The sequence below is a fragment of the Drosophila guanche genome, unplaced genomic scaffold (assembly GCF_900245975.1).
Source record: "Drosophila guanche unplaced genomic scaffold, DGUA_6, whole genome shotgun sequence".
In the NCBI taxonomy this organism is placed as follows: domain Eukaryota; kingdom Metazoa; phylum Arthropoda; class Insecta; order Diptera; family Drosophilidae; genus Drosophila; species Drosophila guanche.
The window spans coordinates 6,057,998-6,290,994 of NW_022995746.1; the positions used below are offsets into that span (position 1 = coordinate 6,057,998).

General features: G+C 45.3%; 21 protein-coding genes across 30 annotated transcripts; 10 read left to right on the forward strand and 11 right to left on the reverse strand.

Annotated features, from left to right (window-relative positions):
- Positions 1-7,632: 7,632 nt before the first annotated feature.
- On the forward strand, positions 7,633-99,915 carry LOC117582652 (rap1 GTPase-activating protein 1). Of its 3 annotated transcripts, none has more exons than XM_034270551.1 (5): positions 7,633-7,970; positions 54,138-54,351; positions 96,214-97,923; positions 97,992-98,495; positions 98,568-99,915. In XM_034270551.1, the coding sequence occupies exons 1-5, from the start codon at positions 7,648-7,650 to the stop codon at positions 98,721-98,723; spliced, it is 2,907 nt and encodes a 968-aa protein (XP_034126442.1). In that variant the 5' UTR covers positions 7,633-7,647; the 3' UTR covers positions 98,724-99,915. The 3 variants fall into 3 exon arrangements, with proteins under 3 accessions (XP_034126442.1, XP_034126443.1, XP_034126444.1); XM_034270552.1 differs by lacking the exon at positions 7,633-7,970 and adding an exon at positions 18,086-18,494; XM_034270553.1 differs by lacking the exon at positions 7,633-7,970 and adding an exon at positions 46,677-46,765.
- LOC117582653 (lectizyme-like) lies at positions 82,054-82,980 on the reverse strand. Its single transcript, XM_034270555.1, has one exon. It carries the CDS (start codon positions 82,937-82,939, stop codon positions 82,124-82,126), a length of 816 nt encoding a protein of 271 aa, XP_034126446.1. The 5' UTR covers positions 82,940-82,980; the 3' UTR covers positions 82,054-82,123.
- A 1,252-nt stretch (positions 99,916-101,167) lies between the features above and the next one.
- On the forward strand, positions 101,168-151,125 carry LOC117582508 (1-phosphatidylinositol 4,5-bisphosphate phosphodiesterase classes I and II). Of its 5 annotated transcripts, none has more exons than XM_034270299.1 (17): positions 101,168-101,655; positions 120,034-120,500; positions 129,576-129,722; positions 140,403-140,543; positions 141,855-141,988; positions 142,316-142,501; positions 142,565-142,762; positions 143,058-143,240; positions 143,703-143,883; positions 144,490-144,727; positions 146,245-146,399; positions 147,697-147,910; positions 147,974-148,837; positions 149,239-149,722; positions 149,787-150,179; positions 150,240-150,384; positions 150,445-151,125. In XM_034270299.1, the coding sequence occupies exons 2-17, from the start codon at positions 120,408-120,410 to the stop codon at positions 150,676-150,678; spliced, it is 3,990 nt and encodes a 1,329-aa protein (XP_034126190.1). In that variant the 5' UTR covers positions 101,168-101,655; positions 120,034-120,407; the 3' UTR covers positions 150,679-151,125. The 5 variants fall into 5 exon arrangements, with proteins under 5 accessions (XP_034126190.1, XP_034126192.1, XP_034126189.1 ...); XM_034270301.1 differs by lacking the exon at positions 101,168-101,655 and adding an exon at positions 107,097-107,539 and having other exon boundaries at positions 149,257-149,722; XM_034270298.1 differs by lacking the exon at positions 101,168-101,655 and adding an exon at positions 107,098-107,539.
- Positions 120,742-121,657, reverse strand: LOC117582516 (lectizyme-like). The gene has a single exon (XM_034270312.1). It carries the CDS (start codon positions 121,613-121,615, stop codon positions 120,800-120,802), a length of 816 nt encoding a protein of 271 aa, XP_034126203.1. The 5' UTR covers positions 121,616-121,657; the 3' UTR covers positions 120,742-120,799.
- Positions 122,567-123,541, reverse strand: LOC117582515 (lectizyme). Its single transcript, XM_034270311.1, has one exon. The coding sequence runs from the start codon at positions 123,522-123,524 to the stop codon at positions 122,688-122,690; it is 837 nt and encodes a 278-aa protein (XP_034126202.1). The 5' UTR covers positions 123,525-123,541; the 3' UTR covers positions 122,567-122,687.
- Positions 125,539-126,564, forward strand: LOC117582514 (trypsin). The gene has a single exon (XM_034270310.1). The coding sequence runs from the start codon at positions 125,630-125,632 to the stop codon at positions 126,497-126,499; it is 870 nt and encodes a 289-aa protein (XP_034126201.1). The 5' UTR covers positions 125,539-125,629; the 3' UTR covers positions 126,500-126,564.
- LOC117582511 lies at positions 129,526-135,063 on the reverse strand. Of its 3 annotated transcripts, none has more exons than XM_034270308.1 (2): positions 133,921-135,054; positions 129,526-129,798 (listed from the first exon to the last, which is right to left on the reverse strand). In XM_034270308.1, the coding sequence occupies exons 1-2, from the start codon at positions 134,912-134,914 to the stop codon at positions 129,734-129,736; spliced, it is 1,059 nt and encodes a 352-aa protein (XP_034126199.1). In that variant the 5' UTR covers positions 134,915-135,054; the 3' UTR covers positions 129,526-129,733. The 3 variants fall into 3 exon arrangements, with proteins under 3 accessions (XP_034126199.1, XP_034126197.1, XP_034126198.1); XM_034270306.1 differs by lacking the exon at positions 129,526-129,798 and adding an exon at positions 132,739-133,263 and having other exon boundaries at positions 133,594-135,063; XM_034270307.1 differs by lacking the exon at positions 129,526-129,798 and adding an exon at positions 132,742-133,427 and having other exon boundaries at positions 133,887-135,061.
- Positions 135,388-137,980, reverse strand: LOC117582509 (pollen-specific leucine-rich repeat extensin-like protein 1). Its single transcript, XM_034270304.1, has one exon. It carries the CDS (start codon positions 137,884-137,886, stop codon positions 135,457-135,459), a length of 2,430 nt encoding a protein of 809 aa, XP_034126195.1. The 5' UTR covers positions 137,887-137,980; the 3' UTR covers positions 135,388-135,456.
- A 3,112-nt stretch (positions 151,126-154,237) lies between the features above and the next one.
- Positions 154,238-156,875, reverse strand: LOC117582512 (equilibrative nucleoside transporter 3). The gene is made up of 5 exons (XM_034270309.1): positions 156,318-156,875; positions 155,741-156,041; positions 155,206-155,682; positions 154,870-155,152; positions 154,238-154,650 (listed from the first exon to the last, which is right to left on the reverse strand). The coding sequence occupies exons 1-5, from the start codon at positions 156,594-156,596 to the stop codon at positions 154,539-154,541; spliced, it is 1,452 nt and encodes a 483-aa protein (XP_034126200.1). The 5' UTR covers positions 156,597-156,875; the 3' UTR covers positions 154,238-154,538.
- A 6,862-nt stretch (positions 156,876-163,737) lies between these two features.
- On the forward strand, positions 163,738-165,782 carry LOC117582510 (60 kDa heat shock protein homolog 1, mitochondrial-like). Its single transcript, XM_034270305.1, has one exon. The coding sequence runs from the start codon at positions 163,801-163,803 to the stop codon at positions 165,718-165,720; it is 1,920 nt and encodes a 639-aa protein (XP_034126196.1). The 5' UTR covers positions 163,738-163,800; the 3' UTR covers positions 165,721-165,782.
- A 10,097-nt stretch (positions 165,783-175,879) lies between these two features.
- Positions 175,880-186,291, forward strand: LOC117582342 (homeobox protein aristaless). Its single transcript, XM_034269993.1, has 5 exons — positions 175,880-176,332; positions 183,125-183,521; positions 184,627-184,672; positions 185,266-185,534; positions 185,598-186,291. The coding sequence occupies exons 2-5, from the start codon at positions 183,178-183,180 to the stop codon at positions 186,136-186,138; spliced, it is 1,200 nt and encodes a 399-aa protein (XP_034125884.1). The 5' UTR covers positions 175,880-176,332; positions 183,125-183,177; the 3' UTR covers positions 186,139-186,291.
- Positions 186,292-199,178: 12,887 nt separating this feature from the next.
- LOC117582640 lies at positions 199,179-200,086 on the forward strand. Its single transcript, XM_034270522.1, has 2 exons — positions 199,179-199,334; positions 199,399-200,086. Exons 1-2 carry the CDS (start codon positions 199,241-199,243, stop codon positions 200,040-200,042), a joined length of 738 nt encoding a protein of 245 aa, XP_034126413.1. The 5' UTR covers positions 199,179-199,240; the 3' UTR covers positions 200,043-200,086.
- Position 200,087: 1 nt separating this feature from the next.
- LOC117582631 (trichohyalin) lies at positions 200,088-205,244 on the reverse strand. 2 transcript variants are annotated; one of them, XM_034270509.1, is made up of 6 exons: positions 203,962-205,244; positions 203,679-203,896; positions 203,482-203,626; positions 202,818-203,420; positions 201,820-202,266; positions 200,088-200,552 (listed from the first exon to the last, which is right to left on the reverse strand). In XM_034270509.1, exons 1-6 carry the CDS (start codon positions 204,676-204,678, stop codon positions 200,169-200,171), a joined length of 2,514 nt encoding a protein of 837 aa, XP_034126400.1. In that variant the 5' UTR covers positions 204,679-205,244; the 3' UTR covers positions 200,088-200,168. The 2 variants fall into 2 exon arrangements, with proteins under 2 accessions (XP_034126400.1, XP_034126399.1); XM_034270508.1 differs by having other exon boundaries at positions 200,088-202,266; positions 203,962-205,243.
- Positions 205,245-209,417: 4,173 nt separating this feature from the next.
- LOC117582632 (DNA-directed RNA polymerase I subunit RPA2) lies at positions 209,418-213,105 on the forward strand. The gene is made up of 3 exons (XM_034270510.1): positions 209,418-209,581; positions 209,640-211,139; positions 211,199-213,105. Exons 1-3 carry the CDS (start codon positions 209,501-209,503, stop codon positions 212,996-212,998), a joined length of 3,381 nt encoding a protein of 1,126 aa, XP_034126401.1. The 5' UTR covers positions 209,418-209,500; the 3' UTR covers positions 212,999-213,105.
- Positions 213,106-213,528: 423 nt separating this feature from the next.
- LOC117582633 (AP-2 complex subunit alpha) lies at positions 213,529-219,954 on the reverse strand. The gene is made up of 8 exons (XM_034270511.1): positions 219,587-219,954; positions 218,651-218,962; positions 217,919-218,130; positions 216,815-217,860; positions 215,828-216,746; positions 215,492-215,775; positions 215,230-215,434; positions 213,529-215,167 (listed from the first exon to the last, which is right to left on the reverse strand). The coding sequence occupies exons 2-8, from the start codon at positions 218,712-218,714 to the stop codon at positions 215,090-215,092; spliced, it is 2,808 nt and encodes a 935-aa protein (XP_034126402.1). The 5' UTR covers positions 218,715-218,962; positions 219,587-219,954; the 3' UTR covers positions 213,529-215,089.
- A 358-nt stretch (positions 219,955-220,312) lies between these two features.
- On the forward strand, positions 220,313-223,412 carry LOC117582634 (F-box-like/WD repeat-containing protein ebi). The gene is made up of 3 exons (XM_034270512.1): positions 220,313-220,711; positions 220,791-221,971; positions 222,028-223,412. The coding sequence occupies exons 1-3, from the start codon at positions 220,654-220,656 to the stop codon at positions 222,871-222,873; spliced, it is 2,085 nt and encodes a 694-aa protein (XP_034126403.1). The 5' UTR covers positions 220,313-220,653; the 3' UTR covers positions 222,874-223,412.
- Positions 223,413-223,584: 172 nt separating this feature from the next.
- LOC117582639 (ribonuclease H2 subunit A) lies at positions 223,585-224,701 on the reverse strand. Its single transcript, XM_034270520.1, has one exon. The coding sequence runs from the start codon at positions 224,663-224,665 to the stop codon at positions 223,634-223,636; it is 1,032 nt and encodes a 343-aa protein (XP_034126411.1). The 5' UTR covers positions 224,666-224,701; the 3' UTR covers positions 223,585-223,633.
- A 142-nt stretch (positions 224,702-224,843) lies between these two features.
- Positions 224,844-225,625, forward strand: LOC117582643 (60S acidic ribosomal protein P1). The gene is made up of 2 exons (XM_034270525.1): positions 224,844-225,049; positions 225,205-225,625. The coding sequence occupies exons 1-2, from the start codon at positions 224,978-224,980 to the stop codon at positions 225,469-225,471; spliced, it is 339 nt and encodes a 112-aa protein (XP_034126416.1). The 5' UTR covers positions 224,844-224,977; the 3' UTR covers positions 225,472-225,625.
- LOC117582642 lies at positions 225,618-226,179 on the reverse strand. The gene has a single exon (XM_034270524.1). It carries the CDS (start codon positions 226,121-226,123, stop codon positions 225,680-225,682), a length of 444 nt encoding a protein of 147 aa, XP_034126415.1. The 5' UTR covers positions 226,124-226,179; the 3' UTR covers positions 225,618-225,679.
- A 179-nt stretch (positions 226,180-226,358) lies between these two features.
- On the forward strand, positions 226,359-226,974 carry LOC117582641 (ADP-ribosylation factor-like protein 16). The gene has a single exon (XM_034270523.1). The coding sequence runs from the start codon at positions 226,369-226,371 to the stop codon at positions 226,945-226,947; it is 579 nt and encodes a 192-aa protein (XP_034126414.1). The 5' UTR covers positions 226,359-226,368; the 3' UTR covers positions 226,948-226,974.
- On the reverse strand, positions 226,958-229,081 carry LOC117582636 (tetratricopeptide repeat protein 8). The gene is made up of 3 exons (XM_034270516.1): positions 228,435-229,081; positions 227,336-228,375; positions 226,958-227,280 (listed from the first exon to the last, which is right to left on the reverse strand). The coding sequence occupies exons 1-3, from the start codon at positions 228,823-228,825 to the stop codon at positions 227,062-227,064; spliced, it is 1,650 nt and encodes a 549-aa protein (XP_034126407.1). The 5' UTR covers positions 228,826-229,081; the 3' UTR covers positions 226,958-227,061.
- Positions 229,082-232,997: the final 3,916 nt, after the last annotated feature.

Consider the following 232,997-nt stretch of genomic DNA (forward strand, 5'->3'; position numbering starts at 1 on the left):
GCTGGGGTCTTGCTCGTTGTGTATTGTGGTTGATTGTGTTTGGCTCTGCTGAAGGGGAGGCGTGGTGGGGGGGGGTGGGGGGGGGGGGGGGGGGGGGGGGGGGGGGGGGGGGGGGGGGGGGGGGGGGTAAATGTATGCATTTGAAAACCATTTAAGCCGCTCACAAAACGGAGAGACAGGGAGTGGGAGCTTTTGGTTGAGTGCCAGGAACGAACGAGGGAAAACACCAAACGGTTCGGACCTAAAAAGGGCAACAGCCACGCCCAGTTTGTGTGTGCAACGAATGGGGAATACCTGGCATAGTGGCAGAGAAAATGAGGGAAGAAATGGTGAAAGATTTTCATGATGTTTTCATCAACTTGCATCATTCATTGATCTGCCTAAAATATTCCACACCTTCCTTTAATGATAATTAGTCTTAAATAAGTCGGTCATTTATTTAGATTTATAGTTGAGGAAACATTCTTTTTATAGTTCAACGAATAGAACTGAGAACCGTAGGACCCACCCTCAAATCTCTCACTTTGTTGCATTTCTTTTCCTGCGAATCTTGGCCAAAACTCCGCTTAAAGTTCACCCATAATTGAGTTGTCTTTAAACCTTGAAGTCGCTCCGCTTATCGGGGCAGCTTTAGCTGTTGGCGCTGTGGCACTGCCACTTGCAACCAGTTGCTTTTTTTTGGACAGACAAATGTGTGTGTGTGGCCTGGAAAATCGATATGCCGTGCTGCACAAAAGCAATGCTCCTGCCAAGTGGCAAGTGAAGGGAAGCCAATGAATAACAATTGGGGCAAGCCACACACCCAGAGAGAGAGAGAAAGAAGGGAAAACTACAAGCTAAAGGAGGACAGGACGAACACCCGCAACACATATTGGGGCGACGCGTCGTCATTTTGTCGCGTCCTGGCGCCACTTTGTTTTATTTATGAATCCTCGAGGCAGACAGTCGGGCAAGACTCTTCCTTCTAGTCCTTGCATCTTATTTTCTTTGCTATTTGCTCAACTGATTTGAGGCACATTCTTTTATGGCTTTGCCTCGCTTTAGTTTTTATATTTTTTTTTCCTTTTCTTTCTCATTTTTATTTGATATTTTCCATAGCTAGCGAGAGATTTGGGTCACACGCATTGCTCTCCCCCTTTTGGCTGAATGTTTTTCACGGAAATTGAATTGTTTTTCGCTCACAGAACTCTGTCTCTGTCTCTGTCTGGCTGGTAAACAAGTGGAGTAAGAGCTGCTGTAGGGTGGAGTGACATAATTTTCCATGGTTTTCCTCCCCTCAATGTGGTATTAATAAGTTGAAGCCTTTGGCAGGTTTCCTCCTGCTCTCTGTACCATTTCTATTGGCCACATTTGACTTTTATCAGGAGTTCTTTCCTAGCTGAATCATTTTCTGTAATGAATCTGCAGCTGTCCTACTATTAAGTCTTGACTCTAGATTAAAGATGGTTTCCCTCTCGCATTTTTGGCTCCATTCTCCCAGCAGCAGCCTCCAGCCCTTCCGGACAAGGGGCTTCCTCTGCAGAAAACGAGTTCAGCACGTGACAATGGGCCAGGAAGCTTGTCTTCTGGGGGTGTGGAGCACAAGGGCCGAACGAGGTCAACTATTTGGCTTTTTGCGCTTCTCACATTCCTCAACCGAAACCGGAACAAGAGTGTGCCAAATGCAGGACTGACGGGAGGGCAAGGGAGTGACCCAAAGGGGCTGCAGCAGCGAGGGGTCTCATGGGTGTGTGTGGTCCCATTTGGCAGGTGTCTCCACACTTGCAGCTAATTGCCGTCATTTCGTGTGCAAATTGTGCACAAATAATTGACGTTGCTTGGAGCTCCCCTCTGGTACACCTTTGGTTCCCCTTTGGTTGCTGTTTGTCTCCGTTTTCTATTGAAAAGTGGAGAAAGTGCACAAGGTCAGGGTTTTGCTTTTGAGCTGATTACAACTAGTGGCAAAGTTCTGGTAAAAGATCTTCAACGGAGCGAAGCATTTTGCTGTTTTGTACGAGCTACAAGTAACATTTCAAAGCATTCCAAATTCCTGATCGTTATAAAACACTCAAAAGGTTACCCTCGCCTGATCTCTGATCTTTAAACTTCCTGGAATGCCCCCACGAAAACTCTATTTGCACCCCCGCCTAAAAGTAATTTCTCCAAGTGACAGCTCAAAATTTAATTTCTACACAACTCAATTTGGGTGCCAGGCCTCTCGCCCGGCACGCTTCAATTACTGGAGACGCACACATGTCAGGGGCGGAATGGGTGTCCAGGACTCAACAAATAAAGTGTCAAAATGTGTGTTGAAAAAAAGGCTCTTAAGTTTATTGTTTTGCGTATGCGCCGACCACTCAATTAGGGCTGAGAGATAGGAGTTGGCAGAGGGCGCGGGAGGATGCAACAATTAGAAATCTCACCGCGGAAGGAGAGGGAAAGAGAGAGCAGCTGAAGGAGCGACCCTCAGGGCTGCACTTAGTTGCGCAACATTTGCCAAGGGATCCCCAGATAAGGACACTCGAGGATGGGACATTGCGCAGCGTTTGTCAATTTTAAAATGCGTTAAACGTTAAAGAACAGCTGCCAGCAGAGGATCCTTCGACACTTTTTAGAGCAAGGAAAAATAGGTTCTGGAAGAAAAGAAGTTTTCTGCTCCTTTTTTAGTGAATTTCTCGCTGCGTTTCCTGTGTGTTGCCTTTGCCCCCAAGTGGCAGCTCATTAATTTTGTGTGTGGCACGTGTGCGTGGGGGTGCCAGGAGCTGCTCGTGTGTGTCCTTTCATATTCGTAATTAGTTGCGCACCCATAAGCAAAATCGTTAAGCGCCAAGCAATTTGTTAACTGTTTGCGGCAACTCCTACAAGTTTCCTTTTTCCGAGTGCTGCTCCTGTTGCTGCTTTTCCTGCCCCTCCTGCTGCTCTTTTCGCTGTTTTTTTTTTCCATTGGGTTTCGTTTTTCGCTTCATGAATTATTCAACCAGCAAAAGTTTGGGCTTTTCCTTCTTATTGGTTTATCGCAAAACTTTGAATAATCGACAAAGAGTTGCCGCTCGCTCGCTGTTTTGTGTATCTTTCACCTGCAAACATCTGACGGATATCCAAGGCAACGTTTCTGCCGCAGCATGCGGGCCGAGAGCTCAAGCGAAAACAGCCCAAAGTCAAATTCTGACCCACCCCAGCACAATTTGCGAATAGATTTTAAGGAGGAACTAGAATAGAGAATAGTTGTTGGAGTGGGGCCTGGGTGTGTGCCATGGGGGGAACACATGTCGTGGCTTGAAGAGAAGTCTGTGAGGTGTGTGTCATAAAGAGGAGAGGCAACTAAATAAAGATTCAGAACTTGAGATACTCGTTAGAGGATATTTGGGTGTGATAATTAGGCAGAAAAGTTGTGCAAATTAACGAAAAACATTAGTGGAAATTGTGTTAAAATTGAAATGAAATTATGCTTTGGTTTTTATAGCACAAATAGTGTAAAAAGTGGGAGGCAAAATTAATTTAGAGATTTAAAAAAACGCCACAAGAGTAGGAGAAAATATTATTGAAAAATATAATTGGAAAGAGTCTTTGAAATATCTCTATGATAAACACCGAATAATGATCTGAAAAGAGCCCTGGAAAAATCTCTACAATTATCCAGAAATTATGCAAAAATCTTTGGAAATATTCTGGGAAAAAGTGCTTGAAAACAGCTCTGAAAATAAATCTAGATATAATATAAAAATGATTGAAGGAATGATTTGGTGTGGAAATAATTATGGAAAATGTGAAAAATAAATTGTAGAAACTGCAGAAAGTGCTGAACAAATTTGTATGGAGATTTCTTACCCATCCATCGCTACCCCATCTACAAATCTGCATTCGCCTTGCAGGATGCCCTGCCAAAGGAGCAACTGTGAAGAGAGTTTTGCAGCGCAAAGTTTTCCACAGCCCAAGGCAAGTTCTAAGCTGCACGAGGAAGAAGAAGGCACCTCTTAGCGGTCCTGGCTGCTCTTCCTGTTGCCCTGCACCCTGCTCCTGCCCAGCAGGCCACGCCAGTTGGACAGGGCCCAAAGCGGAAAGCTCAAAAATTAAATTTAAGCTGATTTGAGATTTACGAGGCCCCCAAGGCGCGGTGTAGGAGAGGCGGTGGAGCGATGGAGAAGGATTACCCAGGAAGGAAGGAAAACGGAGGACAGGAAAATCCATCTGACAGACATGTCCCTCCCGTTCTAATTTGTCTCATGTCCAGTGGACAGCAGAAGGAGGCGGACTGGCGGCCACGTAGTTTTTCGCGCAGATTTTCGCTTTCTCTTTTTTTTACAAATTTTTTTAATTAAAAGTTTTTTCCCTAGCGCTGCGAAAAACAAGGAAGAGCGAGCAGAGAAAGAGAAAGCGAAAATATGACGTTTTCCGGATAAGTTTTCCTGCTACAAATTGCTGAAGAGCAGGACGAAGGGTGGACTTCCCGCTGAGTCAACTTCTTGCCTTCTTTTTATTGCCCAAATATTGGCCATAATTAAGGCGATAAAAAAGTGACAGTCGCCGCTAGAAAAGAGCGATAATTATTTCCGTTTTTGGCGTACACTAAATTCGGACATAATTCTTTCTCTTTCTGTGCGACTCTCTCTCCCTCTTACTCTCTCTTTGTGTTGGTCTGTTAATTTGCATTTTAATTTATGGCCGCCCATAACTTTTATCGAAAAAGGCAAAGTCGTTGTCGTCGTAGTCGTCTTTGTCTTTCTTTATTATCCTATGAGGATTGTAGGGGATTTCCATGCCTCCCGCTGAAAGGCCGACCGAAAGGTCACACAGCTGTTGGACGGGGGCTCGGGTCAGAAGACGTCATTCGGTTTGGGTATGCGCTGCTGAAAGGCAATTAGCAAGGAGGTCAAACGTTAGATATGATTCCAGGCCAATCGGGGGTTAGAGGATAAGAGAGTGGGTTAGGCTTAGCGGCCAGCGTCAACAGCTGTGGATGGGTGCAGAGAGAGAGAGAGAGAGAGAGAGAGAGAGAGAGCAGAGGCTGGGGTAAATCGAGCAACTGACATTTTGGGATAAGGAAAAGGAAGACAAAAAGGTTTTAAAGAGAAGAGCGAGAATGTTCCGAATCAAAGTGAACGGCAAACCTCATGAAATCGTAAAGGAATGATCGCTGGAATCGCCTCAGCGTAAAGAGCGTAAAGAAGAGTAGGCAGCAGCGAAGAGAGAACTTTAAGCCCGCCGAGCACAAACAAATACCGCAAGAGCACAGCTTTGTGGGGCCTTAAGAAATGTATTAAATCCTCCCCCACTTTCGAACACTTAAGCTTCCTCTCTTACGCTCCTCTATAGAAAGAGAAAGTGCTGCCCAAATCTGAAACTACAGCATTTCGCTGCCTCCCTCTCTTCCTCACCATCTGCTACTGTCTACTGCCCCCTTTGGTGGCAGTGTCTTGCTTCTAATGAACACATGTCAATTAATGCCCAAGTCTCGTGTCTGCTGTCCATCGAATGAAATATGTTTGGCCAGTCTCTCGGACAGATTCCGACTCCTGGCTCCCACTGGCTCCTGCCGCCAGTCCTCCCCCACCCCCAACTCAGTTTCCAACTGCAACTCAAATTCAGAGCGCGACAAGAGTCTTGCGTGTGTGTGCCTGGCCTCTCTTTTGATGGCCTGCCTCTGTGTTACGTTACGTCTCTCCACGCACAGTTATGCTTCAGCAGGGTGGAAGGAGGACAGCGTCAGCTCAGACATGTTCGCCTCAAACCCCTCAAAAATGCGAAGCAAAAATGCAAGTGTCTCGCATTACAGATCGGTCTCTCGAGCTCCCCCTCTGCGCTCCTCCTCTTACGCACGCACTCAAAGGCAGAGACTCCGCGTCTGGGAGCCTGATTTATGTCGTCGAGTGTGTCGCGGGTGTTGCGTGTCACCCACTGTACGCCCCATACCCCTACCCCTTTTGCAGTGGTCAGTGGAGCGGAGCAGGCGATTTCCGCTTTAATGTAATTTTGACAAGGCATCCACAAGGGGGAGGGGTTGGGTGCCGAGACGGGTGTCGTCATCTAGGAAATGTCATGATAAATCTTGCTTGAATTTCCCCCCCCCCACTCCCCAGCGTACGCAAATCGAAAACCGTTACAGTAGCATTTTGCGCGGATTTCGATTTCATTTGCTTATCGTGCGATTTGTCGTTTTGGCGTGTTTCTACTTATCTGGATTGGCGTTTGGTATTCGATTACTTCAACCGATAAGCACTTCACCCGTTTGGGGAAGCAGTCGAAAGAGGCTTTAGATCGCCTCCTCATACCCGCTTTTTACACTCAAGAAATGAGCGCAGTCTCCTCTCTCTTTCCACTTTGCACTTTTGCTTACAGTTCCGCTTGCTGTTCTGCTTGCAGTTTTGTTTCCATTCCTCTTCACATTCCTTTTCGTTGAAGAGACGCCTACCAGTCTGTCTGCTTATCGCAAGCGCGCTCTTTTCTTAATATTCTCGTTCCCCGTGGAGTCATAAAAGTTCTCCTTAGTGACCCATGCAGTCGTAAACAGAGATTGACAGACTGATGCATTGATGAGGTCTTCATAATCTCTCTCTTTGGCGCTCCTTCTCCTTCCACGCAAGTTCCGCTAGAACTCAAGTGAGAGCGAGTGCCTCTACTCCTATGCTCAGATAGAAAGAGATGGAAGCTATTGTGTATCCTAATTACCACAGTTACCTGCACCGTGGAGCAAGTTTGAAGAAAGTTCCTCACTCTGCTCTCAGCTTTTTGCAAGGGAATACTAACACCGCTAGGGAAATTCTAGTTAAGCTCATTATCAAAATACGCCCTAAATGTTGCCCCCCATGGAAAAACTTTGATTGATTGCTGGACAAGTTGATTAACCCATAAGCCCATGGCTGTGATTGATTAGAACATTGTACTAGAACTAAGACAATGATTTGTATTCATACACCGTGTAATTTGTGGGGCGTGTCAAAAGGGGGTGGATTGAACCAAATCAAGATAAGGTGCAGATTTGTAAAGGGAAAACTCTTCTCAGCACTCCCACAGTTACAGTGTGTATTAGTGGCTGTTATAGAGAGATTTACGATGGAACGAATGCAGAGATTAAGCTGCAAAAAGCTCACATAAATATAAAGAATGATTTGTGGGATCACAAGGAGAATCGTATTGTGCTTTATCCGCATTAAGAACTTTCCCTTTCTTTATAATTTCTCGAAATACGCTGAGCTGTGCTCGTAGAATCGCACGGCCTGTATATTTATCGCTGGGTGGAAAATCGCATATAATGCAAAACGAAATTAATTATAATAATACTGCAAGCTGCAACAGCAAGAAAAATATAAGTGAATAAATATAATTAAAAAACCGCAGCAATAAAACGTGCGAAGCAATAAAAACAATGGAAAGCGAAACGGCACAAAAAAGAGAGGCAGATCTCAAGAGAGAGAGAGAGAGAGAGAGAGAGATAGAGAACACTGCTCCAGATAGTGGCCCATTGTACTGGGGGAGTACGATGGGATGGAGCTCGCTGCGTTCTTTGTTGCCCCGTCAGTCTGAAAAATCGAATCGAACGCGACGCGACATCGAACCGCGAACTGTGGGATTAACGGGAATAAATAATGATCCAACGAATGGGCTAGCCAAAGCCAACGAAAACTGCAAGAAAACGGGAAGGAACGTAGATAAACTGGAAGGAGAGATAGAATGAGTTCCTATAGGACCCTGGTGGATCATGGAGCACAGTCGACTCACCTCGTGGGTGGCAGCGACATCTCGCTGGCTGCCACTTCATCGCCCAAGACGCTGCATCGCATGATCAAGTACTGGCGCAACAGTTCCGGAAAGATTCCAGGACTCCGAAAGAGCGAAAGCTTTGCGGATTACAGGCGACACTCGTCCAACTCCTGCCAGGGAGTGGGTGGAGTAGGAGTCACAGGAGCGGGCGGCAGATCGAGCACTCCGAGCACCCGATACCAGCGACTGGAAAGCTGCGACAATGTTTGCCTGCTGGCAACACCAACCACAAGGTGAGTGTAACGGGGGACAGTGGGCCACCATTGTGCATAAATCTTTGAAGTTACAGCTGCCGCCCCTTTTAAGTGGGCCAACACTTGCAGCTGCAGCTGCAGCTTCTTTGGTGTACCGCCCCCCTGGTCACATTTTGCGTTTATCTTGTGGGATGCTGTGGCTCTTATCAGCAGAGGGGTCGGGTCGCTGATAAAAACAAGTGCAACACGCCGCCGCAAACGCTGTGGATTCTACGCTCTTTGGTTTGTGGATGTCATTTTGTGGTTGTCGCTCTCTGTGTGTTTGTGTGTGCTTAGAGAGCGCGCTGCTCTCTCGATTTACTTCCAGTATCCACACGAGCAACACAACAGCGGCAGACAGCATCCACAGAATAAGCGCGTGGTGGAGCATGGAAGTTGTTTCACACTGCACTACAACATTTTAGTGCCATGACGGACCATGCAATTTTATTGAACTTACTGTGTCTATAGTGAATATTCTGAATAAGTTTCTACGCATAGAATACGTCTGTAGGTTCAGACAATTTTCTGCTGAATATCTGAAAATATTTAGGCCAAAAATTAGTCGATTTTTACAGTTATAGGTCTTAATTTAATTTAATTGCATAATGCAACGAATATTAGTACGAAAATATGCCATCCATACATAAATAATCTACACATATCCGCACATAAATCAACGCCGAAGGCCAAACTCTTGGCTGCGCAGTGTAACAAACCAACTGTTTATGTTTTCATTCCAACCAAAGAGAGAGCTCGCGCTAGGGAGAGAGAGAGAGAGAGAGCTATGCTATGTCTCTCTGGCGCCCGAAAACAAAACATATGGAGCTGTGCCTGTGGGCGCTGCATCTGTATGGGTCCCATGCCGGTCGTTCGATTTGTTTTTGTTATCTCTTTCGGCAGCAGCCGCAGAGCAGCGTTAAAAGCGTGCCGCCGACGCTCACGCCTTCTGCATACTTTTGGGGTGCCACCGCCGCCCGCCCCCTTGCAACAACAGAGACTATGCAAATATGACTGCATTCCTCTAAGTGAACGGGGACGCGGGCGGCTCTTTTGTATTTGAACTGAAAATTGTGTTTGCTTTTTGCCTAATGCGGGCCTCTGTTGGTCTCTGTCACCCTCTTCCCCACTCTATGCAAACAAACTGCGCGCATTTGGACTGCATTCCCATTCCCGACCACTCTTCCAAACAGCAACTGCAACGACAACAGCAGCCACCCACACACCACCCCACTACGAAAACAGAAGCAGCGACAGCGTCACACACACACATGTTTCTTCCAGTGCCAAGAGAGAGAGAGAGAGAGAGAGCAAGCAGCACTCTCTGAGAGCGTCGTGTGGACTTCATTGTGGAACCTGAAATCTGAGCTTCGTGCGCAACGTAGCTTTGTGCCACCAGTGGGGCCCCGTTTTGTACCGTTTTTTCTGTCGTTGCGAGTGGGCGTTGTAGCGCAAGCTCTGGTCCCCCAAATAAATGTGTGTGACGTCTTCGTCGTCGTTGTCGTCGTCGGTGTTGTCGTCGTCCTGCGTCGCCACGAGTCTGCGTCAGAGTACGAGTCTGGCAGCGGCTTTGGAGTCCGCAAACTCCTTACCTTACAGTTCTAACGGTACTTCAAAAGCAGCAGCAGCAACAGTTGCAACGGCAGCCAAGGCAGCGGCAGCAGCAAATAAGTCAAAAATCAGAAAGCAGCGGCAAAACAGCAGCAACAAATGTAAGGCATAAAACTAAACAACAAATCTTATATTTTTGGCAATCTCTGCCAAAAGTGTGGTGTGTGTCTGTGTGTGTGCGTGAATTATCACTGCATTTTCGAGATAGTGACAAAAGAAGCGTCAAAAAATTAAGTCGCGCGAAAGTGGAGGGCAGCCAAATGCCAGCACGTTCCAAAAAAAAAAACAAGCCCAAAAAAAACGAAAAGTGAAATTCAAAAAATAATACTATAAATAATAATTGCGTGTGCCTAGAAATAACAATTAACGGCGGCAGCAAAAAGTGGAAGAAGCGCTGTTGCCAAACGAAAGTGTTTCCAAAGTGAAATTGTGATTACTTTTTTTCCTGTCGTGCAATTCAATTACAAAATAGCAAGAGATAGGATAGCAAAAGTGAGAAAATAACATAATCAAGGCAAAACAAATGTCAAAAAGAAATCAAATCAACGAACAAAAAAAATAACAAGCAACAATTAAGAAGCTATGTAGAAAAACCAGCAACAACAAATAAGACGCTGAAAAAAAACGCAAACAAAAACGGCGCAAAATGAGAAATAATTTGTGGAAAGAGAAATAGCCGAAAAATACCAACAAGAAAAATGCAGAAAAAGAGATCTCTCTCTCTCTCTCTCTCTCCACCGAGCTCTCTTTAAGTGTTTTTTGCCGGGTTTTGTCTTTGCTTTGGTTGTTGCTGTAAGGAGTTGAGTGCAGTTTTATCACAGTGTAAAGTGTTGTTGGAGTTCCCAAATTTGTTGTTGGACAGCTAATGCAGTTATTGTTATTGCTGTTCCTGCTGGGACTCTCTTGTCTCAGGCTGCATTGCCATTGATATGCGTCACGCATGATTATTACGTGTTGTATTTGTTGTTGCGTTTTATTATCCCATTGAATTCGATCTCCCTTTGACGATCATAATCGTCTGTCTCTCTCTCTGTGTGCCTTCTTATGTGATTTATGTGCAGGTTATGTGACGCGATTATGCTTATGACTGCAGTGTGGAGAATGGAATGGGTTTAGGGTTGTCCAACAAGTGGCGAAACGGCATTAGGTTCCATGTGACACTTACTTTTATGACCCAAAGCAGTTCCCTTACAAATCGGTGAATGATTCAATCGCTATTCATAAAAAGTGAGTGTCATACACTGTCTGTTAGGGTATTCCGACAGGTCTTTGCCGTTGTCTCTCTCTTCCATTTATCAGCGTTTATTTTTATTAGGGGTTGAACGGCTGCCACTTGAAGATCATGAACCTGAAACGAACAGGTTATTTCGGTTATATCGGAGAAAATATATGCATATGTGATAATGATGGATCCCATGCCGAGCGAGAATGTTTTATGGACTTACATATTTACAAGTCCTCTCAACCCACTCGCAGTGGGTAGGACAACTCTCTCCTTCTATAAAAAAAACACAGCAACTTTTGCTTCTTTTGGTTTTCTCTCGTTTCCGCATTGCAAAAAATGTAAATTAAAATTCACGCACACCTCTCTCTCGCTCTCTCTGTCTCTCTCTGCCTCCTTTTTTTGCCTTGTTCGTTTGTCCCGTTAGCTGACAATGTTGCTTCTGCTTTTGCTTGTTATACTCTTACGGGAGGGCATACCGATTGTTATTGGAACTTGCCCTGCAAGTGAAAATCTGCCCATAGACCCAGCTTATTGCTTCACCCACACATCTATACCAAAAATAATTGGAAAAACATGTTTAAGGAGGTAAAATGTAGTTGCCTTTGTCGTCATTTCCCTGCTAGAGTATCCTTTCTTCGGTTACCCCAAACTATTCATATTTATTCTCTTGTTCTTCTGCTGTTATCAAGCCTGTTGTTGCATCTGTTGTTAATATGCATTTGCCGGCGGCGCAACGCGTTTTGTGGCATGGCATGCAAAATAAAAATCGCAGCAAGTGAAAAATCTGCAGAGCACGTGAATTTCTTTTTCGACTTTTCGAAACGGGTTTTCAGGCCTGAAATAATTTCAGTTTTTTCCTTACCTCCCAATTGCTGTTGTTGACTTTTCATTTTCGTTAACATTTTTTCTCAATTTTTGTGTGTTTTTCATGGGGCGGTGTGGGCCAGTGGTTCCATGGGGCAATTTCCAAGGTGCAACTTGCAAAAATATTTATTGGCCAAACGTGTGTAGTATCTGTAGGTGTGTGTGTGTGTCTCGTGTGTGTGGCTGCTGTATCGTGTATCGTTTGGCACCAGCTGCAAGTTGCGGAATTTCAAAATTTCAGTGCTCTGAAGAGATAAATGGGGAATATGGGTTCTATGAAGAGTTTTGTTTAGGAGTATAGCGAAAAGAAGTAAAAAGCATTTAAGGAAGAGGATTAACTGTCAATGGATTTAATTTTCGAAAAATTATCAATTAACTAAAAGTTTAAGCTATTTGATTAATTTTTTAGCTGATTCTATGGTATCAATAGGTCCCACCTTTCTCTTTCCGCCCTCCAAATACTGTTCCTTTGCCTGCTGCATTTTTTACCCATCGATTCCCATTTTTATGGCAATTTTGTTTTAAAAAGGTAAAACGACAGCTCGTCAAATATTCAAGCGAAAGAGCAAGCAGGAATATCTGATAATATTTCAGAGTGTTTGATTCGGATGTCAGTTGTCCATCCGATGACGTGGGAAGAGTGGGGAAAGTGAGTAGTGCGAGGCTCCAAGTGAAATTCCATTCGATACGGCGGGCGTCGAAATGTAAATGAACTCGAAAAACAAATTGGCCTTGTCCCCAGCGCCGCGTATGGAAGATGAACGATAATAACTGACAGGCGAAGGAGAAGAGTGCAAAAAGAAGAGCACAAAAATAGCCACAAATAAAAGCAAAGTAAAGAACGAGCGAATACAAAACAAATGGAGAGAAAAACAGCTGCTTTTTGGGCGCCCGCCGCACAATATTATATTTCTTGTATTTTCTGGTGTTTCTGCATTTAGCCCTTTCTCACTTTAAATCTTTTGCTATCTTTCTTCCTTTGCTTTTTTCCCTTGCTGCTTTTCCCATTCTCTTGTTCTGCCTTGTTGTCCCATTCATCTTTTGTCGCTGTCTGGCCCATCAATTGTCTTGTCATCTCCCTACCGCCCTCCAGCAGCTCTTGGCCGTGGCTCTCTTGCGGAGCTGCCGTTCGCTTTACACACAACAGTGGGCTGCCCACTCAAAAGTTCAAGTTGAAGTGCAATCCGCACAAAAGCTAAGCTCAGACAGAAAGAGAGGGCAAAATGAGTGGAGAACGAAGAGAGGAAGACAGCGAGCGGGCAAAACCTTGCTGTGTCATTCGCCCTGCATTGATTTTGGATTCTGCCCTGCACAATTTACCGTTTTGCCAATGCGTTTTCGTTGTGGTTTTTTCTGTTGTGTTCGGTGTCCTATCTCGTTTTCCATCTTCTCTCTCCCCCCTTTTGTCTGCAGTGAAAACACACGCGAAATTTTGTAATAATTTATGGGGCGTGTGCCGTCGCGCCGCTCTCGCACGATGGTGGCCCAGTGCCAAAATGTTTGTGGATACGAAAAATGGCAGGGGGATTTGTAGATGAGAAGAGTGGGATGGACGGATAGGAGAGTGGAGAAGCAAATAGAAGAAGGCAACGGTTTATGGGGGATTGGCAAGTAAGAGATGCTAGTGAGTGTGTGTGTGTGTGTGTGTGGGAAGAGGTGCCAGCAGGCTGCTGTCTAACGGAAAGGGTGAATGCTCTTCCTCATACGCAACCTCTTCTCCCCTCTCCATCACTATTCCAGTGTTTATCCCACTTTTAATTGTTCCATATTTTGCCCATGGCGGATTTTTGTTTACGATCTGTTTACACCTGTGCGAAAAAATACAAGAAAAGCAAAAAGAAAATACCCCCAACCCAACCCGAAAGCAAAGCAAAGAGTTTTCCCAAGAAATTATGCAATTTATGTGTTTTATGGGCTGGGATTTAATGGGATTAAATTATTACGACGACATACGGATATGAAGGTCGCGTGGCACAGATTGGACTTTGAAGTTTTCTTGTTTACATTGGAGATTAAAGGGAAATTCAAGCAAAAGGTTGGGGGAGAAAAACATTTGTTGCAATATGGAAACCTAATGCCTCCTTCAAGGTCATGCCTAGGGGGAGAAAATACTTAGAAAAATGGCAAGGGTGCCATAAATAGGGTTTTGGGGATAAAATATAGAATTTATTGAAGGGTAATCGATATGTTTGGGGGGGAAATTAATTGGAGTTTGCCAAAGGTTGTTGTAAAAATAGAAGGGAGTGTGTATTATATTTCATTCAACAAAGAAAATAAATGCAGAAATCAGAAAATGCGCTAAGGAACATTTGGGAAATAAAATATTGTATTTCGATAGGGGTAAAAATTGGATCCAACGAAATTTGAGGTTGACTTTTTAAACAATTTCCAAGTTTTTCAGTAGTTTTCGAGCATTGTTTATGTCTGGAATGGCCGTAAATAAATATTTTCAGCCAGATATGGTGTACTTAAGGGATATTTGTTATGCCATGGAACTAAGAGATCAATTTTCCACCATGTTCAAGTGTAAAACTTTGGAAAACCCCGAGTCCTGAAGTTTCTATGAAGCATCTACGGAAGGAGTCTCTAAATTAATTTAATTCTCATCTAAATATCCCTTAAAGCCGGAAATATCACCACAAATTCTACTCAATGACCGTTCACAGATATTAGACCGCGTGTGGCAGCAGCTTTCAAGGTTGTGCTGCAGAACCATTCAAAAACTGATTAGTGAGGCTCACAAAAATTGGAAGCTGATTAGATAAGATACAACATACAGGCACCCACCCAACGAAGCAGAAGCCAGCAGCCAGAGACCACAACAGAAGGGACAATCGATTGGAATGGAAAATTCATCCTAAAAGAAGTTGTTGCCCCAAAACAAAACCGACAGCTGTTAACGTTTGTTGCCCCAAAGATGGGGCCTAAATTTGTTTACAGAATTTGTCATGGCATAAATATTTGAACACGTGCAACACACAACGGCAACAGGCAGCACAATATTCAGAGTAAAATGTGAAACAACAAAAACGACAAATGACAGTGGGACAGGCAGACCGTCTCTATAGGGAAGTGTTCGCTTGTACACGGAAATGGTAGGCAAATCCCCAGCTTGGAATTTTGGCCAAATATGCTGCCGGATGTGGCTCGGAAATTAGTTTTTTGTTTGGGGGGTTTTCCTGCTCTAAAGCAACAAATTTTCTCTAGGAATATTGTTTCAGACGATAAGAAAGCCTCAATCTTGCAGCTTTTTGATAAGGAAATATTTTCAGTTCGTTGGTTTTGTGGTTTAGTGTCTCAATTGAGTCACAGAATGTTATTGTTGGGGCTCGTAAATGACGTATCGATATGGTTTTAGGGCATAAAACCTACTAACTGAAATCTGATTGCGAAACGTTGACGCAATATTTGTGGTGGCCCACAATCTAGAGGAAAGGGAAAGGGCAGAGTGGTAAATATTTACAGGGGGTTAGCGAATGTTTGAGTATGTCGAGCACTTGACACAGTTATCATTCGTATAATTGAGGGTACGATAAAATGATATGTGACTCATGAAATTGGGGAGAAAGTAAAGGAAAGAAATCTAGGAAAAAGTGGGAGTAAGGGATGTGAAATAATATCAGAAAATAATAAGGAAAATACTGAATACGGAAAATATACCAAAAATAATAGAAACAGCAGCTGAAAAATACCAGAAAAATGCTAGAAATACGGGACATCGTGAAAAGTCTAGGAATTTGAGGTTTGAGGTTTGCAAAAATGATTGAAAAATTCACAAAATTCAGCTGGAAAAATGTTTTTTTTTTTTCAACATTAATTGTGTATGGAAATGGCATCAAATAATGCTCTCCCATTACCACACATCATCTGTAAATGTATCTTCTATCTTCTGCTACACTTCATATGCAAAAGCAATTTGTATCTTTTTGCCACACTTCAGCTGCTGCAAAGTATCTCCCATATCGCGCTCTTGTTGCTTCATTAACTCAATCAAACGCGCGATTTCTATATTATTTGCGGATCACAATAAATCAATAAAAAGTAAAAAATGGAAAAATCCTAATTGAATGAACAGCAGAATGGGGGGGGGGACCACCCACTGGGCGGCGCAACCCAGCGTCCCACACAGACCAACAACGCTCTCTGATCTCTCTTCCTCTCTCTTGACATTAATTTGAATGAATACAAATTTGTATAGATATTTCCTATAATTCTGTTGTTGCCGTTGTTGCATGCCACCCCATAAATGGTTGTCGTCGTCTTGTCGTTGTCGCTCGGGGGCGGTGACTGAGCGTCTGATTTAAATAAATTATTCTATATGCGTTTTTATAGTGCAACAAAAAATACAGAAAAGAAACGGCAAACCGCGAGGCAAACAGCCGCCCCATTTTTTATATCTTTTTTATTTTTTATATTTTTTTGTAGCTGCAAATTGTTTTCTATGCCACGTAATTCAATCTATTATGAGGCATCTTTTTTTTTTAGCACTTTTTGTGTCTTTTTCGCATGCGGAAATGAGGAATTTGCAACCGCGTAACGGAAGTTGCGTGTTGAAAAATACAAATACAAAAAAAGCGATAGAGCTGCAGATACAGATAGGGATAGAGGCTTGCGGATTTGATGTGGCAGCTACAACATTTTGATTGCTCTTAATACGATTTTACATTGGGTAATTGCATTACAGCGACAGCAAAGTGTATCTGCGTGTGTGTGCTGCAAATGTATCTGTCTGCCTGCCTGTGTATCTGTATCTTTTAGCAAATGATTTGCCAAATGTTGCGGAGAAAATTTACAGATTGAATGCGAATTTGGGTCAACATCATCATCGACAGGGGGGGTGGGTGGAGTAATGTATCTTTGAAATTCCCATGAAAATGAAGTAATATTTGTGGGAAACATTAATGAGAAAATGAGGTAATGTCTGAGGATATTTTTGGCTTGTGCTTTCATCAAAATTGAACCAATTAAATGTGGTTTATGCATGCCTATTGGTTTACCTTTAGTTTGGACTAATTTGCAGTGCAGCTTTAGAGATAATTAGACGTTAATTGAGTTGATATTTTGATTGGTTAAGCCTTTGGGTATGTTGGGGGACATGTTTGCAGAGAGATTTATGGATGGGGATGCATATTTGTTGGCTTCAAGTTAAGGGCACGTTTTACCTTGTCTCCAACGACCAAAAACTATCCGCAAGAGTAGTAAAAAGTAATCGAAAGGCAGTCCAAAGCATCTTTACACCCCGAAAAGGTAGTCAAATGTAGCTGCTCCGCTCGTCATTCTGTTAATTTCCACTGGCAACACTCTGTCCCCCTGGTTAAGTAGCTTCTGCTGTTTGCCCCATTCACTGGTATTTTCTTTAGTAAACCTCTTAGAGGAGCAGCTCCCTTTCTTAACCATTCAGAACTCTCATAATGTACGCACATTACCACTTAAGTGAGGGAGTGGGAGAGCGAGTTGGTTCATCGTCCCTTTCATCGTCGAGCACCTGACAACAGAAAGAAGGAATTTCTGGCGGGGCTTGCCAAGTTTATGGCGGTTTCTGCCCAGCAGCAGATGCCTTCAGTCAATGCCGTAAATCATAAATCATCAGTCGGGGGCGAGCACTTGGACACGTGCCACAACAGCCGTTTGCCACAGGCATAGGATCGCAATCGCTCGAGATTTTTGTTGGGATTTTGCGTGTGTGTGTGTGTGTGTGTGTGTGTGTGGCATAAGCCAATTGTCAGTGGGGCAGGTTCAAGCGCACACAGACAGAGAGCACAGAGAGTTTTCTTAGCCGCTTTATGAGCCGCTTTCCCGTGTTGCTTTTTGCTTTTCGCTCCTGTTCTGCTGCCTTTGGCTTTGGCTTTGCCTTCTCCCACATGTGTCTCCTCGTATGCACGCATTTTCACGCGCTTTTCCTCGCCTCGATGGGCAGACGGGGCTCAGTGTTTCCAGCATTACTCTTGAACACCCAACCCTTCCTCTAATGCTTTGACTTGAGTGATTTTCTTTGTTGAAAAATATTCTGTTTTACGACCATAAAGTTATTAAATTTCCATTCTTTTTATTGCGTAAAGCGCGGCAGGGAAATTAGAGGTTGCCCAACATCGTAAAATGGGGAAAATTCATTATGGAAAACTGTTACAGGCCGCTCAAGTGACCAATGAAAAAGTGAAGAGAAAACCTCCATTGAAATTTAATGAATCTTTAACAAGAAAAAAAGGGCCCAAAGGGTGGGTGGGAGAGAGAGAGAGAGAGAGACGGAACACTTGATCTGATTTCCCAATTGAATTCCGCAGGAAAATGTAAAGTGAAAAAAAGGAAAAACTTATAGAAAAAGGAGTGCAAATTAAAAGGAAAACCTGAAGAAAACTCTAAAAAGATAAAAGAAGAAAACAAACAAATAAAAAAACCAAACCAAAAATACTTCCAAACCAAAAATCTAAAACCAAAATCATCATCACAAGAAATAACAACAAACCTTCAGTCAGTCAGTCATTCAGGAGTCAATCGCAGGAGTCAATCGCTGCTGTCAAGCCCACATCAATCATGCTTAAGATACACATGCTCGAGCAGGTCGTCAACACGGAGAATGTCTGCGAGAATGCCCAGGAGCTATCACCAAAACGGAAAGTGGCACACGGCATTGCCACTGGCAGTGGCATGAGCATGTCTGGCATCGGTGGCAGTTCCTCTTCGAATGGCGGCAGCAGCGCCAAGAGCACACCAACAGTCTCTGCCACATCGTCGCCGCATCATCAGCCCACGCCACCGCAGCGGCACATACACGTAACGGGCGGCGGCAGTGGGAAGAGCGTCAGTCAGGGATCATCGCCAGCAGGGTAGGTGGAAAAATATCTATGCAAATGGGGAAAGATCTGGGCATGAGTAGAGAACGATCAGGGAACGATCAGCGAAAGTAATTCCCAAGGCAATCCAACAAATATTTCCCCATAAATAGTGTCAATATTATTCCGATTTCTGGCCCCTTTTTTTTGTCACATTTTAAACACACGTATTTGCCCCATCCCTTTCACACAGTAGCCGCTCTTTTCACACATCACGCTGTGCATTAACAATTTTCCCCCATTTAAACACACCTCAAAACCCCAACCACAACTCTCTCAAAAACACAATGAAAATAACTAAATTTAGCGGTGAAATTTTGTTAACTGGGCAAATGGCCAATGGACAATGGGGCAAGCAATGCAACGCAATGCAGTGGCATGGCCACTGGGCAGCAGTAGTTAATGGGGAAAGGAAGGGTATGCCTGATGGACGATGCATTCATTATGACAACCACAGAGACCAAAGGAATGTGACAGCATGGAAATTGCATCAACGGACAGACAGAAAGAAGAGAGTGTTTTGTGGGGGAAAGCGGCAGCGAGTGTTGCTGCTCATCAAAAAGGCATCCATCATGCCACAGATTGTTGCAACAAACAGCGAAAAAGCGCTCGAAAGGCTGCTCAATTAGCCAAAATACCAGGAGTACATTTGGGGAAGCGAGTGTGGAAATCAATGGAGTTTTTTAAGCAGTTATTCCATGAATCTTTGGTGTTAAAAGATACTCTTAAAAAATAGTTTGAAAGTCTTTCCAAAACTGTGATATTCCTCTCTTTTATCTCTATGTTCCCCTGGCAAACAATCAAAGTCTGCGGTGGACACTGTTCAGTGATTAGCATGCTCCAACAGATACTTTTCTGCTTATTGCCACAAGTTTTCCAACAGCTTAAGCTTAGATGGACAATTGGCCATAGAATTTCATTCATTGTTCAGTCGTAAGTTGCATAAGTTCTGGGTAGCTGCAGCAGTTTTTCTTTGCTGTAGTTTTGTTCACTCTAAGTAGCTCTATCTCTTTCCCCTCTAAGTATCTGTATGCCATCCTTCTATGCCATCCCACTCCATCTTTCACCTGACTCTGTGTGAGTTGTTTTGTGTCCATTCTGTGCTTCATTTAAATCTCTCAATGCAACAATTGAGTGTCTTTCAAGCTCATTTTACTCAACTCTTTTGTTGGTCAGTTATCACACCCACACAAGGCACACTTTTCCTGGCATTTTCCGTGACATTTTCTTCATTGTTGTGTGTTTCTTTCACTTGTTATTTTCGCATTAGACTCTCGAGGTAATTGATATCTTGCGGATGGTTATGGCTTTCTGCCTGTGAGAGCGACACATCAAGGCAAAATGGAAAAAACCAAAGCAAAAACAATGCAATGTGGGCGTGGCCCTGGGCTTAGTTTTGTTAATAATTATCTGTTGGGATGCATTGTCACAGTTTTTTGGAAACCAAAGCAGGGGCTATAGATGGGGGCTTTCGTTTTCTATGAACTTGACAATCAAAAGGGATTTTCCTCGGGGCTTTTTCTCTCTCTTTTGTAAACATAATTTCCCCAAACACACAAAAAAAAACATAAACACTTCCGTTGGCGCCCCCTTTCAATCCTTCTACAGTTTTTCTCTGAGTTTTCCCTCCGACTTTTGTTGTTGTCTATTTTTGACTTAATTACTTGAAGACTTTTGGGGGCTTAAGGCCCCGGTCTCTGTCGCTCGTTGTAGCCATTATTTATGCCACGCATTAGTCGCATGCCCCACACCACTGCACTGCACTGCCTGCCTGCCTGTGCCACAACAATATTTGATTTATCTTGCTGCCGGTCTTCTGCTCTCATTATGCCACAAGCTGCATCTTCCGTGGTTCATCTCCATTTCGTTTCGTTCGCGTTCTACAGCTACGTGACCCCGAAACGCTGCCAAAAGGCGGCCAACACAGCGCGGCAGTTGTTAGCCCAGTTAGCCAGACACCCGACAGAAGGCTGTCTATCTCTTTTCCATACCACAACCAAATTGGAGTTCTCTCTCGAGTTCTGTTTTTGGTTCTGTTCTAACCATTTTTCCAGGCTAATTTCTATGCAAAGATTGAGCCAAATAACTGGACAAAAGCCAAAGTCAAACAACAATCATTATCTATTGCCATGGCAAAGCGGCGACTCTTGACCAGGCCAAAACCATTTATCACTTTCCAATTTTTTAAACATTTTTTGTTGCTTTTTTGGTTTTTTCTTTTTTTGTTTGCCTTTAATTTTGGGGGGATAATTTGGCATGTCAGCGGCTTTAATATCGCAGCATGAGATGGTATCTTATCTGCTTTTGGGGTTTGGGTTGTCTCTCCCTCTTTGTTTTTGTGCTGTTTTGGCCCCCTTTTGGGCCAAAATTTTGTGGCCTCTTTTGAACCTATTTTTCAGGCATTTTTGTGGGTGGATTTTGGTGAATTGTGACAGTGGTGGGCTGAAATATTGAGCAAGGGACAGTAAACTTTCGCAAAGTGTGGCTCGGACAACGACTTCTGCTAATATAAGCCAGGGATACCCTCTGGTCTCAAAAGTAGTTACACTGGCATCCAACATAATGAGACAGGTACTTATAATTACAAGCAGAAGCCCCTTCTGTAGTCTTGAGTACATTTACAGTAAGTATTCTTGATCCTCTCTTGTGCACACATCACCCCCACCGCACACACAAAAACAAAACCCATTGCAAGTGCCTGGCCTGGTCTCATACGCAAACGCATTAACGGTTGTTGTCCTGCAGCGCACGACCCAAAAACGCGCAGGTAGAAAGAACGGAGAGAGAGCGCCAGACTATGAAAAATTGTTTTTGCAATTAACATTTGTTTCAGCTTAACGGCTGATCTGACCGCGTGCGTGTGCTTGCACTCTTCGTTCTATTCTCTTTTGTTCTCTCTGTAAGCAAATGTGAGTGCGTGAGCGAGCAAGAAGTAGAAGTTCAGTTTGAGGAGCAACACTGGCTTCCTGCAATATTATGACAAAACGAAAGTAGAGCTTAAGCTCTCTACAGTGGCCCCCACTAACATTAGTCCAGATGTAACTTTAGCAAGAAACTAAAGCAGCAACGTACTAAGAACAACAAAAGTTGGCTGGGATTTAGTTGCTTTCACTGCAAAGTAGGTTATTGGATTGAAGGACTTGGCAGGACAAAAGGACTTGCACGTGACTTTTGAGGGAACTTCACTTTGGACTCACTCGACTTTGCTTATGCCACAACACGTTGCAGCAAAACCTGAAGAAATGAACCCCCGCACCGCTCTTCGCCCATGAATTTATTGTACGTGATTCTTGGCTAAGAAACAGATGGAGCGAACCCGAAAAGGCTTCAATCTTGATAAAGTGGGGGAGACCAAACGCCCGAGGGGCAGCCAAAAAAAAACTTGTCATTGGGCCAAGTGCTTCGACAATTGCCAACCCGAAAGACGTCGATTGGATCTACGATTGGAGCTCAAACTTCGAACAGGAAACTATCTATTGGGGGCGTCGGCGGCACAGATCAATCGCAGGCGAAGTCGAAGGCGAAGGCGAAGGCTTTGGCCCTGTAATCGCTCTAAATTTTGTATAATTTATTACCGCACTCGAGTGACAGGCAGCTTCAGCTACACAGCTCTCTGGGGCACACGAGTGGGTGCCCCAACCCCAACCCCATGCGAGGTTCAAAGATGCTGACAAACAATTAAATTAATGTCAGGCCAGGCAAAAATGCCTCAGGGAAAATCAATAAAAAAGAAAAAAAAGAAAAAAAAGAAAGAGCACAAGAGAATAAGCAACCTTTGGGTTGGGATGGGGTGTGGTGTGGCATGATTTTCCATGCCACTGAACTGTGTCTGCGAGTCTGGGAGTCTTAGAGTCTGCTTTGATGGCTCCACTAATTGGGCGAAACTTCAGAGGCAAACGAAATGCGTTGGTTCCATTTCGGTTGGTTCTACGGTTAAGAGGTGAGAGATGGGAGATCTCTGTGTGCCTGCCTCCCTGCGCTCTTCACTCTTTGATTTCTCAGCGAGATGCTAATTTATGCCCCCAGACACAAAACTGATGTAACTTTTGTTTTCTATTTGCTCCACACAAAAGTCACCTTTGTTTTCGCAGTAAATAAAAGAAAAATCCATTCATTGTCTGGCTCTGGGCGCTGGCTGTTTCCTTATGACTTATGCATGAGACACAGAGGGGCCAGAGAGTCAGTGGTTTTTATGCTGGAAGTTTGTTGGGTGTGTGGCAAATCCATCCAACCCATTTTGCTACTGTCTAACATCGTTTCGATCAATTAGCCAGATTGAAAGATTGATTGGTTGATGGAATGGCAGGCTGGCGGCCAAAAGAATAATTTCTGAAGGTGTGCAAAAGCCCAAAAGATGAAAAAATGGGTCATGATTTTTATTGGTTTGATCATGAAATTAGTAGAGAATAGAAGAGAAATTTATTGGTGATGGGTGTTAGTTTTAGATTAGATAAAGGTTTTTTTTTGGGTATTTCTTGAAGTCCCTGAATCTAAATAAAATGCATATAAATGGAAATATTATATTTAGATGCAATAAAATAAATATTTTACATGATTTTGGGTACTTAAGATAAATTTTTTAAGAATATTTTGGACACGTTTTGGGAATATTTTATAAATTTTTGAATTTCTTAATAATTCTAAATTCTAAATAATTCTGATTTTCATTAACATTCTCGTTCTCTGGTCATAACGGTCCAACTCCTTCAACCACTAATTAGAACAGTTTCCAGGAAAACGCCATTAAAATCATGTTAAAGATACAAAAATTCATTGCCACTTAAAATCGTAATCGCAAATATAAATCAAAGCTATAAAAATAGCAAGAAAAATCATTAAAGAAATGTGTGTGAAAATCAGCGGAAAAATGTGTTGGCCAACCGACTGCTCATCCAATTTTCCCGCTAATGAAGTGGAAAAAGCTAAAGATGAAAATGAAGAAAACTTAATGGGCAAACCAACGGCAGAAGACAGAGACACAGAGCCGAGCCAGTGCCGCGCTTTTTGTATCTGTTATGTGGCTGAAGATGCATCTAACAGATAGATGCATATCGGACGTCATTGGGTGGCTGTCGGGCTGGCTGGCTGCTTCACTCGTAACCCAATTATGAGACGCAGCTTCCCTCTCACATTCCTTTTTTTTTTTTAGCTCTTTCCCCATGGGGAGCTCTTCCAACAAATTGCCAAGAAAAACACTTTTGAACAACAAGTGTTGGAAAAAAGAAGGGGCTCAACGTCTACGGGCCTGAAATCTTTATGAATTATTAATTGGAAATTGTTGGCGCAGACAAAAGATGCAGCGGGGTGGAGTGGCAATGACAAAGTTATAAAAGTTAAAATCACTTGGAGCAAACTTTTACATTTTGCGGTTGCTGCTGCGGTCGCTTCTGCCGTTGTTTGATGGATGCAAATATCAAATTGATGTGACAGACAATTTTCATAAATGGGTGAAGACTCGAAGGAAAGTGGCGTGGGTATGGAGAAGATATTTGATGGCTGTTTATACTCTTAAAGTGAGAGTTTTTACTATGCCAGCAGCCTTGGGGGAAAAGGTTATTCGATTTGATTGAGACTTTGGAAGTTAGTAGGGAAATAGATTTATACTTTAATATCATAAATTACTTTGTATTACAAAGTAAGGACATTTTTCTAGATTTTTTTATAATGTGAAATAATTGCAATGATCCTTCTAAAAAATCATCAAAAAGTCCCTTTAGGACACAGTTTGTAATGCTTTTCTTCTTCTAAAGCACAATATTTCGAGCCATATAGCACTCGTAATACTCTCCCCTGAAAGTGTATAACAGCCTCAAAATAAACACAAACTCGATTGCGAGTGTTTGGTTGGTTTTGTCATTGTACTCTTGGTAGATTGTTGGGGGGTGGCGCACAAGTGTATTAGCAGCCCCTGTCATGGCATGGGAAATAATGGAAAAGTTCACTTCATGGCATAGAAAAGTTCTCTCGCCACAGAAAGAAAAGTTCAGACATATTCCCCAAAAATGAGGCTGAGACCCCGAAAAACGACACACAGCTGAGCAAAGAGTCAGACCATTAGCTCGTAGCTGGAAAGATGGAAAGATGGAAAGCATTTCAAACCATCAGCGCGACTCCAAAAACTGAATGCTGCAAAACAGAAAGAAATAAGCGTACAAGTTAATTACATTTGTGGCAACAAAAAGTGGCAGCAGCGGCAGTGGCAGAACGTTGTATTTATGGTGATAAAATATACGAGTCTACTACGTATAACGTTTACATGAAAAATATCAGTCAGTGGGTCAAACAAAAGCCAGGCAGCCGCGCGACTGGCCCCGTGCCCCCTCTGCCACTTGAAACGTTTTTGGCATGCGTTTTGTCGATTGTCGTTGTCGTTGTTGTTGTTGTTGTTGTTGTTGCATGTTGAATAATTGTTGTTGTTGAGTTGTTGAATTGTTGTAGTGCTTGGACTTTGTTGTTGGCAGCACTGGCAGCAGACCAAAAATAGTTTGTGGCAGTTGATTGAGCGGCGCACCACCACCGCCACCACTTCAAGCCCGTTCCAATGCTGAGCCAAACACTCGAGGACAACAAACTAGCAGCGGCCTCAACCGGTTTGTGCGTCTACGTGTGTGGCTGTGTCTGCTGCCAAATGAGCGACAGTTAAATTGATTAGCGAGCATTAAGCACGGCATTTGGATGGGGCTAAGCGAAGAATCGAAACAAAAGAAAGTCACAAGTTCGGCCAAGTTCAATGTGGCAGATACGCCCTGAAGATGGAGCTCTCTCTGGAGATGCCAAAAGGCGGGACTGGTGAGCGCATAATGAAGGTCATCGCATCGCATCGCACACAAAAATTATGCAATTTGTGAATGAAAAAGCTGCGATAAATGATGAATGGAAATGGTTTGTCCAAAAAGAAAGAGAAGCCTTTGCTATTGTTCGAAAGTTGTTCAATCGTTTTGGCGGTATACGTAACCCAAATGATTTGAACATAATTTGTCAAAGAAATAAATAATCCGCAGGGGATATATGAGAAATATTTTATATTTGATTGGAAAATGGTATTTTATGAAGAGTTTTTGATGTATTATATCTGATTTCATTATAAAAAGCTTAAGGAAAATGGTTATGGAACAACTATAGGAGCTGCTACTACTTCTTAGACTTTTGTAGGCACCTCCCGTTCAAGCAGCAGAGGGGCACTGCCGCATTACGCACTCTAGACCCTAATTCTATGCCATTTAGCGAGGTTTCTTTTAACTTAAATACTACTTTACCATTGCAGATAGCTAGAACCAGCGAAGAACCTTCCCCAATCTCTATAAATACCTACCAAAATGCAGTCAAATGTTGTCCTTAAATAGTTTACACCACCAATTTGATGCATGAGGCTGAAAATAGGTTTACGACCAATTCAGTTTTCAGTTCAAATCGATTTGTAACCTGCGCTGCGCCAATTACCATTACACCGATTCGTGTTTGCTCTCAATTTACACCTTGGCAACGCCAGCGTCGACCGAAAACCGAAGGCGAAGGTGCCACATTTCGTGCCACATGCAAACGCCCCAAACCATCTATCCAACAACAAACTTTCGCTTTCAATGGAAACTTTAGAGCAAAACTTGAGACTCGCAGGAATCGTGGCTGCTAAATTCTTTTTGTGGGCACAATTAAATGCTCGAATTGGCCTGGGGCTGGTTGATTTGGCTAAGACGGGGCGCTGCTTTTGGCCTGAGACGCTCATGAGACGCTCAGGAGAGACGAGTTGCTTTTAATTGGAGAGACGCTAATTAACCCGCAATTAAAATCGAAAAGTAATTCTGAATTCGATTCGCAATTAAATGAAATACGAAATAAATGGGCTTTCAAATTCACTTTCGATTAAGGCCGGTCTATAGCCTCACCCCTGCTCCTGCTTTTGGCCATGTCTCTGTTTGTTGGCTAATTACGTGTCTGTCTTGTTGCTGTCTCTTTCAATTTTCGTCTTGGGCCATTTTCGTGTGCGGTGTTGCCCGCTGCCTGCATTCATTTGTCGGCCATAAAAGTCGCCGTCGTCAAAACACCAAAAAGTCTCTACTCCACGGCTCCAATGTTGTTTTTGCCATAATTTGTCCCACTGCTCCCCTATATCTCCTTCCCTATATCGATGTACATATCTCTAGAGGCATTCGACTTCTCGTTCTCTCTCTTTATTTGTATTATTTGCGGACAAATGTAAAGCTGTTGGAGTGGGGAAGCACAGACGGCGGCTGCTGTGGGCGTGTGGGTGGTGTGTTGTATGCTGATTTGTTGAGAGAGCAACAAGTATTGTAAATCGTATGCGCATTACAGATGACGTCAATCTCGAAAACAAGTAGGAATGAATATTAATAGGGTATTAGAGCGACTAACAGGGATGCTACGTAATTGATGGAAGATGCGGAGAAGGAACTAACAAAAGTTTAGAGGGAAAAACATGTTAGGATCGTGATGAAGTTTGGTAGATAGATAGTTAGATAGACATAGATATTAATCTACCAAAAAAAAGTCCCAGATCTTCGAAACTTTTGAAAGTATAATTTGGTTACTAAAATCAAAACTTTTCCTTAAGAACAGAAAAACAAATATACCGGAGAATCGTTATTTTTTATATTTATTAATAAATATTCCCATCCAAACCATCATGCTCTCTTCTGCACTCCTAAAGGGTATCAAATTTATGCTTATAAATATAAATACGTATTGGAAATTCAAATTGGACGATTGCCGAGGGAGCTTTTTGAGATTATCAAAGAGAGCAAGTGTGAAGGATAACATGAGGAGTGGAAACGGGAGAAAGAGGAAGTGAAATCCAGGGAAGAAGGCACAGAGAAGGAGTGGAAGCCAGTGGGAGACAGTGATGAAGAGGGGAGCGCGCAGTAAAAAGGTGTTGAATGGGATTATCGCAGAGATGGATACAGAGGGGGAAACGGTAACTCTCCACCTCTCATTTGGTTTGGGGAGATCATCGCGCATTTCGTATGCTATTATTGTAACGCTTGTGCCTGAAGCTGCTGCTGCCTTGCGGTTGCATTTCGAATTCAAACGAGTCGCAGGAGCCGCCGAAAACTCATCAGCAATTCAATTGCCTCGAGGGGCCCAGCTCGCCCCCCGCTTCATACATGCCATTTTGTATGCATCTTCAGTACGATTATCTTTTTGTTTACCTTGGGGACAGCGTTCGGCTTCCTGCTCTGAGTTTTCTCGCTCTCTTTTTAAAGCATTCATTCTCGATCTTGAAGCAGATGCCAAAAATCTCTGTTTTCTCCGGTTCACCATCTGAGAATCTCTCTTGGGGTTCGTGCTGCCTAATAGGCGCTGTCTGTCGTACACCCAACAAAATAATCATTATCGTAGCAAGATGATGATGTGAGAAGTGTCTTTAAAATTGTGCATTGACAACCACAAACAATGTGGTCGCGGACACACACCAGAGAGAAGAGAAGCCTCCCACCATTAGCGGGCATTTTGGTTCTAGTTTCTGTTGTCTGCCATGAACAGTGGAACAAAGTGTGCAATAGTGTGGATTAAAAGTCTTAGAACAGAAAATCAACAGTGGACAGGGAGACAGTGGTTAAGAGTTGCATATGTGAGTATAAATGAAACAAGAAAGAAATGTACCAATGAAATCAATTGTCTTGATATTTCCCCGTGCGCTCCATTGTCCATCAGTTCCTGCTTCTGCATTTTTATTGCTTTGCAGCCTCAAACGCGATAAGCAATGCACAGAGAGACGCCAAAATATTTCGTGAACCGCAATTCGTTATGCTTCCTTTCACTCTCACTCCCACTCTCGATCGTGACAGCATTGCAATTCATCCGTTCCATTGCTCTCTCAGCGATTCCGTCTACCTGCCCACCCTCTCAGCAGCAAAAACAACGGATGAAATGACACTCTCTCTTGCGCTTGCACTACAGCAACAACAACAACAACAACAACACATGAAACGGCACTCTCTCTAGCTGTTGATCCACGCGCTCTCTCAGCATATATGTAAATACGGTACCCTTGCTTAACTGCGTAGTTTCTGGGTTTTGGTTTTAATTTGCTTATTGCTAAGCTGGTCCAGTTAACCCTTTAAAACAAATTGCGGAGCAACAGTTCAAAGCGTTTAAAAGTTTCCGTCTACACGCTGTTGCTCCTCGCTGTCAAAGACACTTGGCCCCAATGTCACCAAAAAGTGTGGGCTCCCCTTGGCGTCGTCTTTCCATTATAAGTATTCCAAATACACACACACTCTCACACTCGTACAATATATTTTGTGTGCTTTTCGCTAAAGTTCGGAAGTAATTGCTACATTGTAGATTTGTAGCATTTTGTGAACAAAATGTATGGATGGCACCCAGAGAAATGGAGAGGAGAGAGATACATGATATAGACTTTTGTCGACGACATATTTATGACTTTGTGCGCCCTTTCCGTACCCCCTCAACAGCTTTCCGAACAAACTTTGTGGCATGGAATGGACCGGCAGAGTGGTTTGAGTGTTTTTGGGGCAACCAACTCCAAAAGTGCAACTATGAAATATATTTTGGCAGCGGCCGAGTAGCAGAAACGGAGATTATTACATGATGGCCAAAAATATAATTTCCACACAAGGAAAAACTTTGCAGTTGTCTGGCGTTGGCCTGCCGGCGGTTATGTGGGGGAAAATGCCTCAAGAATTATGAAAAATGTGTTGCAAAAAAAAAGAAATAGAGAGCAAAGTTTTTTTTACAGCTGCAGAGAAATGAAAATGGCGTGCAGCACGAAAATGTAAAAAAAAAATTTAAAACAAAAATGTGAAAAAACGGTTCGAAACGTGAGTGGCCGCACCAGGTCTTCATTCTGGTTATAATATGCTGAGGCAAATTCTTAAAGTTACTGAGAATGGAAAGAACAGATAGACAGACAGGCTGATCCAAAATAAATATAAATGTTATGTCTAGTTTTACATTCACCAAAACGAAACTAATATACCCCTTTTGCTCGTTGAGTACCAAGCATTACAAAAAAATAAAAACTAAAGCCTGCTGGCAGCCTGGGGTTAAATTTGGTGGCAGGCGAGACAACGCCTGAAAATTGTCTGACCAACGGTGAAGTGCTGTAAGAGTGGAGAGGGAGAACCGGCAGAGAGAGAGAGAGAAAGAGAGAGAGAGTGCAACAAACGTACAAGTGTCCGACTGTTTGTCTGTCGTGTCTGACTGTCTGGGGCGAGCGCTTTTGGCTGCCACTGTGTTTTGCGCTCCATTCCTGCATTGTTTACGGGATGTTGTTGCCTCACTCCATTCCTCTCGCCGGCTTCTCTATCTCGTTACTTTTTCGCCCTTTTGTGCTCTCATTTCTTCTATTTCTTTTTAGGCTTTTCACATTTTTATTTTACTTTTTTTTTCGTTCCGTGTAATGCATCGGAAATAGGGGGATATAAGTTTCTTTTATATTTAGTGACATTTATGATGAAATTCATTCACAGAATCCATAAAAAATCTACTGTTGATACCCTATTTTTCCATACTAATAAATGGTAAGAAATCGTAAAGAGTTCCTAGATCAAGAATCTATCTTCTCCAATTAAGGGGTATCTTTCTGTTATATGTGTTTTTTTTTCGTTCTTTAAGCTTCCGTTCCATCCTTTACAAGGCGCGCCATACAACTGCACATATTTTTCTGTAGACCCCTGTGTAAACGGTACAACTTTAATTGCTTTACAAGCTGCCGGCGCATCGGTATTAAAATTAAACTAAAATATATTCGTAGCAGTTATTTTTCCCGTATTTTCTTTTTGCATTTTCCTATTTGGGAGGAGGCTATTAATCGACTGACCTGAACATAACACAGCAACCAGAACAGCATTGAACCGAATTTGGCTTGAAACATTATTTATGCGCATTTTTATGCGAATTTTCTCTGTCGAATTTGTCAACTGCAGCAACGGCAGCAAAAAAAAAAGATAAAAAAAAGAAATGAAAATTGCATTTTTCGATAGGATTTTCAATGCAGGCTCCACAGGCGAACAGTCGATTAAAAGAACGAAATGAATAAAAACACAATGCCAAAGCAATTAAAATGCAGTTTGGCAATAATAAAAAAAAGACGAGGCAACCCGCTGCGCCTGGCATGGTTGCGTGGATTCTGGAGAAGATTGTGGATGTTCTGGTTTGTGGATCATGTGTGGTGCCAGTGCCAGGGCATAAGGTTAGTCATAAGTTCTCGATGAATCTTTCTTTTAAAACTTTGATTTGTGGGTCAGTTAGTCATGTTAAGACCATAAGTCTCTGCAGCTCTGAAAATTGCAATGCGCGTGGATTTTTTATTTTAGTTTGGGTTTTTCTCCCTTGAGGTTTAGGCAGTGATTTAATGTGCGTCCTATGGCTCATTTGTAGGACCTTTAACCGCTTCACTACCACTCGAAAGCTGCCACACAGATTGCCACTTAGCACCTGATAAAAAACCAATTGAGAATGGCCCCACGCCACACCACTTCACTCTCGTAATTCCATTCCAAATTCGATGCATGGATGGATGAATGGATGGTTGAATGGTTTGCTGAATGTGTGGTTTTATTTTTCGTGCACCCTCTAATTTATGTATCGGACAACAGCACCGGTCCTCGACCGACGAGCGCGTATGCAATTTGCTCGCTAATTGGCAAACACTTGCACTGCCACAGAGCCGCACAGCCGCTGCGATATTTATGGTTGGTTATTAACTGGAGGTGAAACTGATTTGGGGAGACCGCAAAGTGGATAGCCCCCCACAACCCACAACATGCTCCAGTCTGCAGTGCTCAAAAAAAAAACACGTGGCCATTAATCAGTGCGAAAATCGCCGCTGGCTGCCACAGACCCAAATAAGCCGCCAAAAATTGGCCGCCTGTCACATTAAGAGTTTTGTAGGGCGGGGGAAGAGAGGTCCGAGTGAAAAAACCGCTGGGACCGCCGACAGCCGCTTGTCAAACGGGGGCAATGTTGCACATGCAAATTAGACATAAATCACTGCATTTTAGCACCCAACTCACTTTCGTTTCCCCACTTATGCACCCGAAGCCATCACAATGGCTGGAAAGCCATAAAGCCACAAAGCTATTAAGATTGATCTGCCAGTTAAATGATCTTCGGAAAGGAAACTAATTCAACGTGTGGCTAAAACTAATTTAAAGTTATGGGAAATTTATTGAAAACGAAAGGATAAAGGGAGTTTGAAAAAATAATCCAAAAAACTAAAAACGAGTAAAATTAGCTCTGGAAAATCCAAGCAATTTGCTCAGAATATTTGTGTAATACAATATATTTTACACATAGCCAAAATAAGTGTGTCAAAGTCCATTTGTAAAACGTAAAACAGAAAATGTAAATGTACGAAAATAATTTTGATTAATTTCTTTTCCGTTGAAATTCTTTTGAAAGAAAATAATCATTTCTGGAATCACCAATGAAATCTAAAGACTACAAAGAGTACATAATATTTGCATTCCAATTTATGGAACTGCCTACCAGAGCTCCCTACCAGAATTTACTCCCAAAACTCGAATTAAATCTCTCCAAAATGAAACATATATTTAGCACCAAACAAACCTTGAATCAGCACAGTCTAGCACACACATTTATCAGGCAACCACCTACCAGTGCACAACTCTACAGTTCTTTATTTACTGGTGCGTACAGTGGGAATATCTGTTAATTATATAAGCAAATTCACACACGTCCCCCCCAATCATCACCCGCAATCATCTCTCATGGATAAATAAACCAGCAAGCACACACACAAGTAATATTTGGACATAATGAAAAATGTCATTTCTGGCTGAGTAAACAAAACAGAAAATATCTTTTCGCCTGACCGACAAAAACATGGCACAAATTTGTGAGGTCCATTTGGGTTGGTCAGAAAGTTGAATAAATAAATTTAATTATATGCAAACTACATGCAACAACATCATAAAACTAAAACTAAGAGAAAACAAAAACGATTTGCCACAACTTGTTCATAATTTAGGCGATAAATCTTTAAATATACAACACAGAACATCGATGGTGGGTTGGTGGGGCAGGGACAGTGGCTGGAGGCTGGAGGCTCCCAAAAGTCTGAAATTGAATTACGCATCCAATCCCTCCTTCATATTCCATCTGTCTGGCCAGACACGCAGTCGACTGTTGACTGTTGGTCCAAGGGGAAATTATGGAGTCCAACTTATGGAAATTATCGTGACCAGACAGAGGCTGTGGAGAGGAGCGATGTGGGGTGCGTTTGAGGTGGAAAAGCAGGGAAGTAGCTACTTGATATAAAGTCAATGAAGTTCTGAATAAAATAGAAGCATTAAAGGATCACTTTACGAACAAAAAGGGTACACCTGCCTCTTCTTGATAGCTCCAATAAAACTCTCCCATAGACATGTAAATATTATCCTAGAATTCTGCATGCATTCTACACTTTTCCTTACACATTTACTGAATGTATCTTCCTGGAAACAAAATCTCTAGTCCATAAATCTGCACCCCATAAATGAAAAGATTGTAAAATGTTAATTCGTGCAGCAATCAAAACCCATTAGTGGTAATCATTCCATTTATGGATGGGTATTGTAACATTTAACAAATTTAAATCATTAGCAAAATGAAAACAATCAAAAAAAACTATAACAAACTTTGTTTTCATGCAATTTTTAATTTGTTGTATAATTATGTAAACAAAAAATCAGAAAACCCCCAGCCAAATGAAGATTATAAAATCATATAAATAATAATAAAACATGTAATTGTAATTTGGGATAATTTCGGCTAATATCTAAAAACTAAACACACAGCAAATGAAATGCACAGCCAACCACAGCCGCAAAAGGGAAACATACCGACGGGCCGTACCTTTAAAAGCGTGTAATTTAATTTAATGCAGTGGCAGTCGTCGAAGCTCAACCAAAAACAACAAAAACTAAAACTAAAACTAAAACTAAATGTGGCGCGTGAATAAATGTGGAAAATGTTGCAACATCGACCATTTTGGCTTATATGCGATGCGATGTGCGATGTGCGATGCAATCGCCAGCCAAATCGCTCAACCATTCAACAGTTGTGGGGGCACCTAAGTGTGGAGAAGGGGGTCTGCTGTTGGGGGGATACATTTAATCACTTATATCACCGACCGAAAAACAAAACAAAAATTTGTTGCTGGTGGCTAATAAAGTTGTTGGTAACAGCCACCAACAAAGTAGCAGCGCAAAATTGTTGCCAAAAATCAACTAAAAAACACACATAGAGATAGCAAAAGATATATAGATACTGTTACAACAATAAAATATTGCTTAACTTGGAAAAAGATACAAACATGTGTGGAAATGGAAAGCAGAACGACCAGTTTGATGCACTTAAATATTTCGTGTAGCTTCGAACGGGGTAAAACCCTTTCTGTCTATGTAAAATTCAGCTTTTATTGATGAAATTAAATTTTGTACATTTTCTTGTCATATTTTTTAAGGCATTTTATATTAAAAAATTACTCGTTCAGGCAACATTTAAGCAAAGAGACACATCAATGTCAGTTTTAAAGGAATTATGAGCTGGCGATTTGGAGCTTCATTTTTAAATTCTTAATTGAAGAAAAAGTCCGAAAGTCACACCCAAAATTTACTCTGGATCCTCTACAATTACTATTTGATTTTTCTCTCCTTTCCAAAGCACTCCACAAATGCCCAATACCCTTCCGCTTTAGTGTATGCCCAAGCAACAAAAGAAAAGAAAATTAATAGGCGTCTTTTTTATTTGGTTGTTGTTTACTTTTGTCTTGTGTTTGCTCTGTTGCTCTCTTGGCCAACAATCGGAAGTGCCAAATTAAAGCGCAGACGGAAAGAAGCCAAGAAGTGGCCAAAAGGCAGACACAAACAGACAACAAGCGGAAGTCGTAGCTGGAGCTGGGGAGTGTTCAAGGGGTACCATTGGAGCTGCAAGTAGGCGGGCAATAGGACAGGAAGCGGAGTCAGTTTTTGGGAGTGGGGGTAGGGAAAAGACCAAGAGGTTGGACCTCCATTTTCGAACCCTTAGAAGTTCATTTGGCAAGTGTGTTGGCAGTTCGTGGAAATGCTACGCTAATTGCAGGCATTTCAAATGTCAACTATTTTAGTTGTAAATTCAACAGTCCACCGTGAAATGCACTCACAATTGCCTTATTTTTATTCACTTTCCTGCAATATTAACTTGTTTTTTTCTTCTATTTTTCCTCTCTTTACAGGTAAGCACAACTTCCATGGTCTTCTTCATGTCTCAGAACTCAGAAATCAGCACTCAAACGTCATCCTTTCTATCGGTTCTTGGTGGCGACTTCTGTAAGTAGAGCGAATGCAATGCATTTCCTTGGAAAATCTTGAAAACGCAACCCACAATGAGCGTTCTTCCCTCTGGCAAAACGCTCTCAAATCATGGCATTGGCCTCGCTTCCGTAATTCAATAAATATTTTATTGTGTTCAACATTTTGTCGCCGATATGCAATGTCTCGAGCTTAGTGGGGATATTTGCAAGGGGGAGAGGAAGGAATTGAATGGAAATTATTAAAAAAAGATATAAGGTTTGAGAATACAGCAAAGGTCTCCTCTGCAAAGAACTGACTTTAGGATAATGAATGATTTATTTCTATATTCTTAGATAATATTCCGAGCATTTATAAGAAATCTCTTTCATATTCCTTCTTTTCCAGCAACAATTCAGGCAATTTTATTCATTATTGAAAGGTGAGAAGAGGAGAGTTTTGTTTTCTATATTTTGGTTTTATTTTAATAAAATTCTCCATAGAGTATCCACTCTTCTCCATGGATCTATCCCAATTCTCACTACAAACCTCTCTTTTCCTTCTCTCTCTCTCTCTCTACTGTGGCACATTCCTTCACACTTCTTCGAATATTATTTATGTTGTTGACAGGCGAAAAAACCAAAAACCGAAACATAAAACCGCCCACTGTCACAGCCATCAGCGACAGCAGCGACAGCAGCGACACTGGCAGCGGCAGGCAGTCAGTCAGATAACGGGACATTGTGCGAATTGCAAACTGCAGAACGTCGGCTGCGGCTGGGCACACTGCCAGCCGGCAGAAAGAGACGGCAGATGCGCGCAGGCTGCTGCTTCTTCGATTCGAAGTCGGTTGGAATATTGTGAGCACTTTATTGATAAATGCGATAATGTCTGGCAATATGTGTGCTGCAGGAAGATACAAAGAGATGGCAGGAGAGCGAGCGGGAGGGAGAGGGGGAAGGAGGCATAGAGAAAGAGGTACAAAGTAGGATCCATCGAAGTGGCAATATCAAGTTGTTCGCACAAGTGTTGGCGTCATTTTGTGGGTTTCGCCTGTCATGAATGGTACAACAACAAAAAACAAATATTGCGACTAGGGGATACCCTAGGGATAGAAGATAAAACACCAATTTATACGAAGATCGTTGGCCTACGATTCCTCAATGTTTTTTTTATTTATTTATGGAAAATTTAATAACGTTCAAAAATATTTTACACGCTCTAATATCTTGCCACATCGAGGCTCTATGCATCTAAAGGCAACCCAAAGACCTTCCAGCAGCACTCGAGGGTATCAGAAAATAATAATAAAACGATGAAGAACTTTTGTTGCCAGTCCCAGTGTTTGCCGCTTGCCTTTGGCCCCTCCTTGGACCCGGCCCCACGAATCTCGATAAAACGTGAGAAACTTGTCGCCAGCCAGGCATTTATTTTTCTTTTCTTTTCTTTTCTTTTTTTTTTTTTGATAAGGAGCCGAAGTTCTGCCGAAGTTCTGGGAAACTGGAATTGCAATATGCGTACATATCGTACATATATTTTATCGCTTCCAATGAACCTTTGCAACAGGGTCGTCCTCGTCAGAGTCAGAGCTCTCTGTGCCTTGACAAAGGGCGATGCTTCATGGGGATGCCATTAACATGTGGGTTGTGGTGTCACGAGACACGAGACTGGCGGCTGCATAGATTGTATGGGAAAAATCAGAAATGAATCAGGCGAACACTTTTGCGTTTTGAGTTTTCTCTTTTTCTAATTACAATTTTTGTTCCACTGAAGTTGCATACAAATGTTGGCCCCTGAAGGCCATAAATATTGCAATCAAATAAATTGAAGTTTAATTAAAATGGGGAGCAGCTTCTAACAGGGGATGTCTGCCTATTACGGTGCTCTCTCTCTGTGGCCCGAATTCGGGGAATGCGTAATGGCCAAAATGAGAAATGACCAGCAAAAGTGAAATGACAGGAAGGAAAGTAGTAGGAGCAGGTAGGGGGAGTGGAGCACACCAGAGGATGTCAGAAGGCAGCCAAGTGGGCGCCCCAGAGGCCAACAAATAAAAGCAGAGCTGGCCCGGGGCCCAGAAAATTGTCTTATTTTAGCCACAGGTGGGGCAGGACACGAAGAAAAAAGGAAACAGGACGCAAAAACAGAAACAAAAGCTACAGCAAAAACATTTCCATAAATTTGGCCCGCAAATTGAAGTCTATTTTTAGGCGCACTCTCAGAAGCAAAAGAAATGAAAGAAAAAATAAGAAAAGACGGCGCAAAAATTCAAGGAAAAATCAAATCTGTCATTGCAATCAAATTAAAGCCATTAATAATCCCAAGAATAATTCAATGAAAGTGCAGCTGTGGAGTGGGATTGGGCATTGGCATGCAAAGCGAAAGATATTTAATTAGGCATTGACCGAAGTGCCACTCAAGAGGCAAAAACCAGACGCTCTCGAGCTCTTACAGCCCACCCAGAAGTAGCCATAAAAATCAGCCACAAAAGGTGTCCATAATAATGGGCAGCAGCTGCCATAAAAACAGAGTCTCAATGAGGGGCAGGTTTTTGTGTTGCACAGAGCCGTGCGCTGGCAGGGGGAGTTGTCCATTGATGGGGAAATTAATGAAAATATATTTTTATTTGGTTTTTTGGCCATCAATTATTGCAATATTTCTGCTCTGCTAACGAGCCAAAATGTCAGGCAATTAAAATTCATCCACAAAACGCAGGGCGCGGTGTGGGCGTGGCAGTGTCTCGAGTGTCGCGTGTCGCGTTTGTGTGTGTGTGGTCGAGAGAGTGAGTGCATTTTTGTTAACACCTGAGCCTGTAGTTTTTTGGGACGAATTAAAAACATATTTGTGACACACGTTGCCAATGTTTGGGTTTTCCATTTTCCACATGTCCTTTTTTTAACAAGAGACAGGCAGGACGTTCGTTGGTGTCAAGGATAACACTTGCATGGTCATGGCTCATTAGATAAAAGAGGAACATGCACAGGAGATGGAAGTGCAGGGTAGAACAAGAGTGGAATAAATAGTTACAGGAATTTCCAGGAGTCTTTGAAGAAGAAAATGGAGCTTTAGTGTTTACATTTGCTTGAACAAATGTGAAGAATAAATGAAATGCTGGCCATGAAGCCACGAAAAATAACTACGAATGCTGCTAAGCCACACTGGGAGAGACAGAGCAACTCTGAGAAATTTGGTACGTACACAAACCCCCAAATAAATGAAACTAAATTAAAGTGCGGTTAGAAATGCATTAAAAAACACCCCAACTTTTGTGGCAAAATTTGTATTCCTGAATATATTTCAACCGTTTGCCAACTGCCATAAAACTTTACGAATTTTTGCTGGAATTGGACTCGCTTCCATATGGCACTCGTTGATGTCCTCGAGGATATTGCTAATATAATTATTAGCTCTTCTTTTAAGAGTTTTCGTCTACATTTGCTATGCACCGCAATACATTTTGAAGTAGCGTTTTCCTTTGGCATTTTTCCTCTCTTGCCGCTTGCCGCTTGCCGCTTTCCACTCTTGACTTTTGGCAGCTGCTGCTGAATGGATGGCTGGCTGAGTGGAGTCTCTCCTCATTGAGAGAGTCCTATAAATAGCTTGAGCCTCGAATGAAACTTTTGGCTGAAGGAACTTTTTTTTCCTGTTGCTATTTTGCATAGAGAGCACAGCAGGAGGCAACTGTGGCAGCAATTAAATGCTGCAATGCCAAGAGAGTGAGTTATAGAGAAGTGGAAAAAGCCAAGCACGGCGCAGGAGTTCCACTCAATTGAAAAAATTAACTCTGGACAACATGAAAATACAAATGGCAAAAGGCAAAAGGAGACACAGAAACCGGGAAAGAGAAGAGCTTGAAATTGGCTTTAAAGGCGTGTTTGGCAGCAAATTTGCATGGCACACACACAGAGAGTACAGGACAGGGACTCATGCAGAATAGACACAGAGGACACATGGCACTCATGAGGAGTGTTTGGTTAAGGTCTAAGGAACGTTCGTTCAACGTCCAACTGCATTTCACGATGAGTTTGTCAACGTTGATGAAATGATGTTCTCGTCTGTACACTGCTCTGAGAGAGGAGTAGTTTGGCTGTGATTTTGTTGAGCTGACATCCGATGGAAATAAGTTCCGCAGGAAGTTCTTTGTGTGGCAAAGGAGGAACATTTCTTCAAGAGTTCTTCCATGCAGCATTGTTTCTTGTTAAATTCCAATTTAAGCTATCAACTAAAGAGCTTTTACTGGCTTTTAAATCCACAAAGAAAAATTCTTTCTTAATCTTACAAATATTTAGAAGATTCCCTCTTTGATCCTTGCGTGTCCCTCAGTTGTTATCCTCATTCTTCATAACTTTCACTATTTTAAGTAACATTTGACCTGATGCTTGTCTTTCCTCTGATGCCTTTAAAAATTTTCTCTCCCAAAGTGCATTAAAACTTCGTTAGAGCCTTCGAAAACTTCGCTGACTCTTTAGCCTTTGTCCCGTGTCTCTCTGCTGTCTGTGTGTACTTGTAAGGACTCTCTCTGTTCCCCGACACTCTTTCCCCCTTCTGTTTGCACAATACACAGACGTTGGGACATTGCACTGCCTTTATGTGTGTGTGTGTGTGTGTCCCTTCGTCTGGTATTTGCTTGGGGGCCCGCATCCACAATCAACTCCTCCTCCGTAGGCTCGTGCTCGGATTTCCCCCTTTAACCCCGCAGCTCAGCCCGTTCTCTCTCTTTCTTTCCCCCTCCCTCTCGGCAACCTCTCGATTAGATACTCACTTTTCAGTTGCTATCTGTGGGAAGCGATCGAGTGGGCCACCAAACTCGTTTAGCGCTGACATTCGATGCCATTCGATATGCAAATTTCAACAAGCAAATTAGTCCCGTCCGAAAATTAGGATAATTTCCCAGTCAGGATTTTTCGTGTGCCCTGAAGATTTCCGCCGGAACATAATGCGAATGCGAATGAGCGAGAATTCATTATGCGAGACGAAATCTTTTGTTGCGCCTTGCAGACGGGTGGAAACTTTCTCTCATGCTCCACAATAGCAAAAAGTTGCAGACTTTGCACTACACTTGCCAAACAAAAAAACATGTAAATGCGCTTAAAATCAGGAAAGAACTTGGACTTGTAGGCCTGCCTTAAATTTCATTAAATGTACAAATTCTAAAGGGGATCGGATGGGTTGGAGTCGAGTGGAGTGCCAGGGATTGGCTGATGGGAAAAGCCAACCCAAGTGCTTTGCTTACTGCAGGAAGTTTTTCAGTGAAACGAAGTGTAAATGCCCTGTAAATGCGGATATTTATAGGGCATTGAGTGGAGTAAATTTCGCAATTATTTTGGATATTTTTATTGGAGAAGAAAAAATTCAAAATTTTCAGCATAAAAATTCCATTTTTGTTTCTTTGACGTTTAATTCCAAAAAAATCAAAGAAGCTGCTGGAAAAATATCACTAAAAATTCAATAAATTTACAGTTCAAAATATTAAAAGGTTTTTGCAACTTTTTGGTGACATTTAAACACCTGGAAAAGTGCTCCTGAGAACTTCATTTAATAATGCCGTAATAATACCCAATTCCCATAATATGTTTCATCTTATTTTAAAGCAATAAAGAACCCACTTAAAAAACTGCTCCCTTCAGCTCACACCCCCTACCCCTGCGTCCCGCCTGCATTTTCCCTTGCCTTCAGCTGTATGGAAAAAGGAGACGCAGCTTCTGTCGCCTGGTTGGCATAAGATTTATAACCTGCTTGCTTCCATGCAAAAAGTTGATATAATATCCTTCATCTTCATCGCCATTGCCCTGCCGCCCCGCTTTACACACCTCCTAGGGGGCGGAGGGTGAGGAGGGGGAGGTGGAGGTGGAGGAGCGAACAAAAAGCGCTGACTATTCCACGAAGGCGACAGCAGCAGCAGCAGCGATGACGTTTTAATTATGTGTGTGCCTAGAAGGGGCTGCTGCAGGGGTGTAGGAGGGGGGCTGGGGTATGTAAGTAGGGGTGGTTTTGAGAGGGCGGGCGGGTTGGCTAGGGGCAGCAGCCGAGACACTCGCGAGACAGTTTCAGGAGCCTGCCGTGGTGCTCGGCTCAAATCGTTTTGTTAATTTGCAACGTTGTTGGAGCCATCGTGGATGTAGGGTAGGGGTAGGGGTGGGGGTAGGGGTGGCACATTGCAATAAAGCCTAAAGGGGGGTTGAGTGTAGAAGCCTAAGTAGTGGGTTGGGTTGGGGGCTCACTGGCGGAATGAAAAGTGAATTCACAAACGGAAACATTGCAAAAATGCGCCAATGCAGCAAATGCTTAGCGAGGAAATGCACGAATGAGTCGAGCTCTCAAGGGGGGGGGGGGGGGGGGGGGGGGGGGGGTGTGGGAGTGTGGGTTGGCGGGTCTGGCGCTGGTCTAGGAATTGCAGAAATTATGCAGCAATAAATGGATTGGTATAAGGAAATTATTAAATAAAGGGAGACTTCGTAGACTCTTTTGAAGGAATTTTCCGGCTACAGAAGATTCCAAAATTATATGTTTCTTGGTAAAAAAATAATTTTAAATGTTTTTTTGTGATATATTTATTTAGTTTCCACAAGATCTTTACAATTTTGACTTCTCTAAGGGTACGAATATTTATGGTCATATTTAGAAACATTATTAGCCTTCAAATTGACACATCACAGCCTCCAACTGCCTCGTCTTCCGGCTTCAATGTTTATAGTTAACAAACCTAAAATGTATTTAAATGTTGTTCCCTTTTAAAATGGAGCTGTGGTTCCTCCAGCCTCCCTTTACCCACTGATATGGATATGGCTATAGTCCACTGCACACCCTTTTTTACAGTCCTTTTTTGCCACCCCTCACTTCTCGCACATTTTCACCCTACCATAAATGTTTATTTTTCAAGCATTTGGAGCAAATTAACGAGCGTAACTAAAACATATACTTCGGTACATAACTATGCACATAAATGTATGTACGAATGTATTTACATACATCTCTACATGAATGCACACAACACACACACACAGTAGAACTGTTTCGAAAGGGTGTCGCTGTCGCTCTCATTTGCGGCTGTTTCCTACCTCAAACCCCACTCTCAGAGGCTGTGCTGTTGAGTGGCCTTTGGGGAAAAGAGAAAGAGAAAGAGAAAGAGAGAGAGGCAGCAGCTAGACGACAGCCTTCCCCAAGCAATGCTCGATAGGCCTAGGCCAACCACCCCCCGTGTGCCTTTGGGTCCTGGGTTAATGTACTTTTACTGCAGCAGACCCCATTCAACCCCAATCCACCCCCTCGAGCCGCACCTGTAACTGGCATTCACTCAACTTTTTCTAACATTTAATTTTGTTCTGTAATTGCGGAAATTTTCATTGAAATAAATTAGCTTTTGCCGCACGAAAATTGTTTGCTGCTGTGGGAACAAAAGTTTCGTATATTTTGTGGGCTTTGGATTCGTTTTTGTGCGGAGGGATGTCATGGGTTAATGTCTGCTATCAATGTCAGGGTCAAATGGGGTTGGGGCTGTGGTTTTATGCACACGTGGGGGGGGGGCAAACAGAACAATGAATATGAATTTGACTTAATGAGGAGAAATTGTGCAGCGCAGCTGGGGTGTATGCAGAGCTTAACAAACATAAATGAAATGAATGGAAGGTCGGCAGTGATTAACCAACGAAGGGATAATCATATTTGGGGTTTAATAAAGCCATTGATAGGGGTATGCGTTGGGCTAAAAGAAAGACTTTGTGTTAAAATATTCACCATTTATTCAAAGTTTTGTGCAATCTACACACATAAATCCCTGCCACAAGCCGCTGCACACCGCAGCATGAATAATAATATATATTAAAGAATTGTTCTCCAATCGCAGGGTAACCCCACCTTCAAAAAGGAGCACAGCCCCTGCTCTCGACAAATTTATAGTTTATTTAGCTGCATTTTCTATGGTTTGTTGCTGCCAATTGACGCACATTCAAATTCATAAAATTATGCTAATTCTTTGATTCGAATTTCAACCATAAAAACATGTACAAAAAATGGGAAATATTACAAATCAAACGTCTGGCAATTGAGCGAACAAATCAGAGTCCTAGTTAAATTATAAATTCAAACCGAAAATTTTGAATGAAAAAACAGGATTTTTTTTGTAGCCATGCTTACCCCTCAGTACCTAGGGTTTGAGGGGTGGATAAAGGTTAAAGGTAGATTTTGGGTCTGATGTGCCCTTCTCTTTATGTACCCTGGCTGTACCTTTTGGAGACCCTCTGGCTGAGGTCTCTGAGGGTGAGAAACGCGTGCGCTTGCGCCTTTGACACCTGAGATGACAATTGGAATGAGTGAATGCCAGAGAGAATTTGCATAGAAAAAAGAGAGAGCGAGAGGGGCACCTCCACTTGAAGCGAGCTGCAAATTAAAAAAACATAAAAAAACATAAGCTACGAAAAAAAAAGTCTCTCAAGAAAGACAAAAAATATAAATCTGGGTGGAGTGCGTCGTCAAGCTAGCGCCATGGCTGTTAATGATGTTTATAATGATGATGATGATGATGATGATGACGACGACACACATAAACAGAGCTGCGCACAACAAATTTGCATAATTTAAAACAACAACAAAAATATATAAAAGAAAAATACAAGAATAGAGAAGACAGAGAGAGAGAGAGACTTGCAGAAGAGTTAAAGAAGCGATAAAAAATAAGCCCAGACGAAAGTGAAGTTAAGGGGAGGAATGTGAAGATGATTCCAACTCATTGGATTGAAAGCCAGAAGCAGGCCCATAAGAAGGCAGCAGCCTGATTATCGTGATTATGTATGCATAATCACACACCCAAAAGGGGGAGACCAAGACCCCGAACAGAGGCTACGCCACGGTACGAGACGGGACAGGTCGAAAGACAATGGGAATTATGAGGTGCTGAGCGTTGAGTGACTAGCGGAACGGACCATTAAAACACAAGAAACCTCAGAAAAGCCAAAGAAACAAACATGAAGAGGGGGAGAAAGAGAACAAGAGAGAGAGAGAGAGAGAGATGTGGTAGGGAGATGGTTACAGAGAGAGGAAAATGTATGGCAGGGAGATGGCTACAGAGAGAAGGAAAAGTCTGGTAAATGGCAAGAGAAATAAACTCGCTGAGAGGCAGCTAGAAAAGTTCCAAGAAACATTAGACACCAACAAAACAATGCATAGAAAGTTATGGGCCTGCAAATGTCTAAGAAATTGAATAAGAAGTGGCCAAGAAGTGGAAATAAACATTGGAAAAACATTGGAAAAACATAATAAAAGTGCGATGGAAAAAGTAAACGAAAACACGGTTAATAAAGCGTTGCAAATGGGAGCACAAAATGTATTATCAGGTAGCAAAAAGAGTTGCAGCGGAGGCAAACAACAAGAGGAAGTGACCGTGGAAGTGGCAGTGGCTGGGGGAAGGGTTCTGTTCCCTTTTTTTCTCCTTTCTTTGAAGAAAACGAATTGAATTTTAATGATTAGGTTGAGGAGTTACTTATTAGATCATTAGATCCAGTGCAGGCATTATGTCAGCTGTTTGAGTCTGTGGAAGACGCTGATGGGTGTTGACTGTTGAGACAACAGATGAAGGGACAGGAGAGGGAACTCACTACCGAAGGGAGTGGGCTAATTAGGAAGGAAAATGAAGGAAAATGTCTAGAGTAAGATCTTAGGAACTGCTACTGTGGCTTTCGAGCAAGTTTTTTATGGGCAAGGAAAACGAAATCTAATTTTGGAACTACTTTTGCAGCACCCAAAGTTGGTTTCTAGTAGCCTTTCCCTCTTGTATAACTTTAATTTATTCTTTTCTCAGTCACATGCCATTTCTCCATCAAAATTAAAGCAGTCAAGTAAATGTAAAAATAAAATCCCAGCATGGATAAAGCAGTGGAAGAGTTCTTCGAGGAGATCGAACCGTGCCAGGAGGAGGTCACTAAAGCCACAGCCACGACCCCGACTGAGCCAGCCTCTGTGTTATGGCAGGGCCGGAACCTGCAAGACGCAAGTGCAACACCCTCACTGAATGACGACAGAGCTGACGGCGGTGGGAACGTTGAACGATCGTCCTCCTGTACGCTGCCAGAGCCTTCACAGCTAATGAGGGAGCACTTGCAACGCAGGGCGGAAGCGGAGGCGCACTTTCAGCGTGGGAAGAGCGTTGGCACAAGGTCAAAGGAGCAGGCGCAGGAGCAACCACATAGGCAGCAGTTGGATCAAACAAGTTTGGAGCAAGAGATCGATCGATTGATCGAGCGCACCCTGAACGAGCACAAGGTGGCCCCCAGCCACATGGAGGGGCTGAGAAATTATCTCCGGCGAGAGACCCAACGCGATCAGCGAGTCAGTCAGCTGGTGCGGTACCAGCAGGAGCAGCGTCAACGCATGCAGCAGGAGTTTGAGCGCCAGCAAAAGTATCTCATTCAAGAGATTTGCTCAGAAATGGATTTGTCTTTGTACGGAGACAGCAGCAGTGGAACTGAGGAGCAGCCAGCTGAGGGAAGTAACTCGCAGGAAGATGAGCCTAGGGAACATTTATAAAATCAGCCAGAAAAATTAATAAGCAAGAAATAAAATATGTAAATCTATAGATCGGTCCTGAAATGAAAACGAACCATCAGACCATCAGTTTCCAGCACTAAAATTGGATGTGGCATTCAGGCAACTAATTGTGATATCTTTTCGACAATGTCTCGCCTCTATTTTGATATCTGATCTGTCAGGTTCAATGAATTCTCTCAGTCCAGATTCGGCTTCAGCTTCAGGTTCCATGTTCCATGTTCAGTGTCAGTTTCATTTTTCAGGTGTTAATGACTTTATTTCCAAAGCCCCCCCCCGTACAGTACATGTCATTGTTTTGCATATGTCCAAGTCTGGTTGAAATTATAGAAGGGAACAGAAAGAACACTGTCCGCGCCCGAGACATGCCATACCCATAGGATAGCACAGCCAGCAGGCAGACAGGCCTATTGTTCGGACATGGGCTGGGTCCAACCCCAACATGAATACAAAGAACGTAGCAGGCCTTTTGTGACACGGCGCATATCCGGTGTGGTCTCTGTTCGGCGGTGCCCGGGTTTTATTTGCTCGATTGCTATAATTCCATATTATGGCTTGATAAAAACCGAATAACTCCACGAACAGGCAGACAAATGGACTTCCAGCTGATCGAACCACATCGAGGCTCAAGCGAACTTCAAACAAACCTCAAGCGAACAACAGACAAATAGAAGATTTGCCTCGAACCAGGAGCCGATCGAACCTTCAATCGAACTACAACGAACCGAACCCTTCAAGCAAGTGAGCCATCAGCGAACGAGCCTCCACCGCACGAAGCGAACCCAAGAACAAGCTGCGCCTCGCTACGAACCTCGCACCGATCGAACCTAGCAAGCGAACATGCTGCCACCAGCTAGCTGTTAGGGTGGAAACCGGTGTTACAACCAACTCCAACTCCACGCACAGAATTCCCGGTCTTATGTTTATAATTTATTCGCTTGGAAAACAATATTCGTTGAAACTTTGTGCCGTTCGGTTGTACATATCGCGGGGTTCCGTTCAGTGGGTCACAAAAACGGGGCAAAAATAAAGTGCGTAAAATACGAAACGAATGCGGAAGAGAACGAACTGCGAGACAAGCGCGTATGTTTGAACGCAACTCGAACTAAACGACTGTATTAACTACAAGATATGCCGAACCAAATAAAGTGATTTTTAGTATAAAAATTCAATAGTGCAATATTTGTGTATAAGTAGGGAACTCTACCTGCTCTCTTGAGTGAACAAAAAAAGGGAACAAAGGTTATTTCTTGACCTAAGCAAACGCTAAGTGAATTATACCTGAACTGTGAGACCCGAATCTCTATGAAAGAGGAGAGCATCAACCGTAGCCTACCTGTCGCATAGCCAAAAACTCGAATCTCAACTACAAAAAACTACTTTGGATCTCAAAAACAAAAACAAAATGAAATACTTAACGCATACACACAAAGAATCCTACACACTGGTGGCACGCAAACGTTACATGAAAAATCTGCTGTACGTATAAAATTGATTCCAAAATTCATTAGCAAAACGGAAGGGGGGAACGTCACGCAAATATTGACAGAACCCTGAAAACCCATCTCTCGTATCTCTTATTGGTGTGTGCAGAAATTATGGAAATTATTTGTGATTTGTGGCATTTGAATGTGAAATGTGGCATAATTAGGCAGGCTGCGCCACTCGTGTGGAGTGCGCCCCTAAATAATGTCGCGCATCAGTTGCATAAAATATGTAAATTTCCCATCCCTTTTGCTCACTTTTCATTTAGCATTTTTGCGCCAGTCGCCTGTCATTCTGTCATTTATTTGCTTGGCTTTTCCCTTTGTCAACCAAAAACAAACCGCAGAAAATGTTCGCAAAAAGAGGCTTATCAGGGGGATTATCACGGGGCTATGTATACGCTCCTTCAAGGAAGAACCCTTTTCCTTTGTGTTGCCTCCTTCGAGTTCCTTTTGAGGCTGTTTTGTTAATTAAATTTATGATTAATGAATGATGATGATGATGATGGTTTTTCGATGTAACAGCTGTGTGAGGAGAGTGCAGAGCGGAGGGTAGGGAAAACCCTGTGTAAGGTGATATGCCTTAACCCCTTCGGTGTCCTGCGGCTGTTATTTTTCGCACCCTTTCCTCCGTCCGGATGTCATTCGGTCTTGTGTTTTTTTTAGTGGAATTTGTTTTTTTGCAAAGTCAATGGGCAAACAGTGTTGCCCATAAGTTAATGCTCATTGCTTATCGATTTGTTAGCATCAGCAGAGGCAGCGGCTTTGAACGGTAAATCACTTGGCCAGAAACCCACACACAGCAAATGTGGCCAAAAAAAAAATGTATTCAATGTCTGCAGGAGAGTTCAAACAGAGATCGCAGACGTGCAATCATAAGCGACTCCAACGCGACTTTACCCGCACCTAAAACCAACTGTTTCCCTAAGGCATAGGTTGAGGGTGGTGCTGCAGCGGGGGTGGGGGAAAGTCAGAAAGTCAGTGGTAAATGACCAACAGACATGAAACAGCAGCAGCAACAACATAATTAGAAGCCTCGTCTCTGCATTCGTGGAGGAAGTTGCAGCATTAGCAGGCAATCAAAATAATTTGAGGCGTTTTTTATACATACAGCAGGAAGAAGCAGTGCGGGAAACGCGCGCGATTTGAGCAGCAGCAGAGGTTAATTGAAAGGCGCGGCTTTAAACGCGCCGCCAATGAGGAAAACTAAAAACTTTAAAACTAGATTTATTTATCCTAAAAGACTCGCTACTAGAATTAAATTTACAAAATATATAAACAATTTCCCATCAAAAGCTACTGAGATTCGCTTAGAGAACGCTTGAAAAGTCGCGCAGCAAGTTCGATGTTCGATGTTCTTGCTGCATGCGCAAAACACGCGCTTAAAACGCTGCCAACACGCCTCCTAGCGGTTTAAAACGCTCGCTTTACACTTCACACTACGAAGCGACTTTAATCGCTGACTCCCCAGCTGTTCGCTTCACACTCCACTCCCAGCCACGCTGTTTTAAACGCTCCTCCAAATGAGTGTCGTAATAATCGCCCCCCATTGACGTGTCGACGCTTAACGCTTAACCTACTAACACGCTGGACTTGCCACACATTCGCAACTGGCTACCAGTTAAGCATTTAAACAATCAACCCAGCCAGCGAGCAATCCATCAATCTCTCAATCGGATGGCGATACGGTCATCCCTCAATGTCGCTTCAATCAGCGTCCACAATTTTCGGGCTTAGCGGAAATGCATGGAAAATTTTCGCGCAGTTCCGTCGATCCATCTGACGGGTGGATCGGGTTTTTTTTGTTTATTAAGCAAGCAATACACAGCCCACAAGATAATTGCAAATTAACGAGAAGCCGCGGCGGTGCTAGACCCCGAGGCAAAGATTTGACACCAAAGATTGTAAGTCTCGACCTTCGGGGAGCTGCTGGGACGCCCACACAAAGAGTGGGGAATGGGCAGAGCTGGCTGAGGCAGTGGATTAGTCGCCACAAGATACAAGATATCGTTCGAAGCCATCGATGAGTAACGCAGAGCGAGGTGCCGGCTGATGTGTCAGAAAAACGCGCCAAATATTTTGGCAGTCGCCGGGGCGGAGGGATTGCGTTGTGGCACGTGCAAAATGAAGAAGCGCGTGCCTTGTCCACATTAATTCCAATACCAAAAAAGGAGCAGGAAAGAAAGGCAGAGAGGCAGCAACAGCAGGAGGAGACGGGCAGGGCAGTGCCTTATAAATAGCTTCGCTGACTAACTGACGAAGCGCTTCATTAATATGCAAAGTGACCCCTCGCTGCATGCCCCACCCCGCTACACCCCCCGCGCTGTGGTCATTAAAAATATCAACATTTAAACGGTTATTACCCACAGCATTTTCATGCTGCATTTTGCACTTGGGCAACAGGTTGTGCCTCTCCGCGAGGAGCTGCCTCCCTGCCACAGGGGGGGAATGGGAATAGCGTGTCAAATTGAACTTCAAGTGCTGCAGCAGGGGGGGGGAGGCACATTTGTGGGGCAAAAAGATGGCCAGAATTAATGGCTTGTTGACTTGTTGATGTCGCTTTGCGTTTTAGTATATTTAGACGCGACTTTTTGGTGCGGAAAGAGCGGCAGAGGCGCTGCAATTAGTAATTGTGTCCATGGGGAGTCTTTTTGTGGTGAAAATGGAAGCTGGAAGTGACAAAAAAAAGCAGATATTCCCGCCCTTTGACACTTTAAAAGTTAAGCTGTCCCAACTTCAGATCTGCTGCTGCTGCCTCATTGAACTCTCTGCTGAACTCTCATCTTAAATGGCACACAATCCCAATTGAAAATCATCCTCAAATGGGACCAAAAGGTTGCATGATCCTGCCATCCAAATGCTGTACAACAAGTCAACTTTGCTACCCTTTTTATAACTGAAAGATGGGAATCTGTAGCTAGAACTGGTCGCTACTTGGTGTCAATCCTTAATCTGAATCTCAAACAGCATCGCAATTTGTTAGAGAAATTTCCCAGAATCTTCTGCTGACCACAGCTGCCTTTCCTTTCCTGTTACTTTCACCTTTCACCTTTTCCTTTGCGACTTTCTTCGCTTTGATTGCGGCAATAAATTTTCCAAACTGGAAAATGTTCACCAAATTTGTGTAATTTTTAACCCAAAAAGCGGGCACCAAATGGAACGATTAAAAATATGTAAATTTCGTATAGGATGATGCAAGTTTTCCGGCAAATTTTGTGGCTAATTTATGAGCCAGAAGGATTGCCTGTACTTCCTTGAAGGATATCATCAGAGTCTCCGGTTTGTGTCCGTTCGAGTGCTTGGAACGTGTTGCATTTATGAGGGGGGAGAACGGGTTTGCAACCCCCTTGTGGCACTCCGGAAATGAGAAAAACTTTCAGCTCGCCAAGGAAACGGCGACTTTCTCTTGGAACTAATTTTAATGACAATTCACGAGGCAGCAGACCCCGCCGCGACACAGAGGATAATGTGAAAATGAACCAAAGTGATGTCCATACATTGGTGGAAGGATCAGCGGCAGAAGTAGAAGAAAAGAGAGTAGAAAAGGGGTTGAGCCCGGCAGCAACCCTAAGGAAATGCATTTCCTGGTCTCAGCATTTTTCTTTGCTTTTGAAATTCATTTTTCTCAGCCGCCACCTTGTCCAACATTTTCAACATTAATCATAAATGTGATGTCAAATTTTTTTGGCATTACTTTACACACATTTTCATGCGGTTTTTCCACGTACTTTTCGTATAAATTTCCCTTCGAAGGGCAAGCACTTGGAGTCCTCTTGCACTCGTATTAAAAACAGGACGTTAGGGATCTCTGTGTGTGTGCTGTCAACGACCCCTTTGCCGCCTGGTCAGAGTTGACTTTTTGGTGCCACACATGTCCGCTGTCCTGTGTCCTGTGTCCTGTGTCCTGTTTTGCCGCTTATCAGAGCGAGTGCATCGCACTCCAGCACCAGGCGCCCCAGCTCCTCCCTGCTTTCTGCCCTGTGCCTGTGCTGTGGCGATTGCTATCTGCATTTTCTGCTCTAGTTTTCAGCTGTGACTTGTGTGACCCATTATTAGCTGGAAAATGGGAAAAATGCATCAGTGTCTATGACTTTTACTCGCTCCATGCCGCCTTTGTGTGTGTGTGTCTCTCCTTTGGGACTTGATTTCCTTTTGCGCTTGGACATTTCCTGTCGCTTTTCAATGCAGCAGGGAAGAGAGTTGGGAAACGTTTTCGCGTTAGCGCCCAGGGAAATGTCATGGAAAATTGTAATTGGTAAATTAATTTCTAAAGTATTTGAGGGCTACATTGAGGGCCATATTCTTCCACTCATTTTGCTTACTTTAACCCGAAATTTCCTCTGTTTGCCTGCATCTTTCTTCATCATTTATCCCGCCTTTCTCGCTCTCTTTCTTCCTTCCTTAGCTGCTAGGGAAACTCCCCCCAAAAGACAATACAAATCTCAACTCCTTATCGAACCCACCTAAAATAGAATTTCCTTTCTTCTGCACTGACTTCAGGGTGTTCTTTGCCAGCTTCCTAATCAGCGCTCAATCTGGGTACATCCTCTCTGTCTTTGCTCTGGCTCTTCCACTCTTCCACTCTTTCCCTTACCATTTTCCTGTGTCTTTTCTTGTATTTTCTTGATCGAATTAACAAGTGTTTGTGTAGTTCCCACGTCAACACACAATGTCTGTCGTTGGGCTCTTTCTTCTCTCCGTTCTTTGGGAATAATTTAACCCAAAAAGAGTTTTGCCCTATGCCAAGCGCGCTCCTCTCTCCTCTCCCCTCCTTGCCCCTTGTGGACTTTTCCCCACTGCAATGAACTGTCAACACCACACACATGGCTTTTGTTCTTGCTGCTGTTTGTGTTAATTGTTTTTCTTTTCTAACACATGACCCCATGGTTCACCCACGCTCCCCCCCCCCTGCTGCTGCTTCTGCCCCTTCCAGCACTTGCAACATTTTGCGGCTAAACTTTAAACACGCGCAATGCGCTGCGCATGCCAAATGAGGCAGGAGTCGGCAGCTACGCTCCCAGATAGCTCGAGGGGGGAGGTGCAAGTTTTGCTGCCCATAAATTTGCATTTAATGAACATTTTTCTGGGCATTTCGACCAAAAGGGAAGGAAGGGAGTGCCATGCCAGAATTAACGCTTTTTGTTCTCTGCCGTGTAATAGGTTTTAATTGTGTGGGTGGTGTTCTGTTGGGCTGAAAATTGCATTATAATGAGACGCGGATTGTGCCATACAATGGTTCCAAATACTTGCAAACCGGAGTGCCGGAGTGCCGGAGTGCCGGAGTGCCGGATACCTTCTGCTTTTTGTTCTGTTTTCGGGGCGCAGGCGTAACCGCAGGAAGCGGCTGCTGTGTGTGTTTTTGTGGGTGGTTTTTTGCAGATTTTAAGTGTAGGTTAAACATGAGTTGTGCCAGCAGCACTCCTAACTGTAGGTTAAACCTCGGCGGGGTGTCCATTGTTTGTGTGCCATTTTGTGCAGTTTTCTTTGGACTTGTAATAGGGCAAGAAATGGTCATAAATGTAGCGCTCATTTATGCATCATTCATGCCTGCAACGCCCCTTCATGCCTACATCTTCGCTTCCTCCATGCAGTCCTTCATCCCTGCTCTGACTTTCGCTCAATTTGATGGCAAATATTCGATTTCATTGACGATTCGGCACACAATTCATGTGAAAAATTGTCATAAAAATGCTATAAAATTTGCAGTTGCTGCTTCCATGTCCACAGAGTTGTAAAAACACTAAAAATATCCTCTTGCCGTTGTAGTTTGATTTATGCTGGAAAAGTGCAGAGAAATATGAAGCGATTGGCTGCTGAAAGGCAAAATCCTGTTGCTGAGCAGTGAAATTGAATGAAGGTTGTTGGGTTTAAGCATTTTTTATGGCAGAAATATATCCTAGTTGAAGTTCCGATTGAGGGTTGAGTTTTTTGTTGAGGTTTTAGATTTTTAACGTATTTTATAGTCGCAAAATGTGCTCCAATAAAAATTGTTTGCCACTTGCGAGAGCTGAATTGTTTTCTATAATTTCCAGCAATATTTTTGGCACCTTAAAATTCACTTTCCCTGACCATAATAAATCCCAAAAAATGCCACATCCTTTCTTTAAGCTCGCTCTTTACTTTCCTTTAGTCAAGAAGCCCTCAAGCCTTTTGCCTCTCTATTTTTCTGCATCTTTTTCCACACTTTCATCAAGTGGCAATTCCTCTTCAGGCACTCTTCAGTGAGAATGCCAGAATTATGAGTGGGAACTCTTGACAGAAAATATTTTCAGCATTCAACAATTTTTACACACAGAAAGCGGCGCACAATTTTGATTGTCGCCAGCGGATATTAATATTATTTTTTTCGGTGTGTGTGAATTTTTTGTATGTTGACACACAAACGACAAAGAGAGGGACACACACACAGGATGGAAGTGTCCTTCCCTGAGGAACAGGCAAAGAGATGGCCCGAAAAATAGCAGAGAGAGAGGATGTTTACTTTGTTGTTTCAGTTTCAGTTGGGCAATAATGTGCTGCAGCAGCTGTCTGTCTGTCTGTGGACTGCTCCACAACAGAGGAGAAGGAGCGGAGGAGGACTCGCATGAACTCCTTTTGGTTGTCACTCATAAATTAACACCTCTGTTCTTACTCCTCTGGCCAGGCTGACAGTTATGGGTAAAGGATATCAAAAGACACGACTCTCAGGCTGATGAGCCCGATCACGAGTCCCTGCCATACTTTCCACTGCATGAATGTTGTGTGTTGATTGTTTGAAGTGGCTCCTCCAGGAAAGTGGAACAGCAAAGTGGCGGGTGGAGGAGGTAATAGGAGCTGAGTCCATGGGGAGCGAGCAACAGATGCTGCAGCGACAAGACACGACTGATGACAGAATGAGAGATCGGAGTGAAGGAGCAGTGAAGGAAAGGCAAGCCACAGTGGCAGTGGTGCGCTGCTGCATGACGCGAAGTTCCTTTAAAACTTCTAACTTTCGGTTTCGATTGCTCTTGGCTGTCCTTTCTCTCATTTATGCTGCCCCAGAGATTTCTTAACCCTTTCAATCATTTCCCTGCGACAAAGAACCTCAAAATCAACCAATGAGAACCCCTTCAGCAGCACAGTACTTGTGCGCTCTCTGTAGTGGCACTCTGTCGATCGTGAAGTCAGAGGCACCGCCTTAACCCCTACCTCAAGTGACACTCGAGTTTGTTCACTCAATTGAAGCGTCGTCGCTGTGCCTCGTCTGCGACTTGCCGCTGAACCATGAACAGATTGCATGTGGCGTGCCTTTGCCAATGAAGACTCTGCAAAATGTTGCCCTAGTGATTAGCTTTTTGCGTGCATTATTATTAAAACATTTCCTGTTTCTTTTTTCCTTTTTGTTGCAGGCGTCAGCATGCCTTCATGGGCAACACACAGAAGCAGCCACCAACAGCAGCAGGAGGCGGAGGCGGAGGCGGTGGTGGCAGTGGCGGTGGCAGCGTCACCCACAGTCCGGAACGTTTGCGCGGTGCCACGCAGGATCTGTTTGAGCTTCTGGAGCGTGTGCAGTGCTCGCGACTGGATGATCAGCGATGCGTTCTACCCGCATATTTCTCACAGGTGTGTACTCCCCTACCCCAAAAACAGGGCCAAAAGGTCAGCGTACAGCCACGACCTACGACAACATAGCGGAGTCCACGGGCATATGCTTTGGTGCTCCAATAATCGCTGCCCTCTGGGTTGACCCATAAAAGTGCATCTCTCCAGGAATGGTAGTAAAAATGTCCCACTTTATTGCCACTACGAAATGGCTCATAAAAATTGCCAATGGGAGGGACAATGGGCAAGCCACACAATGGCAGAGAATGTTTCGCTGCATGTACATACGCTCGTGGGGCACCTTTTTCGTGTGGCAACATCTGTATAATTTGACATAATCTGCGCTTTGTCTGCGACACGCAGCGCAACCCCAGAGATCCGTTTAATAGGCAAATTGTAGACAGCCACCGCACAGGCAGCTCGTGGACCCTCGAGGTTCCGTGTTCCTTCAGTTATTGTTGCGGGTGTGGTTTCGGCTTGGGATTAAGATGTGTTGTGGCGTGGTGGTTTGTCGATTTTTACGACACATTTACTTGCCATCCAAAAATTCAGCTGCCGCTTCGGCATTATTGAAGTTTTTGGCAGCTGTCAGGTGTGGCCACTGGCTCTGGCCTTTGTTTGTGGTTTATTTTTATTGCAAATTTCATTAAATTAAAGTCTGAAATAAGGGGGGAATTGGGGAATGAATGAAAGTACTGTGTGTTGGGGCAAACTATTGGCAGTAGGCGCCCCTTGGATTGGTGCGCCCGACTACCCTCGCCCTAGCCGGCCCGCCAGCACTTGGTACAACTGGCGCCAAAGTTCTCAAAAGTGCCGCCAAAGTACCTTAAATGCCCGACAAAGTAGCGCTTTGGTGGTCATGCGCTTGTTGCGGGAACTACGTTGTGGATGATTTCGCTTACTAGCCGCCTGGTGGCGCTCACCAGCGGTTGCAGTTTGAAACTAACAGCAACAGCTGCAGTGGCGCCACTTGGTGGGCTAGTAGATAGCTATGACAGGTAGTGACTGCCATAGCTGATAGATGGCGGCACTTGCTGCCTGAGTAGATGGCGGCAATACTTGTTCTGAACTATAAGCATGCTGGCTGATTAAGCGACTAAATTGCTTACAAATAAATACATTTTGTAACTTTAACAGCCAATTGTTTTAGTTCTAGAACCCAACTGAATAAAATCGTTCTCCCTTTAACCCTCAAAGCCACCGCTTAACCCTCTCCAGCACACACTCAAAGTTGTTTCCTTTCCTCGTTTTTATTTGCAAAGTTTAACAAATTTTTAGAGCATAATCCACTTGGCCTTCCCTGCCCTTAAGAATTATAAAGTGTAGTTTTTTCGGTGTGGTTCCCCCTGCCTTTCCCACACTGCTTCACTTTTCAATGGCCTTTTCAGATTTTAATTTAGTTTTCGCAACAAATTTTCGAAGGCAAACTTTTGCAGCAAACAGCGCAGGGCGAGTCCTAGGAGTTCCTCCCCAGTATGCCTATGTTTGCACCCCCCACCTATACCCCACCCCCTCTTATCCACAAGTGGTTCTTTTTTTTGTGTGTGCAGTGCAACAAAGTGCAGGGCGCTGCCTCATCCTTCCATTCACCCCTATCCCTGCCGCCACAATTTCTACTCAAGATGCAAGCGTCTCCCGGGTACGTCGAGTGCCTTTTTGGAAAACTTTTTATGCGGGCTCTCATAGAAAAAGGAGAGTGGGTGACGGGAGAGGGGTGTGTGGATGTGTGGATGTTGCAAGGAGTCTCGCCAGCAGTCTGGGGCAACGTCTTGAGGCAAAACTGGGTTGCCAGCCTGTCGTCTGTCTTTTATTTTGTTTCCCTGAAAATTATGTTTGTTCAAGTTTGAAAATTGAATTTGGGTTCTCAGTGCAGCTTGTGTACGGTTCAGTGGTGGTCAAACTGTGCCACGTGCCGGCGCTACAAAATGCCACAGAAAATGACAAAGGTCCTGCTGTGTCGTCCTGTTTGGACGACCCCTTTTCCTCCTTTCTCTCTGTGTGTGTATTTTCCTCTCTAATTCGCATAGTTTTCTCTTGGCATTTCCCTGGCCCTTCTCTTAACTATTTTCTCCCCCTTACTGCATAGTTTCTCGCACGTTTAATCTGCCATTCCTATGGCATAGTTTGGCTGCTAATAAAGTGCTTGCCGAGGGAATGTCTCTGGGTTTGGTTCTCGGAATGTCTCCCACTCCGCCTGCTGCTCCTTTTCTGCGGCTAATTAAGCCTGGCCAAAATCCACCTAGAAGTAAACCGTTTTCCACCTTTATTATTATTTGTTGTCAGCTTTTTTTTCTACCTTTTTGCGGTACCTTTTTTTCCCAGGCACAACTGGGATTTCCATTGTGTTTGCTCTCCTCCTTCTGCCTGGCATTTTCAGCTGTAAATTTATGCTGCAGCTCCTCCGACTTTTGTTGGATTTATAAATGTATATTTCTTTTTCGGTTTTAGTTGCCGTTTTTTCTAGCATATTTTTCACGGGCTCTTGCCTCTGGCCCACACATTAGAAGAATGTGCGCTCGGCGCTCTTTTCTCTCTGTCTCTGTGGTGTCTCCTCATGTCTTTTGCTTTGTCTCAAATGGTGCTGCAATTTGTCTGCCACAAACCGCCACTTTTTCCTGCCTCTCTGCAGCACAGTTGAGCAGTCATTGTGTGGGTGTGTGTGGTGTGTGTGGTGTGTGTGTGTGTGGATGCAACGAACGTTGAAGTTGTTAATTGCGATGGTCGTCAGCCAGAACCAGAGACCCAAAGGAGACCGCAAATCTACTTCCACAGTCGCAGGGAAGTGTTTTTCCCCGAATGAAATGGAGGAGTTGCAGAGATACAAAGATACAAAGATACTTCTGTGGCAAGGCGGAAAATCCGCGCGAGATGTTTATCAGACGAATCCGAATGCGGCCTCTAAATTATCCCAAAAAGAAAAGATAACTTTAACCCTCAGACCCTGGCGGGCACTTGAAAATTTATAATTATTTTCCGCTTGTTGCATGCAACTCCTCAACTTTGCCATGTGGAAAACAACAACCTTTCCGTTACTCATTCATTCATTCGTGGCTTTTTAATTTCCCCTCTCTCTCCCTCTGGCAAGCATCTTTATGGCGCTCTTTGCTCTCTCTCTCTCTCTCTCTCTGCCTTTAAACAATGCAACGCCAAAGATACTTCCATTTATTTCACGCTTTAATTTGAGTTTTGCTTCTATTTTTTGTACATTTTTTTTTGTTGCTGTGACTTTAACCCCAGCCCTGGGGCGCTATAATCCCTCTGCTTGCAGCAACAAACTCCATTTCTCTCTGCGGCGGCATGCGGCATGCGGCATGCGGCACTGACTCTGATGTTTACCTTGTTGCTGCTTCGCTGACTTTGTTGTTGATTGCCAGCTGACAGCAGACAGCAGACAGCAGACAGCAGAGGAACTAAGCAAACCTTAGACCTTAACGAAAAAAACTCTTTTTCACATGGAATTTAAAGCTCGATGGCGGTTTTTGGGCTCTGTGGCTGAGATGCGGGTTCAGCATAACCAATTAGCCATGAGAAGAAGGCACTGGCACTGCGGAAGCAGCTCATACAGAGAGTCAGCCTATCCATCTTCTGTCTTTCCATTCGTTCACATTTTGAGCTGTCCGTTTGTCTGTCCGTTTGTTTGCTTATGAATCGATCCATTTCTATTTGTCTTTGTTTTACATATATTTACATATCTTTCTGTCTGTTTGTTCTCCACTTTCTTTGTGTGGTTTCAACTACTTTCTAGCTAATTATGAATTGAGTTGAACTGTTTTTGAGTAGACAGACATGCCAGACAGCTCTACATCTAACTATCTATTCCCCTTTTATTACACTTTTTTAAGCACAAATTTGCGCCCTGCGCCATAGCTCCACTTAGGGTTCCACTGTCTGGAAGTATTTCCAACTAATTCTCCATCTATTTAACCATCTTCCTCATATTCTAAACATCTTCTAGCTACTTCTACAGCTTCCTCCTACAGCTACATCTAATTCTGTGTCTTAATATTCATCCTTATCTATATCCAATCATAAATTCTATAATCACATCTATTTTTCCATTTATTTATCTGCCTATTCATCCACGTTTCCTTCTATTTACTCTCCATCTGTAAATGTTCTCTCGCTTCTTTACTTTCACCTCGCAAAATCAAATTCCCCCAAAAATACTTTAATTTCTTGCATCTTTGCCTGCTTTTTGGTCACATTTTGTTTATAACCAAGACGTGTTCGTTTGAGTATTCCATAGATATTTCCACCATAATCACAACTATATATAGCGAGCAGCGTATGGCTTTGGTATGGTTGGGTGGTTGGATGGTTGGGGTGCTGGCTGCGACAGATTTAATAGCTCGAATGCCAAGGTCGCGACAAGCGAAATCATAAATTGCTGTTTGCTTCTTCTGCAAGAAGTGGGAGAGCAAAATCAACAACCAAAAGTTCTGTGTAGTCAGTCACTTATCCGCAGTCCCGTGCCCCCCGCGTACCATGTTGCACGTTCCTCGAAAGTTTTGCGGCGCTTATCAGAAATGAGCAAAAATTATTTTGTGGAATATTTGTATTTATATTTATTTATAATCTTTTAATGCGCTGCGTACTTCCCTTTTTTTGGGGGGGGTTCTTCGTACTTTTTATGATAATTTCGAAAGCGGAAAAAAAACAAAAAAATTTTTCGATTCAAAAGTTGGCGCCGAATCAACACATTAGCTAGCTGTGCTCTTCTAACACACGTTTTTGTCACAGCAAACGCAGCTACACACGCAACATGTGTACAGCAGCTTGCAACAGCCAGCTGCGCTCGGCAATATGTTGCTGCTTGCTCAGTAAGGCAGCGCAAAAACAAGTCTGAAGTGGCCATGGCAAGGTAGGGAGAATGAGATGGAAGGCTACAGCAACATTGCAAGTCAGCTACGTGCCTTACCTCAGCGTGTTTGATAAACAATGTGCTGTGAATATTTGCAAAATTATTAATTTGAATTGCAGTTTGAGTTTTCACAGTATGTTGCCAAATACAAGTGAGTTTCTCCTTGCCACCTTTTTAGTTTTAGCTCCCCGTTTGCCTCTTCTCATTGACCCTTGTGTGCTCAGCAACATTTGAGTGCGAGCCAGCAACATTTTTAGGCCCCTCAGCAACATACGAAGGCGGGCTGATTTGAAAGCGCGGCCTATGCGGCCCCAAATGTATCTCACAAATATTTCTGACGCGACCAGAGAACACACAGAAATTATGTCGAGTTTTTATCCAAATTCCGTAAAGTAGTTTCGTTGCGTTGACACTAAACTAAACAGTTTTTAGGCAAAAATATTAACTAACAAATATTCACAAGAAATATTTAAATATTCAAAAAATATAATTTAAACAACAACCCGATCGCTCGCTTGTGTCGTGTCGTACATTTTTGTTCGTTGTAAATTCAAAACGAAACGTTTTTGGGTTATTTGTATGAGCAAAAGCAAAAGATACACGGGGTTCTCTCTGCTGCTCTTCTCTGGTTCTCCATGCCGCCGCAACCAAAATAAAACACACCAAATTTTTGTGAGTGCAATAAACCAAAAAAGAAGAAGCAACAACAACAAAAACTGCATTGGGTAGCTGCTGCAGCTGCAACTTCGTATCTGTGCATCTGTGTATCCGTAACTGTGCATCCGTATCTGTGTGCTCTTGTCATTTGTTGTTGGAGTGAAGTGCGGAGTCTTGTCTGCCTTTTGACAAAAATAAAACACACACACACGACGCACAGCAAAAGTATTTAAATATTATATCCAAAAATAAGGCACGCTAAATGTGTGTATCTTCATCTTGTGGCTTGTGTCAGAGTGAAATTGTTTGCTTAGAAATTTAAAGGCATATTCATTTGCATTCCCCCAACCCCGATCTCTCGGGCGTGTGTGAGATCAGACTCTGCAGAGTCGCAGAAAGTCGAACCGACAGTTTGGCAAGCACTGTACGAAAACCCGCACACAAACACCAAACACCAAAAACAAAATCAAAAACCCGTCAAACGAGTAAAGCAGCAAAACAAAAACAGCAACAAAAAAAACGTACGAAAAGAAATTCGTACAAAGAAATATATTTTTGTGGCTCTCGCGCAGCAGCAGGAAGACAACGAAAACGTTGCAAAAAATTATAACAATTACCTCAGACAAGAACAAAACTATTACTGGAGTTTGCTGCCCTAAAAATCTGCCTTCGAGCCTCCCAAATGCAGTCGCTGGTCTGAGTCTCTTCTTTTGGGGCGCAACAACAGCATTGGCAATAGAGTTTGCCTGTGCAACGTGCAACACAGCAGCATAAAGGCTGCCCCATCGGCGAGAAGGTGGCATTTTATAGCGAAGGCGCCGAGAGACGTTGGGTGCGTCAGGCCGTTATGGGGGTATTGAGATGGCGCGATTCACCCGGATCGCGAATGTCGGGATCTGCTTCAACGGGCAACAGCAACAGCAACAGCAACACCAACAACAATCATCATCATCAGGGGCAACACCATCAAAGTAGCAGCAGCAGCAACAACAGTCATCATCACAGCAACACCAACAACAATCACATCAACAGCAACAACAACAATAACAACAATCGAGAGGTAAGTCGACTGCAAGTCGAGTCTGTCCCATTGGATCGTGGCACGGGTCTGAGGTCTGCTCTCTGGGCTGTGTGTGTGGGTTGCCTGCACTGCCCCTCGTCGCCTGTAATGTTTCCAATTCCAATGCGGATTCTATTGTGACACCCAGCAATTATAGCAAAGCGAAACAAGTAGGAGGAGGTGTCGCAGCAGCTAGCTGAGGAGAAACGCATGCTGGGATACTCTTACAGATCGTAACGTCAATTCAATTCTTGGAAATAGATCTGTAAATATTTTTGTGATCAACAGATAATTACCCTTTCATTTGATTGGACTTCCCAGAAACTTCTTTGTTAATGTTGGCAATAAATCTGTGAATATTTTTAGTTACTTCTGTGAGTATTTGTTGCACTTTCTGTGATCCTTTGCTTTTTTTCGTGGCAGTGTATGCCCAATCCAGAACGAATGTCATTGCAGCCGGGGTAGTATACATTTCCATTAATTAAATGCAATTTGGGCGTTTGTAATTGATGTTGTTCGGCTCATTCGTTGGGCTGTGTTCTGCTTGTTCTGTTTGTTTTGCCTTTTTGGCACAAACAATATGGTTAGTCACAAACGTGTTTGCCGCCGCTGCACTGCCACGGAGACAGAAAGAGAGAGCGAGATCGCGAGAGATACGGAGCAAAATGAAAGCACTGTGTGTGGGTGTCAAACGAAAAGTTTTAGAGCTGCTGATTGAAAGAGGTTTTGTGGGGAGACTGCACTCGATTTGGCTGTGGGTGGCATTATGGGCAATAAATTAACTGCAAAAGGAAGTTGAACAATTCATTTTGCAGAGTTACTTTTATGCTATTAGAGGTGTATTCATTGTATCTCTTGGATGTAGGCTTGAAAGTGGTTGAATCATTTTTCAAGTAGAACAAAAACTGATGGAGATTTATGTGCGCTTTTTTTAACCAATTTTATACGTTCGCTGCTTGATCTTAGATCAAAAATTAATAGAGATTTATGTGCGCGCGTCTGTTAATTTTTCGAACATAAAATTCTTACATTTATTCCTTAATCTTTACATCATTCATACCAATCCCCCACCAAACTTCACTGCAGTTTGAGAGCCACTATCTCTGAGTCTGCCTGCCGCCGCCTTTCCATTCAGCTTTTTTTTAATGTCCACACCCGATAATGGCTTTCGAAGTGCCCCATCAGCGTCTGTCTGTCGCATTGTAAGTTCTGTTCTTAGTGCCCATTGAGACGGTGTCATCAGAGACGATCTTGCCGCAGCAGCATTCGGGGGCTTATCAAACAATTTTAATACCAAAAAAAGCACACAAAAAACGAACATATATTTTATTGTAATTTCCATAAAAATGTTTCAGCCGAGCTGCGGCTTTCACACATGACTTCTTCTCAAGTGACAGAGTCTGTGTCTGTGTTTCTGTGTGTGCTTTTAAGTTGCTTAATTTAAATAAAGTCACAGATTTAGACGCTTCACTGATAACACAGGGAACGCTTGGAATTATGTGCCGTATTTGTAATTTTTTTGATGTCGTAAGGCAAGAGAGGGGCCGGGCCGGGTCTGACACACAGGGTCTGATACACAGTGCATACAAATTGTAGAGCTCTCTCTCTACCTAGAAGAATCTGTTGAGTGATTGGAAAAAAAGCAAAACCCAAAATGGAAACGGAGTTGACACATTTCATATAAATCACTCAACGGCAAGCCGGGCAGCCAGGCAGCCAGTCAGCCTCCGCATAGCCCGGCAGCGAAAGCGGAATCATCGACTCTTCAGGGAGTTTAACTCATGATTATCAGCATCATAATGATCATAATGATAATTATGATGACTGTGATGATGATGATTGGAGTCATGTGATTGAGTTTGCGATTACATTCATCATCATTATGGCCATTAGCCGCATTCTCTCCAGCCTTTTGAAGCTTTTACCTACGCACTTTTACTTCTGGCAGATAGTTTTATTTTTTTTAGATATTTTTGGATTTTAACTTTTGAGGTTTGCCTGTCAGCTTTCGCCATAGATCGCACGCTCCAATTAAGGGTTTTAGCCTTGTTCCGGCTTGCTTAAATCTCTCTCTAAAAATAACCTTAAGTATTCCACTTTAAAAATTGTTTTTTTAATGCTTATCGCTTACCTTGAAAATGGATCTTAATTCTTTACCCACAATCTCTGTAGCGTGTGCTCTTAATGTCTGGTTATAATTGGGTACTTGCAGTCGGACTTTTACTCCTTTATGTCTTATATTTTGTACCATGCAAACTCTTATACATGTACTTATAAGTGGACTTATAATAATCCTTCATGACCTTCATAGTCTTATACTAAGTCTTATACTCCGTCTTATACTCTTATACACACTCTTATACTCACTCTTATACTCACTCTTATACTCACTCTTATACTCACACTTATACTTGTACTTATTATATTACCTCTTTAATCCTTGGCATAGATACTTAGATATCTCCACATTCTAATCCATCTTATACTTGTACTTATACCTAAACTTTTACTCATACCCAGCCCATGGATTCGCCATTTCCAAAATTGTTTTCTTCTGCTTATCGGCACCTTGAAAATGGGCTTACCCTCTCGTGTGTACATTCTCCTGCCCACAATCGTCTCTCCTCCTCTCTCGTGTGCTCGCTCTTCTTCGCTTTCGTTTGGTTTTTATCTCTATTCCAACCATATATTTAATTTATTTAATTTATTTCGGTGCTTGCTTGGGATTTCATATCATTCCGCGGCCCAAACGACCGACCGAGGTCTGCTGTAGTATTTGTTTGAAGTGCGCCCCCACAGAAAAATCCGCGGCACACATCAGCCTGCAGGGATGGGGGGATGGGGGGGAGGGTCTGAGATCTGTGGGGCACCATTCAGTCTGCCGCGCGATGATGTAGATGCAGATGATGATGAGACAGCCTGCCTGCCTGCTGATGATGTGGCTGAAAAACAAAAAGAAACAAAACTTTCGCTGATACTTTTTGTTGTTGTTTCTTTTCATTCGCATCTCTTTTCACTCTCTGTGCACAGCCCTGCCTCTGCCTCTGCCTGTGCCTCTTTTCGATTTCGTAAGCAACTGACTGTCGGTGTGTGTCCCTTTTGTGTAGCTTGAAGATACTTTCAATGCTATCATCAGCTGTGTGTCGAGTGGGGAAATTCTTCGCGCTGCGTTTGATGTCAAGGTTTCCCTTTCTGTAGAGCTAATTCTGGGGCGAGCCAGAGAACCACTTGAAACAGTTGCTCCTACCACAAATTGTGGTACCAGGGGGGGAAGCTAGGTAGAACCCCCCGGTGGCAAAACGAGTTGAAAAACCCGCCTCAAGGTCTGCGGTTCGCTTTCGCTTTTTGTCGCCACTGCCAGCCGCTGGTCTGTGCCCTTAAATGGACAACAAGCAGACGCAAACTAACGATCGTCAGCAGAGTTGCAACTGCACACCATTGAGGTGTAGGTCTGGTCTCCCCAGAGGAGCAGTGGTGGGAAGAAGTTGTTCTTTCCATAGCATAATGCATATGGATTGTTGGTATTGTGTGCTGGAGGCGCGTGTCTTGCATAATGCCAGGCGATTAATGAGGAGCAGAAACCGAACAGAAATGAAACGCACCTCTCGCTAATGAAAAGATTCGACGCGAGTCGACTCCCGACTTCCCTACTCTTCCCTTCGATTTGTCTGTGTCTGTGCCAGCGACGCTTTTTAGTGATTCATGGCAGTCGCTCCTCCATCATTTAGTCATTCCCTCATTTAGTCAATGGCTGCCCCCAAGCCTTCACTTCCTTCTTGGAACGAGGCATCGCCGGATATCCATTTTGCATTTTGCTTGCAAAAAAAAAGAGAGGAGAAAAAAATTATTTATGTTGCTGTTTGACAATGGCCCCAGCACGATGATGATGATAATGATTTAGATGATGATGATGGCAGCGAGGCCTCAGACTGATTAAAAGCAGACAATGCCCCACACACAGAAAGCGGGAAACTCCAGACAGAGAGAGGGAAAGCCAGGCATGAGGCAGAGAAAAAGCAGAAGGGAGGAGAATGCTCAACAGAATGCTCTAGAGAAGGAAGACAGAGGCAAGGAAATACTCTACAGAAGGCAGAGACAGCCCCAGATAAGGGCAGGTAGTAGTACAACATCCCACAGACTACCCACAGCGACAGATCCCATACGACAGATAAGACACTCGACTGATAGATGAATGAAACTGAGAAACATAACAGCAGCAGCAGAGACGAAGGGAAAGCCAGAGGATATCGATTGAGAAATACCAAGAAATGTGAGCAGAAAACACACACAGAGCATATCAGAGATGTGTCAGAGATCTGTTGTTGTAGCAATACACAAACAGAGAGGTAGAAATGTAAGACAGGAAACATATTGAACCTTCGATAAGGAAAGTAAAACTAAAGATAAGGACACGAAAAACCTTCAACTTGCTAGATACCCAAAGGTTCTTCGGCTACATGTTAGGGAAAAGTATTGTAAATTAATTATTTTTCTATGATAAATGTGTTAGCATTGGGATAGTTATGTGCTGATTGATATGTCTGGCAGGGGGATATATTTGTAGCCATTATACTTCTTGGAAAATTTAAGTCTTTCGCTTAGTTTTTTGTTAGACAAAGATTGATTTTTAGCACTTACTTAATCATAGATCTCTGGCATTGGAAAACATCTTCCAGCAGCTTAAAAGTCTATAAGTAATCTGCTAAATAAATATCTTTGATCATAATCAATAATAATTTATTGCAGCAATAAATTCCTTTGTTTATTCTGCTCTGAAATAAACAATTTGTTCATGTTTGATTCCCCCTCCCTATTATTTGTTTACTTTTCCGTGTACTTTTGTTTATATCATGAATTGTTTGCTTATACCATATGAGACGACTCTTGAATTATATTTCACTCAAATGAAACGCGACTCAAATGATATTTTTCTCGGGAATGCAAGCGCCCCTCAGCAATTGCTTTCTGCACAGAGTGCCATAGAAAGATACATATAAACAGATAGATTTACTGAGTATTTTCATGTTTATATATATAAGCAAAGTAATGGCAACAAATGTGATGACAATGCGGCATTAAAAAGCATGAAAAAAGCATTGGCAGCACCCAGCACACAATTGCTGTTGCCTCTTTGTTGCCTCTGCTTTTTTTTGTTATTGTGTAATGTTTTAAATGTTGTGTGTGTGCTGACGACATTGAGTTGACGGCAGGCAGCATTGTGTGTTTGGTCGTAAAAGCTATGGAAAAATCATACACAATGAAAAGCATTCTTATATGGGGGGTTGACACCTTACACAAGACGATTACACAGTCACTACCTTAACATCATTCAAAGTGAGGTCTGTTCATACAGTGGTACTTGTATCTCTGTATCTTTTGGCTATCTTTAGACTGCAGATAAGATTTGTGGAGAAAGGTCTTTTGTCCATCTGTGTGATAAAAGTTTTGTGTTTGATAAGAAATTGCCACTCATTTGAGGCATATATCCAAGAAATGCCACTCTGCCCCAGCCAATAGGTTGACAAATTGAACGCCAAGAAACTTGCGACAGTGCGATGTCAAATGTTGACAAATAAAGTGGTTATATGGCGAAATCGGTTCTGGAAACGGTCCGCCCCTTCGCTGTAGTTCCACACACCCACGTATATTTCCTTTTTGTTTTCTGAGAGAATTATGAAACTGCTTTGAGTAAAAGTTTCACTCTGAAAGAATCTGTCACTCTTTTGTAGCTGTATCTTTTGTCGAAGAAATATCGAGAAAAAAGTAAAAGTTTCTGTTGGGTTCGGGGGGAATGTCAGCTCATAAATTAGAAGAGATATTTCAACTTAATATTCTGTTAATACCTTTATTATGTTCCCGCGATGTTTTCACTTTTTTCCACCGCTGTTCTTCTGTTGTTTATGTGTCCATATTTTTTTAACTATAGATTTTAATCGCTTTCTATATTTTATTCAAAGATAAACCGTATAATGGGGAGCGGACTTTGATTTGCGGCTTACCTCAAACGAATTAGCAATGAACACAATTATTTTTGTAATGGCAAATTACGCTCTGCGCTTATTTTAATGTATAATTAATGAACAAAATAGTTTTGTTGTTGTTTTTGCTGCAATTGTCGAACGAACTTGGCGCCTTTTTAGCTTTTTGGCTTTGACTTTTCAGCTCATTCCGATCTGCAGCAATTTGCTCTGCTGAAGTTGCCAAATGTTATTGACCCAAATTGAAAACGTATAAAAAAAGAACTATACGGCAGCAGCGGCAAACAGCAACCATTCGAAATAGAACCAAGCAAACACACACACAGCTCTCGGGGGGGACGCACAGTGGAGCATAGAGTGGGGCGTACCAGCGGGCTGCTCGCTAGCTACTCGATTTATGGCCACATTCGTTGAAATTTTAAAGTTTGCCGTCATCATCGGGGCTCATTTATAACGCCACGACATTCGGACACGACTCTGCAAAAAGGGAAAATCTACAAGAAAGGATAGTCAGTTGGCAGCATGGAGTATGTACTTTTAGTTGGAGTTTGGAAGTTTCTTAGAGGCAAAAAAGTGGTTAGAAATATGAGCTCTGGTGTAGTTATTATTTATTGTTACAAAATAATTGCTTATGGATAAATATTGTATATATAAATCTGTACTATTTATTTCTTTATTTCTTATCTACGGCAGGGAATTATTTTTTGCATGTAATGAGCAGGGGGTTTCCCTGTAAAACTGCATGGAAAATCAAAGGCAATGAACACTCTCTGTACGATTGGCTGCCATGGATATCGCTGCTGGCTCTTTAGGTTTCACTTTCTTCAGGCAACCCCTCATAAAGATATCTCTGAGACATACAGTAGCTTTATCTACCCTCTTCTGCAGCACATGTAAATTACAAAAGGTTTTATCTGCATATCAGACAGTTACAGTTACAGACAATCTTATCTCTTGGCTCTTATCGCATCGATTGCTTCACTCGACTCGTGATTTTGTCATATACATATTTCCACCATAAACGATCCTGAACTCTACCCCAAGTCTCACTCCACTTATGCCATTTCGCACCCTTAAAGTTTGCACTGTCTCTGAGGTCTCTCCCGCTCTCTCGAGCTCTCGTTTACCGAAATTCCTTTTCTTTCTTTCCGTTCAGTGTCTCGTATTTGCATATCTGTTATCGCTTGACTCTAAGTTTTATTTAAACATTGACATAATTTGGCACATACTCAGCCGCCGCTGCTTCCCCTCTCTGAGGCTCGTTTGTGGCCTAAATTGTAGCCCCCCCTCAGCAGCAGCAGCAGCAGCAGCTGTGCCAATAACTCCCCAATAGGCTCGGATTTTCCTAAAGTGGGAAGTCTGCTTTTTCGTTGTTGACAAAACTAATTGCAACATTTTTGCATTTCGAGATCTCGCTTTTAATTAGCAAACAAAAAATAGCTACAAGACGCAGATGGAGATGGAGCGCCAGGCCCCCTCCAGCTGTAGACTTTTACAATCAATTAACATAATTGGCACCCGATTTGATTATTTTACACAATATAATTTGTCTGAGAGTTCGAGTTGAAGATTTTTGTAGCCTGGCCTACTGCCGGCAACTGTTTTTTTTTTTTTTCTCATTCGTTTCGTTAATTGGCAGAAAACAAACGCATTGGCAGAGCCATTTGGGGATTTGAAAAGAATTTCATTTCAATTTGCAAAGAAGAAAGCAACGGCACATTGGCCGCCAACGGCAAGAAACTCAATGGAAAATCTATTAGCCCGAGCCAAGTCGGTCTTTGAACTCAGCTTTTCAACTCATCGCATCTTCTCCTTCTTTGCTGCCTTTTCTCTGGTGTGTTTTTCGCTGGAGATTTATGTATATCATAATCATCTGCGGTGTGTGTGTGGGTCTCACGAGAGATTGGCTACCCAAAAGCCATTGCACGCTCAAGATATGCCATTTTTTAAGATACCTTTTGGTAAAGGAAGGTAGATGGGGATTGGGACCGAGCTTAGCGCAGGGAAAAATGATATTTCTGTGGCGAAAAGAGTGCCAAAAAATTGCTGCAAAGAGTAGAAATTCTTTATAATTTTGCTGAAATTTGAGTACGACTTAAATAAATGTTTTAAAATTATTTTTTGCACACCAAAACACTGCAGGATATCGGCAATTCGTTTAGTTGCTCCCGCTCCATCTTTTGTGTGCGCTTTGTAGGCCACATTGCGCATACGCCACGTTCTCTAAGGCTTAGATGCTAGCCATGAGATATGCACCAGGCCTCTTGGCTTTGTCTCTGCAACGCCTGCATTTGATATAGAGAGTTGCTTATCCCCCCTGCTGCCTTGGAACACCACTGACTAGCTGGAGAATCATTTTGCGGCTGTTGTTTTTACTCTCTGTGTGCCACGTTTTGTGCTGTCTTTGTCTCTGTGGCACAGAAGTGAAAAGTTGCCATAAGCAGCAGCAGCAGCAGCCATAGATGGAGACGAAGCGTCGTTTGTTTTGTTTGTTTGTTTGTTGGTTTTCAATGCGTTGCTGACCCAGAAAAACTTTTCTGCTTGCTCTTCGGAGCAGCTGCTGTTAGTCGGAAGATACTGGAGATGCCGCTGCCACTGCCACTGACTCTGCCGCTGTTGAATGTGTGCAACCGCAATGGTTTGTATGTGCCCCTCCAGTTAGAGCGCTGGCAACAGCTGCAAGTGTTTTGCTGCCGGGTCTGCTCCACTTCTCGGCTTTCAGCAATGGGTTGTTGATGCCTCCTGCATCTGCTCCTCCTCTTTCAACATGGAATGGTGCCTCCTGCTGCTGGTCTTCTTCCTGCTCTTCTTTCAGGGCCTCCTCTCGAAGGGTCTCTCATCTGTCTACACTTTATCGTCTCGGTCGCGCTTCCGAAACGCTTAAAAAAGCGCAGCATATGGTCATGACGTTTGCCTCATAATTGATACCCCAGCTTAAGCTGATTTATGTTTAACTCTTTAACCAGTTTTCATCCTTTTTTTCGCTCTTTCAACACTTACAAAAAAAGTTATTTAAACTTTTTCAACTTTTTCTTTTATTACTTCATTGCATGGCAGATATATCTGACTGTCCCTCTGTCTGCCTGTTGGCTTGATGTTTTTTTTCCTCTTTCATGGAAAAACTTGTGCCATTAAATATATTTACATAAAACTACAAACACTTTGCAGGTACACAGAGCTACAGGTTTTCAATCGAGTGTTAAACGAGTTTTACAAACAGTTTTTAGCCACAAGCAAACAGATTTTTACTTGGGATTGCTCGTTGTAAGTTTATTTCTTTTTTTCTCGCAGTTCTCGTGTTTATTTGGTTATATTTTTGCTGCTCAAACAACATGTTGAAGCGTAGAGGCTTGTCTTATGTAATTCATAATTCCCGCAGCGCAAGTGGCTGTCAAACTGTTGTCAATCTGTCTGTCAATTGAGGGGCAAGAGCGAGTAGTTGAACTTAGATTCAATTATGCAAAAATTATGCAAATTTTGTTTGTAGTTTTTTATGTTTTGAACCAACTGTAGAAAATGTAAAAAAAAATAAATGAAATTACTTCGGAAATATGGAAATTTTGCCATCAATGCTAGTAGGCATAAATTATGGAAAATATTTGAAAAAAGTATGAAACATTTTTGGTTATTTATTTACCATAGAAATTACAGAAGTAATTCTACAAAGATTTGCAATGATTCAAATTAAATGTATTCCATTTCAAATAGATTCAAAATGTTCTTTAATTGCCAATAAAAACTGCCCATAAATTCAACTAAATTCCCAATTGATTTATTGTTCATAGACATTACCTCATAAACAATAACAAAAGTTACCTACGCGAATAAACAATATACGAAACCTTTAATTAAGATTGTGACTTTTGCATTGAATCTACGCTTATAAATAGATATGAAATCATCAAGCATTGATTGTGTTTGAGGCTGTTTGAGTTTGTTGTTCTGAGGAATTCTGTGACTAGCTCGAGATATTTAGATACTTTCTGCACAATCAACAGACACTTTCTTTGTGGTAATTTATCGAAAGAATTTCTCTGTCACTTTCTTTTCAAGAATTAGCATGTCTTCTGGTCAGAGAAGTTCTCTTTCTGCCGGTGTCTTTCACTGCCTCAGGGTGGGACACTTTCCTCATCATGCAACAATCATTTCGAATTTGCCTGTCATTTCCACAGCTACACAACTTTCTATGACATTTTGCAATTGCCGCTGCAATTTTCTTTTGCATTTTCCACCATCTCTGCTCGACGCTCGCATTCTGCCTCGTGGGGCAAATCAAAATACGAGGCACAGGCACAATTTGCAGTTGGCATTTGCACAATTTACAAATCAATTTCAATTCCATTTTCAATTGGCAGGCGGCAGGCAGGTCTCCCCGTAAACAATTTCACTTTACGCGCGAGCATAGAAAATCAGCAGCAACAACAACAACAAGACTTTCATTTTAATTAGCTAAACAACAAAACAACAGGAAAAAAGGAAACCAAAACAAAAACAAAAATCCAAATCAATATCAATTTTCAAGCCGTGGCGATTGGCTCACCGCAGATTCAATTTTCAATTGAATTTTCGCTGAGAGGTCAATTAGCAAAAAACTCTTTTGATGGACATGTGGTGGCAGAAACACACACGCAACACACACCCAGTGGAGGGGGAAGGCAACTGGTTTTCCGATTTTTGTATTCCATTTTTCATTCATTTTTGTATTCAATTCGAAAGGCAATAGCAAACAGCGAACAGCCATAGAAAAATACTCGTATTTTGTATATATTTTTTTTGCATTGTTGTTGCCTAATGTAAAAAGTCAAACGTGGCTAATTACGCGGCTGCTCGGCACTGAGCCACTGCCTCCATTGTTGGCACCCATTTCGTGTGCAAGGTGTGTCCAACGTTGCCGGAATATCAGTCATAGTCCGTCACCCACCCACCCAAAGCCAGTCCACGATTGGCCTTTGATTCAAGAGTGGTTTTTTGTGAGGAAAATGCCACCAAAACCTTGCCTCGGGGTTTGCAATAAAACTAAAAAATATATTTCAGGGTGAGTGAAACCGAAACTAGCCTGCAGCTTGGAGTTCTTTGCTAATGCAACCACTGGGATTATCGTGAGTTGACTCACGAGTTTTGGTAAGGAACCCCATAGATAGTGCCGCGCACACATCTTGAGCCTTGAGTCATCCGCGGCGCACATAAATTCTCCCCAATCAATTCTTTAAAACATTTTGTCGTTGAGTTACCATAAATTCTGGCGAGTAGAACTATCTGTCTGTCTGTCTGTCTGTCAGTCTATTACCATACCAAAATTCCACTCTACTCTTTGTATCTGTCGACTGTTTTCCATATAAATCGTGTGTCTGCCGCCAGTTCGCTGTCTCTATCTATTTTTCTATGGTCTATTTTCAATCAAAGCCTCGATTCGACCCAAGTTCAAATGTCAATGGCAACTAAATTGACTAAAATAACACACACACACATCACACACTCATACAGTGAAAACGTTTTGCTAATGGACGAGCAATTTTGCACAGCCACAGAGTGCCACACACACGAGAGAGCAATCACAGATACAAATGTATCTTTAATTGCTGCAAATTGCCTTTGAGCTGACTTTGCTTCGTTTCGCTGGTTTTGTTTTCCTTCTTCTTTTTTGCGCTTTCACTGCGAAGTAAGTCAATTTACATCCTGCGGAGAGGATACTCGAGTGTGGGCGTGCTGGCGGTGTTTTTTCTGCGTAGGTGTTGCCCACTAATTCAGTTTCCTGTTTCCCTTTCCTTCCCTTCCCTTCCACGGCGCCTGCCACTTAATGAGAGGCGACAGCAGTCGCAGTCGCAGTGGCAGTGGCACCCGGAACCTTCCACGAATTTAGCAGGGTTTCTCTGTAACTCCTACCTGGTTGTTCGTAGCTGTCTGTCTGTATTTTTGGTTCTTTTTGTGGCCATGTGTTGCTGTCACGTACCCTCAGCGATGCCTAACTAGCCCAACCCAAAGCCCGTAGCTCTCGGTACCTCTTTCTCATTACACAATGTCACAAGCCTTGGATTCATTTGCTTACTATTTTATTTTTTGTTATTTTTAGTTAATTTTTGTACATTTTTTATCGTTTGTCTCGTAAAATATATTTCAGTTTTTGTGACTTGAAATCTTTATGGCGACATTCTGACAGGGTTTTTCTATAAAGATACGGAATCGAAAATATATCTGTAGCTGTGGCTGTAGCTGTAGCCTGTGGCTGTGTGTGAGAATATCAGGCCAGTCACGTCGCAGCGACCGCCTTGGCAAATAATTCAGCAAATGAATAAAATTAGCTCTACAGTTGGAGAGGCAGTGTGAATAATTTCCAAAGAGCGGAGAGACTTTTAGCTTGAATTTTAATTCGAATTAAATGGAAAATATTTTAATAATAATTTAACTAGTTTTAAACATCATTTGTGTTGCCTTTTTGTGTATAATTTCTTTAATAAATCCAATCAATTCAATTCTCTTTGCTAATTTCACTGCATTTTGACAGATAATTGTTGTGCTTTTGTCCAATGAATATTTAACCTACTTAATTATCGTAGCGTGGTTCAACCAATAAACAAGCTACATTTTCCACACATGAACAGCACTCCCTGCCACCGCCCACAAACAAATATCAACATTTGAGCATTTAGATAAGCCTCTCGTTGTCGGCTAAATTGCTCTCTTCTAACGCCGCCACATTCCGGCTCTCCGTTTATTTGCATATGATAAAAATTCTATATTGATTTTTGTGCCATGCGATAGACGGATACACAGATAGAGCTAATGAGGTGGGGAAGTGTCCCACCATTTGACAAGATTATTAGCAGAGCACCGAACAGAAACAACAACCATGGAAATGGCCTTCCATTTTGGCCCAGAATTTTGTTGTTTGGATCATAAAATATAAAGAACATTTTCTGTTTTTGTTTGTTTTTATTTTGGCAAATACTTAAACAACGCGTAAAACTAAAGGTCAAATGGGTTGTAAACCTCAACACAAATGAGGCGCTCGTAAAATATACAAAACAAGGCAACAAAAAGGGGAAACAGAAAATTGAAAATTAGCTACGGTCTGGTCTGGCAGAGGAGGAAAAACTCCATCCAGGTGAAAGCCTTCGCTTCCTATTTCTATTTTCACGACCGACCGACCGACCGACCGACCGCCTTGTCAGCCTGTCAAATGACATTTATTATAAAACATTTAAATGTCAGCTTCGATCGTTTTGTGGCCAATTGTTTTGCGCTGTCGTTGGCCATAAATTTCCACCAAAGTTGATGATGTGAATGGAGGGGCAACATGGTTGTGGCTGTGCCTGTCTGTCCATGTGGAATGGCAACGGCGGCGCTCCTTGTGTGTCCCCGCGACAAACGAACCGTCAAATGGTCTCTGGTCATTCAGTTGCCTGCCGCTGCTGCTACTCCCAGGTCTTTGTCTCTTTTCATTTGGCTCAGCAAAAGATCTTTTACCGCCGGCCGAGCGGCAGCTCAACGGCTCTGCCATGATGTCATATGAGAGACTTAGACAAAGTCTAGAATGGTTCTCTGGGGCTATGCGCTCTCTAGAGTAGGGTTCTCAGAGTTGCTGATGTAAGAGGTGGCAGTGGGAATTGTAGAGATGATAAAAGTGGACAAAGTGAGGAGTTTTGGGTAGCCAAAAGTGGAGGGTGATAGATATAGAATTTAATAAAATGTATAACTACTTTTTATAGTAATTTTTCGTGGGTATATATATTCAGCAATGAGTACCAGAAACTCCCAGCAAGATATCTGTATATAATAACCCTATTTTCCGCTCACTTTTTCCACTGAAATTTTGAATTAAAAATCCCTAAACCATTCCTGAAAGAGCAACCAAACTTTCAGCAAACAATTTTCATGCTTCCCTTTTCCCGCTGCTCTTTTTTGACATGGCTAATTCTAGTTGTTGTCGTGGTTATTTCTCTGTGGCTCTGTGTTTCCGTTTTTTGCCTACACATTTTCCCCATTTGGGCGTTCCAACATATGTTGATTGTAATTTTCAGCTGGCGCCAGAGCCCAGTCCCCACCGTGTCGCGCACTGCCCACTCGGACTCAACCCTTTTGCTGTTTTTGTGTGAGAGAGAGAGAGAGAGAGTCTCTCTATGATGATTTAATATGGAGGGCAAACTGTGCTTATGACATGGCACCAGCCACAGGCTAAAAAGCAGCGAATGGATCTTGAGGTTGCAAACGGACAGGGAAAAAAAAAGGTGCGCCCGGCAAGCATTTTGTTGCATGACTCCCCAACGTTTTTGGCCAAAGTTCAGAGCAGGAAACTGGCCAGTAAGGAGAGCGGGGCGTGAGAGTGGAAATAAATGGAGACTGAAGGCGGTGTGGAGGCTGATATCGCGTTCCCCTGCTTGACTCATGAAAGTCACGTAGCTGGCCACACAGCGAAGAGGGGGGAAAAAAAGCTGTGCTCGCATTTGGGACGCGAACGCCGCGGCGGCAGTCGTCGCGTTCTGCCTGGCATGCCATGTTTATTAATATTTAAATGCAACGAGGCATGCCTCCACTCCACTACCCTCCACTCCATCAGATGGCCAGCAATTTCAGGCTTGAGCGCAGCCAAAATGTTGGTTGGCGCAGCGGCAGACTGTGGGGAGGAGGAGTAGGAGCAGTGCCACCTTTAGCTGCCATTTGCGTAATCCTTTGGCAATGTTCTAAATGCACTGGAGAGCACATACCAGAGAGAGATGGAGAGAGTGGGGGTATGGGGTAGGTGGCAGTGGAGCACATGTTACATTTCTAATGAAGCATGTTGTCCAAGCACGAACATGGCTCTGGAAGTACAGAGTGGTGCGAGTGTGCCAGTGCCAGTGCCAGTACTACTCCAAAAGCTACAGTGCCGCATATTGCAGAGGCACTGAGGGAAAATTCGGAATGGAACATGGAAAAGTGCCAACAATTTCTGCAGGTTTTATATTTTATTTTTTGAGCATTTTTATGGCTTTAAAAACTTAAAAAATTGTCTCTTAAAATTATAGAATAAAAATCATTCATAAATAATACAAATTTCGCTTTGAAATCAACACAAATATTTCATTTACTAGTAGAAATTTCTGGTATATTCTAGACATTTCCTTAGCTAACTTTTCTTTGAGTGCAAACCTCTCCTCCTGCCAGCACACATCCTGACATTTTGGCAATGTCTGTAAGTGATCATCATCATCATTATTTGAGGCAGTATTGAGTTTCAGTGGGAGGTAGCTGGTTTTCGTATTCGATTACGGTTTGTGTTAGGTCATGGGTTTGGCGTTAGGTCATCTATGCGATGGATTCGTTGCGATTGGTTTTTTGGGTTGGGTCATCTACTCACCTTACCGCTACACCCTTTGGCACTGCCCTTTCTGCCTTATCATTTTGCCTCATTTGTAAGCAAGATACTCATTGAGTTCTGAGGTCTCTACATCCATTGGCCACCTCATTAGTTGCACTTCCGCTGTTCAGAGTTCCGTTGTGGTTAGTTCTGCTGCTACTTTTATTGGTGTTTCTTTTCCCGATGGTCAGAGGAGCTCCTCCAGTTATTCGTTCCTTGGTTTTTCTCATTCTCGATTACCACCGACTCCGAGTCCTGCACGCACACCGCACATCCGTTTCGAGTTTGTCTGTACGTCCTCCCAATGGGAACTCCACTTGAGTGTGTCTGCTGTATCTGCAGCACTTGAAGGTACTGCCCCCGCTGCGTTCTGCTTATTATTATTTTGGCTTCTTCTGTGTCGGGTTCTTTGTTGCCACCGTTCTGACGGGCTCTGCAAATGCTCGGCTCTGCTGTGTGCATTGTTTCCCATGAAGTGCGCCCCTACCCCTAGCCATGTGGCATGTATCCTCTTATGCCTTACTCTATCTCTGCTTTTCTCTCTCTCTTTCTCTCTCTCTCTCTTTCGTTCGTTCATTCTGGCACTCTCTAAGGATGTTTATCCTTTTGTACCAGTTAGTTTTGTACGCGAAAGTTGGCTTCATTTGCATTACAAATCGGTTTAAGCCACGAGAGTGAAAAGTAGATTCCCCCCAGCGACCTACTTTTTCTCTCTAGACTCTAAACTCTCTATCCGCTATTCCTCCCACTACCAGCTCTGGTTATATCCTTTCACACAGTGCCTGCCAGCAGTTGGCGCATCAAAGATTCATTCACATAAATCGCACTGCGTTTCCGACTCCGATTTGTGGCTGTTTCCCACGATGTAATAAAAATCCCACTTCGGGGGAGGGCAACTGCAGAAAAACAAAAATTTGTTATGGGCGGGTTGGGAACTGCAAAAAAATAATATAAAAGAGGGGAAAAGGGCGTGCCATCTGCCTTTTTCAAATGCTTTTTATTCGCTTCAAAAACTAATCCACAATTTTTTTTTCTTCTCTTTGCAGGTTAGTACGAAAAAAAAAGTATAAAACGCCCAAAAGGCTGGAGGCATGGACCCAGAGCCAGACACCCGACTTAACATTTTTGTGCACATAAATTATGAGGCAAAGCCGATTAGGAGAGCGGAAAAACGATGGCAAAAATGGAAAGATGAAGCGCATGGAGCGCCGAGGGTTTTATAATATCTCGCCACATATTTAATTTGAGAAATGTAATTGGTGAGGCATTTTGTGGCACGCTTTTGCAGCTGTAAATGCTGTGAAAAAGGGATACCGATGATACCCAAAGCAAAGCTGCTCTTGTCATGCTTAGGCAGGTCTCACTGTTTATCTTTTAAGCAGCTTAAAGACTACGATGGAGAGTCCGATGGAGACTCCATTGGAGACTCTGCATTCAGGTAGATGACGACTTAATCGTTCACCTGATGGCATGACCAGACGCCAATTAGCCACGAGTCCATGGGTTTCTGGTGACAACAACTTTTGTTTACTTTCACTGAGAACTTTTATGCTGCTGAGAGAATCGATTTCTGTCACAGCTGACAAGTTTTCCCATTTAATTTCCCCAGTGAGCAGCAGCAGCAGCTTTGACCGCAAAAGCCTCAAGATTGAAACGTCTGAAAGAGGATACCCTGAACAGAACTGAGCTCTGAAGTATCCGCAGAACCAGACTGAGATACACATCCGTATCCGTAGCTGTTACCGTTTTTGTTGTTTGTGTGTGAGTGGGAAAACTGGAGCCCAATGAAGCTCAACTTTTTTGTGACAACTTTTAATTACATGCGACATCCGTTGACATCATCGACAAAGAGACAGAGTGCTAAACAGAGAGGGGACGGGGGAAGACAGAGTGGAGTCCGAAAACGGAAATTACTTTTGGGCCAATGTTCAAACCATTCTGTGAATGTTTGCCTACACATTAGTCTCGGGAAAGCGCACTAAAGCTGAAGGGAAATCCGATGGAAGTCTCACTGGAAACTGAACTGAGAAATTGTCGGGCATTTAGCAGCAATCTTAATTAAGCAATTAAGCAAATGTTTATTAATTAGTGCAAGAGTTAATGGAGCTGCAAATAACAAACACAAAGAGTGCCGGAGAGAGAGAGAGTGCGGAGGGGGGGGATGACCGACAGGGCAGTGGAGATCATTCACTTGAAAAATGATGATGATTAAGTTATGATTTCGTCTGAAATTTATTGAGTAAAAGCGTTACAAGGTCAGTTTTTGTAGGGATTACAAGAGAAACAGTGAAAGGAGGGGAGTCTGTTGATGGATGGCCATTGTTTTGAGTATTAAGATGGATTTACTCTACACTAGGAAGCTCTTCCGCTATAAAACCATACACTGCGGTAGTCTCCCATGGACAGCTGTGACAAGAGGTGGCTAACCCCCACCTCTGGTCTTCTTACTAGCAGATTATATCTGCGTCTTCATCAAGGTATCATCAACATCATTTGAAAATTGTTTTTTATGAGCCAAGTGTAATGAACCCCGCATTAAGTTGCAAGCAAAATGTTTCATTAGCCAACAGCTAAGAGAGCCAAGAGTAGGTTGAACCCCATGGAGGGGGTATTGGGATATTGCTGTGCATAGCATAGGGAAAAACTTAACTCGCACATTTTGATGTGGAGCCCGCTGGGTAATTAAGCGATGTGGCAACGCTGTCTGCTGTCTCTTCGGTCTCTGCCGTTGGGTTCCCATAATTTATGGCCTGGCAAATAATTATAATAGTAACACAATGCCAAGGAGAGGGGGGTCTACTGCAACGTTATGTACGCTCTTTCACCCCTTCTGCAGACTGTACAAAAGAGTCTTAAGTTTTATTGCATTAGTAGGCAACTTTGTTACTCTTTGATTATGGGAAAAAAAGTTAACTCTGCAATTGCTACTATGTATAAGGTGAGGTATAGTTCTCCCACGATAATTGCATTTCATACTCGTATGCGGTTACAGTGGCGTGTGACACAAAGAAAGAGAGAGAGAGAGAGCGCGGGAACCTAGCATCACCTTGTCTAAGTATAACTTGCAAGTGCTCTCCCACTGCTGCGGTCTGCTGCATGCTTGCCTGCTTCCTCTTAAGCTAAAGCTCTCCCTCTGTTTCCCCTGTTCTCCCTCTGTTTTGCTCTCGGTTGCTGCTGCTTTTGCTCTCCCTCTCCTTCTGCAGCTTCTACTGCCCTGACTTACCCTCTACCTGCTCGCTGCTGCTGCTGCTACTGCAGTAATTTTGTTGTTTCGTTTCTGTTTCATTCCTTCCTTTTTGCATGCGCTGGAGCTAACGGTAACCCAAAGCTAACTGCAATGACCGTTTTTTGCCTGCTGTTGTGTCTCTGCCTGCATTTGTAATTAAGCAGAGTAGATGCAAGTGAAGGTACGGCAGTGCGGCAATCAGGGTGGCCCCACATCTTACGCTTTGTCCGGTGCACCATCGTAGTCCCTACCCTCTCTTAAATAAAACTTGTAATTATGCAAGTTGGTTCTAGAAATGACACAGACAACGACAACGACAGCGGCAGCAGCAGCAGCAACAACGATTGAGATTGAGACTGAGACCAGACTTTGACTTGGTAGAGGAGGATTGGCACTCAAGGAGAAGAAGCAGTGGCAAAGGCAGGGAATGCGAATTAGCAGGGAGAAGGAGAAGGAGAAGGAAATCAAGTCTTTGGACATTTGCCACTTGTTTGCATAAGAGTGAGATCTCTGCACATGGTCTGCCTGTCGATCTGTCTGTCTCTTTCGTTCTGCGAAGAATTCTCTGTTGCGTCATTAATAAAAATGTCTGGCAATGGCTTACAATTTATGGCATGGCTGGCAGGCCAAGCCAGGCCTGGCAGCAGTACCACTTTTCAGATGCCAGATGACAGTAAGCTGGTTTTTTTTTGTTCGTTTTTTTTTTGTTGGCTACTCTAGTCGCATGTGAATGCAAAACTGAAAAGTGCAGGGCATGTGAAACCATAAGAAGAGAGAGCGAGCGAGTGCCAAACAGCAGCAATGGCTTAACAACTGTCAGTGCAAGCAGACTCAACGCTGCTGCAGTGGTTCTACAACCCTCTCTCCCTTTATCGTGCTTGCCGCATGTAAAACTGTAATGCATTTTAAATTCCTTCAAATGGAGATTTATGATTGCCTCCACTCAAGTCGCACATACACGCAATTGCTGCCCCACTTTATGTCTCTTCCCCACAACTGTCCTGGAAATGTTGACACGTGTCCCTGTCACGCCCCCCAACATGTGTCCAACTCCCTTAATGCCACTCCCCCCATAATTTCGTTTGACTTTGCGCCGTCATTGTGGCCATGTCATAAAATAGTAATCGCCGCTTATAAACACACTTTGTCATGGCTGTGGGCAGGGGCTTCGGACAGGAGGGGAGAGTGAGTGGAATTAGGCCATGGAAAAAGGGAAACCCAATCATTAGTTCGATTGTCGTGAAACTCTGTCCTAGGATTGTCCACCCCCGCCCATTTATCCAGAAGAAATGTCAATAATAGTAATGTTGTCTGTGGTGGAGTCGGAAAGGGAATGACCCAGTAAAATGGGGCTTACTGACGTCATGCTGCGGGACTGTCCAACTGTAGGTACAGGAAGCGCAAGGGACAGCACCGACCAGGCCGCTCAATCATCCCTGACAGCTGGACAGGAAGCGCTGTGGATGACAGAGGGAACGAGAGACACGAGAAGAGGAAACAAAGGCGGAAGGATGCATTATGCTCGCTCTTTTCGGGCTGTGGTTTCGGTTTCGCTTCGAAATTTCCGGCCCTAAAATGGATTTATTTATCTTTGCTGCCTTTGGCTTTTTTCTCTCCGCATATTTTTTTTTTATTAATTATTAACTTTTAGTGGCTCACTTCTTGTGGCCCATATACCGGTGTCTGCCGCCAGCTGCCAATATGAAATTTTATATATTTTTTTGTGGTCAGTCGCTGTCTCTCATTCGCTGCCTTTCACCTGGCACGCGCTGCCCAGAAAAAACAGGTGGCAAAAAAGTTATAAAAAGTATGCGCAAAAAAACAAAAATTTTTAATGATTTTTCCATTACACGCTGAGGTCATAGCTGCACTCGTAATCAAATTGTTTCTAGCTAAACACAATAAAAAAAGAGGGCGGGGTGCCGCCTCTTAGCTAATTGTGATGACCTCAACACTTGTCCACTTCCCCACTCTCTCTCTCTCTCTCTCTGTCGCTCTCCCTGCCACGATTTAGGAGAGAGAGCGACCAAAATTCCATTTCCATTTGGCACTAATGGGTTAATAATGTGCGAAAGCATATAAAAAACTTCTTAGACTAATTAAATGTCGTTGCCACAAATGCTCATAGTAGCTGCGGATAATTATCCCAACAGCGCAGTGCAGTCCCCAGAGCCATTTGGGCCATTATCGAAAACGCTTCTGGCCAAAACGGAGAACAGTTATTGAAAGCGGGTTAAGCGCATTAGGGTCAGGGTAAGTGGAGTGGCAAGAGAGAGAGGAGAGAGAGGGAGACAGAAGTAGAGTTCTATGGAAATTGAAGTGGGTGAATGGGTGTTTGTGGGAAATGGAAGTGCGAGGCGCTTAGCCAGCGAGTTTATGCCATAAAGAAGTTGGGAAAGTGGCAGAGAATTAAGGAGAATTAAGGAGTATTAAGGAGGAGGATTACATTAAAAAAGGAAGTAAATTAAGGAAGATTTCGTTGGTTATTGATAGAGTAATGATCAGTGCTCACAACAGTATCTTTCATTCAAATAAACACAAAAATTCGCATTCGAATTTCTTTACATTTTTTCCATCGCCTTCCCCAGCCATAAAAAGTCTTCGATATTCCTTTTTTTACACCAGCCTGTTGGGCTGCACAAAATGTTCGTTTATTCTTTAGCCAAAAAGTCGTTGCTTAAGTCTCAAAAGCAGCAATTTTCTCATCGATCCAATCGCCATACTCCGAGGTGGCAGTGTACACCGAAGGATACTTGGTCGTAGCGCAGGGAGTGTAGCCCCAGGAGACAATGCCAATCAGGTAGGCAGAGCCATCGGAGGAGCGGCTGATCAGTGGGCCGCCACTGTCACCGTTGCAGGCGCCATCCGTGGTGCCAGAGGTCCAGGTGCAGACATTGGACTCGGCCACTTTGGAGTTGGCGGGCAGGGCAGCCTTGCACTGCACATAGTCGATGATGTCCACATCCAGCTTCTGGAGCAGCTCGGGCAGAGCGCCGGAGTTGTCGCGTCCCCAGCCGTAGAGAGTGCCATCGGTGGAGCCCTCGAGCTTCTTGGGTGGCAGTCCAATGCTGGCCACGGGTGCGCTGCCATCACGGGAGATGGCATTCAGATTGAAGGGCTCCTCCAGGAAGATCAGACCAATGTCATAGGGTCCCACACCGCCGTTGTAGTTCTCGTGGACAACATGATTGCTGCGGCTGATCTGGCGCACCTGAGTGTCCTGCTTGTTGGAGCGGCCGTGGGCTGCAGCCACCGCCTGGTACTTCGAATTGGTCAGGCAGTGAGCGGCAGTCACAAGGACACGCTCCCCAAGGATTGAGGCGGCACAGAAATGAGATCCTGCCGTTGTCTGCAGCGAGACAATGTAGGGCGCCTCCCCAGCCAATGCCTCATGGCCGTTGATGATGCGTCCCTCCGGGAATCCTGGCTGGGCGATCGTATTAGCTGAGGCAGCGGCCACTGCGAGGGCAACGAACACCACAAATTGTTTCATGTTGGCTACTGGTTTTTGGTTTGTGCTTGCCAATGGCTCGAGCATTACCTTTTATAGGCGGCACCCTAATCGCATCTCCACACCAAAGTAGATCGCGTATCAATTGTCGTTATCAGTAATCAGTTGATAGAGTGGCGAAGATTTACAATCGTAGACTTCAAGCAATTGTTATTATTATTAGCAGGCGATACGCTGACCGCTGCAGCGCCCTCCCCTTTTGCCGCCCCCTTTGTCCTGACGCATCACTTTTTGAGCTTTTCTGCCAGCCAGGCATCATAATCATAAAACTGTGTAAGCCGTTGACTGATTGCGGGAATGTCCGAACGTTCAATGACAGAAAGTACTCTACTCTAAGGCACAGCAAAGCTGCTGTCTGGTTGTGAAGCCTTGAGCTGCATCTATGCTCTAGTTTTTAGAGTGTTTGAAGTGCTTTTTGGAGTGCTATTAATGAGAGTTTCAAGAGCAATTCAAGATCTGCTGAGATGCTATCACTTATTGGCAGGAACTTATTGGGAAACAAGTGGAATAAAAGGTATTCAAACTTTACTTTTAGCTGCTTAAACCTTCTACTACACACTTTCTTTGCCATAATTTGATAGCTTTTGATAGCTGTAAATCCATCTGTAGACAATCGAAAAGGTTTCTTCGTCATTTCCTTATTGATCAATTAATGTGTTCGAAATAAAGATAAGCTTCTGTTGTGTGTTCAAATATTCTTTCACCACTTATTAGTGTACCTTTTCAGCTTTAGATACTCCGAATTAAGATCTTTATCTCACAATATATCTACCCAGTCTAAACCTCTTCCAAGAACTCTTATTACATTCATCATCTTGGCAGTCTTCTTGTGTCACTGCTCACTGTTCTGCTCGCCTTGGCTTAGTTTTCTGTGCGCACTTTGAACATTTGATACTCCACCGCTGCACACACACAGAACTCACCCAAAAGACCTTCTAAAGTTGCATTTGAGTGACGCTTAGAACAAAGCAACTAATTCGAGTGTAAGCCTAAAGACTGCATGTAAAAGCAAAACCAAATCCAAGCTTGAGCTTCAATTGAGATCTTGAGTTACCCGGCAAAAACCTCCTGCAGCGGAAACCAAATGCTGGGCTTTGTTCAAGCCACAGGCCAGAAACCAGTTAACTTGTTGGGTCAGCTCAACTTTCAGTTTTTTCTGGCCCCTCCATCAATCTCCCCTGCCATACCGGAAAACATTGCTTACATTGGTTGTTGTTGGGCAAAATTATAAAAATTAACAGCAAATTATTGATGAATGAGGCAAAGTGTGTGTAGAGTGTGCAGAGTGGATGTGTGTGATTAGCATGCCAACAAAAGAACAGATCAGATCAGAACAGAGAATGGGGTAGAAAACAGGAACCATAAATGATTGTTCGAATTGGTTCCAGCGAATGGAAGGGAGAGAGAGAGAGAGAGAGAAATGGAGATCAATCTGGGAGTTATCGAAGAGTCAGTTTCCCACTTGAAATCTTTTATGTCTACGACAGGTTGGTCTCTTCGGGTGATTAACTTCACTTGTGGAGATGTGTAAATTATGTTGTCTGTATCTGTTGTGGCTCTTTGTGTTCTTTGTGACTTTGTGTTAACTGCTTTTGTGCCGTTCTGTGCCGTCTTGTCTAACTGTTGTTTTCAGCTCTAAGCAAACGACCTTAGGCTTTAATTTATGCCCAGCCCCGAATACCCCAACGAATACAACCTTGTAATAGTTTCAATAGAAACTTCACTATCGCCTCTCTCTCTCTCTCTCTCTCTGTCTGTCTCTGCGGTTAGCTCCATCTCTTTCGCTTGTGGCATGCCGGAAAAGCATTGTTATTTCGGTCTTTTTCGTTTGCCAACTTTCGCTGGATCGAGAAAAGCGCCGGCTCTGGTGTGTGAAAAGCGTTTTGTGTGTTTGTGGAAATGCCATTTGTTGCCGCCTGTCTGCCATGGAAATTAGCTGACACAGAAACGTTACAGCAAAACCATCAGCCAAGAGCTACATATGTACAGCTGATGATAAAGCTCAATGTTTTGCTCACTGATGCATTGCAGATACAAAGATACACCTTTGATAGGCCTCTCTCGCTGTGAGATCCATAACCAAGGCCGAGTCTCGTCTCTCATAAGCGGATCACTCACTTGACATTTTCATTGAGCCGCAAACGTGTTTTTTGCACAAACATTCCATGAATCAACAGATCGAAGGCGGCAGCTTTAGCCATTAGCTTTTTCTGTTTGCTCTTGCCCAGAAAGGTTTACTCCTCATGTCTTTGGGTCACGCAATGCTAAATCCCTGTCAAAGTTCACAACAGTAAAGCAACAGCAAACTGTAATGACAGCAAGGGACAGTAAGATGGGCCGCCTCGGGGCATGCCATGCAGACACCAGAAATTAATGGCCATCAAGTGCGAAAAAGTTCATTTCTTTCTTTTGTTTGTGTCACACACGCCACAGCTACAGTGGAGCCACAATAAAATGGGTGGGCGACCTGGTCACCCAGGTGTCACAGCCCCCAGAGGCATCCCCACAAAAGATGACAAATGGCTTGTCGCACTGCCTCGTGGGTTTTTTGTTGTATTTCTTTTCCTTTTTTTGTTGGTTCAATGAACCGCAAACTGATGGGTGTGGTAGTCATCAAACTGTGCGGAATAGTAGACATAAAACTGTAAGTTTGAGGAGTGTGCAGCTGCGTGATTGTTAAGCTATAAAAAACATAAAAGATGGCAGAGCATGTGCTGAAGAAAGTGAAAGAAGAACTGGCACTCCTTTGCTGCTGGTAACGCGTCATGCAGCAGCGCCCCTCGGCAGCGAAAAAGCGCGCAAATATTTGTGTAGAAATCATCTTTTAAGAGACTTCCAAGAATAACTTACAACAACTTCAGACTCTTAACAATTAATCATAAATAATGGATTATCGCACATTTCTCGAGTTTCCAAAAGCGCCTCAACCTTGTTCTGGTATCTACGCATCTATAATGTATCTGTGTACGGGTATTTCACCCGCAATTCTGTCATTTCTGGCACTCCACCCTCTCAGATTGATGTGCTGCCAAAAAATCATCATAATCATCGAATGGATCGGCCCACTTGACCTTATTTTGCCAAAGACAAACAATAAGCAATGAAAATACAACAACAAAAAGTATCTTTAGATCTCTCCACGAGCCTAGGCTGTATGTAAATGTAGCCAGCCGAGTGAAAAGCCTTGACTCTCGGTAGTTCAATTAATAATTAAATCTCATTTGTTTTTCCGTCACTTTTTTATATGCCTTTCTGTTAATTGAATTTGTGCTTGTGATTCTGTGTAGAAAACAAAAAAAAAAAGAGCGAGACAAACAAATTTCAAATTCAAATTTGGCCAAGACAGCGACGGAGAGGGGGCAAAGACAAATGGCCAAGGTTTTGGCTCTTAGAGCCACACGGCATCTGGGGGCTCATCGCGTGCGTGTCAAAAACTTCAGAAAAGAAGAAAAACTGGAAAAAGAAATAGAAATAATAAAATAATCATAACAATAAAGAGATGAAGACTGTCGAGACGGACACATGGCTGATGATGATATGCCCTCAAGATGTATTCCAAGATTTAAAGATTTGGTTCCGGTTTTCATGATTTTTTCTGTTTTGCCTGCTGCTGGGAAAGAAAGTTTCTAAACGAAATTGCTCGCAATGTTGTGTTAAAAAAGATTAAAGAAAAAAACGACAGAAAAGAAAGGTAAGAAATAAATTCATTAGACAAAAGACAAAAAATACCGTTGAACCTGCGGGTGGGCGGGGGCACGGGCGCCCATGGAAGTGGCTAACACGCCCACAACGCGAGCAGCACACACACAACACCTGCCCCCCTGCCACTAGCATTGCCAACTATTTACTCTCTCTTCTCTGCCTCTCTCTCTCTCTGAATTTCTTCATAAATATTTCGTAAAAAGAAAGTTTTTCAGTGGCTGGAAAACTGTATGGCAACCCGCGCCCCCTGCAGCCAAAAAGCAGCAAAAAAAAAAAATAAACCAATAACCCAAACCTGCCGCTCAGATGAATCACCCACAAAAGCGATTGTACGCAGAAGCTGGGGTATGGACAGAGACAGGTTAAGGTAGGCTTTGGCCATGTTTTTCAGATATTTGGTGAGATTTCTTTCAAGAAAGGAACTCCTATTTATAAATGGAACCGAAATTCGTTCTTTGAGATATCGTTGATGGTGGAAAACTTTATGTTTTCTCGGTATTTCACTACTTCACATTTCACTGTTGAAAGATGATCCAAGGACAATTTACATATTAATAGATAATATGCTCTTTCATTCTTCTCTGATTTTTCATCCAAATTTAACTACTAAATATGAGACTTTATATATGAGGCAAACTTTAACTTGTAACAATTTACTCTTAAGAGATAATTCCATCAATTCTCATGAGTTTTTGTACAACAATTTATCAAAGCTAACAACTAAAAGTATTGTAGCAATTATTCCTAAATTAAATTCGATGAAACTTCAAACTTCATAACTGCTAAACACAAATTTGAATCAAAACCAAAGTACTCCATCAATCGCCAGGGTATTCCAATGCCGCTAACCTTTCTTTCTTTCTTTCTTGTATCTGCCTGTTATTATTGATATCTGTTGCTGTATCTGTAGCTTCAGTTGTTATTGCGTTTGTTTGTTGTATGTTGAAAGTGTTAAATGCATTGCATACTCTGGTTTTTGGCCAATGCTTCACCTGAATCTGAATCTGCTGACCAATACCCCAATGGTCACTCTTTCTCTGTTGTTGTTTGCTGATCATTGCTCAACTTTTGAGTTTCAGTTTGTTTCGGTTTTTGGTTTTGGGGTTTTGGGTTTTATTTTCGTTTTGCATTTCACTTTGCGGCGCCGCTGCCCGCTTGCATGACTCTCGTCTCCCTCTCTCGAATCGTTTATTTCGGAATTTTTAGTGGCTTTAGTTTTTCACGCTTTAATTGCCAGCCAACATGCAATAATCCTGCCATGGCCACAGTATTTGTAAGGCATTCACTCGCAGTTCGCTCAGGATGTCAATGATTGATTACGCGAGTGGAATGAATGTCTCTCAAACGATTCACACCACCCCAACCACAATTAACTCTTCTACGGTCAGTTGCACTTTTTCTTTCAGCAATAAATTGGCAAAAAAAAGGGGTGCTTGCATGCTTAACTTTGTTTTTCAAACGTTATTTATGCGGCTTATTAAGTTTATGGACTGCTAATTTATTGATTTATATGCCAGACTGCAGAGCAGAGACTCTGAATCAAAATGGAATAATGTTTTGTTTTCGCGATTTGCCAGACATGTTGTTAGGTAAATAAATAAAATAAACAATTGAAGTACGGTCTGATTGCAACGGGCGAAGGCGAATAAATCAAGGGAGTTCAAGCTCTGCAGTTACAGTTTGAGAGTAATACATGTTTGGTAGTAAAAGTTGTGGCAGGATTGGATGTGGCCAAGGAGGTTTAGGCATTGCTTTTGTGCACAGAATTGTGGGTGGTTGGGTGACTTTGGGGTGGGTGGACAGTGGGTGAGAGACTGACAGCCTAGGGCAAGAGTTCCTTACAGTTTGAGAGCAGCTTTGGTAGGGAGAGTTGTGTGGAACTTTGAGGTGCATAATGTAAGAGGAAAGGTAGTCTTATTCGAAAACGTAATGAAAATAGTGCCGAATTTCTAGGAATCATCACAGCTATACCCCCTACAATTACAGTGAAATATCCACCCTGAAGTGTGCACAGTTTGCATCTCCTTTTTGACTTTCAATTTTGATGATGCAGCCACATTTTCCTTCCATCTCCGGCATGGCATGTATGGAAAAACCAGATGAGTAAGGCTTTTCTTTGCAGTGCAGCCATGAAATTAAATCACTTTGAATCTCTCGAAAGTAAACATTAAACAGATGGCGAGACGGCAGCAACAGCAGACAGAGATGGAGCATAGTTTTATGAGGATTTTCGCTGATTTATAGATGACCAATGCAGCCCTTCTGCCTACCGAGTGCCTCTTGGCTTCTGTTTGTGTCTCTCCCTCCTCACTCCCAATCGAAAGTCAGTCGTGTGCTGTGTGGCTGTGTGTGGATCGTAAATAAGTCAACAAATGTTTGCAGACAGACTGCAGCGAGAAGAAAAGTGCACTGGCAATTGGGGGTATGGGTATGGAGTACGAGAAACTGAGAGGTTCGTTCCCCTTGCGTTGTGCCCCCATTTTGTGGCACTCATAATGCGGCAGCAGCATGAGGCATAAGCTGTAATGGCGCCGCTGTAAAGGGGTACGACGCACGGCACTTGTGGGCACTCTTTTTGGCGTCAAAAGATTTGCTATAAATACTCGGACTTGCAACAGGCACAGCAGCAGCAGCAGCAGCAGCAACTGAAGCAATTTGCGCCAATTGTCGCGTATGGAGGCGCTGACACACAGTTTGAGAGTCCGTGCTGGTGCTGCAAAAGGGAATGAATAATGAATGCAGCAGATGCAAATGAATGAAGATAAACGATGAGCGAGTGTTAAAGTGTGGAAAGGGGTGGAGGAGTAGCCGGAGGAGTAGCCTCTGCCGGACGTGCGTTGACCCACTTTGTGGCTCTCCACCCAAAAAGCAACCGAATAAAACCTGAAAAATCCAAAAACTCGCAGATACACATCCAGCTACAGATACAGATACACAAACAGCGCGAAAAAAAGTGAATGTGAATCCGGAGGCTGATGCCAAAAAAAAACGCCAACGCAAAACCGCATTTTGTGTCTGCTGTTGATACAGCCAAAAGTCAGGAAATCCATAAATCAGTTTGAAATATTTGCTGACAAATGGAGCTCGAGAGTGGCTTAGTGCTAGAAATGGGATCAACATGGTATTGACAGGCACTGTGTGTGTGTGCAGTAAGGGACTTGCACTCGCCAGCCCTGCGCTGCCTTTCAATAATTCAAAAGTGCAAAGTGCAAAACCTGCAATTGGTTAACCTCGTTTGGGGCCAGCTTGTTTGGGCCAAGTAAACACTGCAATGCGTATGGACTGCGCTCCGTTGCCGTTGCCGTTGCCGTTGCCGTTGCCGTGTGTGCAGTTATGCTCCACTTTGGGCCAATTGTTTAATCAATATTTGATGGGGTGGAAAATGCCCTCAAGGAAAAGAATCATAGCCAGAGGCTTGACACAGGTTTTTTCACATTAATTATGAACAGGAAATGGTCGTGTGTTTTGTTGAGTAATTGTTGCCATATCTTCTGGAGAATTATGCTCTGTGCTTTTGAGAGTTCTGTCATGTAGAATGTTCTCCACTTTTCAGAGCTCTATCATGCTCTATGTTGTTTCGACTCATCAGGGCTATCTCATGTTGCATGTACTCCCCATTTCAGTCTCATGTTTTCCGCTCTGTTGTGTTCTGTTCCTTGTCATCTCTTTGTCTTTACTTAAAAAAACATGCAAATATATTTCCTAGTAAGCTCAACTAAATGGGTTTCTACTACAACAAGTTTTAGGCAAATTACTTGTGTTGCCTTTTGGCTGGCAGCAGAATTCCAGGAAGCCCTTCCCGCCACATAGGGTGGGTTCTTTTTTTCATGTTTCACGCTTCGCTGGCCAAAAACTCTCAACAAGAAACACAAAAGGCAACTCCGCAGAACGAACTTCACTACGTCTCAAGACGTGGCGACATGCGACGAAGACTCTGCAGGGGCGACCGAGAGAGAGAACGTAATGTAATTCAAGTTGAAAGGCAAAAAAGTCGGATGGGGATGGGAGCGACCGATCATCATCACACGGAGCAATTATTTTATGAGAAACGAAGCAACTGAAGCGAACGAGCAATAGGGGGGAAGTCACAGAGTCGAAGTCACTGGAGAACTGCAGAGAAACGGAAAGAAAGACTTTTGTGTGTGGATTGGGCAAGCACTTTTGGGTTTAGGGGCTTGGACTTTTGTCAGCTGTTTGTAATTTAAATGTGCAAAAGTTACACAAAGTTTCACAGAAGGGCCTGCTGCTTCTTGGACTGGAAACAGCGCAGCGCTTCAATGCACATGCGCAGCGGCTGAAGGGTTAAGCTCACGGCAAAGCGAAGGAAAGCGCACCACAGTTTGGGAGCTATTGCAGAACATCTGGTTACGCTTAAAGGGCACACCGCCCCTACTCCAGCGACTGCTGCTCAGAGAGGCGTGACACCAAGTGGCGTGGTGTGGCTGGGGCATGCAACCTTTTGGGAAATTGTGTGTACTTCCCGTGGGGCATGTGGGAACGGAGTTACCTTCTCAGAGACAGAGCAACTTCCTCTTGGAGTATTATTCCCGGCATCCCGGCTCTTTGGCATTGTCGCAGCAACTAATTTTATGCTGCACGATGACGAAGCAGTCAGCGGGTGTTGCGGGTTCATTGCGCACCAATTGGGTCACATGCCACACGAGCAACAGCTTCGCCTTCGCCATCGACTTCTCCTCTTGCATTTCTCATGCAATTAAAAAACTATTTTTAAACCTTAAAAAACTATGTGTATATAATTTTAAATTAATTATAACATTTTCAAAAATCAATCAGCGTGCTTGCATAATTTTTTAAATCCATTTTTGGGCATTTTGTTTGCCTTTCGCTTTCAGCTTTTTGTTTGGTTTTTTTTTATGAGAAACGTTAATGAAATTGTCGCCAAACTGTAACAGCAAAAACAACAAACACTTGGATTGCCTTATAGAGGCCACTGTTTGGTGTTCAATAATCGTTGAACAAAACACGAATAATAATGAGCCACGATCGCCCTCATTTGGCTAACCACAACAAAAAAACGCCCCCAAAACAGCAGCTAAATCGAGCAATAATTATGTGTGACTGTACAACTGTAGGAGCACGTAAATGATATCACATATTTTTGGACTGACCCGTTTAAGGTTTAGATCATATTTGATAATCCATAAGTTAGAGAGAATTCAAGAGAATAAAAGCTTCTTAAATGTATAACTTTTGCTCATTTTCGAGGAGTTCTTTAAACAATTTTCTCGGACTGCTGCTCTTTATGTTAATTTCTCTCTTGATAAGTTACTTCTAGAACTTCCATTACCCACTAGCCATAAAACCTATGTGCATACATAACCCACACACATATCGTTTATTCTCATGTTAATTAAATTTGTGAAAGCGTTTCATGCCTTACGTGCACTGCATATTGATGTTCCATTTCGTTTTAATGCTGAAAATGTGGCCCATAGGTAACACTTGAGGGAACGATCGCGCAGCTGGAGGGCCTGGGAATGGAGGAATACGCGTTAAGGTTCAGGGAATTGTAGCCCAATTACTTGTGGCACTTCGCTCTCTCTCTAGCTAGCTCTCTGGGGCATATTCATGGGTCTCTAGTGTTGCAGCGTTTTATGATTGGCGGTACGAATTTTTATAGATTTTTGAGAGGGTTTTGGCTCGTTCTTAGAGTAAACATTACGTGGCTTCAGCGCTGGTTAAATCTTAAAATTATGTAAATTCTCTGGGGAACATCGGGCTGAAATTACAGCGAAATTAAAGTTCTTGTAACTGAGTAATATTTATATTAATCAGTAAAACAATTCTCTAAAAATAACTTGCATATGTGTCAAGTTCTTTGCTTATAAAAGTAGAGCAATTCTGAGAATTATGAGCTACTTTTTTTTCGTCTCTTAGTTGGTGTCATTTCCTTGACAAATTTTTCTTCCTGCAGCTTGACACTCATTCGGCTGACATTTGAGAGAGATTTCTTTTCGTGTGTGGTTGATTTATGGGTTTTTGATTTGATTCGTGTTTGGGTTTTTAGCATGTAACATGCAGCCCCTTGTAGCAAGCACCCTTGGAGACACGCATAAATCATGTGTGTGCCCCGGGAGTGGGTTTTACTCCACTTGGAGCTGAGAGTTGAAGTTGAAGTTGATGTCTGTCTCTCTGTTGCACGTGCGTAGACAGCTCATGTATTATGCTCCTACATATATCAATCACTTAAGAGAAAGAGCGAATGAGAGAGAGAGAGAGAGAGAACGATAGCCATGTGTCACTCTTTTTTTTTTGGTTTTTGCTTTTGAAATGTGAACTGCATAAAATATTCACCAAAGTCATGCCCACAGTTTGGCAAGCATTGTAGGGGCCAGGGCAAAGAAACCCTCCGTCTGCTGAGTTTTTGTTTTTCTCTTTTTTTTTCTCACTCCTGAGGTGGCAAGCTAAAACAACAACAACAAGGCGGATGCTTCCTGTGTATTTTGATGCATTTGTTGCCCTGCAAATGGGTGGATGAATGAAGAGAAAGATGCAACTCAAAATCGCAGCACAGTTTTACAGGGTATCCAAACATTCGTTCCACAAATCTTCACTCTCTGAGGAACATTGCGACATGTGGGCATGGCCTAGGGGCCAACAGGCATTGGGCGTTGAATGATGACACAAAAATGCACATTTTTAATGACGCCTCCGCCTGCCTGCGCCGCCATGCACTTGAAGAGTGCCACAAAGGCAGGCAACAGAAACAACAGAACGTAAATATTGTTGACTTTGGGGCATCATTGCAGGACTTTTATTATACATAAACAGAAAGAGAGAGAGAGAGAGAGAGAGAGGGAGGGGCAGGGAGAGAGGTTCAATGAATGCCCTTCGCCTTATGCAAATATCGAGTAGATGACAGCCAGGCCCAGGCCCAGGCCCAGGCCCTGACTCCTCTCCCCCACCAGCGCTGAGTACCCCACTAACCTCGAAATGAGGCCCCAGCTCAGAGTCTGGCCATATGGTTGTAGTACGACGTAGTGTGATGCATCCACAGTTCTTTTTGCCTCAAAAGTTCTTCTTTCTTTCAGTTTAGTTTCTTTTTTCTTGAGTTCTCAGTGCTCGTAACACTTTTTTCTCTTGAATGTACGAGTAATCCGCTTAAGTTCCTCAGAATCGGCACATAAACATCATAATGATAATCATTATTATTATTGTTGCTGGCTGCTGCTGCTGTGGCACGATGATGATCATCATTTGCAGCACATGTCTCATGTCTGTCTCTTGAGATTTGTCTCTTGGCTGTGGCTGGTTCTCTGGCTCTTGTCATTCGTCATGCTTTCCACTTTATTACAATTTAACTTTGGCATTTTCCGGCTTACTATTTGTTCTGAGAGAGCAGCAACCTCTCTGCGCTACAAATGATTTCCTAATTAGATCTACAGATAGGGCTGGGGCAGACACATTCCCAAAGCAATTGCCAAATTAAATGAAAGATAGAGAGACAGTGGACGGAGGACCTTTTCCTTATTAGATGTATGACTCATGCCCTCGTTCTAACCCAGACAGACATTGCTTATCCCATCTATTTATTGGCTTTTCGGGGTTGGGTTTCCCACATTTCCACATTTAAACAAACATTCAAAGGGCGACCCAGAGCAAATGAAGCCAACAAACCGTGTGACGTGACCAACTATAACCATCTATAACTACTATTCCGAACCCCAACCCAGCCAATCCACTTCCCCATCGTCGACTGTCTAGAGTTACAACAAAATTTATTAATTTTCCTCAATTGCCACATCAATTTTGCTGCAAGGGAGTATGAGTGTACGAGTGCCACAGTGGCCAGAGGGATTGAATTGCATTTGCATTTTGCATTTGCATTTATTTTGTTTGGTTCACACGCTAAGCAAAATGTTACAGATACAGATACAAATACAGAGCATGAATGGGAGCTGAGTGAAGCAGAGTGAATGTTGTGCATTCGAAACTGCATTCGAAATGACAATGCAAATCATTAGTGTACATAACACATGAATGAAATTTCATTAATCGAAATGGGTTTAGCCTTCGATTAACAATCGATTAGGCGATGGCACAGGGAGCGCGTCCAGCGATTGCACAGAGAAGTGAAGGGATGGAAAAACCAGTCGGAATATGTAAAAATAGATTAAAAATCGCTTAAGCGATAGCCCACAGAAGTGACAGAATGTGCAGCCTGGTCACACTGTTACCCTCTGTCAGACTCCTGCCAACTCTGGTCTCATTATTCCCTCTTGAAGCTGCTCCAACAAAGGGAAGGAAGGCAGGGCAGACCCTTTCTGCAATTGGCAGCAGCAACTGGCAGACTATTAAATCAAAGCACGAACTATCGATGAACCCCCAATGGCACACCCTTTTGAACCCTTGTACGTGCCACATTTGGCTGCAAGCCAGTGAGCTCCGAGCCCCATCGAGCCCTCAATCCCAAGCCAAAGTGCAACACAAAAGGAAATTGTGGAAATGTGGAAAAACTGTTTGCAAATAAAAGAGGAACTTTTTAATATGCTTTTGCTTGTTTAGGTCGCTGGCGGGGGGGCAGTGAGGTAGGGACTAGACAAAAGCTTCGAGTGGCGCCACGAATTGTAAGGAGAGGCACACACACACACACACACACACACAAGCTAGCTCTCGCTTCGTTCATGTCAAATGAAAATGTTGGCTTAATGTTATCAAAAATTCAGAGGCCCCTCAGCTCGCTGTCGTTTTTGGTGAGTCTCCTGGCAAATCCATCACGTAATCCACGACCACGCCCACGCCCACAACTGTGCGTTGCACACCCACTGGGGCATATTTGTTTGGCGCTTTTCAAATAGTTTGTGCCAACAAAATTGCACACACAGAGCCGCAGCCATAGCCATAGCCATAGCCATCGACATGAGCCATGAGCTTTTTGTGGCAGGGGCCTCTCTCTGCGCTCTGTGCTCTGCTGTGTGCCATTATCCAATCCATCCACAATCCATGGCTCTATGGCTCGAGGCCTCACAGCATTTGCATACGCAAAACACAGTGCAGGGAGCACGTGGCACGCGGGGGGGGGGGGGGGGGGGGGGGGCAGGCGCACTCGCTGACGATAATTGCATGAAATTATAATGCAGCCATGCAGTCCCCCAACACACTGACTGCCCGTCCTACTCCTACTCCTGCTCTGCTGTCAAAGAGTTTGTGTGTGTGTGTGTGTGTGTGTGTGTGTGTGTGTGTGTGTAGGAGCCACCCACACACACACCATAAACAGGCACTGGCACCTCCAACCATTTTGGTATCGTTTGACACACTCTTGGCCCGAACAAACAAGCAAGTTGAGAGCGCTTAGGAAGCGGCAGCAGCAGCAGCTGTTATTGCTCAGAATAAATAAAAATACCCAAAAAATGGAAAATTGTACCAAGCGGAAAATGTTTGCACAGATTTCAATGAAATTTCCCCCCCCAAATACAAACTTTCAGCACCAAAGCTTCTACTGTCATTAAAGGCAAATAACTCAAAAAATCTCAAGCCTCTTCTGCACCCAAATGACAACCAATCTAACCTGCGGTCTTCTTTCGCTCTTTCAGAACCATCATCGCGGCAGCAATGCCACCAGCGAGGAGCGTGTACCACAGCCGCATTCCCCACACGACAGTCACAACGTGGCACATAACGGCGGCGGCGGTGGCTTGCAGCACTCTGGTTCGCGTGCCACACTGCGACATTCGATGAACCACTCGAGCACCTCTGTGTCTGGATCGGCCTGCAGCTCGACACCCGCCTCGCCGCAGCTCAGTGGAGTGGTGAGTGCCTCCGGGGGTCAGCTGCTGTCCAATGGACACCACTACCAGTCACAGTCATCGGTGAGCTCGAATTCGTCGATTGTGTCGGCCATACCCGCCTCACAGCGACTGCTGGAGGATGCGCTGGCCAAGGCGGCGCCCTATCCGATGATCATGCTGCCGCTGCACGGCGGCTACTGGCTGGACGGCACCGAGCACGAGTGCAGCTACGATGCAAGGGGCAACCCGCTGCTGCCGCAGACCACTTGGATGGCCAAGTTCGAGACGGATGACACGGCCAAGTGTTACAGGCGGTTCTATGCGGCGCGCGAGCACTCGAATCTGGTGGGGCAGGACGAGCAGCTTGGACCCGTGCTCATCTCCATCAAGACGGAGAATGTGGCCAACCAGGAGCACATGCGAATCCTGCTGCGCCTGCGCACTGGCACCATGCACGAGCTCATTCCGGTGTCCTGTTTGGGCGCCCAGCCCAGTCCCGCCAAGATGGTGCGGCTGCTGAACGAGCAAATTCAAGTGGATAACTTTATGCCGGTGCTGTGCCCCAAGGCCTCCAATCTGATCAGCGTCTACGATGAGCATGTGCTCGTGTCGCACTTCAAGTTTGGAGTTTTGTACCAAAGATACGGCCAGACGACCGAGGAGGAGCTGTTCGGCAATCAGCAGACATCGCCGGCCTTCGATGAGTTCTTGGATGTGCTGGGACAGCGCATACGCTTGAAGGACCACAAGGGCTATCGTGGTGGATTGGATATACAGAATGGACACACCGGGGACACGGCCGTCTATGAGGTGTTCAAGGAGCGTGAGGTCATGTTCCATGTGTCCACGCTGCTGCCCCACACGGAGGGTGATCCGCAGCAGTTGCAGCGCAAGCGGCACATTGGCAACGACATTGTGGCCATTGTGTTCCAGGAGACGAACACACCCTTCTCCCCGGACATGATCGCGAGTCACTTTCTGCACGCGTTCATTGTGGTGCAGCCGCTGGAGCCGAACACACCGCACACCCGCTACAAGGTCAGCGTCACGGCACGCGATGATGTGCCCTTCTTTGGACCCACACTACCCAATCCCGCTGTCTTTCGCAAGGGTCAGGAGTTCAAGGAGTTTATCCTCACGAAGCTGATCAATGCGGAGAATGCCTGCTACAAGGCGGAGAAGTTTGCCAAGCTCGAGCTGCGCACGCGCACTTCGCTGCTGCAGAATCTCGTCGAGGAGTTGCGCGAGAAGACGCGGGACTTTCTCGGCGCAGATCTCTCGCAGGCAACCGCTGGCAGCCCCACGCCCGAGACACCCAAGCCGGAGAGTGGCAGTGGCGGTGGCAATGCAGGCACACGCTTCATCGACACCGTCAAGAAGGCGCTGATCATGCGCGTGCGCTCCCAGAGCGTGGACACGGGCAACGGGCAGGACAAGTTCAGTGTGAACACAAAGCTGGGCACACTGAATGCCAAGAAGGAGTCACAGCCAGAGATGCAGACACCCAATTTGAATGTAAGTTTGCAGCATGAATCCCACACCAAGCGATCCTCTAATTGATTTTGTTTTCTCTTTCCCCTTAGAGCTGCAGTCGCACCGCCTCGAAATCTTCCTCGAAATCAAAATCCTCAAATGAATCCACCTCCTCGTCGCCGGATATTACCTCGCGACAGGCCACCATCAATAACAACAACAATGGCAGCTCCAATGGCGGCGGTTTGCACATCCAAAATGGTTCTGGTGTGGGTGGTGTGGCAGCTGCTGCTGTGAGTGCCGCACAGAATGGTGGCGTGGCCGTGGCCACCATGTCCGAGACGAGCGATGATTCCAGTTTGAATAGCGTGGATTTGGATCCGATGATGGGACATGCCGATGGCGGTGCCACGTACATTGACAGCGACACTGGGCTGGAGAGCATGAGCTCCGCGGAGGCCACCACCAAGGCCTGTTCGCTGTGCCTTGACGGGGTGCAGGCCACCATGATGGGCAGCTCGCCGAGCAATGAGACGATTGTCAAGATTGAGAATCTGCGGCAGGAGGTGACGCGACTCAAGTGCGATAAATTGGATCTACTGCGTCAGAATGTGGTAAGTAAAAACACGAAGAGAGTGAAAGATTTTCCCTGTACTCATCGGTTTATTTCCTTTTGCCATTTGCAGACCTGTCAGCGCGACATTAAGCGACTCCGGGAGAGGGAACTTTCGCTGCAGGGCGATCTAGCGGCAGCTGGACGGGAGATTCTGCGGCTGCGTGATTTGGTCAAGGAATACATGCCGGACACAGCCGCTGCACCGCTCTCCATATCGCCCATCTAAAGCGTTAAACGTGACAGAGGGAGAGAGCAGAGAGAGAGTGGAGTTAAAGTAGGAGAAAGGAGTAACCACTGTGCCGTGTATAACACTTTGGAGAGAAGGAAAATCGTTTTGTAGGAGTCGTTAAATGCATTGTAGACGTAGACGTAGACGTAGATGCCCCCCCACACACACACGTAGAACGAATGAAAAGATAAACTGTATTATATTTAGTTTAGATCGGAGGAGGAAGGAGGAAGGAGGAAGTATGAAGAGATCGCTGCAGGACAAGCATGGACAAGAGTTATTCAAATCGTTAGAATATATATAATATTATTATATATGTTTAACAGTTACAAACTAAACTACAAGAAAACAACAAGCGAAAATACCAGCAAAAGAACGAAAAAAAGCAAAAAACAGAACACAAAACTCAAAAAAGTACACCAAATATATAATATAAGTCTTTAAGCATATTTACCGCATGGATTAACGCAAAAACAAAACCAAACCCTAAACGAGTCCCCAAAAGCAAAGTAGAAAGCGATCAATCACGAAGCATCACAACGATAAATCGATATCGATAACCAACACATGATAATCACACACACACGTAGCAATGTTTTGAGGTTTACAAAACCATAAAGCGGTTCGTTCCGTTCTCGTTAGTCGCACTCGAATACCGGAATCACATGTTTCACTGTGACTCTGTGACTGTTACTGTGACTCTCGTTATCACACATTCGCGTAGAACCACACCCCCAAACCCACCCAATAATCCCATATTCCCATTCGAAGATATATATCGAAGAGTAGATATGATTTTTAGCGCTCGATGCTCGATAATTTTAAAACTGCAATCGATAAACAAAGATAAAAGAAAACAAACAAAACACACACAGAGGAAACCGAACACTCTTAACCATAAGTTTAAGTTGCTTTAAATACTTTTACCTTAATCTATGTTTAATTATTTAAGTTGAAACGCAACCAATCGCCCCCATGAATGATCGATAAGTGATCGATGACTCAAGAGAATTAATCATGCATTCAAATGTACATATACTTTATAGAGAGAAGGCGGAGCAAATAGTTCTATCGAAATTAACTATGACTACTGTATTTTCTAATCGATTAACGATACTACCGATACCGATACCAATACCAATACCGATAACCAATAAGTACGCATGCGTAGATGCGATCGATTCCCATAATATATAAATCAGAAATCAAAATCAAATGATTCAAAAGTAGAGAACAAACAAAAGAAAGATACACACAAACAATATTTGTCTTTGAAATCTTCTAAATTTTAAGTTCGACTTATGCGAATAATTGTTTTTGTTGAGGATCCATTATCATTTTTATTGTGTAAAGTATATAAAAACAACCAACAAATATATATGCAAAATATATGGAATATATATATAAACAACATACATGGGCTTATTTTTTTAATGGGTGAAAATAGTTCAATTTTGGAAAATATAATTCAATTTTTAAATTGGACTTGAATAATTGAATATGTTGGAATTTTCAAATATATAACAATAGGTACTTGGCTCGAAAATAGTAGAATTGTTGAAAATGTTATTCTATTTAATATTACTACGAGGAGAATTTTCTGAGATTTAAAAAGGAAATCAAATCGAATAGTGAATTATAATATGAATTTTAATTGCTGCTATAAAGTACCATAAAACACAACGCAGATCTCTCTGCAAGGTATGCGAGCAGAACGGGGTAAGGAATGCAGGCACGGTATTTGTATGTGGCTTCGCGTTTTGTGTGCAGTTCATACCTTTTTGCACACACCATGCGGTCGATGAGTACACTCAAAAGAAAAGACTTAGAGATTTATAAATTCCTCGATATTGCATTTTCCTTTTAATATTACCAGCAAGCAAGACTCTCAGCCCACAGAAAATTGATTGATAAATCGGCTTAAATTATAGTTTCAGAGCTGAGCAAGTCTGCTTGCCAGTACTCTTAAGTAGAATATCAAAATTAAGGAATACGATTTCTTCCGCATAATTACGGTATATTTAGAAAATGAGAAGGTATATTTTTGAGGGTATTTCTGTACTCATAGTTGGAACGCAAGAATGAGTCGGGAGAGCGTAAAGCTCTCTATCAACTGCCTTTAGCAAGGTATGGACAACAGGTTAAAAGGAAGAGCTTTTAAAAGGACTCTTTCCTGACGTGAACTATTTATATTTAAGCATTTACAAATGTTGTTTTTCTTGGCAATCTGCCGCTGGAAAATTCATTGCATAGAAGAGGATTTAAAAAAAAAATAACATAAATCATAAACAAATTCTAAATTAGAATAAAAAACAGCCTATTTCATGGATCGGGATTGTATATATTGGCGATACCTCCGCGGTCACACTGGGCAGAAAGTGGGGGCCCGCGACAACAACAACCATCAGCTCTCTAGAAGCTCTCTTGGCTATCCAAAACAAACGGCAAACATTTCTCGCGCTATGCGGACGTCGTTCCGCGTCTCTGGTCTCAACCGTGCGCTGGTTTTTTTTAGTTATTTTGCAAATTGTTAACACATTCGTAAAGTTTTTCGAGCCCCATAAGATTCGTGAGTGCACAAATTGTTGAATAAACAATAGGAATGCCGTTGGAAAAGTGTCGTACCGCCGCGTGTTGAAGAAAAAACAGAAAAAGCATGCAAATCTCATAGCGCTTGCCTTTCTTGTGTTTGTGTGTGTTTGCGTTTTGACTTTGCAGCAGATGCTGTGGCCGGGCCGCCGCGAAGAAACAAACAAAACGCAAACAAGAATTCCCGCACAAATCTCAAAGCAACAGTAAAATCAATTGCAACAAAAAGCAATAACAGAAACAACAAATGTTTGTGTGTGGCAATTTTTTGTATATTATTATAAAGCACCACTCTCTCTCTCTCGCTCTCTTACTCGGTGAAGAGTATATTGGAAGTGAGGTGAGTCAGGAAAGATTTATTTTAATTGGGAATTGATGGGAGTATAAAGTGAAATTAAAATTTGTATTCAGGAACAGCTCCCACGGTGCTCTGGTCTGGTCTTTTCGAACTTAAACCAACTTTCAAGAGCTTCACCCTCACTCTAATATTCCTTGTCTCTCACCTATTATTTCAAAGTGCCGGGCCGCGAACCTTCCTCTCTTCCCAGGGGGAGGATTGGCAGCAGTAAAGTTTCAGCTTCAGCTTCATTTAAGCTTCCCCCCTCTCCATCACTCTCTCTCCTTCTATCATTTGCAAAGGCAATTAATTGTATTTTTATTTATTAACGTGACAAATAAGCAAATAATAATGCGTGTGGTGCTTGTGCTTGTGCTTCGGCCTGTGCGTGTGTGTGTCAGACATGTCTCTACCTGTGTGTGCGTGCGCGTAGGCAAATGAATCAAAATGTTTAGAACGCAAACAAATGATTGAATAACGTAGAAATAAACGCAACAAGGAGAGCCAGTCACGTTCTCTCTCGTTCTTCCACTCTCTCTCTCTCTCTTCATCAGATGATCAGCTGAGATCACTTTATCTCTCCCTCCCTCTCTTTCAAGCAGAGCTTTGAAATGCCGTAATCAGCACGCTTCTGACTCCGCGGGGGGACCGCTGTGGGTGGTTGGTTGGGCTGTGTGCCTCTAATCGATCGGTCAAAGTGATCTCATGGCTAATCAGTGCTACTAAGCGGAGCAGGCATAGCGCCTTATCGCCATGGAGGCCAAGGCATTGCCCATGCAAGGGGGCCGCTTACGCTTACGCTTACTCTTACTAAGGCGAAGGTCAGAGGGAGATAGTGGAATGGAGCCAGGGTGTGATGCTCCCACGAAAAGGCTTTCGCGCTCCCTTTAGCTTGCTCTCTCTCTCTCTCTCACGGGAAGTGTCTTACAGTGGGACTGGATTCAAGTAATTTTCTCGAATTGCAATAATCTTAAAAAAAAAATTCGGAATATCCCTTGCATCCCCATGCCATATAATTTACAAGCACCAGCTCCATTCCACCCCTGAGGAGCGTACTTGGGCGCCTCTTTCAGAACACTGCAAGTGGCAAGTGGCACGAAGCGACGGCACGAAGTGTCCGCTTGAGAGAGCTCTCACTGTACAAGTGTATACACTCCGTAGTACAAGTATCTTCTCTTTTTTTGTTTTCGGTGTGCCGTATGCTTGATGTTCTCCCATAATTCTGTCATTATCTTGCTGTACATTTGTTGCCGCCTTGCCGCCTTCAATTGCCTTACTTCCCTGTACCTATCACACCACTACCACCCCCGCCAAAAACAACACATTGTAAATTATTTTTGTGGGCCGCACCCACAACAGGCCAAGGCGCCATTAAAAAAAAAGCACCAAGAAACAGGCGTTTGGGTGGTAAAAGAGGAGCAGGGGGTGGAGCAGCACAGAGAGCGGGAGAAGTGTATAAAAGTGGGAAAACATACATTCAACGCACATAACATTAATTACAATAACCCACACGTCACCCACTGAGCGGGCTGGCAGGGGAATATATTTTCCACAAACAGCAGACAGAGACAGAGAATGAGAGAGTGGAAAAGCACTTTCCTTGTGTAAGCCACGCGTTGCCCCCATTCAATCCTTTTGTGGCACAACCTTTCACCTGCCGGTCCAGTCCGCCCACTCACCACTCACCTATCAGGCGCAGCCCCTTCCGTAGAGCTCTCTATAAATAAATCTCATTAATAAATTAAACGTTTTAGCGGCAGGAAATTCCTTTTCCATCTCTCTGCTGGCATTCAACCTCACCTATTCAGCCACCCGCCGGCAGGGAGCAGCCACCCATTCCCGTTCTCCCACTTATTAGATTTTGGCATAATTTCAGTTCCAGACCTCAGACCGAACAACGTCATCATCGCTTTATAAATAAATGAAATTGCTTTTTGAAGAGTACTTACACTTACGTACTACACGTTTTCCCTTAGATCCCCCCCCAATAATAAATTTAGATGATTGTTGCATCTCGTCCGATTTTCCCGAAACACGTAAAATATTCATTAGTCTTCATTTCTCGGGGTTTTCAATGTTTTCCTTTCATTATGAAAGTGCCGCCCCACTCCCAACCGACTGCCGAGCAAAAAGGCTGATAAATAGACTCCGATCATTGGGGAATTATCATGGAATTGTGTTTTGTGTGTGCCTCGGACTTATGTAAATTTTACAGGCAAGTGGAACGTGGATTACCCGAGCGAATGCCCGAGGAATGTTGGTTTGTGGTTCCCATTATGATAGGAGCCTCCCGTCCCAAAAATTGCCTGAAAGTTATTCTCTTATTAGTTATTACGCTGATGTATTCCCAGTCGGTAGCAGGTCTGTCTGGGGTGTTTATTGTGGCTTTGGCTTTTGGTTTTCGTGGTCTGAAACTTTTCATTTAGTTACACTTTTCCCGAGAGCAGGCTCCATGACCTTTTTAAACAAACATACACACAGACAGACAGCAACAGAAACAGAAACACTCGAAACACCTGTAAATCCCACTTCAAAGGTGAAACACACAAACTGTGGGATGGAATGGGATGTACAGTGGGTGTCTGCTGGGTGCGATGCTCTGCCGTGGGCACCGAATTCCCACCGGATGTTAATGTTTTATTTGGATTCCATCGCGCTGTTTTAATGCTCGCTGATTTGTTTGGAAAAAAATAAACAATTTGGAAATTTATTTAGTTGGGATCTTGGGGATTGGAATGGTTTCGGAATGGCATGCCATGTGATGCTCCTGTTTTCTTCCACTTTATGGCCATATAAATATGCAATGAATATGGCGCCGTGTGCCATAATTTGTCAGACTTTATGGCTGCACGGAAAGGTGTTCCAAAAGATACCGCAGATAGTTTGTTGTTCAGTGTTTGGTGACCCCGATGCTAGAATTTGGATGCAGTAAATTCAGAAATACATTTTTGGTTCATTGGGAATGTTAGCCACAGGTATTCCACGGTTTGGTGATGGAATTCCGCAGCTACGCGTTTAATTTATACCCCATGGAGTGCGCCACGTGACTCACGCACCCATCTCCGCAGTCCTATCCATTTGCTGGCCTCCCATTTGCATATCTTTTGTGCTGTCCCACGGAGTGACCTTGACGACGCCGGGCCGCAATCAATCAAGCAAACAAAAATAAGAGGAGCACAAAGCACCAGCACCCCGCGAACATCTCCCGCGCGATTGCAATGAATTTCAGAACGAACTGTAGCCTCACGGATACGCCGCAGGGGGACAGCTACACGCGCTTCTCTCACCTTGTCAATCAGTGCCGGGGGTGGGCAATACAAGAGGAAACATGAAATATGTGGGTCAGTCGGCGAGTCCGAGATGTGTTCGACCCATTTCCCCCATTTTGCCGCGTATTGAATGTCATAATATCCGCCACACGGACGCGGGACATACTCGCACATATTTTCCCTTCTGTTTCTCCAATTTCCAATTTTTCGGTTGTTTTTCGGTTTTTGGTTTTCGGTTTTATGAGTGTGTTTTTTTTCTGGTTTGTTTTTCCTGTTTTGTGGCACATGCGCGCGTTCCCCGTTCGGACAATTTGCGGCTGTACTCACGTACGGGCAACAGCAACAGCAACAGCGGTGCCTCGGGCAACAAACAGCACATTAAAAATAAAAATCATATATAAAAATTCTTGGCTGCATTGGCAGCAAAACTCAAAATTTAAATTCAAATTAAAAATTCAAATTGAGGCACAAACAGAGGCACTGAGCAGCAGCAGCAGCAGAATCAAAAGCATAAAATAAACCGATTTTGGCGTATTTTAATTTGATTTTTGCCCGTTTTTAGATGCTGATTAGACGAACGTCAATCGCATGCGGAGACACGCCTCTCTATACGTTGATTCTCAATGCGATTCTCTCGGTTTGCTCCCTCGACGACCCCATCCCCGTACCGCTGAAGGTTCCATGTGCGCTCAAACTATTCAGAAACTATTATCAATCTGTGGGGGGGTTCTCTCTGGAGAGAGATAAAGATAGACACGGAGAGCTTGAAGGTAGCAAGCAGTTCATTCCTCTTCTTTTGTTGCTTGAAAATTGCTCCCCGCTTGGCACACGCTCGGTCGAGGGGGTGGCGCCGCTTTTCCTCTTATCAAAACATGAACATTTCGCCGCGAACGCTTTTCCCAAACAAAAACAAAAGGCAGAAAGCTTCTCTCAAACACAGAAAGAGAGAGAGAAAGTAGGAAGAGAGAGAGCGAGTGAGTGATAGGAAACGAGAGAGAGAGAGAGAGAGAGAGCGAGCGCCATCCACGGAAGTCTGTAACATGACAAAAAAGCTCTTGTATAACATTTTCCGTATAACATTAATGTTTGGGTGAGTGCGGGTTGGGCTTGGAAACACGCGAATTCTGCGGAAACCCCAGAGGCGGAGCAAGCGAAAGAGGGGCGTGGGAGTTAGGCTAGGGTGTGGATTTAGGAATTTAAATAGTTGAAATAACTTTAGGGGGGAACTATTAATTGGAATACTTAAAAGATTGTTTAATTGATAAACAGAGAATTCCTACTTCATAAATAGTTTCCAATTAAAACACACATTTACAACCAATGGAAGCTGAATTTTAAGTTTTAAATTCCAAAAATAACCAAAGAAATATTCTAAAAACTCAAAAAATGTAACCAAGTGTTACAATATTTAGATGCGTAATTTGATTTGGAAATGCAGCAAACACAGCTACCTTGCAACATCTTCAGTTATCCAATAGATTGGCAAATGTTACCTCATAAAATATATCATTAAACATGCAGTGTGTTCATATTGGTAATACATAATAATATCCCCACCATGATTCATCATCATCCATGCACGAATATCATATTTACTTCACCCTCAACCCTGAGTTCCATTGTCATTTGGTGCAGCAAAAAAGATTTCCGCTTTTTTTGTGCGAAGTAAATGCATACAGATTGTGGCCATAAAAATGTTTCCTGTCGAAGGAAGCTGTTTGCCTGTTGTTTGGCTTTTATGTACTTCTTTTTTGCCTGGTTTCCCACGCAGACCAAAATGTCAATCCTGTGTGACCCACAGCGAAGAGGGTGCCGTGCCTCACCCTTTTCCTACGCCACTGCCACCGCCTTTTGGGTATAACAGCTTTTTTTGGGGCATTTTTCGTTTATTTACATTTTGACATTTTGCAAAGCTCAAGCAACTAACACACTCCCACACACAGAGACAAGTAGAACAGTAGCTCACCTTCCTCACAGAGAGAATGAGAGAGGGATAAACAAGGGAGAGAGAGAGAGAGAGAGAGAGAGGGAGCGAGCAGTTCTTCTCAGCTCCCTCACAGTTTTTGCAACTGTTATACACAGCCAGCCTGCGCTCTCTCTGTGAATTTTTTTTGCATTGAAATTTTCATTTAGATTTTCCCCAACAGAGACCGAGACAGAGACCCAACAGATATTCGTCGTACGCCGAAGCGTTCGGTCGTGTTCGCGGTTGCTGCCACTGGGACCTTGGACTCCACACCGCTGCTCCACTCCGCCCCCACTGGGTGGTGCTCCATTCGCTCCACTTAAACCCTCACAGACTCCGCTGAGAACGTGTGTATATTCGCGTGTGTGAGTGTGTTTGTGCAAGTGTCATAACTGTGTGACTAACTAATCGCTAAATCAGAAACTAAAACTAAAACTAAAGAACAAATCCCCACGTGAAACGGGTGAGGAAAGTGCTCCCACAGCATCCCAGCAGCCCAACATCCGCCGACGCTTGCGGTTCCCCGTGGCTCGTTCGAGTGCAAAATCTGTAATTGAAATTCTGCCGCTTACGAAATTTAAATCTCGAAATCTCGAACAGCAGACAAGACAAAACTTTGTTCATCTGAAAGTCAAAAAACTGTTGTGCACAGGTAAAGAATGAAACTCACACACAGAGAGAAGAGAGAACCTTTTCAATTTACGGATTGCTCGAAAAGTGCTTTAGGGGCAGGAGAATACAGAGGGGAGGGAGACTGGGGGAATAATGTGGTGGAGGGGCAGTTGGAACCTCAAAGCGACGGACGTGTCCGTAAAGTGATTTCCAATTGGTTTCTCAAATTAAATCAAAATACAATCTTCAATTCAATTTATTTGTAGAGCATTTTTGGCTGCTAATTGAAAATTGTGCCGAAAAATTGTTAGCTCTCTGTTGTGCTTGTTGTTGTTTATGGGCCGAATACTTGGAGGTTTCTGTTTAAGTTTTACCCCAACCCCCTGAAAAACAGATTTCCTTTCCAAAAATCACAAATCCATTGAAAAGCTGCGAGATATCCAATCCATTCGATCAGAGCGGACAGAGGTTGAGGCGTTAGTCGTTGGGCGGTGGGGCAGAGGCAGTTGTCATTGCTTGTTGCCGTCGCCGGTTGTACTTGAACTCGAAGCAGCCGAAGCAGCCGCAGCAGCAGCAAGCGCGTGGCATGCCGTGGCATGTGGCGTGGCGCGGTGCTGTGTTGCGCGACGAGCGGCACAGCAGCACGGCGCGTATCTGTAAATCTTTGAGATATTCTAGCTTTGGCACTGAGAATCCAGAGACACGAAACAGATAACGCTTGAATGGTGATCCGAAATGAATCACAACAGCAAGACAGAGAGAACGAGAGAGGGAGGCTGTGTGAATCAATGAATAAATAAATGAAAATGAATGGGTTGCTGAATGGATTAACACCGGTAAAGGGTGTACCACTGATCCTTGGGAATACATTTGGAATTTAGAGAAGAATTGCGAGTGATTGGGTGCTAGAGTTCCAAGAAAAAGAAGTTCCAGAAATGTGATGATGTATTAGCTGTTTAATTGTGGGAGAAAACTCTCACAGACTTTACGCTTTTTGAGTGGATTACATGATGTAGAGTCATTAGCGTGACAATTAGTTTTATTTATTTTAACGAGAGAATGAAACTCATTTACATTTTTAAAATTATCTTTTAATACTATACAAATGGTATACAAAAAGATAATGGCATAAAAAGAGAGTCGCAGACTGTAGCTCTATGACTTCCGCATCTTTTTATCAGAGTTTAGCTGATGTTTTGTTGGAAAAACTCAACTAACATGATTTATAATGTCTTCTAGCTATGAAAAATATTACTCACAGGTTGTAGAGGGGATTCCACACCAATTTATACAACTAATATAATATAATAATATAATATAATGTGTGTAAAAAAACATGCACAAAATATGTCTCGAATCTTTTAAAAAAATTATTATGCCAATACAATTTCTGGAAAGACTTGCTGATCATGAATCTCATGAATCTCATGGGAAGAAAAATCCATAAATTGTATGTTTTAGGCAAGAATGTGAACAGTAAAAAATTAACCATTGCAAATTATTTCAAATTTTAACATATTCAATGCAAAGAAATATTTATGTCTCTTGGGAAGGCACCTCCCATAACCGACAATTCTTTAAAATAGCCAGACAACTCCCATAAGGCGGAAACGTCCCCAGTGGCGGACATTGCCCTGAGCTCAGTAAAATGTCTTAAAAGTGCAGCTGTCCTCAGCATAAATGATTCGTTATAGGAAAATCCTTTATGGATTTTATTGTGAATGTTCTGCTTAAATCAAACATTTCTGAACATCAAATTAGAACTCCTTGAGTGACGAAAGGCTTCGTGAAACAATTGCGAAAATTTGTAGTAAGCTGTAAAATGTCTTGGAAGTTTAGCTGTACCCAGAAGAGACTTTTCCTTATAGGAAAATCCTTCATAAATTATATTGTAGATGCTTAGTGAAAATGAAACATTGTTGAACATCAAAAGCACTGCTCAAAAATGTCTATAAAATTCCTGTTGTATTCCATTCTAGCGAATAAAATATGTAGGCTGATGGGAGAGATAACGATTTAAAAAAAAAACCACCAGCTTCTAAAACGAATCATACATTTATTTGATTACGCTTCTCCCATTAATGTGCCTTCAAACTACAGAAAAACATGTGTGTTCTCCAACTAAAGTTTAGTCCAGCTAAATTTGTATATTTTTGCATCGTAAATTCTTGAAAATGTCGTATAATTTGTTTAGAAACTTTTGCTAAACAAAAATCAACTTAAATAGTAGCAAGAAAAAAATTAATTAAAGCCTTAAATTCATTCATGCTCTACCCTGGCCAATTTGTGTAGTTTCAGGAACATATGGAGGGAAATCCAAAGACTTGATATAAATAGAAAATTGTATCGCGTATATCGTTTATCATTACAACACCTACAATGTTCTGCCTTTCCCAATTAGTTGAAAACTTTGCCACTGTCTTCGTTTTGCCTTCAGCAGCAGCCAGTGGCAGCAACATCATCCTTTTGTGTCCTTAGGTCCTATTTCAGGTTTCCCCTTGAGGCATTTATCATTAGTTTGAAGCATCAGCTGCACCACTGATATGCAATTATCCCACTTGACTGTGGCATCCACAAACCACCACTGCCCCACAGACTCGCCCAATCCCCTACCCGTCCAACCCGCTTTTCTCTCCTTTCCACTGAGTGGCATTCAAAGGCCGCTGCTAGTTTCAATCATTCAAACACAATTAAGGCATTAAAGGACGCGATGTTGGCTCCGTGGGACAATTAGCGTCTCTCACTCTCTGTGTTTGCCTCTGTGTGGGTGTGCTGCTCTGTGTGGCTGTGTGTGTTTGGCTCATTATGCTGACATTCTGCTCTCTACACTCTTTGATCCCCCCTCTCTCACTCTCTCTCTCTGTTCCGCTTCAACCCATTTACCAGCACTTGGGCGCTGCTCATTAATTATTTACCAGCCGCCAACGCGCCAGCGCTCATCGCGCGCTCGTGGACTACAGAATGCTGAATGTTGCGTATACGCAGCGTAGACCAGCCTGAAAATGAAACAACTATCGTGTGCACAGAGCGAAATAAAAACCATATAAGCCATCTACCATGAGGTAGATTTTTGGTGAACTTGTAAAGTTTTCCCCATAACAGTTTTTTCCGGTAATCGTTGGCTGAAGTTCTAAGAATTCATAGAAAAAATCTGTGTAAACCTGAGATTTCTTGGCTAATTGCTTCAGGCAAAAAAAACTTCATTTATTTTTGGAATAATAAGTACACATAGCCAAAGGCAATGAATGAGGTCAAAAGGTAATTAAAATGAGCATCATTTTTCACAGATATTTCTCAGTAAAAATATATTTTAATTAAAGTAAGAACTGCGAAAAATATTAGTTAAATTCGGCAGCTACTGCCAGCTTTCTGCCACAAATTCCTCTATCAATTCTCACCGTGTAGTTCCTGTATTTGTTCTACGCCAACGCAGCGAACGATCTATCATTATAATGAAGCGTCAAATCTAATACATCGGACTCTCCGACTTTTGCCTTCATTTCCATGTGAAGTGTAAGGGTAGAGGAATGGGGAATGGGGAAGTGGGACATACATATATCTCTCTCGCTCTCCGACTCTCAGTGGCTGCTACACTGCCCACTGTGGTTGTTGCTGCCGCCTCCTGATAACGTTGACAAACCAGATAAAAGAACGCGATAAAAATGAAAAAGAACATGCAGGAAAAAAAACAAGAGCAAAAATGTTATAAATAAAACAAAAGACGAAAGGAGGAGTGAAGCGAAGTGGAGTGCCTGCTCAGTGTCGCTCTGTTTCGCTACGAAAGAATTATGTATGAGTATTGTATGGCATGGGGAAAGGGAAGCTGCAAAGGAAGGAAGTCGTGGGAGAGAGTGAAAGGAGGCTGCAATTCTATGAATATGAATGAGACGTCTCGCTGCAAAAGTGATTGCTGTTGTTTTGGCTGCCTGTTGTCACTTTTACTGTTAATGAGCGATAAACTTCATGAAATTGCCATTTACGCGGTTTATGGTAGAGAACAAAATCATGATATGGCGGCAATTGCGATACATACTCGTAGATTGTAATTTAGTACGTACTTAGATTACGATTGAGTCCGTATCAGGATTGGAGCTTCAGCCATTAAACTGTTTCGGGACTTCGACTTGATTTGGAATTTGCATATAAATAAATGATTCTTCCTTTCGTTTTTTATTGAAATCGGATATAGAATGCGATTGGGCATACAATTAAAGTTCATGCAGAGTTTGGTTTGCATGTACATTTCCAGTCAATCTTTATTTAAATTCAAACAGTACTTAATGATAACTAGATTCCTCTTAAGATCTGTTTCTGCTTCGTTATAATCATGTCTAGATTACCCTCAGTCTCTTCAGCTAAATTGCACTCCCAAGCTTCTACAATAATGCCAGTGATATTCCCATTCAAAATTCCACTCAAATCCATTTTCCATGCCCAAACTATTCAAACAATCAATGCCAGCTCCGATGTGTCTAATGCCGTATCATATTTCCATAATTAATGTTTACGCATCTGTGTGTGCCACAGCTTGTGTGTGTGTGTGTGTGTTTGTGTTTTGCGGTGACACTGAAACGCGGTTTTAATTAACAATTAAAATTTTCTGTCACAATTTCATATAATTTTGCGGTGGTTGTATGCAAAGGAATGAACCCCCCCCCCCCCCCGTAACCACACCTTTAAAGCATAATCTAGCTTCTATATTCTGCTATCCTGCTCGATTATGCACGACCACATTCCGTGGCATTTACCAGCGTGGCAAGCGTGTCAAAATTTTCGACAGATCGACCTTTGCCACAACCGAAGGACGAGCGATAAAAAGGGACTGTGGGGCACGCAGGTACATGCATGGCTGCATGTGGCAGAGATACCAACCACCGTGTGACAGAGTGTCTGCATAATCAAAGTGCTATGCAAATAAATTAACATCGAAATGCATACATCGTAATCGGTAATCGTAACTCAAGCAATTAATGCTCCCCCCCCTGCATCCGTGTTTATTTGTTTATTTTCGCAGATATCCGACGAAGGTAATTGCACCTGTAATCGTTGAGCGGTGGTGAGTGCGGGTGGCGGCAGGTGGGGTGGTTGCTGCCCCGTTGCGTGGTGCAGGTGGTTCGGTGGGTGGTGCGTGCTGAAGTGTTTGGCAACGAAGAGGGGACTAAAAAGGCTACGCAAGAGTAAGCCGTGGTAATCCCTAGCGTCACAAAAATAAACTTAAGGCAAAGGCATATTAGCTGTAAGGTACTAGAGGTGCAAAGGATAGGAGCTCAATTGGGTGGCAAAAAGAGCTGCAAAAAGTGCAGCAAAAACAATGGGGCTTGGGCTCAATCAGAGTCAAGGAAAGTGCTTTAAACCTTTGAAATATTATGACAGAAAGCGCTTTCACAGTGGGGCGTTTTTAGGTTTAGTTAGCACTTGGTAGCACTTCTACAATATCTATTGAAGTATGAGAATAATGCTCGTTTCCGTTGGTATCGAAGATACTGAAACATTTTCCAGAATTAAGAAAGGAATCAGCTTGTTCATAGCTCTTGCTGTTAGATCTAGTCTACATATTTATATCTCTTTTTACTGCACAACTTTTACCTGCATTGCAATCAAACATTGCCCTAAATCACATTCAAATATATTCTCATTTGCCTGCAAATACGCTCTAATGGTGCTCGCTCCCCCATTTCCTTTCAAGACCCCTAAATGCAGGCTAAAGCAGGTTCCCCCATGCCGAAGGAGTTGGGTAGTGTAGGGCTGACACTGTCTGCCTTGGTTCCTCTTCTCTTTGGGGGGGCTACCCAAGTTATCCGCAACCCTTCACAAGTTTCCGCCGCAAGGTTCATTTTACCCTTCAGCGGAGGCCAATCAAACATTGAACTCATCGCCTCATCGACAGAGCGCTGGTGCCGTTGCCTATAAATAGAACATTTTAGAGACAAACAACTGACACGAGCCGGCAGCAGATAGGGGATGGCAGCAGGGGTAAAGGAGGGGAGTGCACGAGCCCCTAGCACTAGCAGCAGGAAAAGTGGAGTAGAAGAATGAGGAAGGACTGCTGCTCCTCTGCCGTTCGCGTGCCATTGAAAAACAATTGTTTTGTCAATATTTTCACAATTTTCGCTATCGGCGGGGTTTGATCTGCAAAAGTGTTGGTTTGCAGGGGGTGTTGTTGCAGGGGGTGCAACAAAAAAATGAAGCGAATGACGAAATTTGCGAATTACAGGAAAATAGCACTCCTCGCTCGGTCCACGCCAAAAAGCAAACCCAAAAAACATCCAACAAAAGTGTAACAAAAAGTTTTCCAATTGAAGGCGCCTCCAGAAGCACACCCACAAAAGGGGCATGGTAGGGTGTAGGGTGTGAGACAGGGCTTGACGTTGATGGAGGTCTGCCACTGCCCCTCTACCCCTCACCATCACCGAGAAAAACACAGCAACAATGGGAGAGGGAGAACTCGAAAATTGTGTGGCCCCAGCGGCTGTTGTTTTGGGGTGTCATTGAACTTAATTTTGTTTTTCTTTTACTTAACCGCACCCCTCCACACTCAGCCCCTACCCCTACCCCTACCCACACCACCCACTGAAAATTGTGCCCAACGTTTTATATTTTTTATTTTTTATTTATTTGTGTGCTTTGCTGTGCCACCGATACTGAGCAGCCCAAGGGCCGTCCAGCAAGTTGTTGACTTGCACCAGCCCTACCCCTCGCTCTCTGTTCCTCTGCCAAAAGGAACAGCCTACACCCCCCCTTTATCCACTCTCCGGATGATGAATTTTTATGGAAAGCAAAGGCGAAGAAAAATCTAAGGAGATGTTGTAGGCAAACAAAGCAACAAAAGAAAACATGCAAAAAGCACAAAAAAAAAAGGCAAACAAAATAAAAGAAAAACTTTGGGCCCCGAAATGCTGTGCACTGATTGCCACAGGAAAACATTTTTCCGGAACCACGAGGCAGAAACGAATTCATTTTTGATTCCGAATTAGTTTTTGTGTTTTTTTCATGCAGAAATATTCGAAGGCAAACAAATCAAATGCAGTTCAATTTTAATAATCTTAGAAGGGAAAATGTGGCTGTAGCGGCTGTGGGTAAAGGTGGCAAATCCTCTAAGAAAAGGTACATGGAAACCTTCCCGAAAAGGCCGAGCTGTGCAGCACTCCCGTAACCTTTGGCAACGGCCTGTGCTAATATTTGATGTTCAGATTTTTTGGGGTTGTTCCTGAGGCTGTATTGGGGCTTCTCTGTTGGTCTTTCGCTGCTGTTATAGGCTCTCATTATGCACGATAATTTAAACAGCGACGGGAAAATACTAAGAGCGTTCTCATGCAACTAAATTCACTGGAATATTTAGTTGATTTTTTGCTGCAGAGAATCCTTAACATTTATTTACTGTTTGCCAGAATCGTTTACAAATGAACTTGCACACCATGTGCATTCTTCTATAGTTAATAATAATAATAATAATATAGTTAATTTAATAATTTTGCTAAACATTCACTTCACAATTGGCAGCTGATAAGCTTTTGCTGATAATTTTGCATTTTGCCCTCACAAAAGATTACAAGAAAAGGTAAACTACAAAAAATATTTGTTTCGGAAAAAAAAACACAAACAAAAATTCAATGTTTTTATCGTGTGCGCAAAAAAAAAACCCTATTTTTTTCGATGTGCAAAATAATTCGATTGCATCAGGGACGTCGTGCCATTTCCGCGAATTTTTGGATCGATAAATTCAATTTCAACAAATTTCGTGTGTGATGTGTGAAGTGAATGTGACACGATGCCGTCGGTAAAAAAAACCCTTTCTGCTGCAGAAGCAAGTTCTGCAGTGCAAATTATTGCAATATATTGGTAAAGCATTCCATGTGCTTACAGCTTCCTCTTAGTATTTTTGTGCTCTTTTTTTCTTGTCAAAAAAGCGACGCTGCAAAACGCTTTGTGGTCGACAGTGGCATCCTTAAAGTTTGAGGCCAGAGTTTTTGGGTGTTTTCTTTGCTGTTTTCTCTTCTCTCAGGTTAAGGACAAAAACGCAAGGCACTTCCTGTCAAACAGCAGAGTAGGGAGACACGGTATGTGGGTGGCCTTTTCAATTTTTAATAGCTTCTGTGTGTTGGGTGGGGTGGGTTGGGGTGGGGAGAAGAAAAAAGCATTTTGCACATACAGCAGAAAATATAATTTGCCTCTGCCACTGCCTAAAAGCACTAACAATCAAACACTCAACCAGAAGCCAGCAACCAGCAGCCAGCAACAAAAACAATTACAACAATGGGCATTTTAGCAACAAAATACAACATGAAACATTTACAACAATGGGAATACAACAACAACAACAGCAACAAAATGACAAGCTAAAGCAATTAGTTTAATGTGATTCCATCTTTCTGCCTCCTCAGAGAGCGAGAGTGGGAGTGAGAGTGAGAGTGAGAGAGAGAGATGAAGCCTGAGAAAGTTTTATGTGCCACAAATGAAATTATAGTCACAGTACAGTCACTCGCATACACATAAGGCTGCCTTGGCAACCAGAAGCCAGAGGGGCTCTCTCGCAGCTGCAATTTAAGCGCGTGGAGTGGAGTCTGCCCCTCCTTCAGGCCTCCTAAAAGCATGCTACACACAGAGTGAGAGAGAGATTTTTGCCGCCTCTTTGGCTTTCTGTCGCTGTCTGTCTGTCTGTCTGCCACCTGACACCGCCTTATCTTTGGGGTCTCACCTGCTTCACTTTTAAACATTTTAACTTTCCCCCCACCAGCCCACGGCAACGACTTTGTGGCAGGCAGTCAGGCTGTGGGGCAGCCAGCGAGCGAGCGAGCGAGCGAGCGATGCTGTCATGCACATTAACCAAATAGCTGGCGCCTTGATTTGATTATCATGTTTGTGTAGATGTGTGTGTGTGTGTATCGTAGTGTGTGTGTGTGTGTGTGTGGCAAGATTGCCATTTGACAAGCCACTTCCGCACTTGCCCCTGAAGAAAGTTCTAGCCAAAGTAGAAGCCTGCCAAGAAAGCTTTGTCATTGCTGTGGAATGGCATGGAATGCCACAATTCATTTTGACTAGAAAGTTGTTGGCCTCCCAGCAGCTAAATGGACACTTAAGAGATGCAGGTGGCCGCAAGGAGGGGTGGAGGCGGGAGACACTTCCTGGAGAGTTGCTGGAGAATGTGTGTCCCTGTGTTTTCTATGATTTAGTTGTTACACAAATACTTCGAAATATAAATAATAAATAGGCATGGAATGGCCAAACGTTGTACATCAAAAAAATCAACCAAGCGGGGATTTAATCTGAGTAAAGAAACTTATTTCAAAGATTAATTTCCACCAAAAAAAGGAGCCCAAAGCGCGTTGATTGTGGGAACCCCTAACTGAAGTATCCAGAGGGACTGACTGAAAGATAAAAATACAAATATTTACGAGTTCTTTAATCGATTTTCTAATTATTATAAGAATTATCAGCCAAGAGTTTTCCATGGACACACAGCTTCCACGTGGTAACCTTTTTGATTACCTTTTTGCCGCTGATGAAGTTTCCAACTGCCGGATAGGCATCTCGCCATCAATTGCCATCGCTGGCTGCTGTCACTATGGATGGTCGTATATCAAGGGTTAACCTTTGAGTTCGCTGGCAGGGAAAACATATTTTGACGGGCGCCTTGATTTATGCCCCATACCCAGGTCCCGTGCCCCCCCTCGAAAATGTAGGGCAAGAGGCAGGGCACTTTTTGTAATGTTTTTTTTGCTGCTTTTGTCGCATGCATGATTCATGGAGAGAGAGTCTCCAGGACCAAGGGAAAAGTCACTTGAAAATCTGTTTGCTGTTGTTGTTGTTGCTGTGATTTCCGTTGCGTAACTCCAGAGCCCATCCCCATTTCCCTTTCCCTTTCCCTTGTGGGGCTAACATCTGCAAATTGCCTGCAATAAATTTGTTCCCTGTTTTGCCATAAAACACTTAAAACGATTTGCAAAATAAAAAGCAGAAAGAAAAGCGTCAGAAAAGCAGACAACACACAGCCAATGGAAATCAGGAAAATCGAAGCCAATTTTCAGTCGGTCGGAAGGGAGGGGGCCGGGGAGGCAGCGCCATAATGCGATAACAATTTTGCGATATTGAATCGAGATCCGTTTTCCACAGAGCAACAAACAAACAGACAGAAATGAAATTGCTTAATTACTTCCCCTTTTGGCTGTGGGAAATTTATGATTGTACAAAACTCAATTTGGAAATGTGAAAAATGGAAAACGCCAAAGCAGAAAAGCAGAAAAGCAAACAGAGGCAGCGTACATGAGCGTTTAGGTCGCAGCTGTTGATGCTCTTGAAAAATTAAGATTAGGATTTTATGGGTAGATTTTTCGTGCATTTTTCATGCGATTTATCCTGCGAGCTTGAAGCAAATTTAGTGGATAAAGAAATATAAATGATTGTTTTGTTTATTCCTGTTTCAAATATGTTGGAATGCAACATAAAAAGCTCCAATACTAAGGCTGACATTTGTATCTCTGCAAATTATTAACAATTTAATTTTCTTATTTTTTATTCATGAGAGTTTCAAAAGAAATTAATGGAAAAACGTCTTGAATTTTATTTTATTGATTTCTCTTGGGAATTAATCATGTTTTCTCGTATAAAGAATTGTTGAAAGTCTTGATAAAGTGCTGCAATATTAATGGCTGCACTTTTTAAGAGCATAAATTGTGATATTTTCATAGCTTCCACTTATGGCAATTTTATGCGCCGCTGCTACCTTTAGTGCTCCCAAAAACATCGTCGAAAAACTGCAAGCACCACTTTAAGTACTACTACAAAATGGGCAAATAGAAAATAGCCAAGAGAAAATAGCAAACAACAAATAGAAAATGCCATGGAAAATGGCTAAATAAATTTTCGTAAACTCAATTCTGTTTACCAAAAAAGCAACAGCACAAACAAATGACTTCCTTTCGGGCGGGTAAAACTTTTTGCATTCATGCGAGTGTGCGTGTGTGTGCGTGTGTGGGTGGGGTAGCTCTGTGGCATGCCTCTTGCCTTGGCTGACTAAAACTTTTGTCTTACATTTTCCCATTGTGTGGCCGCCCGGGCCTGGCTGGCTGTGTTTTTGGTTTTGGCCTTCAGGAGTTTCACCGAATTGGTTATGACATGGCCAAAAAGAAATTATCAAAGAATTAGTGCTGCTGTCACGTGTCCCTCTGCACCTCTCTCCCCCTACCACTATTTGCATCTAAGCATCTGTGTTTCTACATATGCATATCCGAGCGCTTCGTTTGAGTGGCTGAAGCTGTCATCTTAGTGGTCCTAAGTGGATTACAACTTGTACGACTGGCTGCAGGAACCACTCGTAGTGCCACAGACAGAGCGGTGGGAAAGCCACTCGAGCGAGTGTGACTGCTGCCATAAAGGTGGCTACACTGAGGGAAAGAAAGGTATTGGGAGTGCAGAAGGGTGGATGTTTAGATGAGTTTTGGAATGTAATTTAGTTGGAATTTATTGCTGATATGATAGAAACCTTAAACCTGTCGCTTCTTTATTAATCAATTCAATCTAAGATTAATTTTTCTAAATCAAAGTAGATCCACAAAGATACTTCAATCGATAAGAAACATTTCTGAACAAAATTCTACTACAAAAATAATTTTCAATATATTTCAATTACCTTTCATTGCACACAATTCTCTGCAGTATTCCAGCTGTAAAAATGTTTAAAACTCTATCAACATTTTGAGGATTGATGGTTCATATCTGTATGCATAAAACAACTATAAAGGAAACCGTATATTCAGCACTCAAAAACATATTTCATTCGGCAAAGATCTTTGCAGTCTTCTTCCCCATTTAACTCACCATTTCCCGCTCAAATTTGTGTGGCTTTATGCCTAATTTTAGCACAAAGACGAGTACTCTTAGTCGTATTCGTATTGTTCTCCCTGCACCGGATGTCGTGTCTATTTAAAGGCCTTTTTGGTCTTTGGCTTCGGGTCGAAAGTTCGCTGGCAGCTAATTGAAAATTGAAAAAAATACACGAGCGGCAAATTAGCGTAGAGGAAAGCAAAGAGTTTTGGGTTGGACCTTCCCCGAGATACAAAAAAAAAGAAAAAACTACAAGGGGAAACCAAAGCAACACAATGGCCAGCCCAAAAATAGGCAAACAAAAGCAGACAGCGGAGAGGGGGTTTGGGGTTGAGGATGAGGATGAAACCCTGAATGAAGAGAGACGACTCCGACTGGACTGGACTCGATGAATGAATGAATGAATGTTTGAATGAATGGAACGGTCGAATGAATGGGAAGCCTGACCTTTTGGGCAAAGGTTCGTAATCGGTCAGCGGCAGACAGACAATGGCTGAGGCAATACTTTGTGGAGAGAGCTGGTTGAGGGGAAAACGCTAATCAACTTGGGAGGAACTTTAGTTCTGGCTCATTTGCAAAGGTATAACGAGGACACAGCGAGAGAGGAATGAACCTTTCAGGGGTTTCAATCCCATTCAATCGATGGCTTAGAATGCAACCAACTTTTCCAACATGCAGCTAAAGCTTTCCCCTTTTTTCTCTCTATTTTTGCAGGAGCAACACGTCACTGGAATTTTAATCAAGGACCGCAGAAATGCAGTCAGAAGCAAGTCAGGCGCGTGGCACAGATACAACGCGGCACTAATTGAGGCACAGCACGGTCAGCGCGACCACGTCCACGTCCAGGGCGAGGACTAGGACCAGAATCATGGCTTCATTTGTATGCAGACCAGGAGCATTCAGAGCAACAAGAGCAACGGAAGTGCAGAGCAGCGGCTAAGCGGAAGCCAACAGCCGCAGCACAGGAAACAACAGAGGGAAAACACAAAACGCACACAGAAAACAGCAGCAGCAGCAGCAGCAGCATAAAATTACAGGAAGAGGATTTGGATTTGGATTTGGATTGGGATCTCTGATTCGGTTGCAGGATGATGAGCGCCGGGGGTACGTACATCTCCACCGCCAGCGTGGAGGTGCCACAGGCGCTGCAGGATGGCGAAAAATTCATACGATGGGATGATGTGAGTGCAACCAAAAATTAAGTTACTCAAGCAATAAGTGGGGGAAAAAGTGCAGGGAGCAGTGAAGTATGATTGCAATTTGTAGCAGAATTTTGAAACATTTTGGAGGGATTTTTGATGGATTTTCAAACGAGATTAGTGGAAGTTAATAGAGGATGGAACGTTGTTGATTTAGTGATCATTAAACCTACCTCTGTATACCCTTCTCTAGATAGAGAATGAGAGTGAAAAGATGGTCTGCTCCTATTAATGTTCATTTATTGAAATATTTTCTATTATTTTCTAAGACCTTCTAAGACCTAGTTCGAATAATCATTAATATGCTGATTAATCCAACTGGTAAACGCATAAACCGACGTGTAAACCGAAGGATATTTGGTCATCGTGCAGGGCACATAGCCCCAGGACACAACGCCCACCTGGTAGGCAGTGCCGTCGGCAGAACGACTGATCAGCGGACCGCCACTGTCGCCATTGCAGGCGCCGTCGGGGGTGCCGGCCTTGTGGGTGCACACATTGCTGTCCACCAGTTTGCTGTCCTCGGGCATGGCCGCCAGGCAGGTCTCATAGTCGAGAATGTCCACATCGAGCTTCTGCAGCGTGTCCGGCTGTCCGTTGGAGCCGTCCTTGCCCCAGCCGTAGAGGGTGCCGCTGGTGGTGCCCGGAAGATTCTTGGGTGGCAGCGCGATGGTGGAAACGGGCGCGAAGCCATCCCGGGAGATGGCATTCAGATCGAAGGGCGTCTCCAGGAAGAGCAGAGCAATGTCGTAGGGTCCGGCTTTGCCCGGGTAGCTCTCGTGGATCAGCTGGCGAGTTATGCTGGCCTTTCGCACTTGGGTGTCCTCGGGATTGCTGCGACTGTGGCCAGCAGCCACCGCCAAATAGTAGTCCTTCGTGAGGCAGTGGGCGGCGGTGAGCAGAACATCCGCACGAATGATTGAAGCAGCACAGAGGGATACTCCCTCTAAACTCTGCAGGGAGACGATGTAGGGAGCCTCTCCGGGCTGTGCCTCGTAGCCGTTGATGATGCGTCCCTCCGGGAATCCTGGCTGGGCGATCGTGTGGGCCGACACAGCGGCCACTGCGAGTGCAAGGAACAGCACAAATTGTCTCATGCTTTCGGCTGTTGGTTTGCGTTTGTTCCACCAGTGGGTTTGGCATTGATTTTTATAGGCGGGAGGGATCTAATCTTTTGTTTCCTTATCGCTGGCCGAAGATAGTCGCAGATTTACGATCCTTGGGGGGTGCCAATAAAAGTGTGGCACCATCCACTACACATCTATCGGATCTCTACTTCACTTTGGAGTTGCTCGAATAATTTGCTCGAGTGTCGTATGTCGAGTCTCTCAAGTTGTCACTTGACTTCGAAGCTATCGATAACCCTTCAAGTGATAAATCAAAGTGTTAGACTCTTTAGATTGGTTTTTCAGACATCTCTTCAAACACAGATAAGATACGTTTTGGGCGTGAATGAACTTGGGACTTATTGGCCAAACATCAGTGAAAAGGGTAAAGATATTTTTGCCTCTGAAGAGAATTTCAATCCATCTAATTAAATCACAAAAATTGACGATGAAGAAAGTGGGAGAGCTATTATTTTATCAGAGATAAATCATTGCAATCGGCTTATGTTTATAGGGAGAATGATCTTAAATGTTGGGTGCCTCGGCACTCCCTCTTAATATTTCCCCATGGCGCTTCCACTATCTGTGGTACACCCGTACTCCTATGATTACTAGTCATGACTAGCTACATCTAAAGCAGGTACTTTCTCATAAAAGGGGGTACATTATTTCCGTTTACTTTGTGTACAAATCAGAGCTTTCTGCTCGCGAGCTTTCCCATTCAGCGCCCGTGCCCTAATCTCTTTGATAAGAAATAGACTGGAACTGGCACTGGCACTCTGCCTCTGATTGGCTCTATCAATGGCACACGCCTTCGCCGAAAAACCCGTGGCCTTTCCAGTCACGATTACTGGTTATAGTAGCGCCATAAATCCAGATCAGCCCCCTATGCCCAATCATGGCCATAAATTAGCCAATCTCTGGCAAACCCATGATCAAAACTTAGACTTTAGACGAATGCATTTATTTCACCATCCATCAGTGGTTCTTCCAACAACTTCTCAGTGGAATCGCAGAGTGGATTCCCTTGGAAGTTGATCTATAAGAGTAGAACTCCATTCCCTTAGAAGAGAGCGTAGTAGGCGGTCTGCTTGGCCTGGATCCAGTCGGTGTAGGCGGAGACGCGGGTGTAGACGGAGGGCAGCTGGGCGAGTCCACAGGGAATGTAGCCCCAGGAGACGATGCCGACCAGCTCGGAGGGTGCGTTCTCGGTCTCCACGACCAGAGGGCCGCCAGAGTCACCGTTGCAGGCGGACACGCTCTGCTGCAGGGAGGAGGAGCAAATGTTCGATGGCTCCAGTGGGGCATTCTCGGGCAGGGCATCGGCGCACTCCTGGTAGTTGACCAGCTCCGTGGTGACGGTCTGCAGGGTCTTGGCGGCGGTCAGAACGTACGACTTGGGCTGTCCCCAGCCGTACAGGTGGGACTCTCCCTCATGGACCTCCTCGCGGGTGGGCAGGGTAGCGGGCTGGACCCACTCGTTGAACACGAAGGGTTCGCTCACGTGCAGGATGGCAATGTCGAAGGGTCCAACGCCTCCAGTGTAGGACTCGTGAACGCGGCCAAAATCGATCAGACGCTGCTGGGTGAGCTCATCGACCTTTGCGCGGGTGTGCAGACCAGCGATGGCGCTCATGTTCACGGGGTTGGAGATGCAATGGGCAGCCGTGAGGATCCATTCCTTGCTGATGATGGTGCCGCCGCAGATGTGCGAATGCTTGTCGAACTTGGTGGCCAGCGAGACGATGTACGGGGCAGAGTGGGGCTCCGCCTCGGTGCCGTTGATCACGAAGCCAGTGGCAAAGCTGGGGATCAAATGAGCGAATTTGTCGCTCAATTTGCCAGCCTGAGCGGTGGCCAGCAGAGCCACCAGAATACTCAAAGCAATCACAAACTTCATTCTGTGCGTGTCGAAGGAGTTGGATTAATGTTTGCCAGTGCCGAGGGTAACCTCTTTTATAGTCGAAATCCGCTGCCAGATTAGCGAATAGATTTATGAATGGTGTTTCGAATATACTGCGATTACACGCGGCTATTCTTATGAGTCGATTGGGATCTGCACTGCGATAAGGTTACGACGCGGACTGTGGGTTTTGCCCTTGAAAGCTGTGCGTAAACCCAAAGCTGAGGAGAGTCAGTGAGAGTGACAAAATGAAGGACTTTTGCAGTCAGGCTGCTGGTTTGGACACCCGTGGAGCTAAGGCTTCATTAGAGCACCTGTGGAGGTGGTGGAGGGGCTTCCACTTTAGAGCTCCCAGTCGGAGGCGAAAGGCTTTAGAGGTGAAGGAAGGGCTTCCCGCGTTAGTGCCGGCCCCTTTAGAGGTGCGTAATGTGGCCACTGAGGTGTTGACAGCGCAGCGCCACAAGGTCGCCAGGGGTCCAACTCGCTGCCGCTCGCTGGCATGAAAGGATGCTAAAAATATGGCAGCAGAGGCAAAGGAGAGGCAGAGGCCTTATGGACCACTGGTCAGAGTCCGGTTACTGCTGCGGCGGGCGGACTAAGCCAATTAAAAGCACATTTCACGGCATACAAAGTTCTCGATGGTTCGCTCGCTGCCTGCACCCCGATCAAACCGGACATCAACCGCACTTTTGCGTAAAAACATTTTTAAAACAACAACAAAAAGGGAGGAAAAGGAAAGGGGAAATGAGCGAGAAAATAGAGGGAAAACACACCAACAGGAAAACGCGCCGGGGCGGCAGACAGCGCCATGTGGCCTTAATGCCACTTTGAGAGCCAGTTGGCAGCCGGCAATTATGGATGCTGGTGCACCAGGGAAGGACATGGTGCAGCAGGGATATGCACTGCATGGAAAAAGGGGTTATTGCATGGACAAAACACGCCGGCAAAGCCATCTTCCATTTAAGAGCATTTTGCGGTGACATTAAGAAGAGTTTCCAATGCCTTTCAATTAGAGGCAAAAAGTGATGGCGCAAAGGCAAGCCAGTTTTTAATGGGTAATTGAATGACTATTGGAAAGATATTAAAACTGTAGTTTAAAATCTAAATGGGCAATGCTTGGAAGATTATATTTCCTATTGGTAAGATAGAAACCCAATCCCAAGAGTCGTTTACTATGGTTGGAAAAGTTCGAACTTCAGCTGGTGTTATGTCCATAGACTTGGCTAAATACTCATCTAAATAAATTGGAATAATCGAGCTAAAGTGCAGTTTTCTTCAATATATTTTTTGTACTCCAATGGGGCCCTTGAGCAAAGTCCAAATATTCTCACTCTCTTTCGTATTTCAATCAAAACTACTTTCATCTCTTTTCTAGCCATCGATAGCTCTTCCACTTTGAGAGCTAAGTTCTTATCAAAACCGAATGAATTGCGCGATTAAAGATAGCTGGAAAAGAGCACGACAAGCAGTACTTTTGGGTAGTTTAACTCTTTGGGGAATTTCTCTCCCATCACCTCCACAAATGGCAGTTGGCAAAGCTTAAAGCTAACGGCCATATAGGAAGGGAAACCTATGGGAACTAGACCTGTGAAAGGCGCATTAAATGGAAAGAATCATTATTTAGAGTCAGAGCATTTTATTAGACAGGTATCCCTTCAGGCACTTAATCTTCCCTTAGATAAATATGATAGAATACAAGGTTGAATAGTGACCAAATAGTAGCTAAGACGGCATGAGGAAATACTCTATTCATTTAGTAGTAAGAACATCTCAAGTAAAAGCCAATTTTTCATGTGTTAGTTGCTTATAAATGCTCAAGGAATATCCTAGAAGAAATACACAAAAGAGCCAAGAACTTTTCAACAACAAAGGCAATCCATATTCTGCAACTCTTTTCTGCCCAAGAGCACCTTCAATTCGTGTGGGAATCTCTCTCTCTCTCTCTCTCCCAAAAGCTCTAGACTCTGATCGGCGCACTATAAAATCCTCGTCACTCGATCGCAAACCGTTTAGACCTATTGTGGTTCCCATCGTGGAACTTCGCATCTACGAGTAATCAGTAATCAGTAATCGTACCACAAAAATAAATTCACTGCCGTAAAATGCTATCGCTCTGCGTACTGCTGCCACTTGTGGCACTCGCTGGCGCCGCCTCACTGCAGCCGCACATTCAACACCTGGCAGCGCGGGAAACTGCAGTAGACTCTCCACTCCCCGTGGAGATCTCAGCACGGATCATCGATGGCTACGATGTGCAGGGTGTGGACAATGTGCCCTATTTGGTATCGCTGAGCCTCACAAAGGCCACCTACACGCATCAGTGTGGCGGAGTGCTCATCGCCAAGTCGTGGATTGTCACCATTGCCGCACACTGTGTGGAGGGAGTGCGCAGCTTCAATGGAGATATCCTCGGCATGCCCGTCTATGCGGGTGTCAGCAATCGCTCCAATGTGACCGCCGCTCAGGTGCGTCACGTGGACTTTGCCTCCGTTCATCGTTCGTTCAATGGCAAGGCGGGCAGCGACAACATTGCCCTGCTGCACGTCTCCCAGCCATTTGTGTACTCTGCTCGTGTCCAGCAGATAGCCCTGCCCGACATGGAGGAGGATTACGCCGGCAAACTGGTCACCGCCTATGGCTGGGGCCTCACCGACGTAGAGGGCGATGAGTTCTCCAAGCAGCTGCAGTATGCCTTTGCCCCGCTGCTGGAGAACTCCCAATGTGAAGTGCTGCTGCCAACCGATGCTCCTCTGACGTCCAAACAGGTCTGCTCCAGCGTCAAGACTTGCTACGGGGACGGTGGCACTCCGCTCGTCTACTGGCCCATCGATGGACCCGCGGAACTGGTGGCTCTCGGCTCCTGGAGCTACATGCCCTGCGGCTATGCCAATCGTCCGACGGTCTACACTGCTGTCTCCTCCTATGTGGGCTGGATCTATGGCACCATGGCGGCCTATTATCAACTCAATTGAAGCCCTTCGGCCCTTCGAATAGATCTTTTTGCGTAATATTTGTGCATTAAATTAAAGTCTTGTGATGAGTGTTTGCCATATCTTATCGATGTGGGAATATCTACTGTATTTCTATTGCCCGATAAGTGGCGTATTGATTGCTACGAACAATCCAACAAGCTATTTATTGTTCAACAATTTACGATTAACGATCAACGATCAACGATCAGCGATCGGTTTGTAGATACAGTAAGCACAGCTGCAAATCAGGGTTGAATGAGTGGCAAATGAGACACGAAAAAGTGGCAAAAGAAACACGAGGCAGCAGCCAATAGATGCCCGAGAAAGTAGAAGTAAACGTGGAGGTGTAAGCTGTCTCAGGCTAAAGGTCTTCAGCTGATTGCTCCTTCCTGCCTGTGTCAGTTCTGAGCTCCCTCAGCAGCCACCACCAACAGCGCGACAGACTTTGGCTGATGGCTCGTCCCTCAAGCCTTAACCCAATCCCAGCACCCAACTGTAGAGGCATCTCCATCGCTCTGCTCAAACTTCAACAGCAGCCAAAAGTTGTGCCAAAAACTTTTGCTCAGGTGCCGTGCCGTTGGCTGGCCGGGGAATACATATTTTATGATATAATTTGCATGTAGTTTGCACAGCCAGGAGCAGGCACAGGCAGCTGCTTAAACTCAGTCTGCTCCACATTTGCATACTGCTGGGGCACACCTAATGCACTTTGGGACAGAGTCAGGCAGGGAGGGAGGAACTCGTAGCAACCCTTTTAGGACTGTCGACAGTCCCTAAGCATGATTGACAATAGCACGAGGGAATGATGTGTGACAATCGTCAGCAGCAGATGTGACAACACACATTCCGTATCCTGTAGCTGCCTCATTCCGCTTCCTCGCTCTTCCTGCTGTGTGGCCCTGTGCTGCTGAGGGAGTCCTTTGACAGGGAACTGGATATCCAACTGTTACATCAATTGAATTATGCATGCAATCGCTTTTATCCTAAACGCGCACAAACCAATAGATACACAGCTACAGAGACTTTTTTTGGCTTTTAATATTTGAAAATCGTGTCAAGTGTTCTTCTCTTAGCATTTATTGAATTTCCATAGAATTTTGTGCATATTGAAAGAGAATTAACAAAGTTTTCTCGCTCAAAACTCAATTAGTATTTCCCGAAATTAGACAAACAGTAGAATAGGGAAAAAGGGAAAAGGGAAAAGGAAAAGTGGAAAAGCAAGCAGCATGCAGGACAACACTCGAATGGGGATTCCAATTAGCGACCACCAGCGAACCCTTTTTTGGCACAACGAAAATCTTCGGAAAATATGCGACTAATTGAAAATCCCCACAGCTACACACTTTTCCTTGGGGCCATTGAATCCGAATGAATGTTTTCAATTTCAATTATTCCCATAGCAGTGGGCAAGGGAAAGTCCACTTTTCTTTCCACTTTGCCACCTCGAAGGAGAGTTCATTAAACCCACCGAAAAATACAATACCCGCCAGAGCAAAGGGATAATGAACTCGGCAAAATTAAACACGACTAAGGGGAGAGCAGGCGAACAGAGAAGTATTTTCATTTGCTCATCAATTTTTGGCCATAATAACCGAAACATTCGCCCCCTAATCTTAATGGCGGCCAATCCTTTGGGGAGGTCAAGGAATGCCACAAAGGAGCGAGTCCTTCGAGAGGTACTTTGTTGGCTGAAGATACTTGCGTGACCAGAACACACTTTTCCCCTGCCCACTTTCTGGCACAGACATCCATCTAGTCATCCATCGAGCCATCGCTCTTGTGTTGCAGGTTACTCTAGCTGACTTTTTTTGGGCCCTCAATCCACTCACTGTCTGGATAAACATACATTAGAGCTCCGCAATTTAATGCTGAACATTTAACGCATTGTTTCCGTCGCTTCCAAGATAATAGAAAGTACTGGGAAGTGAGCTAAAGAAAGGGTAGATTCGGGGCTGGAATGTTTAGAGACACTTGAAGACTGATCGTTTGTCGCTGTTTTATTTGAACCATGATCTATGGGAGATATAAGTTAAAGAGCAACGACATGCAGCTTACCCTTCGTTACAATCTTCTCCTTGCTAGACTTGGCAGAAAAAGGTTTCATATGCTTGCAATTTCTACAGAGACACCAATCTATGAGAGCTTTAGCATGTATTTAAGAATATTCTGCATTAAATTTAGCAAAGAAAAGAGCAACTGGCAAGAGCTTAAACTCTCATTATCTTCATTTAATTTCATCGGCTAATCACACTTCCACTTTGACCTACTGTTCCAATTCCCAAGCATCATCCATGTGCTCCATAATAGTTGCTAATATCTCCATAATTGAGGAACATATTCAGAAGTTATGCATTCATAAATTAAACATAAATGCTCTTTCTTGTGGCTCCATTCAAAAGCCATTATACCCACTCTACTCCAGGGTACTCGCAAGACGCGGAAAAGACATATTTTGTGGCTCGCAGATTGCGTCTTTGCTTATTTGCATGAATATTTCACAAAATACGAGTAAAATATTTCACTTTTGGCTCGAAATATTCCGTGGCTGGGTGGGGTTGCTGCCTTGTGGCACATCTGTTTGGCATTGCCACACACACACACACACACAGGGGACTGTGGGACTGTGTGACTGGGTACTGCGGAGGCATTTTCGCATACTTTTTCGTTGGTTTTTATGAATGAATGAATGCTTAAATATTTATGGCCGCCCCATGGCGGAGGAGGCTCATTTAATTCGACTTAAATAATAAGCAGATGACAGACGATAGGCAATGGGAGTGGGAGTGGGACTCGTACTGGTTGCTGCCTGCACTTGGGGACCGTCCGCCGCCCTGTACGATTTGCGAGCCATTCGAATGAGAAATTGGCCAGAATAAATTCATTAGCCAGGCAGTTCCCACAGTTCAATGAACCCCATGCATTGGGGGAATACTCACACATGACTGGGTGTCTGTCTGTTTGTGTGTACTTTTTGTTGTTTGTTTGTTTCTTTATTTTGGACCCGAACCGGGAGCTGTTTCAGTTTCAATTATCAATCTTAATTCATTTCTGGATTTCCTCTCAATTTCTCTTGCAGGACTCGGGCACTGGCCTGCCCGTCACGATGCGTGTGGATGCCAAGGGCTTCTTCCTCTATTGGGTGGATCAGAACAACGAGCTGGACATACTGGATATCGCCACCATACGGGATGTGCGCACGGGACAGTATGCCAAGAAGCCAAAGGTGCGTATACGTTATGTGATGGTTGGCTCGCTGGGAGGGAGGGAGTTGCTTGCCTCCTCGCAGTCACAGGCACATGCTGTGGGTGGGGGAGAGTAAAGAAATATATTTGTCTGGTTTTCACACGCACAATAGAAGGCAGCAGCAGCAGCTGGAGTGTGTGTAATGGTGGGTGTGAGGAGTGTATGCCCTGCCACGAAGCATGTTATAACTTTTTCATGATGTGTAGAGTTGGGTAATCGACTATGTCGGGTCCATGAACATCCTGCCCACCCAGCCCCCTCCTCCACATGATGAGTTCTCCCCAGGGACATGCCACACAGCCCCTGCTCTGATAGCTAATCGCATATTCAATGCAAGCACGCACCATGTCACAGGCACACACACACACACACACACACACAAAGTGTGGCAGCCCTCCAACCGGTTGTAGGTGTGGACTTGCTTTTTGCTGGACATTTTTCGGCTGTATAACAACTCCTCGATTTTAGAAATTCTCGCTCGAGAGAGAGAGTTTCCAGCACTAAAAAATAGTTGGCTCTGCTGCAACCACCACATTGAATCACATTTCTTTTCCACCTTCCGTGTGGAAAAGTGTGGATTTCAAGCACTCAATTCGGAATTTCCAAGCTCCTTGCTACTTCTTGGGAATATTTTGTGCACTTTAGAAGGTCTCTGTCTCTCTCTTGCTCTTTGTATGGCAGATTTAAGTGTTCAACAAATGCTGAAGAGTACAAGTTTGAGAGCTAATTTGTAGCATTATAAATCAAGATTTTAAATTTAAAAATTTAAGCATTATTTTCCTCCTTTATGGTAGTTTTTGAACACATTTATTCTGTCTTATTATCTTTGTCAGCTGATGGCCAAAATGTAGCTCAATGTAGCCTTTTTACCAGCACACATTTGTGACACTTTAATGCAATTATTAACTCAATTTTCCCTGCGGTCTGACAGGCGCTAATTGGAAGCTGTGCAGAATTTAATATTTGTTGGAATGGGCGTGGGCAATGGCCAAATAGCAGGCAAATGTGTCTCGACAGCAAGATAGCTGCCAAATTTCAATTTAATTTCTGTATTTCAAACAAATTGTAATCCCAGGCAAGTGCCAAGTCATACCTTTTCAAAGGCAAATTCAATACTAAGGCTCAAATATATCTTAGGCAAGCTCTATCTGAGCTGCACCAAAAATATTCCTAAAATTAAGTTAAACATGTTTAAGGAGCATACAACCTTCGTCTTCATTTATCTCGTTTCTCTCGCGTATTCCCTCGTTAATTCTTTTTATATTTCTGTGGTCTGATGTCTTGCTTGTTTATAGACAAAATTTATCAAAACATATATTATATTGTTGGCTTTTGGCGTTGCATACAGCAAGCAGCAGCATCTGCATGTTGATCCCCAATCTGTGTGTTGAATTTTAGAGGGCGTTGATGACGATGGCTGGCGATGGCGCGTATATCTTTTGTGGATTACGAGCTAATAAAATGTTTGGGCCAGCAATTGAAAGCCAATTACGGGTTGAAAGACGAACAGATTTCCTTAGAGCCAATACCCCAAGAAGCAGAAGGGTAGTGTGGGTAAGGAATAGTGCAGGTAATCCTCCTCCTGCTGCTGCTGCTGCTCCTTGCTGAATCTTTCGCTTAGTTTTTGTGCAGCCAAGTCACGTGCGTTCCTTTCCTTGGCATCGGGATTTCCATTTTCCATGTGTGTGTGTGTGTCCTGTGAGTGTGTCCTGTGTGTGATCTTCTGCAACACCCACTCCGCACGATTTTTTCCCGTTTTACACAATTTTCTTTTTCATGGCGTGGCTCTGCCTCTCTCCGTGTGTGTGTTTGCGTGTGTGTGTGTAACCAATACATTTATCATGGCAATGACAAGGCAACATGCTTTCATTTCCACTGGGTTTTCCCTGGGTAAAGCGTTTTATGTAAGCAGCGGGAGACGGCGACGGGAGACGCAGCTGCTCCTTGGACCAGAAAAAAGTCATTGGAAATCGTGTCTAAGGTCGCAATTCCATTATTGAATTAGGTTCTCTCTCCCATAAATGTGGGGCAATTATTCAAGCAGCAAAAGGAAGTGTTGCAGTGTGAGAGGGAGGTAGAGAGAGAGAGAGAGAGAGAGAGCTGAATCCTTGAGGCACCTGCGTTTTCCTTGCTTGCAATTTCCTTGGCTTGGCTTTGGCTTCGGCTTCCTTCGCGCATTGTCCGTTGTATAAATCATGGGCGGCTGTCGCACAATTCCCGAGCAGAGCCTAGAGCCACGCCCATTGCCCCAACTGATAATAGTTTGCAGTTTTGTAGTTTTGTAGCTGCTGCAGTAAGCGACGGAGACGGGGAGACGACAGACCCAAGGCCACAGTCAAATGAGTTTTGTTTTTCGTGTTTGTGTTTGCTTCGAGCAAACGGAGGAAGCAGCAGAAAAGCCAAAGGAGAGACCAGCAAAGAGAGGAGAGGAGAGAGACTGTTGCATTAATTAAATGCACAGAACAGAGACTCGAAGCAACGCGTGGGCGTTGGCCACGCCCAAACGCACACAGAGGCATACACGACCACACGGACACACACGCTTGAAAAAACACGCAGACACCAGTGGATGCAAATATGTGATTAACTCGAAAAAGTTGCAATAAAACAAGGAGAACAAAAATGCAGGAAAAGGGAAAGCAGAAAGACTAAGAGTGTGAGCAAAATTGTGCATTAATTAAAAAATGCATCAAAAGTCCAGTGAATCGAAATAAACTGAACTGAACTGGACTGTGGAGAGCTTTATTAAAAAGCGCTTGGCGAAAAATGATTGAGGGAAATGGCAATGGGAATGGAAAACGCTCACTTAGGAAGTGAATAATTATTAAGGGGGTGAAAATGAAACGAAATTTACACCAGAGAAGGAGGAATATTTCAGGGAAATGAAAGCACAGATATAGCGACTAAGAGCTGAGTTTTCAAAGCAAATATTCTATAAAAAACTTAATGATTATTCCAAGATCATTACAAAAGAAGAACAGATTCAATCACAGAATGATAAAAATCAGCAACAGGAGTAAGAGTATAAAAAGAGATACAATCCAAATGCATAAAGTCCACGGTAGCAGAGGAACAGATTGAATGCAGATCTTTGGATGGGCAGATGGGCAGCGGGAATCTCGAAACCATTCCTCAACTCTTTTCTGGCATTTCAAACGCTTCACACAGATGCTGCTTCAGCCGATTGAGTCTCCTGTGAATGGATGTGCAGGAGACGCGATTTTTGCGATTGCAACGCTTCAGCTGCTGCTGCAACTGTTGCACCGCATCGATCTTGGCCAGATGATCCTGCAGCAGCGGGTTGCCGCAGAACTTATTGCAGCAGACAATCGGATCGCACTTGTGCTGCGTGGCAAGGTACTCGGCGGTGCGGCATTTGACATACTGACGGTGGCGCATCAGCTGGAGGTATTCCCGCTGCTGGCGCTGCTTGTCGCGCCGTCGCATCTCGCGGATGAGCGGCGTGTCCGACTCCTTGTCACAGTAGTTGCACAGCTCGCAGGGGCAGTCCTTGACGGTGTCTTTGCCATCACCATCACCATCGCCGCCTTCGCCGCCACGTTTCTTGTTCTTCCGCCCACCTTTCTTGCCCTTTTTGCCATCTCTGTCCTTGCCGTCCCTGTCCTTGCCATCGCCATCTTTGCCGTCGCCATATTTGCCATCACCATCCTTGCCATCGGTGCCGGTGCCGGTGCCATCTCCGTGCCCCGTGCGGCTGCCGTGCGAATCGAGCGAGGAGCGGCTTCCATCCTTGCGCCTGCCACCCTCACCGTCGCCATCGTCATCGAGGTCGCCTCTGTTCCGCCTGCCGCCTGTGCCATCATCGTCCCCCTCCATTTTTCTGCCCCCATCCCGTCCGTCGCCCTTGCCTTTGTCTTTGTCCTTGCCGTCAAAATCGTCGCCAAAACCTTTGCCACCCTTGCCGCCTTTGCCGTCACCGTCCATGCCCTCCCCGCCCTTGCCACCTTTGCCATCCTTTCCCGCACCCTTGCCGCCCTTGCCCGTGCCATCGTCGTCTCCATCGCCACCCTTGCCGCCATGCCCGTACTTCCCATCTTTGCGGCTCTTCCGCGTGCTTGTGCTTCTGCGGCTACCCCTGTCGCCACCCTCGCCACCCTCGCCATCCTTGCCAGCGCCATCTTTGCCGCCGCCGCCGCCGCCATCGCCGTCAGACTTACCCCCGGCACCGCCATCAGCTCCCTCGGGGACCATTTCGCCACAGCCCTGAGTCGGAGGATCGCCCGGCGCCTTGCAGCACTTCTCGTAGTCCTGGCAGATGGTGTTCTGATCTCGACTCTGCTCGAAGCAGCCCAGCATTCGCGCGTACAGCTCATCGTAGTCCTTGGGCTCCTCCTCCGTCGATGTCTGCGCCGCCGCCTGCTCCCGCCTGAAGGCCTCGTCGATGGCTCGCGGATCCTCCTTGTACTTTCTCCACTCGTAGTCGGTGCACTGGTTCTTGGGTTGATCGCAGGACAAGTGACACATGGGATGCCGCAGGCTGTGCTTCCGCTTGCCGTGCTTCCTGGGCGTACGCTCCATGCCCAAGGCGCTGGTCAGGGGTATGGGAGGACCTCGCTTGTCCTCGAAGGGAGGACTAGTGGGATCCGGTGGCGGACAGTGCAGCCATGTGAAGGCGTAGTTGGGCGACAACTTCCGCTTGATGGTGGGCATCCGTGCCAGCTGTGAGCGCAGACACTGACGATTCAGCACGTAGGCGCCAGTCGGCTTGGGTTTGGGTTTCCACTGCGGCTTTAGCTGCTTCGGGAGCTTCGCCTTTACGCCGCTGGCTGCCTGGAGGCTCTTGGTCAGCGCTTGATTAAAAAGCACCGCTTCGGGATCTTGAATGCCACCGCTGAGGCCGTACCAGCCGAGTGTTTCCTTGTTGGGAATGTTTGTCCACGCTTCCAGCACATTGTCCTTACGCATGTCGAAGAGCCGCTCACAGCCTGTGGCCTCCAGGGAGTCGGACATCCACCTTAAGGTCTGCTGCTTGTTGCACCGCGAGATGGGCGGACGTATGTTTGGGTACGTCTCCACCTGCTGGTATCTCGTGGTCTTGCAGTTCTGCTGTCGCATCCAGTCGTAGATTGTAATCTCCTCCAGCGGCATGCAACCCGCAAACACCGGTGGCTGCCCCACCGACTTGGCTGCATCATTCCTATCCTTTGTCATTTCTGCAGAGTGTAATGTGGGAATGTCCTACCTAAAACCGATTCGGGTCCAAAACAAACAAACTTATTTTTTAGATTTTACAAACGCAAACATTAAAAACCAAAAATTAAAATTACACTCTGAAAATTTAGATGTTGTAGGCTCAACACATGATTTCGAACTGAGTTTGTGGAGGCTTTTCCCTGTCAACGAAAGACAGGGCGAGAGTGTAAAGTCAAGGTGCACTTTGTGTCGGGGGAAAATGTTTCCTAAAAAATAGTTGGCAGAGAAAGTTTCAAGAGTCATCGTTTCCTCTTTGTTAGCCCTTCGATGTCTTCTGTTCTTGGTGCAATGTTTGCCACGAGTGTTACTGATACTTTCCCAGGCATCAGCTGGGTGTCGTTTAGGCCACTCCATGGTACAGTAATTGCGCCCAAAAAAAAACCATTTTGCAACATAAAATAATAATAATAATGAAACCCGGCAGATTCGTTCTTATTTTAGCTTACTCTTGGACATTAGACATTAGAAATACACTTCTTGGACATTATAGAGAGACAAACTTAGAGACAATCACACATTCGCTTGCAGAGGCGACTCTTAAGGTCCTCCAGGTCGAACAGCAGCTGATTGCCGACGATTCGATGCTTCTTGCCAAGCAGCTGCTGCAGGTCCTGCATTGCCTTGAGGCATTCGCAGTACTCCCCGAGCTTGGGGTTGCGGCAGAAGGCGTTGTCGCTGACAATCGGATCGCACTTGTGCTGTGGGGCAGGATATTCGGGCGTGCGGCATTCCATGTACTGGCGGTGGCACATTTGCTTATAGTATTCCCGCTGCTGTCGCAGCTTTTCCTGACGCTGCAACTTGCGCATCAGCGGTGAGTCGGGTAGCTTGTGGCGCCGCAGAAACTCACACATGTCGCAGGGACACGGCGGACACTTGTCCTGCTCCGTCTTGCCCTTCTCCGGTGGCTGTTCGGGTTCCCCACCATCGCCATCAGCTCCAGGCGGTGCTTGATCCTCGATGCCAGGCGGTGGCATGTCTGGCTGCTCTGACGGTTGCTGTGGCATTGGCACGATGGGTGGTTTTCCTTCAGGTGGATATTCCAGACCATCCCCAGATTCCTGCGACACGCTGCACAGCGGATCGTTGGGCGGACACTGAGGTTGGCCTGTGAAACAGTTGGGATCGTTGGGATCGCATTCCGGCTCAGAGTCTCCCACTGGCGGCGGCTCCTTCTCCATGGGTCGCTTGGGTTTCTCCATCGGTTCCATTGGTCGCTTGGGCTTATCCTTTCCGTCTGGCTTCTTGGGCGCATCCGGGTCCCCCGGTTGCTTTGTCTTATCCGCTGGCTTGTCCTTCCCTTTCTCTTTCTCTTTCTCCTTTGCCTTATCCTTTTTCTCCTCCGCTGGCTTTTTCGTTGGCTCTCCCGGTTCGTGCTTGGATTCCCCATCTTCGCCGTCCGCTGGCTCTGGCTCTTCCTCCATGGGCCGCTTGGGCGGCGGTCTTGGCTTCTCTGGTGGTTCCAGATCCTTTTCTTTCTCTGGCTTCTCCTTCTTGCCCTTGTTCTTTTCGCCGCCACTTGGATAGTTGGGGTCACCCTTTGGCCTGTTTCTGTCGCTATTCGGATCGTTAGGGTCACCCTTTGGCTTATTTTTGCCACCAGTTGGATCGTTGGGGTCACCCTTTGGCTTATTTTTGCCACCAGCTGGATCGTTGGGGTCACCTTTTGGCTTATTTTTGCCACCTTTGGGATCGTTGGGGTCACCGTTTGGCTTGTCTTTTTTGCCGCCGGGCTTGCCACCATCGCCGCTGCCATCTCCGGGCTTTCCACCATCTTCTGGTTTATCGCCATCGCCTGACGGCTTCTCACCGTATCCTTGCTTATGTCCGTTCTTGGGTTTGTCTCCTGGCTTATACCCTTCACCTGTGGGCTGTCCGGGTGTCTCCCCGCCAACGCCCTTGTCACCACCTTCATCCGTTGTGGCACCGCCTGGTGCTCCAGGGCCATCCTCCTCGCATCTTTTGGGTATGCAGCATTCGACGAAGTCCTTGCACATGGGATCCTCCATCGGCAGGGTCTCAAAGCAAGTGACCAGGCGGCTGAACAGCTCGTCGTAGTTCCGTGGCTCGGGCTCCCTTGGCTGCCGCTCCTGTGCCGCCTGCTCCCGTTTGAAGGCCTCATCGATGGGTCTGGGATCCAGCTTGTACTTTTTCCACTCGTAATCCGTGCACTGGTTCTGCGGCTGATTGCACCTCCAGCCACAGTATGGATAGTGGCGTCGCTTCTGCTTCTCCTTCTCCCCGTCGGGTTGTGGCTGCTGCTCCTGCATGACACCAAAAGGATCGATGGGATCCTGCGGCTTCTTGCAGTAAACCGTCGCATAGGTGTGGCTGGGCGACAGTTTCCTCTTGACTGTTGGCATCTTCTGGATCACCGCTTTGATGGCCTCGCGATTGAGGACAAATGGCAGGCCGCAGCCCATTGGCAGGCAGGATCCAGGCGTAGTCGCCTGCTTCTTCGTGCCAACGCTCGGCAGTGTCCTGGGTCCCTCCGCTCGTGAGTGCTTTGTGCGCCGCTTGGGCCCATTGGCCATTTCGAGGCTCTTCTGGATTTGCTTATTGAAATTCTCCACCTCTGACTGCGGCTCCTGCGACTCCACGCCGTAGTAGCCCAAAGTGTTCTTGTGTGGACTCTGGTGCCACATTTTGAGGATATCATCGTTGGTCATGTCGTTAGGCCGCCCGCAGCCATCCGCCTCGATGGAGTCCGCCAGCCAGGCGATGGTCTGTGCCCGACTGCACCTCGACACTGGCGGACGGATGCTCGGATATGTCTCAGCCGCACGGTACTTGGCAGTCTTGCAATTCTGTCGCCGCATCACCTCGTACGGCCTGGGCGGAGTCCACTCGTCCAGCGCCTCGAATCCCTTGCCTCCCCTGCTCCGCCGCTCCTGCGCTAAGCGCTTCCACCGCTCACCAGCTGCACTCATCTCGCTTCAAATCAAATAACGAAACTTTCATTTACTTTTAAATTTTGTATGCTCGAGTTTAGCTCAGCCTAAAATTTTATCGCTAAGCTTTTTTCGACAATTTTGTAAAAGTGAACTGGGAAGTTTTTTCGAAGTGGAGTGGTTAGGTTCTCGGCTACAGTCAAACGAAGGCATTGAGAGAGTAAATTACTCGTAGCGAATAATCTCGAGTGATTACTGCTTGTGGGAGGGTGGATTCTGTCGCTTAAACAGTTAGAAACAGGCAGCAGACGTTCTATTTGTTCTTCTAGCTTACAAGCTAAAGCCGCGCGATAGCCGCGTGGATCGTGAGAGCGCCTGTGGGAGAGCGCTTTCGGAGAGAGCTGACGGAGAGCGCCAACAGAGCTGCAGGCGGGAGCGCTAACAGAGATCTGTAGATAGAAGCGCTCACAGAGATCTGTAGATAGAAGCGCTAACAGAGATCTGTGGATAGAAGCGCTAACAGAGGTCTTTAGATGGAAGCGCTAACAGAGATCTGTAGATAGAAGCGCCAACAGAGATCTGTAAATAGATGAGCTAACAGAGCTCTGTAGACGGACTCGCTAACACAACTGCAGACGGTAGAGCTTCAGGCTGTTAGCGTAGAGCGGCAACACGCTGTTAATCTAAGCTGTAAACAACGCTACTGCCTGGAACAATTCCTGTCGTCATTCGCACTAAATTCGTTTCGTTTCCTTAACATTATATCAGACTGTAATAGTTTCTCCATTAATCTCACTTTTTATTTGCTTAGTTTCTCCATTAATCACTCAGTTTCTTCCATAGTTCCTTCACTAAGTCTCCATTTGAATATTAATGAGCAAAAAGAGGACCAGAGCTGTACCCCCCTTTTTATTAGCACCTTCAAAATCAATAACTCTCCTGGCCAATGTTGGGTTTTCGGGAGGCTGTCTAAAATTAACACAGACATGGCCTTCCCCCGTCCCTCACTACTACATTTACTACCTCCCAGCGTTACCCCTATACCCCACCACTGTTTGGGTTACATAATGAGCGTTCTTAAAATTCAAATTTCGAGCAGAGCCAAAAGGATTATCGGGGAGCAGCCAGGAGCAGGGCAGAGAGGAGAGCCAGTAGCGCTCGAGCTGCGCGTGAATGTCGAGGGCGAAGCGTGAGAAGCAATTAAGATAATCACCGTAGAGTCATTTCCGCTTTACGCTTTCCCCAGCACTGGTACGGGAACGGGCACGGGCACGGGTAACTCGTGCCAGGAGCAGGCAGTTCCGTGCCCCTTCTGTCAGCCCGTCAGCCCGCCGCCAGTTACATTATTCACAGCGACAAATTTGCCGGAATTAGTTTTTAGTTAAAAGCAAATCATGACGCGCCCAGATAAACGTTGCCCCCTGCCACAGGGAACTCCTTTTTCGTGCAGGTGTGCCTGGCATCCTGGCATCGCATCCTGCTGGCTGCCTGTCTGCCTGGCAGCCTCGTTTATCAGGCACTAAACAGAATGGCGCTTTAATGGCCCCCCAAATGCCCGTTGAGTGAAGAGAAAGGAAAGCCTTTCAATTAGTCGACTCGATGGCTCCTGGCAGACACTCAGTCTTCATCCTGGCAGTTGGAGGCGAAAGCTGAGATGCCGAATGGGCTGTGGGAGCTGACCGGCAAAGCTCATTATTGGCTCGATTTGCATGGGGCACACCTGTGTGGCTCCGTCTAAGCCATTTAATTGCACGACTGAGTGCCGCTCGGTTGAGGCTTCGATATGGGCACTGTGGGTGCCAGTAGCTGCTCCACAAATACTCGATTTATGGGCATTTTTGTGCATGGAGCTACCAGAATTTATGTGCCACAAACGTGCCATTTTGCCCCTGCAGTTGGACAGCCTCTCCCCTTCGGGCCCTAGCAGTTTATCAAATGTCCTCGCACCGGAAACGTTTGCAGGAAGCACAGAGAGCACTGCGAGCAAACACACTGTAATGCCGAGTGTCAAGACATGCCGCTGCATGCCACAAAAGTTAATACCAAAAGTCCAACCCCAGCTCTACGATGTGTGTGTGGCTGACTGCTAATACCCCACCCACAAATAGACATTGGGCTTAACCCCGCTGTATTCCTGCTTTTGTGGCTCTACAATTTGCATTTAACCCAGTTTTTTGTGTTGTGCCTCGAAAATGGTGCCACAACTTGGGAGTGGGAGTGGGAGTGGGAGCGGAGCGCTCGTAAATCCATTTCCAGTTCTCTTTTAATTGAAATATGGCCAGGCAGAAGCTCTACCCGAACTGGCTGTTTGTTTGGCTTCGAAATGAACTTCGCTGCACTCGCAGGATTAGCGCACAAGGATATAGGATATGACTTCCATTTACGACTATGGCCAGCCATAAAACTTCATTTGGCAGAGGGTGTTGCTTTGCCCTTGCTCTGGGTTTTGGGCTCCTACTTCCTCCTCCGTTGTTCTTGCCTTTGACTCCTACTTCTGCCCTTTATTTTTGTGTAATTAATAACGCTGCTTCCTTTTTGCTTTTGTCTTTTTGCAGGAGGGCAAACTGCGTCAAATTGTGACCATGGGACCGCAGGACACCACGCTCGAGGAGAAGACGGTGACCGTGTGCCATGGCTCGGATTTTGTCAACATGACATTCGTCAACTTTTGCTGCAATCGGCGGGACATCGCCCAGGTAAGTGCCGGACAACATTCCACGTTGAACACTGTCTCCCCTGCCCCATTATTGGCCACTTGGCAGACGCCGCTGACAACTTGATGGCACCTGCGTGGAGTGGAGGCAAGGAAATTCATTGGCTGCCTGCGGGAATTGGGTTAATGCGTCGACACACCTGTGTGTCCCGTGCCCTTCCTCCCTCCCCTTCCTTGTGGCTATTTTGAGTGGACTCCTCTTGCCCCACTTTATTGATTCCATTCGGATGAGACCGCGGGTCTGTCCTGTGCTTGACCTTGCCACACACAAAATCAATGCTCCATCAGCTCGTATTTTTATCAGCGGTCAATGGTCAACGCTGGGGCGAGGCGTGTCTATTGTTGGGGTTATTATTTTTGGCACGCGTCGCGCTCGTTCTCAAAATAAACGAAAAAGGAAACCAAACACTGCAGATACGAGCTTGCCAAAATTTTCATCAACTTTTCAAAAGGAATGCCTGCAAAAATAATCAAACACAAAATAAATAAACATTTTCGGGAGGATAGTGGGGCTCGTGATGGTCATAAATATGGATATGGCTGGTGTCCATGGTCTCCATTCGCATAAATGGAACGAAATTTCCTGTGTGTGTGTGATAGACCAGGGACTGTGGCTGTGGCTGTGCCTGTGTTCTGTGTCCCTGAAGTCCACTCAATCGTGGCATATATCACGCAAAGGCACCCAAAAACGGCAATATATTCATGGAAATTCCTTTGACATGAGCTAAACACTATAGTTATCTAGATTAATCAATGTCCATGAGGGCAGATATATGTATTTATGAAAATATGATGACAACATCAAAGGTGCGGAGCAATGGTGGAGCTGTCTTTAAAGGGTTATTTGTTCACTTTAGCTTAGTTTATAAATCTTTAGTTTATCTTGTAGTATTAGGCATACGTCAGGTATGACAGCATTTAATGTTGAGCTTGCAATCGCAATCTAATGCTTGCCACGCGTTTATTGCACTTACAATGTCAGTTGGAGATATCTGCATGCACATATTACGCATACGCAGCGTATGACAACAGCTTTCGAGTGGTTTTTGCTCTCAGCGATTATGCCATGACATTTCTTCAGCATTAAACTCTGTTTCAATGTATTTCCTAATGACACAAACATTACGCATACGCAGTGGCTGACAGCACATTGGGGCTTGTAGTTTTTACTTAACAATTCCCTAATAAATGTCAAAGTCAGGGATAGTCCGACCTGTCTGCACCTGTACCTGCTGGAACCTTTGACTGACTTTCCATTTGGCATTCTCTCTTTTTCTCTCGTTCTCTTTTGTAGCTGTGGTGTGACGGACTCATCAAGCTGGCCTACAGCCTGGCGCAGCTGAACGGCTCGGCGATTATGTTCCTGCAGAAGGCCCACACTCGTCTGTGTCTGCAGGTGGACAAGAGTGGCCGCATACCAGTGAAAAAGTAATTGACTATTGTTCGAGCTCAGCCAGGAGGCACCCAGGAGAACCCCGCGAGAGCCAGGAGACCCAAGGCCCACTTTTGGGCTCACATTTTCCATGGGTTTTCCTGGGGCTGCCTGGCCCTTCCAGGGTCTGTGCCTTTTGTGCATTGTGCGTTGAAGCATTTGACAAATATTTGTCAAGTGTAGCCCAACGACTTGAAAATTGAAATTTACGCCAATTTCCCCTTTTTTCCTCCTCGCTTTCTCCTGCCCCACGTGGACCATCGCCTGGTTTTGGCTGGCTGGCTCCTGCCTTTGCTTCTGCTGTGTGGTCGTGACCACTTTAGCATCATTAAACTTTTTGCCCAGAACAAGGAGGATCGCAAGCGTGTCGAGAAGGCGCTGGACGTGACCGGTCTGCCCTCGGGCAAGGGCGACAGCATATCGGTGTCCAAATTTCAATTTGAAGACTTTTACAATCTCTACAAATATCTGACGCAGCGCTCCGAAGTTGAGGTGTTATTTGACAGCATGTAAGTGGTGGAGTCCTTGAGCGCCTTCCCCTCTATTAATTTGTTTCTGGTTTATCCTTGCAGCGTGGGCGTCTCGAAGCGCAAATGCATGTCCATACCCCAGCTGGTGGAATTTCTGAACAAAACGCAGCGAGATCCGCGCCTCAACGAGATACTCTATCCATATGCGAATCCTGCGCGCGCCAAGGAGCTCATCCAGCAGTACGAGCCAAATAAATTCAATGCCCAAAAGGGACAACTCAGCCTGGATGGCTTTTTGAGGTGAGTGGCAGGACGGTCGCTTACTTGTTGCACACTCAAGTGGCTGCGCGTGACAGCTTATCAGGCTGCTGCTCGAGTCACTTGAAGGTCCACTCAGGAGCCGCCTGCTCCTCCACATATGAATATGCAACTGACGTTGCTGTTGTTGATGCTTCAAGTGGGCTTTTAGCGCGCTGCTGCCGCTGCTGCTGCTGCTGCTGCTGCTGCTGCTGTTGCAAGGACACACTCGCCCGCTGTCATGTGCAGCTCATTGCCCTGTGCTAATTCCTTTCTCGTTTCTCTCAACAACAAAAAGGTACCTCATGGGCGATGACAATCCCATTATGGCGCCCAACAAGCTGGATCTCTGCGACGACATGGATCAGCCAATGTCGCATTATTTCATCAACTCCTCGCACAACACTTATCTCACGGGACACCAGCTGACGGGCAAGTCCTCGGTGGAGATATACAGGCAGTGCCTGCTCGCTGGCTGCAGGTGAGTTTTCGAAGGGTTCTCTGAAGCAGTTCTCTCGTTGCTGGTGGCCCTGACCGACCGGAGGGGAGAGATACAAAGGGAATGAAGCATGACCTTTGCATTCAAAAAAGCAAGAAAGTCTCTCTCAATCTCTGTCTTAATTTCTTTCTCTGACATGTGCCAGGTGCAGCTTGAACGGGTCCCAGTCCTACCCCTCTTAGTACTCCTTCTCCCACTCCCACTCCCACTCCCACTGCCACTCTTACTCCTCCTCCCTCCTGCTGCTGATGTTGCACACACATCACAAAGTGCATTCAACCACAAATTATTACTCCTCTTTGGCTGCTCCTCCGCTGCTCGCCGCTGCACTTGTCACTTTTTTATGGCGCTTGTGTCGCTGTTGAGGAAATTGTCATTTACTTTTATGCACACTTAAATAACACTTGCTCCTGCCTTTCTCTACTTTCCCCTCTCTCCGCACAGATGCGTGGAGCTTGACTTTTGGAATGGACGCACCGAGGAGCCCGTCATTGTGCATGGCTATACATTTGTGCCCGAAATCTTTGCCAAGGACGTGCTGGAGGCCATCGCAGAGAGTGCATTTAAGACATCCGAATACCCTGTGATATTGAGCTTTGAGAATCACTGCAATCCCAGGCAGCAGGTGAGCCAAAAAGCAAACAGCAAAGGGGCAGCGAAAATTAATTTAAGTTGGGAACAAGAAGTAGCAAACAAAAAAAGGTGAAAGGCCAAAAGTTAGCAGTCCTAAAACAACAACAGGAATGAGTTCGTGTCCTTGTGTCCCCCGTCACTCATCAGCCTAATCCATCATTCGGCAGTAAGAAAAGGCCCAGGCCCACACATGAGGGAGTTCTGGCGGCAACTGCTGGGGGGAAGGCAGGGACAAGCAGCGAATCTCAGAAGCCACTCTAAAGGTAATTGCTCGCTGCTTAAGCTTCATTTCTCGCTCCTCCTGGCTGCCTGCTCCTCTCGAGAGATAATAACAAAGGCAAACTTTTAACGGCGCTGCGGAGTGCCAAGAGCAAAGAGGAGAGTGGAGAGTGGAGAGTGCCAGCGGCCTGCTTGCGGATAAACTTTAACCATTAAAAGTAGTAATATAAACTAAATTTCCCACTGGGAGGCACAGGTGTACAGGCACGTACAAAACAGTGGCATGTGGCACGAATGAGTGTGGGGATTTATGGCTGGCTAACTGCCACAGTTGCCACATACTTAACAATCGCTTTTCCTTTGCCTCTTTTCTGGACAGGCAAAAATCGCGAACTATTGCCGCGAAATCTTTGGCGATATGCTGCTTGATAAGCCGCTCGATTCGCATCCGTTGGAGCCGAATACGGATCTGCCACCGCCGGCGGCGCTGCGGCGCAAGATCATCATTAAGAACAAGAAGAAGCATCACCATCATCATCATCATCATCACCACAAGAAGCCATCGCAGTCGGTGGGCACACCAGCAGCCAGCAACAAACTGATGACCGCCAATTCAGGTGAGTGTTCCCAGCGCTCTTCTCTCTGTGGAGTCGCCGCTGCCACTGCCACTGCCATTGCCACTGCCACATATGGTACAGCGAGAGAGACCAGAGAACTTCCTTCCTGCCTGGCAACCTGCTTACCTCCGGCAGAGTTCTCATGTTTCCATGCTCCATGAAAAATGCAAATGAGCTCCGCACACGCACCAGCTGCTGCTTGCTCAGGGGCTTCTTTTTTTTTCCTTTGCTCGACAAAGTTTAAAGTAAGAAGGGAGAGTGAGACTGGGAGGTATCTGTGGTAATGTGAGTGATGCTGCATATACATTTTGATGAAATGTTCCACAGAGATGGAGCTGGAATTGAAAGTAGGCAAACGTCTAATGAAGGGAAGCCCAGAAGAAGAATTAGATGAAAGTTCTAGGAATCTAAAATTGATGAAAGAGCTGGCGAACCAGCTTCAAGGAGAGTTTGCCAGGGATATAGTACGTCCTACAATCATTTGAATCCAAGTTCCAGTTCACAGTATTCCGATAAAAGTCTAGAGAGACAATGCGCTGCTCTAGGCAAAAGTTTTGCTATAAAAAGAATTTATAAAAGAAATTTCTGCTATTTTTGCAAGTAAATTATTAACGCCATGCCCTACAGGGTATCTGCTTAACCTTAACCTGGGGAACTCCTATTCCCCCTGCACATAATTTCTTGTAGCAGGCAGCCTGTAGAGCTTGATGGGCAAACTTCCACTTCAATTTCCTGGCTAAAAGTGTTGGCATTTTCTTGCTTACTTTTTTCCCTCTTCGCTTCGATCGAGTATCGAAGCTCCACTCAACCAGTAGAAACCCCTTTGGAAAGTGTAACGCAATTTTTTCCAATCCCTAGCCAGCGTGGAAGGAGCTGCAGGCCAGAGCAGAGCAGAAGTTCTACCAATGAATGCATTTCCAATCCAATTTCATGGCAGAATGTTGCCAGTTTTTTTTTTTTTGCTCACCCCAAACACCTCTTGAAAGTGTATTTCCACTCCTCCTCTGCCGGCAAGCCATTTTATTATAATTCTGTTTATGCATTTGCTGGCAGGCAGGCCACTTGCTTCCTGCCTCATGCTTCCTGTGTGAATGAGGTCCTGGCGGGAACATTTGCATGCACAGCTGCACCATTTACACAGGAGCCCGCCCAGGCTGAGGGACAGCCACGCAGACACACCCATGTCCGTGTCCCCCCGCTACTCCCATTGGCCCGGATGACATTTTAGCTCATGAATTGCAAAAAGCCAATTTATAAATGCAAACGACTTTTGCCCCCAAGGCTGCTGGCTGCAACGATCCCACAAGGGATCCCAGTTCAGCCATTTGCCGGCAGCGCTCTCTCCCGCTCCCTGTCCCTTCTCCCTTTTGCCATTCCATAATATAATTTATATTTATTTTCCCTTTTTTTTTACTATATTCCATTAAGGCGAAACTGTTTTTTGAAAGCATTTCGCGTTCATTTTCGCGCTCATAACTTAATTTTCAAGCGAAACTTATATCCCTTTTTGTAAACAGTTGATGCGGCGGCCAAGGCAGCGTCTGCAGCAGCAGCGGCGCAACAAGTGGCAGCAGCAGCCGCCGCCCATCAGGAGGAGGGAGGTGCAGCGACCGTGCGCGCCGCCAACGGTGACATTTCGACAGGAGCCGGAGGACATGCCCCGCCACTGCAAGTGAGTAAAGGGGAGGAGAATGTGGGATGTGGCATGTATTATTTGTGGGCGTTGGCGTGTCTGTTGTAATTGCATTTAATGACACGCAACACACGAGCTGTGGCGCCTTGTTGACTCGGTTGATTTGTAGTTGTTGCAGGAGGCTTGTCTCTGCCTCTGTTTGCATTCCAACAATCATCCAACTGATGACAGAATGCAACTAAAAGGGAAATGCCTGAGCGAAGATTAGATGCCCTGCAGGATGCACAGCTCTGGCAGTTGTGGGAAAAACCCTGCCACTTGCTGCAGTCAAAACTCTGTGGCAAACATCATACCCTCCTCTTGCAAAAGGGTACAAAAAGCACAAAGAGCCACAAAGCTTGCTAAATGAATGGAGTGAAATGTTGCCTGAGTGAATGCGCTGGCTCCTGCTGGCTGACCGACACCACAGTCAACGAACTGTTAACTATGGAACTGGTCACTGGTCAAGCTCCTTCCTTGACACATGATACGCAGAGCACACACACAACCCCAACTCCCTGGAACAACATTCCACTTTGCAGTAATCAAAATTGTAGCCCCAAGCGCCCGCAACCCTTTCGACCCAAACTAATTGTTGCTGCCCCGAAAAGTTGCTTTGGGGCGACATTTCCATTTATGCATTTTAATTTGATTGGCATTCAAATTTATGATATTTTAGCTGGGTTTAATGTGCGTTGCATGGCTGTAAAGTTTGCGCTAATGGAATCGAATGTGCCACATGCATTTCGGGCTCATTAGTCACCAGGGACACACAGAGAGAGAGAGAGAGAGAAGCGGTTTTGTGTGGCATCAGGGAGCAAGCATCCAGCTGGATTCCTCTCGAACATTATCCTGGCTCACTCCCTCTGTCTGTCTGTGTGCATTGTGTGGCTCTTATAAATCGATTCGCAAGTGACGTGATTCAATGGAAAGGGCAGGGCAGGGCAAACAATGACAGCAGCAGGAAACACAATGTGCGCCATTTTCTTGCCTTGCATTTGCATTATCTGGCGGTGCATGGAGGGATGCAGAGGGACGTGTGCCAGCGATAACAACACACACAGAACATAATAATGGGTTTCATATTCCCACTGCTGCTGTTCCTCCCCATTCAACATTCACCATTCACCATTTTCCATTCAACATTCAACATTCTACATGCTCTCTGTCCCTGTGTGACATGCAATTTAATAGTTCCGCGTGGTTCCATGCACGAGGAGCTGCTCCTCCTATAGCAAACAAAAAGATTAGCCAGCAACCATCTCTCATATCTCTTTACCCTGTCACTCTTTGGCAGCAAATACGACAAAGCTCGAAGGACAGCACTGGCTCCTCGGACTCGGATAGCTCCTCAGACGATGAATCCCTGCCCAATACCACACCGAATCCACCCAGCGGCAATGAACCGCCGCCGGAGAAGGCGCAAAAGGAAACCGAAGCGGGTGCAGAGATCTCAGCGTTGGTCAACTATGTGCAGCCCATACATTTCAGCTCATTCGAGAATGCAGAAAGTGAGTCCGCAGAGTGACACATCTAAGATCTCTGAGCTAATGGTCTGCCCTTTCTTTTGGTAGAGAAAAATCGCTGCTACGAGATGTCCTCGTTCGATGAGAAGCAAGCCACAACGCTGCTGAAGGAGCGACCCATTGAGTTTGTCAACTACAACAAGCATCAGCTGTCCAGGGTCTATCCCGCGGGCACACGCTTCGACAGCTCCAACTTTATGCCGCAGCTCTTCTGGAACGCAGGCTGTCAGCTGGTGGCGCTCAATTTCCAAACCCTAGACCTCGCCATGCAACTGAATTTGGGCATCTTTGAGTACAACGCCAGGTCTGGCTATCTGCTGAAGCCCGAGTTTATGCGACGCTCCGATCGCAGGCTGGATCCCTTTGCCGAGAGCACTGTGGATGGCATCATAGCGGGCACGGTGTCGATCCAAGTGCTCTCCGGGCAATTCCTCACGGACAAGCGTGTCAACACCTTTGTGGAGGTGGAAATGTACGGCCTGCCGGCGGACACAGTGCGCAAGAGATTCCGCACCAAGACAGTGCGCGACAATGGCATGAATCCCGTGTACGATGAGGAGCCGTTTGTCTTCAAGAAGGTGGTGCTGCCCGAGCTGGCGAGCATCAGGATCGCCGCCTATGAGGAGGGTGGCAAGCTGATTGGCCATCGTGTGCTGCCCGTGATTGGCCTGTGTCCGGGCTATCGACATGTGAATCTGCGCTCCGAGGTGGGCCAACCCATTGCCCTGGCCTCGCTCTTCCTGTGCGTGGTGGTCAAGGACTACGTGCCGCACGGCCTGTCCGACTTTGCCGAGGCGCTGGCCAATCCCATCAAGTACCAGAGCGAGCGGGAGAAGCGGGACATGCAGCTGTCGGTGCTGACGGACGAGACGGATGCTCTGGTCAGCGCCGATGAAGATTTGTCCAAGTCGTGTGAGTAGATTCTGGCTGCTGGACTCAGAATTGTAGCTGTGTTGGCTGTAGAAATACTCGTAGTAGTAGTAGCACCACCAGTAGCTCCGAACCACTTTGCACCACCTCAACGAGTTGAGATTTTAATTTGACTTTCTTTTCTTTCTACCTTTTTTTCTTTTTTTGTACAACAAAAACTTTGGGTTTAAAACTCTTTTCGGATATTTTGGATTTGGTTAAACAACAACAACAACAACAACAACAACACCATGCACCACCCCCTCAACCCCTCCCACACCCGCACACAATTTGGTTGCTGGAAAAACACACCCACCCAATCCACACTCCCTCCCCGTATCTCTCTCTCTCTCTCTCTCTCTCTCTCTGTGCCTTCCTGCTCGTTTCTCTCGCTGATCCTCCAGTCGTTTTCGTTCAAGTAGGTGGCCAGAAAAAGGAGCTGCGTCCCGTGGAGTCGCTTGCCACCTCGCCCAAGCATCGAGCGAGCATCTCCGCGGCGGCTGCCTGGAGCGTGGAGCCGCCCACCGACCGCACCGATGGCGGCGGTGGTCTGGGGCGTGGCGCGGGCGATGACAGCGAATCGATCATGGCGCCCAGCATCCAGCATCAGCACTCGCTGGACCAGTCCGTGAGCACATCCATCAGGCAGGTGGAGTCCTCGCAGTTCGATGTGGATCCCGTGGTGGCGGAGCCGCTCGAAAAGCTGCTCGACCACAAGTCCGTGAAGGAGAAGCGCCTGGAGATGGAGAAGAAGTTGGAGTCGCTGCGCAAGAAGCACGACAAGGAGAAGCTCAAGATTGCCGGGCAGAAGAGCAGCCCCCTGGAGGGCAAGAAGCCGAAGTTTGCCATCACCAATAAGCTGGTGAAGCGGCTGAGCAACAAGAGTCTGTAAGTGTGCGGCGGGATTTGATGTGGGAAGGTTGCCACTGCCAGACGACGCCGTTGAAATTAGTAATTGTCTCTCTCCAAACAGCGAACCGGGCGTGGAGGTGCCCGCCTGCCCCCTGGATCTAGGCGACAGCAGCGAGGAGAGCGCTGGAGGGGCTGATGCTGGCGAGGAGTCGGGCGCCGGTGGCAGCACCCTCGAGGGCACCCAAGAGTCGCGCCTGCGCAGCGCCTGCCGCGAGTACACGGCCCAGTATCGTGAGCTGCAGGAGAAGTATCACGAGGCCATCTACACCGCAGCCGAGAAGGTGCTGAAGACCTCCCAGACCGGGCAGATGAAGCAGCTGAAGGCATCGCTGGACAAGGTCACGGGCGAGGTGATGCATCAGCTGCAGGAGGCACGACGCAACGAGGTCAAGAATCTGGCCACTGTGCACAGGGATCGGGATGAGTTGGTTAGGTGGGTAGCCACTGAGAATTGGTCCTGAATTTACTCTACTAATCTCCTCTTTGCTGGCAGAATGAAACGCGAGGTGGCCAGCTCTGTGGTGGAGCGTGGCGTGGCTGAGCGAGTGCGTCTGAAGCAAACCTTCGACAGGCGCACGGATGACCTGCAGAAGCAACACGATTCAGTGCGCAATGCACTCGCCGATCATCGCGCCAAGGTGGGTGCACAGTTTTACACATTCTTAAGGTGACGTTAAGCAATCTTCTCTGATTCGCAGGCCCGTCAAATACTCGACAAGGATGCAGAATCTCGCAGCTGCGTCTCAAACAATGGCTTCCTGGTGCTCTTCCATGGACCGCATCATCATGGCTGCTCGGGCTCCGGCTCCTCAGCCATTTCGGGCAATAATCTCACACTGAATCTGGATGCCGGTGCAGCAGGTGGACTCTCCTCCGTGTCGCCGGCCAGGTCACACCACAGCATCTCCGCGGCAACGGAAATGAAGACGTAAACGTGATACGAAAGTCTTCAAGATGGTTCTTTAGTTCTTCTACAGTCGGTCTTCAGTATTCGCGACAGGAAAACAAAAAAGTCTTCGTAGTTCTTAAGCTAAAAACGTAAAACAAAAAGCTACTTTTCGACGGGAACTCAACCTCGACTCTACCTTAGATCTTAGGGCCACTAAATCCTAAAGCCTAAAGCCCTGGAATCGCTTTTTTCATACTGAACAAATTAGAATGTAAAACGCATGTGCGATGGATGTATTTGTAGTGTAACTGTTAATTGTGTATCTATATAACTGTACTGTAACTATCGATCTATACCTAATGCATGGATGGATATCTATGGATATCTATGGATATCTATGGAACGTGAAGACCCGAGCCGTACGGTTTCTTCCTACTCGAACTTTGCCGCACAACTCGCTGAGTGTCTAAGTGTTAAGCAGGGAAAACAAACTAAACTAAAACAGAATCTTAAGTATAATTTATTTTGTGGGTCAAAGCAGACTAAGGCGATGCAGCAGGGGGAGAGCTAGGGTTCGGCGGGGGTTGTCTGCATCGCGTCAAAGTGCTCCATTTTCTAAATGCTAAAATGTGGTTGTGTGTATTACTCCTTTACATCAGTTATAATTAAGTTTAATTCAGTTTAAGCTCTCGTTTCGGCTGGAATGAATCTCGTGCGCACAGCAGCAGCAGCAGAAAGCAGCAACAATTTTAGTCAATTATATTATATATTTTTACATTGGTTGGTTGCTATTTATTAACGTTTGTTTCTCCACCTCAGTCACTAAGCTTACGTTCGAGGAAAAACTACAATAAAATTCGCTAAAGAATTGTTTCGCACCAAAACTTTAAATATTTAAGTTTGTTCTTATTTATGTTCATTTTTCTACGCATACACATTATACACACACAGACGACGCACAACCTACAACACCAAAAAAAAACATAAAATATATTAATACCAAAAGGAACAACAAAGCCTCAAGACAATCAAACAATAAAATATGCAAACATTTACGAGTATATTTAACCTTTGTTGTAGACCAGAACAGACTAGACACTAGACACCCCTCTTCTAGGTAAACACGGAACACCAATCAAAAAGAAAGGAATAGTAAAAATATTGGAATCAAAAAAAAAAAAACGAAAAACTTACCCAAGCTGCCTTGTAACGAAATCCAAAATTCAGCATACCCAAACACATAAGACCCTATCCCGAAAAAAAGATACGATACCAAAGAAAAAGTACATAATTCTTAGCAAAAACACTATGAGATAAATCAAAACACAAAAGTTGAAAGAGTAAAACATTTCACTGGACGGCAGAACCACCTTAGATGTTGTAATTTTTCCCATAACTCAAGAATCGACTATCAAGATCTTTCCCCAACAGCCTGGACTGAGCGAGAGTCTCTCTTTCGCTGTCTCTCTGGCGATATCTAAATGTGTCTATCCCAAGTTGATGTTGTAATTGAATTTTTAAATGTGTGTCTCGTAGTTTTTTCATAGTAAGAATCGATCGTATTGTTCCACAAAGCAAGCAATAACCAGAGAATTGGTATAAAGCCACTAAACTGTATCTAAGTGTGTGTCTGTTCTACGATCGAATGCCATCGGTAGTGGTGTTCGTCTATCGTCTATCGCGTTGTCTACTCTCAATCGGTGTCTATCGTAATTGTATCTACATATAATTGGCTCGATTAATCCAATACAGCAAGCAGCATAGCGCATACATGTAGCAAGCAGTGCATATAGAATTAATAGAATTACTCAGCTCAGCAGAAAATAATTCGAAAATAGTTTTGGTGTTGTACTACGTGTAAGCATTATACTCTATCAACTGTATCTTTGCATCTCCGTAATGTACTTCTGTGTGCTGTCGATGTTGTTCGCCCAGTGCCCATTATCGTATAATCGTTATCGTTATCGTTATCCTTATCCTTATCGTTGTTGTTGTAGTTGCCGATTAATCTTTATCTTTTGCATGCGACCCAAGAACACCCCACAACCCCAAACTTCTGCAATGCCAAGGCTTTAATCAATGTTTGTTGTTCATGTGTGTGTGTTTGTTTGTTAAACTAAGTTATAAATAAACAAAGAGAACATTAAACAAGTAAACATTAAACTTATACGAAAATTGAGATTTAAATTGAAAAGCAAAATGCGGTGTTAAACACCAAGCAAAAAACTGATAAACAGACAGATAAAAGGTAGAGCAAAAACGAAGTAGATTGCATGAAGAGGAATGCATCGTAAGGAATGGAAAGAGAAAAGAGAAAAGAAAAACCCAAATTTAGGCCCTAAATAGCAAATGGAAATTTTTGGACAGCGCAACTGACGAATTTGTTGTTGCCTAAAAGAAGCCCTTAAACTTAAACCTAAACTAGTTAAATAAATGTTTAGACACCCTAGAGTTATATATAAATATACATACGTACATACTCAGATGTATTGAGCGGAATCCCCATTGTTGCAATAATATTGCCAAGGCACTTATAAGACGTTTACCGACAAAACAATCTCTCTTGATGTTAGCAAGAATTTAATATGGTATTCACCCAAAGACCCCAAAAAAGGATATGATATCATTCCATAAAACCAATATGTGTGTTTCCAAGCAAAACAAAACGCTCTGTGCCCAAAAGTCAGCATAGTCAGGAACAGATCAACCGAGAGACAAGGGTCTACAAATACAGGAAATCATAACTAGGGCAAATCGGTTCGGAATAAAGCAGAAAAAGTCTTATATATGACCGGGGAATAAGCAAATTCTTGGTCCAAATCAAGAGCTATCAAATCAAGCATTTTCTTTCCATCAAATGAAGCTGCGGCATGCCCTGATCGGACCACAATTAGCGGAGAAAAGACAAAACAAAATGGTAGCGTTACTTTCAATCATTTATTTTTGGGGCCATGTGCCACCCAAATCGGCCATGCAGAAGTTGTGTTAAATGTTTCATAACTTCGCCATTGTATGTCCGATCAGCAGGTGATGGTGATCTCGTTATCAGGAGAGTGTCCCTTATTTGTTGGGAGTCACAATGGTAGAAACGACACTGAGGATGAAGCCTTTTTAATGCTATTTTGTAAACGCTTGTTCATCCGTTCCGGGCAAGCCAGACCTCCTAGTGATCCGCAAAATGTACTCAATCGTTGAAAACCAGATTGACATTAAGAAAAACGATTTTAGACTTTGTTGAAACAAATTCCGGGAAGAATATACTTTTCCAAACTCGTATATATTTCAAATGTAGATCGGATAGGAACCATTTTGGAATATAAAACCAGATCAGGCGAACTGGAGAAGCGAAGCGGCACAGGGCGTCCAATGAAATTGGACAACAATTTAAATACAAATCTGTAAATTCTTAAATCAATGCAATTAAAGCAAGTCAGTGTGTTTACAATGGAGTTCATTAGTTAAACAAAACAAAAAACAATGAATAATGTCAAAAGCATAAAACAATTAACCTTATCCACATTGTTGTTGTGATCTGCAGAAAACTACAAAAATAAACGTTAAACCAAGAGAAAATATTTCCCCTCGACTTGAGTTTGTTTAAAAAGTGTTTTAAAAGTTGTATTTCTAGGTCTCGCTATTCAAACAATTACAACTTACCAGCTAAATGTTATGTGTACATGTGATATAAAAGAATCTCTCAGATATGTGGCGAATTTGGGAGCTACTAAGACGATCACAAAAACGATTCGAAATCGAAGCGGGACAGGACAATGTCTTGACCTAAATGCTTAACAATAACGAAGAGAAAAAGATCAGGTAACATAAAAGCATACAACTTATGAATAGAATTAGCTAAGGCACCATTGACAACTAAATTTGCTCATAGATCGTGGGTCCAACAGGTCACAACATCTGCACGAAACAGAGACTCAGCAGGGAGCCCACTGCCATGCCAACACTCAGAGCAGCAGCCATAATCGAGGACGCCAACTCTTTCTCGTGCTGCTTGACGCTTCTGTAATGTTTAAAACATATGATTAGTACTCTCTCTGGGGAGCAAATGCAGTGGGGCGAAATTATCACTAAAGCTTCTGTAGAATGCAGCTACGCCGCGTGCTGGGTATGCCGATAACATGGCAATTCAGTTCGCATTTAAAAAAGCGAATTTGCGACGGAATGGCGTAGCTTGCAATCTACTCATTGGAACTGCTGTCGAATAGTTTAGAGTACCAACCTGGGCGCCATGATGAGCAGGATATTGGTCAAATATCCATTGGACAGGGCAAACACGCACATCATAGCGATGAATGTGTAATCGTGCTCCACCAGAGTAGGCAGGAAGATGTGCTCACTGGTGTTGGAGAACAAGAAGAACGGAACAAAGATCATTCGCAAAACAATCAGCAGCAGTGAGGTGTTCTGATTGATGGGACGCTCCAGCCAGCCAGCGAGGAGCCGTCCAAAGTAGTCGCCGCAGTTGAAGATCAAATAGTTGACCACGGGCAGGTAGTAGACATCTAAAGGGAAGCAATTTTAGCAACCAATAAGAGAGAGTTTATGTGTTACTTACCCGTCCATTCGGTGTGGCTGGCAGAGTGCTCGGACTGCATCAGCACCGTCACCGCTGGATAGACGGACAGCGTGGTCGTGTAGAGCAGAGCCAGGCAGACGGCGTGCAGATATATTTTAGTCATAACTTTCCGCATAATCGGCTCAAGTGTCACGCCCTCCGTCTCCTCGTTGCGGCTGTGCGAGGGTATGGCACTTATCACCTTGTACTTGTCGCCGCCTTCCAGATAATACTTGAAGAACGGCTTTCGCACCAGTATCTTGTAACAGACAATGCAGAGCAGGATGAGCACTGAACCCACGATAAAGAATATAAAAGCCGTCGTGTTGGGGCCCGTGTCAAAAGCTAGCACCAGGATGAAGGCCAGAGCGGTGAGAATACCGCCCAAGGCCTGTCCACTGACGACGGCTGTGATGAACTCCGAGGGGAACAGTCCGGCAATGCCGTAAAGAGCGCCCGACATGGTGGCCGCAGCGGCTGCAAAAAGAGTTATTAATTACAAATAAATATGAAAAGTGATGCAGATCCCACTCACAGTTTAGGAGAACCACAATGATCAGTGTAATCAGAAAGAACTGCTCCTGCCAGGCATCCGTGTTCACCTCCACAAAGCCCGTCGTGACGCCAAACAGCACGAGAATGCACGACAATGTGCTCAGCATTTTGACCCTCAGCGATATCCGATTGCCATAAATGGCATTGAGCAGCAGGAAGGTCGTGCCAGCGATAGTGGCCGTGAGGGCCAAATCACAGGTGAAACTCTTCTGCAGAGGCGTGAGTTCCTCATCCGGATCAGTGCCATTGAGCGTGGTATTGCGGAATTTGTATTTCCAATACTGGGCGAAAGGAGAAGGAAGGAAAAAAGAACGAGTTAGCACATTTGCGTATAAGCCAGGGCTTGGGGGTGGGTGACTCAACCCCACAATTAGCGCAAAACAAAGAAAAACTCAAGACGATAGTAAAACAATAACAAAAACAAATGGCAGATAAGCGCGCCTTAGACGTCGACGTCGACAGCGGAGTTACGCTTGGCCCACATGCAGGTTCGAAGTGCAGTTTCATAAAGGAAAATGCGGGCAGCGGAAATATTCCATTCCATGGCGCATACTCACATCTTCCGCCGTCACAAAGAAGTTCCACGGGGTCATTGTGCCAATGCCAAGCAGGTAGAACACCACGTAGGTGTAGAGCTTTCCCGTTTCGGGCTCATTCGACACAAGGACCACTTCGTCCTCCGGTCGCTCCAGCAGGCAGCGTTCGTCCTCCATGTCGTAATCCGGGCCATGGGGCCGAAAGGCGGGAACGAAACTTCCCTCGTCGCCACCAAGAATCTGCTCATCGTCCTGTTCCGCGCTTTCAATGAGGCGCTCCTCGTCATGGTTGCGTTGCATCGGGTTCTGGGTGTGTGGCTGGCCCTGGGCTGGCTTCTATTGTTTTGATTTTTCCTTAAACGCGAATTCATTCACGCAATTGCACGCCTCGGACCACAGCAGCACACGAACAGCTGTTGCGCCTTCTGCTGCCTCATCGAGTTGTTTGGTGTGGGGTTGTATTAAATCTGCTTGTATTCCCTTGCTGATAGTGTTATCGTGAAGCTGCTGGGTGTGGGTGTTGTTGTGAGGCGGGAGGCGGAGAGTAAATAAAAGTTTAAAAAAATGTAAATAAAAACTACGCGTTTGAGGTCAGCTGCGGAATTATCGATAAAATATACCGACAGACCCTCGTAAATATACCGAAATATACTTTTTAATTTTCAGAATATACCGTAAATCCAAAATCATTTTCCTCGATTTTGATCTTCCATTTGATATTATCAGCTCGTTAGAATTCTTAGGGGTAAAACTATATTTTCACCCGATTGATGAGTCTATTCTCCATAAGATTAGCTAGTTATCATGACTTCTTTTCATTGGATTGTGTACAAAAAGAGATTCTAGATAGTACATATGTTAGAGCTAACCTTAACCAGACGATGTGGCAGCACTTTGCGCGAAATTTTTATATTTTTTTTCAAAGTTAGCTTGTTGCTGGCATTTTTAACACATGCTGCTAAGAGATGATGAGACAGTTAATATATGAACATTATAAGCATAATTTCCTGCATTTGGTATAAATTATTTGATAAGTTAACATTCATGTTAGTCTCCCAATCAATGTGCTGCTAAGCGCATACAAATCCACTGTTAACACTTAATACACCCAAGTTGGCAGCACAGACAGCCCGCAATTTTATTGATTTTGAAAATTAATTTATTCCTTCGAACATTTTACGACATGCCGCTGCCTGCTTTGGCACTTTAATTGTGTTTTATATGCGAAACAAGCAAATTACCAGCAGAGCAGCAAACGCCAAAGCGTAATTTAATTGCCAGACGCAGCGAATAACAACAAAAACAGTGATAGAAATGGCCAGAACGAGGCTGAGATGATGAATGAACGCAATTTGTATTTAATCAATAAGCACGCCCCGCAGTGTTTTAAATCAGCGCACAGCTTCGTTTTACGGCTTAGCGCCAGTCGCAGGATGCGATACTCTCCCCCTCCTCCTCCCCCTCCCCCTTCGATGTTGGGAAATTTTAATTGGATTTGCATTCGCGATCGTCGAAAAACGATGCCCGCCCCCCAGTCCCCCCACCGATCCGAAAACCCGTTTACACATGCTGCCCCTGCTCTTGCCCCACTCTCTGAGCTGGACATAAATTTATTTTTAATTTACTTATGCGCGAATTTCCGAGCCTGTGCCCGGAGGTTGTTTGATTTGCGAATTAAAAAGGGCTGAGGCTCAGGGACTGAACTCGTTAGCGCTCGGACAGGCACAGGCAGGAGGAGCGGCATGGTGGCTGCGAATAGTGTAGAGGCTGCAGCCATTTCGATTGTCATCGCACAGGCAAATTAGATTAGTTCATAATGAACGAAGGGAGCAGAGGGCTGGGTGTGGGTGTGCTCATTAATTCCATAAAAATCTACGCCGGTTAGCCAGTGCCCAAATCAATCTCGTTTGCTGTCCCCGCAGCGCTGCAGGCCACACACTCAGCCAGAGCCACAGCGAGAGCCAGGGCATCCCAGCATCAAGGCTGTAGCTGCAGCTCCAAGGCTCCGGCTGCTGGCAATTTAAAAATCACATTAAATTAGTCAGCAAGAAATCACCGCAACGAAACCATCAACAAATCATCTCAAATTAAATTCATTCAAGAGAGTGAACCACCACAGAGAAGAGATGGGTGGAGGAAGAAGCGATGGAGATGAGTAGCCAGAGAGGAGAGCAGAGCAGAACCCCAGCTCATTCTTTGCTCATTCTTTGCTCCACTGTAACCGCAGACTCTTGGCAATTAATAAAAATGTAAATTCAATTAAATTTATATGACAGCTGGCTGTCAGAAGAGCTCAAATTAAAAATTACTAACAAGACCTGTTCAGCATTCACTCGCAGATCTTAGCTGCAGCTTCCAGCTCCACATCCAGAGCACATCCGATCTGTGTTCGAGTGACTCGCTGCTACTTGACGAAACCTGGCCCCGGGTGCAGGCCACGCTTAATTAAAAATCCAACAACTCCAGTCCACAGCTCCAGTTCGAGATGATGGAGATTGGGCAGTCCTCACCTCACCTCAGCTCACCTCTCCCCTCCCTCGCCTTGTCTTGGGCAACTCTCATTTGCTGCACTTCAATTTGAGTGACGTCCTGCCGACCACCCGCGGATGAGCGTGGCTGGCCCTGGGGTAGCCAAGTGGCAGTTGTCTGTGGAACGCCTGTCAGCCGCCCATTTGGCCGTTTCTAAGCCAATTTTTGGCCTTTCTTTTGGCGCTTTTTCCGCTCATCTCTGACGGGCGGCAGGAGAAGATTTCGCTAATAGCGGAAGCCCAAAGGCACAAGGAGTCCAGCGAGTCGAGCGAGCGACTGGCACCGCCTAGTAATTAATAAATTAAAAATGAAAACCAACACGCACAGGAGAGAGAGAGTCTGACTGAGAGGCGGGAGTGGGCAAAATTAGGCGGTACAAAGGATAATCAAATGCTGATTTATGGCAATTTCAGAATGAAATAAACTCTGGATCTCTCTCGACTTCCGGTGTGCCACTCAGCCACTCAGCCACTCACTCCGAGGCGAACCTTAACGAACGTCAGCTGTGTGAGGTCCTGCCGCCTGGCGCTACGATCATCAGACCCTCATTCAAAGTGTACCTCTGTGTGTGTCTGTGTGTGTGTGTGTGTGAAAATTAGTAGCTAATTTGGCTTGTCATCATTATCGTGTGTTGTGCAAACATTTGTTCGGGTCTGGCTGGTTTCTGGGCTCCAACATTGCTCGCAGCATGACTGGGCACGGCCCTTGCTGTAGGTCTAAGCCAGGGGATTCACCATAACTTCAATTATTAATTGAATTTCATGGCACTTACAAGGCAGAAGAACAACCAAAGAAAGTTTCCCCCAAAGCGCTGTGGGAGCTACACTGCCAGCAAGTCCATAATTAAAACTCAAGTGTGGCCTGTCCCTAACCCACTGCCACAGACAAGAAGCTAACAATCTTGTGAACTGTCCAATTAACGGACAGTCCATAATGCATATTCATGATCTGTTCGATCAATAACAACATTTGTGCCAACGGGGGCGTGTCGCGGGGCATTAAACGCTGCTCAAAATTATGCTAATCAAAGCGAGAGAGAGGGAGAGAGAGAGGGGGAGTGGGAGCGACATGTCAGAATGATTAAGGCGAAAGCAATCAAAAGACTTAGGCAACGAACGTGTTCCACTGCGGAAACAGGGAGAGAGATCTGAGACACCAGCAGCCCATAAATTGATTCATAATTCGCAGTCAAGCGATCAATGCTAATCAAATTAATTAAAAAGTAGCCACAGAGCCACAGATTTATGCATTATTTGGCATGATTAATGGGCCCCAGGGCCGGGACAGCTCTCAGGCAATTAGCCAAGTTTCAATGCGATTCGATTCGATTTCGTTTCCGCCTGCTGGCCGGCCTCTCTCAGTGCCAAGTTCAATGACAGCAAAACCGAAATCCCAATCGAAATTATCCGCCACAAAATGACTCTAATCAAGTGTTTGCGACCTTAAGCGAAACCTTTTTGGCCAAAATGAATGGACTTTAATCACATTAAGAACAATTTTCTCCATTTCGTACGTGAGCAACGAAAATAATTTCCAATTTCACGGAAATACTCGATTGTGCTGCTGCAGCAGGGTAGGGGACAGCAGGGGGTGCTGAAGTGTGTGCCAAAATGAGAAATCGATTTTGATTACAAGCCACAGAAATTGCCCAAACAAATTTTGGGGCACAGAAATTCGAGACAAAAAAGCAACAACAAAAATTGAACCTTACACGATTCGCGGAGTGTGTAAATTTGCCTCCACTCAGCGGAGTGTTCACAAATATTAAAAATCAAATATGTTTACATATCAATTGGGGGGAGCAGCACTTGCACTTGGCGAAAAACCTGAGACTATTTGAATATTCGTCAATTTTAAAGCAGTTTTTGGCAGAAAATCTACATTTGTGGGCTTAAAACATTTCTTGGATATTTTTTCACTCTGTAAAATTGTTTAGCTTATGCCCATAAATATCCCCTCTTGCTTTTCCCCCAGTGTACTCGTCTCTACAGCAAATAAATTGCCCTATTTGCACCCCTCAAGTGGGTGCACCGCCACCCACTCGCCATAATTTGTGCACGCGAACCGTGCAAAATATTTTCGCGCTAATCAAATTTATTTAAGAAAAAAAAAAAAAACGGAAACTAAAACCGAAACGAAAACGAAATGCGATAGGCCTTGGCTTTGGGCGATAGCGATCCTATTTTGAGGCGAACTGGAAATGGCAGCATAAAAACTTATTCAATTACCCACTTTGGGGTCCCCATGTGCATTCAAATGAAATTATGCTACGGCAACACCAGAAACAACAACCAACAACAAGAAAACTATAACAACAACAATGTTGTTTCGTGGCTGCAAGCGGGGGGTAGGTGTATTATAGCCATAAAGCCGACAAACACGAATCGCGTGCAAAAACAATTTAAAAAACAATCAGCTCTGCCAATGGCACCATAAAATATATCAAAAGAGCGCAAAACACCAGAGACCAAAGAGAGAGAGAGAGACGCAGACCTCAAACCGTGAGCCGGCCGTAACCCCAACCCGCTGCCACCCACCCAAAGAAATATACGTAAGGAATATCCAAAGGGATCTGGAGGCACCACTGGCGGCCACTTTAACACTTACCCCAAAATGGTAAAAGTTTAAGTAAACAAAAGTTGAGTGGAACTGCTCGAAGATGGAAATGCTCTGCCCCGAAAAGGGCACCACATTCGTGGGGTACATGGAAATTTGCATGGAAATTGTAACTCTCTGAAGGAACTTTAAGGATAAGTGATATTATGGCAGCCCTATGAAAAGGAGAGCTACTACCATATGGGAACAGCATCTAAAATGTAATAGAAATGCAATAAACACAAGTATTTTTCATTAATTTATTAGAAAATTCCTGCAAAGCTTACTTGAGCATTTGTTTAATCAATTTCTTCGCCTAAGGGAGACTCCTCCAATGCTCTCTATGCCACTCTTTAGATACATTCCGTAACTCTTAAAGTACTCCCCATAGATTCTGTAATCTCATACTAGTTTCTTACAGTTATCTATTTAAAATCTGTGACTACTCTGCTGTCAATTTCCGTCAATAACATATTTTCTCTTACATTTCAGCACATTCCTGGGTCGACTATGCCCCGTTGTCTGCTCTACCCGCCGCCCCCCTGCTTTATGCGTTTCATTTTGATTTCATGTAAATTGCCTGTCGACGACAACAACACCAAACACAAAGACCAACAACAACGACAACGACAGGCCACGACAATGAACAGCTTCTCTCACTCCACAAACAAACACAAAGCGACGCGACGCCAAGCGACGGCTGGCGGGAGACTCTCTCTTTGGGCCGCTCACGCCGATTGGCTGACTCCTAAAGCAGGGAGTGGCCTATCCAAGCAGTGGGCTAAAGCAGTGACGCAAAGCAGTGGGCAAAGCAGTGGAAAGAGACAGAGAGAGAGAGAGAGAGAGCGGGCGCAGGTGTCGCGGCTGCAATTTGAGGCGATGCCTGCGCCTAATGGAAGAGTTGATTTTGAGTCAAATTAAATAACGCTACCTCTGGGACTGTTTAAATGTTTGTGGGGTTTGCTGATTAGCAGCAGACAGGGGGGATTACCATGTAGAAAAAGCAAAGATTGAAATGCAGCGCCCGACGGCAAATTAAGTTGTAGATAAATGGGAGCCTAATTGATGCCTCGGTAGAGCAGCCAAAGGTTGTGGCAAAAGCCAGGGATCGACCCTTTGGCAAACTTCTCTCTAGCAGAGTTGCTGCTCTTTGCTGGCAGCCACTAATTGAATATGCATTGCTAAATGACTGCCAACTGGTCGCACACTCTCCATACCAAGTAGGTGACACCTTAAAAACGATCCAGCCATCGATCCAACCACCGATTTGGCTTGGCTCTTGAGAAGAACTCGTTTCCAGCATGCCTATCTTTGGGTGAGCGCTCAGAACATTCAAGTGGAGGCTGCTCTGATGGGGCATATGCGAATGCCAATCACGCGTCAATTGCAAAGGCGAATGGCCATATAGATATAGAGCTGGAGCTGCAGAAACTGCTGGCCTGTCAATGTTGATGAGTTGATTTTGCAGCTGACAGGCACAGGCACAGGCACAGACGGGCGATCCTTTTGCAGGAGGATCCAACACAAGAGAACCATTCCCCCCTGGGATGACTAATGTGGAGAGCGGGCAGAAGTGCGACCCCAACTCGAGGGCAATCTCCGCTTATCTGTATAGCTTTTGGTTCTCTATGGTTTCACGAGCGTACACCATACACCCGTGTAGCTGTGATAAAACCATTAACAATTTATTAGTCTACGATTTGGGGAGTCTTGTGAGTCTTGTGAGTCACGTGTGGATATGCCCGATTGGGTGGCCCTGAGTCACTGACATCTACGCATGGATCTGTGTCTATAACTTCTCTTCTCTTTTTTTGGGGCCACTACACACCACCTTATCGTACTGCAATTCAATTAAGCGAACAATCAATTATGATTTGTCACGCGAGCAGAGAGCATTGCCCAAAAATAAGTCGAGGCTTTCCGCCCTTATCACCTGTGCCTCTCGCGGGCCTCTCGCGGGCCTCTCGTTTCATGTTTGACATTTCTTAATTATTGATTCTATGTTTTCGCTACCTTTTGAAGATTGAAACATGTGTTCTGCGCACAGGCTGCGTACAACCAAAAACGGAAATGAAATTAATTGGAAATGTGCGTAAAGGTAAAGGAGAAGACTGCCATAACCGTAGCAGTTACAAGAGGTGTTCCATGGCATTTTTTAGAGGTATTTCCCATAGCTTTTAGTTGACATTTGGCAGTTCTGAGCTGTGTCTACTGTAGACACAACAAATCTGTGCTCAAGTAGGCCTCCTGTGCCTTCCAATCCAGTCTCAAAACTCCTTCCCTCACTTCTAGTTTCATATTCAGAGCATTCACTTCGAGGTCCGAAAATAGTTTCCAAATAATTTTCCTTTTCGTACGATTCTTTCTAATTTTCGTGCAAATGTCTCGCCGCTTGCTACGCGCAAATCGCAATTTGTTGAAGGACTTGCGCTTCTACTCAAAGGATGTGCGCTTTGGCGCTGAGGCGCGTTCCATGATGATTCGTGGCGTGGATCTGTTAGCCGATGCCGTATCCGTCACCATGGGTCCCAAGGGACGCAGCGTCATCGTGGAGCGTCCCTGGACCTCGCCAAAGATCACGAAGGATGGCTACACTGTGGCCCGTGCGATTGCGCTGAAGGATCAGCACATGAACATGGGCGCACGGCTGGTGCAGGATGTGGCAGACAACACAAATAAGAAGGCAGGCGATGGCACCACCACAGCCACAGTGCTGGCCCGAGCCATTGTCAAGGGAGGCTTTCAGCAGTTCTCCAATTGTGGCAATCCTCTAGAAGTGCGCACCGGCGTGCTCCTAGCCGTGGAGTCGGTCAAGCAGCAGCTGAAGCAGATGTCGCGCCCCGTGCAGACACACCAGGAGATCGAGCAGGTGGCTACGATCTCGGCGAATGGCGACGAGGACATTGGGCGACTGATTGGCGAGGCCACAGACCAAGTGGGCCCCAAGGGCACAATCACCGTGAAGGAGGGCCGTCGGCTCAAGGACGAGCTGCATGTCATCCAGGGACTGCACCTCGACACGGGCTACCTGTCGCCGTATTTTGTCAACACCCCCAAGGGCTCCAAGGTGGAGTTTGGCAATGCTCTGGTGCTCATCTGCCTGAAGAAGATCACTTCGCTGTCGCAGATCCTGCAGGCACTGGAGCAGGCCCAGCAGCAGCACCGTCCGCTCATCATCATTGCGGAGGACATCAGCGGCGAGGCCATGAGCGCTTTGGTGCTCAACAAGCTGCAGGCGGAGCTGCAGGTTTGTGCCGTCAAGTCGCCGAGTTATGGCCCACACCGCAAGGAGCTGCTCGGCGACATTGCCGCTGCCACGGGCGCCACCATCTTCGGCGATGACATTGACTTTGCGCGGGTGGAGGATGCCAAGCTGCAGGACATGGGCCAGGTGGGTGAGGCCATCATCACGAAGAGCAGCACCCTGCTGCTGCAGGGCAAGGGCCGACCCGCGATGCTCAAGCTGCGCATCGAACAGATCCAGGACGAGCTCGAGGATCCCACTACCAAGTCCGAGCAGTCGGAGCGTCTGCGTCAGCGTTTGTCCGCCTTGACCAAGGGCGTGGCTGTGCTGCACATTGGCGGCAGCAGCGAGGTGGAAGTCAGCGAGAAGAAGGACCGCGTCACGGACGCCCTCAATGCCACACGTGCGGCCATCGAGGAGGGCATTGTGCCCGGCGGTGGCACCGCCTTCCTGCGCTGCATTGCCCAGCTGGAGACACTGCAGCCGAGGAACAAGGATCACCAGAAGGGCATTGACATTGTCTGCCAGGCACTGCGCATGCCCAGCTTCACCATTGCCCACAATGCGGGCGTGGATGCTGCCACCGTGGTGGCTCAGGTGCTGAATGGCAGCGGGGACTTCGGCTACGATGCCATGCGGAATCAGTTCGGATCGCTGCTGGCAAAGGGCATCATTGATCCGACGAAGGTGCTGCGCACAGCCATCGCGGATGCGGCTGGCGTCGCCTCACTGCTGGGCACCACCGAGGTGGTCATCACGGACATTCGCAACTCGGATTTGCTGGCCAAACTGGCAGGCATGGCGGGAGGAATGGGCGGAGGCATGGACATGGGCGGCGGCATGGGTGACATGGCTGGCCTTGATGGCATGTCCGAAATGGATGCTCTGGCTGCTCTCAGCGGTGCCATGGGCGGAATGGAGGGCATGTCTGGCATGGGAGGAGGAGGTGGTTCCTCCTCCACGACAAGTGCCGCTGACATGAATGAGTTGGTCCAGAGCATGTCCGGCATGGAGGATGTCGAAGTGCATGACATCGATGCCAGCATGATGGAGTAGCACCCACCCTTCCCCTCTACCCCTGAAACTATCTTACATCAAAATTACATTTTTACATTTTCCATTACATTTTTACCCCTACACCCATATGTGTGCGTGTGTGTGTGTGTGTCTCAACTTTCGGAATAAATAAAATAAATTGTTAAGTCAGCAGGGAAAAAAATGGAGATCTCAAGAGGTCTTTCCTGCTACCCGAGTGACGGGTACACGCCGTGACCCACTGAACCTGCGTTTGTAATGCTATCAATAATTAAGTGCCACTGCCACCTCGAACGGACAGTAGAGCGGAGCAGCAGCCAGCAGTCGGGGCAGCCAGGAGACAGGAGTCCATGGAGCATGGAGCCCAAACGAATTCTTAATAAGCGGCGGCTGCTGCATAAATTTCCTGCCCAAAAACAAACATTCCAACAGCATTTGGTCTGGCTTGTGGCTGGGAGTCTGGCTTATTTGGGGGGAGTAACGAAGCTGAAGATACACTAAGGAATGCAGAGACACATGCTGGATGGATGTACAGAACTTATAGGAGTACAATTTGTGTGAAGAGACAAGGCATGGAGCAGCAATAATCTGTTGTCGAGCAGTCAGGATCATGGCATGGCATTTATTTGGCAAGCTCTTGGGGTAATGTATATCTACATAAATCTATCACCTCAAAGCCTCTATGGTACTTATGGAAGTAATTCTTATAGTTAACAGAAGCTGCACTGCAGAGAGACTGAGAATCTGTCTACCACTTTCCCGTGGTCTTTGTTCAAGCGAAAAGATAAGAAGAGACCTTAACAGGTCTCACAGTAGATCCTCGATAAGTCGCATCTAAATGACTTAAAGGAGGCTCCTCTCCCAAGTACTTGCTCCCAACAAACTCCATCAGTTAGTTATCCTACCCTCTCTGCCATGGAGTATTCCAAACGGACACTGGCAGTGCGTAGCACACGCAATGCAAAAATCTTGTTGCAAGCTGTAACAAGTGGAAGCAGACTCCACTCCTGGCTGGAGCTGGAGCTGGAACTGTGCCTGTGGCTGGGGCATGCAACATGTGCAAATGCGCATGCGTAATTATTGAAACAAGTTAATTACTGCGAAGGTGCGCAGCCTCGACTTCGGGCGAATGCGAAAGCGAATGCGGGTGCGGGACAATCAGCAGGAATCGACTGGAAATCGACTAATATATGCAAGGCAGCGCATTCCAAAGTTTGCTGAATCCTTTTAAGGCCTGGCCAAGGCTTGGCACAGGCCAGACCTGGTCCAGCTACAACTCGGCAGTTCCTTCTGCACTTCTGCACTTCTGCAGCTGCAGCAGAGTGTGTGCTCCGTGATCAAAGTGTGAAATGACTTGTTGCTGTGTGATACCTGCATACAAATTGCTTGATGCCTGCTGATGATCGCAGCCCAAAAACGGGGACCGCTCTCTCTCTCTCTCTCTCTCTCTCTCGATCGCTGGGCTCTAATTAAGTTGTTCTCGGTGCTCGCTGCTGGATTTCCCAGGAACCTTTCTCTATAAAGCACTGGCCACGTGATGACAAATAGCTAATGAAATTATCGCTAAATCAATGATCTCTGGAATCCAGCAAGCAAGCTCTCTATCCGCTAGCTTTTGGCTCTGTCTTCGGCTTTTGCCTCTTGCCTTTTGCTCAATTAAAAATCGTGTGTCTCGAGGTGATAACGACATGACTTTGATTACCTTTGAGACCTTTCCCGTTCCCCCGACCGAGGGAGATTATCGCTGGCCAAAACGCACGTCAATCATATTCAATTAAAATCAATTTGTTCAACGTTTTACGCTAGAAATAAATAAATAAGTGAGCAACAATTAGATGACCTCGTTCTGGCTTTGATTTGACATGTTAAATGTGGGACTGAACAAAGTCTCTTCCCCCACACGAATGTCGGTTCCATTTGAAGATCTTCCCTCAGTCCACATGTAATACCAAATGTTGTTGGTTCTTGCAGATAGGAATCGATTGTGGCTAGATCTTCGCTCAGATATCAGACGTGTAAGTCGCTTCAGATAAGAAACGACGGGCTGGAGCACGCGTCGTCTGTGGGCTGGCAATCAAAGTCTCTCCAATTAGCTAATAGAAAAGAGAAGAAACCCCCAAGGAAAGGGCCATTCTGTGCACCATGGGGTGGCCTTTGTTAGGGCCAACTAATTATGAGCTGGCCATCGATTAACTATAAAAGGAGGCGCTCCCCCTGCCAGTTCCACTTTATTTGCATTTTTAATTTGTGCCTTAAATAAATATTCAACTCTGCATCTCTCACGCTGTGTCACTTTTATGCCACTTGATTTATTCGAATATCTCTGATTAATTGGAGACGACGCAACGCGTGGAGAAAGTACCACAGGGAGAGACTGAGAGAGAGAGAGAGAGAGAGAGAACCACCATTAGGCCTCGTTAAGGGAGCACAAAGAGTGCGTCCCATATTCAGCCATTTGCTACGGTTTATTTTTACGCTTGAAACGCATAATTTAATAACCCAAACTCACCTTGTGGCTTGCGGCATGCTGCATGGGGCATGGGGCATGGGGCATGGGCCATATGAGCGCTGGCCCGTTCCGAAGACAAATGGGTTTATTATAAGTATGATGGCTGGAAACAAATTTATGCGCGCTATTAAATTGTTTATTAAACGACCGCCACCAAGTCACCGAGCAGCCACCAAATGGCGAAAAATAAATCGCTTTTCACTTTACAACATTTAATTCCCATCCGCAGCGTTGTCTTAGCAGCCACTGCCACTGCCACTGCCCCACCCGTAAGCAGAAGGAGCTGCTGCTGCTGCTGCTGCTGCTGCTGCTGCTGCTGCTGCTACTCGGGCTGTTGATGAACCCATTTGTCAACGTCACCTACCCGCCTGCTCCCCACAGTCCCAGTCCCAGCACCAGCTCCGGAAAGCTGAGGAGGATTGGGGTAAGGCTCATGCCTTACTCTCTCTCTCTGCTGTTCCCTGCTTTGGGGCAGAAGCTGCCCTCGAACCTCAAGCCATCTACTTAATTACCAATATACGTTGTGTGGCAAGTAGCCACTGCCTGTTGCATAATTGCATTGCCTTTGCTCCACCTCCATAACTGCCTGCCTAAGTGGCTACAGTGGGGATTCACGGGCGAAGGAAAATACCAGAAAATAGAGTACCAACTATAGGAATTGCATTACTTTTCAGTGGTACCATACTCTAAGGGATGATTAGCAGGGAACGCCAAATGCATTATTCCAAAGGGAATATAGTATGAAAAAAAGTATGAGAAATTGAGAAAAAATGAGATGGAAATTTTAGGAAAATCTTAAGAAAATTGGGTGCAAATGTAAAAAATGTATTAAATAGTGTAGGATCTTAAACTCTTTTGCTTTAGAGCTATTTTAATTGTCTAACTCACAGACTTTACACCCTAAAAACTTTACTTTGTCCATACAACTTACCTTCTTCATTATATAAGTGTGGAAAATTTTATTTTGTTGAAGAAAATACTTCTGTAAATGTCAATTTACATTTACAAAAAGGTTCTACAAATTACAAAAAAAAAAGCAGTCTACCCTTTTCCCTCTTAAGGACTACCCACTGTACCTTGAGAGACCTTTGACGACCAACAAGCAGGATGACTCCCAGCGAAACGGAAGCCGAGCTTAGCGCGAAATTTAATTTAAGTTGCGGAGCTCACTGCCGCAAAGTTTTTTTTTGTTTTTTTTTTTTGCAATTCATAAATGACGAGGCAAATGCCACACAGCGATCCACGCAGCACACCCCGCTTGTGGCACTGACGTACTGACTGACAGGCCACGTATGAAATTTACATTCATTAGCTCGTTATCAATCTTTATGCGCCTCGTCCAGGCGGCAACCGGCAACCGGCACTCTTGAGGCTCTCATTGGACTTGCAACTAATTACAAAAAGTAATTATTGCTGAACTCTGGTTAATGCTGCAAACGGCGCCACAAAGAGCGACGGACACCGTGGGCAGGGGGCAACATCAGAGGTGCAGCGAGTGGCATGGTGATTTCTGCAATGGCCGCGTGAAATCAATAAATTAAATATGCAAACGGGCTATCGATTTTGCAGAGGAACCCAGAGGAAGGCCAGAACAGAAGGATCCCATGCCGCTGTGGCTGTGGCTGTTGCTGTTGCAATCCTAGATTAACGAGCCTCGTGGGCGTGGCAAAAGTGTTGCGGAAGCCAGGCAGCAGCAGCAGCAGCACAAGGCAAAAGGCAGTCAAAAGGGAAAAGGGAAAGAGGGAACGAGGGGAGCACCGGACTCCAGCGGGCACTCAACATCATTTACAAGTCAATAAAATCAATTTGGGCAACCGAAGAACAAACAAATTGCCGACAGGCCCAGCCAGCCAGCCAGCCAGCCAGCACACACACAACGAAGGAAACAAACAAACTTCTGGTATCAGGCAGCATTAGGGACACTATCGAACGACCCCTGGCCGCAGACCAATTATAATTCTAACGATAGTCGGATACCCCCGGAACAGAAGGCCAGCACGCCGGCCTCTAATTAATCAATTATATCAAAAACAGAACTAATGCGATGATCGGCAAAGGGAGACGAAGAGAAGTAAAGAAACATAAACAGAAAGGAAAAGGAAAAGGAAAAGGCAAAGGCAACACCTATAAAGGGATGTTGGAGGAGTCTGCTGACATCTGCTTGTGGCGCAGAGAAAGATAAGAACCGACTTTGAACGGAGCTCAGTCTGGACAATCATTCTGAGACGGCAGACACGATCTAACCCGTTCGTGATGACGTCGAAGCGATGACTATACTCAGATCGAAGTCACCTTTTTGCAGATAAGAATCAGTTAGCTTTGGGGGGTATATGAAAGTTGAATGATTAGCCACCAAGCAGACTCCTATGTATATGTGGGTGTGGATTAGATTAAACACAACACAATTATAATCTACGCTACAGAATTGATAGCAAATTATAAATGTACAAAAGTTGTGAAACTAAAGATGAATGAACACATTTAAGCCACAGGCCGCTGATCACCTCAATCATCCTTAATGTCAATTGGCGTTCAGCAGGTGCTGGACAATATTTTTCAACTGCTAATAGACAATAGTTATGGGAAGAAGTAATGATTGAAATACGTTTACCATCAGGGTCACATGTGCCACCGAAACTATTATTTTTGGGCATCCCATGATGTAATTAATTGCAACTTTCTAATCTGCGAGGTCTCATATGTATGCCATGACCTCTGGCCTAACCATGAAAAACCCAACCTTAGTGGTTGAAAATGTTCTTATTGGTGTTAGCAATATTTTCCAGATAGATGAAACCCCATTTTGAAATATTTTAAACCTAATTCGCAACACTTTTGGCAGTCAGAAGAAGGCTTAATCAGACATTTTCAGTGGCAAGAAACGTCAACCATTCAATTATCTGGTGTAGCTGTGGGCAAAAAGTGCGCTATAGATGGAATAACTATTCAAATATATATAAATACCTATTCAAATATTAATAATGGAAAATAATCGTGGTTCAATGTTAACAAAGCATTTAGCAACACGTTTAAAATGTTCCAAAAATATTTAAACTGCTGATCGGCGCTCCGACTCGTTCCCAAAAAATACTCTATTTAGTCATCGGTTAATACTTAAATGTGGACACTTTTGGGGAAAACAATTAAGCATTTCTGCATGCAATTGGCATGCGTATAGTTTTGTGTCAACGTAATTATATTTAATTTCAGTCGAACACAATATGAAAGATAAATTTTAATAATTTTAATTTGAAGCGCATTAAACTCAAATTATCTGAAACATGAAATTTGTTGGCCAAAAATTCAACAAAACGTTGGCAATAAAAACGAAAAGCGACAGCAAAATTAGTCCCGGGCGGACTGAGGAGGGGAACAATTAAGACTGCCCGTCGGTACACGCACTAATTACCTAAGTATTTCGCCAAAGGGAGGGGAAATGCACGAGGGAGGGGAATTTTCCACAATTAGATTTACGTACAAATGAAATTACTTGGCTTTCGTTTTAATTGCAGGCTGCATATTGGCCAGGAATGGAAGTACAACTGTGGTACATACATTTTATGTATTAATGTACATTTGTACATATTTATACATATTTGTGTGTAGATGTACCATCATAATCGACTAACCAACGCAGCCAAGCAGAATGGGCCTCGGGCCTTATCGTTGGCTGGAAATCTGGCGATTTTGGGTTGCATAAACCAGTTAATAACGCGCTTCCGCCCAAGTCAATTTGGGCCTACACGACAATTGAGTGAAAATGCAACCGCCGACGCAATGAAAGCAAGACAAATCGTCGTATCAAATTACCAAATAATGACGCCCAAGGGGGCGGGAGAGAGTAGAGTCACCCAAGGAAATGCCTGGGGGAAGGTATTTCTATCAGCCATCAGTCGGGCAGCAGGGCAGCCATCCAGCGACAGTTTTGTTGGCTGATTATGTCACACGCCCTGAGCCCTGCCGCAGCCATTTGTAATTGAATTAATGCCTCGCAATAGAGAGAGGGAGATAGAAGTATTTTTGTGTTGTGTTCGGACGGGCGGGGCCTTATCGTTGACATTTCATCGCGCGACTCCAGTAACCCTAACTAATCGCACGTAATTAAATATAATTTGGTATCGTTTACAGTTGCGTTTCGTTTGCTTTTGCGTTTGCATTTGCTACACCATTTCCCACAACAGTTTGGTCGGGGAAAATTTCAAGGGAAAACTATGTGTGTCGCGACGGAGATTATGTCAGGCCACAAATTGGTGCAGCCAATGCGCGAGGGGTAGGGAAAGTGGGGGGATGTCGAAACTATGCACAACTGGAGCTTGCTTTTGGAAGCATGAAGGGCAAAGAAGGAGAGCAACTGGGGAGAAACCATATTTATTTTCCATCACTTCTTACTGGGAATTAAGTTCTGAAAAAGCTGAGGTTCTTGGGTGAAACAATTCCAATACAAAAGCCATGACTCTAAGTGGAACTTGAGGAGTTGCATCCTCAAGGTAATCCGACTGGACGAGTATCCCACGAGAATTTCTTAGAAGAGTCTATTTATGTGCACTTTTAACAATATTTGTATTTACTTTTCATGAATGAAAACAAAGCTATAGATGGAGAAACGATTGCCTTGAGATATCCCATCAAAGAAGTCTTTCCTTTGTCCGAAGCGAAGGAGAAGAGCCTTCTCAGCCAACAAACTCTATCAAAGGAGCTCTATCTCATGTCCAGAAAGCATCCATAGTACACCCAAGGAGCTGCCTAGATATTACCAATACCCCCTTAACTCCTCTCACTTTTCCACTCTCCACCACAGTGAGTCCCATGTGGTAAATGGCTTATATCTATGCTGCATAATGGCCATAATGAATAAGACACCTACGGACAGCGGATAGGGCCTGTCAAAGCAGACTCTCAGCCACTTGGCTGCAATTTGTTTGCCATCGGCACAACACCCAAACACACAGAGAAAAAACGAAAACGAAGGAGGAAAAAAGTAAAATAAAAATGCGCGGAGCTGGAATACAAAAAAAAAAGTAAAATTATTTAATTGCGCAATTAAGTGCACATTTGTAACGTTTTGCGCGACATCTGTCCCATGTGCAGGAGTAGATCCAGAGACAGCAACAGCAGCAGAGACCCAGAGACAGAGTCCAAGTCGGGACCGGAAATTCAATTGTTGAGATAATAATTACATTAGGACGTGCGCGCATGCGCGACTCTCTCGCTCTGTCTCTGGCCTCTGGACTGTACAGGAGTGCAGTCCGAGAGCGTTTGCCGAGCAGCGGAGTTGCTTCCAAAACGAGTACACACCTTGCGCGACGAGCTGATTGACACGGCCACATGGGGACGAGATATACCGTCGAGACCTCTGCGCCTGTCCATTGAACCCATCGACCAAATGGTCACTGGTCGTCGGTCGCTGGTCGCTGGTCGCTGGTCGCCGGTCGCTCTTTTGTTTGCATTTCGCCTGTAAATGAAGCGTGAAATTAGCTGCAGTGCAGCCAGTCGCAACTCCAGCGGAGTCGCCGCCAACCCTGACTCCAGAGACTGCGAGCCTGCGCGACTTCGCGACTGAGGCACTGTGGCGTCGTATTGTTTGCTTCTTGTTGAGGCCCGACAATGGGATAATATGGCAATATAATGGCAACACCAAACTATTTGTATGCAATTGCCATTAACACTTTATTTATTGCCCGGCGATACGAGCAAATTGGGCGACTCCAGCGGCGAGCAAAAAAGTGTGTGGCTGGGCATGGGGGCATGGTGCAGCGGCAGCTTCCACCTGGAAAATGCTGCAAGTGCAAAAGTGAAGCTGAAATGAAGCCGTCGTTGTATATGGTCGGGTTATATCAGGCCTAATGAAGTAGTTATCAAGGAATGGAATCTGTTAGGACTGAAACGAAAATGGCCAAGACCGGATAGGTTCCTCGCTAATAGCGGAGAGTGGGGCACACTCGAGGGGATTGGTCTATAAGAGTGGGAAACTCTGCAAATGGAATTACTTAGGTGGAAATGCCTTTCTGTAAATATGGCCAAGAGCGAGATGTGACAATTAATGTAAAAGCTGTGATATGGGATGTACAGAGAACCTATTGGAATCGTTGTAATTGAGGGGAAAATGTTGTGGAAAAATGGGAATATGTGCCATCGAAATGTATTGATGGGATGTATAAATCGATTGAAATCGATCGAATTTGTAAAGAATTGGTAAGAAAATAAAATTTGCATATTATTTTGAGGAAGTTTCAGAAAATGTTGATGAAGTTTGACCAAAGTAATACAAGTTTTAAACGTTTTTAATTGCCTAAAATACTTAAAACGAGGTTGCAATAATGTTTAAAAATGTTGAATCAATTGGAGATTCATGGAAAGTAGTTGAAGCATAGCTAAGATATGATAAAAGTATAGATATCATGTTGTATAAACATATTCAGCCACATTTTCATAACTTTTATTCAAATAAAATACTTTCAATTATATTGGAAAATTATTTTTGAACACATTTTGGTGGCTGAATGTTAAACGATGAAACACCTTCATATTTCTTGACTTCAACTGTTCATTGGGGCATCCATTACTTATAAAAGTAACCCCTGCCAACACCCCAGGAACCTCTCCATTAGAAACCCCTTTGGCACGCATGACTCAACTCTGAAGGAGCCTCATCTGTCTTTTATTCAGTCGTTCTCCCCTTAACTCTTTGTTTCTATGACCCTTTCAAATGGTCAATGCATTTCCCATTACCATCCTGACACCACAGACAGAGACGCAGACCCTGGGGCCCTGGGCAAACAGGGCAATAATCTACGACTGCATGCGACGTACGGCAATCATCCAATAAAGCCAACAAAGTCATTAACGAGGCCCTTAACACTACTAACAAACGGTTTATATGGTCCCAGGAGAGCTGACTCTCTCTCTCTCTCTCTCTGTCCTCAGCCCTGCCTAACTCTCTCTCTCTCTCTCCACACTCCATCCGCAAACTATCCTCCTTGCTGCTTCTAGCCGCTCTCTCGCGCCCTCTCTCTCTCCACCTCCCCAGTTTCTATCTCTTCTCACACATGTGAAGTCCAATGCCATGGTTAAATTATTTAATTTATGAGCCGCAACATGGGGAACGCATCTATGGAAAACGCAGAAGAAGAAGAGTTAACCTCGGCGGCGGAAGGGGGCAAATAAATTTCCATTTTGCTAATCAAATTTATTGCACTTTGTGCCGCGGCTTATTCAATTACACTCCAATAAGAGCGAAAGAGTGAGATGGGAAGCGTCAGTAAAGAGCAAAGAGCAGCAGCCGAAGCCGAAGGCGAAGCCGCGGCGAGAGAGAGAGAGAGAGAGAGAAAGCAGCCAGCGCCGCCATTACTGCGCTCTGTTCGTGGGCGACGCCTCCCATAGGCTGTCGCCGCCACTCGCTCTCTCGCTTCCGCTCGCACACACAGCAAAAGTGGGCGGAGCACCTGCCGCCGCCAACACCTGTGACGATCGATCGCAGCCAACGATCGCATAGCTGCCTCTCGCTTTGGCACACGGGCTCGCACAATCGATGCCATAAACAACACACGGAAGAGAGGCAGAAAGAGCAGCAGCAGCAGCAGCAACAGCAACTGAAGCAGAAGCAGCAACAACTGCCAACCGGTTGTGGCACCTGGGGAACGGAACCCACCTGAGTTTTTCACCGGCACGACGGTGGCTCTTGCTGTAGTTCGCTTGCGGCACTGACGGCGCCCGGTCATCGTCTTTCGTGTACGCGCTCTCTCTCGGCTCCATCCATTCGTGGTTCACCGTTCACCGTTCTTCGTTTACGCTCTTCGTTCTCCTTCCCGCTGTTTTGTGTGCTGCATTGTGTGTCGTGTGCTGGAGTTTCTTTGGCGTCTTTGGAGGTGTGAACAACCAACCACTAGCAGATAATAGATCCACGAAGTACCCACAGATCTGACAGTACAGAACCCAAAGCCAAAGACTGATTGACGGAGTGCGCGAAAGACCGTCGGCAAGTGCTGCTGCTGCTCTCCTCGCCGATTGTGTGAACGGAAGGTGCTGATATTAACAGACGAAAAATAAGAATATAACACAAGATTGGAGCTCTACAAGGAAGATACAAGACTGCCCCAGGCGCACACTGAAATATACACAAATAAGGTAAGGTTTTGACTCCGAAAAGTGGGAAGAAACTTCAACAATTTCAAGTGGGAACTGGTACACCATCTGCAGATTTGATTTATTTCTGCCTTCATCTCATTTATCGATGGATAAATCCAAAACTGATTTTCGTAGTCACTTTACCATCTGTTAGACTTTATAAGTTCATGGGGAAAAAGATATAAAGACATTTAAGAGGAGTTCTATGGGCAAAGAATGAGTTTTAATTTATAAACGGGAGCTGCAACAATTTCTAAGAAACTTAACTTACCATAGAAAAACAGAAAGATAGAAAAAGAGTCAAGAGTCATCGTGAGTTTCCTTTAGATTAAAAGTTATTCATCAAAAATCATTTAAAAAGCATTCATAGTACCTATTGAGTCCATATCTAGGGATAATATTATACAGATAATATGCTAGGAACAGAGGTTTAAAGGTCTGCTACGTGGTTCCATATCCTGCTGAGAAAAAACGATCATGCAAATCCACAAAATAATACCCAACCCAACCCATAACTCCCACAATAACACCCCCATTCAAGCTGCTCAATCTACAATCTCCCAATAGAAAATGCAGCCAAGAACTGCCCCGAAAATTCTTACTCCCACCCAATTTGTATCACTTTGGTAGCTATCACTCCAAAAGATACCTTCCCGACTCGGACTTAACCTACTTCTCAGCATGATTGGCAAATATTACAAGCATAACCCACACAAATATATTTCATAATTAAAGCAACAAATCAACCAATCAGCAAGGGGTANAGAGGGGGGGGGGGGGGGGGGGGGGGGGGGGAGGGAATGAAGAAAAGTAAAACGTAGAATTAAATATCATTAAATTTGATTAATTCCCCAAGTGGACACATCCTATCACGCCGCGTATCATATCAATCCGAATCATATCAACGCTGTAGACCAATACTGAGGGAATTGATTTGATTAACCAAGAAAGAAGACTTCGCTTTGAGCTCCTGCTGATAGCTCGATAGTTTTATCGCTGATTGGGTTTAATTAAACACCATTAAAGAGTACAAATTGTCAGCGGCACAGCCACAGCCTGTGGCCAATAAATCACGTTTTGTCTGGCTGATGTTTGTTCAATTGTGGGCCTGCCCAGTGGGTTGCTTCTTGTACCCGTGTTTTTCGTACAGAATATATGAAATTAAACGGGCCCCCGGGCCATATCGTACCAAGATAATCGTGTCAAAAAAAAAAAGCCCTGACCACTTCACAGTCGACGTGAACGAGGGCCTCACAGACCTCGATAGACAGACAGATATGTGCACCATGACACCCAGAGCTACCCAGCAGATAAGCCAGCAACAGTTGGGGTCGGTGATAATCGAATTGGCCAGCACTTGGCACCGAAACGATTGATTTAATTAATAATAATGCCCCATGTGACTTGTCAGCAGCAAGTTGAACGCATATTCTGATGACGCAAATAGTCCGGGGGGTGGTATCTTCTGGGTGGCATCTTCTAGTGCTGTGGGCGGGAGATCTGCCCCTCCCGATAAGATTGTTGTGCTGACTCTGTGACAAAATTAAAATATGTTTGAAAGAAGAGCAGCTGGTTGGCAGGGGTTCAATTCAATTACCGCAACATACAATTAAAACTTGTTGCCAGATATATAGATAGCGTGCCCCTTGGTATCTTATAGATACAACCGAACGCTTTTTTTTTGGCAGCTATCGGTACAAGTTCTGATTGCCCCAACGATTGTTTGACAACTTCCCAATATCTGCATCCACTTTGATTGAAGTTTGATTGAGCAACACCCACAAAGAAGCCCTTACTTCACACACTAAGATGGCGCCAAACCAAACCAAACCCCAACCCTGTCCTCGCTGCTTTGGACTAAATGGAACATGCAAACATGAGAAATCAACGTCGTCGTCGGACACATCTCCAAATTGCTCTGCTTGGGATTTCGCTTATCAAACCCTACAAGACAATGACAAAGGGCAGAGGCAGAACAGGCAGACTGACCAGCCCAGACAGATGGAGCTGGAGCTGGAGCTGGAGTTGGAGTTGCAGACAGACGGCGTCGCGCAACAGTTGTCCGAACAACAGATCGGAGATCCCTCTCCACGATGCTCCTGCTTGTAGCCTGCTGCCGCTGCTGTTGTGTTTTTAACATGCATTTTATGAGTAATTGGCCCCGCATCAACATCACCAACATATCCAACATATCCAACATCAGCCACAGCATCGCCAGCCATCAACAACAAGCAGAGCCACAGAGCCACAGAGCCACAGCTTGGAAGTGGGCTACGCGTCTGGCTGAAACGTGGGGACATGGTTCGTGGGGCCCTGAGTCACAACTTGAACCTGCAACTACCTTTGGGGCTACCGTCCCAGCAATCTACTCCATTAGGGTGGCCAAAGCAGTGGGTTTGCCGGGTTTTTTTTCTCTGCCGAGAGTTGATAACGAAGTGGGGAACACACTAAGAAAAAACATTGGGGGATGGGCTGAAGATCTAACAGCTTTTAAAGGATGATGAAGCGAATGCTGAAACAGTCTAAAATTCCCTTTATAAAAGAGCTACAGAAATCTCATATAATAAATGATCAGCATAATTTCAAGCTTAAACCTCAGCTGAGAATACACTCAGTCGCAGACTTCCATAGCCGAGAAAAAGGGTTTCAAAATTGTAGATTTGCGATCATTTATAGTCTAAATGCATGCATCGATATTTCAGTAATAGATCACTAAAATCACATAAAATATGTTTCTACTAAAGAATAGAATGTTTCTTCAAATACAATCAATTATGAGAGAACAAAACGGAACTCGTGGAAGATCAAATATTCTTTTGGAAAACTTCTTGTTGAATTTTTTATTGAGGATCAATGATAGAGATATATCTAATTATTATAACTGAAGATCCAATTTTCCAAACAAATCATGATACATTTTCCTACCGCCCATCCAAACTTTACATTGAGTAAGCTCCGTCCATTCCCCCACTGATCCTATCCACCTGCCCTGCCCATATCTTGGCTATCTTTGTGTTAGGGTAGCCCTCGGGTCGAAGTGTCTTTCGGGTCGATTGGGCAGTAAATTGAATTAAGATTGCCCCCAAGAACAACAAATGAGGCAGCCGAGTCAGCTTCGACACAGGATATGAATAAACTAATTATAATTGGGAGAGTGTGTGCATTAGAGGCAGAGGTCCATAAGGTACAGAAGAAGAAGAACAACAACAACAACAACCAGACGGTGATGATGATGATGACGGGAGGCGCCTGGCTGGAACCAACAACAAGAATGCTGCCTTATCGCACCTGGTCCAAAGACGGCGCCAAGAAACAAACAACGAAACAACAAAATGAGAGAAGAGCTCAGGTGCAGAGAGAGGCATACAGCCACAGAGCCAGTGGATTGAGATTCAGCTGCTGCCACATTGTGGTATCAATTTTATGTGTTTTTGGGTGACTCAGAAGAGCTCAACGAAAATTAATAATTGCCTTTATCAACTGAAACTATTAGGGAGAGGAGAGTTACCAAAGGGCATGATCGGTCGTAGAGGTGTAGAGGCAATCCATCAAGCGACCACACACTCGGCAGCGTCTCTCCCTTCATGCTCGTATCACGAAGAACGCATGAGCTTTCGCCTCTCTCTGGGGGATTTAAGCCACCCAAAATGTTTGCGATTATCATGGCGGGTGTAGCGGTCGTATGTGTGGTGTGGGTAAATTACAATGCCGATCATCAAAGTGTGACTAAAGTGGTTTAGCCTAATGTAAACCCATAAATAAGCAGCCACCAGATACAGAGACGCGACTGCAGACGAGACACGAGACACGAGAGAGACGAGGGAGACTCGGGCGACATTAGGGACAGTGGAGACTGCGGAGACTGTGGAGAGACTGCGCAGCGACTCGGCAGTGTAGACTCGAGACGGAGACGCATTAACAAAATGCCAGAAAAGAGCTTCTGTTTGCTGTTCTACCTGGTCCGTTGTGGCTTTTAATGAAATATGCCAAGGCACACGGACGGACACGAAGAAGAAGCTAAAAACACAAAAGTGCAACCATAAAAACGACACCAAGAAGCCACGAAGGAGAGAGCGAGAGCGAGAGAGCGAGAGGAACTCTGCGTCTGCGTTGAGTTGTGGAAAGAGTAGCCCGCAAAAGGCAGAAACATTGATGCTTATCGAGATGACAGAAGTGACGACAACAGTAAGAGAGAGAGACACACAGCAGAAGGAGTGGAAGGACTGTGGCAGTGCCTACACTTGTCTTGCTCGTATTACGAATTAATTTCTTCATTTTTCATATGTCTCAGGGAAAAACCCACACAGTTGCCACAATGTTGTGAATATGCTCTTAAATATAAGTACAGATACATACATCCAACGAAGACACTAATGGAGCTTATCTTTAAACGGAACAAGCAACCGGCAAACAAGTTTCAGTTGCAGACAGACTCTAGCTCTGGTTCTGGCCTGTCTCTGTGGCGCTTTGCCTGATTAGCATCCAGGAACTAAACAGAGAACTTCGACTCTGATGTTGTGTCAAAACGTTAGCCACGAACTAGCGCCCCCGCCTGTAGACTCCACCTGAGACTCTGTTGTCTTCCTGGTCCACTTCTGGAACTGCTTTCGTACTATCTGCAATTGGGCAGAGCAAGTGCAGCGTTAACTTGATTAGTTGTTGTCCCCGGCACTGACTAAATGAAGCCATGCCGGAGCAGGTCTGCAAAAAAAGAAGCCAGCAAGCAAGCAAGCAAAACCTGACAGCAAAGAGCTCACTTGGCTTTGCCTTTTAATTACCCAACGAAACGTCAATCAGAGACAACAGCCATCACATCATCCTTCTACTTGTGGGCTGGGAGCTTGGTACTCTTGGTACTCTTGGTACTCTCCTCTCTCTGATTGCTGCTGGCAAAAGGCAATAATAAAGTCGTAACGCGGATACAATTATAAGGCGGCTCTACAACAAAGCCAAACGGCACACATTCCCCGCATACCTTTTCGGTAGTAGCAAAGAGTCGGCACTGCCAATGCTCCACAGTTTGCTATCGCATGCAATGAATTAATCAGTTTTACGGGTTTTATATGTCCGCAAGGGAGAGAGGGAGGCAGCAGCAGCAGCATAATTGCAATTCGTACAACTAATTTAATAATTTGCTGTCCACGGTCCACGGTCCGCGGTCCGCTCGTTCGCTCACAAATTAAGTTTGTCAGCTGTCAATGCGAGGAATTTGTGGACAGCATTCAAAAACTGACAGCACAAATCATATCAGAGGAGTTATGAGTTATTAACTGAACGACAGACAAGTTGCCTCAACAAGTTGATGGACCCCATCAGCAGTTGCTCCAAAAGGGTTGCCTGGCTGCCTCGTTGCAACTTCATTCCGCAAAAGAATGCAACTAAATCAATCACAGCCACACTAATTTGCCATTTAACAAGGTATTTGGACAATTTTGATATATGTATTCGGCTGGTTCGAGCCACTGAGATGTCAACAGAAGCAGCGGCCATCAATCAAGCAGACTTTTGGGCATGGGACAGGGACAGGAACCGGCTTCTACCTTGTGGCGTGGCATTGCAGCACAGAGCCAAGGAAGGTTACACATCGAGTCTAACCATTTAGTTGTCATTAAAGACAACCCTCGTATATTAATTAGCAAAACATGAAATTACCAAAACTTCAACTCTGACGTTAAGTTCAGGCCAGCAAAACCAACTGCTGGCACCTGATATTAATTTGATCTGATAGAAGCGACATGGACATGGACACGGACCTGAACCTGCTTCTGCTTCTGCTTCTCGAACTCAAACTCAAACTCAAACTCAAAGTGGAGCTGTCGCTGCTGTGCTCTGCTGTGCCGTTGAGTTGATGATGATGAAAATGAAGTTGCCGCCCAATTTAATTAAAATTCCAAACGATCTGCACATGAAAGCTGCCATCAGCCATCAGCAGTGCAGCACAGCGCAGCCCAGCCACGGCTGCAAGAGTAAACCCAACTCAGCCAGCGAGCTGAAACGTGTTGATGGGAGAGATCAGCTCCAGTCCATCCGTGCTGTCCATGATGTGGTCATCGATTTGCATTGGCTCTGTCTCTGATGAGACCTAGACCACAGAGCTGCAGTTGGAGGTTTCCGACACAGGCCATGACCATAAGGCACGCTCCCGAACCGCAACACTCAGACAAGGGGCATTTGTTGCTAGAAAGAAATAAGTTTTGGATTTGCTGAAAGTGTACAACAGAGTTTTAGATTTAAAAGAAAGAACCAGAACCACCAAATGTGTATAAAATACAGAAGGCAAAAGTTTCCCAGATAAGCTGACTCTCCCGCCTCGTACTTAAACTTTCTTTCCCGGTGTGTCTTAGCATTTAGGGGTAAGTTTTGCAGTTCGACATGTGTTCTCTTCTAGTTAAAAAGTTTCTCGTAAAAGTAGATGTTTGTTTAGTCGGTTTTTTATATGAAATCATTAACAGCAGCAAAAACTGCAGAATATTCCCCCAGCTGAATTTAATTTCTTACCACAATCCCATACGATTATCCCCCATGCAACCAAACTCAACACTCTCTCATGTTGACCAGTGTAACCGCAGCTGTAACCTCGTGGGCCCACAGTCCCGATTCGATTCGATTCGATCCGACTTGGTCATGGCTGCGAGTACGAGTCGATGTCAGAAACTACAGAAATTGGCATAATAAAGTGCACGATAATTGCACGTTTAGCGTTTATTGAATTACGAGCTTCTAATGCGCGACTATAACCCCTTACAGCCCCGTCTAAAATCTGTGTACACCCCCTCGTTCACTTGTTTGCAGCTGCCTTTGGTGGGATACTGGAGTACTGGAGTACTGGTGTGCCTTGGTGGATTATGGGCATATCGGAGGAGATCAAGCTGGAGGAACTACCGCAAGAAGCCAAATTGGGGCACCCGGATGGCACCGTTGTGGTCGAACGTGGCTCGGTGCTCGTCTCCTCAGCGTCGGCGGCCACGGCCGGGGCCTCGCTAACGGTTTCAATTTCTGGAGGTGGCGCACCCAGCGGCGCCAGCGGGGGCACCAACAGCCCCATCTCGGACGCGAACAGTGACTGCGAAGCGGACGAGTATGCGCCGAAGCGGAAGCAGCGTCGCTATCGGACAACCTTCACCAGCTTTCAGCTGGAGGAGCTCGAGAAGGCCTTCTCACGCACCCATTACCCCGATGTGTTTACGAGGTGAGTAAGAGTAAGAACCAAAACAACAGCAAGAACAAGTATATAATATGACAAAAGATAAGAGCGACAGAATGGACAATGGGCTCCAAAAACTTTTTGGAGAGGAGAGAAATGAAATTTGCATAAATCGCTCATCGAGACATCAGCGAGACAAAGGGGAATGAGAGAGAGAGAGAGAGAGAGAGAGAGACGCTTCTTGATTTTACGACTTCGAGTGATAATAATACTTATGACGACCCCCCTGAGTGGATGGATGTATTCTTCATCGATTTTATTTGGAGCAACATTTGTGTGCGCTTTTATGTGTTATATTCGTTTAGATTACAAATCACCAAAGATCAGGCCTCAGCTTGCTCCCATAGATCCGAATCGATGACCCGACTTCCAGAGTTCAATTAGCATGCAGAAATCTCTCGAGACTCGTTCTCCCACTGAAAGACAGCCAAAGTAATTGCCATAAATTAAAAGTCAGCCTGGAACTCAAAGTAAACTGCTAATTGAGACCGCACGAAGCCCAAGCGAAAAAGCACAGCAGCAAAAAAAATGCAAAAGCTTTACATTTACAGTCAATGGCAGCATCGGCAGCAGTGCAACAATTAGATCAACTTTTTGCACTGCCTGTTGCCGCTGCAGTTCTCAATTCATTAAGGCCTGCTTGCTGCTTGATTTGAATGCGGGGCAATTAATTAGGCAAATAAATCAAATCGGATTTAATTTGTGTTTAAGCTGCAATTAGCACTTGGCTGCAGGCAGAGAGAGACGCGCGTGAGAGAGAGACGCGCGTGAGAGGTCACAGCAAAGAGAGAAACTCGCATACATGAAAGCTTTCAGATGCACGTGTGAAAGAGGGAGCAAGAGAGATCTGTCTTGAGTGTGCTTTATGTAACTGAGAGAGCAGCGCCGTTAGGTGAATTCAAACAGAAGTGCAGCAGGCAGAAACGTAAAGGAACGACACTAGAGAGAACATCGGAGAGAGCCTTTACCAAAGACTTTCAGCTTACAGCAAATAAAAAGCTTTCAGCGCCTAGCCCCTGCAATTTATTATCAACTAAATCTTCTCTGCATTTGCCACTAATCCTCTGGTTTTTCTTTCAACTTTTTACAGAGAAGAGCTGGCGATGAAAATTGGCTTAACCGAGGCGCGCATTCAGGTAAGGCCCACAAAGAGATTTGCGGTTGATTCGCGTGCCCCACGTGCAGCCGGCAAACAATGTTGTAAAATTGAAAAATAATGGAGCATGTCGTCCCTAATGAAATCGACTCGCACATAGACAGGGGGAGAGCAGAACCCAAGAGAGAGAAATGCATGCGCATTAAATTTTGTTTGGTTTAGTGCCAGTCATTACAATCTACGGCGCTTCTTGTTTTTAATTATTCCCCCCAGACAACATTATTTGCTTAACCGAACATCCATTTCCCCCAAAGGACTACAAATACTGTCAGTTTCCCCACTCCGTTCCGAGAGTCTGAGTCCGAGTCCGAGTCCGAGTTTGAGTGCAATCAGCCACCGTTCGTGTCCCTGGGTTTTCGACTCCCATATTCAGATTGTTATGTTAAAAACTAATTAAAGGGGCGTTTTCAATAACAACGCCCATTAATTGGATGAGGTTTGAGGCGTCTTCCCGTGCACCGGAGGATGCTGTGTATACCGATACAGTAGCCTGCCAGCCACACATAATTCATGGCCTTCTCTCATTCATTTCTTCCTTCCTCCTCCTTCTTCTCCTCGTTGTTGCTGTTGCAGGTCTGGTTCCAGAATCGTCGCGCCAAGTGGCGCAAGCAGGAGAAGGTGGGTCCACAGTCGCATCCGTACAATCCCTACCTGCCCAGCGGCGCCGCTAGCATGCAGACGGTGGTGGGGGCCGCCCTGCCGCCCAATCCCTTCACCCATTTGGGCTTCCAGCTGCGCAAGCCCTTCGATGCCCAACACGCGGCGAATCTGGCCGCCTTCCGCTACCCGCATCTCTCGGCAGCGCCCATGATTCCATCCGGCTACTTCAATCAGTTCCAGCGGTGAGTACTGAATCCCCCAGAGAACTAGTTCGTATAATCCAACATGTTCTCTCGCTCTTTTAGGGCGCCTCCACACATGCTGCCGCCGGGCATGGCCGGGATGTACTCGCCCTCCAGCTCCTTCCAGTCGCTCTTGGCAAACATGACGGCAGTGCCGCGCGGCCCACACACCCACATGCCGCCAATGGGTGGCAAACCCATGCTGGTGGGATCGCCCGACCTTCACTCGCCCAACCATCTGCTGGCCTCGCCGCCCACCTCGCCCGCCTCTGGAGCCACGCAGCATCAGCATCAGCCTCCTCCGCCCCAGCAGCAGCAGCAGCAGCCACCACCACACGCCCAGCCCTCGCAGCTGTCGCCCCAGCAGCTGGTGGGCATCTCGCTCACCCACCAGGTGCCCTGCGGCTCGCCCACACAGACGTCGCCCGTGGCCCTGACCCTGGCCCACTCGCCGCAGCGTCAACTGCCGCCGCCCCGTTCATCCACGCCGCCCGAGGACCGACGCACTTCCTCGATTGCCGCCCTGCGGCTCAAGGCCCGCGAGCACGAACTAAAACTGGAGCTCCTGCGACAGAATGGACATGGCAACGATGTCGTCAGCTAGCTGGGGGTGTGCATGTGCCCCAAGTTCCCAAATTCAAGTGCAAAACATTTGCTGGTTCACCTTAGTCGTAAGCGAATAAGTTATTTCATTGTATGTGCAAGTATTTAACGCGGAATTTTGCAAAATAAAATTCACAAAAGTAAATTGAAGAAAGGAAAACCAAGGAGAACTCGTGGAATGCTGTGAAAAAGTGACATGAACTTCACCCTTAAAAGAACACGTCCTAAACCGAAGAAGGACCTTTTGTTTGAAGGGTTTTACTCTCATCTTTTCTGTCTTCCAGTAGTTCCATGTACCAATTTCAGCCTCACTTCTGGGTTGGAACTTCAGAGTGTCTCGAAACAGATAATTCCTAGAGAAATGTAGCCATATAAATATTTAATTATGTTCCAAGTTCCCATTTCCATCAAAGTTTATTCAATGTTTTCCATCATTCCCTAAGGACTTCAACTTTCAAAACGTATTCCTTCACACACTTGCTTCAAAATCCCCTACTTTCCCTTCCAAAGACACACACATTATTAATGCATAAACAATGCATTTAGCCTCCTCCTCGTTTTCTTTTGTCTTCTTTTGGTAATTCCCACAAATGACCCATAAGCCGAGGCCTAATAGCTCTGCCTCTCCCTCTCTCGTAACCCTCCTAATATGCGTAACAACACCTACTTATGAGAGTCGTATACAGTGAATCACTGCCAGTCTGACCAGATCTTGGGAGTACGAGTCCGAGTTCGAGTCGGATCTGCCATTAATCAGTTGTATTCCCATAAATCAGAGAAGAGAATGGGATTGGGATTGGGATTGGGATGGAAGTCACGAAGGGAGGCATGATCAAAAACAAGAGAATCATCATGCACAGGGGAGGGTGCTACAAATATAAATTTATGAATAAATTAGAAACAAATTAAATATGTTAATGATTCGAAGTCGAAGTTGGAACAACAACAATGATCGAGAGAGCGCGGAACTTCGAACACTTCGCAGAGGAAACTTCGCTTGAGATCTTGGATCTTCGATCTTCGAGCGTCTTCGATCTCAAGATGATTTCTCTCTCGCTTGCTTTTGTTTGTGAATTATGCGCGGTAATTAATAAAATGGAATATTTATGATAACATTTATAAAACACGAAGTTGCCTAATTCGATTACCGGATTTTATTTTCTGTGTTGTTGGCCAGACTTTCGGACTGGAAGGCACAAAAAGAGGCAGTGCCAGATCTTGACTTGGGATCCTCCTCACATGGCCTGGTAATTGCGATGAGGTGGAACTGTGATAATCATGTTTAACCGACGGACCACGGCTGCAGGGCCTACGCCTCTCAGACTGTATAATTTTGTGCCTCTCTCTCTCATGCATTTCAATGAGTTCGTCAAATGCAAACACACAAAAACAGAGACAAGCAAAGAGTGAGAGAAAAAAGAGATCCAAGCAATTAATTTGCATAATAATCAAGCCAAAGGGGAGGGCATGAATATGGGTTCGCCATGGAGGCAGGGCCACAGAGAGAGAGGCGGAGGTTCAACAACCATATTAATAATCATTAATTAAGGCGACTAATTAACGCTGACATTAAGAGACTGCATTTTAATTACTCCCCAACGTCAATTTGATTTGATTTGATATTAGTTTAGTTTTTGTTTGTGGACAATGCACAATACCTACGACACTGTGAGAAATGTGACGTGGAAAAGAAGTGAAATAAATCATAAAATGGCAAACGAAAATATGCACATAAATCTAAACTCCATAAGAGCAATACATAAAGTGTTAACAGGATAATAACTCCATCCCCCCAGGCATGGAAAATGTAGAACAAATATATCTTTTATTCATCTATAATAATTTTAAAGAATATACAAAAAATAAAAACATGCTCCCACAAAATTAGCCAACCATAAAATTAAAATCTTCTCTTCAGCTTCCCTCTTTCCGGTTGACTACCCTTTCTCAGTTAATTTCTCTCAGTGCATTTCCAATTGCTTGTACAACATCTCTATTCTATTTGAGTAAATGCTTTTAATTTGTTAGCAAATTTGCACAGAAACATTCGATTAATGCGCCTTTTTTGTTAGGTTTTAATTCAATTTATCTGCAACACAGACTTAATTGTTAATTCCACGAGCAGTGACTGCACAAAATCAGCAAAAAACCACAAGCAGAAACGGCAGGAGCGACCTTTTAGATACCCTGGAGAACTGCATAAACCCAAAATAATGCATGTACAATTTATGAATTAAATAATAATAAGAAATAAGCAATTTTTCTTTGGCAGCAGAATCGGAAATACCTAGAAATTATTGTTGTCAAATAAATAGACAAAGGAACATGGCCAATATCGCCTCAAAAGTAACTTTTTACTCATTTCTTAGCTTCGGAAATACTTGCTTGTCTGCCAAACAAACCCTTGCTACAAATCATAATACCCTGCTGCTGTCTGCTGTGCAGGTTACCAGCCACCAGAAGCACCAGGCGGTTGTTTTTCTGGTCATTTTTTCTTAACTTATTCTTTGTGTTGGTTTTTATTTTCCTTTTTTTTTGTTGCCTTACAAGACGAAATGCAGTGGCTGCCGCTTCTGAATATATGTATCTGTATGTGTGTATGTATGTACCTATATAATTGCTGGTGTGCTTGTCTGTGTGTTTCGTGTGTCGGCGCAATTAAGTTTGCGTTTAATTTGCAATTATCCAAATGACTCAAACTAATTAGCGCCACTTTGATTAAGCCTGCCAACAACAAATGGAAATGGAAATGGAAATGGAAATGAAAATGGATAGTGGATAATGGAAAAACGCAAAATATTTTTACAGGCAGCTTTTCCATGATACATAGTCACCGGCCGACCACAGAGCGGAGGGTGCCACAGAGTTAAGGTTAAGACGAAACCAACAAAAAAAATAGTTAAATGCAAAAATCTTAATTCCATTTATGACGCAGGGAATTGCACATGATTGGAAATTATTGTGGCCCTGAAATATTTTGTATGGCTAGAGGTATGCATAGATTATGGGCTATAAAAAAACTCTCCAAGCCGACAACATCTGTGCTGGGAATCGTCTTTTTGAGGGAATTATAAATTCATTCAAACAAACAAAAGACTTGGGCAACGAACTACATAGAGGGGGATGTGAGACATCTGTGAACTTGTAGCTGAAAATGTATTTTCAGTTCGATGTGAATGAAACCAGTAAGCGAGTTACATGTTCAAACCATTTCCAGGGCAGTTGATGAGATAATCTGTAATCACCGATGGGAAAATACATAATCGATGATGGAGCGGGCGGACGACGATGGTTTGCTGTATTATCGAAGCTTCAGATCTCTTCTTTGGCTGCTCTTGAAGTTCACTTTATACTGTCTCCCACTCGCCTCAATTTGTGATTTTATCTAGCTGATAATCTATTTAGATCTTTAGATTTTTCAATGATGAGATCATCGTTCCAACCTGCATACGCGTATTTCCTTTTGCGCATAAAAACAATCTTTATGGATCTCTCCAAGAACACATTGACACATTTTATGGGCACACTTTTAACTTCGAATCTTCTATCGAAGATGTTCTGATCTGAGTCACGATTAAACTATCAGCAGCAGTTTCTTAGATTGAAGTTTCGGCTATTTTTCAGGTACAATAAATAAATGTGATTCATTTCCGGTTTGAGTACCTATTCTGGGATTGAAAATGGTTAAACATTATTTGATTAATTGTATTTTAAATGTAAGCACTTTAAGGGACATTTCTTTGGTTAGTTTTCTTATTTTAAAAGCGCTTTTGAGGGTATTAAATGCCTCTAAAAGCTCGCCAAAAACCTTCCAACTTGACTGCCTTTTTGTTCTTATTTATGTGAACTTTTCTTCCTTTCGCTTGTTTCTCGAGCAGATGAAATTATTCAGTGTTTTTCGGTTGTACTTCGGGGACTTGTGCATAAATTAAGTTAAGGCGGCAAACTACCAACTCGACTTGCATATGCAGGGTACACAGTAGAGGTAGAGCAGGAGCTGCCAGAGATGGGAAGAGGCACAGAAGGAGCTCCCAGACAGACAGAGAGAGGCAGAAGCTAACAATTCCATTTGGCCTGCTGCTGCTGCTGCAGCAAGTGGAGCATGTGGAACGGTGGCTTTGGGTTGCTGTTCGGTTCCTAATTAACTTGTTGCCATAATTGCTCACTTTTTATGTGTGGCATGTGATTGTTGCATGCTGCTGTTTGAGCAAGGAGGAGTGCTACAAAATTTCAATACAAATCAAGAAATGCAGCGGGCTGCTCGTGCGACCTCATAAGTGCCGACAAAACGGTAACGATGTGACTTTTATTATGTCCCAAAGACAGCGCCACACAGACAGACACACACAGAGGGAGAGACAGAAAGACAGACAAAAGAGAGACTGAGAGAGAGAGAGAGAGAGAGGTAGCGCGAGGTAGCGCGCGGCAGAGAGAGAGAGACAGGCAGAAAGAGAGAAACAAAACGAAATGGGGAAAACATTTGGCGCCGCAGCAATTAGTTATCAAAGACGTCGCTCATTGACAAGCAAAAGTCAAAGCACTCGAAGTGCCACCCAAGACAGAGGAACAGAATGGAAACGGGCAGGGGAATGCCGGGGAAGGAACCAAGGAAAGCTACACATAAAGTGGGGACATTATCCCCATATATAAATGATGACTCAGCCACGGGGCGCGATATGAAGACAGAAGTAAAACAAAAGAAAGACGAAAGACGACACCATAAGACGAAGATCGACTACCGAAGTTTTTTTGTTTTTGGTGTAAGTGACTCCGCCACTACCTCTCCGCCCTGTCTGTAATGTTGTGTGTGTGTGTGTGTGTGTGTGTGTGTGTTTGTGTGTGTGTAGCACCGCCCCAAATCATGGCAACGTGTGCCAGAGCCAGGGCCGTACAATATTAAAGCGTAGCACCGGCTAAACATTGATCCTTATCGACAGAGCGAGAGTGGCAAGGGGAGCATGAGGTGCATGTGTGCAGCAGTACCCACTCGAACTCGATCTGGGTAGAGGCTGCATGCAATTGGTAGCCAGAACAGCAGCGTCTGTCAGTGGCAGCAACAACTTAGCACGAGACACACTGTGGACACAGCACGCAAGTCTCCAGAGGAGCGCAGGAGCCGCTGCAGCGCGCTGTCTACGGATCAGCCCTCTCATATTCGTAAGCTACGAGAAGTGCTTGGCAGAAGTATGTATGCGAATGCGAATCCGAATGTATGTATGTATACATCGAATGAGTTATTCTAGTAGGAAAGTTGCAAACTTCATGGCATGCTGCTGAGGTAGCCAAAACATATCCTTTTATGATATTTTTATGAGGTTTCGCTGTAGCTGAAAATTAAGTAATTTGTTGATGATATAGATTCCACGAAAATCTAAAGCCTAAATCTATCTCTTTAAAAGTTGTTCTTACTTAGAGATAACGAAATTCCACATAAACTTTGTTTGTAGCTGAAACACAATCAAGGAGCAAAATCAGATAGCTATCAATTTATATTTTATTTACGATAAAAGCTAAGAAAAGATACAAAAAAACTCCCGCAACTCATAAAACAAAACGCTTTCAGTTTATATTTTATGTCTCCATCTAATTAAATCTAATATATATTTATGTATCTCCACGTTTCAATCTGTGCATCGTTTTATATTCGTTTAGTCGAGAGATATACAACTTCCTATATGGCGAGCGATGTGTGGTGTGGTGTGGTGTGGTGTGTGGAACATCCTACTGACCCATTCCCATGCCAGCAAAAATGAATTCATAATTTTGTCGACTACGAAATGTGTGCGCTAATTAAATAAACATAAAACCCTGGACGGGGCATTATCTACGCCTCCTTAGCTTATCTGCCTCAGCGACACATGTAAGAGATCGAATCGAGATCTCTTTTCTGAGGCATTTGCATATTTCTGACTCGATTTGGGTTTTGTTTTTTTGTTTTTGTTTTTTTTTTGTGTTGCCCACGCAGCTGGGCAGCCATAATGAGGCTGATTAGAGCGCGTTTTTGTCGTAGGTGTTGCAGCGTGATTAGGCTAATCAGTGGGATCAGCTGGAGCTGCCGCAGCTAGGGGGCTGCACAGTGCTCCATGGAAAGAAAGATCAAAACGAAAGCCGTGAGGCGTGCCACCACTCGCAATCCGAAGGAGAGTGGCCAATGGCCATCGATAATTGCGGCTAATTAACTCTGCAACTGCAACGGCTGCAACGGCTGCATTGCGATTTATAATTTGAGTTTGCCACAAATTAAAATTGCCATCGGGCAAGGCATTTGCGGCATGCGACGCGACGCTGCGAAATCTGACAAACAGCAAACAGGGGCACAGGCATAATAAAAATATGTGAAATGTGAAATTAAATAGGACGCTGCCAGCAGCTGCTGCTGCCCCAAAACTGCACGGAGAGAATGTGTGAATGTGGATTAGAGAAAGAGCTGAAAGAGCGCAAACAGTGAGAGGAATAGGATATTAAAACCCACCCTTAAAGGCTAAGCCACTCTGGGAGAGCAGATAAAGCTTGAAATATATTTAGGAAATTTTAAACTCTAACTTTAACAATTTACCAATTTTCCTACTATAATAAACTCTCACATTTATCTGCACTCCCTCAATTTCTTGCAGTGCAACTTGCTTTGACATTTTTGGGCGTGCCCCCCAAAAAAGGGAGCACATCTCAGCGCTGTCCCTTCCCTCACTAATTTGCCATTTAATGCGGCATTCATGGCATTTGGGTGACAAGAGCAAGAGCTCTTGGCAGGCGCAAGGCATGGACAGAAGGCGGCCAAAACTTTAATGGCTTAATGTGGCAAAAGTGGCAATGTGGTATATATTTTTGGCCTGGCAAATGTTTATGTTATTTGTCTGATTTTTCAATCAGCCGCAGCAGAGAGTGAGGAGTTGGAGGCTGTGCAATTACCTCCAGGCCACAGATCGCAGATCGCTTAAAATCTTATTAAGTTTTGTTTGTTTTCATCATTATTTTCACGGCCGAGGCCCATTTTCGGCCATTAAGAGTGAAAATCTTGTGTAAATCGAATTATTTGTAATTTATGGTGTGGCAGCAGTCGGTCTACCCCGCTCCCCACTCCCCACTCCCCACTCCCACCCCGCAACTTGTCCCAGTAAATGGAGGATTATTACCCATGCAGGCATCATCATTTTCAACTTCTTCGTACGGGGGTATAGCCATAGCTAAACCAATAACCATTAAGCGTGCTAAAATCAATCGCAATTGCCCGGTACTGACCAGGGCCTGGTCCACCTCCACCTGATCCTCTCTCTCGCTCGCTCTCTTCCTCGTTTTGCGGTTACAATTTGCAGACGATTTGCGGTTCCCTCTCTCTCTCTCTCTCTCTCTCTCTCTCTCTCCGTTGTGGGTTACCTCAACAGCCAACATGGCTGGATCGAATCCAGCTCCAAGACCAAACTGGTTCAAACAGATTATCGATTTTCAATTACGCGGCGAGTGTGCGGCTAAGTAGTTTGGTTTTTGTTTGGTCTAGCAATTTTCGACGGCAAAACTGCAGCTGGCAGTCCTCAGCTCCCCAGCTCCAGCAATCATTTAGTAAGTAATCGAAAGGGGGCAGCAAACATAGGGGTAAAAGCGATGCAGCAATACAAATTATGGCAAGAACTTGCATGCAAAAAAAAGTGTAGATACAAAGAAAGAATTGGTTGTGCTTGGCGTAAGCAAAGAAAGAATTGGATGTTGCTTAGAGTTGAAGTGGATATAATTTGTGGAAAATTCGAAATTTTAGACTAATTTTGATAATATTTATAGGCGCACTTTTCTATTAAAATTTGTTGTAAGAAATTTGCATAAAGTTTTTGATAGGAATGACAGCAAAAAAACTGCCACAAAAGTTATTCCTGCAACTACAAAAAAGTTTACAAGGAAAGAATTGGATTTGCTTAGAGTTGAAGTGGATATAATTTGTGGAAAATTGTATATAAAATTCGAAATTTTAGACTAATTTTGATAATATTTATAGGCGCACTTTTCTATTAAAATTTGTTGTAAGAAATTTGCATAAAGTTTTTGATAGGAATGACAGCAAAAAAACTGCCACAAAAGTTATTCCTGCAACTACAAAAAAGTTTACAAGGAAAGAATTGGATGTTGCTTAGAGTTGAAGTGGAAATAATTTGTGGAAAATAATGACTAAGTAAATTTCAAACTATGAACATTTTTTAGAAGAAATTTTCATAATTTTTGCCATCAGAATTGCCACAAAAAAAACTGCCACAAAAAAGTGCTACCAAAAGTGTGGTGGATATTCTATTAAAAAACAAAACAAACAAATTTCAAATGAAACACAGAGTTGCGCCTATATAAATGTAGTCTCATATTACAGACTGCACCAAAGTCTAATTAGAGTTTGCTGAAGAGTTACGTTACCTCCCAGGGGGATTAAACAAATTGAGTGCGACACTCGGCAGCAACTAGCCATCAAGCGCGGTGAGGCTGTCAGTCGCTGACTAACTCCACGACTAACCATATAGAGATATCCATAGCAGGCACACACACACACAATTTAGTATCTTATCTAACGAATCGTTTAGCAAGTATAACCCGTTTGGCTGCTGACTGGGACTTGTCCCGCGAGATCTATGAATGAAAGCGATTGCCCGACAGCGAGCGCTGGGAGACCCCTAGTCGGGCTCTATGCTAATCGCTGGGGCTTATAATTAATTAATTAGGCAGCTAGCAGCTAGCCATGATCCGCAGAAGGGATACAGCTCAGCCTCTCGCTGTGCAAGTTTGTGGCCCAAGTCTTTTGATTTTGCTTGCGAGTCTCCGCGCTTTGGGTTCACTTTTTTTGGTGTCTTGCTGCTGGGCTTGATTGTTGTTGCCCGGCGAAGCGTCAGAAATTTAATCAAAATTTTCATAAACGCTCTCCGCACCAAATTGCACATTTAATGACAATAATTTACGTAATGGATTTTCATGTTCTCGTAATTGAATTTATTTTAATTTAAACTAAATTGCACAACGCGTTTCACGAATGGGGTTCTGGGCACTGTGGCAGTGGATCTCTGGATGTCTGTGGCCCCAACGCAGGCAACGGAATGTATAATTTTATGCGCTCTCGCGGCCGCTCCACTAATTGATTATAATTCTGTCAGTCGCCACCGTTGCAGCCAGGCGACCTGCCACTTCAGCTGCCCATGTGTCCCAGAGTCGTCGAGTCGTCGAGTCGCCGAGTCTCTGGGTCTGCTCCACATTTCGCGCATTATTTCGCGCTCGTTAGCCGGGCTTCAGGCTGCTGCTGCTGCTGCTGCTGCAACATCACCATACACAATCCCCAACCCATGACCAAGCCCATCATCATCGACAGCATCAGCCTCTCGAACGGCAGTGCTCCATCATCAGTCAGTGGGCTAGAGATGAGTGCGTGAATTGATTCTTTCATGATGTTACAGTGACTGTAGGTGCCAAAATGTAGACAAAAATACTCTTAAAAGGCAGCGCAACTATTTTGATACTTTTTAGCTAAAGTTCTCTATGAATTATTCAGCTATCTTCATGGCGAGGCACGTATTTCTCTAGAGAACAAATTGCGACTACTTTTAGCCGTATTTTCCATCTCTGACTCACGCGCTCATCTCTAGCTGTAACGCGGCTGCTGCTGTGTGCCTGGCAGGTGTTTCGGGCGATCGAATCCAGCGATCGATTCGCTTCTTCGTGGCAGCCTGTTCATAAATACTCATCGCCCTGCCTGGTGTCCACTGAGGTCTGCTGAGGTGTTCTGTAAAACTGTTTGATGGATTTCATAATAGTCGGGCATTATGTTTGCTTCCGCTGTCAGGCGATGCTGTTGCCGCAGTTTACTTTTTATGAATGTCAATCGTTTTTTAATTAATTGCAGTCCATTTTCGGGCAGGCAAACCGCCTCCCCGCCCTACTTTATGGGCAAAAAAAAAGGGAATGAAAATTATAAACTGCTTTGGGGCATTGCATAAATCTGTATATTGATGGGCGATCATTTCGTTTCGATCGTAAAAATGTGTCTCTCTCATTTTGATGTGCCAATAACAATTCTCTCTATGAGCCATTAAAAATAATTCCCCAAATTAAATTCCGATTCGCTGATTTGCTGTATGTGCCGATCGTCTCGTCTCGTCTCGTCTCGTCTGCGTCTCTCTGCAGTTCATTAAAGGCGCTTAAATTGTATTTCAATGCAGTGTCCGGAGGGGGTCCACACGAGCGCCAGAAGCGCACAAATCCAATCAAAATGCACACCGAAGAAGACGCCGCTCCACAGCCAGAGCCAGAGCCAGAGCCAGACCTCGAGTCGGTCGAAGTCGTCTTCGACCCCCTGTTGGAGTCATTGTCGTAAATCACACATTAAAATATTTATTTGTATTTTTAGTTGTTCAAAAATTAGCTAAGAGCCCCCCCTCTGCTCGAACTGGACGGACCCTGGCCTCCAGGAACATCGATCGATCGTCTTGGCTTCGGTCGTCGCTCGTCGCTGTCGGAGACGGGACGCTGGGCTTTTGTTGTTCGAGTGAATTTTAATTTCCTTTTTATGATATTTTAATTTATTTCAGCGTAAATCAAAACCCAAACGAGGCCTCCCGCCCGCTGCCCGCTGCCCGCTGCCCGATGCAGGGGCTGCACTTTTAATAAATTAGATTACTCTTCAGCTCTGCAGATCGTCTCGGGCGTGGAGGAGCTCCTGCCAACGGCGCTTCCCCTCTCGGACATTCGCGCGAACTGCATAAATCTTTGGCCCTACTCCGCTAAAGAGGCAAAGGCCGAGGCGGCAGCGGCATCCTCTCTCCTTGGTGGCTAACAAGCTCGCAAAACACTCTGAGGATCTGCATCTGGATCTGTGGCATGCAGACCAAAGATTGCTTTTTCACAGCTTGTGGTACGTCCGGCGGCTTATTAATTTGACGTTTCCCCTTCAGTTGCAGCAGCAGTCCAAGGACAGCGGCCGGGCTGGTTAACGGTGCAACAATTTGTACACTTTTACAGCTCCCCATTGGCGTGTGGGCGTGGCCAGGTGGAGGGAGGAGGAGAGTTCATCCCACAGCAAATTGATTGACTTCTGTTTACAGAGGAGCGCCAGAGACAGTCATCAACTGTTTGAATTTTTGTGTGTCCACTGTTTCAAGGAAGTGGTGGAAAGAAAATGCAGACATTCAATTAAGCCATAATTAACTTATTTGCTAAGTATTTGTTTTTTTTTTTTTTGAAGTTCGCCAAAAACGAATGTGCGGTAGGAGCAGTAGCAGCCAGCGAGTGGTCCTACTGTTACTGTTACTGTAATGTTATTGTTTTACAGCTGCAAAATCGCACTGCTTGCACTGCTTCAGTAGGTTCCCTAGCATTCTCCTCGATGGCGCCAGTGTGAAGAACAAAAATTCAAAAAAAGTGTATAAAGAGCAAATGTTACAAAAAACCGTTAAAAATACAATAAATATACAATATAAAATGATATTATTTGTGCTGATTAAAGTAGCAGGGCCACTTCCAAGGCAATTGATGTGTTATTTTTGTATGACAAATGTATCCACACTCGTTGGAAGCAGCTGAACACTTTTGTTTGTAGCTACCTGCAGGTTATGTTATTTATTTTATTAACTTAGTCAACGGGCCAGCAAAACGAATGCGAATTTGGGCTACGCTGGTAGCCGGCCTGCTGCTCGACTGTTAACAACTCCCCTTCGAACATCCCAACAGCGACTCATCCCTTTCAAACTCAATGGAACAAGCTCGATGGCCTTATGTTAACAGCTCTTCCCCATCGAACCATTGGCCTGCGCTCGAACTGGAAGTGTTCATTTATGCAGGGGTGGCTTTAAACCAGTCCTGTAAAGCAGCATAATGAACACCCAACAGTATGTTATGTTACAGAGCTGTTAGTTAACATAACCCTGGTATAAGGAATTACCAAAAATATGGAAAGGGTGCAAGAGACGGAGGGAGCTCTGTTCAGAGCGAATGTTGTTGATGCTGTTGTCCCGGAAAGGAAAGGAAGCGAGCGGATAAGTTAATGTACAATCTCTGTTCGCTTTAAAAGCATATGAGGCGATGTTGTCTTTATGCCTGAACAGAGAGAGCCCTTCCTCCCCTGCTCCAAACCCACTTGCTGTTTACACGCCTTGAGAAGTGCGATGTGCGGGAACGAACGGGAGCGAGTCTGCCAGGGAGGGAATCGCATTTGCATAAAGCTGCAATGTCGAGGATGGGGGACAACGTCACCAACTTGTTAGCGGACGCTGGCATTTTTACTTGCATACATATGCAGAGATAATGCGCCGCCCATTGCCACCCAATGGCCACGTCCTTGCCACACCCCCACTGGGCAACCTGAAAACTCGTCCACCCATGCATGTCAGCGACAGTGGCACTGGCACTGGCAGTCTCAGGGGCCGGCAATGTCATGGCTGCGTGCGTGTCTAAGGGAGCACATAAGTCCCAGAAATCCCAGCGAGTCCGTGTCGTGTGCTTTGAGGGCATCCCGAGTGAACTACGAAATAGCATGGGGAAACCAGGCTGGCATAACCCATCGAAAGGTATCGAAAAATATCAACACCCGCGATCCACCCAGGTGGCAACGCTTAAAGGTCAAAAAATGCATTCTCTTGGAGGCATTGGAGACGGTATTGATACCTAAGAAGACATCCAATGGAGACACAAAGCCAAGAAATTTGTGTGTTGTTTAGTATATAATAGTTAGAGATGGACATGGGCTGCTTTTTATCGACTCGACACGAAACTCTAAATATTCAATACGCACGTTTATACATTTCCCGTTGGTAATAATTAGTTCCGTGCAGGTCCGTGCCAAATAATATCAGTTCATGCCCATCTCTAGGTGGTAAGCCTGCAAAAGCATAACGGACCATCAACCGTTACATACAGCAAACATATATTTCTCTCGCTCACACTGCTGTGAGCCATGTGGCCGCTCTTAATTTGTACATGTGCATGGACACACACACACAGCCCCAACGAATGGTGCAATTATACAAGGTTAAGTGTTTCTCTGTCTTTGTGTATTTGTCAAAAAATGAAGTCGAAGCAACATTAATCTCCACTTTTTGCCTGTCGTTTTTCGTGAGTGTTGACTTTTTCAATAATCTACATTAATAAAAATGGAAGTGGAAGTGGGGAAAGAGCAAGAAGTCGCGGATTTGCGCGTACTGCTCCAGTCATGGAATGTTGCCGATCTGCTCCCACGCTTGAAAGGTGAGAGATATTAAGAGAAATTGAAAACAGAATAACGACTTAAACGTTTTTTTCCGACTCACAGAGCGGGCCATCGGCGTAGACGAACTGCACATGATGAAACCACATCACATGTCTGAGCTGCTCGAGAATGTTGGCTTGGGAGAGCGCATACGCTTCGAGCATCACCTGGAGCGCTGGCGCCTTTGCCTAAACTGGCCCCTCCACGTTGTACGGGAGCAGAAGCACTGCCATTGCGCGACTGACCGCGCTGTGGACACTGCCCATTCCGATGATTCATTGGCTAACTCAAACGCCGAAACCGTGCAGGCCAACATTGAACCTGAGCAAAGCGAATCGAAGAAGCAAAGCGTCGATGAGGACCAGAAGCTGGAAGCGCTTACAGTGCTGGGCATTCTAAAAGCCGGAGGCACGCGCTCCCAGTCGCTGCTCGATCTCGTTGGACAGCAAAAGTGCCTGGATGCAGGGCAGCGGCGGCTGCTCATCCGGCTGATTTCCGACCACTACTTAGACAGCGGTCAGCGATTGTCGCTGCCGTTCAGCTACCAACTGGAGGAGGAGATACTGCGCCTCTTTCCCAAGGAAGAGTTGCAGCATTACCGCACCACACTCCGTGGCAAGATCTATGTGCGCTTCATAAACACGAAGGGCAACAAGAGAGTCAGCCCTGCCTCAACCCGTCAAATGTCAAAGCGTAGACGCCGCTGATCGATCGCTCGTGCAGCAGAGCGACCGAGCACCAAGCCGGAGATTTTGTGAGATTATAAAGATCTTTATTCATTCCGGAAATGAACAATATTCGTGTGGATTATTGTGTATGGTTAAGGCCAAGGATTACCGCGGAGTATTCGTAATTTTAAACTCTAGTGAACATCTTTCAGTTTGCATCCTCCTGCTGCTCATCCTCCGCCGCTTGCTCTTCTTCCCTGGTTTCCGCGGCTGCCACATTTTGTGTTTGCTGCTCGGCCGGGAATGGCAAGGAACGCAGTCGCTGCACCATATCCTCGAGAGTTTCTGGTGCAACGTTTGCGGGTTCCTTGCCCGTGGAACGCTTCTTGGCCGCATCGTCCAGGCGTGAGGCGGCGCACAGGTGAGCCTGTGGTGTGCTCCTTGGCGGCTTCTTGGGAATGGCGCCCGTGGCGGCCGCCTGCTGCTGTGTGGCCTGCTGTGTGGCGGTTGTGGTGACGGTAACGCAGCAGGCGGCACCCTCGGCTTCGTCTGCAATCCGCGTGCTGGCTATGTTCTTCACGGAGCTGGTGGCCTCCTCCGTGGGCAGGGTCTGCTCCACCAGCTCGGCCTCCTGCCGCCTGCTGGCCTCCCGCTCTGCCATGCGATTGATCATGGCCGTGCCACGCTCCGAGGTGTTGCTCAGGCGTGCAATCAGCTCGTTGCCCTGCGCCTCCATCAAACGGAGACGCTCGGCGCGATTCACAGACACTCGTTCGATGTCCTCCAGTCGTTGTTCCACAGTCTGCGAGATAGCTGCAGCCGTTATGGGCTGCTCCTGCTGCTGTTGCTGTTGCTGTCGCTCGTGGAGCGTGTCCAGTTTGGTGGCCAGACCCTCGCTTCGCTCGGAGTTCTTTGAGAGCTGAGCGAGCAGCTGCTGACTCTCCTGCTCCAGCCGTCGCAGGCGTGCGGCACGCCGGGATGTGTAGGCCTCCTCGTCGGCGGTCAGCGGGGATGCATTCTCCTCCGTTTTGGTCTCCTCGGTCTCCGCGGTCTCCTCCGTGTTGCTCTCGAAGCTGGCATCGCGACTGGGTGCGCGTCTGATGCGATCCAGAGACTTCTTCAGGTAGTGCCCGCGATCCGTGGTGCGCCTGATGCGGGACATCAGCTGACGCGACTCCTCCTCCAGGCGGCCCAGTCGCTCCGAGCGCTTTCTCGTGTACTCCTCCTCGCGCGGCGTGAGGCTGCCCGTGGCCGGTGCAGAGCTGGCACGCGTCATCCGCTCCAGCCGCTTGTTGTTGATGAAATCGTCGAGGGGCACTGCATGCTGGGCGGGCGAGACCTCGTCCTGGAAGCGGCACAGCTGCACCTCGAGACGTTCGCGATTGTCGGATGTCTCCAGCACCTGCTGTATGAGCGATTTGCACTGCTCCTCCAGCTTCTGGATGCGACTGGCCGTGCCCGAAGTTGATGCCTCCTCCGCCTGACTGCGCTGTCTGCTGCGCGAGCTGTGTGGGGTCTTGGGTATGGCTCCGCGAGAGTCCTCAGCTCCCACGTCCAGCTCGTCCTCGTCGTTCTCTATAGTCTCCCCACGCCAGCCGCAGGTGGGCGGCGCACTGTTCCAGCGCAGAACAATCTCCTCGCCCTCTTCCTCCGCAGTGCCAGAGCTCAGAGCAGCGGCCGCCTGACGTCCCGGCGATGTGCTCTGCATGCGCTTTATCTTTCGCGTGTGCTCGAACTGATCCCTCAAGTGCTTCCTGCGGCAATTGCCGGAACTAGAAGGCGGCGTGACGGCCTCAACCACAGGCTCTGCTGCGGCCTGCTCCTCCTGCTCCTCTGCCCTGCCCGAGTCCCGCTCCTCATCCGACTGCGGCCCCGAGTCGCTGTAGCCGCTCTCCGCCGAGTGATTGGCATCCTCCAGCTTGCGGCGTGCAAATTCCCTGCGCCAGTCGTCGCACTGCTCCTGGGTCTCCTCGTTCTTGGCCCTGGCCGCTGCCCACTTGCGCCGACAGTACTCCAGCTCGTCCTTCAGCTCGCTGAGCAGGCGACGCTTCTGCTGCAGCTGATAGCGCAGGATCTGCTCCTGGGTGTGCAGCTGTCGATGCTGACGCTGCATCTTGCCCACCAGATGCCACGTTTTGGTCAGCTCCAAGCTGACGGCGCTCAGCCGCTTCTCCTGCTCATTCAAGCGATAGTCCAGATGGCTGTTGAGCGTCTTCAAGCGATTCGTTTCCTTCACCAGCGACTTCTTCTCCAGTATGAGGTCCTAAAAGAGAGATTAGATGGAGAGCTGCTGCTGAGAAGTTTCAAGAACTTTCCACTTCAATGGATTGTCAAAAATGTGCAACATGTTTTGTGGTGGGCGGGGGGTTGCAAACTGACCGATAAATTCAATTATGTGCCAACAACGGAGCCCCCCCGGAGTCACTGCCTGACTGAACGTCAGCAATAATGAAGCTGCTCGTCCTCGTGCTCGGCCTGCACTCTACTAAATAAAGCGCTTAAGTGAATAATGCAAAACTTTGCAACAGCCACAGACAGACAAGGGGGGAGGGCGGGGAGTGCAACAGACAAGGACGATGGCTGGCTGCTGCTGCTGCTGCACTTCATCAGCAAACCGGATACGACAACTAACAAGCCCGATTGTCTGCAGCACTTGAACGGCCAGAGTGTAGCAGCACGTGGGCGCAAGGTGAATTTACGTAGAAGGTGACGTCTATCCCTTTCTAGCGCTTGCTGGTTGCTGCGTGGTGAATAAGCGGAGAATAGCACCTTCTCAGCATATTCACCTTGGTAGCGTGGGTGCACTAAACTCACCTTCAATTTGATGTAGGTCTTGCTGACGCTTAGCTCCGCTGGCTTGGCTAATGCTGCCGCCTTGCCAGCTTCCCCTGTGGCAACAGGAGCAGCTGCAGCACCAGAAGCCAAGCTCCTGGCCGGCGGTGGCAGCTCTTCGAACTGCACGCGCTCAATTTTGTGGTGACTCAAGAGCTCCATCAACACTTTCCAAACTTTTGGCAAGTTGCCAATGATTTCTTGGGCCGAGGCAACTTTTCCCATAATTTCGGGCTCAGCCGTAACAGCGGCACCTCCTCCTTCTCGCTGGACACAGTCGGGCATGTCCACGTCCACACCAACAGCCGCAGTGTCAGCCGCAGCCGCAGCCTCATCCTTAGCCACTGCCCGGGGTGTTGGCGTTGCACTGCGACTCTTGTCGGAGTCCTCGCCGGAGCCCCCGGAACCAGTGGCCTCCTCCACCAGCTCAAAGAGCAGCTTGGGCAGCGTGGCGCCATCGCTGCAGCTGCCCTCGGCTTGGGTCATCTGATTGAGTAGCTGGCGATTCTCTTCGAGCATTTGATTCAAGCGATCAATGTCCATGTTGCTCTTGCCATTGAAGCCCATAATGAGCTGACTAAAGAGCTGAAGGAGAGTGAGATTTTAAGCATGAAATGTGGAGCTGTGTCAGGGCTAAACCACTTACCATATTGACGGCTCCCACCTGCTCATTGAGCATTCGCTTCTCGTACTTTAGTTCGCCGCATTCCTCGCGCAGCTTGGACAGCTGCTCGTTGGCAGTTTCCACTTCTTTGAGCAGCGCTTGATTGCGCTCCTCAAAGTTCTTCGTTCTGCGAGGATAAAAATGAGTAAAGAGCTGCCTTTGACTGCCTCGCAACTTACTTCTCCTGCTCGGCTATGAGTTCATCCTTCTTGATGGAGATAAGACGCTGCAGATTATCGTACTCCGCAGCCGCCACGCGCTGCCGCTCCTCGTAGAGCTGCCTCAACTGGCGGATGTTGACCAGCTGCCGCTCGTACTCCTGCCGCAGATTGTTGGACATAATCTTCATCTCACGCTCGCTGAAGGAGTTCTCGATCTGCTGCAGTTTCATCTTGAGCTACACAAAGAAGATTTGTGTTAGATGTTAGCTGAAGCGGTTCAATCTTGAACTCTTTCTCTCACCTGTGCACACTGCTCCTCCTTGACGCTGAGCATTTGCTTGCAGCAGCTTATCACCTCCTTGAGGGTTCCCACCTGACGCTGCACCACCTCCACTTCGCCGCGCAGCGACAGATTCTCGGCATTGGCCTGTTGTAGTGCCAATTGTGCGTTGGCCAGCTCTATGTTGGCATGGCGACTGCGGCTCGAGGGATTCTCATCGTCTGGATCGATTTCTGGCTGCTCCTTGGGCACATCTAGTGGCTCCTGCAGATCCTTTGCCTGCTCTGCTGGCCTCTCCTCCTCGCCCTGCTCCTTTCTTAGACGTCGATTATCTGACTGTTCCTTGGCCAATTCTCTTCTCAGGCTGTTCATTTCCTCGCGCAGATCCTGCACCGCAGTTTGCCGCGCCTCCCGCTTGGTGCGCAGCTCCTCCCTGAATTCCTCCAGTGTTTGCTCGCGCTTGGGGGACTCCTCCTTGCTATCCATTTCAATGGGTTCTTCTCGAATTGTTGCCTTTTCTTCCGCTATTTTCACAGCGTCCTCAACTTTTTTGGGCGTTGATGTGGCTGCATTGGTGGGGGCCTGTTGCAGTACCAAATTCTCGTGCTCGATGTCATTCCACCAGGGCTCGTCATCCGTTGTAGCGGCTGCTCCTCCCACTCGCTGTTGCCGTTGCTGTTCTTGCGGCGGCTGCACCTGCGAGTCATCTGCAGGCGGCGTAGACTCTGCATTTCCCATAATATGCCCGAGAACAAAGGCCCCCGAAGAACCAGACCTGTGGTATGCGAACGTTCTCTTGTTGTGTTTACTTATGTTCTTGGCCTGGCAGGCGTTTTTATTTACGATTCACTTTAATGCGACTTTGCCACTGAAGAAGCAACAGAAGCAGCAGCAGCAGCAGCAGCAGCAGCAGTCGATACAAAGAGCTGCTCCGCCCTCACCGATTCAACCCGAACAGATATAGGTACACACACTACCATATGCTATATACATATGCATGTGTGTGTCTGTGCTGCTTCGATCACACGCGATTTGATCTTTCGATTTCGCAATTTTTTCGTATTAACTTTTACTTTTTGCAGCCAAAATGAAGGAAATTCGAGGGATTACACTGGCACTTGTAAACTTCTTTAAACTTTAAATAAAATCGTAAAGTTTTCCGTTTATGCGATCTTGAAGTAAATATCTAGTATACATATGATCCGAAAAAAAAAGAAAATCTATATGTACTCGGGCGAGACGTTGGAAAATTTCTCGAAGTCTAATTTCTATCCGCCGTACGGAACTTTTCGCTTTGGCTTCACGGGAAAAACTGAGCGAAACATTGAATAGATTTTTCTATTTTTAACCAAATCGAGAACTCTGCATCTCTCTCGGAAAATGCTCCAACGGATGCTTTGTTCTTTGGGACGAAAACTATCTCAATGAGAGTCGTGGACCTGGCAGACGCTCTTCCTCGAAATTCCCTAATTATTATGCCTATGTTTTGCGCTCCGTTTAGATGCATTTTAATTGGGAAAATATGTCACATGAAGGTGTTTAAATTTAGACAGGCGCGTCACTTTGATTATGACTAACACAAAAAAAAATGAAAGAAAAACAGTTGCCACATCGACGGGCAGCAGCATGACAATGAAGATCACAGCCAAGGGCTTTGGCACAGATGGATTTGTAGGTGCTGCAAGGTCATTGCTCCTAAACTGTGCGCAGTGGGAGTTTGATACAACATTTATCTCTTATAAGCAGCATTCTAAGTGGAATATTTATTTTTATATGTTACTGGCCATGGCACGCGCCTGGGCACGCACGCGCTTGTCGTACTCCAAGCGGTTCTTCAACAGTATGCCATACGCCTCTTCCTGCGCTTGTAGAGGCCACCCTCCCATGGGGTGGACTTCTTGCCAGGAGTGGCGCACTGCCACATCATCAGGTTGAGGGTGCCATGGGTGACTGGCAATAAAACCAAATGGATGTTCCATTTCACATTCCACAAACGTAATTGACAGACATCTTTTACAGTTATGTTTTGCTTACCGCCCAAAAAAAAGGAGTTTAAAATGTGTAAATTATGAGAGTAAAATATTTGTTTGGTGTTGCGACGTACCTTGCAAGTATTTTATCCGATTTTATTATAATTATTGCAACCAAGAACGCTTTGTCCGGTGATATTTCAACACACACCAATACTTTCACTGGTTCTTCTGTAACACACACGCATACACACATGCATATGCAGTAACGTAAACACGTAACACGTAAAAAAAAAGTGCTTGAAGTTGTTTGGTTTCGCGTCTCACCTTTCAACTGTTTTATCAATTTGTATATAGCTTTTATTTTCGGCGTTTGATTTATATTTCAATACACACGATTGATTTATGTTTTCAACGACAAATGGTTGCAAAATAGGGAAGCACAGCACCCGAATGGAACTACTTTTGTTTTGAACGCTGTTCGCTAAGCCTGCCGTGTGAGCGAGACAAATATATGATCTAATTTGAATTTGCAACGACAGGGAATTCCATTGAATTTCATAACTGTACAAGCAAAGCACCAACACTTACAAAGCTAAATCGTAGTGGTTTTGGGTCTCATGCTATCTCTTTCTTGCAGAGCTACATAACGCGACAGTCAATAAATCTTTATGTGTGTCCCATTCCCAGAGAGTACTAAGTACTCCCCGAACTTTTTTAGCTCGCTACTATTCCCAAAAGGGGCATGAGTATTTATCTCTGGAGCTCGATTAAACAATTGATGATGATTCTGAAGAGTGCGTTGCGTGGCAGTACTTCTTTCCCTTTGCCGGCAAAAGCTAACTTTTTGCGAAAAACTTGCAAATGAAAATGCATTTTGCAGCTGATTTTTGCGCTGGCTGTGCCAGTTTCTGCTATGCTATGCGTTCACATTTGAAAAGTGGGAAACACGCAGCAATGACTCCGAAGCGAACGGAACTCTAGCTAAGAGGAGGAGGCGAGGAGGAGGAAGCACACATTTGGCAAAGTGTCGCCAGTGCCAGGGTGCCATGATGCCGCACTGCCACACTGCCACGCCACTGAATGAGAAGCGGAGCTCAGGCTTGAAAATGAAAATCAACAATGCAATTTGCCATGTTCCTCCACTCTACTCTCCTCCTCGCTGTCTCCTGTCCGCGGTCCGGTGTCGTCAGTGCAGACAAAGCGCCAGAAAAAGCGTAAAAAATTCGGCTAAAAACTTGGAAGCGCATGGCAAAAGTTGTGCCCATCCACGACACCCGCACCCGCACCCACACTCACACGCACGCACACACACAAACAAACAAACAACACAAGCAGCAACTTTCACCGAGATTGCACCACGCAAATGTGCAACGAAAGTAGCAACCAAAGGACCCAAAGCAGCCAAGGACACTGCCAGAGCAGAGAGACAGAGGGAGAGAGGAAAAAAGCCAGGAAAAAGTTCAAAGAAAATGTGCATTGTGTTCATTATAATGGAATAATAAACCGAAGCGACTACTGGGCTCAGATTGAACGCCAAACTCCTCTTCCTTCTACTGCTGCTGCTGCTGCTGAAACTCCTTGTTTTTCTTGTTGTTTCGTGTCTTTCTCAAGTTGCTGCTGCAGTTTTACTTTGGCTCCGGCCGAGTTAATAACCAAAAAGGAAGTTTCAGCTTCATTATCCTGACAGCCAGCCAGTCAGCCAGCCGCCGCCCCTCCCACATATGAGACGATGTCATCTGGTGTCTCTGGTGGCCCCTGCGGTTAATTAGAGCAACTTTCTCCTGAAAGTCAAAGTTAATCCGAGCCTGCAGGACAATGTAGAGCCTTGCTGCAGGCAGCTGTAGGAAAGGAAGCCCTTTTTGAGTAAGCGTAAGAACTCTCTGTCTCTACTTTCTCCAACCAGACCATGTTTCATTGTCAATCCGTGTCGTTGCTGTCTCATTTGTGAGCATTTCCATGCGAAGAAGTCAGCAGGAAACATGCATTAATAATGCAACAAACTTGCGCATATTTTGCGGCTGACAATCCTTACAAAACAGCAGTCAAAGAAGCAGCCAAAGCCGGTCGGTCACAAGGGCAACAATGAAACAACTTCATTAGATGGAAGAAGCAACACGTTGACAACACATCCGGCAGAAGTAGAGTCATTTCCGTGGACATAACCCCGAGTGGTACATACAAATGAGCAGCACAACTCTCCGGATATCAAAGTAAATGTTGGCCACTGCAGCGGAATCATAGTCTTCAAGATAATTGGACTTTTTCCTGTACTGCAAATTAGAATTTCGTTTAAATTCACTTTGTAAACAAATCATTTTACGCGCGCACACAATCAGCTGTATATCTTAACCAATTTTGCATAATATAGAAACATTAAGCCATTATTATGTTTAAGAGCAGCTCTGAAAACGAAATGTTAATATTAAATAATAGAAAAAGGGTATATAAAGATACATACTACTGGGTGGCCAGCAACAAATTGCAAATAACGTAACAATACATTCTCAAAACGTAGAGTTTATTTATTTCGTTTTTTTCTAACCCTTTCAGCTAAATCGTTATTTTTGTAAACAATCCCTTAAAAGAGTCAAGAAGAGTAGGCCAATCTTGTGGCGAATGTATCGTACAACCGTAGAAAATTGTAGTTCCACGGCTGAGAGTCTCAGTTGGATGGCAATTTTAAACAGAATATTAAAATCGAGTAAATATTATTTAGAGTCATTGACCAGACCGATTAACCTTCTGTTGACCAATGGGTGTTTAAGTGCAAACTAAGAAATTAATGAAACTTAAAGATTATTAGCACAGTTTGGCTGAATGAAACGGTGCCCATTTTTTGTTTATGGCAATGCTACACACCTAGAACTAAACAGTGCTCGGTAAAGCTCGGTACAGCAGCTCTTCAACAGATTAACACTGAAGCTTTCCGAATTGCGCCTGTTAGAATGAATAAAAAGAATGAACGGTGCTTTCGACCTTCCGCACCACACATATTTCCTGGCTGACAAAGCCTTTGAAGAGCTACTTAAGAATAGCTAAGTTCGGTCCAAGTAAAATAACGGAACGCGATTACCAAGCGACATGCCTGGCAAGGTGGTTTGAAACTTGCAAAGGAAAATCAAAAATTAAGTCACTAAAAGGTCTATTATGAATATAAGATATCGCATATATTAATATTCGGGGCTTTAATCAAGATTCGCTGGAAGAATATTTCGATAATTTAAAGCGCAAAATTGGGTGGCAGTACGCGAGCCCAACAGCAACCCAATTGGACCCAGAAATGGATTTATCAATTAAGAATGATATGAATGATGAATTAATAATAAAAATGGCTTTTGTGATTAGATAATGTTTACTAAATGCTAACATATCTATGTTGAAAAAGAAAAGATCGCTGATGATGGAGGAGTGGTATCCTTCAAAACAGTTATAATTTCAATGAATATTTTGGTATATTTTTGAGGGTCTGTCGGTATATTTGATTGATAGTTGCGCGGTCACACTGGCTCCGACCCAAACAACACGTGCAACGGTCAGCGCACTGGGTTTTATTATTTTTGATTAATTTCCTGAAAGAAACAAGCAAAATGCTGGAGGAAATGAAAACGGATCCTGTGCTGACGAATTCCCGGCCAGAATTCAAAGCGATACCCAAGCAGCTGAACAAGGTAAGAGGCTGCTGTAATATTCTCACCCGCCTGTGACCGATTTGAATCTGACCTGCAGCACTTGGCAAACCTTGGAGCCCCACATGTGGACTCGTTCGATGAGATGCTGACAGTGGGCCTGGATTTTCTGGCCAAGCACATGCCGCCCGTCCAGATGCAGAGCCCGGCTGGAGAGCGAATCTCGCTGAAGGTGGAGAACATTTGGATAGCAAAGCCTCAGGTGCCGCAGGATGTGATTGACGTGCGAACACGTGAAATTTATCCCACAGACTCGCGCCAGCTACACGTCTCCTACTCGGGCATGTGCTCGGTGCGACTGGCATGGAGTGTGAATGGGCTGCAAAAGACGCCCATCAACATGGATCTGGGTGAGGTGCCGGTGATGCTGCGTTCCAAGGCATGCAATCTGGGCAAGGGCTCGCCGCAAGAGATGGTGAAGCATGGCGAACACGACTCCGAGTGGGGTGGCATCTTTGTGATACGTGGAAACGAGAAGATTGTCCGCATGCTGGTGCTCGTCCGGCGGAATCATCCGATCTGCGTGAAGCGTTCGACCTGGAAGGACCGTGGCCAGAACTTCAGTGATTTGGGCATAATGGTGCAGACAGTGCGCGAAGACGAGTGCTCCTTCAGCAACGTTCTGCATTACCTCAACAACGGATCGGCTCGCTTCATGTTCTCCCATATCAAGCGGCTGTCCTATGTCCCCGTTTGTCTCATCCTCAAGTGCTTGATGGACTACACGGACGAGGAGATCTACAACAGGCTGGTGAAGGGCTACGAAGATGATCAGTACTACGTTTCGTGTGTCCAAACCATGCTCAGGGATGTCCAGAACGAGGGAGTTTACACGCACGCCCAGTGCCGGTCCTTCATTGGCACCCTCTTCCGCTCCCGGTTCACCGTCGTGCCCGAGTGGCAGCCTGATGAGGATGTCACCGACTTTATTCTGCGTGAACGCATCTTGGTGCACCTGGATACCTACGAGGAGAAGTTCCAGCTGATTGTTTTCATGGTGCAGAAGCTCTTCCAGTGCGCCCAGGGCAAGCACAAGGTGGAGAACGTTGACTCGGCCATGATGCAGGAAGTGCTGCTACCAGGGCATCTCTATCAGAAGTATCTGGGCGAGCGCATCGAGAACTGGGTCTCCGTTGTGCGCCGTGTTCTCCAGAAGAAGCTCAACACGCCGGACAGCCTCCTCAGCAGCAGCATTCTGACGCAGTGCATGCGTCAGTCTGGCGGTGTGGGCAAATCCATTGAATCCTTCCTGGCCACCGGCAACATAGCGAGCAACACGGGCCTGGGACTCATGCAGAACAGCGGATTGGTCATCATGGCTGAGAATATCAATCGCATGCGCTACATGTCCCACTTTCGGGCCATTCATCGTGGCTCCTACTTCACCACGATGCGCACCACAGAGGCACGCCAGCTGCTGCCCGACGCCTGGGGCTTCATTTGCCCTGTGCACACGCCCGATGGTACGCCTTGCGGTCTGCTCAATCACTTGACCCTGACGTGTGAGATATCCAAGCGACCAGATCCTAAGCTGGTGCAGGTATGTATATACACGCTACTCTCTGTAAAGGAAATATCAACTCATTCCTTCCATTTCAGGCCATTCCCACGAAGCTGCTGGAAATGGGAATGCTGCCGCTGTCTGCCCAAAGTCATCCCGATGCCAAGCTGTATGCAGTGCTCCTGGATGGCAAGCATTTAGGCCACATCTTCCAGTCCGAAGCCTGCAACATAGTCGAGGATTTACGCTATGAAAAGATAACCGGTACGGTGCCAAAGATGATGGAAATCGGCTTCATTCCGTACAAGAAAAATGGCCAGTTTCCCGGTCTCTATCTGTCAACGGGTCCCGCACGCATGATGCGTCCCGTGTGGAACATCAAGTGGAAACAAGTCGAGTATATTGGCACCCTGGAGCAGCTGTACATGGAGATAGCCATCGATCCAAAGGAGATCTACCCAGACTTCACCACTCACTTGGAGCTGGCAAAGACGCATTTTATGAGCAACCTGGCGAACCTCATTCCCATGCCAGACTACAACCAGTCGCCCCGTAACATGTACCAGTGTCAGATGGGCAAGCAAACGATGGGCACGCCCTGCCTGAACTGGCCCAAGCAGGCGGCCAATAAGCTGTATCGCCTGCAGACGCCCGGCACACCGCTCTTCCGGCCCGTGCACTACGACAACATCGGGCTGGATGACTTTGCCATGGGCACCAATGCCATTGTGGCGGTCATTTCGTACACGGGCTACGACATGGAGGATGCCATGATCATCAACAAGTCCGCATACGAGCGTGGGTTTGCCTACGGCAGCATTTACAAGTCAAAGTTCGTGCAGCTGCCCAAAAAGAGCAGCTACTTTGCTCGTCATCCGCACAAGCCGGAGCTGGTCGAGTATTTAGACTCGGATGGATTGCCGCAACCGGGCGCCAAGCTCAGCTTTGGCTGCCCGCTGTACTGCTACTTTGATGGCGAGGTGGCCTCCTACAATGTGGTGAAAATGGACGAGAAGGAGGAATGTTTTGTGGACAGCGTTCGGCAGTTGGGCAGCTTCGACCTCACGCCCAAGAAGACCGTTTGCATTACGCTGCGGGTGCCACGTCCGGCTACAATTGGCGACAAGTTTGCCTCGCGCGCTGGACAGAAGGGCATCTGCTCGCAGAAGTATCCCGCCGAGGATTTGCCCTTCACGGAGTCCGGCATGGTACCCGACATTGTGTTCAATCCTCACGGCTTCCCCTCGCGTATGACAATCGCCATGATGATCGAGACGATGGCCGGCAAGAGCGCCGCTGTCCATGGCGGTGTGTATGATGCCACACCCTTCCGTTTTTCGGAGCAGAATACGGCCATCGATTACTTTGGCAAGATGCTGGAGGCCGGCGGCTACAACTACTACGGCACGGAGCGCCTCTACTCAGGCGTGGATGGGCGCGAGATGACGGCGGATATCTTCTTCGGCGTGGTCCACTATCAGCGGCTGCGTCACATGGTCTTCGACAAATGGCAGGTGCGCTCCACAGGCACCGTCGAGGCGCGCACCCAGCAGCCCATCAAGGGACGCAAGCGTGGAGGTGGTGTACGTTTCGGAGAGATGGAACGCGACGCTCTGATATCCCATGGCGCAGCCTTTCTGCTGCAGGATCGCCTCTTCCACAACTCGGACAAGACGCACACGCTGGTGTGTCACAAGTGCGGTTCCATTCTGTCGCCACTGCAGCAGATTGTCAAGCGAAACGAGCGTGGCGGTCTGTCTTCCAAGCCGCAAACGTGTCGCCTGTGCGGGGATAGCAGTTCAGTGTCCATGATCGAAATTCCCTTCTCCTTCAAGTTTTTGGTCACAGAGCTGAGTTCGGTGAACATTAATGCGAGATTCAAGCTAAACCAGATATGAAATGATCCAACAATATATTGTTACAGCTAGAGTTTAGATCATATGTACTACTACTATGTTTTTACGACTGTATTCCCACCATTAAAGTTGACACGAAATTAATCGAAGAAGAGTTGTTGCTTAGGAAATCGATTTGTTAATGGTCAAAATAAACGAATCAATCAAGAGTTGTTGCCTCAGATTTTAGATCTGCTATTAAGGGATCGTTTTTATGGTCGAAAATTGTTGGTATTTTCATAGATCTATTGGATCCAATTTAAAAATTACTAGCTAGAGAAAAGAGTGCAAGAGTTACAATTCGTTTCAAGTTAACCCTTTGGTTCTCAGAGGAAGTCTCTAAGCACTTCCGACAGATTCTTCTCTTGCCTCATCAAGAATATTTCTTGGCACAAATCATAAAAGACTTATCTGAATGGTTTCAATTTATATTTATTTATTTATTTAAATACATATTTTTTACGTTTACAGATAAATTCCTGCATTTGCTATATGTAGTTTTTTGTGGTTGTCAGTTATGGGTTTTCTTTTTCGTTTAGTCGCTTTATCTGTTGTATGTGTGTGTGTGTTGGTTGTTCCATGGAATTGTTGTGGAATTTGTGTAACAATTTAACTATTGCACTTAATAGAAAAAACACGCACGGTAACCAACCGCAGGGCATGCAAATAAGATGAAAAAGAGAGAGAGTCTGAAGAGTGTACATATTAGGGGGAGGGGTAAAAGTGTTTGGGAAGGGGGTGACAATTGCCATTATCGTTATTTCAGTATCTATATAATGTATATTTAGTTTACAATTCTTTGTTCTTTGCTTTCTCGGCTGCTATGGCTTCGCTTGCTGTACCTGCAATCTGCACTGCATCGGGATTAGTTTTTAATACTTGGTGCTATATAAATCGCCACGCACCGAGGTACCGAGGCGGCACAACATGTAGTTTTTTGTTTGTTTATCAGTTATCTATGGTACATATACGAAACGAAATAATACACACACATGATCGATCAATCGAAAAATTCTTCTATAAGTATATGTATAATATTTTTTTGTATCTTTTGTTTTGTTTTTTGCAATTTTCGTTTCGTGACCGAATAATTCGTTAAATCTTTTTTTAGTGTTTCTGTTTTTTTGCTCAACAATTCAAAAAAGTATTTGCCTTCGTCCACTAATTATTTGTCTATTATTTAATGAGATTTCCATGCAATGATCCACTTGCCGTTCTCCGTGCTCCTTCAACTTTTCTCAATCCAAAAAACACTAAACATGAAATTTCGTTAATGCAATTGCAATTAATCAATATGTATAAATATTTAGATAACGATTTGCATATTTGTCATTTGCATTCTTTTATATAATTCCGCTGCTGCAAGCTTTTATCTTTCATCGTATTGTTTTTTTTTTAGTTTTTTGTTTTGTTTTTATTACAACGACGTATATACTAGGTATATGTATGTGGTTTTTGTATGAATGTTCATGTTATATATAGTTTATATATATATATATATATATATATATGTATAATGTGTGTGTATAGTATGGTATATAATATCCAATTGCTACTGCCTCCATAAGATGCAACAATATATAATGTTTGTCATACACAATTTTCAACATAATCTAATTATGTCTCTTCTTTCTTTCCTACTATGAACTTTTTTTTGAGCTTAACATTTACAAAGAATTCTGATGCGGATTCTGTGATTCGGGGTTTTAGGTTTAGTTTTTAGGACTTAGCGCAGTGGTTTGACATAAAAAAGAATATTCAAAATAAATTGGGTGTAGTGCCAGCAAGAGTCCGGAGCTCCCACTCTTTGCTGCTGCAGTAGAAGATTTTTCCGATTTTGACAAAAAGGTACGTGTGAAGAGAAGAGAAGTGCGGCTGTGGATTGGTAGGTGGTCGGTCGATCGGTCATGGGAGTGGCGACGGCGGCGGCGTACATAACTAAGGGCGGGCATCGAAATCATCGTTCTTGCTCCTGCTTTGATATTTTCTCTAGGTGTTTAGGATTGTGCATTGTAAAGTGGTTTTCTTTTTGCCGTAGCGTAGCTCTGCTTCTTCTCCACCCCGCGGACAACTTTCCTGTCCCATGATTGTGGCTTAAAATTGATCTGCCAACAGATCGCATATCTCTCGTGTCACCGTCTCCTTGCTGGCGCGCACAGTCAAACGGAACATCTACAAAGGAAAAGGAATACAAAATTAGTTTCAGCTGAAGCTTAGAGTAGTTTGAGCCTTACCTGTGCCTGCTTATTCGGCTCTAGTCGCATCAGACAGCCCACCTGCTGTGATTGCGTGTGTATAATGCCCGCACAGACCATATTATCCGGATTGGGATCCACAGAATCGAGCAGCTGCATGCCAAAGCCCATCAGCTTATTCCTTGCCCCAGGCAAATCCAACGGCTGTGCAGCCTTGAACACTTTCTGTGATCGTTGTTGTTCTCTATAATAGAAGCATTGATTTAGCAATCAGTTTCAGATGTGCAGCTCTGGCACTTACCCGCTTAGATTCTTCCATCGTGCGAAGAAGGATTCGGCATTCATTTCGGTTGGCTCGAAGAACTTATTCACGCTCAGCGGCAGCTTGATGCTGAACTTTTGCTGTGTGCCATTGTAGCGGAAACTGATCTCAATGGTTGGCGCATCGGCATAGTCCTCAATGCACTCGGCTGTGAGCAGCTGTTGGATTTGTGCACCGGCCTCCAGGGTCGGCTCCACAGCCTTCATCTGTACATTCAGCTTGAGCGTCTCCTCCGCAGACCATTGCAGAACGGGATTGAAGTTCTAAACGAAAATGCATGTTAAAACTGCAGAGGAAGAGCAATGAGACGCTTACCGTGAGCGGGACCTGTGTCTTGTTGCCATAGAAGAGCCCTAACCGTCCCAGATTCTGTCTGAATTCACTCTTGACGCCAATCTGCAGCATTTCGTTCTCGAAGAGCACGCCATTGTTTTTGAACAAGAACTTCTTGGTGTTGTAGACGGCACTGGAGTTGTTGTTGCTGCCGTATATGTCGCCTAGGACATCGATGAGGGTGCTGTTGCTTCCCACATTGTTGGCCGGCGGCGTGCTCAGCCCGAGCAGGTCCGTGTTGGCATTGCTGTTGTTCAGTTTGCTGTGCGAGTTGTTCACGTGCACGTTGTTCTGGATCACCGCACCCGAGGTTGGAGCGGGGCTCTTTGACTCCCGAATCTCGTTCTCTGGCACCCGACCTGGCTTCTTCTTCTTGAGCACGGCCAGAATGGAACTCTCGCGCTCTGGGAACGATGGCATTTCCTCCAGCACGGTGGCCAGCACATCCGTGGAGGCGACAATGCTCAGCTGCAGATACTCGCTGGCACGCTGCTGCAGCTCCGCGTCAGCCGAACGTAGATTGCTGTGTTGCCTGAACACATCCTGAATGTTGGTGCGTATTTCCGGGAACAGATTGATGAACTTGATGTAGGTGGACAGCAGCAGAGCACGCGTCATGGGCGAGCACAGATGGTACTTGGAGTGCAGCAACTTAAACTGCACCAGCGGTGCCGAGCGCGAGTCCCCGGCGATCAGGTTGCCAAACTCCCCGAGTATGTAGCCGCCCACCTTGACCATATTCTCGTGACAAGCGGGAGCCTGCAGGGCCTCGAACACGGTCTTGGCTGCATAGCCCTGCACTTCCTCGCGATTGATGACGATCTGAATGACGCGATACCAGACCTCCTCCGACACATAGTCGCCAGCAATGCGTATGAGATTGAGGATTACATCCACGTACCTGCGAGTGAGAGAATGAAAAGAGTTAGGAAAGATTTTCCACAAAAGAGTTTCGTGTCTGGGTCTTACCAGGTATAATCCGTGGCGTATTTCTCAGCGAGAATGGCCACCTTGAGCACCATCTCCTCGCGTATGGAGTAGTCAGCCGTCTCCAGATAGTTGAGCATCTCCTGGACAATCTCCTCGGCATTGCCGCGATCGCACATGGCATACAGCAGATCGACGGCCATCTGGCGCACGGAGACATCCTTCTCCATCTTCATGGAGAGTATGACCACCTCCTGGTGCTTCTTGACCTCCTCGTGGGAGAACTCTGAGGTGGCCAAATGGCACATGGACTCGAGGGCCAGGTAGCGCAAGTTTGTCTCCCGATTGCTGAGGAACTGGCCCAACTGGTTGCACGCACGCACCAACAGATTGGGCTCGCTGTCACTGTGAATGATCAGATTGATGGCCTCGAAGAGGACGGCATTCTTGGCATTTGAATGCTGCACCTTCTTGCTCTTCGGCGGTTCCTGCGCCTTATTGAGGATCGTCTCGAGTGTCTCATTCAGGCGTGCCCTAACGCCCGCCTCCTCGGTCACCGGATTGTAGTTCTGCAGCAGCCGCAGCAGCTTCACGGACAGCCACGGTGCCGGCACAAAGTAGTACGTGTAATCCTGCAAATCTGTGTAGCTGGCAGTCACGATCCTCGAGAGCCGCGACACGGCCAAATTCACGCAGCCCTTGTACTCATCCGGATTGCGCTTGACCAAAGCATCAATCAGCGATGTGGCAGCCGTCACCACGCCCATATGCTGGTCATTCAGCAAGTGAATGATGCGCGAGGTCCACTCGCCGCCGGGTATAATATCGGGCGAGGATCGGAACAGCCGCAGCAGGCACAGCGCAGCCGATTGCTTCACCACATCCATGGTGTCGCCGGAAACGAGCAGCTTGGGTATTTCATTCGAAAAGGATTCGGCCATGTCCCTGCTGCCAATGTTGGCGATGCACTGTAGCGCCAGGTTCACATGCACCGGATTCCGCGACTGCAAATCATTCTTGATCGACTGAATGATGAGGCGGATCAAATCGCTGTTTGTGTTCACCAGCACCGAAATGAATAGATATCCCTGAAAGACACACATGATTATTAAATGTCTTCTGGTGATCCTCTGTTTAACCACTTACGATCTGCTTCTCTGAGTATTTGTTGGAGGACAGAAGATTGACCGCCTCCATGTGGCCAAAGTCAATGTCATGGCCCAGTAGAAAGATGAATAGCAGCTTGCACACATATTTCTTCTTCTGGTAGCCATCGAGAGTTTTGTCTCCTTTAAATTTGCTTCGTATGTTGGCCAACTCCTTGTTTATGCGTTTGACCTCCGCTTCTTTGCTTTTACCTGCAGAAAAGGAATGATAAATGGGTCAAGGTCATAAAAGGAGAATCCCAGAAAAAGCAGAAGCTTTCTTTTTCCCCCGTTGCCTGAACACATATGATCGATTAATGGAGAGTGATTTATGTGTGTGTGACTCTCACTCTCAAAAGCCCTAGCTCGCTCTCTCTCACTCGTGGTCACAATTAGTACCAGTCACCAAAAGTGGAGACTCTTGGAGACTCTATGCTGTGGAGAGAGGAAACCAGTAACGGGCAGCATGACGATAATGCGGACAGAGTTACGGGGCAAACAAACAACAATTGTCGTCGTCGGCACTTTCATGCATAATAAAAATATGTTAGGCCTGTGTGTGTGTGTTGCTCCTCTCAGTAATTGATCAAGAAATGGCGCTGATTCCGCCCCTATGAATGAATTTGGATAAGAAAAGCTAGCTCTGCCCAGCCTCTGCTCACTGATAAATTAAATTTAAATGCAAGCAATTTACTGGAGAGTTTATTTTTATATATTTTTGTTTGTTACTTACAGTTTCTTATATCCGATATAAACACTGCCAGGCCTCTCATGCCATCCCCCCGCACCGGCGCCATTGTAGTTAGCTTGTTAATTTTCGCTGGTTTTATGCAAACTGTGGGGCGCAAGAAAAATCTGCCTGTGAGGCGGCCGAGTCTCGAGACGCTCTTATCGGCTCGAACTCGACAACAGCAGCAGCAGTAGCAACAGCAACGAAAGCGACGACGACGGAGTCGGGTATTTTATTTGCTTGCAAACAAAATATCAGCCGCTTCAATTTTCGTTCAGTGTAGTTCCGCCGTTCCGATGAAATTCTCTGTCAGACCTGTTGGAGAGAATCGTCACGTATTAGGGTGGGGGCTGATCAGTAAGTGGGTGGGGGGTATTGGGAAAAATAAAAGAATCTGCTTGCAAATCATTTATTGCAAAATGAACCCTGACATTTGAGGGCATTCCGCGCGAGTGGGTAGAGGGTTAGGGTAGGGGGAATGATGCCCGCTGTCAACGCCGCCCCCGCGCACTCTTGGCAAGCACTCTTGCAACTTTGGCACTGCCACAACAGCAGAGCAGCAACAGCAACACACAACTGATAAAGATTCAGATTCAGTGAGCTCCACCAACGACGAGATGACCTCGGGGACCGCACTTTTATCGCCTGCCTGCACTCCCGAACTGTGGCGTTTGCATTTGCATTTATTTGGTTTATTTGGTGGGGACCGAGACCGCAACCGAAACCGCGACCACCGGACGAACCACCGGCTTTTGGCTTCTAGCTTATGATCACTTTTTGGGCTCTTTGTTGCCTGCCTTTGTGCACTCGTTCGCTTTCACGTCACGTCACTTTTTCCTTTTTTTTCTCTTCGCAAGATGACGAAGTCGTTTTATTGGCACAAACCGAAACAAACATTAATGGGCGTATGTGTCTTTCCATGGGGCTTTGGCTGCTTACTTTTTATGCTTAAATAGTACACACGATCCCGATTAGAGGCGGCCCGCAGTGAAAAATTGTTGGTTTGGTTGCTGCTTCGCTGGGCCTCTGCTCTGGGCTCTGGCGTTGGTTGTGCTGGAATTTTGTATTAGTTGGCTCCGTTTTGTGGCTTGGGCTCTCTCACGGCTTCGTTTTTTCTGGGTGTTGGCTGCGGAATGTTTGTCGCGAGTACTCGGCTTTATGTAACTCCACCTGATTGCCGATTTACTTTGATATTTGCTGCTTTTTTGTTGTTAACTATTGCCAAATGCAGAGCAATTCACTAAAACGAAAATTTCTATTGATTTTTCTTCTCTCTCTGCCTCGGACTGGAGAGCCTCCTAGCGGGCGCAAGTGTCCAGAATAGTGTGGCAAAACGCCAAAATACCGCAAATACCAACAAATTGTGCCAGGGCTGCGGAAAAGGTGCACGATACGAATCGTTGTGACGTCACAGGTTCCCATTTGTATTCTTTGCTATAAGAGTTTCTAGAAAATGCATTGGAAATGCAATGAAAGTAAAGTCATTGAGTGAGGAAAAAATCATATTTTTTTTATTACATGCAGTCAACTTAGCAAATTAATTGTGTATCTCCCATTTCGAGGTTTTACATTTCTGACGTCATGTGTGGAGCGATTAAAAAGCCGCAACGAACCACCTCATACTCACGACCTTTTGCCTGAACTCCGCCATTTTTTTGCGCGTTTCAGGGCTGCGATACTCAGTTTTTATTTGTGAAAAAAATATGTAAAATGCTCTTGCGTTTCAAAGTGAATTGGTAATTTTAGCAACAGGCCGGATCCACCGCAACTAAAAGCCACATAGCGACATCAGCACACCCAGCAGGCCCCATCCGATTGCTGGAGAGGAGCAGAGAGCGCGTGCTAAATGCAGACGCATGTGTTACGCAGTGCCGTGTTATCTCCCTCGTCATTGCCGTCGCCGCCACCGCCACAATAATCGGTCGTCGTCGTCCATCGAGTGCTCCTAGGACCTGAAGTGCATTCAAAAACAACATAAAACTGGAAGAGTGCGCCCCCTGGTAGCCATGAGTTTTTCCAGCGACGAGGTAAACTTTCTTGTTTACCGATATCTGCAGGAGTCGGGTGAGTCGGAAATTTTCCATTGGCCCCTCGCACACCGCTGCCAACGTTTAGTCATATCTAATTTCATTCTGTGTTGTAGGCTTTCTGCATTCCTCGTACGTGTTTGGCATCGAGTCACACATCTCGCAGAGCAATATTAATGGAGCCCTGGTGCCGCCGGCTGCGCTGCTCACCATTCTACAGAAGGGTCTGCTCTACACAGAGGTGGAGTGGAGCGTGGGCGAGGATGGTGAGGTGGCGCGCCCCATTGAGGGGCTATCCCTGATCGATGCTGTGATGCCGGAGGTGAAGCCGCCCAAGCCGGTGGTCAAAACGGAGCCGGGCAAACCCGGCGTTGACTCCACAGCGCCGGCAGCCACAAATGCCAACAGCAATGTGAAGGTTGAGATCAAGGTGGAGCCCGGCACGGCGAATGCGGGCGCCACAAAGTCATCCAGCAGCACCACGGGCACCACAACGCCCACAGAGTCCACCAATGAGGTGGATTCCAGTGGGAGTGCCGCAGCCACTGCCAATAACGCAGGGAGCGGAGCAAGCAACGGAAATGGAACCCAGGCAGCCACTGCCGGCTCCACCAATGCCACAGCCCCAGCGGCCGGTGATTCCTCCGCCACAGCCGCCAGCGGAGCAAACAAAAAGGCCAACTCCAGTGAGCCCGGCAGTTCGTCGGCGGCGAACAATGCGGGCAATGCAAATGCAACGAGCACAGACGACGCCGCCTCATCCACATCCACCAATGGCAACAGCAACACCTCCAGCAGCGCCGAACAGCCGTCCAGTGGCGCAGCACCCGCCGGAGCCGCTGTCTCGACTTCCAATCCCGATACAGCGGCTGCTGCCGGAGGAGCCACAGCCGCGGGTGCCAAGGCATCCACTGCGGCTGTCACAATTCGAGTGGGTGCACAGCCCAACAATGTAACGGCGGGAACAGCCACAGCGCAGAGCTCAGCTCCCAGTGGGACCATCTCCTCCTCGACGGGCGGCACACCCGCACCCGTTGAGGCCATGGAGATTGATCAGAGCATCGAGATACCCGAGTCCAAGGCACGCGTGCTGCGTGGCCATGAGAGCGAGGTGTTCATTTGTGCCTGGAACCCAAGTCGCGACCTGCTGGCCAGTGGCTCTGGCGACAGTACTGCCCGCATCTGGGACATGTCCGATGCAAATACCAATTCCAATCAGCTGGTGCTGCGGCACTGCATCCAAAAGGGCGGAGCAGAGGTGCCCAGCAACAAGGATGTCACATCGCTGGACTGGAATGTGAGTAGATATCGCCGTATTCGATTTCGCAGATCTGTAATCCCTTTCCCTTGCAGTGTGATGGCTCGCTGCTGGCCACAGGCAGCTACGATGGTTATGCGCGCATCTGGAAGACAGACGGACGGCTGGCTTCCACGCTAGGCCAGCACAAGGGACCGATTTTCGCGCTCAAGTGGAACAAAAGCGGCAATTACATTCTTTCCGCCGGCGTGGACAAAACAACAATCATCTGGGACGCCTCCACGGGTCAGTGCACGCAACAATTTGCCTTCCATAGTGCACCCGCCCTGGACGTTGATTGGCAGACAAATCTGGCATTTGCCTCGTGCAGCACGGATCAACGGATACACGTGTGTCGGCTGGGCGTGAATGAGCCCATCAAGACGTTCCGTGGGCACACCAATGAGGTGAATGCCATCAAGTGGTGTCCGCAGGGACAGCTACTGGCCTCCTGCTCCGATGATATGACACTGAAGATCTGGAGCATGAATCGGGATCGCTGCTGTCACGATCTGCAGGCGCATTCCAAGGAGATTTACACGATAAAGTGGTCGCCCACGGGGCCGGGCACAAATAATCCGAATACGAATCTTATTCTCGCCTCGGCATCCTTCGATTCCACGGTGCGACTGTGGGACGTAGAGCGGGGCAGCTGCATTCACACGCTCACCAAGCACACGGAGCCCGTCTACTCGGTGGCCTTCAGTCCCGATGGCAAACATCTGGCCTCGGGCAGCTTCGACAAGTGTGTGCACATCTGGAGCACGCAAACCGGACAGCTGGTGCACAGCTACAAGGGCACTGGTGGCATTTTCGAGGTCTGCTGGAACTCCAAGGGCACCAAAGTGGGCGCCAGTGCCTCCGACGGCAGCGTTTTTGTGCTCGATCTGCGGAAGTTCTGATCCACGGCACTCAATGGCGTTGTGGATACGCTAACAGCGCCAGCACGCGTCCAGGAGATTCTGAGTTTTGTCTATTAAAAAAAAAAACGCTTCTATGTAAACTGTAAACATCCCCGAACACCCAGAAACACACCTTCAAAACGGAGCTGCTTGGACTCTCTTTTGTTCCCATGAAGCAATATCCATTTCATGTGTACCTGCAGAGATGTCCAAGCGCTTTGGGTAACGAGTTTTCCCCTCCTTATGCTTTTGTCCAATGTCTTTCGTACGCTTAGTCACACAACGCGTTTTGCCCCCTCTGCTCGTTTTTAATCTTAATTGTAAGCTCTATGATTCTAAGAACTCCTCCCCGCCCCACACAATTTTTATACAGAAATCGTTTAGTATAACTTTATGCATTTTGTTATTGTATCGATCGAGAGTGGATGACGACGACGAACCCCCCTCTAAACCACTTCTATATAGTCTCTCCTGCTCCTAACTTCATGCTGCCCTTTTACACTTAAGACTTAAATCATACGAGTACGAGTATTGTCCCACAACACCCTGTCCCAACTCCACAGACATGCAGATGGATGGAGATGGAGAGATCAGAACCGATTCACGCATACATTCAGAACAGTGTAACTGCATCCCCCGCCCCGCCCCCACACGTAGCCTGTAAACACAAACGTAAGCCTAAGATTTATAAAGAAGAATTGGCGAAAAACATAAGATTCATTAAAGCTAAAGCTATATTTAAAATTGATTTATCCAACGTCTAAAACTCGTGGACACTGGACAGATGACGTTGCTTGAGGAAGCGACATTCCTCGCGTATTACTTCGCCCTCTTTGGTGGTGCCCTTGAAGAACTTTGTCAGCTTGGTGCCTGCGTACTTTGGCTTCTCCGTTTCCGGTTCATCGAACTCCATGTCGTAGGCCTTGTCCGCCAGCGCATTCTCCGCTGTGGACCAGCTGAAGCGCACGAGCCGCGGGAAACCAAACACCAGATCAATGTTTTCGGTAAGAAAACGTTTCGTGACTGGATCCCCTGGGTAGCCGCTGCCAAAGGCATTGTCCTTGATGACCAAACCCTCGGGAAAGCGCCACACTTTGAGCGCATGATCGCGGGTTACCTTCGCGCAGATACTGGCCGCAGAGACAATTGGGTAGGTGGAATCGGCCTTCTTGGCCACGGTGATCTTGAAGCTGGGAAAGCGACGCATCAGCTTCTCCTGGTACTTCTCCGGCGGCCCCACCGTGTCAACATAGACCTCGGCTATGTTCACGCCCGCATCGATGGCGCGTTGGATCAGACCCATGGCCGATTCCATGGAGACTTCGTTCAGCGAGCACTTGGCCCGCCGGTACATGCTCGTGCTGATCACATTGGGTGAGATAATCTCCACGGCCCAGCCCATGCAGCTGTTGGCATACTCGAGGGTGTTTATTTCGTTGAAGATGATGTCCCGCTTCTCCTCCGTCAGTTGCTTGGAGTCGGCGCAGCCCAGATCGATCAGCGCCTGCTTGCTCTCCACCGGGCAGTAAGAGATGCCGTAGACCATGGGACCCAGTACGGGACCACGGCCCGCCTCGTCAACGCCTAGCATGCAGGGTTTTTCCTTGCACACGGCCGGCACATCGCTGAGGTACACCGTGTTCTGGCTATTCTCCTGAGAAGCAATAAACGGACCCAACGACTTTAGCGACGTGATTTTGAGTATTTCCTTCATCTCCTCATCCTGGGATTGATCGCCATCGGCTATAGTTTCGTGTTCCGCCTTGATTTTGATATCTTCTGAGTCCGACATTCTGCGCGCCTTTTTTGTTTACTAACAGACAGGGTGACCGTTTATGGTATATTTTATACTTGTTGGTATATTCTGGTGTCGAAATTGTGTATTGGTATATAACATGGTATATTTAACATATATTTTGGTATATTTCTTATGGTCAGACGGTATATTAGTACGAAAATTCTTCGGCGGCCACACTTCCGATATCAGCTCTTTCCGGTTTGGACTTTTCCCCAGCGTGCTTGTTCTCAATAGAGCTAAGGCCATTTATTAAACAAATTAATTTTTGGCGACTTGCACAATAATTAATTAAACACCAATTTCACAATGTCGACAAAAGCTGAGCTCGCCTGCGTTTACGCTTCCCTCATCCTGGTTGATGACGATGTTGCCGTCACTGTAAGTTTGAGTTGTCAAAGTCAATGCCAATGGAAAACAAATCTTTTCGGTTTGGCGGCATCCTAATGGATTTGTGAAAGATTTGTTAATCCTGTGATGCATTGCACTGTTCCACAACACCTACTAATCATATTTTTTTGTATGTATTGCCGTAGGGTGAGAAAATCTCCACCATCCTGAAGGCCGCCAACGTTGAGGTCGAGCCCTACTGGCCCGGTCTCTTCGCCAAGGCTCTGGAGGGCGTCAACGTTAAGGATCTGATTACCAACATCGGCTCCGGAGTTGGTGCTGCCCCAGCTGGTGGTGCTGCTGCCCCCGCTGCTGCTGATGCACCAGCCGCCGAGGCCAAGAAGGAGGAGAAGAAGAAGGAGGAAGAGTCCGATGTGTCCGACGACGACATGGGATTCGGCCTGTTCGATTAAGCATCCAATATATGCTTATGAACCACATCCATACCGACATAACATCCGCCGTGTTTGTGCTTTTTTATCCCTATGAAGTGATGTTTTTATTTCCGACTTTCGTACACGTTTTAATGTACAAATTCGACGAAATATAAACGTTTGCGAAAAGTGATTGGTCTGTGACGTTTATTGGGTTATCATAATAATAATATATAAATGGATAATGCTAGAGCACAACCTCGTTCAGCACTTTGGCCAGGGCGTGCAGATTGGGGCTGTCGATTTCCTTCAGGCCGAGGCAGATAACAAAATCCGTTGGCGATTCCCAAAGTTTCGTGTTGTTGACCAGGAACTGAATGGCACAGTCGACTTCAGCAGTGTTGGCTCCCAGACAGCAGTTTATGGTTATTGGCACCGAGACGTGGAAGTCCGGATTGTGCACGGGCTTGAGCACTGAGGGACTGTTGCTTATGTCGAAGCTCACATTGTAGGTGCCGGCAATCTTGCCAAGCTGCGTGATGACCAGCAGACGCTTGCGCCCGAAGCGATGGTACACTATTTCCGTGGGTATGCCATTCACAGGCACCGAAAACTGCTTCTCAAAGCCGGTTTGTTTGACTTCCTCACGAGGTACTTCTGTGGGTTTTGGTTTCGCGCAAATTTCATCCATTTTATCCACAAATATAAATTTTGTTTACGATGAGACAGCATACAGCGTGACCAGCAAGGTGACAATGTGTTTTCGATAAGCGCTCGAAATATACCGAAATATACCTGGTAATTTGCAAAAGTGACTACAACAGCACCCTTTGTGCTTAACAGACTGCTGAGTTAGTTTACAATGTGTGCGATAGATGGAGTCATAGTTGAATTTCTGGTTGTTTGATCAATATCGAAGGAAAAGCAACGGTAAAAATGTCCTGCATTTGTCTGGGTCCCAAGCGTTCGGGCAAGACCCACCTGCTGAAGGCGCTCCAAGAGCCGGACTCTATTGACGAGACAAGCTACTCCATGCCCACCATTGGCACGGGCATTTATCGCATTCATTTTCCCACCAAATCGCCAAACAGCGACAAACCAAAGCCACCGCCAGCGGATGGATCCGCACCTGCACACCCCCACGGGAGCAAGCATCTGCCCAAGTCCATTCAGATACTGGAGATAGGCGGCAGCATGGCTCCACTGTGGCGGCAGTACTTTGAGGACGTGAAAAAACTCATCTATGTGGTGGACACATCCAATCTATGCCAGATCTCAGCAGCTGGGGTGTTATTTTACTCCATACTGACGGAGCCACGACTACAGAAGGTAAAGATTCTGCTGGTGCTGGCCAAAATGGATTATTCCTACAGGCAGATGCGCAATGAGGCGCTGCTCATGCTGCAAATGTCCAAGCTGCAGAAGCAAATACGCCAACAGGTGACCATTGTGGAGGCCAGTGCGGTGAACAAAGTGGGGCTGGACGCCATCTACGAGTGGCTGCAGAGGCAGTAGGGCGTGGATATTGAATAAAAGCTGCTCCATGAACCGTTTATTTGGTGAAAATGTCATTTGTTTTAAAACAGTGTTGGGTAACGTAAGGTTGAGCTGAGCGAGCCGCGATTTCATCTACAATTTGTAATGCAAATCCATAAATTGCAGATTGCCAGTCACTTCCTCCGCATCGGGCATCATATCTTTGGCTGCATTAAGGTATGACTTGGCGCCCATAATGTCTCCACCCTGCGCAGCCAGCACGGCGAGGTTGTTCAAAGCCGCGCCATTCCGAGCATCCGAGGTGAGGCAAAGTTGCAGGCAGCGACGTGCCAAATTGAAGTCTCCAGAGGTCTACATTTAAAGATAGATTTAAGTAAAGTTTGGACTTCTATGCGGAAGGACTCACCACTGCCACAAAGCTCAAATTATACCAAATATCCGCCTTCTGCTCGGGCTGTGTGGCCATGGCCAAGGCGCGCTGAAAGCAGGGCAGCACCAGATCAATCTGTCCGCCATAGAGACAGCACAGCGCTATGTTACAGTAGAGCTCCGCCGAGTGTGCGCCCAGCGAGAGTATTCTACGGTAATACATGAGAGCCAATTCCGGATTGTTGTCGTAGAAGTAGCCCACAGCAATGCTGGCCAGCGCCTCAACATTGATGGGCTGCAGTCGGGCCACCAGGCGATACAACTGCTGCGAGTCCTCCTGCCGCTCCATGGCTTGATGGATGCGCGCCTGCTCCAGGCGATAGGTGACATCGAAGGGACGCAGATCCACCACTTCCCCAATCAAGACCAAAGCGCGTTCCGGCTGCTTGAGACGCTGATAGAGTCGCGACAGCAGCAAATAAGTGTCGGGATGGGGAAAGGCTGCCAGGGACTGCTGCAGGCAGGGCTCCGCACGACGTGGATAGTGGAGCGCGAGGAGACATCTTCCCATTTGCTGCTGCCACCACCAGTCAGTGCCTGTGGCAATGGGTCGCTGCCGCTGCACCTCGAGCACCGCCTGGCAGAGGGAGTGCGCCTTCTGCACATCCGCCTCGTGGTAGTAGAGGAACTGAAACAGCGCCTTGACCAGCGTCTCACGCTCCGCATAGATGGTGGGATTGAGGCGTGAGGCCTGATACAGCTTCGACGTGGCATCGCCCACATTAAAAGCCGCCGCTGAGGTGGCCCTCACGCGCGACGCTGTGCCACAACGCGATGCAGGCCGGGCACCCAGCGAGGATCCCGGACGACTCAGACTCGTGCCAGGACGCGCCACGGCCGCGGAACCCGGACGGGAGCTGTTCAGTCGCCCATCGCTGGAGTGGGCCATGCCAGCGCCTCGACTGCTGCGCTGCGCCAGGCGCTGGCTGGTGCTCGGCCGTGGCTGGAATGCGGTCTTGATGCTGCTGCCAGGACGCGCGGCCGTGGCAATGCGCTCGAACTCCACCTCCTCGTGGGCTGTGGGGGGGAAGTTTGGCTTTGGTTTGCAGTCAAAGTGGGTTTGGTTTGCGACTTACCTTGCTCCTCGCCAGCATCATCCACCTCGAGGTCATCCAGGTAGACGCGCTGCGTCAGAGCTCGCATCTTTAATTGCCACACGCCCTCCATCAGCCAAGTGGGCATCATGATGGATGCGGCGACGGCCTTCTGCTGCGACTGTGGCTGTTGCCTCGGGCCAATGCGTTGCAAATTGCTACCGAATCTGCGGCTGCCTTCGGTCTCCGCCTGCTGTGGCTGCTGCTGCTGCGGCTGCTCCTCCTGCTCCCCTCCCTCTTTGGTGGCAAACATTTGGACATTGTTGTCGTGACCGGCCTGCAACAGGGCGTTGCACAGCTCTGCACATTGGTCGTAGGAGCGACGACGGTAGAGGGACACGGCCCTGAAGTAGTCCAGCTCCAGTGTCGCCATCGGCACGGGGGGCTGCCCCTCTGCCCGCTAAAGATGGAGTTGGTTTGGCTCTTCCTGTTCTGGCTGGCGACTTCAAGTGTCTGAATTCCTTGGATCTTCTTTTTTTTTAGTCTTTTTTTGGGTTGTTCTTGGCCTGGCTCTGTGGAATTTCAAAACCGGATGCGTGTCATTCCTCTGCCCTCGGGCGGCACCGCCCCACTCTCTCTCTCTCTCTCTCACTCTCTGGCAGGAATGCTGTTTGCCGCTTCCTGCGGTTACCCTTACCTTCGTCTGTTTCGGTTTTAGAGCTCTCCGACTGCTGCTGCTGCCGCTTCTGGCATTTGTTTTAGTTCTTTCTAATTTCTATGCCCATAATTTGTCTTTGGGCTCCTTCTTTGGTTAGATTTAATTTGTGGATTCCTGCGAGTATCGACTGTGGGCACAGGTACATACCTGCATATGGGGTTTTGACGTGGCCAAAGGGTCTTCCGGTGCCCATGGCAACCCATGGGCCTAACCAAAACACAAATTGCTTTGGGCTCTGCGCCTGCCCCATGGGAAAAATATGTGTTACCTCATTTCTTTAGGTAAAATAAATAGATAAATATGTAGAAAATTATGGGCACTGAGGTGCTGGCCTCTCAGGCTCTTTTTAACATAATTAAACACATAATTAACCACTTTTTATTATAGGTGGAATTAATATTGGTTATTTATTTGCTTATTTTGCATTTTTAGTAGCCATTTTCGTTGTTATTTCATCTAATTTCGTTCCTTTTGCTGCATTTATGCCGTGTTTCTATAATAACCATAAGTCCCACAAGTTTTTTGTTTTCTTTTTATTTACAGATATTATTTATAGAGCCTTGTAGAGCCAAAAGTTTCAAACTCTTCAAGGTTAGAGGTTGAACAATTCCTAAAAAATAATTCCCCATCCAATCCACTATCCATAGCCATAACCCAGCATGAACTCCACACCCACAATAATTAGCAGCATCAGCTCGAAAATCCACAGCTAGAAATCCATGCAAATTATTGCACAAAAGTCCAGCCAGGGCAGATACTCATAATAAATGTGTTGAGATGGTTGGTTGGTTGGTTGGTTGCTTGTCAGGTGTTCGGGTCAGTAAATCTGCTGATGCTGATGATGCAGCTTCTGTTTAGGAGTGGAGCAACCACAGAGCTGCTGCCTCTGCTCTACCCTCATCATTACCGCGCTCCTCTCCACTCTATGTGTTTGAGTTGAACAAATGATAAGCGCCAAATATTTGTTGATAAATGTTTGAAAATTAAATGTGCGGCAACAACAGCACAGAGCCACAGAGCCACAGAGCCACCTGAAGACTCGCTGTACGACGTTGAACTCATGGCTATGGCATGCAAAACTCAAATATTTATCAGTCTAGAAGGTGCAGAGGCAGTTCCCTCAGAGGGGCACCAGTTCTATCTAGGGTTGGGGGATTGCTTGCTCCCACGGTTCAAGATGCTAATCGAAATTTGAATAAGTAATACGCTGGGATCTTCCACTTCCATTTGTGCCGAAGAAAAAAATCCAGAAGAATTTTATATATTTATCGCTGGATCTGTAGTTGTATCTTTAGCTATGTATTTGTATCTGTATCTTTTGCTGTGTGCCTCTATCTTTATCTGTATCTTCTATTTGCTGTGTGTTTCGAGAGAGTGTTTTTTTTTCGCTTTTTTTGGCATTGAATTTACGTTTTGCGACTGTTGGCGGCTTATCAGCCGTTTGGGCCAAAATGCGTCAGCAGCGGGGCCACTTGTCGGTGTTTTTATCACAGACGACATACCTCATACCTGACTGGTGCCTGCTCCCTGTCTGTCCCTCTGCCTGCGCTCCACCATCATACCGGCTGCCTCTCAATTGGAGTGACTAGTTAATCATCAGCGGATCCATGGCGTCCGGCAGGTGCCTGCTGCCTCTGCCCGTTGCCTCGAAAAGTGTCAAGATGATCTCGTAACGCGACTCTCTCAATTAGCCGGCCACACCTGACAGCTGCAGATTGAGCTGTGCCGTGCTGTGGACTGTGCTGAACTGGGGGTAAGAAAAGGTATTCCACAGCTTCAGACGCTCCCTGGGAAATTCTTTGGCCACACGAACTGATTTCGCGAGAATGAATTTGCTGCAGGATAACATTAAGCTTTACAGAGTGTGCGAGATAAAAGATTTTCGTTTTAGTTGGATAATTTATAGAGTAATGAGTGTGGAAGTGTGGAAGTGTACTTCAGAGAAAGGGTTTATAGCTCTGTTAATAAATCATAGAAAAATATTCATATCAGAGATATCATTACAGACTTTTGTCTGTTTTGTTTTGGGGAAACAATTTGACTTTATAACAATTAAAATCATTTAATTCGAATATCTATTTAGGCTTTTGCACTTAGAAAACTCTCAATATAATTGATCTTCTAAGGATTATCCGTGTTGGGTGTTTGCAGTTAATTTTAGCTTAGAAATTGATTCAACAAAAACTGACCAAAAATTGTTTGCAGATCATAGCTTTAGGCCTGTTAGTTGGGGCTTTTTATCAATAATTTCTACACGTATTCTATTTAAACCCAAACCTAATGAGTACTTTAATTCCTTACACAAATTTGTAAATATTTTTCCTTGTAAACGTAGACCCATCCAGCTGCCTGTTTGAAGTTCAAAAGTTAATAGTGAAAAATTGTTTTGCTCGCACTCACGAGTATTTGCTGTTTGAACAAGTGTTTTCCTCTTTTCCTTTATTTTTGCGGTTGTATCTATTTCTGCCGCCAAAAACTGTGTTACCATAATAATCATCACACCTACCACTCCACCTCGCTGGCATCGCTCTGTGACGGCAACCCATGGGAACCAAATACCTTAAGTACGAGTACGAGCATTTCCATGCCATTGAGAGGTGGCCTAGGAATCGGTTAAAGAGGTTTGGAGGCTTCGATAAACCGCAAAAGCAAAAAGCTTCATCATCATCCACTGCTGACATGGAGATGCATTCGCTTGGTTTGGCTCAAGCTCTTACTCTTTGTTTGCCCTGATCCTCCGTCTCCTGTCTCGATCCTTGCAGCCGCATATAAAAGCTCATTAAAAGCAACAACAAAAAAGCATAAAAAGAAGAGCAAAAGGCAAACGCAGACGCAACGCAGCTACTGTACGAACATTGGTTATTTTTTCTTTTTTTTAGTTGCAGCCACAGGACTCCCCTCTGCCACTCCGCGTTCCCTCTCCTCGAGCAGCTCGCTCTGGCCAAAAAGAAGGCAAAGCACAAGAAAGGCCAAAACAGGTAACAGGCACAGAAAGAGAGAGAGAGAGAAAAAGAGCAAAGGCAAAAGCAACAACAACATGCCTTAGAGACATCCGTTGAGGCTGCGCACGCGCGACTCTTGCTGCGTCTTCTTCCTCGGTTGCGTTTTTGGGGCCTTGGAGCTTATTGCCACAGCCTCGAATCTCGTGCCTCGTGTTGCTCTGCTCCTCTTCCTTTTTGCTTTGTTTTCATTTTGCTTTGCTTTTTGTTAGCCGGCATTTAAAGGGTATAGAGGGGGAGGAATGGGCCAGAGACACATTTATAATATCAAATTTAAAATTTGTGAAAAAAATATTAGGTACAGCTTTGATCAATATTCGTTTATTTCCATGGCTTAAAACTCTTTAGTAAAAGTGTAGAGCAATCAGCTACTGTTTTAAAGAATATTTCGTGAATATTTCCATTATTATCACGCATTATGCAGCATCTCCCATCGGTTGGAAGAGGATATAGAGGGTGGCTAGAGTGAGAGCTATGATTAGCCTGAAATTTTCCTAATTTCCCTAATTGAGTTTCGGCTAATGACTCAACGTCCTGCTTTGAACTATTCGTTCTTCAACATTTTCTTTCCCAATAGTAGGTACTACCTAGTCCATCAGTTTCCCTGCTTGTTGCTGTTGTTATTGTTGCTGTTCTTTTGCTGCTGGCTGCTGCTGTTGATGATGATGATGACGATGCTAAAGATTGCAATCACGTTGCGCACAGCGTACAGAATTTGTATCTGCAAGATACATCTGCCTTTTTTTTCCGCCGAGCACCTCCTGGTGCACCTCTCCCTCGGCCTCTAGCTACACGTCGGGGGGCTCCCTGAATTTCATTTCCCTGGAATTTATTTAGAACACATTGTTGGTGCTTGGCTCTTGTTGTTGTCGTTGTTGCATGTTGCTC

Bases quoted from the DNA above. Each gene is read 5' to 3' on its own strand.
- LOC117582511 (XM_034270306.1), bottom strand. From the start codon at position 134,914: ATGACAAAGGATAGGAATGATGCAGCCAAGTCGGTGGGGCAGCCACCG. The intron at 133,264-133,593 runs ATGGGGGCAGAA...GTGATGGCAAAG, and splicing joins AGGCAAGGGCGACGGACGGG to ACACCGTCAAGGACTGCCCC.
- LOC117582641 (XM_034270523.1), top strand. From the start codon at position 226,369: ATGTCCTGCATTTGTCTGGGTCCCAAGCGTTCGGGCAAGACCCACCTG.
- LOC117582514 (XM_034270310.1), top strand. From the start codon at position 125,630: ATGCTATCGCTCTGCGTACTGCTGCCACTTGTGGCACTCGCTGGCGCC.
- LOC117582508 (XM_034270299.1), top strand. From the start codon at position 120,408: ATGATGAGCGCCGGGGGTACGTACATCTCCACCGCCAGCGTGGAGGTG. The intron at 142,763-143,057 runs GTGAGTGGCAGG...AACAACAAAAAG, and splicing joins AGCCTGGATGGCTTTTTGAG to GTACCTCATGGGCGATGACA. The intron at 148,838-149,238 runs GTGAGTAGATTC...CTGATCCTCCAG, and splicing joins TGAAGATTTGTCCAAGTCGT to TCGTTTTCGTTCAAGTAGGT.
- LOC117582509 (XM_034270304.1), bottom strand. From the start codon at position 137,886: ATGAGTGCAGCTGGTGAGCGGTGGAAGCGCTTAGCGCAGGAGCGGCGG.
- LOC117582633 (XM_034270511.1), bottom strand. From the start codon at position 218,714: ATGGCGCCGGTGCGGGGGGATGGCATGAGAGGCCTGGCAGTGTTTATA. The intron at 218,131-218,650 runs GTAAGTAACAAA...CCTTTTCTGCAG, and splicing joins TATATCGGATATAAGAAACT to GTAAAAGCAAAGAAGCGGAG. The intron at 215,435-215,491 runs GTAAGTGCCAGA...CTTCTATTATAG, and splicing joins CGATGGAAGAATCTAAGCGG to AGAACAACAACGATCACAGA.
- LOC117582632 (XM_034270510.1), top strand. From the start codon at position 209,501: ATGCTGGAGGAAATGAAAACGGATCCTGTGCTGACGAATTCCCGGCCA. The intron at 209,582-209,639 runs GTAAGAGGCTGC...TCTGACCTGCAG, and splicing joins TACCCAAGCAGCTGAACAAG to CACTTGGCAAACCTTGGAGC. The intron at 211,140-211,198 runs GTATGTATATAC...CTTCCATTTCAG, and splicing joins CAGATCCTAAGCTGGTGCAG to GCCATTCCCACGAAGCTGCT.
- LOC117582652 (XM_034270551.1), top strand. From the start codon at position 7,648: ATGAGTTCCTATAGGACCCTGGTGGATCATGGAGCACAGTCGACTCAC. The intron at 7,971-54,137 runs GTGAGTGTAACG...TTTTTGTTGCAG, and splicing joins CTGGCAACACCAACCACAAG to GCGTCAGCATGCCTTCATGG. The intron at 54,352-96,213 runs GTGTGTACTCCC...TCGCTCTTTCAG, and splicing joins TACCCGCATATTTCTCACAG to AACCATCATCGCGGCAGCAA.
- LOC117582515 (XM_034270311.1), bottom strand. From the start codon at position 123,524: ATGAAGTTTGTGATTGCTTTGAGTATTCTGGTGGCTCTGCTGGCCACC.
- LOC117582516 (XM_034270312.1), bottom strand. From the start codon at position 121,615: ATGAGACAATTTGTGCTGTTCCTTGCACTCGCAGTGGCCGCTGTGTCG.
- LOC117582640 (XM_034270522.1), top strand. From the start codon at position 199,241: ATGGAAGTGGAAGTGGGGAAAGAGCAAGAAGTCGCGGATTTGCGCGTA. The intron at 199,335-199,398 runs GTGAGAGATATT...TCCGACTCACAG, and splicing joins TCTGCTCCCACGCTTGAAAG to AGCGGGCCATCGGCGTAGAC.
- LOC117582510 (XM_034270305.1), top strand. From the start codon at position 163,801: ATGTCTCGCCGCTTGCTACGCGCAAATCGCAATTTGTTGAAGGACTTG.
- LOC117582342 (XM_034269993.1), top strand. From the start codon at position 183,178: ATGGGCATATCGGAGGAGATCAAGCTGGAGGAACTACCGCAAGAAGCC. The intron at 183,522-184,626 runs GTGAGTAAGAGT...AACTTTTTACAG, and splicing joins TACCCCGATGTGTTTACGAG to AGAAGAGCTGGCGATGAAAA. The intron at 184,673-185,265 runs GTAAGGCCCACA...TTGCTGTTGCAG, and splicing joins TAACCGAGGCGCGCATTCAG to GTCTGGTTCCAGAATCGTCG.
- LOC117582639 (XM_034270520.1), bottom strand. From the start codon at position 224,665: ATGTCGGACTCAGAAGATATCAAAATCAAGGCGGAACACGAAACTATA.
- LOC117582643 (XM_034270525.1), top strand. From the start codon at position 224,978: ATGTCGACAAAAGCTGAGCTCGCCTGCGTTTACGCTTCCCTCATCCTG. The intron at 225,050-225,204 runs GTAAGTTTGAGT...GTATTGCCGTAG, and splicing joins ATGACGATGTTGCCGTCACT to GGTGAGAAAATCTCCACCAT.
- LOC117582636 (XM_034270516.1), bottom strand. From the start codon at position 228,825: ATGGCGACACTGGAGCTGGACTACTTCAGGGCCGTGTCCCTCTACCGT. The intron at 228,376-228,434 runs GTAAGTCGCAAA...TCCCCCCCACAG, and splicing joins TGATGCTGGCGAGGAGCAAG to CCCACGAGGAGGTGGAGTTC. The intron at 227,281-227,335 runs GTGAGTCCTTCC...CTTTAAATGTAG, and splicing joins ATTTGAGCTTTGTGGCAGTG to ACCTCTGGAGACTTCAATTT.
- LOC117582512 (XM_034270309.1), bottom strand. From the start codon at position 156,596: ATGCAACGCAACCATGACGAGGAGCGCCTCATTGAAAGCGCGGAACAG. The intron at 156,042-156,317 runs GTGAGTATGCGC...CCTTTCGCCCAG, and splicing joins TCTTTGTGACGGCGGAAGAT to TATTGGAAATACAAATTCCG. The intron at 155,153-155,205 runs GTAAGTAACACA...GCTTCCCTTTAG, and splicing joins CAGCCACACCGAATGGACGG to ATGTCTACTACCTGCCCGTG.
- LOC117582653 (XM_034270555.1), bottom strand. From the start codon at position 82,939: ATGAAACAATTTGTGGTGTTCGTTGCCCTCGCAGTGGCCGCTGCCTCA.
- LOC117582642 (XM_034270524.1), bottom strand. From the start codon at position 226,123: ATGGATGAAATTTGCGCGAAACCAAAACCCACAGAAGTACCTCGTGAG.
- LOC117582631 (XM_034270508.1), bottom strand. From the start codon at position 204,678: ATGGGAAATGCAGAGTCTACGCCGCCTGCAGATGACTCGCAGGTGCAG. The intron at 203,421-203,481 runs GTAAGTGGTTTA...ACTCTCCTTCAG, and splicing joins AGGTGGGAGCCGTCAATATG to CTCTTTAGTCAGCTCATTAT. The intron at 202,267-202,817 runs GTGAGTTTAGTG...TCTCTCTTTTAG, and splicing joins AGACCTACATCAAATTGAAG to GACCTCATACTGGAGAAGAA.
- LOC117582634 (XM_034270512.1), top strand. From the start codon at position 220,654: ATGAGTTTTTCCAGCGACGAGGTAAACTTTCTTGTTTACCGATATCTG. The intron at 220,712-220,790 runs GTGAGTCGGAAA...TCTGTGTTGTAG, and splicing joins CCGATATCTGCAGGAGTCGG to GCTTTCTGCATTCCTCGTAC. The intron at 221,972-222,027 runs GTGAGTAGATAT...TTTCCCTTGCAG, and splicing joins TCACATCGCTGGACTGGAAT to TGTGATGGCTCGCTGCTGGC.